General features: G+C 47.5%; 3 protein-coding genes and 2 long non-coding RNA genes across 8 annotated transcripts; 2 read left to right on the plus strand and 3 right to left on the minus strand.

Moving 5' to 3' along the window:
* Window positions 1-7905: 7905 nt before the first annotated feature.
* On the minus strand, window positions 7906-79928 carry TMC8 (transmembrane channel like 8). Its single transcript, XM_068264304.1, has 16 exons — window positions 79892-79928; window positions 76865-77002; window positions 73363-73505; window positions 61602-61748; window positions 47662-47735; window positions 47394-47533; window positions 45821-45968; window positions 43865-44035; window positions 32270-32421; window positions 21632-21752; window positions 17763-17860; window positions 16498-16681; window positions 16278-16408; window positions 13857-14015; window positions 13661-13739; window positions 7906-8338 (listed from the first exon to the last, which is right to left on the minus strand). The coding sequence occupies exons 2-16, from the start codon at window positions 76978-76980 to the stop codon at window positions 8249-8251; spliced, it is 1953 nt and encodes a 650-aa protein (XP_068120405.1). The 5' UTR covers window positions 76981-77002; window positions 79892-79928; the 3' UTR covers window positions 7906-8248.
* Window positions 23619-26147, minus strand: LOC137542412 (uncharacterized). Its single transcript, XM_068264305.1, has 3 exons — window positions 25625-26147; window positions 24691-24847; window positions 23619-24061 (listed from the first exon to the last, which is right to left on the minus strand). Exons 1-3 carry the CDS (start codon window positions 26045-26047, stop codon window positions 24018-24020), a joined length of 624 nt encoding a protein of 207 aa, XP_068120406.1. The 5' UTR covers window positions 26048-26147; the 3' UTR covers window positions 23619-24017.
* Window positions 27394-29559, plus strand: LOC137541282 (uncharacterized). Its single transcript, XR_011025120.1, has 3 exons — window positions 27394-27552; window positions 28331-28487; window positions 29117-29559. It is a non-coding gene; the product is annotated as an uncharacterized lncRNA (long non-coding RNA).
* A 120-nt stretch (window positions 79929-80048) lies between the features above and the next one.
* Window positions 80049-171423, plus strand: TMC6 (transmembrane channel like 6). Of its 4 annotated transcripts, none has more exons than XM_068264233.1 (21): window positions 80049-80173; window positions 103723-103839; window positions 114407-114507; window positions 120824-120901; window positions 123377-123523; window positions 126178-126283; window positions 129639-129723; window positions 131194-131448; window positions 134645-134838; window positions 135762-135906; window positions 138780-138932; window positions 140968-141140; window positions 142703-142784; window positions 147346-147443; window positions 149571-149666; window positions 152570-152645; window positions 157134-157267; window positions 163545-163721; window positions 166367-166445; window positions 169190-169285; window positions 170621-171423. In XM_068264233.1, the coding sequence occupies exons 2-21, from the start codon at window positions 103796-103798 to the stop codon at window positions 170639-170641; spliced, it is 2340 nt and encodes a 779-aa protein (XP_068120334.1). In that variant the 5' UTR covers window positions 80049-80173; window positions 103723-103795; the 3' UTR covers window positions 170642-171423. The 4 variants fall into 4 exon arrangements, with proteins under 4 accessions (XP_068120334.1, XP_068120337.1, XP_068120336.1 ...); XM_068264235.1 differs by lacking the exon at window positions 80049-80173 and adding an exon at window positions 84326-84342; XM_068264234.1 differs by lacking the exon at window positions 80049-80173 and adding an exon at window positions 103626-103644.
* On the minus strand, window positions 138512-151427 carry LOC137542375 (uncharacterized). Its single transcript, XR_011025416.1, has 3 exons — window positions 151238-151427; window positions 149463-149577; window positions 138512-138923 (listed from the first exon to the last, which is right to left on the minus strand). It is a non-coding gene; the product is annotated as an uncharacterized lncRNA (long non-coding RNA).
* Window positions 171424-288358: the final 116935 nt, after the last annotated feature.

A 288358-nucleotide genomic window follows, 5' to 3' on the forward strand; every position in this document is an offset into this window, starting at 1 on the left:
TCTGGTCGAGCCGTTGATTAAAGCTATCAAAGAGGCTCTGCAGTGGGCTGACCCAGAAGAGGCATCATCAGAAGTTGGAAAATATTACCCTCAATTGACTAAGATTGGCCCTTCGTTCCCTCTAATGAAGGAGATTAAAGGAATTATAGATGAGGAATGGTCTAAAGTTGAAGGGAAAACCTCCTTTACAAATAGATGGGCGAAATTATATCCCTTGAAAGGCTCCGACTCGCATTCCCTACACTCAGCACCCGGTGTGGATGCTTCCGTTGCAAACTTAGCCAAATACGTCACTTTACCATTAGAGGATTCAGTAGCCTTTAAAGATCCTTTAGACCGGAGGATGGAAAGCGATTTGAGGAAGACTTACTTGTCGGCGGGAGCGGCATGCAGAACATCGGTTGCATTAACCTCTCTTTCTAGAGCCATGAAGATATGGACTAACAACCTAGAGGAAGCTGTAAGATCAGGAGCTGATGTAGAACAAATTGTGTCAGCACTAGAAGATTTAAAAATTGCTTCCGACTTCGTAGGAGAAGAAGCTATAGACGGAGTCCGTGCATCGTCAAGAGCAATGCTTACTACAGTGACCGCAAGAAGATCACTCTGGTTGAGACCATGGAGTGCGGACGCAGGCTCCAAGCAAACTTGGGTAAAGATACCCTTTAATGGAAAGTTGCTGTTTGGAGAAAGACTGGATACAGCTATATTGAGAAAATCTGGAGGTAAATCGGGGGATATTCCTCAGGACAGGAAGTCAAGAAAGCAACGCTTTTCACAGAGACCTCAGACTCAAAAGTACTCAAACGTCAGATCCTACAGACCGGGGAAAGAATATCAGAGAAGATGGCAGGGAGGTCAGTCAAACCTGAACAAGCCAGTAAAGTCAACTACTTCTGTTCGTCAGACTCAGGGGAAGTCTTTTTGAGGCCTTGTCCGTTCACACTTTGCCAGTTGGAGCACGGCTCAGGGCCTTCGCTCCAGTGTGGACGGACAAGATTTCAAATCCCTGGGTTCTGTCGACCATAAAAGATGGCCACAGATGGGGCTTCATAAAACCTCCGAAAAACATCTTTCATCGAACCCATCTTCCAACTTCAAAAGTAAAAAGAATATGTTTGCTTCAGTACGTAAGACAGTTAATACAACAAAACGCAGTACAAGAAGTTCCAACCTCACAGAGAGGCAAAGGCGTCTACTCGCCTCTTTTCTTGGTGGCAAAGAAGACGGGCGATTGGAGACCAGTCATCGATCTGAAGAGGTTGAACAAGTATATCTACCTACCGAGATTCAAAATGGAATCCCTTCAGTCTATAATACTATCATTCCAACCAGACGACTTTATGGTCTCCATAGACTTAAAGGATGCCTACTTCCACATACCAATTCACGGCCAATTTCAACAATACCTCAGATTTGTAGTACAGAACCTTCACTTCCAGTTTGCAGTCCTTCCCTTTGGCCTGTCAACGTCACCGAGAACATTCTCCAAAATACTTCAGGAACCTATAGCTCTACTCAGACGAAGTGGTATCCGAATATTTCACTATCTAGACGATATCCTGATATTATCCCGGTCTGCGAAACAACTGGTGAAGGACACACAAACATCTCTGACACTACTTCAAGATCTGGGTTGGATAATAAATACGCAGAAGAGTCAACTTCATCCTACAAGGTCCATGACTTACCTGGGAGCGTCTTTCGATACGATCAAGAACACAGTCTCTCTACCATTGACAAAAGTTCCGACCATACTCCAATGGGTCATGAAAGCTCGTTCAGTTTCTTACCTGTCGGCAAGAGAATGTTTGCAAATACTGGGAACACTGTCCGCGACAATACCAATGATAAGGTGGGCACATTGGCACATGCGGGATTTTCAGCTACCCTTTCTCCTACAGTGGAACAGGAAAAATCTGGATCAGAAAATACAAATCTCCCCTGTGATGAAAGATTGCCTTCTGTGGTGGATGGAAGAGGAGCATCTCCTGAGGGGTTTTTCTCTCCTTCCACTACAATGGATATGTGTAACCACCGACGCAAGCATCTCAGGATGGGGGGCATGGTGTCAGAATCAGACAGTTCAAGCTCGCTGGCCATCTCGTCCTGCTGTAAGCAGCTCGAACTTGTTAGAATTAAGAGCGGCACGTCTAGCCCTCAAAGCCTTTCATCATCTTCTCCAAGGGAGACCAGTATGCATAAGGACAGACAATTCTACAACAGTCGCCTATGTACAGAATCAGGGGGGGACTCGCAGTCGAGTCCTGAATCAAGAAGCAGCTCTGCTCTTTGCTTGGGCAGAAGAAAATCTGCTTTATCTCAAAGCAGTCCATCTTCCAGGTCATCTCAACAAGAAGGCAGACTATTTATCAAGAAATGTTGTGGACAACAACGAATGGTCACTGAATCAGGAAACATTTCACCAACTCACTCAGGTGTTCGGAAGGCCAGAGATAGACCTTTTTGCTTCGGAATACAACCGAAAACTTCCTCAATTCTTCTCCCGGTTCCCTACTCCAGCAGCTCTGGCAGTGGATGCTCTAGTCCAGCAGTGGCCTCCGATCCTGTTATATGCCTTTCCACCAGTGCCTCTGATCTTCCGCTTTTTACGCAAAACCATGATGGAGAGAGCGTCTGTGCTGGCAATTCTACCATACTGGCCGAACAGAGTGTGGTTTCCACTCTTGCTACAGATGTCACAGACACAACCTCTACTTCTGAAAGTCTCACCAAAGTTGCTGACTCATTTGCTACTGCAAATGTCCTGCACCCAGCTCCGGACAAGCTTCATCTTTCAGCTTGGATGTTGAAGGGAAGAGGTTAACAAATCTAGGCTGTTCTCCAGCGGTAATCGATACATTACTAAAATCAAGAAAATCTTCCACAAACACTATTTACAGGAAGGTATGGAGTAAATTTGAAGAATACGCTTCCAGGGGTGATTTTCAACCTCCTTCTGCATCGGTTTCCAATATTTTGGGGTTTCTCCAAGCTGGACTTGAATTAGGGTTAAGTTAAAACTGCAAGTAACTGCCTTGTCTTCCCTATCAGGAGAAAAGTGGTCTACTAACCCACTAGTAAAGCAGTTCCTAAGAGCTACTCTAAAGCTGAGACCCCCTAGGAAAAATTATTTCCCGAAGTGGGATTTACCAACAGTCCTGGACTATCTATCTACATCTCAGTTTTTCCCAATAGAGAATTGTTCCTTCACTAATCTGACGTATAAGTTGACTTTTCTATTGGCAATTACCTCCGCAAGGAGGGTTTCAGAGCTGCATGCCTTGGGAGCCCAAGATCCTTATATTATATTCTATCACGATAGAGTGGTCCTGAGGCCCATACTTGAGTTTCTGCCGAAAGTAGTCACTCCTTTTCATTTAGACAATGAATGGACTCTGCCAGCATTCTTTAAAGAGAATGATCCATCTACACCACATCCGCTGGACGTCCTTACCTTGTTAAAGACAAACTTAAGTCTCTCACAGCCCTTTAGACAGTCTCAACGTCTCCTGCTCGTGCCAGTGGGGCACAGAAAAGGTAAAGGGGCAGCTACAAGGACAATTGCTTCCTGGATACAGAAAGTAATCTCCAATGCATATAAGTCCAAGGGACTTGCTCCTCCTATCCATTCTGCGGCTCATTCAACTAGAGGAATAGCTTCCTCATGGGCTTCCTTAGCTGGAGTGTCACTGACCTCCATTTGCAAAGCCGCAGGTTGGAAATCCAGCAATACTTTCCTAGACCACTATAAAGTTGATCCTTCTTTGCTTACTTCTGTAGATGTTGGACGTTCAATAATTGTCTCTGCTACAGCTGTTTAAATAAACGATATGTTTTTTCCCTCCCTCTGAAGTTTTTGTGGATAGTTAAATCCCATCGTATGCTGCCATGGAAGCACCAGGGAATTTAGAAAATTTAGATACTTACCTAAAGGAAATTTTCTTTTCCTGGTGCAATTCCATGGCAGCATGCGAACCCACCCAGGCGGGAGGACTATAGTTACAAGAATGGTGGTCTATGGGCTTGCAAAAAACTTATAGTTAAAGTGTCCAATGGGGGTTAATGGGCGGGACAATAACCCATCGTATGCTGCCATGGAATTGCACCAGGAAAAGAAAATTTCCTTTAGGTAAGTATCTAAATTTTCTAAAATATACAAGCAATATGATGTTTTTATGCCCATTATGATTATATGTTTTCCGGAACAACTGAAAATGTTATATATACAAGCAATAAAAACTATTAGTGTAATAGATTGAAGTTTAAGCGCTGTTCTCTTCCTTTCTTTTATATTTTATTCCTAACTGTTGTATTTCTACTGTCAATGCCCCCAGTAATGATTTCTGACCTGTGTTTCAGTTCAGGACTCATTAGCAGACGTTTCTGCACAGCCAGAGAATGTTTACTTAACCGTATCAAGTGAAGAATGTAAACACAAGATACGGTTATCACCAGTTGGGATGCAGCTGCCCCTGCAGGAGAAACAGGTCAGTCCTGGGATTTAACCCTTTGAATGCTGTTTTACTGGAAAAAAAATAGTGTTAGTATATTATATGCTGTAAATAACCTTTTAGAGCAACGAAATAATGCTGGGTTTCATTCCACTTTATTTCAATCGTTTTTATTGAATTTTATAAGATAGAACATGAACATAAGTCTGCACAGACTATATAGACATTGGCAAATGGTTGGGTTATAAGAAAGTATACAGTCAAGTACAGGACTTAACATCAATAACAAACATAACGGGGATAAAGGGAATGAACATCATCAAGTGTTAGAGTTATTATTGACTGGCACTTTTAAAGCAACCGGAGGGTTGCGGTGATTCGGGGCGTTGTCTTAGCTATATTGTGAAAAGATTAGTCAAAGTGGCTATATCTGCGACAAAATGTCTCTTGCCCATTCATTGAACCAATTGTTGGCTGGGCATGAGCCTATTTTGTTCGGGTAGTATAGTTAGCTTTTGCTACCCGTCTCCCAGTGGAGAAGTATTGCAATAATTCAGGTTGGAGTGAGCTCCGAGATGTCTCCCAGTGCATATTGTTTTCCATAGCATTTTAGTAAGAGGGCTTTTTGGTCCATTGTAGCCCCCTTACACACTCCTGGGAGTTGTGGTTCACCATGAGCTTGCTGGGTAATCTTTTTCCACTACGTGCCAGTCAGAGATACTGTATATTACTAACAAGTGGTTATACATTACATATATCAGTAATGCACTCATGGTAGCTTAACTCATATCTCAATTAGGTGTGTTTGCAGGATTCATATATTATTATTATTTATTGTATTTATAAAGCACCAACCTATTACGCAGCGCTGCACAATACATACATGTGGTTAAAGGGAACCAGAGAGGAAGAGCTTAACAGATTTATACATACCTGGGGCTTCCTCCAGCCCCATCAGCCTGGATCACTCCCACGCCGCCGTCCTCCGCTGCCTCTATCCGTTGGTACCGGGTCCTGTCATTTCGGCCAGTCGGCGCAAACGCAGTGCACTCCCTCCGTACTGCGCAGGCGCATGCGTAAAGAGCTGGAGGGTGCCCCTGCGCATGTTGAAAACTTGTCGCTTCCGGGGGAAGTGACGGGACCCGGTACCGGCGGACAGAGGCAGCAGAGGACGGCGGCGTGGGAGCGATCCATGTGGATGAAGTTGGAGGAAGCCCCAGGTATGTATAAAATCTTTTTTCCTTTTTTTTAGCTAATCTTTGTCTCTGGTTCCCTTTAACATACGAGGCGGGACATGCAAGGAGCTCACAACAAAACAAGATCATGCACATGTCTTTGATAACAGTAGTTCGGTGTATTTGGCAAAAATAGAGTCTGTTCTGGTCCGCTAGAGGGGTGGCAGACAGTGAGGGTGCAGAATCAAGCTGATAGTAGTAAAATGTTTCTGTACCGTGTTACCCAAACAATATATGTAGGTAGAAAAAACAAAGTCTTGTAAAAGTAATACCTTGCTTGCTTAAAGAGAACCTGTACTGAGTAAAAATATTTAAAATAAACACATGAGGTAACTTTAAATGAACATTGCATAGTTACCTTGCCATCAGTTCCTCTCAGAAGCTCACCATTTTCTTCTGACAATGATCCCTTCCAGTTCTGACAACATTTTGTCAGAATTGAAATATATCAGTTGCTGTCAGTTATATATCAGTTGCTGTCAGTTACAGCTGAGAGGAGAACTGATGTGTCCATGTTTCCCTATGGCTCATGTGGACGATGTTACAGTTTAACAGTGTGCTGACCAGGAAGCTGTTATGGGGTAATAGCCATTTTCAAAATGGCGGACGGAGAATTCCCTTGATCACAGTGGACAAACAGGACGCAGGAGAGGTAAAAGAGATTGAGGAGTAGAGTACATGGAAGGTAAGTATGACTTGTGTATGGTTATTTTGACTTTTAATTTTCAGTTCAGGTTTTCTTTAAAGAAAACCTGTACTGAAAATAAAAGTCAAAATAAGCATACACAAGTCATACTTACCTTCCATGTAGTCTACTCCTCAGTGTCTTTCTCCTCTCCCGCGTCCTATTTGTTCACTATGATCAAGGGAATTTTCCGTCCTCCATTTTGAAAATAGCCATTACCCCATAACAGCTTTCTGGTAAGCACACTGTTAAACTGTAACATCGCCCACTTGAGCCATAGGGAAACATGGACATTACCTGGTACATCCGTTTTCCTCTCAGCTATAACTGTCAGCAACTGATATTTTACTGAGAGCAACTGATATATTTCAGATCTGACAAAATATTGTCAGAACTGGATGGGATTATTGTCAGAAGAAAATTGTGAGCTTCTGAGAGGAACTGATGGCAAGGTAACTCTGTAATGTTCATTTAAAGAGACTCCGTAACAAAAATTGCATCCTGTTTTTTATCATCCTACAAGTTCCAAAAGCTATTCTAATGTGTTCTGGCTTACTGCAGCACGTTCTACTATCACCATCTCTGTAATAAATCAATGTATCTTTCCCTTGTCAGACTTGTCAGCCTGTGTCTGGAAGGCTGCCAAGTTCTTCTGTGTTGTGGTTCTGCTATGCACTCCCCCCTCAGGGGGGAAAGAAACACACAAATGATCTCTTGAGATTCAAAAGGAAGTCTGTATACAGCCTGCTTGTGTATGGATGTATTTTCTATGTGTGGACATACTGTACATCAACCTACGTCCTGTTTTTGTGGCCATTTTGTTTGTTTATAAACAAACTTTTTAAAACTGTTTTTAACCACTTTTAATGCGGCGGGGAGCGGCAAAATTGTGACAGAGGGTAATAGGAGATGTCCCCTAACGCACTGGTATGTTTACTTTTGTGCGATTTTAACAATACAGATTCTCTTTAAAGTTACCTCATGTGTTTATTTTAAATATTTTTACTCAGTACAGGTTCTCTTTAAGCTCACTGGCTCCAGCCTGCTGATCACCTGACATCTAACTGCTAAACAGTAACCAGCACAACTGCCATCTTCATGTTTGCTATTTCCCTGCATCAGTGTTTTACTTCAGCTTACATCTGGAAATATGGCTGAAGAAGGGGACTAGATCCCAGAAAGCTTGCATTATTTAACTTTATCAGTTAGCCATTAAAAGGTATTACTTTTACAAGACTTTGTTTTTTTCTACCTACAGAATCAAGCTGGAAACACTGGGGGGTAGGGCCCTGCCAGACGCACAATGTTATCATTGCATGTGTTAAACCTTATTCATGTGTGTATGCAGTGTTACCATATTGCATTACGCTCTACTTATCGTATGCAAGACCTTATGCATGTCTTTCACATTCCTGCGGTTTAGTGAATGTACATTGCCAGTAGTTTTTGATGAATAATTATAGCCCCCCAGTTTTGCATAAGATGGGGAGGGGACATGTGCTCTGGAATGTCTGTACTGCCACTTGGATCTCTTATTATCCGGTCCCTCTGCCACCCATGGGCATCGGTGTCACCAGGGCAGCAAGTGAAGCAAAAACACCACAACAGGGGCACAGACAGCAATATGAGCCTGACAGAGGGTGAAGCCCCTCCCCATGTAAAGGAACAAAAACACACAAAAAACAAAGTTTTACTAAGTAACTCACTAATAATCTTTAATGAATATCCCTATGTCTTCTGATGACAAACAAGCAATTCAGAAAACCAATCTCTATGTCCTGAAAAAAATCCTACAAAATGCTCTAAAAAATAAATAAGAATTAAGTAAAAATAATAATAAAATAAGTCTAATGATCTATTTCCGGGTCCCATTCCTAGAGATCCATCTCTTGTTCTGTTTCCTGGCCCTGGCGGTCCTGTTCCTCTCTCAGTCTGACAACAAGAAACTCTTTATCTTCTATTTGCTACAATTAAAAAACAAATACAAAAAAAAAAACCAAGCTTTAAGTTAACACATATAGTCATAAGAAGAAAATTCTCTTATAGTATAAAATGTCACTGACCATCTGCTAGCACATGAAAGCCAGGGTCGGACTGGGCCACAGTAGTACAGTATTTTCCCTCGATGGGCCCCCCTCCAGGTCTCTGGTGGGCCCCCCCTCCTTGTCTGACAGAGCTCCAATTGCTGCCTGCAGCACAAAAATTCTCTTCTCAGTGCTGTAATCACTCATGCTGAGAGCAGTGGTGTAGCTGAGGAGCTGTATGCCTCCATGCAAATTTTACAATGGGGCCCCCCAAGCACTCTATACATAACAATTGATACGACACACCAAAACCTGCCAATGACAACTACAGTGTCAGAGGAGCAAGAAGGGGATGGGAAATAGCTTGGTAATGATTACCACTGTTCATAGTATCTATAGAAGTGATTATTATGAGCACAGGACCATTCGAGAGGTATACTGTAGTTAAGGGAGGGCCCTTCGGGGCCCCTTTGGCCCAAGGGCCCCGATGCAGTTGCAACCTCTGCGGTCGCAACCTCTGCAAAGTAGGACATTACTTTATATTGAAGGAGGGGACTCTATGCAAAGTTTTGCTGGGCAGCAGTGTCTCTACACCATGACCATGCCCACCTTCCAGTGCATGGTCACGGCCTTTTTCACTGCAATCATGGGATGTGTGGGCCCCAGGTTGAAATTGGTTCTTTGGTGGGCCCCCAGTGTCCCAGTCCGACCCTGATGAAAGCCATCTGCTGCAGATCAATTTACTGGTAGCTAAATAATTACAGTAACAGAGATTTTCAAATTTTATTTTATACTGCAGCTTGCACATTGACACGAGCAAAAGTGAAAAACTGCAATCAAAATCAATTGCCCACCATTTGCTTCGACAAAATGCAGCAGAAATGATCACCGCACAGTGAGAGCATGCTACACAACCACTTTTAGGATACGCCCTCCACCCCCTAAAGGTGGCCATACACTGATCGAATCTGATCAGAGAGGGATCGTATGGCCACCTTTACTGCAAACAGATTGTAAATCGATTTCAGCCTGAAACCAATCACAATCTGCTGAGCTGCCGCTGCTGCCCCCCCTCCCCTGCATACATTACCTGCTCCGGCCGGCGCGAGTCCCCGCTGTCTTCTTCTCCGCTCCGGCTACTGAACTTCCTGTCCAGGGGAAGTTTAAACAGTAGAGGGCGCTCTACTGTTTAAACTTCCTGCCGGGACAGGAAGTTCTGTGTAGCTCTTGAGCCCGAAGCGGAGAAAAGACCAGGGGACTCGCGGTAATGTATTACCACTGTATTGCGTCGGTCGTCGGGAATTCGAACGCCGCTAACGACGCACTCCCGACCCGCCGGCGACCGAGAAAAATCTTCCGCACGGATGGGTCGACGGGAATCGACGGGAATGATCGATTTTGGACAGAAATCGATTGTTCTGTCAGCGGTGTGCGCTGCGATTTCACAGCCGTTTCGATCACTGTGATCGAAACGGCTGTATATCGGCGGGAAAATCGTTAGGTGTATGGGCCCCTTAACTCTGACTGCTGCACTGCACAGCATGAAAGGAAGTCTAAACTGGGGCATGATGTCACATGTAGGGCTGAGCAGGGACAGATGCAGGTCAGTGTAACCAATGGGTGAAGAATCACTGCCCTAATTGGACACAACAAGGCCCTGTACAAAGTCTATAGCTCACTAAAATGTGGGAATAACATAAGAGGGTGCAAATATATACAGTGAGACCAGTTTCAACATGTTTCACCCCAAAAGGCTTCATCAGGAAAACAATAGTGTACCGTGCAACAATATATAATAGAGACATAAGACCCCCCCCCACCAACAAAATTCCCAGCAGCAACAGCCCAAGTCAGAGCTGTAATTTGGGCTGTTACTGCTGGGAATTTTGTTGGTGCGGGGTCTAATGTCTCTATTGTATATTGTTGCACGGTACACTATTTTTTTTCCCTGACGAAGCCTTTCGAGTGAAACATGTTGAAACTGGTGTCACTGTATATATTTGCACCCTCTTATGTTATTCCTACATTTTAGTGAGCTATAGACTTTGTACAGGGCCTTGTTGTGTCCAATTAGGGCAGTGATTCTTCACCCATTGGTTACACTGACCTGCACCTGTCACTGCTCAGCCTTATATGTGTGTGAGATAGCCATACCCCTCCCTACGATTCACATATTAGGGAGGTGGGAAATCAGCGAGAACCCGAGCCCACCTGTGGGGCATGTGAGCCTCCCACACTGACCCACGTGGGGAGGTCTCTTCACCTGTCCAGACTCCAGTATATTAGATGTTGTGCACCTTAGAACTATTGACCTCTGGCAGGGGCGTAACTAGAAATTACCGGGCCCCCCTGCGAAACATTGGATGGGGCCGCCTCCTGTCAGGACAGAGCACTCGGGGAGGGGTAGAGAGGTTGGGGGATGGATGTTGTACACAAGAGCCTGCTGCACAATGAATAGGTTCTGTCTACAAATCCTTGTGTGCAAAACTTTGTATGATTCTTTATCAGTGGCTGAGCAGATGCAGTCATTAGAACAATTTTACAGAGAGCAGAACATTTTTTTCTCTCCTTGCCCTTAGTTGTCAGTCTCTCAGGACGGGGCCCTCTGTGGCTTCTGGGCCCCCCTGCGGCTGCATCCTTTGCAGGGTCTATTGTTATGCCCCTGACCTCTAGTACCTCATTGGGCTGTCCTATGGACTTAAATTAGTAATCCCGCTGGCATTGCACAGTTCCTGCAGTTAGGACAAAGCACCCAGACCAGGTAAAAATAAAAATAAAATGGGAGACATACCTATTTTAGAAAGAAAAGGGTTTACATATATTTTTGGGGCACTAACTATTTTGGGGCATTTTTTTATTATTCTATCTGGATGTTACAACTAGTAATGATTGTAACCTGCTAATTACAATTACGCAAAATGTTCGTAATAACGGCCATACGGAATTACGTTTTAGACATTCAACTGATTTTGTGTAACCCATTAGTCATTTTCATGTGATTTTGTGGTTAAAGGATACCTGAAGTGACATGTGACATGATGAGATAGACATGTGTATGTACAGTGCCTAGCACACAAATAACTAGGCTGTGTTCCTTATTTTCTTTCTCTGTCTGAAAGAGTTAAAGATCAGGCATGTAAGTGGCTGACTCAGTCCTGACTCAGACAGGAAGTGACTACAGTGTGACCCTCACTGATAAGAAATTCACCCTTTTTATCTCTTTCTTGCTCTCAGAAGCCATTTTCTGCTAGGAAAGTGTTTTATAGTTGGAATGTCTTATCAGTGAGGGTCACACTATAGTCACTTTCTGTCAGGACTGATGCTACATACACACATGCGACAACGATCGTTCGTTGTGAACGACGAACAAACTTTTAATTGATGAAAGAACGACCTAAGTAAAGTTAATTTTTAAATGTGTGTAACGATCTGATCGTTAGAACAAACGTTACATCATGTAAAGCAACTATTGCGCTTGCGCAGAAAAATGAGAAGTTTCATAGAGAAATAGCGAAATGCGCATGTCAAGCCTAGTACGAACGACCGTTTCCAACGATGTACTACTTTTGCAAACGATCGTCGTTGGAAAAAATCCGCCAAGCTAGATCGTTCGTTTTCAACGATCTAGCTCGTCCGTCGTTAGACTTAATGATCGTTGGTTGCTTTTTTTTAAACGATCGTCGTTTGAAACGATCGGGGAACGATCGTTTCAAACGACTATAGTCGCATGTGTGTACGCACCTTGAGTCAGCCACTGACATACCTGATATTTAACTCTTTCAGAGAGAGATACACATGTCTATCTCATCGTGTCACATGCTGCTTCGGGTATCCTTTAATGGCTAAGCCCCCATACCTGCTATTGGCACACAAATTGCTATGTATGTTAAGGAGAAGGGTAGGAACAAAAAAAAGGCTAAAAAATAATTTTTCAAAAAGACCTCGTAGTTTTTGAGAAAATCAATTTTAAAAATGCAAAGGAAAAATGTTTTTTTCTAAAAACTCAGAAAAATGACAGTTTAAAAACCATTTTTCCTTTCCAGTTTATTTATAAATTGATTTTCTCAAAAACTACCAGGTCTTTTTTGTAAAATTATTTTTTAGCTTTTTTCCCCCCACTACTCCCTTTACCCTACAAAGCAATTTTGGTGACGATAGCATGTGTGGCTGCTTTGCTATTAACCGCTAAAGTCGGCATTGGCGTAGCAATCTCCTGCGACCCCCACCATCGCAGGGGGTTCAGAGGCCTTTTAGGCTCCTCCTCCTTCCTCTCCCCAACCACAAGTGCAGCCAGTTAGCAAAGAAACCTCCGATTTTACTCACAAAAACGATGTGCAGGAGCATGTCATTTTCCTGCTTCTCAGCAAAACACCCTGTTGCCATTCACTGGCTCCCAATCCCGTGGGTTTCGGGGACCAATGGGGGGCCCCATTCTATCATTTTTGCAGGGGGCCCTGTTAAGTCTAGTTACGCCCCTGAAAATCGGCACAAAATTAAGCGAAAATTGTGCAAAATTACAGTTCCTGAATATATTTACAAACCAAATTAGGATTTTACAAGAAATGTATGATTTTGCATTGAAATTGCGAATTACAATACAAACTTACATTTATGCAAAATTTGTGCTAAACACTAGTTACAACCCCTTTAAAATTTCAGCTTTCACCTTAAAGAGAACCCAAGGCGAGTATTTGAAATCTTAAGAGACCACAGAGGCATGTCCTGTGCATAATGACATGCCTCTGGACATTTCTGTATTGCCGCCTCTAGTCCTCCCCAGGTCTCCTGTGCCCCCCTGTAAAACCGCCCGGCTAGTCTCCTTGTAGCTAGCCGTCTATTTACCTTCTGTATGTCATTCAGTGCGCGCTCCCCCGCCTCTGTCCCCGCCTCTGCCTGCCTCCTGTGAGCTTCCACCAATCGGAAGCTAAGCTGCGATCCAGGAAGTGCCTCCCAGGTCGCGGCTTAGCTTCTGATTGGCGGAAGCTTACAGGAGGCAGGCAGAGGCGGGGACAGAGGCGGGGGAGCGCAGATTGAATGACATATAGAAGGCTAGCGACAAGGAGACTGTCGCTAGCCGTGCGCTTTTTACAGGGGGGCACAGCAGACCCCGAGGTGGGGGGACTAGAGGCAGCAATAGCGAGACCCAGGGGCATGTCATTATGCACAGGACATGCCTCTGTGGTCTCTTAAGATTACAAATACCCGCCTCAGGTTCTCTTTAATAAAAAAAAAAATAACATTTGAAAAGAAAGTTATACTTACATTAGACAGCAGATCTTTCAGCCGCTCCACGTCTTGCTCGTTTTGTCGCACCTGGGACACCATGGAGGTGAGGACGAGACTGCGGGGCGGGAGAGGAGGAGGGGGTGAGTTGTGGGGGACACAAGCTGTATGTTGTAATATTCACAAGTCACATGCATAAAGTCATGACCGCAAAGAGCAGGCTGATCTGACTTACCACAGTATAAAGAGCAGACTGTAGGCACTGGTCTCTGCTGTGGCATAGCTGAGAACCACCAGGACAGCAGGGGGCAGCGCTGAGCGGGTGCTGTTCTGTACCGCCTCCCAAGGGGTGTTGTACTCCGCAAACAGGCCGCAGGAGTGAGACGGGCGAACGCTGTTTGGAAATACAGTGTGAGAGTTCTTACATCATATAAATCCAGCTGTATATATTTAAAATCCGCCATGTGATAATAAATTGTCACGCCTGTATGTTTTGCAATAAGTATACTGAATGCACCTGGCTGGTTGGCTCCTGTGGTTCCTTGCTGAGAGGAGGAGAAAGGATGCTGCTTCCTCAGCACAGAGCTGATCACCTGATCACGCCTATCTCCTCCTTCTGAGGTGATTAACTCTTTGTGGTCAGCGCTGCTGCTCAGCAGCCCCATCCTTCTGCCCATTTACTCCCTGTTCCACGTGTAATAAGGCAATTAACCCGTCCCACACCTTCCTCCGTGTACCTATCCGCACCCTGCCCTGCCTGCGGTAAAAATCCATAACTCACTGTTTCTTTGTCTAGCCCTTTTAGAAAGACACTGAAAATAAGACTCCATTGTGTTGTAGCTGCAGTGCTGGCCACAAAGAGTGATTTTCTCTGCTGCATAGAGATTGCTTGTTTTTCAACAACAACAACAATAATAAGGCATAGCAGCGTCTCCCTGCCTAGAGACTGATACCGACAATAGGTTCAGTAGAAATAATTTTGTATATATTCAATGATTGAATGCTTCCATCACCTAGTGGTGAAGGAAAGCAATGCATACATTTCTATTGAGGAGGGGCAATGACACAGTGGGAGGGGTAATATGCTCTGGAGATGATATTGTTTAACCTATTTTGGTTCCTGGACGTAGAAACTACGTCCAGGAACCATGCGCGCTACCACGGCCGATCGCGCACGTGCACGCGCACTCCCGGCCGCGGATTCGGTAGCCACGGAATCAATGCATCGGGCTATGATGCCCGATCACTGATTCCTCTCCCCCGCTGAAAAAGCGACAGCTTCTCTCGGAAGCTGTGCTTTTTCTGGCCGTTGCCTCCCCTCTGCGTCACTCTAAGCGTGTGTTACGCTTAGAGTGACGTCATGTAAACAAACTCATGGCCGCCATCTTGTGGCCAATAAGTAAAACTACAACTAAAAAGTAAAAAAAATTAAAAACAACACACAATTACATTATAAAACTATAGTTTACATCCCACCCTCCCAAAAATACCCAAATAAAATGTTTAATATAAAAAAAAAACATTACAATAAAAAAAAACAACAACATGTAAATATTTACCTAAGGGTCTAAACTTTTTAAATATCAATGTAAAGATGAAATATTTCTATATTTTTTTTTTATTTTAAACTTGTAAATAGTGATAGATGCAAAACGGAAAAAAATGCACCTTTATTTCCAAATAAAATATTGTCGCCATACATTGTGATAGGGACATAATTTTAACGGTGTAATAACCGGGACATATGGGCAAATACAGTTCGTGAGTTTAAATTATGGAGGCATGTATTATTTTAAAACTATAATGGCTGAAACCTGAGAAATAATGATTTTTTCCGTTTTTTTCTTATTCTTCCTGTTAAAATGCATTTACAGTAAAGTGGCTCTTAGCAAAATGTACCCCCCAAAGAAAGCCTAATTGGTTGCGGAAAAAACAAGATATAGATCAGTTCATTGTGATAAGTAGTGATAAAGTTATAGGCTAATGAATGGGAGGTAAACATTTCTCAAGTGAAAACGACGGAACGCGAATGGGTTAAAGATCTGCCATTTCCATGTACCTATATACATGCTCAATTCTCGGCCAAGAACTGTCGCCTTGACCGAGTTAAAGTGGATCCGAGATAAACTTTTACTCATTGCATAATTGTGTTCCTTTCATATAGTTTATAGGGCATTCCTCAAGCCAAATACTTTTTTTTTGTTTTGTTTTAATATTCTAATTCCCTATAAACTAAACAATCCTCACCCACAGCTTTTCACAGTGCCTTGGCAGTGTAGCATGGGCTTATGGGAGCTCAGTTTGGGCAGGAGAAGGAGGAGGTTACTAAGCATTGATTTCAGAGGAAGATGGGAGGAGGGAGGAGGAGGTAAGCTGATAGCATCTCCAGCCCTCAGCCTGTGACAATGTGACAAACAGAACATGGCTGCCCTCATTGTAGCACAGGAAGAAATAATCATAAACTGTTGAAGCTGTTTGCAGCTAGATTTGCTGTGTAAACTATCTAAACTTTACTTAAGATATATAGACAAGTTACTTGTTATAGTTCGTTTTTCATCTTGGATCTGCTTTAAGGCTGCTGTTTGTACGCACCTTAATATATGAGACCTGTTACTTCATAGGCACACAGTAATAGCAGTAACAGTAATAATGTCACCTTGTCACAAGAAATATCAGCGGCAAGAAGACAGTCATGAGGCCCAAAAGTAGGACAAAATGGAAAAGGATCCTCATTGTGGACTCCCGGAAAAGTTTCTGGGACACGTCACACAGCCGGTACAAGGAGAACTGTGGGGAACACACCAAAAAACGCTGTGAAATAAGGTCTTCTTCTGCCCCCTCCCTCCCCACCCCCGGTGTCTGCTTCTGCCTCTCACCCTTTTTATGTAGAAGGTGATGAAGATGAAGAGGAGGTTCAGCAGTGGAAGGAGTGGGGCGTAGAACATTCCACCCAAGACCAGGGTCTGGCCGTACACCGTGTCCAGAGCGTTTTGGGCCAGCCGGAATTTTTCCTTGCCCAGCCAACGCACCACCCGGCACTGCCAGCGGGAGACAATGAGCCTGGGGCATGACAAGGAGAGACGTGGGGTTATGCATGACAACAGACAAATGTAAAATACACCACAAGCTTTGGGGAAAAGATGATACAAACCGCTTGATGTGTACGGACCTCTTCACACTAAAAGCAATGCATACCCCTCTCAACCACTTCCTTCCCACCACTTATTCTCCACCACTTCCTCCTCATCACTCTACCACTTCCTGCCCATCACCCCACTAACTTCTTCCCCACCACCCCACCACTTCCTCCTGGCCACTTCCTGCTACCACTAACTTCTTCCCAACCACTTCCTACCCACCACCCCACAACTTCCTCCCCACCACTTCCTCCTTACTACCTCTTCCCCACCACTTCCTCCTAACCAGTTCCTCACCACAACTCCACTACTTCTTCCCCACCATCATTTCTTCCCAACCACTTCCTACCCACCACCCCACAACTTCCTCCCCACCACTTCCTCCTTACTACCTCTTCCCCACCACTTCCTCCTAACCACTTCCTCACCACAACTCCACTACTTCTTCCCCACCATCATTTCTTCCCAACCACTTCCTACCCACCACCCCACAACTTCCTCCCCACCACTTCCTCCTTACTACCTCTTCCCCACCACTTCCTCCTAACCACTTCCTCACCACAACTCCACTACTGCTTCCCCACCACCATTTCTTTCCAATCACTTCCTACCCACCACCCCACAACTTCCCCACCACTTCCTCACTACAACTCCACAACTTCTTCCCCACCACTTTCTCACCACAACTCCACGACTTCTTCCCCACCACTCCCTTCCCACCACTTCTTCCCAACCACTTCCCCCCACCACTCCCTGGGCCTCTCCTTTACTTTATACAATGCCGCTTACCCTCGCCACATCCTGCCCATGGAGGTGGCCCGCCCCATTTAGTTGTACTGAATAGGGTTTCACCACTCGGTGCTCCACTGCAGCCAGCCGGCCACACCATTCGGCACCCTGGGTAATGGAATGGGCCCTCAGTGAACACATCAGCTGTTATGCTTTATGAAGAAATGTAAAGGAGGGGTATAATTATTGATAATGTCCTCTCCCCCTCCCCCTACCTGCGGGGAATCTGAAGGAGGAAGAATTCCATCAGCTGCTGGAGGAAATGGAACACAGACAGCTTATACATCTCCTGCCCCACGACCGTCTCCCAGCACTGCACAGACAAAGAGAAAACACGGCACTGAAATAAGGAGACACGGCATGAAGGTAATGCAAACACATGCAGAAAATGCATACATAATGGGGTCTGTTCATAAAGAAGGGGTGAACTGCTATCACAGCGCCACCTCTAGGTGATAAATCAGATCAGTTCTTTCACATTGGTTTATTTATAAAGGAATTGGAAAGAAGGAACCAAAAGAAATAAAGTAACTAAAAATCCTTCACACACAAACTACTACAGTGCTGCCCATAATTATTCATACCCCTGGCAAATTTTGACTTAAAGTTACTTTGATTCCACCAGCAATTAATTTTTTGACAGGAAATGACATAGGTGTCTCCCAAAAGATAATAAGACGATGTACGAGAGGCATTATTGTGGGGAGCATTTCTCATTTTTTATGTACATTTGAGCAAAAAGGGTCCAGGCCAAAATTATTCATACTCTTCACAAATTGTCACAGGCTGTGGGAAAATCCAAAGTCCTATACCATTCCAAATAGACCAAGCTGTTCTAAAGCATCCTTATTACCCTGATTAATTGGGAACAGCTGTTTTAATCAACTGAACAGGTGAAAAACAGCAGCTCTCTGCAATGGGTTTGTGGACAGCAAACACGATGGAGGCTGGCACTTCCATAAATATAAAGCTCTTTATTGTGACATCAATAAAAATGGCTATGCCGCATAGCCATTTTTATTGATGTCACAATAAAGAGCTTTATATTTATGGAAGTGCCAGCCTCCATCGTGTTTGCTGCAACTGTGATCTGGAGGTGTGAGGATCTATTGAGGCTTGGGCACCCACTTCTCCTGTTTTGAAAGAGTGCCACTCTTTTTACCATTGGATCTATGGGTTTGTGGACAGTCATGTCTAAGACAATGGAACTCAGTGAGGACTTGCAGCTGTGCATTGTGGCTGCTCACAAGTCAGGAAAGGGCTACAAGCCAATTTCTAAATGTTTTCAAGTTCCAGTTGCTACAGTGCAAAGTATTCTTAAGAAAGTACAAGATGTTCTGCCCTGTGGAAAATCTTAGAGGACGTGGACAGAAGCCAAAAGTGACACCTGTGCTGACCAGTAGGATAGTGAGAGAGGTGAAAAAGAATCCAAGGATCACCACCAAGGCCATCCTGGTAAATCTGGGCTCTGCTGGTGGCAATGTCTCAAGGCAGACAATCCAATGGACACTGCACACTGCTGGCTTCCACGGATGCAGACCAAGGAGGATGCAACTTCTCCAGATAAGGCACACAAAAGCTTGCTTGGACTTTGCAAATGCTCATCTGGACAAAGACTTCTGGTCTTCTATGTTATGGTCAGATGAAACAAAAATTGAATTGTGTGGTCACAATGTTGTTTGCTTCATTTGGCTTAAAAAAGGAGAAGCCTTCAACCCAAAGAACACCATCCCCACTGTCAAACATGGTGGTGGGAACCTAATGCTTTGGGGTTGTTTTTTCAGCCAATGGACCAGGGAACCTAATCACTGTAAACGGCACCATGAAAAAAGAGTAATACATGCGGATTCTCAACGACAACATCAAGTAGTCTGCAGAGAAATTTGGCATTGGCCATTAATGGACATTTTAGCATGACTGTGACCCAGAACACACAGCAAAAAAGTGGTGATGAAATGGTTAGCAGACAGCTACATTAACATTTTGAAGTGGCCCAGCCAGAGTCCTGACTTGAATCCAATTGAGAATCTGTGGAGGCAGCTAAAAATGGGTGATGGCAAGAAGACCCGACAACCTGAAAGTTTTGGAGCTCATTGCTAAGGATGAATTAGCAAAAATACCTGAAGAGACATGCAAAAAGCAGGTCTGCAAGTATAGGAAGCATTAGATTGATGTAATAGCCAATAAAGGCTTTTCTATTGATTATTGAGAAGGGTATGAATAATTTTGTACTGGACACCTTTTGCTCAAATGTAAATAAAAGCCGAGAAATTTTTTTTTCACCATAATAATGCGTCTTGTACATCGTCTTATTATCTTTTGGGAGACACCATTGTCATTTCCCGTCAAAAATATTACTTGCTGGGTGAATAAGAGTAACTTTAATACAAAATTTGCCAGAGGTATGAATAATTATGGGCAGCACTGTATATAGGTAACCAATTTATTATTAAACAACGCGCTTCCTGGGTTTTCTTCCTGATTCCTGAGACAACGCGTTTCCTAGATTTTCTTCACGCTTCCTCAGGTCTTTCAAGCAACAAAAAAGGGCCCCAAAACAGCAGAAGCACTCTCATAAGCGTTTCTATCATTTCCTGTGTCCATTTTTATTTCTTAAAAGCCCTCAGAAAGTGGCGTGGGTGGACACGAAAAGGGGTTGTCAGAAGTGCAGTAATATACTGTACTGGTCAATCCTACTGGTGATACCCGCGGGGGTGAGGGTGGTTTTACCCGCCTGCTTACACAGAGGTTGTCTTGGTGACAATCAGGGTTTGTAAGTACCCCCACAACCATTTTTAAAGGACGTCCGAAGTGAAAATAAACTGATGAGAAAAACAATTGTACCTATCCTCCTTTTCCTAAAAATGACTTTTTTTTAGATATCCCACAGTTTTATTATATATCTAAATCTAGTTTTTTACGTTTTGACCGTTTCATAGTCGCTGCTCCTTCATTGAAGTTTGCCAGAGTTCAAATCTATGAATTATTGACCCTTTTTATCTCTTTCCTGCTCTCAGAAGCCATTTACTGACAGGAAAGTATTTTATGGCTGTAATGACTTATCAGTGAGGGTTATGCCATAGTCTGACCCAGTCCGACTCGGTCCCGACCTGGACAGGAACTGCCACTTACACACTTGGGGCTTGATTCACAAAGCGGTGCTAACCTACTTAGCACGTCTAAAGTCTTTAGACGCACTAACCAGGGTGCTAAGTAGGTTAGCACCGGATTTCTCAATCAGATCGCGCGCTAACCTTGCGCGCGCAAAGTTTTACGCGCGCAAAGTTTTTACGCGCGCTAAGTCCCATAGGCTTTAATGGGCACTTCACGCGGAGCGCCCTGCGCTCTGTGCAGTACGCGCGTAAAGTTTTACGCGCATAAAGTTTTGCGCGCGTAAAGTTTTATGCGCGAAAAGCTTGTTTAGACGTGCTAAGGGGGTTTCCACAGGCGTGCTAACAGTTAGCACCGCTTTGTGAATCAAGCCCTTGATGTTTAACTCTTTCTAGCAGAGAAAGAAAAAAAGGAACACAGCCTAGTTATTTGTGTGCTAGGCACTGTACAGACACATGTCTATGTCATTGTGTCACATGTCACCTCGGGTATCCTTTAAGTTATTAACTTTCGACAGGAAGAAGTAAATTATTGATTCTTGGTCTCTGTCTGAAAAGTTTTGCCTATTTATATCTCTCAGTGTGTTATTATTAAAGGGACAGGGTTGAAGTCTGAGGAAGGCTGCACAGCCGATAGCTTACTCTTATTCTTTTAAGTTAGCCAATAAATGGTATCATCTGGATTTAAAATGTCTTATTATTAAAGGGGTAATCTGATTTTTTTTTTAACAGTGTCAAACAATGGTCGCCTACCTGAACAGAGGATTTACCAGCAGAAATACAAACCGTGTTTTTAGCACTACTACAAATGTGCACGGGAGATATTCTGGAAGCCAGAGTGCCTCTTTAAGGGATGTGCCAAGTGGGCGGGGAAATTATAATACAGAACAAATATGGCAAATACATCATATAAATAATAAGCAATGTCTATAATAACTTTAAACAACCAAATTGATAAAAGACAGAGTTTTTACCTGGAAAAGAGTGTTGTATCCGCAGCCGCCACAAGGGGCCATATCACCCCCCAAGCACAGGATCTTCTGCCCCAGAGAAAAGAAAAACATTCCCAGAGTCCCCAGCCGGAGGAAGACACACCTACAGCGGGGCACAAAGCCAGGGACATACATGCTCAATCAGTGGGGTAACTGCATTATACAATTCACTCTTTATCACACCATTCATAACCATTAAAGATACCTTAGTCCTAAAAATATGGCAAAAATGACCCCTGTGTGTGTATGTACTGCAGAGGCCTCAGTTTCCCTGCAAAGCAGCCTGTTCAAAAGTCCTGCTCGGCACATGCACGGGAGTGCGCATGTACTCCAGCGGAGATACTGCACATGCGCAGAGTAGCACACGCGCCGGGTACGTCCTCCCGCAGGAGTACACATGTACTCCAGCAGACATACTGCGCATGCGCAGAGTAACACACGCGCTGGGTATGTCTTCCCACAGGAGTGCGCATGTACTCCAGCGGACATACTGCGCATGCGCAGAGTAGCACACGCGCTGGGTACGTCCTCCCGCAGGAGTGCACATGTACTCCAGCGGAGATACTGCACATGCGCAGAGTAGCACACGCGCCGGGTACGTCCTCCCGCAGGAGTACACATGTACTCCAGCAGACATACTGCGCATGCGCAGAGTAACACACACGCTGGGTATGTCTTCCTGCAGGAGTGCGCATGTACTCACGCGGACTTACTGCGCATGCTCCGACCCCGTCGACCAGGACTTCGAAACAGGCAAAATGGAGCCTCTCTACACTACTCGCCATACACACACAGGGCGTACTTTTTACCATATTTTTAAGCAACAATTAGAAAGTGTTTGATAAAGCTTAGTGAATTGAGGCTAATATCTCACTTGGTATTACTGAATGAGTCATGACAGCTCTTCAGCTGCCTCTTATGTATGGCTTAAAGACCAGCTTAAAACCTGCCTGAAGGAGGCCACTTATAACGCATAACCGAACTGTGCTTCAGACATCTAAAATTAACATTAATCCAGTTTAGTATTGTTTGTTTCTTGTGTTCACGGCATTAGCCGGAAAAGCACATGGAGTTTCCTAGCTGAAGCTATATAAGCCCCGCCCTCTATCCATAGCAGCTGGGAATAAGCAGAAAGAGAGGCTGTGAGCGTGAGGGTCTCCCTAAGCTCTCAGTACCAGCACACTATAGCAGCACAGCAGTGGGTGAGAGGGTGTATTGTGCAGGGGAAGCCAGCAACCAAAACGGGCACCTTCCAATCTACCAGAGACCCCTTTATCCTTGAACATGTTGGAGGTGGAGGGGCAGCACAGTTAGCTGCTGGATATACAGTATTGTATAGGTGCATGAATCATAAAAGCATCTAAACACAATGTAAACAAAATAAACCTTTTCAAGTAAAGCAAAATGGGTAATAAAAGTCACTGCGTCTTAGCGTCTTAAAGGATACCACAGCCCACAGGCTGTGGTAAAATAAATACAGCATGTGTAGGGGAAAAAAAGGACATATTAAATAAGAGGTTTGCACACCCTGAGCATAGTATGAAGCAGATCTGCTGGGTGCTTGGTACAGTAAGACAGACCCGTGGGGAGGTCCTAAATAACAATGTAACTAGAAAAATACCAGCACACCAATTTTGCTTAGTGAATATATATATTGACAAAGGCAAAAATACATACAGCATTAGCAGAAAAAGTTGAAGCACACAGCATAGCAGTTAAACTGGAATGACTGAAACCTTATGCAATCCAGTGAGAGCACAAAACAGACGCAGGAAACATATGTACAAAGTTTAGGTTGCTAGACAAGTAGCAGCAAGTGATGTGTATAATATAGTATTTGAACAAATGGCTAACAATCCAAAATGTACACACAGTTAACTGCACAGAAAATCACCCTGCATAGATTACAATGAGAAAAAAGCATCAGAGTTCAAAAAGAGCAAGTAGAGCTACAGGGATGCAGGGGATGCCAAAAAACAAAAAGTGCTCAGAGATCCATTTACCCTGACAGCGCTGTTTCGGAGTGAATACTCCTTCCTCAGAGGGTAGCCAGGTACTGCTGCAGTGAGTGCTGAGCTGTTGGGTGCTTGAACGCACCTTATATACTGCTTCCTATGCCTAATGTGAGCCACCTGGACACCGGGGCCGGCCCTCTGGCATCAATGATGATACGAGGCATGCGTCTCGGCATCACGATGTCACTTCCGGTTCCGGCTGGCATCACATAGTGAGGCAGGCCAACCAGGCAGCCAAAAGGCCACTCCCAAGATGGCCGCCGCACATGTGCAGTGATGCCTGCCGACCAGGAAACAGAAGCTAAGCTAGTGACACAAACAAAAGTACACAAAGTGGAGATTCTTGAGCAAATTCAGTGTCCAATAGCAGTGTCCAGGTGGTTGATAAGATGAAAGCCTAAAACAAAACAAAAATAAGGGAAATTAGTGTGCAGCAGAAATTCTTAAAGGGACATACCCTAATGTTAAAAAGTACTTAAAATTACGCTGGATGCAATACTACACCACAGGGAAAGACAACAGGACTGCGACAGCAAAGTATGCCAGATAATTAACGAAGAAATGGAGACAAATCCACATCCTCATTCATACCATGAGGTGCAATGGAATCTAATTTGTACATCCAGTACAGCTCCCTCTGTAGGAGCTTCTGTTCCAAGTCCCCGCCACGATGCGGGGGTGTAACCACCTCAATCACCCTAAAACGCAGCTGGGACACATTGTGCCCTGCTGTTATGAAGTGCCTAGCAACAGGAGACTCCATCTCACCCCCCCGTATATTGCTCCGGTGCTCACTAATTCTCGAGCGAATCTCACGGGTTGTTTGGCCTACGTACAGCAGGCCACAAGGGCAAATCAGGCAGTACACCACATTTTTTGTGGAACAACTAGCAAAGCATCTAAGCGGGAAACGTTTACCCGAGCGTGGGTGTGGGAGAGAGGCGCCTCTCTGGACGAATCCACACTGTGTACAATGCCCACAAGGAAACATACCCAAAGGGGGAGGCCGATTGGAAAGCCAATTACCTCTTTCTGCTGGTGGTATGGTACTCCTGGCATGTACGAGGGCGTCTCGTAGATTATTGGAACGTTTAAACGCGCAGACTGGTTGTTCCCGGAAAGCGGTGGGTAATGTGGGGTCACTGCCGAGGATGTGCCAGTGTTTCCTGACTATTTTCTGTGCCTGTAAAGAAAGGGGGGAATAGGTTAATACCATTGGAAGTCGAGATGTGTCCTGTCGGGGATTAAATTGCAGAAGAGATGACCTGTCCCTCTTTGCTGCTCTTTGCAAGGCTCTGTCCAGATGCACTGGATCATAACCACGCTCCAAGAAGTGCTCGTACATGGTGCCTGCCTCCTTATAAAAGGATGAGTCATCAGAAGATATCCTTCTGAGGCGCAAGAACTGCCCATAAGGAAGGCCTTTCTTGAGCCTCTGAGGATGATAGCTTCTGGCTGACAGGTAGGTATTCCTGTCGGTGGGTTTGCGATACGGCGAAGTCTGTAACACCCCATCTTGACTTTTGACGAGTACGTCCAAAAAGTGTACATCAGTCCGACTATGCTCGAGAGTAAACGAGATGGTCGGGAAAAACCCGTCCAGATCGTTTTTAAACTGGAGCAATGAATCCTCTGTGCCAGACCAGATGAAAAAGATGTCATCTATGTACCTAAGCCAGCAGAGTGCATGGCCAAGGTACATAGGATGAGGGTACATGAACGATTGTTCAAACCAGTCCATGAATAGATTTGCGTAGCTTGGCGCTACATTGCTACCCATGGCTGTCCCACGCTGCTGTTGGTAAAATACCTCCTCAAAGCAAAAGAAGTTCCTAGTCAGAACCATGCTGAGCAGTTCCAGGAGGAACTCGGAGAGGGGTGGACTCAAATCCATTTTAATAAACGTGTTGCGAATGACAGCAATGCCCTCTGCATGCGGAATAGAGGTGTAAAGGCTTACCACATCCATAGTGCATAGAAAGATGGGGGAATTGAAAGTTCCAAAACCGGAGATCTTGGAGAGGAAGTCAGTGGTGTCCAGTAGGAAGGAGCGCATACCTGATACCCTAGGGCGGAGAACCTGATCAAGAAAAACAGCCAATGATTGAAAGACAGACCCGGTGCCCGCCACTATAGGTCTCCCGGGGGGATTCACCAGGGATTTGTGAATTTTAGGAAGTACGTAAAAAAGAGGTGTAAGTGGAAAAGGAGTGATCAAAAAGTCATGAATGCGTTTAGAAATGATGCCAGCCTCGAGAGCGGAAGACAACAGTGTGTCCACGTCCCTTTTGATAGTCATTGTGGGGTTTCCTGTAAGTTTAATATAGACGTCAGTATCATTCAATTGTCTCAAAACCTCCCGTCTGTAGTCAAGTCGATTCATGATCACCGTGGCGCCCCCCTTGTCAGCAGGCTTCACAACCAACTCAGGATCATCACATAGGGATCTGAGTGCTGTATGTTCCTCGACTGTGAGATTAGGGTGTGATTGGCCGCGATTACTGCCGACAAGGCGGGCGTCACGCTTGACCATAGCTATAAATGTCTCCACCGCATGTGAGGTATTGGGTGGTAGCCACTTACTTTTGGCCCGGCACATGGTCAAGTTGACCTCGGGTGGGAAAAGGTTGGAGTCTGAGGAGGGTGTAGAGGTAGTCGATCGTCCAGAAAAGAAAGCCTTCAACCTAAGGGTCCTGAAAAAGTTAAAGAGATCACAGTCAAGGACTCATACCTTTCGAGTTACAAACAGGAGGTTTTGACAAAGAAGTTAGACAAGTTTCGTAGGGACACGCTCGATTATCAGGAGGATCGAGTATATTCTTGGCGACCAGAGCGACGTCCCAGGAGACGGCCTTATCAGACTCCCAGTAACCCCCAGTCAGAGAGTTCAGGTGAGGGCTCCTCAGGCTCCACTGATTTTTTAGGCCAACAACAATCCAAAAGAGGAAGAGGAAGAGGACGAGGAGGGGCAGGAAGCGTGAAAATCGACCCCAGGGCCACACGCAGCAAAACGCAAACGAGGACTTAGTAGTCAATTTATCATCCAGGACACTTACAGATACCGAATTACAGGTACTTAGACGAGGCTTGAGCTTCGTACCCACACATTCTGGTAGCTCCTTGGAACTTGACTGTGATCTCTTTAACTTTTTCAGGACCCTTAGGTTGAAGGCTTTCTTTTCTGGACGATCGACTACCTCTACACCCTCCTCAGACTCCAACCTTTTCCCACCCGAGGTCAACTTGACCATGTGCCGGGCCAAAAGTAAGTGGCTACCACCCAATACCTCACATGCGGTGGAGACATTTATAGCTATGGTCAAGCGTGACGTCCGCCTTGTCGGCAGTAATCGCGGCCAATCACACCCTAATCTCACAGTCGAGGAACATACAGCACTCAGATCCCTATGTGATGATCCTGAGTTGGTTGTGAAGCCTGCTGACAAGGGGGGCGCCACGGTGATCATGAATCGACTTGACTACAGACGGGAGGTTTTGAGACAATTGAATGATACTGACGTCTATATTAAACTTACAGGAAACCCCACAATGACTATCAAAAGGGACGTGGACACACTGTTGTCTTCCGCTCTCGAGGCTGGCATCATTTCTAAACGCATTCATGACTTTTTGATCACTCCTTTTCCACTTACACCTCTTTTTTACGTACTTCCTAAAATTCACAAATCCCTGGTGAATCCCCCTGGGAGACCTATAGTGGCGGGCACCGGGTCTGTCTTTCAATCATTGGCTGTTTTTCTTGATCAGGTTCTCCGCCCTAGGGTATCAGGTATGCGCTCCTTCCTACTGGACACCACTGACTTCCTCTCCAAGATCTCCGGTTTTGGAACTTTCAATTCCCCCATCTTTCTATGCACTATGGATGTGGTAAGCCTTTACACCTCTATTCCGCATGCAGAGGGCATTGCTGTCATTCGCAACACGTTTATTAAAATGGATTTGAGTCCACCCCTCTCCGAGTTCCTCCTGGAACTGCTCAGCATGGTTCTGACTAGGAACTTCTTTTGCTTTGAGGAGGTATTTTACCAACAGCAGCGTGGGACAGCCATGGGTTAGCAATGTAGCGCCAAGCTACGCAAATCTATTCATGGACTGGTTTGAACAATCGTTCGTGTACCCTCATCCTATGTACCTTGGCCATGCACTCTGCTGGCTTAGGTACATAGATGACATCTTTTTCATCTGGTCTGGCACAGAGGATTCATTGCTCCAGTTTAAAAACGATCTGGACGGGTTTTTCCCGACCATCTCGTTTACTCTCGAGCATAGTCGGACTGATGTACACTTTTTGGACGTACTCGTCAAAAGTCAAGATGGGGTGTTACAGACTTCGCCGTATCGCAAACCCACCGACAGGAATACCTACCTGTCAGCCAGAAGCTATCATCCTCAGAGGCTCAAGAAAGGCCTTCCTTATGGGCAGTTCTTGCGCCTCAGAAGGATATCTTCTGATGACTCATCCTTTTATAAGGAGGCAGGCACCATGTACGAGCACTTCTTGGAGCGTGGTTATGATCCAGTGCATCTGGACAGAGCCTTGCAAAGAGCAGCAAAGAGGGACAGGTCATCTCTTCTGCAATTTAATCCCCGACAGGACACATCTCGACTTCCAATGGTATTAACCTATTCCCCCCTTTCTTTACAGGCACAGAAAATAGTCAGGAAACACTGGCACATCCTCGGCAGTGACCCCACATTACCCACCGCTTTCCGGGAACAACCAGTCTGCGCGTTTAAACGTTCCAATAATCTACGAGACGCCCTCGTACATGCCAGGAGTACCATACCACCAGCAGAAAGAGGTAATTGGCTTTCCAATCGGCCTCCCCCTTTGGGTATGTTTCCTTGTGGGCATTGTACACAGTGTGGATTCGTCCAGAGAGGCGCCTCTCTCCCACACCCACGCTCGGGTAAACGTTTCCCGCTTAGATGCTTTGCTAGTTGTTCCACAAAAAATGTGGTGTACTGCCTGATTTGCCCTTGTGGCCTGCTGTACGTAGGCCAAACAACCCGTGAGATTCGCTCGAGAATTAGTGAGCACCGGAGCAATATACGGGGGGGTGAGATGGAGTCTCCTGTTGCTAGGCACTTCATAACAGCAGGGCACAATGTGTCCCAGCTGCGTTTTAGGGTGATTGAGGTGGTTACACCCCCGCATCGTGGCGGGGACTTGGAACAGAATCTCCTACAGACGGAGCTGTACTGGATGTACAAATTAGATTCCATTGCACCTCATGGTATGAATGAGGATGTGGATTTGTCTCCATTTCTTCGTTAATTATCTGGCATACTTTGCTGTCGCAGTCCTGTTGTCTTTCCCTGTGGTGTAGTATTGCATCCAGCGTAATTTTAAGTACTTTTTAACATTAGGGTATGTCCCTTTAAGAATTTCTGCTGCACACTAATTTCCCTTATTTTTGTTTTGTTTTAGGCTTTCATCTTATCAACCACCTGGACACTGCTATTGGACACTGAATTTGCTCAAGAATCTCCACTTTGTGTACTTTTGTTTGTGTCACTAGCTTAGCTTCTGTTTCCTGGTCGGCAGGCATCACTGCACATGTGCGGCGGCCATCTTGGGAGTGGCCTTTTGGCTGCCTGGTTGGCCTGCCTCACTATGTGATGCCAGCCGGAACCGGAAGTGACATCGTGATGCCGAGACGCATGCCTCGTATCATCATTGATGCCAGAGGGCCGGCCCCGGTGTCCAGGTGGCTCACATTAGGCATAGGAAGCAGTATATAAGGTGCGTTCAAGCACCCAACAGCTCAGCACTCACTGCAGCAGTACCTGGCTACCCTCTGAGGAAGGAGTATTCACTCCGAAACAGCGCTGTCAGGGTAAATGGATCTCTGAGCACTTTTTGTTTTTTGGCATCCCCTGCATCCCTGTAGCTCTACTTGCTCTTTTTGAACTCTGATGCTTTTTTCTCATTGTAATCTATGCAGGGTGATTTTCTGTGCAGTTAACTGTGTGTACATTTTGGATTGTTAGCCATTTGTTCAAATACTATATTATACACATCACTTGCTGCTACTTGTCTAGCAACCTAAACTTTGTACATATGTTTCCTGCGTCTGTTTTGTGCTCTCACTGGATTGCATAAGGTTTCAGTCATTCCAGTTTAACTGCTATGCTGTGTGCTTCAACTTTTTCTGCTAATGCTGTATGTATTTTTGCCTTTGTCAATATATATATTCACTAAGCAAAATTGGTGTGCTGGTATTTTTCTAGTTACATCGAAAAAAAGGACATACTCACCGCTCCCCTCGCTCCCAGCCGTCGGGTCCCGCTCGTCTGCTACAGCTCCCGGTACCGGCCGACTCATCTGACCCCTGGCCCGGACATACTGCTCTGCGCATGCGCAGTATGTCCAATCATCTTCCCTTCTGCCGTCGCATCATGACGGCAGAAGATCGGACACTCCCCCGCCTCCTCCCTGCCCAGCGTGTGCGCTCTACTAATAAAGCTAGCGTGACATGCTAGCTGGAGTCACGCTGGGAGCGGCGATTTGGAGAGAGAGTGGAGGGGGAGTGAGTTGGGATGGACGGGAAGCGGGCACTTTCATAATAAGATTAACCCACTGCAATGTCGGGGACTCCCTGTACTGTGACCATGCAGAGGAGGACACGGGGACACAAAGGGGCAAAGAGGACACAAGAAGGGACACATGGGGGGAAACAAGGGAGACAGAGGTGGACACGTGGAGACACAAGAGGTACAGTGGCTTGCAAAAGTATTCGGCCCCCTTGAAGTTTTCCACATTTTGTCACATTACTGCCACAAACATGCATCAATTTTATTGGAATTCCATGTGAAAGACCAATACAAAGTGGTGTACACGTGAGAAGTGGATCGAAAATCATACATGATTCCAAACATTTTTTACAAATCAATAACTGCAAAGTGGGGTGTGCGTAATTATTCGGTCCCCCTGAGTCAATACTTTGTAGAACCACCTTTTGCTGCAATTACAGCTGCCAGTCTTTTAGGGTATGTCTCTACCAGCTTTGCACATCTAGAGACTGAAATCCTTGCCCATTCTTCTTTGCAAAACAGCTCCAGCTCAGTCAGATTAGATGGACAGCGTTTGTGAACAGCAGTTTTCAGATCTTGCCACAGATTCTCGATTGAATTTAGATCTGGACTTTGACTGGGACATTCTAACACATAGATATGTTTTGTTTTAAACCATTCCATTGTTGCCCTGGCTTTATGTTTAGGGTCATTGTCCTGCTGAAAGGTGAACCTCCACCCCAGTCTCAAGCCTTTTGCAGACTCCAAGAGGTTTTCTTCCAAGTTTTCCCTGTATTTGGCTCCATCCATCTTCCCATTAACTCTGACCAGCTTCCCTGTCCCTGCTGAAGAGAATCACCCCCAGAGCATGATGCTGCCACCACCATATATGACAGTGGGGATGGCGTGTTCAGAGTGATGTGCAGTGTTAGTTTTCCGCCACACATAGTGTTTTGCATTTTGGCCAAAAAGTTCCATTTTGGTCTCATCTGACCAAAGCACCTTCTTCCACATGGTTGCTCTGTCCCCCACATAGCTTGTGGCAAACTGCAAACGGGACTTCTTATGCTTTCTGTTAACAATGCCTCCCTTCTTGCCACTCTTCCATAAAGGCCAACTTTGTACAGTGCATGACTAATAGTTGTCCTATTAGTCATCAGAGTCCCCCACCTGAGCTGTAGATCTCTGCAGCTCGTCCAGAGTCACCATGGGCCTCTTGACTGCATTTCGGATCAGCGCTCTCCTTGTTCGGCCTGTGAGTTTAGGCGGATGGCCTTGTCTTGGTAGGTTTACAGTTGTGCCATACTCCTTCCATTTCTGAATGATCACTTGAACAGTGCTCCATGGGATGTTCAAGGCTTTGGAAATCTTTTTGTAGCCTAAGCCTGCTTTAAATTTCTCAATAACTTGATCCCTGACCTGTCTTGTGTGTTCTTTGAACTTCACGGTATTGTTGCTCCCAATATTCTCTTAGACAACCTCTGAGGCCCTCACAGAGCAGCTGTATTTGTACTGACATTAGATTACTCACAGGTGCACTCTATTTAGTCATTAGCACTCATCAGGCAACGTCTATAGGCAACTGACTGCACTCAGATCAAAGGGGGCCAAATAATTATGCACACACCACTTTGCAGTTATTTATTTGTAAAAAAATGTTTGGAATGATGTATGATTTCCGTTCCACTTCTCATGTGTACACCACTTTGTATTGGTCTTTCATGTGGAATTCCAATAAAATTGATTCATGTTTGTGGCAGTAATATGACAAAATGTGGAAAACTTCAAGGGGGCCGAATACTTTTGCAACCCACTGTACAAGGGGACAAGAGGTACAAAGGGGGCATAATGCACAAGATGCCCCTTCACCATGAATGCACCAGGTTTAGTATATATATTTTTCCCCTGGTGTTTGTCCGCTAAACCTATGTGCGTCTTATGGTCAGGAGCGTCTTATAGTACGAAAAAAAACCGCTAACTATTTTCACTATGCGCTTAGCGGTACGGCTGGAGCTCTGCCATAAGAGGTGACATTATACTCTGCACTGCATGGATCATCATGACTGACCTGATGAGCGTGAGCGTGATCTCTGCACTCGGCGAATGACCCTCAAATTTCACCAGCAGTATAAAGAGACGAGGCAGGATGAGAAGGACCAGCGAGATGACGATGGGCACCAAATACTGGATCATCAGCTGCACTACCCCGTTACTGGGGGTCTGCGGAACACAGGAGGAGAGGGGGTCAGGCTGCAGCTATGAGGCAACCATTAAACGACGTTGCTTGCAAAGTTTTGACATTGTCGTTTTGGCATCAAAAATACTATTTTCCATTTTTAAAAAATATTTGCCAAAAATACCATTTCACAATATGGTCAAAGAAAGCAATTTTTTTTTATGATGTGAAAAAATAAAATCATTATTTCACTGCAAAAATTTTAAAAAAAAGCATTGAAATCTTTAATTTAGCATGAAAACTCGCAACAACTCACAAACTTGTTACAAAATGGTTTTTTATGTCATTTTTTGCTCAAAAGTTAAAGTTTACATTGTTTTCGCAAAAATGAAGGCAAAAAGAATATCATCATTTTGCTTATCACTGCGATCACCGTATATAAAGAGAACTAGCTGATGTAGGGGCCGTATTCAGTGTATGTAATAAATGATGAGGGCACATCTCTCTCTCCTATTGTATCTTAGGCCACATACACACATCAGACCGTAGTCTTTTGAAAATGAAAGATCACAGACCAATCTTACCACCCTTCATGTAGTATGAGAGCCATACTCTACACAGTCTATTCTATGGAGCTGAACTCCCCATCAGACAGAAATCTTTGCAAGATGCTGCACACACAGATGCTGTACAGACACAAAAGATCAGTATCTGCAAAAGATCTGTTCCTGCCAAAAATCCATTCCTGCAAATTGCATTCATAGTCTATGATATCTGCAGATCATCATACACACATGATTTAACTGACATTCATCTGCAGATCAGATCCACCAGGATGGATTTTTAGATCTGCAGATGATTGCTTGATCTGCAGATGAATGTCAGTTAAATCATGTGTGTATGATGATCTGCAGATCTCATTTGCAATTTGCAGGAATGGATCTTTGGCAGGAACAGATCTTTTGCAGATACTGATCTTTTGTGTCTGTACAGCATCTGTGTGCAGCATCTTGCAAAGATTTTTATCTCATGGGGAGTTCAGCTCCATAGAATAGACTGTGTAGAGTATGGCTCTCATACTACATGAAAGGGGGTAAAATTGGTCTGTGATCTTTCATTTTCCAAAGACTTTTATCTGACGTGTGTACCCACCTTTAGTCTTCTGGCAGGCAGTAGCCCTCCGGGATCCATGCCTCATTCATTTTGATAAAGGTGAGGTACTGAACACTTTTGTGACTTAGGCGACTTCTCTTCTCAGTGACAATGCCTCCAGTTGCGCTGAAGGTCCTTTCTGACAGGATGCTTGAGGCAGGGCAAGACAGAAGTTGGATGGCAAATTGGGACAGCTCTGGCCACAGGTCAAGTTTGCGCACCCAGTAGTCCAAGGGTTCATCACTGCTCAGAGTGTCTAGGCGAGGCGTTGGACCAGGGGCGTCGCTAGCCCTATTTTGGGGGGGGCACATGCCCCCAATCTGTCCTGGGGTGCCACGGATCTCCGCCCGACCACCCCCTCAAGCAGCGGCTTCCTCCAGCCGCCGCCGCGTCACTCAGACCTAAGGATCAGGCGGCGAGCCGGCGACCAATCGTGCGCAGGGCCGGATTTCTGGAAAGGCCACAAAGGCCACGGCCTAGGGCGATAAAATCAGATAAGATAAGAAGGGCGGCATGACTTGGAGAGAGAAGAGGTCATATGTCAAAATTAATCACCTCTTCTGGTCCCGCAGCGCAGCCATCCAGCGCCCTGCTCTGCACTAATAGCTGAATTCCAGAGTTCCCCAATTCCAGCAAGTCTCTCTCTCAATCAACATCTGCTGTCACCTCATCTGATGATCAATTCCTCTTATCATGATCATACAAGTTGATGTGAGAAATACCAGGGATTTACATTACAAAGCAGATAGAACTAAGTTCCGCTGAGTTTTAATGCAGGCATTCAAAGACATCAGTGAACCCTGCTAATTTCTTCACTTTCTCCTTTAGAGTTGTGACACTGACCCCAGCAGCTGTAAATTACACTTTCTTATCTCTAGTCTACTTAAATTTATGGCTTTAGGGTTTTTTTTTCTTCCTAGCCAGCAGTGGTCTCAGTTAACTCTTTCCTGACTCATTTTCTGTTCCTACCATCTATGAGAGGAATAAAAATGCTGTTTGCTTTACTTTCATTGTTAAACTGTCACTGTCACCTGATCTGTTACTACCTCTATGCTAGTCTGTATAGTTTGGCATCCTTCTCCTTTCCTGCAGCAGTAAAGCATTGTACCATTTTAGCCACAGCGAAAGCAGAGAGTTTTGAATGAGGATGATACCATTTATTGGCTTAAAAGAAAAAAAGTAATCTTTCTGTGAATAAGCCTTCTTAAGACTTTGTTCCTGTATACTGTCAATATGTTAGAGCAAACCACCATATGTACTTTCAACATTCAAAAGAGATACATAGATTTTTCAAATATAAATAAATATCATTCAGATGCTTTAAAGTGGAGCTGAACTCTTGCACAGGACAGAAGGAAAACATAGAAAAATCTACCTTGTATTTTTTTAGAGAGCCTGTGTAATTCCCCCTCATCTGTGTCTAATCTGACGTTGTAATTTGATCTCTTCTGTGTCCCCTGACTGCCACAACATGTAAGCTAATTTGAAAGCACAGGATGTTAACAGTATGTCTGCTTCCATGAAAGCAGGAAGTAGACACTGCCGATTTATTGCAGGATTTGTATCAGCTGTAACAAAGAAATGTTTTTTAAAGGTTATTATGTTATTGTGTATCTTTTGAAGCAGAGAGGAAGTTCTGAGTTCAGGTCCGCTCTAATTACAACCAAACATCCAAAGTGGGTATTGACAGGATGTTTGCTACTTACCTGTTCTCTGTTTCTCTCCATTGAGCTGTCCTGTCACCTGTTTGTGGCTATGACTGCAGCCAGTCGCACAGAGGACAAAGAAGCAGCGCATGCTCTGGCCACTCACGCTCCCTGTCACCTGTTTGTGGCGCTGACTGCAGCCAGTCGCAGAGGACAAAGAAGCAGTGCATGCTCTGGCCACTCACGCTCCCTGTCACCTGTTTGTGGCTCTGACTGCAGCCAGTCGCAGAGGACAAAGAAGCAGCGCATGCTCTGGCCACTCACGCTCCCTGTCACCTGTTTGTGGCGCTGACTGCAGCCAGTCGCAGAGGACAAAGAAGCAGTGCATGCTCTGGCCACTCACGCTCCCTGTCACCTGTTTGTGGCTCTGACTGCAGCCAGTCGCACAGAGGACAAAGAAGCAGCGCATGCTCTGGCCACTCACGCTCCCTGTCACCTGTTTGTGGCTATGACTGCAGCCAGTCGCACAGAGGACAAAGAAGCAGCGCATGCTCTGGCCACTCACGCTCCCTGTCACCTGTATGTGGCTATGAATGCAGCCAGTCACACAGAGGACAAAGAAGCAGCGCATGCTCTGGCCACTTGCGACTTGCGCAAGTTTTCTGCTCCTGCCCAGATGTGCACAGCAACCAACGCCAGTATAGTGTTATGCATTCTTGACAAGTACATATATCAGCGTCATTTCTCAAGTATGCATTCCCAGAACACTATTGGCTGCTGTGCACATTCGGGCAGGAGCACAAATTGCAGGAATTATTGAGCAGACAGAGCATCCTCTGATTCTTGGCTGAATGGGAGGCAGAGCAGCACAACTGAAATGAGCCCATTCAAACCAATGATCGATAGTCAGTGTTGGTCAGAATGTTTTTTGGTAGTGGTGGTGGTGGTGGGGCGGTAGATGACAGCAGGCCTAGGGCACTGGAAAGTACAAATCCGGCCCTGATCGTGCGGGCGCTAGGACCCAGCGCCCGCACTGATATGCGAAAGTGACATCACTTCCGCATATCGAGCGGGTGCGTCCAGCGCCCGCTCTTACTGGTCGGGTCGCCGCTGATCCTGAGGTCTGCTACGAGGTAAGGGGGGTGGGGGGAGTGGCGGCGGGGCCTCCCTGGCACTCACTTCCTAAAGGGGCTCCCTGGCACACACTCACTTCCTAAAGGGGCTCCCTGGCACTCACTCACTGCCTAAAGGGGCTCCCTGGCACTCACTCACTGCCTGAAGGGGCTCCCTGGCACTCACTCACTGCCTGAAGGGGCTCCCTGGCACTCACTCACTGCCTGAAGGGGCTCCCTGGCACTCACTCACTGCCTGAAGGGGCTCCCTGGCACTCACTCACTGCCTGAAGGGGCTCCCTGGCACTCACTCACTGCCTGAAGGGTCTCCCTGGCACTCACTGCCTGAAGGGGCTCCCTGGCACTCACTGCCTGAAGGGGCTCCCTGGCACTCACTGCCTGAAGGGGCTCCCTGGCACTCACTCACTGCCTGAAGGGGCTCCCTGGCACTCACTCACTGCCTGAAGGGGCTCCCTGGCACTCACTGCCTAAAGGGGCTCCCTGGCACTCACTTACTGCCTAAAGGGGCTCCCTGACACTCACTCACTGCCTGAAGGGGCTCCCTGGCACTCACTCACTGCCTGAAGGGGCTCCCTGGCACTCACTCACTGCCTGAAGGGGCTCCCTGGCACTCACTCACTGCCTGAAGGGGCTCCCTGGCACTCACTCACTGCCTGAAGGGGCTCCCTGGCACTCACTCACTGCCTGAAGGGGCTCCCTGGCACTCACTCACTGCCTAAAGGGGCTCCCTGGCACTCACTCACTCCCTAAAGGGGCTCCCTGGCACTCACTCACTTCCTAAAGGGGCTCCCTGGCACTCACTCACTGCCTAAAGGGGCTCCCTGGCACTCACTCACTGCCTGAAGGGGCTCCCTGGCACTCACTCACTGCCTGAAGGGGCTCCATGGCACTCACTCACTGCCTGAAGGGGCTCCCTGGCACTCACTCACTGCCTGAAGGGGCTCCCTGGCACTCACTCACTGCCTGAAGGGGCTCCCTGGCACTCACTCACTGCCTGAAGGGGCTCCCTGGCACTCACTGCCTGAAGGGGCTCCCTGGCACTCACTGCCTGAAGGGGCTCCCTGGCACTCACTCACTGCCTGAAGGGGCTCCCTGGCACTCACTGCCTGAAGGGGCTCCCTGGCACTCACTCACTGCCTGAAGGGGCTCCCTGGCACTCACTCACTGCCTGAAGGGGCTCCCTGGCACTCACTGCCTAAAGGGGCTCCCTGGCACTCACTTACTGCCTAAAGGGGCTCCCTGACACTCACTCACTGCCTGAAGGGGCTCCCTGGCACTCACTCACTGCCTGAAGGGGCTCCCTGGCACTCACTCACTGCCTGAAGGGGCTCCCTGGCACTCACTCACTGCCTGAAGGGGCTCCCTGGCACTCACTCACTGCCTGAAGGGGCTCCCTGGCACTCACTCACTGCCTGAAGGGGCTCCCTGGCACTCACTCACTGCCTAAAGGGGCTCCCTGGCACTCACTCACTGCCTAAAGGGGCTCCCTGGCACTCACTCACTGCCTGAAGGGGCTCCCTGGCACTCACTCACTGCCTGAAGGGGCTCCCTTCCCTTGCACTCACTCACTGCCTGAAGGGGCTCCCTGGCACTCACTCACTGCCTGAAGGGGCTCCCTGGCACTCACTCACTACCTAAAGGGGCTCCCTGGCACTCACTCACTACCTAAAGGGGCTCCCTGTCACTCACTATCGGGGTCCCTGTCTTTCACTACCTAACTGGAGGCGCCTGTCACTCACTAGCTAACCTGGGGGTCCCTGTCACTCACTACCTAACTTGGGGGGCTACCATATTAATTATTATTATATATTCTGCCTATTTATGTGAAATGCTGTCTATTTATGTGCCTCATGACTGCTGAATTTGTCTTGTTGGAGGCCTCATGATTGCTGAATTTGTCTTGTTGGGGGCCTCATGATTTGTTGGAGGCCTCATGATTGCTGAATTTGTCTTGTTGGGGGCCTCCTGATTTGTTGGGGGCCTCATGATTGCTGAATATGTCTTGTTGGGGGTCACATGATTGCTAACTGCGAGACTATGGGAAAAGCTGAATCCTTATCATATGAGACAATAGCATTAAACCTACTTTTTTAGCTTTTTAAAACAGAAAATAAAACTGGGAGGTTCTAAAAAAATGAATACATTTTTCAGGAGTAGGATGGATGAAATTGTTTTATCTTCACAGTTTATTTTCAACTTGGATTTTCCATAATGTTCATGTATGAGTTAAAACGTTTGTACAGTATTTAGTTTAAATTGCGGTTGCCACTTTGCGATAGATAAGTGACTTTTGGATTGCAGTTTGGGCACTCGGCCTCCAAAAGGTTCGCCACCACTGTCATAATCTAATGTCCCACCACTGCTAGGTTCATGTAAATTTGTCTCCACCCGGCCGTTACCACACCTATATTCTGGTCCATGGCCCACCCATTTTTCGGTGCGGCACGATAAGCACGCCGCACAACGTGATCCTCATATTTTTGGCACGCTAGCTGCAGTGTGCTGAATTCTGCTGCCTACAGTATGTACAGTATACACTGTTCTCTAGTGCCTGCACTGTGTGCTGATTTACCTACAGTGTGTACAGTGTAAGGTGTTACTCTGTGCCTTTACTGATTGTAAACCAGCTATATTGTATGCTGATCCCTGCTACTTTCAGTATGTACAGTATTAGCTGTAAAGCCTGGTACACACATACAATTTTGATTAGCCAATTTTAGCTCTGTTCATAAAATTCATTGTCTGTTGGCCCACTTACTGCACGGGGGTGGTAAAATTGGGGGTCAGCGATTGACCAATCAAAATTGTATGTGCGTATACATCTTTGATCTATGCCTATATTGATTGTAAATTATCCAAATAAAGGACAGGTGGCTCCATCCAATATTTCGATGGGCAGGCCCGTTATCTGTAGCTTACACCGCTGCTAAGTTCATGTACATTTGGCCCCACCCATGGCCACGCCCACTCACCGCATGGCCACGCCGCGCGCATATACCTCCCCGCCTGGTGCCCACAGGTGCCCCCGATCTCCAAGGACCCTAGAAACGCCCCTGCATTGGACTAAAGAATTTCCGCATGTCCGACATCACCATGAGATCCCTGGAGCGTCCTGTCCTTGCCTGCGTGGACATGGGTGAAGGATTACTGGCAGTGGTACCTTTATTGCGTTGTGCTGTGACATCACCCTCAAACAATTTGTAAAGCATAGTTGTCAGCTTGTTCTGAAAGTGCTGCATCCTTTCTGCCTTCTGGTGATTTGGAAACATCTCCGCCACTTTGTGCCTATACCGAGGGTCTAGTAGCGTGGCCACCCAGTACAGCTCATTCCCCTTGAGTTTTATTTATGCGGGGGTCCTTTAACAGGCTAAACAGCATGAAAGACGCCATCTGCACAAAGTTGGATGCAGATGTACTATCCATCTAATCTTGCTCTTCCTCAGTGATGTCAGCTAAGTTCTCCTCCTCCCCCCTGCCACAAACAATACCACAGGAAAGTTGAGCAGCACAAGCCCCCTGCAATACCTGCTGCGGTTGTTCTTCCACCTCATCCTCCTCCTCCAAAACATCACCTTCCTCATCATCTGACTCCTCTTCCCCACACGACTCTTCCTCTACCTCCTCCTCCCCCCTCTGTGTTGCCGCAGGTGTTGAGAAATCATCTGCTTCTGTTGAGAATTGATCTTACAACTCTTCCTCCTGTTCCTGTACACGCTCCTCCACAGCTTGATCCACCACTCTATGCACGGCATGCTCCAGGAAGAAGACATATGAAATCAAGTCGCTGATGGCGCCTTCACTGCGACTCATCAGGTTTGTCACCTCCTCAAACTGCCGCATGAGCCTGCAGGCATTTTGCATGAGTGTTCAGTACTTCGGCCAGAACATCCCCATCTCTCCAGACTGTGTCCTTTGACTGTAGTTGTAGAGATATTGATTGACGGCTTTCTCCTGTTCTAGCAGGCGGTCGAACATAAGGAGGGATGAATTCCAGCGAGTCGGGCTATCGCAAATCAAGCGTCTCACTGGCAAGTTGTTTCTCCGCTGAATATCGGCAAAGCATGCCATGGCCTTGTAAGACCGCTTGAAATGCCCACACACCTTCCTGGACTACTTGAGGACGTCCTGTAAGCCTGGGTACTTAGACACAAATCTCTGAATTACGAGATTGAGCACATGTGCTATGTAGGGTACATGTGTCAACTTTCCCAAATTCAAAGCCGAAATGAGATTGCTGCCATTGTCACACACCACTTTGCCGATCTCCAGTTGGTGCGGGGTCAGCCTCTGATCCTAATGTTTGTTCAGAACAGCCAGGAGAGCAAGACATGTCTAAGATGGCGTGACACCATCGTACCTGGCATGCAGCATAGGCCCTGGGGGGGAGCTGGGGCTGTGTAGCTGGAGAGGAGATCACAGCACCAGTAGAGTTGAACTGCCACTTAGCCAAGGAGGAGGAGGACGACAGCAAAGAGGATGTAGCAGGAGGAGAGGAGGTGGCAGGAGGCGTGCCTGCAAGCCGTGGAGGTGTCACTAGGTCCGCTGCACAGCCACATACTCCCTGCTTGCCAGCGGTCACCAGGTTGACCCAATGGGCTGTGTAAGTAATGTACCTGCCCTGACCGTGCTTGGCAGACCAGGCATCCGTGGTCAGATGGACCCTTGACCCAACGCTGTGTGCCAGAGATGACACCACTTGCCTCTCAACTTCATGGTAGTGTTTGGGCTTTGCCTTTTTGGGAGAAATATTTGGTATCTTCCACTGCGGTGTCCCAATGGCCACACATTTTTCGGAAGGCCTCAGAGTCCACCAGCTGGTATTGTAACAGCTGGCGGGATAACAGTTCTGCCAAGCCAGCTGTGAGACGCCGGGCAAGGGGGTGACTGGCAGACATTGGCTTCTTCCGCTCAAAGATTTTCCTCACGAACACCTGGTTACTGCTGTGGGCAGAGGAGCAGGAACCGCTCAAGGTGAGAGGCAGAGTGGAGGAGGGAGGCTGTGATTGTGAAGGTGCAAGGGAGAAAGCGCCTGAAGATGATGCACCTGAAGGAGGAGGAGAAGGAGGGTGGCTTTGCTTTTGTGTGCTGCTTTTCCTCTGGTGCTCTTCCCATTGCAGTTTGTGCCATTTCTGCATGTGCCTTTGTAAGGCAGTTGTCCCTACGTGGGTGTTGGCCTTTCCATGGCTCAATTTTTGGTGGCAGAGAGTGCAGATGGTATTGCTCTGATCTTTGGCATACACACTAAAAAATTTCCAAACCGCTGAGCCACCCTGGGGTGTGGGCACTATAGTGGCGTCAGCAGCTGACGTTGAAGGGCATGTTGGCTGGCTGTCCATAGGTGGCGATACATGGCGCCGGACACTGCCACCAGCTGTTTCTGAAGACGAGCTCCCCCTGCTTCTTTCAGCAACTCATCTCCTCCTACTCCTCTCTGACTCCCCCTCTGAACTGTCCCCTTGGTCATTGTGTCTCTTAGGATCCCACGTGATATCCATGGCAGTATCATCATCATAATCATCGTCCAAAGCTTTGCTTGTATCAGACACATCCAAAACTGCACCAAAAGCAGGTACTTCATCATCATCCTCACACCTTACGTCCATAGTGTCGCCTAACTCAGACATATGAGGTGGTGTCACTTGCTTAGCTCCTTCATCTTGTTGTAACAATAATGGTTGTGAATCAGTGATTTCCCCACCAAATAACTGATGCGAAGTGTCAAATGTAGCGGATGTGGTACTTGGAATAGTGCTGGTGGATGCGGAAGATGAGGTGTTCTGTGTTAAATAGTCAACCACGTTCTGACAATCTTGGGAGTTGTACATAGGTTCTTCTGAGCCCTGTTTTGGGGCAGGGCCACACGAAATCACGTCAGCATGACCTCGAACAGACCTGCTGGGTGACCTGCCTCTGAGTCTGCCTCTGCCTGTTGTTTTGTGCATATCGGGGGGGATGAAGTGAACGGTATGCACTGACTTGACTAATACAATGTGCAGTCACACAGGTACAGTGAAAGTTAGCAGTGACTGGTATTACAATACAATGTGCAGCTGTCACACAGGTGCAGTTAACAGGTATGCATGGACTGGTATACTAAATAGCATGCGGTCACACAGGTGCAGTGAAAGGTATGCAGTGACTTGTATTACAATATAATGTGCAGCTGTCACACAGGTGCAGTTAACAGGTATGCACGGACTGGTATACTAAACAGCGTGTGGTCCCACAGGTGCAGTGAAAGGTATGCAGTGACTGGTATTACAATACAATGTGCAGCTGTCACACAGGTGCAGTGAACAGGTATGCAGGGATTGGTATTACAAATGTGCAGCTGTCACACATAGGTACCGTGAACAGTTGCAATGACTGGTGGTATATTACACTGCTTGCACTCACGTAGGTAGGTAGGTGCACTGAACAGTGAACAGGTGCAGTGATTGGAATTACAAATGTGCACCTGTCACACAAAAGTACCATGACTGGTGGTATATTACACTGCTTGCGCTCACGTAGGTGCACTGAACGGGTTACAGGTATGCACTGCAGTGATTTGTATTACAAATGTGCACCTGTCACACACACACACAGGTACCGTGAACAGGTGCAATGACTGGTGGTATTAACAATGCGTGCACTCATGTAGGTGGGTGCACTGAACAGTGAACAGGTGCAGTGATTGAGATTACAAATGTGCAGCTGCCTGTCATACACACACACACACACGCACACGCACACACACGCACACACACACACACACACAGGTACTGTGAACAGGTGCAATGACTGGTGGTATTAACAATGCGTGCGCTCACGTAGGTAGGTAGGTAGGTAGGTAGGTAGGTGCACTGAACAGTGAACAGGTGCAGTGATTGGGATTACAAATGTGCAGCTGCCTGTCACACACAGAGGTAGTCACTGAATGTGCTGGGCCTGGCAGTGGCACAGTAGGAATTACCAAGGCTGTCTATGCAACACAAGTGTCAGTGGGACACACACACACAAAAAAAGAAAAAATAGATCACAAGAACAAGATTAGCTCTCAAAAGAGCTGCTGAGGGGTGCTTCTTCAGCAATAAGAATCAGCAAGGAGCAAGCTAACAAGCCTACAAGAGCCTAAATAAGCTTTCCCTATACCTCTCTCTGCAGCAGCAGCTCTCCCTTCTCTAATTACTGCAGCCACATTAGTGAGTAAAATGCCTGACGCTGTGTGCCTTTTATAACAAGGGTGGGGCTCCAGGAGGGAGTGTAGCCCGATTGCCTACAATGTGCCTGCTGACTGATGTAGAGGGTCAAAGTTGACACTAATGATGCACTATGGGGGCGAATCGAACTTCCAGAAAAGTTTGCGGTTCTCCGCGAACGCGAACCCCGGAAGTTAGCCGGTTCCCGTTCGCTGGCGAACCGTTCAGGCCATCTCTATTCGCTATACACTGTTTATTTGCACAGCGTTATTGATGTTTGCGTTCTATAGCTGAATAATAATAATGATTCCATAGGCGGTCTGTATATTTGTGTTCTTCGGCTGAAGAGTAGGATATATACGCGGCTCTGCTCACCTCCTGATAATCCTGGGAGATGTTTGTGGCAAGATATATGACATAGAAGCCCCCCGCCATCAGAGCCAGCACAAAGCAGTTCAGCAGAAGCCGTAGGATGAGAATGTGAGCTCTCCTGCCAAGGGAATAATGTGCTTTCTCCCAATACCAGCGCTCTTCCGCCAGGTGGGTCTGTAAGAAAAGAAAATAACAAAAACAAAGAATGGGTCATTGGGCTTACTCAGCGAACCCAGAGGACAAGGACAATGTGGCGGGGGCGGTAACCTGGAGAAATTAAAACAAAGTACAGTGTGAATTCTGATTGGATGATCCAGGCTAGCGTACTTTTGCACATGAACCAGCTTATGCTTCTTGGATCACATGACTGCAAGGCCTGGGGAAATGTAAATGTGTCCAACATCAACCAATCAGTTTCCGGCTATAGTTTTATTAGTACTCATTTCATACTAAAATGCACCAGCTGGCTGCTCTGTGGCATTCTTCATTCCTCTAGATCATACATGTCAAACTCTGGCCCGCGGGCCAAATCTGGCCCTCAGGGCCATCAAATTTGTCCCCCAAGTGGTTCCCAGCTGTGCATTATGTTTGGTCCACTCTAACCACCAGGGAGGCTATATTGGAGGTAAAGCCCTAGATCACCAGGGAAACCATATGGAGGAGGGAGGGTGAAAGCACTAGACACCAGGGAACTGTATAGGGGAGGGAGAGGGCCTCTAGACACCAGGGAACTGTATAGGGGAGGGAGAGGGCCTCTAGACACCAGGGAACTGTATAGGGGAGGGAGGAGGGCCGCTAGACACCGGTGAACTGTATAGGGGAGGGAGGAGGGCCGCTAGACACCGGGGAACTGTATAGGGGAGGGAGGGGGCCTCTAGACACCAGGGAACTGTATAGGGGAGGGTGGAGACCACTAGACACCAGGGAACTGTATCGGGGAGGGTGGAGACCACTAGACGGCAGGGAACTGTATAGGTGAGGGAGGAGGCCTCTAAACACCAGGGAACTGTATAGGGCAGAGGTGCCCACACTTTTTTGGCTTGTGAGCTACTTTAAAAAATTATCAAATCAAAATAATTTACCTATGTACAATTTTAGGAACACACTTGTACATACAGAATGGAAAATGTAGTGGGGCCGGGATCTACCATGAATTCCTTCGCGATCTACCGGTAGTTCGCGATCTACCTAATGGGCACCCATGGTATAGGGGAGGGAGGGGAACACTAGACACCAGGGAACTGTATAGGGGAGGGAGGAGGGCCATTAGACACCAGGGAACTTTATAAGGGATGGAGGTGGTCACTAGACAGTAAGGTTGGCCCGCGACTTGGTCTCAGGGGAAAGCATTAGACACTAAGGAGCTGTATAGGAGAGGGAGGGTGGTCACCAGACAGCCGGGAACTGTATAGGAGAAGGAAGAGGGCCACTAGACACCATGGAACTTTATAAGGTAGGGAGGGAGCACTAGACAGTGTTGTTGGCCCGCGACTTGGTCTCAGTGTACTGTTTCAGCCCACTTTGTATTTCAGTTTGACACCCCTGCTTTAGATTGTTAAAATGTGGTTTAGGCATGAAGGTTGATGAAAGGTAAAACCTAGAATAACAGAGAGGGTCTGTGTTGTCCACAACCAGGGGCATAACTAGGGGGGCCCAGAGGTGCGAGAGCCCCAACTACTAACCGTCTCTTTCTCCGATACTTCACATCAGGTGTTTTGTGGCCACACTTGTTATGAAGCTTGTGAGATGGCCCCCAGGCTGGGAAGGTCACCAGGGGTAGGTAAGAGAAGGGGTGTGACCATTCATCAAAGTTTCATGGGACCACACGGTTTGTTGTGGAGCCCCTGCCCACAACAACCAATCACATGCTGCCACTCCCTTTCTCGGGCTTGGAAGATGAACCTTGAAAGCTGATTGGTTATCTCTGGTCAGCACACCTTCCACCCTAGCACAGCTCACCTTGAACTCATAGCTGAGGCTCTGTTGCCGTAGCTGGGACGTCTCATCTTCCCGTATGCAGAAATCCCACCCGGCAAAAACGCGGCTGCTGATGGGGGTCCGGTAGTCCCGACTCCGCATGCGCCTCTCCGTTATTCCTTTCACAGTGCTGAGAGTGTAAATATAAAAGGAGCATGGGTAAGAGTCATTACAAAAGCAATATACATAGTATACATAGTTATTTGGGTTGAAAAAAGACATATGTCCATTGAGTTCAACCAGAGAACAAAGTACAACACCAGCCTGCTCCCTCACATATCCCTGTTGATCCAGAAGAAGGCAAAAAACCCTTACAAGGCATGCTCCAATTAGCCCCAAAAGGGAAAAAATTCCTTCCCGACTCCAGATGGCAATCAGATAAAATCCCTGGATCAACATCATTAAGCATTACCAAGTGATTATAGCCATGGATGTCTTTCAACGCAAGGAAAGCATCTAAGCTCCCTTTACATGCAGATATAGAGTTTGCCATAACGACTTCCTGTGGCAATGCATTCCAAATCTTAATCACTCTTACTGTAAAGAACCCTTTCCTAAATAAATGGCTAAAACATTTTTCCTCCATGCACAGATCATGTCCTCTAGTCCTTTTTAAAGGCCTGGGGGGGAAAAGCTCATCCGCCAAGCTATTATATTGTCCTTCTAATGTATTTACACATGTTAATTAGATCCCCTCTAAGGCGTCTTTTCTCTAGACTAAATAAACCCAGTTTATCTAACCTTTCTTGGTAAGTGAGACCTTCCATCCCATGTATCAATTTTTCATTTTCATTGGCGAAAACCCAGGCTACAGACGGACAGAGGTAAGTCATGCTCCTACCATTGGAGAAGGCCCAGGCTACAGATGGACAGAGGTAAGTCATGCTCCTACCATTGGAGAAGGCCCAGGCTACAGACGGACAGAGGTAAGACATGCTCCTACCATTGGAGAAGGCCCAGGCTACAGATGGACAGAGGTAAGTCACGTTCCTACCACTGGAGAAGGCCCAGGCTACAGATGAACAGAGGTAAGTCACGTTCCTACCATTGGAGAAGGCCCAGGCTACAGATGAACAGAGGTAAGTCACGTTCCTACCATTGGAGAAGGCTCAGGCTACAGATGAACAGAGGTAAGTCACGTTCCTACCATTGGAGAAGGCTCAGGCTACAGATGAACAGAGGTAAGTCACGTTCCTACCATTGGAGAAGGCCCAGGCTACAGATGAACAGAGGTAAGTCACGTTCCTACCATTGGAGAAGGCCCAGGCTACAGATGGACAGAGGTAAGTCATGCTCCTACCATTGGAGAAGACCCAGGCTACAGATGGACAGAGGTAACTCATGCTCCTACCATTGGAGAACGCCCAGGCTACAGACGGACAGAGGTAAGTCATGCTCCTACCATTGGGGAAAACCCAGGCTACAGACGGACAGAGGTAAGTCATGCTCCTACAATTGGAGAAAACCCAGGCTACAGACGGACAGAGGTAAGTCATGCTCCTACTATTGGAGAAGGTCTAGGCTACAGACGGACAGAGGTAAGTCATGCTCCTACCATTGGAGAAGGCCCAGGCTACAGATGGACAGGAAGATGACAGGTGTTAGCAGATAAGCCAGGCTGACATTGAATGAAGAGTCTTCAGTCACCTTCGTCCTATAATGTCCATAGAAGAGGAAGGTGTCCTCCATGAATCCCTGGAGTGGAAGTGAAAGATTATAGAGGGTGTTATTATGTGAGATAAAGACCTACTCTATGGTCTTTCCACAATTCTGAACCAGTAATGTTCCTATTATGATGGTTGTTTGTGTATTGTGTCACTCACCTCTCCGGTGAATACAGCCAGCATCGCATTATGGACGGATCTACGTGGAAAGGAGGAGGCGTTCCCACAAGGGCCTGCAGAGGGGAGATATAGAAGATACTGTCACAAATATAACATGATGAGAGGTATTATGGAGAGTAGTCTCTGAAAGGAGCCTGCAGGTGGACATACATCTGTAGACTTGGCGACCGATCGGCCATCAGATTCGATAATTATTATTGGTGAAAATCGGTGCCACCAAGAGCATGCCCAATCGAAAATTCAACCAATTTTGGGCTGAATTGGTCACATGTGTCGATCATCAGTCATGCTGGAAATTCTCGGGCTGACATGCTTGATCAGGTGCGCAGCGGTAATGGGGTGCAATAATCGTGAACATTTAAAAAAGCGAGGGAAACTCCCAGGTGTTCCCCCCCTAAATGTAGGTGGAACATTCCTCTTACCCCCCAGTACATTAATACCTGTCTGGCGCTGTCTCAGCACTCTTTTTCCTTATTTGCATCCCATGTGGTTGCCGCTGTATTGCACGTAAAGACGCGAATGAGGAAGACCCTCTTCACCTCCTCGTATTCACATTTACAGGATCTCCAACATGCCTCATCCCTGCTCTGGAATCTTCTTCCAAATCACATCCATCCCGCTCTCCAAATTTGCAGGGCACATAGAGGCGGAGAAGGGGAGAAGAAGGGGCGGGGAGAGGCAGGGCACACAGAGGCGAAGAAGGGGCAGGGAGAGGCAGTGCAGAGCACACAGAGGTGGAAAAGGGGAGGAGATGGGGCAGGGAGAGGCAGTGCAGAGCACACAGAGGCGGAAAAGGGGAGGAGAAAAGGCGGGGAGAGGCAGTGCAGGGTACACAGAGGCGGAGAAGAGGAGGAGAAGGGGCAGTGAAGGGCACAAAGAGGCATAGAAGAGCAGGAGAAGGGGTGGGGAGAGGCAGTGCAGGGCACACAGAGGCGAAGCAGGGGCGGGAAGAGGCAGTGCAGAGCACACAGAGGCGGAAAAGGGGAGGAGATGGGGCAGGGAGAGGAAGTGCAGAGCACACAGAGGCGGAAAAGGGGAGGAGAAAAGGTGGGGAGAGGCAGTGCAGGGCACACAGAGGCGGAGAAGAGGAGGAGAAGGGGCAGGGAGAAGCAGTGCAGGGCACACAGAGGCGGAAAAGGGGCGGGGAGAGGCATTGCAGGACACACAGAGGTGGAAAAGGGGAGGAGAAGGGGCGGGGGTAGGCAGTGCAGGGCACACAGAGGCAGAGAAGGGGAGGAGATGGGGCGGGGAGAGGCCGTGCAGGGCACACAGAGGCAGAGAAGGGGTGGGGAGAGGCAGTGCAGAGCACACAGAGGTGGAGAAGGGGCGGGTCGAGGCAGTATAGGGCACATAGAATGGGCGTTCTGAACACCTGAAAGGACACCCTTCCCTTCTCAAGCTGCCGACAAGTGCTTTGTTGGCAATTTCAAGAAGGGGATGCAGCGGCCAGGAGGGACCCAGAAAAGAGCAAGGTGGACATAGAGGCATGTGATGGATAGAGATGGCCCGAACCTCCGATTTTCGGTTCGCGAACCGCGAATGCGAACTTCCGCAAAAGTTTGGTTCACGCTGACTTTCGCGAACCGCAATATACTTCAATGGGGAGGCGAACTTTGAAAACTAGAAACACTTATGCTGGCCACAAAAATGATGGAAAAGATGTTTCAAGGGGTCTAACATCTGAGTTTTTGCATGGATGAGTGGGATAGACGCCAAAAGTCCCCGGGAAAAATCTGGATTTGACGCAAAGCAGCGTTTTAAGGGCAGAAATCACATTGAATGCTAAATGGCAGGCCTAAAGTGCTTTAAGACATCTTGCATGTGTATACATCAATCAGGGAGTGTAATGAGAATACTACTTCACACTGACACACCAAACTCACTGTGTAACGCACTGCAAACAGCTGTTTGTGTAGTGACGGCCGTGCTGGACTGGTGTGAACCATGGCGAGAGTGCAGGCCGTGGCAGTTTTCAAGCCGATATTGTCGCCGGGCCATAGTAGCCAGTGCTGGGCGTAATAGAAAAAACTACGCTTACGGATCATTACGCGTAATTTTACGCTATTACGCATTACGGAATTACGCTTATGGCGTAGACATTCATTTACGGTACATGTCTGTAATTACGCATAGCCCTTACGCTATTACGCGTAAGAATACCGTAATTCAGGTTGTTACGTTATTGGCTTATGCATAAATTCCTACTAGCAATTAATGCGTAAGGTCATGCTGCCAAGCGGAAAAGTTGACGCATGGATCAATGTTAGGTAGCCGCCGACTTTAAGGGTTAATAGCAAAGCCCCCTTAAGTGCTTAGAGCCTCAAATTTGGAGAATATATTAAGGAGTAGAGTTGGGCCGAACGGTTCGCCTGCGAACGGTTCCATGCGAACTTCAGTGGTTCGCGTTCGCGTCCCGCAGGCGAACTTTTGCGGAAGTTCGATTCGCCCCATAATGCACCATGAGGGTCAACTTTGACCCTCTACATCACAGTCAGCAGGCCCAGTGTAGCCAATTAGGCTACACTAGCCCCTGGAGCCACTCCCATTCCTTATAAAAGGCATGCAGCGGCGGCCATTACGCTCACTCGTGTGCCTGCGTTAGTAAGAGTAGGGCGAGCTGCTGCAGACTGTCTCTCATAGGGAAAGATTAGTTAGGCTTAGCTTGTTCCTGGCTGCATACCTGTTCTGTTAAGTGAACCTGCCACTGCATACCTGTTCTGTGAACCCACCACTGCATACCTGTTCTGTGAACCCACCACTGCATACCTGTTCTGTGAACCCACCACTGCATACCTGTTCTGTGAACCCACCACTGCATACCTGTTCTGTGAACCCACCACTGCATACCTGTACTGTGAACCCACCACTGCATACCTGTTCTGTGAACCCACCACTGCATACCTGTTCAGTGAACCTGCCACTGCATACCTGTTCTGAGAACCCACCACTGCATACCTGTACTGTGAACCCACCACTGCATACCTGTTCTGTGAACCCACCACTGCATACCTGTTCTGTGAACCCACATCTGCATACTTGTTCAGTGAACCTGCCACTGCATACCTGTTCTGTGAACCCACCACTGTATTCCTGTTCAGTGAACCTGCCACTGCCGTCACTACACAAACAGCTGTTTGCGGTGCGTTACACAGTGAGTTTGGTGTGTCAGTGTGAAGCAGTACCTTAATTACACTACCTAATTGATGTATACACATGCAAGATGTTTTAAAGCACTTTAGGCCTGTCATTTAGCATTCAATGTGATTTCTGCCCTTAAAACGCTGCTTTGCGTCAAATCCAGATTTTTCCCGGGGACTTTTGGCGTGTATCCCACTCCGCCATGCCCCCCTCCAGGTGTTAGACCCCTCGAAACATCTTTTCCATCACTTTTGTGGCCAGCATAATTTTTTTTTTTTTCAAAGTTCGCATCCCCATTGAAGTCTATTGCGGTTCGCGAACTTTAACGCGAACCGAACCTTCCGCGGAAGTTCGCGAACCCGGTTCGCGAACCTAAAATCGGAGGTTCGACCCAACTCTATTAAGGAGATCAGAAGGAATAAGAGGAAAAATTTTTTTTTCAAAAAGACCTTAAAGTTTTTGAGAAAATCGATGTTAAAGTTTCAAAGGAAAAATATATACATTTAAAAAACCGCCGACTTTAACGGTTAGTAGCAAAGCCTGCTTAAAATTTAGGAACACCAAATTCACAGGGTATATTAAGGGGATCAGTGGGAATAAGAGGAAAAACATTTTTTTCAAAAAGACCTTATAGTTTTTGAGAAAATCGATTTTTAAGTTTCAAGGGCAAAAATGTCTTTTAAATGCGGAAAATGTCAGTTTTTTTTTGCACAGGTAACAATAGTGTTTTATTTTCATAGATTCCCCCAAGTGGGAAGAGTTTTACTTACTTCGTTCTGAGTGTGGGAAATATAAAAAAAAACGACGTGGGGTCCCCCCTCCCAGACCTCTTTCGCCCCTTGTCCCCTATGCAGACTGGGATAGCCAGAATGCGGAGCACCGGCCGCGTGGGGCTCCGCACCCTGACTATACCAGCCCGCATGGTCCATGGATTGGGGGGTCTCGGAAGGGGAGGGGCAGCCAAGCTTTCCCCTCCCCCTCCGAGCCCTTGTCCAATCCGAGGACAAGGGGCTCTTCTCCACCTCCGATGGGAGGTGGAGGTGGAGGCCGCGATTTCCTGGGGGGGTTCATGGTGGCATCTGGGAGTCCCCTTTAAAAAGGGGTCCCCCAGATGCCCACCCCCCCTCCCAGGAGAAATGAGTATAGAGGTACTTGTACCCCTTACCCATTTCCTTTAAGAGTTAAAAGTAAATAAACACACAAACACATAGAAAAAGTATTTTAATTGAACAAAAAACATAACCACGAAAAAAGTCCTTTAATATTCTTAATTAACCATTAATACTTACCTGTCCCTTTAAAAGCCAGTTCCCACGCAATATCCTCGGAAATATACTAATCAGTTACAATGTAACAAAGTTGTTACAATGTAACAACTTTGTTACTTTGTAACTCCACTGCACCCGACGTCACTCGCCGCTCACCCGCCGGCCGCCGCATACACTAACGCTAAGTCCCCGCCGGCTCCCGCCGTCCACTCCGCCCCCACACCTGTCACCCATATACATGCTGGCACCCATGGGTGCCAGCATGTATATAGGTGACATGTGGGAGAGGCGGGGAGGGCAGCGAGAGCCGGCGGGACTTAGCGTCCTGCACCCGACAGAGCTCTGAGCTATATAGCTCAGAGCTCTCTAAAGCATCTTTGTATTTGGGCTCCAAGGAGCCCCATTGGTCCTTAGCAGACCAATGGGGTTCCTTCTGATTTGAAGGAACCCCATTGGTCTGCTAAGGACCAATGGGGCTCCTTGGAGCCCAAATACAAAGATGCTTTAGAGAGCTCTGAGCTATATAGCTCAGAGCTCTGTCGGGTGCAGGACGCTAAGTCCCGCCGGCTCTCGCTGCCCTCCCCGCCTCTCCCACATGTCACCTATATACATGCTGGCACCCATGGGTGCCAGCATGTATATAGGTGACAGGTGTGGGCGGAGTGGACGGTGGGAGCCGGCGGGGACTTAGCATGTATGCGGCGGCCGGCGGGTGAGCGGCGAGTGACGTCGGGTGCGGTGGAGTTACAATGTAACAAAGTTGTTACATTGTAACAACTTTGTTACATTGTAACTGATTAGTATATTTCCGAGGATATTGCGTGGGAATTGGCTTTTAAAGGGACAGGTAAGTATTAATGGTTAATTAAGAATATTAAAGGACTTTTTTCGTGGTTATGTTTTTTGTTCAATTAAAATACTTTTTCTATGTGTTTGTGTGTTTATTTACTTTTAACTCTTAAAGGAAATGGGTAAGGGGTACAAGTACCTCTATACTCATTTCTCCTGGGAGGGGGGGGTGGGCATCTGGGGGACCCCTTTTTAAAGGGGACTCCCAGATGCCACCATGAACCCCCCCCCCCCCCCAGGAAATCGCGGCCTCCACCTCCACCGCCCATCGGAGGTGGAGAAGAGCCCCTTGTCCTTGGATTGGACAAGGGCTCGGAGGGGGAGGGGAAAGCTTGGCTGCCCCTCCCCTTCTGAGACCCCCGAATCCATGGACCATGCGGGCTGGTATAGTCAGGGTGCGGAGCCCCACGCGGCCGGTGCTCCGCATTCTGGCTATCCCAGTCTGCATGGGGGACAAGGGGTTAAAGAGGTCTGGGAGGGGGGACCCCACGTCGTTTTTTTTTATATTTCCCACACTCAGAACGAAGTAAGTAAAACTCTTCCCACTTGGGGGAATCTATGAAAATAAAACACTATTGTTACCTGTGCAAAAAAAACTGACATTTTCCGCATTTAAAAGACATTTTTGCCCTTGAAACTTAAAAATCGATTTTCTCAAAAACTATAAGGTCTTTTTGAAAAAAAAAATTTTTCCTCTTATTCCCACTGATCCCCTTAATATACCCTGTGAATTTGGTGTTCCTAAATTTTAAGCAGGCTTTGCTATTAACCGTTAAAGTCGGTGGGTTTTTAAATGTATATATTTTTCCTTTGAAACTTTAACATCGATTTTCTCAAAAACTATAAGGTCTTTTTGAAAAAAAATGTTTTCCTCTTATTCCTTCTGATCTCCTTAATATATTCTCCAAATTTGAGGCTCTAAGCACTTAAGGGGGCTTTGCTATTAACCCTTAAAGTCGGCGGCTTTTTTATATTATACGGGAGCGTAATATTACGCGATAATGGCAGACTGTGTAATTTCAATGGATGTTTACTGTCTTACGCGTAATTTGTTACGCGTAATAACGTAACCTACGGTCTACGTGTAATTACGCGTAATACCGTAACCTTACACGTAACGCTTACGCTGCATTTGTAGTGAATTACGATGCGTAATTACGCTAATGCGTAATTTCGGCCCAGCACTGATAGTAGCTCAATGATAGAACAACAGTGACTGTCCAGCTGATCAAATTTGGTCTGTCCACAATGACAGCGGCCTTAAAAATTCAGGAATCCACCTGGAGTCCTGGACCCTGTTGGTGGTGGCGGAGAAGGCAGTCCAGCGGCCTGCGGGCAGAGGTGCTGTGTGTGGAGCGACTTAGTCTTGGGGCATGCAGTCACACGGCGTGCAGGCAGAGATGCTGTGTGTGGGGACTGACTTAGTCTTCGGGCGGGCAGAAGCCCTCCGGGATCCATGCCTCATTAATTTTGATAAAGATGAGGTACTGAACACTTTTGTGACTTAGGCGACTTCTCTTCTCAATGACAATGCCTCCAGTTGCGCTGAAGGTCTTTTCTGACAGGACCCTTCAGGGCTCGTTCCCACTGTTGCGACGCGATTTCGGCCGCATTCCGACGCTTGTAAAAACGCATGCGGATGCGTTTCCGCATGCGTTTTTACCCGCGATTTCGCATGCGATTTCGCATGGCAGGGTGCCATGCGAAATTAACCATGACACTGCCAGGGCTAAATAAAATTGAAAAAGGTGCGAAATCGCACGCGAAATCGCGGGTAAAAACGCATGTAACAAACGCATGCGTTTTTACTATTAAATACATTAGCGGCGATTCGCACGGATTCCCGACGCAGGCGAAATCGTTGGCTCTTTTGTGCGTTTTTTTACCGCTGAAAAAAACGCACCTCAACAACGCTACAGTGGAAACAGGCCCATCCACTTGCATTACATGTGCGGATCTGCATGCGTTGGACGCATGCAGATTCGCGATAGTGGGAACGAGCCCTGAGGCAGGGCAAGACAGAAGTTGGATGGCAAATTGGGACAGCTCTGGCCACAGGTCAAGCCTGTGCACCAAGTAGTCCAAGGGTTCATCGCTGCTCACAGTGTCTACATCCACACTTAAGGCCAGGTAGTCGGCTACCTGCCGGTCCAGGTGTTGGTGGAGCGTGGGCTAAGGCGAGGCGTTGGACTAAAGAATGTCCGCATGTCCGACATCACCATGAGATCCCTGGAGCGTCCTGTCCTTGCCTGCGTGGACATGGGAGAAGGATTACTGGCAGTGGTACCTTTATTGCGTTGTGCTGTGACATCACCCTTAAACGCATTGTAAAGCATAGTTGCCAGCTTGTTCTGCAAGTGCTGCATCCTTTCTGCCTTCTGGTGATTTGGAAACATCTCCGACACTTTTTACCTATACCGAGGGTCTAGTAGCGTGGCCACCCAGTAATTGTCATACCCCTTGAGTTTTTTTATACGGGGGTCCCTCAACAGGCTGGACAAGACAGCATGAAAGACGCCATCTGCACAAAGTTGGATGCAGACGTACTATTCATCTCCTCTTGCTCTTCCTCAGTGACATCAGGTATGTCCTCCTCCTCCCCCCAGCCACGAACAATACCACGGGAACGTTGAGCAGCACAAGCACCCTGCGACGCCTGCTGCGGTTGTTCTTCTACCGCCGCCTCCTCCTCCTCCTCCAAAGAAACACCTTCCTCATCATCCGAGTCTGACTCCTCTTCCCCACACGACTCTTCCTCCTCCTCCCCCCTCTGTGCTGCCGCAGGTGTTAAGGAAACATCTGGTTCTGATGAGAATCGACCCCACAACGCTTCCTCCTGTAACTGTTCCTGTTCACGCTCCTCCACAGCTTGATCCACCACTCTATGCACGCCACGCTACAGAAAGTAAGCGTACGGGATCAAATCGCTGATGGTGCCTTCACTGCGACTCACCAGGTTTGTCACCTCCTCAAACAGCTGCATGAGCCTGCATGCATTTCGCATGCGTGTCCAGTTGTTGGGCCAGAACATCCCCATCTCCCCAGAGTGTGTCCTTCTACTGTAGTTGTAGAGGTACTGGGTGACGGCTTTCTCCTGTTCTAGCAGGCGAGAGAACATAAGGAGGGTCGAATTCCAGCGAGTCAGGCTATCGCAAATCAGGTGTCTCACAGGCAACTTGTTTCTCCGCTGAATATCAGCAAAGCATGCCATGGCTGTGTAAGACCGCCTGAAATGCCCACACAACTTTCTGGTCTGGTTCAGGACGTCCTCAGCCTGGGCATTTTGACACAAATCTTTAAATGACTAGATTCAGCACGTGTGCCATGCAGGGTACATGTGTCAGCTCTCCCAAATTCAAAGCCGAAATGAGATTGCTGCCATTGTCACACACCACGTTGCCGATCTCCAGCTTGTGTGGGGTCAGCCAGTGATCCACCTGTTTGTTAAGAGCAGCCAAGAGAGCTGCTCCAGTGTGACTCTCCACTTTGAGGCAAGACATGTCTAAGATGGCGTGACACCGTCGTACCTGGCATGCAGCATAGGCCCTGGGGAGCTGAGGCTGTGTAGCTGGAGAGGAGATCGCAGCACCAGTAGAGTTGAACTGCCACTCAGCCAAAGAGGAGGAGGACAACGACAGCGAAGAGGATGTAGCAGGAGGAGAGGAGGTGGCAGGAGGCCTGCCTGCAAGCCGTGGAGGTGTCACAAGTTGGTCCGCTGCACAGCCACGTACTCCCTGCTTGTAAGCGGTCACCAGGTTGAGCCAATGGGCTGTGTAAGTAATGTACCTGCCCTGACTGTGCTTGGCAGACCAGGCATCCGTGGTCAGGTGGACCCTTTACCCAACGCTGTGAGCCAGAGATGACACCACTTGCCTCTCAACTTCATGGTACAGTTTGGGTATCGCCTTTTTAGAGAAATAATTGCGGCCTGGTATCTTCCACTGCGGTGTCCCAATGGCCACAAATTTACGGAAAGGCCACCAGCTAGTATGGTAACAGATGGCGAGCTAACAGTTCCGCCAAGCCAGCTGTCGGACTCTGGGCAAGGGGGTGACTGGCAGAAATTGGCTTCTTTCGCTCAAAGATTTCCTTCACAGACACCTGGCTGCTGTGGGCCAAGGTGCAGGAACCGCTCAAGGTGAGAGGCGGAGTAGAGGAGAGTGGCTGTGAAGGTGCAAGGGAGAAAGAGGCTGAAGATGCTGCACCTGAAGGAGGAAGAGCAGAAGGAGGTTGGCTTTTCTTTTGTGTGCTGCTTTTGCTCAGGTGCTCTTCCCATTTCAGTTTGTGCCTTTTCTGCATATGCCTTTGTAAGGCAGTTGTCCCTACGTGGGTGTTGGCCTTTCTACGGCTCAATTTTTGGAGGCAGAGAGAACAGATGGCATTATTCTGATCTGAGGCAGACACATTAAAAAATTTCCAAACTGCTGAGCCCCCCGGGGGTGATGGCACTATGGTGGCATCAGCAGCTGACATTGAAGGGCATGTTGGCTGGCTGTCCATAGGTGGCGATACATGCCACCGGACACTGCCATCGGCTTTTTCTGACGACGAGCTCCCCCTGCTTCTTTCAGCAACTCGCCTCCTCCTACTCCTTTCTGACTCCCCCTCTGAACTGTCCCCCTGTTCATCTTCTCTATTGGGAACCCATGTGGCATCCGTATCATCGTCATCATCATAATCATCCTGCCCAGCTTTGCTTGCCTCAGACACCTCCAAAACTGCACCAACAGCAGGTACTTTATCAGCCTCCTCCTCACACGTTATGTCCATAGTGTCGCCTAACTCAGACATATGAGGTGGTGTAACTTGCTTAGTGCCTTCATCTGGTTGTAACAATAATGGCTGTGCATCAGTGATTTCCCCACCAAATAACTCCTGCGAACTGTCAAATGCAGCTGATGTGGTGCTTGTAGTAGCGCTGGTGGCTGCGGAAGAGGAGGTGTTCTGTGTTAAATAGTCAACCACATCCTGACAATCTTTGGAGTTGATGGGACGTGCCTTCTTCTGAGCACTGTACTTTGGTCCAGGGCCACACAAATTTACATCAGCATGACCTCGCACAGACCTGCCGGGTGGCCTTCCTCTGGGTCTGCCTCTACCTCTGCCTCTACCTGTCTTGTCCGTTTTGTCCATATCGGGGGGAAGGATGAAGTGAAAGGTATGCACTGACTTGACTAATACAATGTGCAGTCACACAGGTGCAGTTAACAGGTATGCACGGAGTGGTATATCACACTGCGTGCACTCACGTAGGTAGGTGGGTGCACTGAACACAACAGTTAGGTATACTGTATGCAGTGATGGGTATTACAAATGTGCACCTGTCACACACACGTACCATGAACAGGTACAGTGACTGGTGGTATTAAATATTACACTGCGTGTGCTCACGTAGGTAGGTGGCTGCACTGAAGTGAACAACAGGTAAGTATATGCAGTGATGGGTATTACAATGTGCACCTGTCACACACAGACAGGTACCGGACAGGCACAGTGACACTGCGTACGCTCACGTAGGTAGGTGGGTGCACTGTAGTGAACAACAGGTAGTAGGTATATGCAGTGATGGGTATTACATGTGCACCTGTCACACACAGACAGGTACCGGGCAGACACAGTGACACAGCGTGCGCTCACGTGGGTAGGTGAGTGCACTGTGAACAACAGGTAGGTATATGCAGTGATGGGTATTATAATGTGCACCTGGCACAGTAGTAATTATACCACCAAGGGGCCAAAGGCTAGCTTGCGAGTGAATGACAGGGCTGTATATAATGCAAGTGGGCCACAAAAAAAAAAAAAAAAAAGATTACAAGAACAAGATTAGCTCTCAAAAGAGCTTTTGAGGGGTGCTTTTTAGCAATAAGAATCAGCAAGGAGCAAGCTAACAAGACTACAAGAGCCTAACTAATCTTTCCCTATAGCTCTCTCTGCAGCAGCTGTCCCTTCACTAATTACTGCAGGCACACAAGTGAGTCCAATGCCTGACGCTGCCTGCCTTTTATAAGGGGGGGGGGGGGGGGCGCCAGGAGGGAGTGTAGCCTGATTGGCTACAATGTGCCTGCTGACTGTGATGTAGAGGGTCAAAGTTGACCCTAATGATGCACTATGGGGGGAAATCGAACTTCTGGAAAAGTTTGCGGTTCTCCGCTAACGTGAACCACCGAAGTTCACCGGGAACCATTCGCCGGCGAACCGTTCGGGCCATCTCTAGTAATGGAATCACTAACGTGCCTCTGTGTCCCAATCATTAAACACATTCTGCTTCTGGTACACTTTAAAGAGGAGCTTCAGCCTAAACAAACATACTGTCTGTAACAATTGTGGAATTCTCTCTGTGATCAGCACACAGGACGTGCGCTGACACTGCGGAAATCCTCCACAAGCGTATAATTTGAGGGAACGCAGCAAAAGGTGCAACGCAGCTGTAGAGGGAAATTCCTGTCGGCAGGTGGAGCTGTGGAGTGCAGAGGAACAGATCCTCTGCCCTGCCACAGACGCCAGACAGGAATTGTACGAAGGGAAGAAACGCAGGGCAAGATAGCCCTGAAAGAAAGAGAGCAAAGCGACAGAGGGTATGCGTGTCCACCAATCTAGTCGCCACCCTGCGACGATGAACACACAACCATGAAGATCAGGTGAGAAGGCAATCGCAGGAGATGGCGATTGCTAACAGCGACACAAGACAGAATAAGCACAGAGGAGGAATGTATGTGTGTGCACCAATCTAGTCGCCAACCTGCGATGGTGGACACACAACAGAGTAAACCGAGTGAGAACGCAATCGCCTGAGAAGCGATTGCGAATGAGAATGAGCAAAGGGACAGATTGTATGTGTGTGCACCAATCTAGTCGCCAACCCGCGACGGTGCATACACAACAGCAGATATGAAGTAGGAACGCAATCGCGAGAGAGGCAATTGCCAGAGGTGACACAAGGCTACAGCAAGGCAGAGCAAGAGAATAGCAAAGGCACAGCAAATCATACAATGAGAAGATAAGGAAAATAATAAACGCTAACTAAACGCGAACACCGCACTCATTCGATACAGCGAACGCGTTTTCTGCACGGTCTCCGCGTGTTAAGCACAACAGAGACAAGCACGCCTAACTAACCACCGACAGACAAACATGAAACAGAGGACGCGAGCGCTTGCTTAACGGTTACCTCACCGAGCCTCCAGTAAGCGTTCGTAGCAGACAAGACAGGTACACAAAAACAGGGATAAGTGCGAGATATGATCCACTGCTCTTTCCGCCAGAGCGAGTGCGACCAAAGAAAGGCAACAAAGCTAGAAGGATCCACTGCTCTTACCGTCAGAGCAAGTGCGATCCAAGTATAGCAAGGGAGTTGCAGACCAGAAGGATCCACAGCCGCTACTGCTAGAGGCTAGTCTGATCCAAGCACGACAGACAGACAGAACAGGCAATACAAATAATACAATCCTGACTGCTCTAGCAAGGATGCCTAGTGCAGTCCCAGGAATTACTCTAGGCTAATCTTCAAACAATAAGCAAGGAGTGTTTCACAGGACAAACCCTTATGACCAGCGAAGTACTGTGGAATCACATAGTATATATAGAGCAAGCCTACAAAGGATGTGGCTAGGCAATCTGCATGACAAATGTAAGCAAATTCCTCAGCAGCAGCAAGCTGCAAAACTGACAAAAGGTCTCTCTTCCAGAGACCTGCAGAATGCAGACCTGAACAGTGATCAAAAAGCTGCCTGCCTGTGCAGGCAGCTGAGCGGATCATTACACTGTCATTAAGTTACATTAGTTATGTTAATTAAAATAGATAGGAAATATAATCTCTTACCCACAGGCAAATGTTTGATTTCATGGGGGCAGCCATCTTTTTGGTTGAAAGGAGGTGACAGGGAGCATGAGACACAGTTCCAACTGTCCTGTGTCCTGAGCACCTCTCCCAGTTGCTAGGCAACGTGAATAACAACATAGGAAATCCCATCATGCTCTGCACAGCATCAGGGGAAAAAAGCCCGGGCTTTTTTTCTTTGATGGGTGGAGCTGAGCTAAAAATGCAGCTAAAAATGATGCTTTGGTAAGAAAAACAAAGTTCTGATGCTGTGAAACTGTTAAAGAAGCACCAAGCCTTTTCTGTTCTGCTGAGTAGATTTTTAGTCCGGAGGTTCACTTTAAGTGCTCCCTCAAAACTCACTTCTGAGAAGCATGCGCTTTAAATTAGGCCTCCTCCCTTCATCCACTGCACAAAGTTGTGCTCCTTACTAGATAGCCTAAAAACACACAGCCTCTAGGTATACATATTATATATTACCCCACCTCTTGTACCCCCACCCCACCCCACCCACTTCTGTAGAGTGTAAGCACCCTTTTGTGGCTTAGAATTTGTTATACATTTTGACCGTCAAGCTACATTTGTCACTGTCATTACTATGTCTACCAATGTTGTATTATGTACCAGTGTCTGTATTCTGTGTACCCCATGTTTGTTTTGTACTCTGTACAGCTCCATGGAATATGTTGGCGCTTTATTCATCAATAATAATAATAAATATAAAAAAGGATTTTATGCCCAATCAGATGTTGCCTTGCTTGGCATTGCTGCAGTGCTGAAGATGAGAGGAAGAGGCTGATTGATTAGTGGTTGTACATATCCTCAGTTTACAGATGGCGTCTTCTTACCGAGGGAGGAGCTTCCAGGGCTGTCGTCTTGCAGGAAGATGGTGGGCAGGATGACTAGCGTGGTGGTGAGCAGAGAGGATATGACGTTCAGAAACATCAGGAAACGCAGGAAGGAGAAGTAGGAGCGGATACTGGAGCCAAACCTGCCTGAAGTATGAGGGGAAAACAAAAGATTACGGAGAGAATATGGTCACCTCACCATTCACCTTAACTGCGGCTGGAAGCCCATTGCTTTGTTTTTCATAGTGAACCTCGACCTTTGTGTTCAGTACAAGTCCAGGTGGAGGGATGTCAAAAAGTGACCTAAACTCAAAGGCGGGACCAGATTTCCCAACAGGCAGTGCCTATTGGCGGCTGATGTGGGAGGGGCAGCTCAATTGCTGGCCCCACCCCCATATAACAAGTGCTTCCTGCCTGACAACCCTAATTAATACATGCTGCCCTCTACTGAGTGATGATCAGCTTTTAACTAACTACAGTTAAAGGATACCCGAAGTGACATGTGACACGATGAGATAGACGTGTATGTACAGTGCCTAGCACACAAATAACTGTGCTGTGTTCCTTTTTTCTTTCTTTGCCTGAAAGAGTTAACTATATCAGGTATGTAATTGGCTGACTCAGTCTTGACTCAGACAGGAAGGGACTACAGTGTGACCCTCACTCATAAGAAATTCCCCTTTTTATCTCTTTCTTGCACTCAGAAGCCATTTTCTGCTAGGAAAGTGTTTTATAGTTGGAATTTCTTATCAGTGAGGGTCACATTGTAGTCACTTCCTGTCTGAGTCAGGAATGAGTCAGCTGCTTACGTACCTGATATTTAACTCTTTCAGGCAGAGAAAGAAAAAAGGAACACAGCCTAGTTATTTGTGTACATACAAAAAGGCAGACCGGGCATCAGTCCCTTTGAGTTACTTTATTACAGCATCTTGCCAAAAAGAGTGTTGCAGTAATACATTCGTATATGGTCACAAACGGATGGATCAAACCTGCATTGTTGAGGATGTTCGGGGAGTGCGGGGTGCGGGTGACCAGGGGTGAGTGGACTGCACTACAGCCGTTTCGCGCCCGACTGGCGCTTGTTCACGTGTTTGCGTCCTTGGAAATGGCGGTGCCGGGCGGCTTTCCGGAATATGTCTGTAAGCCACGCCCCCGGCGCACGCCATTGGTCCAATTGGAGTGTCAGGGGGGTGAGGGGTGAAGGGGCGGGGACTCGCCATGACGGCGAGAAGCTAGTAAGTGTCCGGATGAGCCAGCAAAGAAAACAGGCTGCTGGCATTGTCTTAAAGGGACTGTGCATAATAAAACTATTACGTGTGTATGTAAACATTGAAACTTCAAACTTGTGTACATAGAACCACCCTGGATTAAAACAAAAGGTAAACTAATTTGGACATGTGTGTCAAGATTCAGTGGCAAATCAGTTAAAGTGCATAAGACAGTGCATCCTTACATAAGGGCAAACCTATATTGGCATTGCTGCTGTGGAGTGCTTAATAAATCCTCCACATTACCTCAAACTGCGTTTAGCATTACAAACACATATGTTACATAGCTATCCCATTCTTTATTACCCCCCCAAAAAAACCCATAAAAAACCTTCCCTAAAAAAGAGGCCGGGGATGCGACTGTTTTTCCCAAGAGACGAATTAAAAAGGTATATTTACCTTATAATTGGATAAATAGCAACCATTACTTTATTTACACAAGGAGGAGGCCAGAGCAATATCTGTCGGCTCAACGTTGCCTGTGGATGGCTATATACTGTGGTCCACCTACGGACATTCTAACATCAATTAGAGGTGTACGGAAACCAAATAGATGAGGATAAAGATAAGGTGGGGGAGGGAAACGAGGTGGAGACAATACCCCAATAGAGAAAAGTCATAAAGTCCAAAGGTGAGGGCCCGTGGAAAGGGTTTCCCCACCCATCAAGGAAAAAGAGAAGAGGCACCACTACAGAGGATCCCAGAGGGGGAGAGGGGCTGGCGGGCGAACCTCAAGACACGGACCGCTTCCCATTTTGAGTGACAGTGACCATGTAGGGGACCCCCTTACAGGATGCATCCCAAATGGTCAAAAACAGGGGGGGGGAAAGAGGGGAGGTGAAAGAAAAGGGGTTAGGGTGCGGGATGTGCCCCCAGTTTGCACGGCTGGAGAGCTGCGTCCGGCTGCTACCCATTGCCTGTTGTGCCACCTGTCTAACTTCGTGGCACCCTGATGTGGGTATTCAGGGCTGTTTATTTCAAAATCCCTCTCCTCCCCCATTTGTCATCTCAGCAATGGTAGCCGGCTATTGTCAGACAAGAGGTGTGTATTACACTATTTTTCTCATAAGCAGTCCATTAGAGGGACGCCCATCAGTCCAATCTGTCCCTTAAAGTTGGAAAATGGCAAGAAAAGTTGATGCATACACCCGTGTGAATGGACCGTAAGTCCTCCAAAGAAATTGGAGAGGCAACTGACAACCTATTTCAGACCGCATTTGTGCTGGCCTTTTTTGGTGCTTTTAGAATCGGGGAATTAGTAAGTAGTAATAAATTGGGAGTGGGAGGCATTCTGGCGGAACATGTTAAGGTCCTCGCTGATACGGTGGTCATTTATTTACCACGTTCAAAAACCGACCAACGGGGCAGGGGCCGGACCATTACGCTGTTCCAGATTGGCGGTCCATTATGCCCTCTGTTAAACGTGCAGAGGTTTATGTCGGCACGCCCCTCACAGGCACCGGTATTTTTGGTCCACATGGACAGCACTTCTATGTCCCGTTTTCAGTTTACCGCGGTATTTCGAAAATGTTTGGGCCAGCTCGGCCTCCCTTTCCTGGAGTTTGCCTCCCACTCTTTCCGTATTGGGGCAGCTACTGAGGCGTCAAGGTAGGGATTGAGTGAAGGGGTCATCAAGCAGATCGGACGTTGGGAGTCAGCTCGGTATAGGTCTTATATTAGACCCCATCTAATCTAGGGGGTAGTGGTTTCGGGGAACGGGGCAATTGTTGTCAGTTTTTGTTTCTTTTGTTGCAGGTCCGCAGGTGGTGGTCTGGATCGTGGGGCACTCCTACGTCAGCAGAGGAGCGAGAAGGGCCGATGTCAGGCCTGAAGGCCGGCAGCTCGGCTTTCCCAGGGATCAGGTGCGTATCCGGTGGATAGGTTTCCCTGGGATGGTGTGGCCCAGCCTTTTGCCGGAGCTGCATAAGTTAGCGCGCATGGATAGGGCCCCTGATATCCTCATCTTGCATGTTGGGGGCAATGACCTGGCCGCTAGGTCCACCAGATTGGTCATTAGGGAGATGAAGTTCGATTTTTTGAGAGTCCGTTCCCTTTTTCCGGAAACCATCGTGGTGTGGTCAGACATAGTGGCCCGGGGTTACTGGAGGCTGGCAAAGTCGGTTCAGAAAATCAATAAGGCCAGAATTAAGCTAAATAAGGAGGTGGCTAGGTTCCTTATTAGGAATGGGGGGTTGGCCATACGACACTTTGAGTTAGAAGAAGAGATCGGACTGTTCTTGAGAAAAGACGGGGTTCATCTTAATGATATAGGGATGGACTTATGGGCTCTGGGGGTCGAAGATGGGATCCAGAGAGCTCTGAGGTTGGGGGCCTCAAGGGCATAAGGGGTCACGCCCTTGTCGTGGTGGAGGGGTAGAAAGGGGGGCTCCGGAGGTCAGTGCCTTGAGAAGGAGATCTGTCACGGGACAAATCCGGTGCGTTAAAGGGAATCAAGAGAGAGACGACTTTGGGGCATGCAGCTGTCCCCGAGCCGAGCTACGCGGCTGGGGGCCGGTTCAAGGCTGCATGCCACACGGGTACTTTGGATTTCGAGTTTCGGTGCCTCCGGACCCCTTTTACCCCAGCTCTTGGTGGATATCGTTTTTGGTTATGTTGTGGTTATCTATTTTGTTTTTGGAAAAATTGTTAATAGGCTAAATAAAGAAGGGGCTGCTATGGCCTTAAATTAATCCAATGCCTAGTAGTCCGTGTCTATTATTTATAAGGTTTAAGCTGAGTGGGGAATGCTGGGGCATTTGGGGGGTAAGGGGAGGTAGGCTCTACCATTATCAAGATAGGGCCTGTAGCCGGAGCCAGAGAAGTGCGGAGGGCCCGGGCATGATGGGGTAGCCGTCTCCCCGGTTAGTGCAGGGTTAATTGGGGGTGGGCGGATGGTTTGGTAGGTAGTAGTATAGGAAAGGGGGCGGGCAGCGTAGGAAGAGGGAGTCCCAAGTTTTCCCGGGCAGGCGGCGGATGTTAGGGGGCGGGCACTTCCGGTTAGAGCAGCGTAGGAGAAGCTCCCTCCCTCCCTCCCTTTATGTTGTTTGTGTTTGTGTGGTATGTCATTGTTTTGTCATTGCAGCCGGAGGGGTAGAAAGGGGGGCTCCGGAGGTCAGTGCCTTGGGAAGGAGATCTGTCACGGGACAAATCCGGTGCGTTAAAGGGAATCAAGAGAGAGACGACTTTGGGGCATGCAGCTGTCCCCGAGCCGAGCTACGCGGCTGGGGGCCGGTTCAAGGCTGCATGCCACACGGGTACTTTGGATTTCGAGTTTCGGTGCCTCCGGACCCCTTTTACCCCAGCTCTTGGTGGATATCGTTTTTGGTTATGTTGTGGTTATCTATTTTGTTTTTGGAAAAATTGTTAATAGGCTAAATAAAGAAGGGGCTGCTATGGCCTTAAATTAATCCAATGCCTAGTAGTCCGTGTCTATTATTTATAAGGTTTAAGCTGAGTGGGGAATGCTGGGGCATTTGGGGGGTAAGGGGAGGTAGGCTCTACCATTATCATGAGTGCCAAGTGTTTTCTATTCTACATTGTACCACTAGTTATTTGTGTGTTCGGCACTGTACATACCCATGTCTATCTCATCATGTCACGTGTCAGTTCGGGTATCCTTTAAGCAGACCTGAACTCAGAACTTCCTCTCTGCTCTAAAAGATAAGCAACAGCATAATAACAATGTATTTCTTTGTTACAGCTGATACATGCTGCAATAAATTTGCAGCGTGTCTACTTCCTGTTTTCATGGAAGCAGACATAGAGTTAACATCCTGTGTTTATCAATTAGCTGCTCTGCCTTGGCAGTCAGCTGACAGGAGAGAGATCAAATTACAGTTGTGATTAGTCACAGATGAGGGTGGGAATTAAACAGGCTAAATCCTCTAAATACATTCAGGATGCATTTCTCTATGTTGTCCTTATGTTCTGTGCAAGAGTTCAGGTCCAGTTTAACTGAGAAAACGTACAGTGATGTTTTATAAACCTTCTCCCCGACAAGAAGTTGCAGGAAAAGCTTTATAAAATGCTCTTAAAAAGTCAAACAATAACCCCGGGCTAAGGCTTATTTAAATTTCCCCCTAGCACACCACTTGCTTCATCATCCTGCCAAGTCTTGAAATATGGGCGGGGCCAGCAGGATGACGTCAGTCTCCAGGGCTCAGTGACAACAGACATTGTTGGCAATGGCTCTTCAATCAGTATCTTCAATCAAGTGGACAAGACACTTCAAGACATTTAATTGATTGTAAAGGGAACCTGAAGCGAGTAAAATTATTTAAAATAAACACATGATGTAGCTGCAAATGAATATTACATACTAACCTCACCATCAGTTCCTCTCAGAGGCTCACCATTTTCTTCTTAAGGTGCCCATACACTGGTCGATTTGCCATCAGATTCGACCAACAGATAGATCCCTCTCTGATCGAATCTGATCAGAGAGGGATCGTATGTCCACCTTTACTGCAAACAGATTGTGAATCGATTTCAGCCTGAAACCGATCACAATCTGTGGAGCTGCCGCTGCTTACGCCCCCCCTCATACATTACCTGCTCCGGCCAGCGCAAGTCCCCTGGTCTTCTTCTCCGCTCCGGCCCCGCCACGCTCCGGCTACTGAACTTCCTGTCCAGGGGAAGTTTAAACAGTAGAGGGCGCTCTACTGTTTAAACTTCGTGCCGGGACAGGAAGTTCTGTGTAGCTCTGGAGCCCGAAGCCCGAAGCGGAGAAGAAGACCAGGGAACTCGCGCCGGCTTGAGCAGGTAATGTATTACTGCTGTATTGCGTCGGTCGTCGGGCATTTGAACGCCGCTGACGACGCACTCCCGACCCGCCGGCGACTGAGAAAAATCTTCCGCACGGATGGGTCGATGGTGATCGTTCTGTCAGTGATGTGAGCGGCGATTTCACAGCCGTTTCGATCACTGTGATCGAAACGGCTGTATATCGGCGGGAAATTCGTTAGGTGTATGGGCCCCTTTACAGGGATCCCTTCCAGTTCTGACAATATTTTGTCAGAACTGAAATATACCAGTTGCTGTCAGTTATATATCAGCAGCTGTCAGTTACAACTGAATGTGCAAGGTAATGTCCATGTTTCCCTATGGCTCAAGTGGGTGATATTACAGTTTAACCACTTAAAAAAACACTATATACCTGAAAATAAAAGTATGAGAATATTTTCTTTGCTGCTAATCTTCTAGTAATTATTCATAGTACACAACCAATTCACTATATCATATTTTTTTTTTCGCTTCAGTGTCTCTTTAAGGACCAGGGGTGGTTTGCCTGATCTGTGCTGCGTGGGCTCTCCAGCCCGCAGCACAGATCAGGATAGAGCCAGGGCGATCAGACTTACCCCCTTTTTTCCCCACTAGGGGGATGTCCTGCTGGGGGGGTCTGATCGCTGCCGGCTTGCTGCGCTTTGCGGAGGGCTCTTCAAAGCCCCCCTCCGTAGCATTTTCGGTGCACCGTCCCTCTCCCTCCCTCTCCCTCCCCCTGTGAGCGGCGCAGGACGGATTTCCGTCCTGCGCATTGAAGGATAGGCTTCAGCCTATCATATGCCGGCGATCCCCGGCCAATCAGAGGCCGGGAATCGCCGATCTGCCTTACGGCGCTGCTGCGCAGCAACGCCGTATGATGTAAACAGCGGGGATTTCTTCCCCGCGTGTTTACATTTTGCCGGCGAGCCGCGATCGGCGGCTCTTCGGCTGTTCACGGAGACACCCTTCGTGAACTGATATGGAAAACGGCCGTTTCCATGGTAACCCACTTAAGACCTGCTGACGCCTATGGATGTTAGCTGGTCGTTAAGTGGTTAACAGTGTGCTGACCAGGAAGTTGTTATGGGGTAATGGCCATTTTTAAAATGGAGGACAGTGAATTCCATTGATCACAGTGGACAAATGGGACGCAGGAGAGGAGAAAGAGATTGATGAGTAGACTACATGGGAGGTAAGTATGAGCTTTGAATGGATATTTTTACTTTTTATTTTCAGTTCAGGTTCTCTTTAAGACAAAATCAGAAATCAATCAAAGGAGTCCTTCACGCTGGGAATCACAAACGGTAGCAAAATCAGTAGCGCTTTGCAAAGCAATTTTTCTAGTCATTTTTCACTGTACAGGAAAGCGATTTTGGAGCGATTGCGATTCTATAACATTACACATCATATTGTAGTAGCTTTTATCAAAATGCTAGCGATTGTCAGATTGTAAACGCTGCTAAAATCGCTGGTGAAGTGCTGCAGTGTGAATGGGGCCTACAAGGAATGAGTTTGGAATTGGATTCCCTGCAGCTTTGATCGCTGCGAATGGCATGAAGTCCAAGTCATCGAAACAAACAACACAAATACATCATAACAGAGGCCACAAACGGTCAGCCTGGAAAAACACATCTGTGACCACAAAGCATTTGGTGTGAAACAAAACAAGTTATCGTTTTTCTCTCGGCTGGTTCTGCTTTTGGCGTTCCTGTAACTATCCTCACAGCACTTCCCACCTCCGTCAGCTGCAGGAGATCGACTTGCGTAGCCTGACCTGCAGCACTTGCGTTCTGCTATGGCGCCATTGTAACCGAGACACATCTGACTGCACTAAAACCACAACCCCGGAAAATATCTTTATTCTGGTTTTGGGCCATGTGTGGAATGGTGCAAATGGATTTACTGCTATTTGTGTCCCCTATATGGAAGAATTTGCTCACTTATGTCTTGACAGGAAGCAGGTAAGAACTCTCCAACACGGCAAAGACGGCAACAAAAGCAGGGGAAGAGTTCATTATGTACACACCCGAAATCTTCAAAGTCTGAGAAAATAATTCATGATTGGCTTGGATGAAGATCTACATGTCTCTCATGATGTTGTAGGCCTCCGGTACAGGGTATCATATTACTATCGCATGATTGCTTCTGTCTAATGCTGGATACACACCATGAGTTTCCGGCGTCGCACGCGGCCGTCGATACGCGTCGATTCGATTATTTCCGAACATTTCCGAACGAATTTCGATGATTTTTAGGTCGAATGCCATGTAAAGTATGGCAAATCGACCTAACGATCCATCGAAGCTTGAATTGGACATGTCGGAAATAATCGAATCGACGTGACGCGTTGAAGATAGATCAGGTGGTATCAAGTGGGGAGGTAGTTTTAGCAACTCTCCATTTGAAGAAACCTGAACAAGTTTGAGTGATAGAAGGTGGTTTATTGATTGGAAATCCTTAGCTGATTGGGAGTAATTGATTTCGAGTGTAGCAGAAGATTTCATTGATTATTTAGTTCGGAAAATAATAATCAGGGCCGGATTTCTGGAAAGGCCACAAAGGCCACGGCCTAGGGCGATAAAATCAGATAAGATAAGAAGGGCGGCATGACTTGGAGAGAGAAGAGGTCATATGTCAAAATTAATCACCTCTTCTGGTCCCTCAGCGCAGCCAGCCAGCGCCCTGCTCTGCACTAATAGCTGAATTCCAGAGTTCCCCAATTCCAGCAAGTCTCTCTCTCAATCAACATCTGCTGTCACCTCATCTGATGATCAATTCCTCTTATCATGATCATACAAGTTGATGTGAGAAATACCAGGGATTTACATTACAAAGCAGATAGAACTAAGTTCCGCTGAGTTTTATTGCAGGCATTCAAAGACATCAGCAAACCCTGCTAATTTCTTCACTTTCTCCTTTACAGTTTTGACACTGACCCCAGCAGCTGTTAATTACACTTTCTTATCTCTAGTCTACTTAAATTTATGGCTTTAGGGTTTTTTTTTCTTCCTAGCCAGCAGTGGTCTCAGTTAACTCTTTCCTGACTCATTTTCTGTTCCTACCATCTATGAGAGGAATAAAAATGCTGTTTGCTTTACTTTCATTGCTAAACTGTCACTGTCACCTGAGCTGTTACTACCTCTATGCTAGTCTGTATAGTTTGGCATCCTTCTCCTTTCCTGTAGCAGTAAAGCATTGTACCATTTTAGCCACAGCGAAAGCAGAGAGTTTTGAATGAGGATGATACCATTTATTGGCTTAAAAGAAAAAAAGTAATCTTTCTGCTAATAAGCCTTCTTAAGACTTTGTTCCTGTATACTGTCAATATGTTAGAGCAAACCACCATATGAACTTTCAACATTCAAAAGAGATACATAGGTTTTTCACCAAATATAAATAAATATCATTCAGATGCTTTAAAGTAGAGCTGAACTCTTGCACAGGACAGAAGGAAAACCTAGAAAAATCTACCTTGTATGTTTTTAGAGAGCCTGTCTAATTCCCCCTCATCTGTGTCTAATCTGACGTTGTAATTAGATCTCTCCTGTGTCCCCTGACTGCCACAACATCTAAGCTAATTTGAAAGCACAGGATGTTAACAATATGTCTGCTTCCATGAAAGCAGGAAGTAGACACTGACGATTTATTGCAGGATTTGTATCAGCTGTAACAAAGAAATGTTTTTTTTAAAGGTTATTATGTTATTGTGTATCTTTTGAAGCAGAGAGGAAGTTCTGAGTTCAGGTCCGCTCTAATTACAACCAAACATCCAAAGTGGGTCCTGACAGGATGTTTGCTACTTACCTGTTCTCTGTTTCTCTCCATTGAGCTGTCCTGTCACCTGTTTGTGGCTATGACTGCAGCCAGTCTCACAGAGGACAAAGAAGCAGCGCATGCTCTGGCCACTCACGCTCCCTGTCACCTGTATGTGGCTCCGACTGCAGCCAGTCGCACAGAGGACAAAGAAGCAGTGCATGCTCTGGCCACTCGCACTGCCCTGCCACCTGTTTGTGGCTCTGACTGCAGCCAATCGCACAAAGAAGCAGCGCATGCTCTGGCCACTCGCGCTCCCTGCCACCTGTCTGTGGCTCTGACTGCAGCCAGTCGCACAGAGGACAAGGAAGCAGCGCATGCTCTGGCCACTCACGCTCCCTGTCACCTGTTTGTGGCTATGACTGCAGCCAGTCTCACAGAGGACAAAGAAGCAGCGCATGCTCTGGCCACTCACGCTCCCTGTCACCTGTTTGTGGCTCTGGCTGCAGCCAGTCTCACAGAGGACAAAGAAGCAGCGCATGCTCTGGCCACTCACGCTCCCTGTCACCTGTATGTGGCTATGACTGCAGCCAGTCGCACAGAGGACAAAGAAGCAGTGCATGCTCTGGCCACTCACGCTCCCTGTCACCTGTTTGTGGCTATGACTGCAGCCAGTCGCACAGAGGACAAAAAAGCAGCGCATGCTCTGGCCACTCACGCTCCCTGTCACCTGTTTGTGGCTCTGACTGCAGCCAGTCTCACAGAGGACAAAGAAGCAGCGCATGCTCTGGCCACTCACGCTCCCTGTCACCTGTTTGTGGCTCTGACTGCAGCCAGTCGCAGAGGACAAAGAAGCAGCGCATGCTCTGGCCACTCGCGCTCCCTGTCACCTGTTTGTGGCTCTGGCTGCAGCCAGTCTCACAGAGGACAAAGAAGCAGCGCATGCTCTGGCCACTCACACTCCCTGTCACCTGTTTGTGGCTATGACTGCAGCCAGTCTCACAGAGGACAAAGAAGCAGCGCATGCTCTGGCCACTCACGCTCCCTGTCACCTGTTTGTGGCTCTGACTGCAGCCAGTCTCACAGAGGACAAACAAGCAGCGCATGCTCTGGCCACTCATGCTCCTTGTTACCTGTTTGTGGCTATGACTGCAGCCAGTCGCACAGAGGACAAAGAAGCAGCGCATGCTCTGGCCACTCACGCTCCTTGTCACCTGTTTGTGGCTCTGACTGCAGCCAGTCTCAAAGAGGACAAAGAAGCAGCGCATGCTCTGGCCACTCACGCTCCCTGTCACCTGTATGTGGCTATGACTGCAGCCAGTCGCACAGAGGACAAAGAAGCAGCGCATGCTCTGGCCACTTGCGACTTGCGCAAGTTTTCTGCTCCTGCCCAGATGTGCACAGCAACCAACGCCAGTATAGTGTTATGCATTCTTGACAAGTACATATATCAGCGTCATTTCTCAAGTATGCATTCCCAGAACACTATTGGCTGCTGTGCACTTTCGGGCAGGAGCACAAATTGCAGGAATTATTGAGCAGACAGAGCATCCTCTGATTCTTGGCTGAATGGGAGGCAGAGCAGCACAACTGAAATGAGCCCATTCAAACCAATGATCGATAGTCAGTGTTGGTCAGAATGTTTTTTGGTAGTGGTGGTGGTGGCGAGGGGGGGGGGGGGGGGGGGGGGGGCGGTAGATGACAGCAGGCCTAGGGCACTGGAAAGTACAAATCCGGCCCTGATAATAATACTGTAATTAGAGGCTGTCGTGCATAGCAGAGCACATGGATAAGAACGTGGTTGGATTTGTAAGGCTCTGATTTGCTGAACTCACTTCCTGTTTTAGCCTACACAGGAAACAGAAGCATCACATGATTGTAACCAGCCAATCAGAGCCTCACACATCTGCCACCTGTGTCACTATGCGTTCCAACGCACAAAACTCTACTGATAATGATTACTGTGTTTGTTGTCCCACCTCTGATGTCCACCAGCGATTTCTCCCAGAGCTTCAGCCCTGCCAGGATCTGTTGGAGTTTCGCCCAGGCTGGAGGCAGACATGAGCAATGTCTCTGGGTCCATGGAATGTGGAACGTGGTGCTGTCTGACTGCCTCATCTCCCTGGGAAAATAACAATGGTGCAGATGGTTAATCGTTAGAACAAATAAGATTTGCTAGACGCTCAGTCAAACCCCAAGTCTCCACCCTCAGTGCTTAAAAACAAGACAAATTCTATAGAGATGTAAACAGTATATAAAGAAAAACAATAAGCAGATCCCCTGTTTTATAGAAGAAGTGTGCACCCCACAGCAGTACATCTTGCCTCCTCTCCTCTCTGGATGCAGCCAGTGGGCAGGTCTATCAGAAGTCACCATGTGACACTTAAAGGGAACCAGAGAGGATCAATAAAAGAGTTTATACATACCTGGGGCTTCCTCCAGCCCCATATGCTACGGATCGCTCCCACGCCGCCGTCCTCCGCTGCCTGGATCCGCCGATACCGGGTCCCGTCATTACCGCCAGTTGGCCAGGCGGCTGGCGGACGCGGCCAATTCTCCGCATCACAGAGGGCTCCCTCCATACAGTTACGCATGTGGCTGCCTACTGTGCAGCCACATGCGTACGTGTATGGAGGCAGCCCCTGTGATGCGGACAATTGTACGCGTCCGCCAGAAGTGACGGGCCCGGTACCGGCAGATCCAGGAAGCGGAGGATGGCGGCGTGGGAGCGATCCAGGCTTATGGGGCTGGAAGAAGCCCCAGGTATGTATAAAATCTTTTTCTATTTTAACAAAGCATTCCTCTCTGGTTCCCTTTAAAGAGTAACTGTCAGGCTGCAAAAGCTCATTTAAACCTCTATTCTCCTGTGTTAAACAGTTTAGAAGGAAGCCAAAAAGGCAATACTGAAGTTAAAAATCTCTCTTACTTTGATTTTTGCTGAACAGCAAGCCTCTTTATTCCCAAGCTCCTAAGGAGGCCGGCAGGTCACATAACAGATACTGCAGAGCATGCTGGGGCTGCTTCTTCTCCCCACTGCACTCCCTTGGTCCTCCCCTTCATTTCCCTATCCCGCCCTAAGGCTGCTTTCACAGTGAGAAGTTACAGGCTCATGTTACAGCAGCAGCCCAACTCACATCACTGAAAAATCAATGTGCTGTTCACAGGGCACATGTTCTGTTAGAGTATACTGCATGAGTCCGCTATTGTTCCTAGCCACATGGCTAATTAATATTCACTGCACAGTAGTGTTGTCCAGATCATGACCCATTAGGATCTTTGATCCTGATCTTTTTTGTGAGTCGAATCATCAGGAAGCAAGGTAAGGGAGGATATTACATCACAATTGGCTTCATAGGAGACAGACAAACATGGAACCTGCCATGAGCTGTCAGGAGCATCAATCTCTGCATATACTATATAAAAATTCTGTGAAATCCAAACGTGGACAGTGAAATGCATATGTAATGTAAGTACAGCCAATCTTTAGCTACTGATATATGTGTTTATTTTCTCTGAGACCTTATACCTAACAGCTCCTCTTTAAAGAGACTCTGAAGTGAGAATAAATCTCGCTTCAGAGCTCATATTTCGCAGGAGCATGTGTGCCCCTGCTAAACCGCCGCTAAACGGGGGTCCCTTCACCCCCAAACCCCCCACTGCAACACTTGGTCGCAGACTTGGCCGCTCCTGGAGGCAGGGCTAACCGCCGAAGCCCTGCCTCCAGTCGCGTCTATCAGCGGCGCATCGCCACCTCTCCCCCACCACTCTCAGTGAAGGAAGACTGAGAGGGGTGGGGGAGAGGCGGAGATACGCGTCTGACAGACGCGCGTGGGGCAGGGCTGCGGCGGTTAGCCCTGCCCCAACCAGGAAGCGCTTCCCTGCTGCACGGAGGGGATTTGGGGGATCAGGGACCCCCGTTAAGCCGCGGGATAGCGGCGGTTTAGCAGGGGCACACATGCCCCTGCTAACTATGAGCTCTGAAGCTAGATTTATTCTCGCTTCAGACTCTCTTTAAAACTGGAAGAATAACAGATGCCAGGCTACACATCACAGCATCACTGGAGGATGCACTGCAGTCGTTCACCTGAATTAGGCATTGAACATTTAATAGACCATAATCTGCTGACAAGAGAGGCTTCCCAGGTCTTACGTCTGTTTGAATAGAGAAGGTGGTCACTGTGGGGATATCATGGTCACCTGTATGACAAGGAGAGACCAGGAGCCAGATGGTGCAGTATTGGGAGGTATTAGATGTTAGATTGTAGTATAAGAGTATTTATACTCACAAAGGTGGGCTGCAGTCCCTGCAACCACCGTATATCGCCAACAGGGAAATGTCCGTCCCCGCTCGGTATTCCAGGTCCTACTGGAACTGGATGGTCGCACTCCTGGTTGGTCCTTCTTGGTTGTAGATAACACCCCACCCGGAAGGTGAACACCTCCAAAGGAGATGTTATGTATAGTACTGGGGGGGGGGGGGGGGGGGAAGGCGCCCAAAGATAGGTAATGTGATGAAACAAAAAATAATAATAAGGGGGAGGGAGGTGTCTTTACCACTGCAGATGGAAGAACCCAAACAATGAAATGATTTATTCAGCAGGATTAAGAGGACAACGCGTTTCACGGGTCTCAGCCCACTTCTTCAGGTCAATACAAGTGCCTTTAAAATATGGTAACAAGCATGGACACCAGAAATTCTGTTTGAATAGGTGCACAGCTGCTGAACTGATTTTTGATTTTGAAAAGTTCAGTTCCAAAGGTTATCTCTCCCCTCCCCCCTCCGCCCTGGGTCAACGTAAAGCTAAGGCTCAACACACACCATACAATCTTGATTGTTCAATCTTACCACTTTCATGTATAAGAGCTTATCCAATCAATCATTCAAGGTATTTTTTAATCTGTTGGCCCTTACACTATATAGATTTGGTAAATCTGTACAACCAAGATTGTATGGTGTGTGTTGAGCTTTACATATCACTGCATCTCTCTCACCTGGTCTCTCCTAAATAAGCAAAGACAGGACCTAGTATCAGGCAAGAATATGGTAATCCGCTTTCTCTGTTCTGCAGATGAGCACCACAGCCCTGCCCCCAGCCTACTGATTGGACAGTAAAGATGATCAGTTAGATAGGTGATAGATTTCCATGAGTTCTGCTACACACTGGCATCACCAATCATAAGGCAAGCTTATGAATCATCATTCTGCTCTCCTCTCCTGTAATCACAATATTAGCATAATAGCTCTGTGCAAGGCAGCATCTGACTGACCCATAGAATGCCCCGCCTCTTCTCCCAGTGGGCGTGTGCAGGCACAAGACACAAGCAGTTAGCTGAAGAGGCCTGATTGGAGGAAACAATTGTCTTTTTCTTTTTTTAAATACATAATTGAAATAATAATAATAATAATATTTGCCATCTGACTGGTGAGACTTATCAGCCATGCGTCAGAAATCCCGCTGTAATTGTTACTCTGTTACCCACCAGAGTCTGCGCTTCTCCCTCATGGGGGCGGAGCTGGCCCTGGGGTCATCGTATTTGACCTTTGACCTCCATGGCCTCCTGGCCGTGTTCCATTCCTCTGGGGGCTCCTCTGTCATTGTGCGAATCAATCTGTAAATCCTGCGAGCAAAATGACATTTATTGGTTAGTTACAACATCCCTGACCAGAAGAATATCTGCAGGCTGGGTGCACACACACTTAGCTGAAACGCTAGCGTTGCGAAAAACGATGAGATTTTGCTGCTAATGGAAGTCTATAGGCCGCAGGAAAAAAAACGCATATGTGTTTTCTATGCATGCATTTTCAAAAACGCTGGTTTTGTTGCATAATATGCAGAAACGCACATAATGAAAGTCATTGGGAATGTAATGGTATGTATTGTACATGCGTTTTCCATGCGTTTTTTCAAAAAAATTGTTTTGTGAAATATATAAAAACGCACGGAATACACATATGCGTTTTGTATATGCGAACCGCAAACGCATTAAATGACTCGCAAAATGCTTGAAAAACGCATCTGTGGAAAAAAAATGCAAACGCAAAAAATGCAGTAAAAACGCACACAACATAAAATAAAACATGACATAAATGCAGCCTTTTGTGTTATGTTATGTGTGCACCCGGCCTCAAAGAAGATCTGTCAGGATGCCAACGCCAAAAAAGTGCAAGGTTCAAGGCTGTCATGGTTACCTCACTACTTATTGAGTCACTGGAACTTGCTTGTAGGAGGATAGGGGCTTATCCTTACCATACCTCCCAACTTTTTGAGATCAGAGAGACACTTAAAGAACAACTGAAGAGAGAGGGATATGGAGGCTGCCATGTTTATTTCCTTTTAAGCAATACCAGTTGCCTGGCAGCCCTGCTGATCCTCTGCCTCTAATACTATTAGCCATAGCCCCTGAACAAGCATGCAGCAGATCAGGTGTTTCTGACTTTAAAGTCAGATCTGACAAGACTAGCTGCATGCTTGTTTCTGGTGTTATTCAGATACTACTGCAGAGAAATAGACCAGCAGGGCTGCCAGGCAACTGGTATTGATTAAAAGGAAATAAATATGGCAGCCTCCGTATACCTCATACTTCAGTTCCCCTTTAAGCCACACCCCTAATCACACTCCCAGCCCACCCCTAGTCACACATACTATATAGAGTGCAGAAGTGCGATCAGGGTGTGCACAGCTCATGGCCATGCTTGTGCAGTAGCGGGTGATTGGTGGCAGCTTTGTGGGGGTCGTTGCTGCTGGACGGAGGGACTCAGAAGGACGGCGTGGGCACAGGACAAGTCCAGGGGGCTGGGAAAAGCCCCAGCTAAGTTAAAATAATTCTTATTTTTCACTTTACCACTTCTGTACTAGCAGTCTCTGCCCCCTTAAAGAGAACCAGAGATGAAGCACCCTCATGTATTTTACCTTATAAATCAGTGGGAACATGACAGTAAACACCTAATCTGCTCTTTGTTTCATTGTTCTCTGTTTAATCTGACTGTTATCACCTCTGATAAGAATCCCCGACTGAGCACTCAGTCTAGCTTTGCTACGGAAAGATTATAGCTGAGTCTGTCTTCTCTGGTGTCTTTTCAAGCCCAAGCCTGCCCCCTTGTGGCTCTGCTATAATGACTCAGCTATAATTATTCCCTGCAAAGCCAGACTGAATGCTCAGTCCGGGATTCTTATCGCAGCTGATAACAGACTCTTTTAGCAGTGAGGATGAAACAGAGAGCATGGTAAATTTTTTCTCTAATGTTCTTACTGATATACATGGTAAAATACACAAGGGTGCTTCGTCTCTGGTTCACTTTAAGGACCAGAGACTGCTGATACCGTACAACGTTGCTTACCTGACGAATCGCTAGAATAATCCGTCGTTCTCGCCGGTCACACCATTTTGTCCCCGCCGCAGTCTCCTCTCTCTGCTGTCTCTATGACGGCAGAGCGCTATGCGCCAGTCAGGAGCCGCTTTAATTGGCTCCTGCCCCTGTCCATCAATGTAAGCCAATGGGATTGCCTAACAGTGATGACAGTGCCAGGAGCCAATGAAAGCGGCTCCTGACCGGCTCACAGAGCTCTGCCGTCTTATAGACGCACCTGACAATTTGCACCATACATTATGGCTGCGGGGAGCCCCCAAAAACACTCTCAGTATAGGTAGGTAGCCAGGTATAGGTGCCCCCAGTATAGGTTGGCCAGGTACTCTCTTCACTTCCTGTTTCTGCCTGGTGCAGCCCCCAGACTTCTGCCTCCTGAGGAAGTCGCCTGTAAGGGTTTTTTCGCCTCCTCTGGATCAACAGGGATATGTGAGGGAGCAGGCTGGTGTTGTACTTATACTGGTTGAACTCGATGGACGTATGTCTTTTTTCAACCAAAATAACTATGTAACTATGTAACTTGGCATCATGGGTGGACCGGGCCTGGGCTCACCCTGCTGTCAGTTTACCAGCGGTGCAATAATATAGACGGCCTGGCTGGACTGGAGAAATCTCACAGCTGGTGACACGCTTCTCTGTACCCCAAATTCAGGGCAGTGACTCAAATAGCAAAATGTGGATGACAAACATGATTAAAACACCTTACAGGGGCGTAGCAATAGGGGGTGCGGAGGTTGCGACCGCATCAGGGCCCTTGGGCCAGAGGAGCCCCGGGGGGCCTACATCTCAAACACAGTATTAGCTCTCTATTGGTCCTGTGCTCATAATAATCACTTTTATAGATACTTTGAATAGTGGTAATCATTAACAAACTGTTCCCATCCCCTTCTTGCTCCTCTGACACTGTAGTTGCCATTGGCAGGTTTTGGTGCGCCGTATCAATTGTTATGTATAGAGTGCTTGGGGGGCCCCATTGTAAAACTTGCATCGGGGCCCACAGCTCCTTAGCTACGCCACTGACACCTTATCAGGAATGGAAGTACCCATGTTCTCGTTATTACTGGGTCACTGGGAGCCCAAAGTCTGGAGACCCCCCTCCCCCTTCCCCCGCTCAGAAGAAGATTGCTAGCTTCAAAACCTACCTCAGTTTCTGGTCGCTATCGGCAGCCCGGCACTTGTAGAGTGTTGCGTTTCTGATAAACAGGAGAGGCAGGGCGGCTGTGTCACAGGAAGTTGTGATGCGCCATCATATAGCACAGAGGAAACCACAAGAAATGCGCTTTCTGCCTCCCCAGCCAGACATACCAGGAACTTCTGTGCAGGGTGACAGAGCTGAGCGATGGCAAACCTGATGAGTGAGATGTAGATCCGCCACACAGAAGGCCTACAATGTGAGGACACTGACCCCCAATACGAGCTGCAAGGTAAGCTGCACAGATCACTGGGGGACAGTGGGATTTAAAAGGAACTCGAGGTGAGAGGGATACACAGGCTGCCATATGTAATTCCCTTTAACCACTTGAGGACTGCAGTGTTAAACCCCCCTGAAGACCAGGCTAATTATTGCTAAATTGGCCACTGCAGCTTTAAGGCCAAGCTGCAGGGCCGCACAACACAGCACATGAGTAATCCCCCCCTCCTTTTCCCCCCATCAACAGAGCTCTCTGCTGGTGGGGTCTGATCGCTCCGCGGTTGTTTATTTAACTTTTTATAAATATTTATTTTATTTATTTTGTAATAAATTTTGCTTTTTTTAAATTTATTTTCCCCTGCTCCCTCCCTCCCTCCCCCCGCCAGCCAATCAGGGTGATCAGCTGTCATAGGCTTCAGCCGATCACTCCCCAGCCTCAGGAGGGGACAGCCGTGCCACACACCTGTCCCCAGTACATCGCTGCTGCCGATCGCAGCACTGTACAAGTAAATAGACGTCGATCACGCCGCGACTGCCGCTCAGAGACTGAAGGCGGGGCGGAGCTCTGCCCCTCGAGCAGGAGATGCACGCGCAGCCTGCACGCGATCTCCTGCAAAGTGCAGCCACAGGACTTGACGTCAATTGGTGTTAGGTGGTCCTGGGGCTGCCGCCGCGGTCACGCCCATTGGCATACCCATAAATGTACTGTAATATGTACGAACAGAGGCGCCAAGCAGAGTAAAACAATGTTCTAAAAATGATAAAAAGAGGGAAGTCAAGGTGGACTTACCTCCCTCTGGTAGTGGACATATACTCAAATGCAGAGTAAAAAATATACAATTTATTCACAGCTCCATAAAATCACAACGCGTTTCGCGGTCAACAGTCCCGCTTCATCAGGCAGTACATGAGCATATAAAACTGGTTCAGGTCCATAAAGCGTGTGTACGTTTCTCCCAGAATAAAATGCACTGTAAATGTCTTTTTTCCTATGCTGTTGTCACTAATAGTAAGCAGTGAAAATCTGACAGGTTTTGGACTAGTACCTCTCCTCATGGGGGATTCACAGTTATTTCTTTATTTACAAAAGCACGTATTCCTCAATCCAACTGTCAAAATGGCATGAAAATAAGTAGGAAAGCTAACTAACTGAACGATTGCGTACAAACTGCGACAAAACGGTTGAGAACAGTGGCCCCCAGTCACACAATAGAGAGCTCCTCGGACACAATTGTCATCTGTGTCCCTGGAAATCATCAGTGCGTGGTGACGAGGGTGACAGTCATTTCTCAAGAACTCTCTGGTGACTTTTGAGGGAAGTGACAGCAGAGGACATTGCGGAGGTGACTGGGGTTGGGGGTGATGCCTGTCCAGGATCTCAAGTGAGTAAACAGCCTGATACACACGTCCAGTTTTCATTGGCTGATTGTACCATTTTTGTGTAGTATGAGAACTTACCTGCGCAAATTCAATCTCTTAGTTAGTATTCAAAATCTATTGGCCCCCATACGACATGGAGGTGGTAACATTGGTCAGTGGTTGGCCAATAAAAGTGGATGTGTGTATGCACCCCTAGGGGCTCCTTATTGCATAATCTGCTTCCTGGTCTATATGCACTGTGACTGATGTGGGTTACAGGAGCCACACACCGCACGGCTGCACATTTTTTGTACTGCATCGCGCATTGCAAAGCTAATAGTGGCAGATCGTGATCAATATTAAGGTGGCCATTAATGATGCAATTCAGGGATGCTCATCCAGATTTCAGGTACCCGAATTATCCAGAAATCCAAACGTTTTTCTGGTATCCAAACTCTGATACGGATTCCAGATAGCTGGATAAATCCGGTATGCACTATCAAAGCGAATCCGGATACATATTAGGTATCCGTAAATCTGTCCAGATACCTAGTTCGAGTACCTGATCCAGATAGCGTAACCACGGAGATGTCGTCCATGACGTCATTGAGCCAATCAGAGGGCTCCCAGCCGAAGCTCTAGCAACCAATCACAGAGGGGAACCCTGGCCAGCCCCTCCAGTATATAAGGCGAGCGCCATGATGAGAATCTCGTCCTTGCTTGTGACTGCTCACTGAGAGACATCTCCAGTGCTGTTGGCTAAGCCAGTGCTGTATTACTGTGCTAAACCTTGCGTTTTTGCTCCTAAACACTTGTACTGCACCAGTATGTTATTGTTTTTTAGTTAGCTAGCTTGTATTTTGATTTTAGTCAGTGTGACAGTCAAGTCTCAGTGCTGCAGCTGCTAGGCTGGGTTAGGGCCTGCTGTGTGCACAGGCTAGTCCTGCTGCCAGCCTTAGCTACAGTACAGCTTGTAATAATAATAATAATAATAATCCGAACATTTGTAAAGCGCTTTTCTCCTGTCGGACTCAAAGCGCTCAAGAGCTGCAGCCACTGGGACGCGCTCAAGAGGCCACCCTGCAGTGTTAGGGAGTCTTGCCTTGAACTCCTTACTGAATAGGTACTTGACCTAGCCAGGATTCGAACCCTGGTCTCCCATGTCAAAGGCAGAGCCCTTAACCAGTACACTATCCAGCCACTGTTTGTAGGTTATTAGGGATTAGGTTGCTGTACTACTAACTTTTTTTTGTGTATTATACCTCCCCACATAAACAATTGCTGTTTTTCTTTAAAAAAAAACATGATGCTTCATGCATCATTTACTATAACAGACATTTTGGAAGCAATGTAAAGGCCAGTTCCGGATTTCAGTCCGGATTCCGGATTTCCCGGGTAATGGGTTCGGATATCTGTATAGACTCGGATTTCCGAACGGTTCGAATCCAGATATCTGGATTTATCCAGATTTTTTGCTATCCGGATCCGGAACAACCCGGGTATCAAAAAGAGGTATCCGAACACCACTAATGCAATTTACCAAATGATCGTTCATGAACGATTCTTCACAAGAACGATCAGAAATAATAGTTTGGGACCACTAATAGACAAAACTCTCCCAACCAATCTAATCAGATTGAGGGGCCTCGATCCGAAAATCGGATTGATTTTATTAATTTGATCGGATTGGTTAGGTTTTCTTCCATTATTGGTCACAAACGATCATTTCTAATCGTTCATACATAAACATTTGGCAAATTATTATTATTATTATTTTATTTATATAGTGCCAGCATCTTCCGTAGCGCTGTACATAATACAAACAAATAATGGGGAACAAATATACATAAGAAATACAAGACACTGTACAGTCATGACATTGAATAGTAGAAATACAAATACATACATAGTTGATGTGTAGTTGGTACATGTGCATTTGTTAAAATTACAGCAGTATGAGAAACACTAGGAGGAGGTCCCTGCCCTTGCAAACTGATAGTCTAGAGCAGGCATGGGCAAACTTGGCCCTCCAGCTGTTAAGGAACTACAAGTCCCACAATGCATTTGCCTTTATGAGTCATGACTGTGGCTGTCAGACTCCTGCAATGCATTGTGGGACTTGTAGTTCCTCGACAGCTGGAGGGCCAAGTTTGCTTATGCCTGGTCTAGAGGGTAGTGGGGAGGAAACAATAGGGAGGGAAGCACCAGGGGTTAGTAGGTAAGGCAGTGTGCCTTCTGTGCTGCCTATAGCAAATTATAGGCTTGTCTGAACAAGTGTGTTTTTAGAGTACGTTTTTAAAGTGGACCCAAACTAAAAATACAACATTTCAGAAATAAAATCTATTTTCTAAATTATAATAACAACTAGCAGCCTTTCTTCAGCTGCATGATGACAAATATATAATATTTTACACATATTGGAGACACCCCTCCCTTCCTTTCATATTGCCGGCAAATAATCCGGCAAACTGGTGGAGTAGGTGGTATTCGGCAATGGAGGAATTGCTAATGGCTGCCACCTGTATAACCCTAGTTATGCAAAGAGGAGGGTGAAAAGCATGCACTGAAATGCTCATAGGCTTGAAGGAGTGTTTATTTATCTTTGTATGTGTCAGAGTGGTGCAACTAAATATTTTGAATTAAAAAAATGTTTGGTTTGGGTCCACTTTAAGGTTTCCAGACTCGTGGCATGACGAACCGGCTGAGGGAGAGAGTTCCAAATGAAAGGGGCAGCCTGTGAGAAGTCCTGGATGTGAGAGCAAGAGCAGGCGACTAGGCTAGAAGACAAAAGGGTCTCCTGTGAGGAACGGAGGGTATACAGAGGTATCTGGAGATTAAAGTGGAAATGTATGGAGGTGATAGCTTGTGTAGAGCTTTGTATGCAAGTGTGAGAAGTTTAAACTGGAACCTTTGGGCAACTGGTAACCAATGGAGGGATTGGCAGAGAGGGGCTGCCTCAGAGGAATGTGAGGAGAGGTGGATGAGGTGGGCAGCAGAGGTCAGTAGGGATTGGCAGAGAGGGGCAGCACCAGAGGAGCGGGAGGAGAGGTGGATGAGATGAGCAGCAGAGGTCAGTAGGGATTGGCAGAGAGGGTGTGATAGCAAAGAAATGAACAGTGCTACTTAAAAACAGATGAGTGCTTACCTGCAAAAAAGTGCACACCCCACTCATGGGATTCAAATACACAATGAGCATACACATGACCTGTCTACCACTTGGAGGATGTTAGTTTCACTAACAATTTGCAATTTGTTAGGTACTTGTCCCTCCCACTGTCGAAGAAGTCTTTCCTCCATGGGAGGGGACCTAACACTAACTAAATTCTACCTATGCATATGCATAGCCTGGGCGCGCTACCAGTAAAATTGAGAATTGCGCAAAAAAAGTGGGATCAGCGCATCACCAGGCCGCCTCTGAATGGCCTCAGCTCAGAGATGTGCTGAGCCCCCCCAGAAACTGCAAACGCACCTTGAACCCAAACAGAGGCTCTGCATATACACCAAAGGAAAACTATTAAGTGGGAGCAGCTGACCAGAAATAAATCAATCAAACATAGCAAAGAAATGAACAGCGCTACTTAAAAACAGATGAGTGCTTACCTGCAAAAAAGTGCACACCCCACTCATGGGATTCAATGTTCATTTCTTTGCTATGTTTGATTGATTTATTTCTGGTCAGCTGCTCCCACTTAATAGTTTTCCTTTGGTGTATATGCAGAGCCTCTGTTTGGGTTCAAGGTGCGTTTGCAGTTTCTGGGGGGGCTCGGCGCATCTCTGAGCAGAGGCCATTCAGAGGCGGCCTGGTGATGCGCTGATCCCACTTTTTTTGCGCGATTCTCAATTTTACTGGTAGCGCGCCCAGGCTATGCATATGCATAGGTAGAATTTAGTTAGTGTTAGGTCCCCTCCCATGGAGGAAAGACTTCTTCGACAGTGGGAGGGACGAGTACCTAACAAATTGCAAATTGTTAGTGAAACTAACATCCTCCAAGTGGTAGACAGGTCATGTGTATGCTCATTGTGTATTTGAATCCCATGAGTGGGGTGTGCACTTTTTTGCAGGTAAGCACTCATCTGTTTTTAAGTAGCGCTGTTCATTTCTTTGCTATGTTTGATTGATTTATTTCTGGTCAGCTGCTCCCACTTAATAGTTTTCCTTTGGTGTATATGCAGAGCCTCTGTTTGTGTTCAAGGTGCGTTTGCAGTTTCTGGGGGGGCTCAGCGCATCTCTGAGCTGAGGCCATTCAGAGGCGGCCTGGTGATGCGCTGATCCCACTTTTTTTGCGAGAGAGGGTGTGATGATTTGCTCAGCTGCCTGTGCAGGGAGGCAGCTTTCTGACCATTGTGTAGGTTTGCATGCTGCAGGACTCTGGAAAGAAGAGCTTCTGTCAGTTTTGCAGCTTGTGCTTGCAGAGGAATTTGCATACGTTGTCATGCAAATTGCCTGGCCACATTCATTGGAGGCGTGTACTATAAGTACTATGTCTTTCCCACAATGCTTCGCTGGTCATAAGGAGTCTTCCTGTGAAACACTCTGGAGAGTGTCAGCCATGCTCTTGGTTTGAAGATCAGCTTAGAGTAATTCCTGGAAACTGTGCTAGGCAGATTCCCTAAGTGCAGTTAGGATTGTTTATCTGTTTGTTTGTTCTGTTGCTGTTGTCCTGTCCCAGCGGTGGTGGACAGGAAATGGTTCTGATCTCTGTTCTTGGAGTATAGCTGGTGCAGCGGTTGCTACCAGCTATCTCTTCTGTTCTGTCTCCTGGGATCGCGCTAGCCACTTTTCGCTAGCGCTGTGGATCGTTCTGTTCTGTCTCCTGGGATCGCGCTAGCCACTTTTCGCTAGCGCTGTGGATCCTTCTGTTCTGTCTCCTGGGATCGCGCTAGCCACTTTTCGCTAGCGCTGTGGATCCTTCTGTTCTGTCTCCTGGGATCGCGCTAGCCACTTTTCGCTAGCACTGTGGATCCTTCTGTTCTGTCTCCTGGGATCGCGCTAGCCACTTTTCGCTAGCGCTGTGGATCCTTCCGTTCTGCTACTCTGTACCTGGATCACACTCGCTTCTCGCTAGTGCTGTGGATTCTATCTCTCGCTTGTCCCTGTTTTCATGTGTCTGTCTTGTCTGCTACAGACGCTTGCAGGAGGCTCGGTGAGGTAACCGTTAAGCAAGCGTTCGCGTCCTCTGTTTCATGTTTGTCTGTCGATGGTTAGTTAGGCGTGCTTGTCTCTATTGTGCTTATCCTGTGGAGACCGCGCATAACCGCGTGCACTGTTGCGAATGAGTGCGGTGTTCGCGGTTAGCTAGCGTTTGTTATTTTCCGTATCTTCTCATTGTATGATTTGCTGTGCCTTTGCTATTCTCGTGCTCCGCCTTGCTGTAGCCTTGTGTCACGTCTGGCGATCGCACCTCTCGCGATCGCGTTCCTGCTTCGTATCTGCTATGGTGTGTGCACAGTCGCGGGTTGGCGACTAGTTTTATGCACACACACACAATCTGTCTCTGTGTTCACTCTCAATCGCTTCTCTTGCGATTACGGTTCTTCCCTTCGTACAATTCCTGTCTGGCGTGTGTGGTAGAGCAGAGGAGCTGTTCCTCTGCACTCCACAGCTCCACCTGCCGTCAGGAATTTCCCTCTGCAGGTGCATTGCACCTACTGCTGGGTTCCTGCAAATTTAAACGCTTGTGGAGGAAATCCGCCGTGTCAGCGCACGTCTGGTGCGCTGACGACGGAGACGATTCCACATTCGTTACAGAGGGGCTGCCTCAGAGGAGTGGGAGGAGAGGTGGATGAGATGGGCAGCAAAGGTCAGTAGGGATTGGCAGAGAGGGGCAGCACCAGAGGAGCGGGAGGAGAGGTGGATGAGATGAGCAGCAGAGGTCAGTAGGGATTGGCAGAGAGGGGCTGCCTCAGAGAAGCGGGAGGAGAGGTGGATGAGATGGGCAGCAGAGGTCAGTAGGGATTGGCAGAGAGGGGCAGCACCAGAGGAGCAGGAGGAGAGGTGGATGAGATAAGCAGCAGAGGTCAGTAGGGATTGGCAGAGAGGGGCAGCACCAGAGGAGCGGGAGGAGAGGTGGATGAGATGAGCAGCAGAGGTCAGTAGGGATTGGCAGAGAGGGGCAGCACCAGAGGAGCGGGAGGAGAGGTGGATGAGACAGGCAGCAGAGGTCAGTAGGGATTGGCAGAGAGGGGCAGCATCAGAGGAGCCGGAGGAGATGTGGATGAGGCGGGCAGAAGAGGTCAGTAGGGATTGGCAGAGAGGGGCTGCCTCAGAGGAGCGGGAGGAGAGGTGGATGAGATGGGCAGCAGAGGTCAGTAGGGAGTGACAGAGAGGCACAGCATCAGAGGAGCGGGAGGAGAGGTTGATGAGGCAGGCAGCAGAGGTCAATAGGGATTGGCAGAGAGGGGCAGCACCAGAGGAGCGGGAGGAGAGGTGGATGAGATGGGCAGCAGGGGTCAGTTGGGATTGGCAAAGATGGGCAGCACCAGATGAGTGGGAGGAGAGGTGAATGAGACTGGCAGCAGAGTTTAGTAGGGACTGGGGAGGTGCCAGGCTGTTTTTTGGTAGACCACAGAGTAGAGTGTTACAGTAGTCAAGACAGGAGATGATTGCATCATTAGTGGCCACCTTCAGATCAGATTGCAGAGAGGTACAATTCATATCAGCGAGGTTTGACTGATGTCCCTGATCTACTACAAATTGTACAGTGTGTGGCCCCTTCATAGTGTTCACATACGGAACAGGACGGAAATTATGCTATAAGGGACCCCTCCAGCCCCTATGGGTGCATACACACATCCACTTTTTATTGGCCAACCACTGACCATTGTTACCACCTACTTGTAGTATAAGGGCCAATAGATTTTGAATACTAATTACAGATGGAACAGTGTAAGTAAATTCTCGTACAATGTGAAAGGGGTAAAATTGGCCAATGAAAATTGGACATGTGTGCCAGACTGTTTGCTCAGTTGAGTTTGTGGATAGTCATAACCCCCCCCCCCCCATCACCTCCGCAATGTCCTCTGATGTGACTTCCCTGAAATGTACGGTTCTTGTGAAATGACTGTCACCATCGTCACCACTCGCTAGACGCGCTCTGATGATTTCCAGGGACACAGATGACCATTGTGGCCGAGGAGCTCACTGCTCTACACATAATACTCTATTGTGACTCTGAATCACTCTCTACGCGAGAGCGTCCCTCCGGGATATCTGCGTGAAGAAGCAGCAGCAGCAGCACCACGGGCCGGACGCAGGAAGCGGGCCGGACGCTAGTAGCCTGCTGCTCCTCTCCTGACGTTAGTACCGGTAACATGATCTGCGCACGGCACACTAAAACATACTGTAATGATCGCTGCTGCAGCAGGTGTTGCTGGAAGTAGTAGTGCTGCAGCTCAGGCAGTTCTGATGTCTTTCCATGCAAGCTGCATAGCTGTGTCTGTCTTTTCCTGCTGTCAGCTTGTGACTGATTATCATTCACCTGTGTGGGAATCTGCATGTCTGCTCCTATTGGATGACCTCAGTATAAAGATCTGCTTCCTGCAGGGTTTCCTTGGGTTTTCATAGCTTCAGCTTAAGCCTGTCTTGCTGTCGCTTCAGCCCTCGATCGTGTTTCTTGTTCTAAAGATACTTTGCTGGTCTTTGCATCAAATATTGGTTCATTGCCAATATATATGCATACCAGCACGTTTATTATTTTCCTTGTATTTGTGTTACGTTGATACATCAGTGTCGCTGATGTATACGTACACGAACTGTTTATATCCTGTGTGCAGTTAGTCAGCTTTCCAGCACGTTTTGGTAGGTTGCGCGTACCGTGACCACCCGTGCTGAGCTAGTATCCTGCTCCTGGTTCTGTTTGTGGATTGCGTTCATCTCTGCGAAGAGATAACGAATCCTTCTGAATCCTGTTCTGTTACCGTTTGTGGATTGCGTTCATCTCTGCGAGGAGATAACGAATCCTTCTGAATCCTGTCCTGTTACCGTTTGTGGATTGCGTTCATCTCTGCGAAGAGATAACGAATCCTTCTGAATCCTGTTCTGTTACTGTTTGTGGATTGCGTTCATCTCTGCGAAGAGATAACGAATCCTTCTGAATCCTGTTCTGTTACCGTTTGCGGATTGCGTTCATCTCTGCGAAATGATAGCAAATCCTTCTGAGTCCTGTTCCCTGTATTACTCCAGTCCTAGTCAGCGTTCCTGCTTATGTCATATATCGGTTCATTGCCGATATATACATATGTTAGTCAGACGTTACAAATAGTTTCATTAATAGCTGTAATTGTAATACGCTAGGAAAACTTACTTATTGTATATTTGTCTGTGTTACGTTCATCTATCTTGATCCTGCTATTTCCTGACTATCCTGTCCTGTCTTTGTGAGGCACGCCATCGCTGCAATCGCATTGGCTGCCTCATTCCAGTCTGTCTTGTTTTGGACGCTTGCTATCGCTAAGTAGCCGCTAGCTAGCAAGCGTTCATTCTGTCTACCTGTCCTGATCTCCTCAGTTCCGGTTTATGCGCTCAGCGCTACTTTGCGCTGAGACGTTATAACGAAAGCATTGTTTGTGGCTGTCAAATCTGCACCGGCTCTGTGCGCCACAATCTCCTATTGGAGTCAGTCCTCCCCTCCACTATACTAGGGATAGCCTGTTTCCTTGTGCTGGTGTGTGTACCTCCTCCACGCCAGCTCATGCGTTGCATGCTGACTGTGGAGAATACACCACCAAGCCTTACATTATGAAAACCCCATTACCAATCCCCATTGTGGGGGGGATTCCCAGAAAGTATGACACTGTTAATTATGGTTCCTGTTCCTTTAAGAAATTTGAAGAACTTAGCTCTGAAACAGAAAATGAGTTTTTCTCTGAATGTGCCAGGTTCCTGGCCAATCCTGATCTCCAAGTGACTCCTGTTTCAACCTGGGCACTCCAACTAAGTTATATTTTGTTTAAAGGGGAATTATTCCAGTGGGCATTTGATGTTCTCAATCATTCCGATTTGAAATAGAGACCGCTGGAATTTCTAGCGTTTGTGATCCATAACTGGTTGCGCATAGATCCATTGCCTTTTCCTCTTAATGAACTCCTGGCAGCAGGCCAATCAGCTTCTCCTTCAATTGCTTGCAAAAATGTTCAGCAAGCAGAAAGTATTACTGATAATTTTCCTGCAGCCTTGAATAAATCACCAAAAACAGCAGGGTCTAAGGCAAAACGCAGACGTTCTAAGAAACGTGTCCGATCTGCAGAGTCGTTATCCTTAGCGACTGAGACCTATAATGAGATTCTGCCATTAACAGATAATGAAATGCAATTGTCTTTCAGGGGAGTTAAATGGACTTATGAAACTACTAATGAACTTTCCTCCCTGGCTAGGGAAAATAAAGATTTTTGTTTAAAAGAATTATCTGAGTATGATTATGAGGAGATATTACAGAGTATTGAACAAATTAACTTATTTGTGAAGCAAGGAAAGTTTGCATACACTACAGTTCAGCACTTGCTACAGGTATTGGAGATTCTTAGGAATAAGGAATCTGCCAATCACCTGCTAATTAACCCAATATATGTCCCTGCTACAATCATATCTGCAAACCATGATCTGCCTGTTAAGTATGCTTGGAACCCTCCATTTGAGAAAGGAGAGATGGAAGCTCTGGTCAATGAATGGAAGAATGATTCAAGTTCATTTTGTCAATTTTACAGTGCAAAAAGTGAATTAGTATTGAATGCATGCATTAAGTCTGCCTATAACCTAATAAAAACTGGTGTGTGTGGGTATGACTTTGTGGCTCCATTGATTGATGTGTGGGAACTGATTTTGGATGATTTTTATGTGACTCCGAATTCGCAAATTTGGCGTTCTGACCCGCCTGCTTCAGCACCTTTGGCTGATTCAGCAGGTGATTCGGAGCTCTTTTTGTGTGAAATTGAAGTTCCTGCAATTCCACCCTGTACCATGGATAACTCAGTGTTACTTACCAGTAAAACAGAAGCCACTGATACATTCTTAACCTTGCCCTGCGCAAATTTCTCAGCAGAGAATCCAGAGGTCCTGCTGACTTCCGAGTCCAGCCTAGCCAGTACTCATGACTCTTTGTTCAGTGAAACAGACACCAGAAAAATCTTGCCTGCCTCTGCAAACACTTCTGCAGAAATTACCTGTGTTAATAAAGTTCAACTCCTGTCTGATCCAGCAGATGCCAATAGATGCACTACATCAGTTTTCGAGTCCCAGCAATCCTGTCTAGAAACCTCAGAACCCCAGCATCTGAATTTTCCAATTTTACAAATGAATGGTGATTCAGATGCGCAAACATTGTGTCTTGATCTTCCTGTTTCTACACCTCGCTCTAGTTTCGTGAATAGCTCAGAGCATCTGCTATGTGAACCTGAAATCGCAGAATTATTACCTTGTTCAGAAAATGTTCCAGTAAATTTGCCCTGTACCATGAATTGTGCAGTAGATCTCTCCAATGAAACTCAGGTCACAGAATCATTATACTGTCCAGCAGGTGCTTCCATGGTTTTGCCCTGCAATATGGACTGTTCAGTGATCCTGTCCAGTGAAGCTGTGGTCGCAGAGTCTTATGCTTCACCCAGTACTTTGGATACTTCAAACCCTCTAGCAGAGGAGTCTGAGGCACTGCTTACCTCCGTTGGTGTTGCAGTAATATTCACTTGTCTAGCAGCTGTTTTGGAATTACAGTCTGCCCTAATAAAACTTGATGAATTTCTGCCCAGCAAAGCAGAAGCCATTGAAATATTGTCCTCGTCAGCAAGTGTGTTAGATACCTTGCCCTGTACACAGTCTGATTTAACCAATGTTGTTGAGTCCCTCTCCAGTGTTGTAACAGCCGAGGAACTCCAGCCCTGTCCTCTGAATGTTTCAGAAGTCTTGCCCTGTAACATGGATAATTCTGATTCTCTGGTCAAAATAATAGAAATCTCAGAATTTCAGTCCAGTCTGATGAGTGTTCCTGAAACCCAGCCCTGTATCCTGAAAGATTCTGGTTCTCTGGCCGCTGTGGCAGAGGTTCCAGAGTCCCCTTCCTGTCCAGGGAATTCCTCAGTTTTGCCTAGTCCAGTGGGGGCTGCTGCAATACTGACTTGTTCTGCAGCGCCTCATGAGCTCCAATCCAGTGTATTAGATGAGTCTCTGTCCAGTCCAGAGGTAGTTGTGGAGTCCCTATCTGGTTCAGTGCATACATCAGAAGATTTGTCCTGTCTTGTTAGTGCCCCTGAATCTGATTTGTTACTGACTTTGCTGGAATCAGCGACATCTAAGTCTGATCCTGCATTCTCGTGTAAAAGTCCAGTAGTTGCGAAGTCTAGTCATGATGATTTTTTTTTGGCCAGTCCTGGTTTTGGTCCTGTCTTGGCTGACCCTGAGGTTCACAGTTCCTTGACATGCCCAGAGGTTTCTCTTGTGCCAGTGTGCCCAGATGTTCTTTGTGTGCCAGAATGCCCAAGTGTGTCTAAGGTGTTAGCGTGCTCTGATGCTTCCTTAGTGGGAACATGTTCTGATGTTGCCAGTCTGCCTGCATGCCCAGAGATGGTTCTGGTCCCTGAAAGCCCTAATCTTGATGTTTGTCCTTGTGGCCCTGACTCGGGAATTGCCCTAGGTTCCATAGGGGTTCTTGATAGTTCTCCATGTGAGCCTAAGGGGCGTTCTGACCTATGGGGATCTCTTTGGAGCTTCAAGGTGTTCTGGGAGGTCTCTGAGAAAACTTGTCCTGGTGCCTTGGACTGGTTCAACAGTGGGTTTTGTGTTGGTAAAGACAGTCCCGGTGGGCATTGCAAAGGCTTTGGCGTTTCTGAACAGTTCCTGGAAGGCGGTGGGTATCGCTCAGGGAGTTTCGGAGGGCTTTCTTCTGGAAATCATGGTTCTGATGGGTGTCACACTGGGGCTTGTAGTACTGATGGGCATGGTTCTGTAGGTTCTGGTTCTGATGGGTCCAGTCTTGTGGGGACTGATTCTGGAATTCGGTCTTGCCGGGCTGTCCCGGTCATCATGAATTATCAGTCAGACTGCTTTGTTGGGAATTTCAGTTTTGAAAAGCGTCTGGAATCCGCTTTTAAGGGCGGGGGTACTGTAATGATCGCTGCTGCAGCAGGTGTTGCTGGAAGTAGTAGTGCTGCAGCTCAGGCAGTTCTGATGTCTTTCCATGCAAGCTGCATAGCTTTGTCTGTCTTTCCCTGCTGTCAGCTTGTGACTGATTATCATTCACCTGTGTGGGAATCTGCATGTCTGCTCCTATTGGATGACCTCAGTATAAAGATCTGCTTCCTGCAGGGTTTCCTTGGGTTTTCATAGCTTCAGTTTAAGCCTGTCTTGCTGTCGCTTCAGCCCTCGATCGTGTTTCTTGTTCTAAAGATACTTTGCTGGTCTTTGCATCATATATTGGTTCATTGCCAATATATATGCATACCAGCACGTTTATTATTTTCCTTGTATTTGTGTTACGTTGATACATCAGTGTCGCTGATGTATACGTACACGAACTGTTTATATCCTGTGTGCAGTTAGTCAGCTTTCCAGCACGTTTTGGTAGGTTGCGTGTACCGTGACCACCCGTGCTGAGGTAGTTACCCTGCTCCTGGTTCTGTTTGTGGATTGCGTTCATCTCTGCGAAGAGATAACGAATCCTTCTGAATCCTGTTCTGTTACCGTTTGTGGATTGCGTTCATCTCTGCGAGGAGATAACGAATCCTTCTGAATCCTGTCCTGTTACCGTTTGTGGATTGCGTTCATCTCTGCGAAGAGATAACGAATCCTTCTGAATCCTGTTCTGTTACTGTTTGTGGATTGCGTTTATCTCTGCGAAGAGATAACGAATCCTTCTGAATCCTGTTCTGTTACCGTTTGTGGATTGCGTTCATCTCTGCGAAGAGATAGCGAATCCTTCTGAGTCCTGTTCCCTGTATTACTCCAGTCCTAGTCAGCGTTCCTGCTTATGTCATATATCGGTTCATTGCCGATATATACATATGTTAGTCAGACGTTAAAAATAGTTTCATTGATAGCTGTAATTGTAATACACTAGGAAAACTTACTTATTGTATATTTGTCTGTGTTACGTTCATCTATCTTGATCCTGCTATTTCCTGACTATCCTGTCCTGTCTTTGTGAGGCACGCCATCGCTGCAATCGCATTGGCTGCCTCATTCCAGTCTGTCTTGTTTTGGACGCTTGCTATCGCTAAGTAGCCGCTAGCTAGCAAGCGTTCATTCTGTCTACCTGTCCTGATCTCCTCAGTTCCGGTTTATGCGCTCAGCGCTACTTTGCGCTGAGACGTTATAACGAAAGCATTGTTTGTGGCTGTCAGATCTGCACCGGCTCTGTGCGCCACAATCTCCTATTGGAGTCAGTCTTCCCCTCCACTATACTAGGGATAGCCTGTTTCCTTGTGCTGGTGTGTGTACCTCCTCCACGTCAGCTCATGCGTTGCATGCTGACTGTGGAGAATACACCACCAAGCCTTACACATACTAGAATTGATTCCCCCCTCGAAAAATACAAAAACATATACTTATATATGCCGTGCTGATCCTCTGCCTCTAAGGGCCAGTTCACACTTGCTTAAAGGGAAGGTTCAGGGTGAGGGAAAAAAAATAAAAATAAAAATCCACTTACCTGGGGCTTCCTCCAGCCCGTGGCAGGCAGGATGTGCCCTTGGCGCCGCTCCGCAGGCTCCCGGTGGTCTCCAGTGGCCGACCCGACCTGGCCAGGCCACCGGAGTAGCAGAACTACTGAGCCTGCGCAGTACAGCCCGGAGGACGTCTGATGACGTCATCGCGCCCGCGTGAAACGCAGATTGGAGCGCAGAAGAAGCCCGACCTGGCCGCCGGCCTGGCCAGGTCGGGTCGGCCACCGGAGACCACCGGGAGCCTGCGGAGCGGCGCCGAGGGCACCTCCTGCCTGCCACGGGCTGGAGGAAGCCCCAGGTAAGTGGATTTTTATTTTTTTTTCCCTCACCCTGAACCTTCCCTTTAAAAAACGTACCAGTTCGGGACTTTTTTAAGCTGCACTGAAACTCAAGAAAGCAGATCCTATGTTAAAAAACACAGATCCATTCGCTAAACGGAACGCAGAAGCCCAACTTGGCACATTTTCCTGGACCGGATGGGAAAATGTGTCCAATGTTGGACCAATGAAAAATTCCCCCTGTTGCTGGGTAGAATTGTCTTACTGCAGTCTATGGAGAGCCGCAGCAACTAGCAGGACAAGTGAGCGGCGATGTTTACGGGCCAGGTGATCAACGCAGAAGCGGACGCAGAGCGGACGGGGTGCAGACGCGGACCAGACGGGTTAAATTGTTGCAAGTAGATACAAAATGGACAGAAGGCCTCCCCCTTGCGGATGCGCTTACCATTTCCGTTCTGCATCTGCCTAAGTGTGAACTGGCCCTAATACATTTAGCCGTAGCCCCTGAACAAGCATGCTGCAGATCAGATGCTCTGACAGAAATGTGACTGGATTAGCTGCATGCTCGTTTCAGGGTTGTGATTCAGACACAACTGCAGCCAAAAAGATCAGCAGGACAGCCAGGCAACTGGTATTGTTTAACAGGAAACAAATATGGCAGCCTCCATATACCTCTCACTGCAGGTGTCCTTTAACCATTTCAGCCCCCTGATATTTTTCACCTTCTGCATCAGAGCAATTTTCACCTCCCATTAATTCGCCAATAATTTTATAACTACTTATCACAATTAATTGATCTATATCTTGTTTTTTTTCCACCACCAATATAATTAGGTTTTCTTTGGGTGGTACATTTTGCTAAGAATTATTTTTTTCTAAATGCATTTTCACAGGAATATTACATTATTAGAAATAATACATGCTACCATAATTAAAACCTATGTATTTTATTTTATTTTATTTGCCCATTTGTCCCGGTTATTACACCGTTTACGATAAATTATGTCCCTTTCACAATGTATGGCACCAATATTTTATTTCGAAATAAAAAATATTCGTAATATACCCTCTTCACATGCATATTAAAAAAGTTCAGACCCTTAGGTAACTATTTATGATTTGTTTTTTATTGTAAATTTTTTTTTCATTAAAAATTTTATTTGGGTAATTTTTGGTGTGGGAGGTAAACAGTTTTCATTTTAAATATAATAATGTTTGTTTATTTCATTGAAAAATGTATGTAGATGTAGTTTTACTATTTGGTCACCAGATGGCCACAATCCAAAAACATTTTTTTAGTCCTGGAAGTGAACGCTCTCGCTTTCAGGAAGCATAAAGAGGATGGGTAACTTTTTTTTTTATCACAAAGATGGCGGTTTCTGATTAGAGATGGCCCGAACGGTTCGCCGGTGAACTTGTTTGAGCGAACCGAGGTGAACCGCTAATTTTTTCCCAAAAAGTTTGGGTTCGCATTTTTCCCATAGACTTTAATTGCCCGCCGACTTTAGCGGTTAATATCAAAGTTCCCTTACATAGTAGAAACACCAAATTTGTAGGGTATTTAGAGGGGGGCAGTGACTACAAAAGGAAAAAAAATCAAAAAGACCTTATAGTTTTTGAGAAAATCGATTTTAAAATTCTCCTTCTGACCGTGCGAAAATTAAAACGCCCTCTGACCCAAAATTGCTGGGAATGTTAAGAAGAACTGTGGGAACAAGAGGAATTTTTTTTCAAAAGGACCTTATACTTTTTGAGAAAAACGATTGTAAAGTTTCAAAGGAAAAGTTACAGAGCTGATTCATTTAATTCATTAAAAAGAGCCGATTCATTAAAAAGAACCGGATCATTCATGAACCGGTTAGTAAAGCTTAGAATGCGTCCTGTGCAGGATGTATAGCTTCCGGCTCCCGCTGTCTCTCCCCACCTGCCTTCACCTGTCACCCTCACCTAGGATGGCACCCGGCGCACCTATGGGTGCACCAGGTGCCAGGCTAGGTGAGGCTGAGAGGTGAGTAGGTGGGAAGGACAGCAGGAGCCGGCAGCTATGCGTCCCACAGGACGCATTCTCTGCTATGTGGGGGTCGGCCGAGATCTTCAATCAACTTAATTGAAGATCGCAACATTAGAGGATACTGTAGCCGTGGGACAGTTCCGAGGATATTGTCATGGGAACTTTTTTTTAAAAGGCACAGGTAAGTATTTCTGAAGATCTCAAGATAGAGGATACTGTCGTCGTGGGACATAACAGATTTTAGCGTGGGACTTTTTCCCGAGGATATTGGTGTGGGAACTTTTTCTTAAAGGTACATGTAAGTATTTCTGGTTAATTAAGAACATTAAAGGACTTTTTTCATTGTTGTGTTTTTATTTCATTTAAAGCGGATCCGAGATGAAAAACTAACTATTACAAGTAACTTGTCTATATATCTTATCTAAAGTTTAGATGGTTTACACAGCAAATCTGCTGCAAACAGTTTTAATAGAATATGATTATTTCTTCCTGTGATACAATGACAGCAGCCATGTTGTTTGTAAACATTACACAGAGGCAGGCTTATCTGTATCTTTAGCCATCAGTCTAATCCCCCCTCCTCCCTCCTCCCCTCTGCCTCTGAAATCTCTGGCTAGTAACACCTCCCCCCTCCTCCTCCTGCCCAGACTGAGCTCCCATGAGCCCTTGCTACTGCCAAGGCTCTCTGAAAACCTGTGGGCGTGGCTTTTTTAGTTTATAGGGAATTAGAGTATTAAAACAAAAACAAAAAAGTATTTGACTGGAGGAATGCCCTATAAACAATAGGAAAGGAACACAATTATGCAATGAGTAAAAGTTCACCTCGGATCCACTTTAACCCTTCGTGGAAATGGGTAAGGGGTACTTTGTACACCTATATTCGTTTCTCCTGGGAGGAGGGTGGGCATCTGGGGTCCCTTTCTTAAAGGGGACTCCCAGATAGGGTTGCCGCAATATACCGGTATGACGATATACCGCGGTATGATTGTGCATGGTAATCGTACCGTGCACAATCTCGTTTTACCAGTTTTCAGGGGGCGGGGCTGCCGGGGGGGGGCGGAGTGGAGTAGCTGCGGCGCACGAACAACGGTGGGGATAAATACTCACTTGCCGGCAGCCAGGTCCATCCTCCACACTGTACTGGGCCTCATTGTTCTTCCTGTTCTTGCATCACATTTCCCTGAAACAGCGCCCCCTGGGTGCTATTACAAGGAGATGATGCAAGCAAAAACAGGAAGTAGAATGAAGCCCAGTACACACGCAAGGACTTGGCTGCCAAGTGAGTATTTGTCCCCTCTCCCTCCCTCAAGCTCTCTGTGCTGCGGCCACCTAATTCTAGCTACACCTATACCTGGCTACCTATGCTGCGCCACCTACCACTGGTCAGTTGAATAAAAAGTTGGACGATCTGGACAGCACCATCCAGGGCAGGAACGCTCTGAACACACTCATGAGCTTGGTGAGTATGTTGTGGCGGCTGCGCTCCCGTCAGTGTACGATACAGCAATATACAGATATAGGAAGTGTTTCTGAGCAAAAAAGGTGCCTGGAAAAGAGGGCGAGGGATTGACGCTTGTAGTAAAATTACAGATATTCTATCACCTTAATTCCAATATTAAAATATAGGTAATCTTTACAGAAATTTTACTATGTCTTAACCTATCCCTACTCTCACACAGAACCATCCCTCTAATGATGCCCAACCCTAACCGTAACCACCCCCACCAGTACTGACACCTAACCCTAACCACTCCCACCAGTACTGATACCTAACCCAAACCACTCCCACCAGTATTGATACCTAACCCTAACCACTCCCACCAGTACTGATACCTAACCCTAACCACCTCACCAGTACTGATACCTAACCCTAACCACTCCCACCAGTACTGATACCTAACCCTAACCACCTCACCAGTACTGATACCTAACCCTAACCACTCTCACCAGTACTGATACCTAACCACTCCCACCAGTACTGATACCTAATCCTAACCACTCCCACCAGTACTGATACCTAACCCTAACCACTCCCACCAGTACTGATACCTAACCCTAACCACCTCACCAGTACTGATACCTAATCCTAACCACTCCCACCAGTACTGATACCTAACCCTAACCACTCCCACCAGTACTGATACCTAACCCTAACCACCTCACCAGTACTGATACCTAACCCTAACCACTCCCACCAGTACTGATACCTAACCCTAACCACCTCACCAGTACTGATACCTAACCCTAACCACTCCCACCAGTACTGATACCTAACCCTAACCACCTCACCAGTACTGATACCTAACCCTAACCACTCCCACCAGTACTGATACCTAACCCTAACCACCTCACCAGACACCAGTACTGATACCTAACCACTCCCACCCCCACCAGTACTGATACCTAATCCTAGCCACCCCCACCAGTACTGATACCTAACCCTAACCACTCCCACCAGTACTGATACCTAACCCTAACCACTCCCACCAGTACTGATACCTAACCACTCCCACCAGTACTGATACCTAATCCTAACCACTCCCACCAGTACTGATACCTACCCCTAACCACCCCCACCAGTACTGATACCTAATCCTAGCCACCCCCACCAGTACTGATACCTAACCCTAACCACTCCCACCAGTACTGATACCTAACCCTAACCACCCCCACCAGTACTGATAACATAACAACCCAACAACCCCCTCCCGTGGCGAAAAGGTTAAATCTTGATGCTCGGTGTCATGCCTCGGTGCCCCCGATTTTATCAAGTGTCTCAGTGCGTCCAAATTTCCCTGCTTTGCCACAAATCGCAGCTTTTATAATGCGCCCTTTTTTCCCACAAGATCTCCTGCACCGTTTTCCTGTATCAGATGCAGAAACCAGGAAAATGATTGTAAAGCAGATGTCTTGCATAATTCACTGCATTGTTATCATTATCATACTTCCCAATTTTTTGATATGAGAAAGAGGGACACTTAAACCACGCCCCTTCCGAATCCCTGATCACGCCCCTAGTCACGCATACCATAAAGATTTCATAAGAAAAAATGTGTTTTATAATTCACACCACACTGGTCCTTTCTATCCTGGTGCACTTTCCTTCATATTAACATTTTAAAATTAGTAATATATCAATTTAAAGGATGGGAATAAAGTTTAGAGCTAATTAAACACATTTTTAGTAGAGAAGTACATATATTAACATAGAAAGAGGGACAAATGAGGGGGGGAAAGAGATCGTTGGGAGCTATGTCATTATTGATTTATAAAGTGCTGGCATATTCTGTGGCGTGGCGCTGTACAAAGTAAGAAACAATATGGGGTACATAATAATACAGTGCATTGTGCTGCATGTCACCATGGGGGACAGCCTGCTTCCTGTGCATTGTCTGCTTCCTCTGGCTCCAGCAGTGACACAACAATCGCTACATATTTGCTCTCTAGATTTGCACAACAAAAGTTAAACAAAAGTCAGTGGAACTTTTTGGCTGGACCTTATCCAAAGTATGACATCAGCAGCAGTCAGCTAATCTCCCCTCCCCCGACCACGTGACGCAGGCCCCCCCCCTCCCTGCAGCAGCTGCTACAATGTATCCATGTGCTGCCCAGATATAGCCCTGCATGGCACAGATACAGCAGCTGTACACAAGGCAGATCTATAGCAGGCATGGGACACACAGCTGTGTGAGTTAGTCCTCTGTATACTACAGGCAGCCCTGCATAGAGCATGGGTCAGTCCTGTGTATAGGCAGCCCTGTATAGAGCATGGATCAGTCCTCTGTACACTATAGGCAGCCCTGTATAGAACATGGATCAGTCCTGTGTATACTACAGGCAGCCCTGTATAGAGCATGGGTCAGTCCTGTGTATAGGCAGCCCTGTATAGAGCATGGGTCAGTCCTGTGTACACTACAGGCAGCCCTGTATAGAGCATGGATCAGTCCTCTGTACACCATAGGCAGCCCTGTATAGAGCATTAGTCAGTCCTGTATAGAGCATGGATCAGTCCTGTGTATAGGCAGCCCTGTATAGAGCATGGGTCACTCCTGTGTATAGGCAGCCCTGTATAGAGCATGGATCAGTCCTGTGTATAGGCAGCCCTGTATAGAGCATGGGTCAGTCCTGTATAGAGCATGGGTCACTCCTGTGTATAGGCAGCCCTGTATAGAGCATGGGTCAGTCCTGTGTATAGGGAGCCCTGTATAGAGCATGGGTCAGTCCTGTATATAGGCAGCCCTGTATAGAGCAAGAGTCAGTCCTGTGTATAGGCAGCCCTATATAGAGCATGGGTCAGTCCTGTGTACAGGGAGCCCTGTATAGAGCATGGGTCAGTCCTGTGTATAGGCAGCCCTGTATAGAGCATGGGTCAGTCCTGTGTGTAGGGAGCCCTGTATAGAGCATGGGCCAGTCCTGTGTATAGGCAGCCCTGTATAGAGCATGGGTCAGTCCTGTGTACAGGGAGCCCTGTATAGAGCATGGGTCAGTCCTGTGTGTAGGGAGCCCTGTATAGAGCATGAGTCAGTCCTGTGTATAGGGAGCCCTGTATAGAGCATGGGTCAGTCCTGTGTATAGGTAGCCCTGTATAGAGCATGGGTCAGTCCTGTGTATAGGTAGCCCTGTATAGAGCATGGGCCAGTCCTGTGTATAGGCAGCCCTGTATAGAGCATGGGTCAGTCCTGTGTGTAGGGAGCCCTGTATAGAGCATGAGTCAGTCCTGTGTATAGGGAGCCCTGTATAGAGCATGGGTCAGTCCTGTGTATAGGTAGCCCTGTATAGAGCATGGGTCAGTCCTGTGTATAGGTAGCCCTGTATAGAGCATGGGCCAGTCCTGTGTATAGGCAGCCCTGTATAGAGCATGGGTCAGTCCTGTGTGTAGGGAGCCCTGTATAGAGCATGGGTCAGTCCTGTGTATAGGTAGCCCTGTATAGAGCATGGGTCAGTCCTGTATATAGGCAGCCCTGTATAGAGCATGGGTCAGTCCTGTATATAGGCAGCCCTGTATAGAGCATGGGTCAGTCCTGTGTGTAGGGAGCCCTGTATAGAGCATGGGTCAGTCCTGTGTATAGGTAGCCCTATATAGAGCATGGGTCAGTCCTGTGTACAGGGAGCCCTGTATAGAGCATGGGTCAGTCCTGTGTATAGGGAGCCCTGTATAGAGCATGGGTCAGTCCTGTGTATAGGCAGCCCTGTATAGAGCATGGGTCAGTCCTGTGTGTAGGGAGCCCTGTATAGAGCATGGGTCAGTCCTGTGTATAGGCAGCCCTGTATAGAGCATGGGTCAGTCCTGTGTGTAGGGAGCCCTGTATAGAGCATGGGTCAGTCCTGTGTATAGGTAGCCCTGTATAGAGCATGGGTCAGTCCTGTGTGTAGGGAGCCCTGTATAGAGCATGGGTCAGTCCTGTGTATAGGCAGCCCTGTATAGAGCATGGGTCAGTCCTGTGTGTAGGGAGCCCTGTATAGAGCATGGGTCAGTCCTGTGTATAGGTAGCCCTATATAGAGCATGGGTCAGTCCTGTGTACAGGGAGCCCTGTATAGAGCATGGGTCAGTCCTGTGTGTAGGGAGCCCTGTATAGAGCATGGGTCAGTCCTGTGTATAGGCAGCCCTGTATAGAGCATGGGTCAGTCCTGTGTGTAGGGAGCCCTGTATAGAGCATGGGTCCTGTGTACACTACAGGCATCCCTGTGTAGAGCATGGATCAGTCCTGTGTACACTACAGGCAGCCCTGTATAGAGCATGGATCAGTCCTCTGTACACTATAGGCAGCCCTGTATAGAGCATGGGTCAGTCCTGTGTATAGGCAGCCCTGTATAGAGCAAGAGTCAGTCCTGTGTATAGGCAGCCCTGTATAGAGCATGGATCAGTCCTGTGTATAGGCAGCCCTGTATAGAGCATGGATCAGTCCTGTGTATAGGCAGCCCTGTATAGAGCATGGATCAATCCTGTGTACACTATAGGAAGCCCTGCCTGTGAGTCAGTGTTGTGTCAGTCAGTATTTGCTCCACCTGCTCACACCCAATTCATGACTTTGCCCGGGCAGGTTAGGAGGGGAGGGGAGTCCTCAGGGCGCTCCTCCCCTCTCGCAGCGGAATGGTAGAGCAGGTTTTCAGTGCCTGGAGGGGGTGGATGAGACCAAGCGTCGCGCAGAGGGGCGGGGGGCTGCAGGCAGGGGGATGCGGATCAGGATGTGAGTATAGCGCTGCTCTGGGGTTATATGGATGTCTGGCTGCTCTCTGCTGACTCTCTGTAACTTCTCACCCATCAGCTGACTGCAATGCCTGGCTGTGCCCCCTACAGGAGCCTGAGGACCCCAGCTAGGCACATCTGATCCTGGCACCATGTCTGTCACTTTCCTGGTGGACATCCCGGAGGAGGAGTACAGGTGAGCCAAGAGTGCTTCATACCTGCCCGGGTCATACATGGACAATCCGGGGGAACAGAGATCTGTCCCTGGCACTGTCCCTGTATGTGACTGTCAGCACTGTCCCTGTATGTGACTGTCAGCATTGTCCCTGGCACTGTCCCTCTATGTAACTGGCAGCATTGTCCCTGGCACTGTCCCTCTATGTGACTGGCAGCTCTGTCCCTGTATGTGACTGGCAGCATTGTCCATGGCACTGTCCCTCTATGTGACTGGCAGCACTGTCCCTCTATGTGACTGGCAGCATTGTCCCTGGCACTGTCCCTCTATGTGACTGGCAGCATTGTCCCTCTATGTGACTGGCAGCACTGTCCCTGTATGTGACTGGCAGCATTGTCCCTAGCACTGTCCCTCTATGTGACTGGCAGCATTGTCCCTGGCACTGTCCCTCTATGTGACTGGCAGCACTGTCCCTGTATGTGACTGGCAGCACTGTCCCTGTATGTGACTGGCAGCACTGTCCCTGTATGTGACTGGCAGCATTGTCCCTGGCACTGTCCCTATATGTGACTGGCAGCATTGTCCCTCTATGTGACTGGCAGCATTGTCCCTCTATGTGACTGGCAGCATTGTCCCTCTATGTGACTGGCAGCACTGTCCCTGTATGTGACTGGCAGCACTGTCCCTGTATGTGACTGGCAGCATTGTCCCTCTATGTGACTGGCAGCACTGTCCCTGTATGTAACTGGCAGCACTGTCCCTGGCACTGTCCCTGTATGTGACTGGCAGCATTGTCCCTGTATGTGACTGGCAGCATTGTCCCTGTATGTGACTGGCAGCATTGTCCCTGTATGTGACTGGCAGCACTGTCCCTGTATGTGACTGGCAGCACTGTCCGTGTATGTGACTGGCAGCACTGTCCGTGTATGTGACTGGCAGCACTGTCCCTGTATGTGACTGGCAGCACTGTCCCTGGCACTGTCCCTGTATGTGACTGGCAGCACTGTCCCTGTATGTACTGGCAGCATTGACCCTGTATGTGACTGGCAGCATTGTCCCTAGCACTGTCCCTGTATGTGACTGGCAGCACTGTCCCTGTATGTGACCGGCAGCATTGTCCCTGGCACTGTCCCTGTATGTGACTGGCAGCTCTGTCCCTGTATGTGACTGGCAGCACTGTCCCTGGCACTGTCCCTGTATGTGACTGGCAGCATTGTCCCTGGCACTGTCCCTCTATGTGACTGGCAGCATTGTCCCTGGCACTGTCTCTGTATGTAACTGGCAGCATTGTCCCTGGCACTGTCCCTGTATGTGACTGGCAGCACTGTCCCTGGCACTGTCCCTCTATGTGACTGGCAGCATTGTCCCTGGCACTGTCCCTCTATGTGACTGGCAGCACTGTCCCTGGCACTGTCCCTGTATGTGACTGGCAGCATTGTCCCTGGCACTGTCTCTGTATGTGACTGGCAGCATTGTCCCTGGCACTGTCTCTGTATGTGACTGGCAGCATTGTCCCTGGCACTGTCCCTGTATGTGACTGGCAGCACTGTCCCTGTATGTGACTGGCAGCACTGCCCCTGGCACTGTCCCTGTATGTGACTGGCAGCATTGTCCCTGGCACTGTCTCTGTATGTGACTGGCAGCATTGTCCCTGGCACTGTCCCTGTATGTGACTGGCAGCATTGTCCTTGGCACTGTCCCTCTATGTGACTGGCAGCATTGTCCCTGGCACTGTCCCTCTATGTGACTGGCAGCATTGTCCCTGGCACTGTCCCTCTATGTGACTGGCAGCATTGCCCCTGGCACTTTCCCTGTATGTGACTGGCAGCATTGTCCCTGGCACTGTCCCTGTATGTGACTGGCAGCATTGTCCCTGTATGTGACTGGCAGCATTGTCCCTGTATGTGACTGGCAGCTCTGTCCCTGTATGTGACTGGCAGCTCTGTCCCTGTATGTGACTGGCAGCTCTGTCCCTGTATGTGACTGGCAGCACTGTCCCTGGCATTGTCCCTGTATGTGACTGGCAGCATTGTCCCTGTATGTGACTGGCAGCACTGTCCCTGGCACTGTCCCTGTATGTGACTGGCAGCTCTGTCCCTGTATGTGACTGGCAGCACTGTCCCTGGCACTGTCCCTCTATGTGACTGGCAGCTCTGTCCCTGTATGTGACTGGCAGCATTGCCCCTGGCACTGTCCCTGTATGTGACTGGCAGCACTGTCCCTGTATGTGACTGGCAGCACTGTCTCTGTATGTGACTGGCAGCACTGTCCCTGTATGTGACTGGCAGCATTGTCCCTGTATGTGACTGGCAGCATTGGCCCTGGCACTGTCCCTGTATCTGACTGGCAGCTCTGTCCCTGTATGTGACTGGCAGCACTGTCCCTGGCACTGTCCCTGTATGTGACTGGCAGCTCTGTCCCTGTATGTGACTGGCAGCACTGTCCCTGTATGTGACTGGCAGCTCTGTCCCTGTATGTGACTGGCAGCACTGTCCCTGGCACTGTCCCTGTATGTGACTGGCAGCTCTGTCCCTGTATGTGACTGGCAGCACTGTCCCTGGCACTGCCCCTGTATGTGACTGGCAGCACTGCCCCTGTATGTGACTGGCAGCACTGCCCCTGGCACTGTCCCTGTATGTGACTGGCAGCACTGTCCCTGGCACTGTCCCTGTATGTGACTGGCAGCTCTGTCCCTGTATGTGACTGGCAGCACTGTCCCTGGCACTGTCCCTGTATGTGACTGGCAGCACTGTCCCTGGCACTGTCCCTGTATGTGACTGGCAGCTCTGTCCCTGTATGTGACTGGCAGCACTGTCCCTGTATGTGACTGGCAGCATTGCCCCTGGCACTGTCCCTGTATGTGACTGGCAGCATTGTCCCTGTATGTGACTGGCAGCACTGTCCTTGGCACTGTCCCTGTATGTGACTGGCAGCACTGTCCCTGTATGTGACTGGCAGCACTGTCCCTGGCACTGTCCCTGTATGTGACTGGCAGCACTGTCCCTGTATGTGACTGGCAGCACTGTCCCTGTATGTGACTGGCAGCACTGTCCCTGTATGTGACTGGCAGCACTGTCCCTGTATGTGACTGGCAGCACTGTCCCTGTATGTGACTGGCAGCACTGTCCCTGTATGTGACTGGCAGCACTGTCCCTGTATGTGACTGGCAGCACTGTCCCTGTATGTGACTGGCAGCACTGTCCCTGTATGTGACCGGCAGCATTGTCCCTGGCACTGTCCCTGTAGGTGACTGGCAGCAGAGCTCTTATGGGAAGTGATTGGAGTGAGATCACTTTGCAATATTTTCTAGGTGTTTGTGGGGCTTATTCACTAAGACTCTCGGCATGCATTTTCCCCCATAGTTTTCCTATAAATAAATAGTCGCATTTGTCGCCAGGAAATGGATCCCCGGTGTTTAAGACGCACACAGGGCCGGTGCGGTCAGGTGTCGGTAGCACGGTGCGTTCCGCATTAAGCTTTTCATCAGCGTGGCAAAAAATGTGACCGTTAGCCTTCGAACAACGGCAAATGCTTTCTAGGCGCCCATAGCGGCGTTCATTTGTTGCGCGTTTGTTAAGACCACGTTCACAGTGACACGCTGCGTAGCCGGTGAAAGCAGAATCGCAACGGACGAGAAAAGTTGCATTGGGCGTTATGCCTGCGGTGTAATGCTTTCTATACATTCAGAGCACTCTTCATTACAACTGTTAGCGTGCTCTTTATGCAGTACCGCCATGCATGCCTCACAGTATGCTGACGGGTTGCACCACCGCAGTTCTGCCGTGATCATGGGAACATTTGCATCACGTGAACACAGCCCACAGGTGGCCATACATTTGTAGATTTTGCGACTGATTGGGGATCTGATTTCATTGTTATTATTATTATTATTATTATTATTATTATTATTGAATCACAGATTAAAATCGGTGCTACCAAAAGCATGCCCGGTCGACGATGCAACCAGCTTCCAACCAAAATTGGTCGCATGTATCGATTGGACATGCTGGAATATTTCGGCCCGACGGACTCATCTTCTGGATGCGCACCCCACGTGGTCGCCGACGCATTGCAGGGCGTGTGTGTGATGTCACATGCAGTACGCTGGCAACCACACGGACGCGAATGCGGAAAAGGAGTGCGCGGGGCGTTACATGTATATTGGGGGGAGGGGGGGTTCAGGATTCGGCCAATTGCTGAAATATTTCATGCGGAAATGAATCGGGAATCGGCCTGCGATTTAGGGTGGCCGACAGATCTCTCTCCAGTCAGAGCTTGATCTGTCTGTTGGTCGATCGGCTGCCAGAATCGCTTGATGTAGGGCTACCTGCGGAGTTTTGCACACTGTAACCTGGTGCGATTCAAAGCTTATGAACATTTCTCACCTCATCAGTGGGTGTGGTCAATTGTTGATGCTGGATTATTCAAATTCTATATGCAAATTTTTGCAGCTTGAGAACGGAGCAGTCCAATCACACAGAGGTGGAATTCGATGGGTCTGTTTTCAAGAGGCATACATTTACATAACTAGCATCCACTCTGACTTATCAGCATCTCATTAACCCTCCCCACTCAGCAGTCGCAGTAGAATGCGGAACCTGCAGCACATTTGCTAGGGTCGCACACGTTGCTGCGCACAATACCAGTCAGTCAAGCTGCACGTTGGTCAGTTGCCTCTTTGTGTGCGTAACGTCGCATGCCAACGCATTGGTTGCGTTATGTGTACATTAGGCAACGTTAATAGTGGGGCATTGCATTGTATATCCTGCAAAAACAGGAACACAAGAGAGGGGAAATGTCCCAAACAGGGAAGCATGCAGTAGTATATACAAAGTATGCTTCAATGCAACTGTAAGGCTTGCTTCACACATAAAAAGGTGTCCTGTCCTGTCAGTCTTTAGGTGGCCATACACTGGTCGATTTGCCATCAGATCGACCAACAGACAGATCCCTCTCTGATTAAATCTGATCAGAGAGGGATCGTACGGCTGCCTTTACTGCAAACAGATTGTGAATCGATTTCACTATGAAACCAATCACAATCTGTGCAGCCACTCACCCCCCTCCTCGCATACATTACGTGTCCCCGCTGTCACCAATGTCTTCTTCTCCGCTGGGCTACAGCTTCACTGTACTTCCTGTCCGGGGGAAGTTTAAACAGTAGAGTGCGCTCTACTGTTTAAACTTCCTGTCGGGACAGGAAGAAGTGAAGCTGGAGCCCAGCGGAGAAGGAACAGCGATGACAGCGGGGACACGTGCCGGCAGAGCAGTTAGTGTATTGCCGCTAGCGTTGGTCTTTGGACATTCGAACGCCGCTATCGCCGCACTCCCGACCTGCCGGCGAGCGAGCGAAAGGAACGATAGATTTTGGGTGGAAATCGATCGTTCAGTCAGCGTTTGCGCAGCGATTTCACAGCAGATTTGATCATCGTGATCGAATATGCTGTATACCGGCGGGATAATCCCTTAGGGCCCTTTTCCACTTGCAGTCGCTAGCGTTCACGCTGAACGCTAGCGATTGCTGAATCGCAATTACCGGCGATTCCCCGACGTTCACGGCCGCGATTTTGCTATGCTATGCACTGCATAGCAAAATCGCGGCAAATATCGCTCCGCCGCGCGTTCCCGTAAAAAGCGAATCGCGGTAGTGGAAATGACCTACCGCGATTCCTATGTTAAAAAGCAAACCGTAGCGATTGTAAAATCGCTAGCGGTTTGTGTTTTTGCGATTCAGCCAGCGCTGGTGGAAAAGGGCCCTAAGTGTATAGGCCCCTTTTGACAGTTGGCATCAGTTTTGTATCCGTTTCTATAGGTGTGTTCACACATAAAAGGAGTACAATTCCAGTCCAATCAGGTAAAACTGACAGGACTGGACCGGAAATGTTCAGAATTATGTGGGATACAGGCTTTAACCTTTTGGCTTCCACGGGCTTCCCCCCCCCACCCCTCACCCCCATAATGACTAGAGATGTCGCGAACCTCCGATTTTTGGTTCGCGAATTTCCGCGGAAGGTTCGGTTCGCGGAAAAGTTTGCGAACCGCAATAGACTTCAATGGGGAGGCGAACTTAAAGGGGAACTGAAGTAAGAGGTATACGGAGGCTGCCATATTTATTTCCTTTTAATCAATACCAGTTGCCTGGCAGCCCTGCTGGTCTATTTCTCTGCAGTAGTATCTGAATAACACCAGAAACAAGCATGCAGCTAGTCTTGTCAGATCTGACTTTAAAGTCTGAAACACCTGATCTGCTGCATGCTTGTTCAGGGGCTACGACTAATAGTATTAGAGGAAAAGGATCAGCAGGGCTGCCAGGTAACTGGTATTGCTTAAAAGGAAATAAACATGGCAGCCTCCATATACCTCTCTCTTCAGCTCCCCTTTAAAATGTTAGAAAAATTTCTACCTGCTGGAAAAATGATAGAAAACATGTTTCAAGGGATCGAATACCTGGAGGAACACATGATTGAGTGAAATACACATCAAAAGTCCCAGGCAAAAATCTAGATTTCACATAAACCCCTATTTTAAGGTCACAAATCTCATTCAATGTTCAATTACAGGCCTACACTGCTTTACAACATCAGGCAGTGTATCCCTCTCTCCCTCACCCCGGAGGGTCTCATCTTTCAGGGAATTGTAGAATTTCAAAAGCCAGCTTATACACCTTGGCCGGAAATTGAACCCAGGTCTGAGTGCTTGGTAGATAGCTCTCTTAACCGCTATACCACCACCAACACTACATGCTGAAGGCAGCCTAGCATGTACCATTATGATATATCCAAGAGAAAAATGAGCTTGCTTAAAGATTTTGTAGGTTTTCAAAAGCCAGCTTACACATACCTTGGCCGGGAATTGAACCCAGGTCTGAGTGCATGGTAGATGGCTCTCTTAACCGCTATTCCACCACCAACACTACATGCTGAAGGCAGCCTTGCATGTACCATTATGATATATCCACATTGCCTACTGCCTGCTCCTCCCCTTCACGTCACCCCAATAGGTGTCCCCCAGGTAGCAACCAGGAAGGGAGTCAGCGGGTACAGCAGCGGGTCCTCCGTCCCCGCTCCCCCTCCAGTTATGTGCGTCAAAAGTAAAGAGCGAACTTTCTTCCTCTGCTCACCGTATGACTTCCACTAGAGCAGGGGTCTCAAACTCAATGTACCTGGGGGCCGCAGGAGGCAAAGTCAGGATGAGGCTGGGCCGCATAAGGAATTTCACAATTACGGCGCATCGCCGCCTCTGCCCGCCCCTCTCACTCTTCCTTCACAGGGAGGGGCGGGGAGAGGCGGCGATCCGTGTGCGATTTACGTCAGGAGGGGCAGAGCTGAAGCTGAAAGCTCTGCCCCTTCCAGGAAATGTCGGCGGATTGCCCCCTGGGCGATTTGGGGGCTCTGCAGCCCTCGTTTAGCGTCGGGGATGCGGCGGATCACTTGGGAGCACTGAAGCGAACTATAAGGAAGCTTTTGCTGGCGAGGGCCACAAAATATTGTATCGAGGGCCGCAAATGGCCCGCGGGCTGCGGGTTTGAGACCCCTGCACTAGAGGGAGACATTGCAGGAAGTCACGGTGAGCAGAGGATGTAAGGTGCTTCCCCACTTGCTATACTTTTGCCGCAGATCGCTGGAGGAGGGGGGGCGAGACCCCCCCTTTTCCACTAGCAGTCGCTACCGTTCGTGCTAAATGCTAGCGATTGTGTTTCAGAAAAGTGAACAAATGTTCCCGTCGTTAGCGAAGCATAGCAAAATCGTGGCAAAAATCGCTCCGCGTCGCGATTGCGTTCGAGTAAAAAACGAATCGCGGTAGTGGAAATTACCTACCGCGATTCCAATAGTTAAAAAGCAAACCGTAGCAATTTAAAAATCACTAGCGATTTGCGATTCAGCATCGCAATCGCCGCTAGTGGAAAAGGGTCCTAACAGTATTAGAGGCAGAGGATCAGCAGGACATCCAGGCAATGCGCATTGTTTGAAAGGAAATAAATATGGCGGCCTCCATATATCTTTCTCTTCAGTTGTCCTTTAGAGCTCGCTCACACTAGAGGCGTTTTTGGCCAAATTTAAGCGCAGACGTTTTTTCTAAAACGCCCAGAAAGCGGCTACACCATGCTTCTCTATGGTGTAGTTTAGATTGGAGCTTTTTGTCTGCGTTCCGCTCAGCAAAGCGCTGCCTGTACCGATTTTGAGGCGATTTTGCCTCAATGGAAGGTATAGGAAAAATGCAAACCGCTCACAAAATCACTTTGTGCAGCAATTGCGTTCGCATTTTTAAGAATAAATGCATTGTATTTATTCTTTTCCTGGATCAAAGAGTTAAATCGCTCGGCAAAACCGCTTAGAAAAGCGTTTTCCCCCACTAAACAGCGTACAGGAAATTGCCGGAAAACGCTTTACAAAAACACGTCAAAAAACGACAAATGCGGACGGAACGCAATGTGAACAAGGCCTCAGTGTATCCTAGGCAAATTAAAATGAATGAAAACAAAACAACTAAGATACTTGCCTTAGAAGAGGGAAACTTCTGGATCTTGCAGAGACTTGCCACGTCTTCCTGGACCCCCTGAGAGAAGTCCTGCAAGAGCTTGTCGGATTTCTGTTTGCCCCTCTTTCTGCACGAGCGTGGCCATACTGCGCAGGCAGCAGGAGCGGCGGTACCCAAGCTTGTGTATGATGAGGAGCGCAGCTGTGATCTTCAGGAGGGTCCCGGGTAGCAGTACTGGGGGCAAGGAGGACACGGAAGACCCTGCAGGATCCTCTTCTTAGGAAAGTATCTGGTTTTTTTGCCTGAGGGTCCCCTGGGATTTACCTTAATGCAGTGTAATGCCCCATGGCCAAAATGAAATGTATATTGCAAATGCCGTATATCTGAGAAAGAAGCACACAGTGCCTCCCTCTGACCTGACCATTCAAAAAGGAGCAAAGACTGAAATGGTGTTAAAGAGACTCCGTAACAAAAATTGCATCCTGTTTTTTATCATCCTACAAGTTCAAAAAGCTATTCTAATGTGTTCTGGCTTACTGCAGCACTTTATACTATCACTGTCTCTGTAATAAATCAATGTATCTTTCCCCTGCCAGACTTGTCGGCCTGTGTCTGGAAGGCTGCCAAGTTCTTCAGTGTTGTGGTTCTGCTATGAACTCCCCCTTCCAGGCCCCTCTATGCACACTGCCTGTGTATTATTTAGATTAGGGCAGCTTCTCTCTTCTCTCTTCTCTTTTACAAGCTGGATAACTCGTCCTCTGAGCTGGCTAGACTTTCACATAGTGAAGAATTACAGACAAGGGCAAAGCTGTTTTCAGGAAGAAACAAGCAGCCTGAAACTTCATCGCATGAGAGATGCAGGGGGAAAGAAACACACTAATGATCTCTTGAGATTAAAAAGGAAGGGTGTATACAGCCTGCTTGTGTATGGATGTATTTTCTATGTGTGGACATACTGTACATCAACCTACTTCCTGTTTTGGTGGCCATTTTGTTTGTTTATAAACAAACTTTTTAAAACTGTTTTTAACCACTTTTAATGCGGCGAGGAGCGGCGAAATTGTGACAGAGGGGAATAGGAGATGTCCCCTAACGCACTGGTATGTTTACTTTTGTGCGATTTTAACAATACAGATTCTCTGGTGGCCATACATCAGGCTGATCGACCATCCAATTTGATTATTATAATCGAATCGGATGAGAATCGGTGCCGCCAATGCATGCCCACCGACAGTGCAACCAATTTCAGGTCGAAATTGGTCGCATAAGTCGATCGCGCATGCTGCAAGATGTTGGGCTGACTTGCTCAATCAGGCGGCACTAACGGCGTGCAATTTCGGGACTGTCCCCACTAATGTTAAAGAGAACCTGAGGTGGCTCTTCGGGGGGCAGATGGGATGCAGAGACATGTTCTCTGCCTCATGACATGGCTCTGTGCCCCCCCCCCCCTCCGCCGCGCTGTAGCCCCCCTGAGTTTAGCGAGAAGATTTATTGCCATCTCGGAGTTAAACACAGGGAGAAGGATTCCCTGTTTAAAACGCCCGCCAGGGTTTCCAGATCTGCCATTGGGCAGCTCTCCCTGGCCACGCCCCCTGCCGCTCCCCGGCCTCCCTGCACACTATGAGAGATGCACAGTGTCCCCCCGGTGCCCAGTGCAAGTTATACATTACCTTTATACAGCATTGTCCCTCCGCTGGTTCCAGGCTTCCTCTGCTGCTTAGTAAGGGCGTGTGTGTGACATCAGACGTCACACACATGGCCACGTAACTAGGCAACCACGTGGTGCGCGTGTATGAAGAGTGGAGGAATGCCGGAGCAAGCAGAGGCCGCGTACAGGTAATGCATAGCTTGCACTGGGCATCAGGGGGGCAACATTTCGACATTAGGGGGACAGTGTCTGGGTGGCGAGGCGGACGTATGCGGCGTCACAAGGCCGATTCTTGACCATCTCTCTAGAAAGAGAGTTGTCTCTTGGTAGAATCTGCCCTTCATCTCCTGATGTATGGCCACCTAGAGAGTGTGCTTTCGTAGTTCTGTGGCTGTAGAGTCAGTTGTTGCCATGGTGATTGTGGCTGCAGCCAGTGTAACATTGCCTGTTGTGTTTCCTCAGCCCCTGTGATGAGCGCGATGTGCACAACTCCTTCTGCAGCGTCATCCAGGATGCAGAAGAGGGCGCTCTACTGGAGCTGCAGGAGCGGAACCAATATGCAGGCACGTATACCTAAAGCATTAACCACTTCAACACTAAGGGGTTTTTCCCCTTAAAGTGAATGGGAACCCGTTTAAAAAAAAAGTCACTCACCTAAGGAGAGGGAGGCTCTGGGTCCCATAGAGCATTCCCTCTCCTCTCCCGGTCCCTGCTGTTGCGCTGGCTCCCCTGTAGCGGTATTCGTCCGTTTCGGTCAAACACTGCTGTCTCCTGGCCAAAGGGAGGCTTCGGAAATGCTTTGGGAGCCCGAGTGCTCCCGAAGACGGGTCGCTCTACACTGAGCACGCACCCTCTATGACGCACTCGCGTGTGCGCCGCCTGTCTTCGGGAGGGCTCGGCTCCCGAAGAGTTCCGAAGTCCCTTCGGCGGGGGATGTGTACGAAAGAGCCATCGTAGCACCGGAGCCACCGGGAGAGGAGAGGGATGGCTCAATAGGACCGAGCCTTCCTTCTCCTTAGGTGAGTATCTGACTTTTTTTTTTTTTTTTTTAGTTAAATCCTGGTTCCCATTAGCTTTAAAGAGACTCTGAAGGGAGTCTAAATCTGCGTCGGCATCTATTTATGTTAAGCACTATAGCTAGTGCTAAAACGCTGCATCCCCGCGGCAAAACGTGGGGTTTATACCCCCCAAATCCCCTTGTCTAAGTCCGGCGAGCGCTTCCTGCTTGAGGCAAAGCTTAGGGCTGTAGCTCTGCCTCTTCGCGCGTCAATCCCCGCTGATCACCGCCTCTCCCCGCCCCTCTCAATCTTCCTTCACTGAGAGGGGCGGGGAGAGGCAGAGATCCGGGCGGTGGTTGACGTGCGAAGAGGCAGAGCTACAGCTCAAAGCTCTGCCTCCATGAGCAGCAGAATCCACGACCAAGAAAGTTGTAGATTGTGCCCTGTGATTTAGGGTGTATAAACCCCTCGTTTTGCTGTGGGGATGCGGCATTTTCATAAATAGAAGTTAAAAACGTGAATTTAGACTCGCTTCAGAGTCTCTTTAAGGACCAGAGCAATTTTCACCTGCCAGCGCACCTCCCATTCATTCGCCAATAACTTTATCGCTACTTATCACAACAAAATGATCTTTCTTTGGGTGGAACATATTGCTAAGAATTATTTTATTCTAAATCATTTTAATTCGAATAATAAGAAAAAACTGGAGGAAAAATTCATTATTTCTCAGTTTTCGGGCCATTATAGTGTTAATATAATACATGCTGCTGTGGATAAAACCCACACATTTTATGTGCCCATTTTTCCCAGTTATTAACAACGTTTAAATGATGTCTCTAATACAGTGTTTGGCAACAATATTTGGAAATACAGGTGTATTTTTTCATGTTTGTGTTACAAGCCCTTATTTGCATAAATAACAGTGATATACCCTCATGGCATACTGTACATATTTAAAAAAAAAAAAAAAAAAAACTTGACTCCCTAAGGTAACTGTTTTGTTTTTATTTTTTAATTAATTTACAAATGTTAGTACAAGTTTTAGTAGCTATGGGAGAGTGAGAGAGGTAAGGGGTTAATTTTAATGGGGAATGTATTTATATTTATTTAATGTAATGTATGTCAGCGTAATTTTACTCTTTTGGCCACTAGATGCCCCCTAACTTTCCACAGTACACAGGAAGTAAGGCGTGTGGTTACTTTCGCTTTATCAATTACCACGTTAGCTCACTGATCACAGCAGGCACTTTGATTGGTGAATGGGAACTGTTATGGGAGTGCGTACAGGCAATCGCGGTGAGGTACGTATATCTTACCCCCCCCCCCCCCCCAGGGACTTTAGATGAAGTATTGGGGGGGCGCGTAGATATACTGCCCCCAGGATGATGACTAGTTAAAGTGAAATGATTCCCATAATTACATTATTGCTTTTAAACCTGAAGTGCACTACAAAAAAACTAATATAAAACACTATGGGGTTGATTCACTATAACAAGTAGCATACCTTATTAGAGTTAACACGCCTTATGAGAGTAGCATAGCGAGCGCTACAAATTTATGCCTGCTTATTGGCCATGGCGAGAGTTCGACTCGTCCTGCTCTGAGCCCCTGCGGGTCCAATCACTTTAAAGGACATTATCCCCGCACTGTGATTGGCCCAATAGGCTGCCTGTCAAGTTTCCTCTCAAGTGACAGGCAGCCTATTGGGCCAATCAAAGTGCAGGGATAATGTCCTTTTAAAGTGATTGGACCCACAGGGGCTCAGGGCAGGACGAGTGGAGCTCTCGCCATTGCCATAAGTTTGTAGCGCTCACTATGCTACTCTGATAAGACGTGTTAACTCTTATAAGGCGTGTCAACTCTGATAAGGCATGCTATTTGTTATAGAGAATCAACCGCCTATGAGCTAGAGCAGAAAGAACAAGCCGCCCACGGCGTTCTCCAAACAATACTTCTTTATTCAGGCCATGCAGCACAGGTACAACAAATGCCCCCTAAAACACCGAGGGCTGATTCACACTGGGAGCGTAATAATCAAATTGCAATTGCGATTTTGCAGTATGAAATTTAGCGATTTCGACAATTTGGGATTCCAGTTCAAGAGAACGAGAATCGCATCCTGATCGTCCCCAAAATGCTGCATGCAGCGCGAGTTTGATTTATGTAAATCACAATCACTGCGGTGAGAATGATCCCATCGGGGTACACTTGTCACTGCGCTTTGATGATCGAAAAGCTGCACAGAAGCGACACAAAAGCTTCGCACACACGCTTGACTGTAGTCGGCTGAGGCGGCGAAATAACGACCACCTAAGCTGATAATCAGGCGTGTGTACAGAGGCACTCAACACGCGATGCGCAAGCAATCCACCCCGTGGATCAACTCGCCCCCAGCAACGGGCGAGTCCTTTGTGCGCGCCGCTCCCCTGCATGACTGCATGTACTGCGCGGCCTTCCCTTCGCATAGCTCCAACAGTACGCGGTGTGTGTGTGTGTGTAGCCTGGCCCAGCGATGTCACCCAAGGAGATCCGATCCCGATGGGCGACTTCCATCAATGGTGTGTAGGCACCTTGACACTGGTCTGATGTCATTTAAATGCATCTCTGCTAAATGATATCATTGGCTGCAAGACAAATTACCAGTTAGGCTTGTAATTAAGTAATTGACAAGCAAACAATGAAGAGAAAGTTATCTGTTTTCTCCTCCCTCCCCCCTTCACCCCCCGAGAGCAAAGAGAAAGTTCTGAGTTCAGGTCCGTTTTAAAGGTTATCCGAGGTGACATGTGACATGAGATAGATATGGGTATGTACAGTGACCCTCACTGATAAGAAATTCCCCTTTTTTACCTTTTTCTTGCTCTCAGAAGCCATTTTCTGCTAGGAAAGTGTTTTATAGTTGTCATTTTTTTATCAGTGAGGGTCACACTATAGTCACTTCCTGTCTGAGTCAGGACTGAGTCAGTCACTTACATACCTGAGAAAGAAAAAAAGAAACACAGCACAGTTATTTGTGTGCTAGGAACTGTACATACCCATGTCTATCTCATCATCTCACATGTCACTTTGGGTATCCTTTACCCTAAACCGCTTTAAGCCATGTACCATGCAGATCAGACATCTATGACAAATCTGAAAGAATTAGCTGCATGCTTGATTCAGGTGTGTGATTCAGACCCTACTGACCAGAAAGATCAGCAGGACTGCCAGGCAACTGGTATTGTTTAAAAGGAAATAAATATGGCAGCTTCCATAGGTCTCACACCTCTGGTTCCTTTTAAGTGTAGCGATAGGGACAGTGAGGGGTTAAGTGTAGCAATATGAGGAGGTGCGTAGTCCAGAGGAGTCCCAAGACTTCCTACAGATACAGGAAAAACACACAGAGAGACCAGGAGCCCCTTATGGTGCAGTATATTAATGTCAAGTTCTGGAAATACAAAGTGATGAGGTGCTCACAAAGGTGTGTTGCAAGACCAGCATCCACAGTATAAAAGTGAGGAAATCCCGTCCCCACTCGGGCTCTTTGTCTTCAGAATGTGTGGGTCGCACTCCAGAAAAAAACGATTGTTTGGGTACACAAAACAAACAACTGATAGCAACCTCTAAAAGCTAGCGGGCTGTAAACAATATCACCGGGAGGGAGAAGGCGCCCCAAAAAATAACCATGGATGTAATAAGTATAAAATGGCTTACCTCTAAGAAGGGGCAACCCCAATATAGGAAAGAAATTTTAATAATCAGACACACAAATGATAACGCGTTTCGCAGAGCACAGTCCGCTTCCTCCCTAAAGCAGTGTCTGGGTAGCCAAGGTGCAAAGCTTAAACAGTTGCCTGGCAGCCCTGCTGATCTATTTGGCTGCAGTAGCGTCTGAATCACACACCAGAAACAAGCATTCAGCTAATCTTGTCAGTTCTGACATTAATGTCAGAAACACCTGATCTGCTGCATGCTTGGCTATGGCTGAACTTATTAGAGGCAGAGGACCAGCAGAGCTGCCAGGCAACTGGTATTGTTTAAAAGTAAATAAATATGGCAGCCTCCAAATCTCTCTCACACCAGTTGTCCTTTAGTGTAGAGATTGCTTGGATGGGGTGTGGACTGTATGGGGTAAACGGCCAGCTATCTTCACTGCGCAGCGTGGAATTTCTCGTGTCCACTCCCGTCTCTGTAGTAAGCTGGAAAAGTGCCGACCGGCTCCTACGTGTCCAGTCTTATGCAGGGCGGAGCACCGTCCGTTTACACGGCGATGAGATCTGCAAGAGCTGCATCCAGCTAAGTGATATCAATCAGTATAAATCTATGAAATATTCATCTGGAGGTTTCAGCATTTGAAGAGAAGCCTTTTCTGTACTAGATGGCAGTGTAATAGACGCGTGTACAGAGTAAGTGCCCAGCCGGGTCATGTGACCGGTTTTCTGGGAATTGTAGAATATACAACGAGGTCTTGTGGTTGCCGAGATGAGTAGGTTGCGTCACAACACGGACCAGAAGCGAGGAAAATGCGCGGCGGTCAGACATCAGGCCATTTTCACACGTATTTTCACTTTATTACATAGCAGCAATAATCCATACGGACTGTTTGGGATTGGTTGATCCTCATCAGTGCATGGCATGCATTTATGTGGCTCTATGGGGTAGGACTTGAAACGCCCAGAGTTAGAGTACCCAGCAAGCTCATGGTGAACCACAACTCAAAGGAGTGTGTAAGGGGCTAAAAGAGACCAAAAAGCCCTCTTACTAAAATGCTATATATGCTTCTGAGGTTTCCCACAATGCATCACTGCTGAATATGCAAATCATCCTTTGTAGCCCCTTACACATTTCTAAAGCTACGTACACACATACGACAACGATCGTTCGTTGTGAACGACATACAAACTTTTAATTGACGAAAGAACGACCTAAGTAAAGTTAGTTTTTAAAGGTGTGTAACGATCTGATCGTTAGAACGAACGTTACATCACATAAAGCAACTATTGCGCTTGCGCATAAAAATGAAAAGTTCCACGGAGCATGTCAACTCTAGTACGAACCACCGTTTTCCAACGATGTACTACTTTTGCAAACGATCGTCGTTTAAAATGATCGTGGAACGATTGTTTCAAACGACTATAGTCGCATGTGTGTACGCACCTTTAGAGTTCTGGTTCTCCATGTGCTTGCTGGGTAGTCTGTAACTATAAACATGCCATAAATGAAGATTTCTGCCAGGCATGTCTGGCCATCTTTATGCAGGCAGTAGGGAGAGAGGGAGGAGCCACGCAGTATTGTCAGCCTAAGAGAGCTCAGGATCCGTGGGTGTAGAAACAGCTGATGTGTTTCTGAGCTGTGACCGCTTGATCGAGAATCTGTGGCAAGAGCTGAAAACTGCTGTTCACAAACTCTGTCCATCTAATCTGACTGACCTGGAACTGTTTTGCAAAGAAGAATGGGCAAGGATTTCAGTCTCTAGATGTGCTAAGCTGGTAGAGACATAGCCTAAAAGACTGGCAGCTGTAATTGCAGCAAAAGGTGGTTCTACAAAGTATTGACTCAGGGGGGCTGAATAATTACGCACACCCCACTTTGCAGTTATTGATTTGTAAAAAATGTTTGGAATGATGTATGATTGTTGTTTCACTTCTCACGTGTACACCACTTTGTGTTGGTCTTTCACGTGGCATTCCAATAAAATTGATTCATGTTTGTGGCAGTAATGTGACAAAATGTGGAAAACTTCAAGGGGGCCAAATACTTTTGCAAGCCACTGTATTTTGAATGATTATTTTGCTTGGAAAGTGCTGAAGAGTTATTCAGGTTAGAATCGGGTAATGACGAGATGTGATTTGTTGAGGTATGTCTTCTGGAATGACCTCATCGTGTGCTATCATTCTGTCTGCAGGTCGCAGATCGCAGCAGCATGGCGATTACTGCCCGGCCACCCTGAGGATCCTCGCAGACATGCCGAGCCGCACTATCGGTAAGTACGTCATTCCTCCTATCCTGCGTCCGCCATCGCCGCAGATCTATGCCTGAGCTTTTCACGCAGGTGCCTGCTGAACATCTGGAGAACAAGTCCTGCCTATTAATCTGTACCGTGCACTGAAGGCCACGCGGCGGTGGATTTGTACCGAGTTGTCACCATCCATGGCACAGACGTCTTGTTTAAAATGAACAATGAGTTGGCAGAGAATCGTTTTTTTTTTTTTAATTTCCCAGTGATGGTAAAAGGCAGTGACTATGGCTTATGTAGACAGATCGGTTTGGACGATAATTAGTGTTAGCTGTTTGTATCTGATGAGCACAAAACAATTGCTTCATTCAATCTACTCACTACTGCTAACGATGCTCCGACATCACTTGTAGATCACTATCTGTCAGAGATCACCTGTTTTTTCCATGTTAGTGATTGCACGTGTGTAGGGAGCTTACAGCTGGTACACACATCCAATTTTAACACCACCATGTAGTGTGAGCCTCATTACACACACCCGATATGAGTAAATACACAAGAGATAACCTAAGTTTGGAGGAGCCTGAAGGTCTAAAACTTAACGTTTAATAACTATGTTAAAACCATAGGTTGTTACATAACATTGATTGTGATAATGACACAGCAGTGGATTGAGGTAATAGTAGCAATAGACCCCCCCCTGTTAACATCACAGGGGTATACTCACTTCACACTGCAAGACAGAGAAGGTTACACCACCCAACAGAAAAACTCTACATGTTTCGCCGCCCCTAAAATTGGTGGCTTTGTCAGGGGTACATTAAATGCTGGTGCTGAAGTGCAAAATTCTATCTATTAATGCAACCTCGCATATCGCTCAACAAAATGACAGCCTTTCAGCTCTTAAAAGTTACGTTTTAGACCTTCAGTCTCCTCCAACCTTAGGTTATCTCTTGTGTATTTAGTGTGAGGGTAAAAAGATTGTGACTACTATGACAGATTGTGTAGGAAATCTCTCATACTAGATGTGAGTGGCCAAACAAAATTGGATGTGTGTTCCAGACTCAGGGCCGGTTTAAGCAACAATGTGGCCCCAAGGCAAAATAAAACTGGGGGGCTCCCCAACAGATACCCCGGAACAAAAATCAGCATTAAGGGACCTTTTTTGCAGCTGGTATAGTCAGGGTTTGAAGCCCCAATCGGTCGGAGCTCCACATTCTGGCTATCCCAGCCTGCATGGGTGACAAGGGGTTAAAACGTTACAGGAGGGGGGACCCCACATAATTTAAAAAAATAAATAAATTCCCACACTCTAAACATAAAAAAAAAAATGGGAAAATAGGAAAAAATACCAGGGATCTTCATACAGCCATATTGCGGCTGTATAGCGATCCCTGGCCAAAGCGCTGCGGCTGCGTATGGACCCCCTGGAAACCCCGCCAGGAAATTTTATTGCTCTTTCTTTTGATACATGTAAAGTTACATTACCGTTAGGTTTGCTACTAAAAGTGACATTAACCGCATTTAAAAGTATACTTTTTTCCTTCAAAACTTTAAAATCGATTTTCTCAAAAACTATAAGGTCTTTTTGAAAAATAGTTTTTTCCCTTTTATTCCCAATGATCTCCTTAACATATCCTGCAAATTTAAAGTTTCTAGCATTTAAGGTGGATTTGCTATTAACCATTAATGTCGGCGGGTTTTTAAATGTGTATTTTTTTCCTTTGAAACTTTAAAATCGATTTTCTCAAACGATAAGGTCGTTTTGAAATTTTTTTTCTTCTTGTAGCCACTGAGGGCCCCTACAAGCTCTGGGGCCCTGGGGCAATTGCCCCCTTTGCCTCTATGGTAGCGCCGGCCCTGTCCAGACTTAAAGGGAACCCGAGGTGAGAGAGATATGGTGGCTGCCATATTTAATACTGTACCTTGTAATCAGTGCCAGTTGCCTGGCAGTCCTGTTGATCTTTTGGAATACGTAGTGTCTGAGTCAAAACTCTGGAACAAGCATAAACCTGAGTCAGAGTACCTGATCTGCATATGCTTGTTCAGGGTCTATGGCTACAAGTATTGGAGGCACAGTATCAGGACTACCGGGCAACTGGTATTGTTTAAAAGGAATACATTTGGCAACCACCATACACCTCTCACCTCTAGTTCCCTTGAAGTAATGCATTATGGGTATTCCTCCTTGTAAATGTGGAAGCAATGCTTGAACATTCTATAATAATAGTAGTCGGATTCTATTGGCCACGCCTTATTTTTCAGCCAGTTTATGCTCCCGTGGCTGCCAGTAATCCATAGCAAATATTCATCCAATCGTTGCTGCTGATTGTTCGGCACACAGAGCACAAACCGGCGAGCCAACACCGATTGGCTGCAACAACTGAATGGACCCTGTTCTGGTGAAATCGTTCTTCCTGATAGGAGTTTGTTTAGTTTTATATGGAAGATGTATCCTAACCAGCCTCTGATCCCCTCTCTGTTCCCTCCATTGCTCTGCAGGACGCTGTATGGGGGGCATGCTCTGCGAGTACTACAACCGCACAGTGCGGAAACGTCAGTCCAAGAAGCGTCCGTCTCTGTACACCATGGACCGCAGCGCCAGGCCCAGCGTGCGGCAGATCGAGGAGGAGCCAAGCGCGGAAGAGGGTAAGGATTCGACTGAAGAAGGGGAGTGATGGTGGGTTCTATGCCAGCAAATACGGTGGTCTGAGCCAGGGTTATGGTTACTTGACATTCACATGGTAGCTTCTTATAGTCTTTGCTGTAACATCCTCTTCTGTGACTGAGCAACACACAGGCCTGCAACTCTCCAACCCTCACTGAATCCCTCCCTCTCCTCAGATGCTGCTCCTCTCTGCAGGTTCCTCCACTGGCCATCAATTACCCAATCGATGCAGCTCACTTACAAAGCACACCGTAACCACTCCATGCACTTCCTCAGTCATTTCCTGATACTTGCCCCAACCGCTGAGGGACACAAAAAGGGGGCCAGACATCTGGGCGCCGCCATACGATGTAATGTGAATTACGGCTATAACAGTGCTCAAAGGGTAATTTGGGCGTTGGCAAAAGGCAGAGCCCAGATTTCGAGAAAAACGGTGCAGTTCAGCCGCCAGCAATAGGTGGCAGCCAAATGGCTCCTTTCCCCCTGAGTCCATGGCGGCCTGTAGGAGGACTAGTAACTAGGACTTTTGCGGGGTGAGTTCCGCCCAAATTTCCCGGCAACGTTTTTCTATGTATGCCCAACTTCAATCTCTTCTCAATCTTACAAGTCTCGCCCCTTCTGTAGACGTCTTATTACCATTGCACCCATCACACCCAGAGCTGCAGAAGACCTTATAAACTGTCTAAAGCAGAGGTCTCCAAACTTTTTTGGTCAAGGGCCGAGTCAATGTACTTTAGACTGCTGGGGGGCTGGAACATACATAACATTTTTTTGAAAAAATTACATTGAATCTAGGTATTGATTCCCCCAAATCATGCCTGGAGGGGAATTCCCAGCAGCAGCTATTCAGTCATGTGGCGCTGAAAAGCGTCTTTGTGCCCCAGACAGTGAAGCATACCCAGGTGATAACCTGCTGTCCATTCGGACAGCAGTGTCACCTGATGCAGAATTGGATCGGAAGCCAGTGAATGACTGCTCACTGGCTTCTACAGTATGTGGATGGGTGGTGCCAGCAAGGCAGCAATGCTATTCTACATGCAGGCAGACTATATTTAAAAGGTACAGTGGGCCGCATCTATAAGATATAGATTTTTTTTTTTTTTTTAGGTTTGGGGGGCCTGTGAAAAAGCCTCAGCGGGCCACATTTGGCCTGCGGGCCTTGGTTTGAGGACCACTGGTCTAAAGGTTGTGGCACTCCCCTCTTCAGACAGACATATAATCTATCTGGCCCAGTTACTGTACAGGGTTTTTTTGGGCTACTTCTGAGGCCTGCCAGACCCAAGAAATTTCAGGCAGATAAGAAAGGACGGATGTAGCAGAGAGCAAACAAAAGCTTTCATCAGTGGGTGGGTGGGGGGATAGATGGGACGCTGTGCTTCAAAATGTGTTTTCTTACTTTTTATCACCATACAGTTATCATATTTGCTTTTTGTGCGCAAGTATTATTATTCATTTAAAAATTACAAGTTCCCAAAGTACAGTTTGTTTGCTCTGAAAGCTGCCATTGCATTTTATTCATAGCTGGTGTATGTATATTGTAATGTACCCAGTAATGATTTCTGAGCTGCTGTCTGTGTTCTGGACACATTAGGAGCAGTTTAAGCACTTCCAGGGAATGTTTATATTCTTCTATTGCTAAGTAAAAACAAGATAATGTTATCACAAGTTTGGATGCAGCTCTCACTGCAGGGAGCTTTCTATTGAAAAAGTAAGTCCTGTTTTTAACTGTTTGAATGCTGTTCTGGTAAAAAAAATTATGGGAGTATATTATATGCTGTAAATAATTTTTTAGAGCAAAGAAGAAATGCTGGGTTTCATTCCACTTTATTAACTTCTATGGCACCGTATAAGGTAGCATACATTGTAGAACATGAAAGAGTTAAGAAAAGTGTGCAAAAAAGTTCATGTTTGGGCAGAAAAAAAAACTTGTTGGGCGATACTCACCTTCCTCGAAGGGCTCCCTCTGGCCCTCCCCTTCTGCCAGGTCCATTGTCACCAGTGCAGGAGATGGTCAGTGGGGATTGTGTCTATCCACAATACCTGTCTGTCCTGAAATATTCCTGGTTTGTTGTCCCCAGTCCCAGCAGTGAAGTCTGTCCTGAGTGTCCCTATCCATGGATGTCTGCCTGACCCTGCTACTTCTGGACCCCATGCTCCTGTCAGACAATGCTCTGTGGTGCCAGAACTGGCAGGACTGATGGCCACCTGGTGGTCCGAGCGCCAGAGACTTCACCGCTGGTACAGCAGCACCAAGGAGAACAATGGACCTGGATGCAGCAGAGGACTGGAGGGGATCCTTCCTGGGAGGAGGGGATCATTTTTTTTTAATCTGCACACAGCTCCACTTTAAGAAACTTAGAGAGCTGGCAGGTACCAGGTCTGAATGGAAACATATTTTTGAGGCCAAGTTCCATGTAGGGTTGTAGTGCTGAAAGACGAAAAGGTGAGGAAAAATAGACATAACACAAAAAAAACCAAAAAAAAAAAAAAAAACACACATTCAAAATTGCCTTGAGATTTCCCCACAATGGCTGTATAGCACACAAATCCTCACAGCAGTACAGGAAAGCTCTGGATAGGCTGCTTCATGTGCTTTTCCTCTCACTTTGTGTCTATATGGTCTATTCCTCTGCAGAGCAACAACGGCTGCTGGTGTCCGAGCTGCAGAAGACATCAGGAACCCAGAGAACCCGTCTTCTGAAGAGCTTCCCTCTGAGTCTTCAAGTGAAAAGGGAGTTAAGGTGTGTCTCCACTACCTGAAGCATGGGCAGTACTCCAGGTGGCTTGGGCCCATGCTACATGGGTGTCTCCACTACCTGAAGCATGGACAGTACTCCAGGTGGCTTGGGCACATACTACATGGATGTATCCACTACCTGAAGCATGGGCAGTACTCCAGGTGGCTTGGGCCCATGCTACATGGATGTCTCCACTACCTGAAGCATGGACAGTACTCCAGGATGGCTTGGGCCCATGCTACATGGATGTCTCCACTACCTGAAGCATGGACAGTACTTCAGGATGGCTTGGGCCCATGCTACATGGATGTCTCCACTACCTGAAGCATGGACAGTACTCCAGGATGGCTTGGGCCCATGCTACATGGATGTCTCCACTACCTGAAGCATGGACAGTACTCCAGGATGGCTTGGGCCCATGCTACATGGGTGTCTCCACTACCAGAAGCATGGACAGTACTCCAGGTGGCTTGGGCCCATGCTACATGGATGTCTCTGCTACCTGAAGCACGAACAGTACTCCAGGTGGCTTGGGCACATACTACATGGATGTCTCCACTACCTGAAGCATGGGCAGTAGTCCAGGTGGCTCGGGCCCATGCTACATCGGTGTGTCTGCTACCTGAAGCATGGGCAGTACTCCAGATGGCTTGGGCCCATGCTACATGGATGTCTCCACTACTTGAAGCATGGGCAGTACTCCAGGTGGCTTGGGCCCATGCTACATCGGTGTCTCTGCTACCTGAAGCATGGGCAGTACTCCAGTGATAAGTGAATATGACCATTTTTCTTCAGTATACAGGGGTCTCAAACTCAATTTACCTGGGGGCCGCAGGAGGCAAAGTCAGGATGAGGCTGGGCCGCTTAAGGGATTTCACAAAAAAAGTGAACTATTTTGCCTATTGTACCTTATAGTTCGCTTCAGTGCTCCCATCACAAGTAATCCGCCGTGTCCCCACCGCAAAACGAGGGCTGCAGAGCCCCCAAATCGCCCGGGGGCAATCCGTTGGTATTTCCTGGAAGAGGCAGAGCTTTCAGCTTCAGCTCTGCCCCTCCTGACGTCAATCACGGCGGATCGCCGCCTCTGCCTGCCCCTCTCACTCATCCTTCACAGAGGGGCGGGGAGAGGCGGCGATCCATGCGGCGATTGACGTCAGGAGGGGCAGAGCTACAGCTGGAAGCTCTGCCCCTCAGCGCAGTCGTGGATGTTTGCCCGGGGGATTTGGGGGCTCTGCAGCCCTCGTTTAGTGGCGGGGATGCGGCAGATTACTTGGGAGCACTGAAGCGAACTATAAGGTAAAATAGTTCGCTTCCGTGTAGCTTTTGCCGCCGCGGGCCACAAAATATTGTACCGAGGGCCGCAAATGGCCCGCGGGGCGCGAGTTTGAGACCCCTGTATGTGAAAAACTATTTGCACCCTTCCTGATTTCTTATTCTTTTGCATGTTTGTCACACTTAAATGTTTCTGCTCATCAAAAAACGTTAACTATTAGTCAAAGATAACATAATTGAACACAAAATGCAGTTTTAAATGATGGTTTTTACTATTTAGTGAGAAAAAAAACTTAAAACCTACATGGCCCTGTGTGAAAAATAAATTGCCCCCTGTACCTAATAACTGGTTGGGCCACCCTTAGCAGCAATAACTGCAATCCAGCGTTTGCGATAACTTTTCTTTTACAGCGCTCTGGAGGAATTTTGTCCCACTCATCTTTGCAGAATTGTTGTAATTCAGCTTTATTTGAGGGTTTTCTAGCATGAACCGCATTTTTAAGGTTATGCCACAACATCTCAATAGGATTCAGGTCAGGACTTTGACTAGGCCACTCCAAAGTCTTCTTTTTGTTTTTCTTCAGCCATTCAGAGGTGGATTTGCTGGTGTGTTTTGGGTCATTGTCCTGCTGCAGCACCCAAGATTGCTCCAGCTTGAGTTGACGAACAGATGGCCAGACATTCTCCTTCAGGATTTTTTGGTAGACAGTAGAATTCATGGTTCCATCTATCACCGCAAGCCTTCCAGGTCCTGAAGCAGCAAAACAACCCCAGACCATCACACTACCACCACCATATTTTACTGTTGGTATGATGTTCTTTTGCTGAAATGCTGTGTTACTTCTACGCCAGATGTAACGGGACACGCACCTTCCAAAAAGTTCAACTTTTATCTCGTCGGTCCACAAGGTATTTTCCCAAAAGTCTTGGCAATCATTGAGATGTTTTTTAGCAAAATTGAGACGAGCCTTAATGTACTTTTTGCTTAAAAGTGGTTTGCGCATTGGATATCTGCCATGCAGGCCGTTTTTGCCCAGTCTCTTTCTTATGGTGGAGTCGTGAACACTGACCTTAATTGAGGCAAGTGAGGCCTGCAGTTCTTTAGATGTTGTCCTGGGGTCTTTTGTGGCCTCTCGGATGAGTTTTCTCTGCGCTCTTGGGGTAATTTTGGTCGGCCGGCCACTCCTGGGAAGGTTCATCACTGTTCCATGTTTTTGCAATTTGTGGATAATGGCTCTCACTGTGGTTCGCTGGAGTCCCAAAGCTTTAGAAATGGCTTTATAACTTTTACCAGATTGATAGATCTCAATTACTTTTGTTCTCATTTGTTCCTGAATTTCTTTGGATCTTGGCATGATGTCTAGCTTTTGAGGTGCTTTTGGTCTACTTTTCTGTGTCAGATAGCTCCTATTTAAGTGATTTCTTGATTGAAACAGGTGTGGCAGTAATCAGGCCTGGGGGTGACTACAGAAATTGAACTCAGGTGTGATAAACCACAGTTATTTTTTAACAAGGGGGGCAATCACTTTTTCACACAGGGCCATGTAGATTTGGAGTTTTTTTTCTCACTAAATAATAAAAACAATCATTTAAAACTGCATTTTGTGTTCATTTTATGTTATCTTTGACTAATAGTGAACGGTTTTTGATGAGCAGAAACATTTAAGTGTGACAAACATGCAAAAGAATAAGAAATCAGGAAGGGGGCAAATAGTTTTTCACATCACTGTATACACAGCTGAAATATAGAACAGATTATTTTCTGATGGATTTACTGTTGGATCAATTATTTCCAACACGTTTGATCTGATTCTTGATCGATTTTTCACTCACTTATATGAAAAATCTTTTTAAAGAAATGATGGGAAATCAGATTGGACATGTTGGAAATAATCGATCTGACAGTAAATCCATCAGAAAATTGCATTGTGTGTACCCAGCATTACACTTCACACCTTTGTACCCTTTCTTAACCTCGTCTACCTCCTTACATTACAGTGCCCAAAACTGAACCCCTCTTCATGATCTAGGCTTATGCATGAAAAAAATCACTGCGCTTCCATTTTTATTTTTAACCTTGTTTCAGGTACTTGACGCTGGAGAGCAGTTCCTCTTGGAAGAGAAGGAGCGGAGACACCTGCTGCAGAAACGTCTCAGATACCATTAGCATGGTGAGACTCCATGGCAAAATGGTCTATTTAAGGCAAATTTCAAATGATATTGTTATTTTTCTCCATTGGGTAAAAGAATTGTGTATTTAGTCCTGTATTGCACTTTTTACACGGCAGCTGTAGCATTGCTTACTAATAATAGTTCAAAACATCGGTTGACATCTGAGTCTTCATAATCCTGCTGCTGCCCTGTCTATAAATGAGATCTGAGTCTCCACCCTCCTGTTGCTGTCCTGTGTATGAATGAGATCTGAGTCTCCATACTCCTGCTGTTGCCCTGTGTATGAATGACCTCTTAGTCTCCACCCTCCTGCTGTTGCCCTGTGTATGAATGACCTCTTAGTCTCCACCCTCCTGCTGCTGTCCTGTGTATGAATGAGATCTGATTCTCCATACTCCTGCTGCTGCCTTGTGTATGAGTGAGATCTGATTCTCCATACTCCTGCTGTTGCCCTGTGTATGAATGACCTCTTAGTCTCCACCCTCCTGCTGTTGCCCTGTGTATGAATGACCTCTTAGTCTCCACCCTCCTGCTGCTGTCCTGTGTATGAATGAGATCTGATTCTCCATACTCCTGCTGCCGCCCTGTCTATGTATGAGATCTGAGTCTCCATACTCCTGCTGCTGCCCTGTGTATGAATGAGATCTGAGTCTCCATACTCCTGCTGCTGCCTTGTGTATGAGTGAGATCTGATTCTCCATACTCCTGCTGCTGCCCTGTGTATGAATGAACTCATAGTCTCCACCCTCCTGCTGCTGCCCTGTGCATGAATGAGATCTGATTCTCCATACTCCTGCTGCTGCTTTGTGTATGAATAATGTACTAAGGAAGTAGATGCCCACCTGTTCAATTGAAATGATAAAAAATTCCATCAAGTTTGGTTTGTTCTACGTTAATACCCATTAATGCTGCAAAAATTATATTTTTTTACCCAGCCCCGCCCTACACACTTACATGATGGAAATAAAACCGATCTGGTTGGGTAGTGCCGCATTTGTGCTTATAACAATCCTTGGTGTATCTTTTATAGATTTTGAGATATATTACAGTTTTTGTAAAGGTAAAAATTTCACCCAGTCTGTGCGCTATTGTAGGGGGGACTGATTGAGTGAACTGTGGACTATAAAAGCTGGAACAATGATTTTTGCAACACGAATGGCACAAACGCAGCACTGCCCAACTATACCGGTTTCATTTCTGTGCGCCATTGTAGGGGGGATGGGTGACTTCATTGCCTGGGAAAAAATAAGTGTTATTATCTTCAAAGCGCAAGTGGCATAAATCTTTATTTTTGTGGCAGGAATGGGCACAAACCTAGCACCAACCAAACATGACGGGATTTTTATTTGCTCTAATCACAGGGGGTTTCATGGAGCAAATTCACTTTTGTTCTCCACTAGAGGAACCATTGTAGGTGGAACCCATTGTGTTTTGATTTCCCTTATTTAGACGTCTTTCCCTTCCTTCAGGCTACACACAAGTGCTGGCTGTCTTTTCTGTCCATGGTCTGCGCCCTGCGGCCCTGGCATGCGGCTCTCAAGCAGATTGGAGGTCGGTTCGGGTCCAGCGTTCTTTCCTACTTCCTGTTCCTGAAGACACTTCTGGGGTTTAATATCTTCATGAGTCTCCTGTGCCTGCTCTTCATGGTCACTCCTCAGGCAGTCCATCCCCATGTTGGTCCCAACCCTCGCACTTTCACCAGCCTGGAGCTTCTCACAGGGGCGGTAAGTCTGCAGGGCGCAAAGAAAGAAACAATAAGCACCAACAGGTATCGCTAGGCATCCGCAGCTGGGAGAGAACAAGGGGGTTGATCCACAAAGGCTACTTATTTTTCACCTTAACTGTAAGGAGTGCTAATGCATGAGATAAACAAATAAGGAGAGATAATTAATGAGATAAATAGATAAGGAGAGCTAAATCATGTTTTATGTCTTACGGTGGCCATACACTGGTCGATTTGCCATCAGATTCGACCAAAAGATAGATCCCTCTCTGATCGAATCTGATCAGAGAGGGATCTTATGGCTGCCTTTACTGCAAACAGATTGTGAAGCCTGAAACCGATCACAATCTGTGGAGCTGCCGCTGCTGCCGCCCCCCGCATACATTACCTGCTCCGCCGGCGTGAATCCCCCGGTCTCCGCTGTCTTCTCCGCCTGGTCCCGGCATCTTCTCCGCATCAGCTTCCGCATCCCGGCATCCGGCATAACTTTCTGTCACTCCAGTGACAGCGGAAGTTAAAATAGAGCGTCCTCTATTTATACTTCCGCTGTCACTGCAGGGACACAGGAAGTTATGCCGGATGCCGGGATGCGGAAGCTGATGCGGAGAAGATGCCGGGACCAGGCGGAGAAGACAGCGGAGACCGGGGGGACTCGCGCCGGCGGAGCAGGTAATGTATACCCGCTGTATTGCGTCGGTCGTCGGGCATTCGAACGCCACTATCGACGCACTCCTGACCCGCCGGCGACCGAGAAAAATCTTCCGCACGGATGGATCGACGGGAGTCGACGAGAACAATGGATTTCGGATGGATCACTGTGATCGAAACGGCCGTATTTCGGCGGGAAAATCGTTAGGTGTATGGGCCCCTTAATAAGGAGAGCTAAACCATGAGTTATGTCAAATAAGGAAAGCTAAACTATGAGTTATGTCAAATAAGGAGAGCTAAACCATGAGTTATGTCAGATAAGGAGAGCTAACCATGAGTTATGCCAAATAAGGAGAGCTAAACCATGAGTTATGTCAGATAAGGAGAGCTAACCATGAGTTATGCCAAATAAGGAGAGCTAAACCATGAGTTATGTCACATAAGGAGAGCTAAACCATGAGTTATGTCAAATAAAGAAAGCTAAACCATGAGTTATGTCAAATAAGGAGAGCTAAACTATGAGTTATGTCAAATAAGGAGAGCTAAACCATGAGTTATGTCACATAAGGAGAGCTAAACCATGAGCTATGTCAAATAAAGAAAGCTAAACCATGAGTTATGTCAAATAAGGAGAGCTAAACTATGAGTTATGTCAAATAAGGAGAGCAAAACCACGAGTTTAGTCATTTAAGAGAGAGATAAATTGTGAGTTAATAAATAAGGTTACATAATTGAACAGAAAAGCTTTGTGAATCAAGCCCAATGTCCAACGTTCCAAACATTGCATATAAATATATCCGTACAGGTCAGTTCAGATAACAATCATCCACCATGCTTGGTTCTCTGGACCTCCACAGTAAAAAGAGCCCAACATCACCAGTGGAAGGAATGAGGCTTACCAGCCGCATATACAACCCACATTATACGGCTATATGTAGAGCTCTGTTGCCCAGGATTTTCAATTGGATCCTCCGAGCACAAGGCTGTAGTACTGTTCAGCCAACATGGGCGGCACTTTTTATCCCCTTAAAGCAAACCCAGGTTCAAAATCTGACACTTACAATTTAGAGAGAGAAGCTTCGGGATCCTAATGAGGATTCTCTCAGTTGTCGCAAGCCCCCACGTTGCTGTGTGTGGCCCCCGTTTACATTGGTTTCTCTTCTTGGGTCAAGTGCACGCAAAGGCCGCATGAGTCCGCTCGCGCATGCGCCATAACACCGAGCACACGGCTACGGCTTAGTGTGCATGCGTGAACGGGCTCAGTCGGCTATTGCACGCACTTGATCCAGGAAACGGAGCTGCGTGGCCCCAATGTGATTAGCGTCAATGCTTGTCGCTAATCTTCCGGGGGGCCGTGCTTAGTGTCGGGGGACAGCAGAGTACCGAGGGAAGCCTCAATGGGATCCTGAGGCTGCCCTCTATTAAGGTAAGTATCTGATTTTGTACCCGAACTTCAGCTCAGGTACACTTTAAATCTATCGCTGGTCATCACACCAGCGCAACTTTATATCGGGGTATCATGTGTTGGGCCCCGTATGTAAGTCCTCCTTCATTGATTTTATAGTCGTTTGATATAGTTTTAAAAATAAATCAGTCTACACTTAGAACTGCCATTTATTGTTTTATCATCATTCCCTAAACACCGTATTGATATAGATTGGAGGACAGGACTACAGCCTTGAGCTCGGAGGATCCAATCGAAAAGCATGAGCGTCAGAGCTTTCCATATAACCAGGGGTGTATCTGGGTAATATAGCACATATATATGGCAAACATTGAAACTGCGCCCCCCCCCTTCCCCCTCCTGGTCAGAGCCCACTTCCCTTCTAGAAACAGCATATTTTCTTGTGTATATGTGTTATGGTTGCCTATGTTTTTTGGGTCTGGATACTGCTGAAGAAACTTTTTGGGAAATATCTCTTCTTATTTCCTCTCTGTCCTCTTTTCTAAACACTAAGCCAAGTGCGCCCTACATACATAAATTAAGTAACCATGTTCCACAGATAACAGAATGAATCTGAACTGAGTGACGGAGAGGCATGGGGGCAGGCATAGTGGCTCAGCACAGGGGTAGGCATGGTGGTGCAGTACAGGGATAGGCATGGGACTCAGCACAGGGCAGGCATGGCACAAGGGCAGGCATGGGTTGCAGAATGGGCAGGCAAGTAGCCCATAGTGCTGTGGCGCCCATGGCACAAGCCATACCTGCACCCCTCTAGATACGCCTCTGCATACAACCGTATAACGTGGGTTGTATGCGGATGGTGAGCCTCACTCCTTTGACTGGGGATGGTGGGCTCTTTTTTTACTGTGGAGGTCCAGAGAACCAAGCATGGTGGATGATTATTATCTGAATGGACCTGCCGAATGTCACCCTTGCCCACAGCCTGACCCTAACATTACACCCCAACCAGCAATACATGAAGTCACAGCATCAGTGAAGTCTTCATACAGCTTGTGGGGGGGGGGGGCTGTTACTTAGCACATTCTGGATGTCTCCTTTACACTTATAGAAGAATAGTGTATATTGTGTTTCTCTGTATTACCAGGGCTATTTCTCCAATACTGTGATGTATTATGGATATTACTGGAACATTACCCTGAATGAAGGCTGTTCACCTGGGTACAATGCCTCTGTGTGCCCCAATGCCAAGGGTGCCTGGCTGCCGTACCACATGCCCCTGGCATACCTGTTTACTATAGGCTTCGTCTTCCTCAGCACCTGCATCATCCTGGTGTATAGGTAGGTAATGGCTGCATTATTTCTACCCTCCTTGTAATTGTATCTGTTCTTCAGAGTACAATGCTCCTGTCACACTGGAGGTGGTACCTACCGTCCCGCCACACTGCAGGCAGTACCAACCATCCCTTCACTGGAGGCGGCACCAACCGTCCCACCACACTGGAGGCGGCACCAACCGTCCCACCACACTGGAGGCGGCACCAACCGTCCCACCACACTGGAGGCGGCACCAACCGTCCCACCACACTGCAGGCAGTTCCAACCATCCTCTCACACTGGAGGCGGTACCAACCATCCTCTCACACTGGAGGCGGTACCAACCGTCCTCTCACACTGGAGGTGGTACCAACCGTCCTCTCACACTGGAGGCGCCACCAACCGTCCTCTCACACTGGAGGCGCTACCAACCGTCCTCTCACACTGGAGGCGCTACCAACCGTCCTCTCACACTGGAGGCGGTACCAACCATCCTCTCACACTGGAGGCGGTACCAACCATCCCATCACACTGGAGGCGGTACCAACCGTCCCGTCACACTAGAGGCGCTACCAACCGTCCCGTCACACTGGAGGTGATACCAACTGTCCCTTCACACTGGAGACAGTACCAACTGTCCCGTCACACTGGAGGCGGTACCAACTGTCCCGTCACACTGGAGGCGATAGCAACCGTCCCGTCACACTGGAGGCGGTACCAACTGTCCCATCAACCTGGAGGCGGTACCAATACTACCATCGCATTGGAGGTGATACCAATCCTTCCCATCACACTAGAGGTGGTGCCAATCCTCCCATCACACTGGAGGCAGTACTAGTCTCCCCTCCTGTGACACACAGCTTGAGGCAAGCAGGGCTCAGGTTACTATCTGCACAAGTCCTGAGCAAGCCTTACATTCATCCCTTGTGTTTCCTGTCACCCTGCAGGATGTCCTGCTCCTTCGGCGAGAGCTTCAGAGTGGGCTTCTTTTCTGGGGCCCTGGCTCTTAAAGTTTTCAGTTCCTGGGACTTCAAGGTGAACCGGATCCGCTCCGTGCAGAGGCAGAAGGAGAACATCCACATGCAGCTAAAGGTGAGGCCACGCCCCTGATTATTAAAGCATGAGGCCACGCCCCTGATTATTAAAGTGGATCCGAGATGAAAAACTATAACAAGTAACTTGTCTATATGTCTTATCTAAAGTTTAGATGGTTTACACAGCAAATCTAGCTGCAAACAGCTTCAACAGTATATGAGTATTTCTTCCTGTGATACAATGAGAGCAGCCATCAATGAGAGCTTGTCATCATTACACACAGGCAAGCTGATCTGTATCTCCACCTCTGTCTGTGAAAACTCCACTCCCCTCTCCTCCTCTCTCCTTCCCTCAGCCTGTCAAAACTGCACTCCCCTCTCCTCCTCTCTCCGTCCCCTTGCCTCTGAAATCTCTGGCTGGTAATGCCACCTCCTCCTTCAGGAAAAGCCGCCTCCTCCCCAGACTGAGCTCCCATGAGCACTTGCTACCTGGGACTCAGAATGCCTAGGCGCTGGAGGAGCTGTGGTTGCGGCTTGTTTAATTTATAGGGAATTAGAGCATTAAAACAAAAAAAAAGTATTTGGTTTGAGGAATGCCCTATAAACTATATGTCAGGAACACAATTATGCAATAAGTAAAAATGTATCTCGGATCCACTTTAAAGCATGAGGCCACGCCTCTAATTATTAAATTGTGCGGCCGGGTTCACACTGTCCAGATGCACAACAAAGCGGTGGGCGTGGACATGTGGTTCACATACCCTCCATTGTGCGTCATCGTGCATCTGCATCCAATCCCTCCCCACCCTGCCTCTGTCCATTCAAGCCCTGCGGGGCTGCTGGCACCCCCGGCCGTGTCCTTTGCAAGTAAGAAGCGCCATTACACACATCATAGCATCGGCTGGAGCGCCTGGCTCCCACTAGACTGCTAAAGACCAATGCTCGGTAGCACCAGGAAGGCCTTTTATTGGCCTATGAGAATCCTTCCTGGGATGAGAGGCTTCCCATTGGTCTTTAGCAAACCAGTTGTAGCCCGTTGCTGCTGCTCGGGGATCTGATCTGTACACCGGTGCTTCTGCTACGGTGGGGGTGTGTTCTGGCAGCAGCACCGGACCACTTGAATGAACAGCTGCAGGTCTGTAATTTTCAAAGTGTGCACGGCGACTATCCTGGTGAGAACAAACTGTCTTTTCTCATAAGCCTCTACTGATTCCTTCGTCAGCCACATTATCCAGCCGATCCGCAAAGGTCACGCACTGCCCATACCTGCGTTCTGCTTATCAGGATGCACCAATCGGATTCGTTCTGCACAGACTGATGTGATCGGTTCCTATTGCTTTGCGTAGGATCTGTTCCCATCCCAGCCCATCGTTACTTTAGTTCTGCTTCACAGAACTTTTTTATTTGTAGAGTGTGAACCTGGCTTAACACTTCTGTATATAATGTAATGAATAAAACTGCTTATTTATTCGAAATTTATTTTTAATTAATTAGTCAATGTTTATTCATTGTAAGAAATTACCTCACACTGATTTACATTCTTAAAGTGAACCTTACCCGAGTTAAAAAAAAAAAAAGTTTCACTTGCCTGGGGCTTCCACCAGTCCCTGCAGACGTCTTGTGCCCACGCCGGGACAAACCGATCCTCCGGTCCCCCCGCAGCAAGCCATTTTCATTTTCAATGATTGGCTAGTCGCCGGGCCACTGCACCTGCGCGTCCCTCGATGGTGCTCCTGCCGCCGTGCCTGTCCTGCACATGACACTGGCTGGCTGCGGGGGATCGGAGGATCACTTTGTCCCGGAGCGGGCACAGGATGTCTGCAGGGGCTGGTGGAAGCCCCAACTGAGTGAATTTTTTTTTTTAATTCGGTTAAGGTTTACTTTAAAGGACGCCTACAGTGAGAGGAATGTGGCGGCAGCCATATTTGTTTCCTCTTAAACAAACACAAACAAATACAGAACATTTATATCGCGCTTTTCTCCTGTCGGACTCAAAGCACCAGAGCTGCAGCCACTAGGACGCGCGCTATAGGCAGTAGCAGTGTTAGGAAGACTTGCCCAAGATCTCCTACAATGCAGATTGCCTGGCTGTCCTGCTGATCCTCTATACACGAGTCACACCTACACGTCTTAGGCCTCAATTCACTAAGCTGTATCAAACACTTTATCAAACGTTTGATAATTTACCTCATGGGTAAAATCTAATTTTGAATTCACTGAGGTGTTATAGATTTATCGAATGTTTTATCGATACAACGTTCAATAAATCTATAACACCTCAGTGAATTCAAAATTAGATTTTACCCATGAGGTAAATTATCAAACGTTTGATAAAGTGTTTGATACAGCTTAGTGAATTGAAGCCTGAGTCATAAACTAGGGACTGGGGGCCGAGTGAGTCGCATTGGCCAGCATGCTTTATAGCTCCCTCTTCCACTGTCTTGTGTTGCTTGGAAAAGCACTACTTTCTTGATTAAAGGACATGCCAAGAACACAAAAGTGTGAAAGGTGTTAATGGCTGCAATACTGTATGCAGTACACTTATTAACCCCTTCAGCCCCCAAGTGCACCCATTGACTTTGCTGGATAGACTTATACTTGAGTCAATAAAAAATACAGCTTTAATATTCGACTTATACACAAAATCAATTTGTATTCAAGGATATACGGTAATTACACTATTCAGGAAAATAAGAAAGTTAACAGTGTAATAAAAACACATTTCCCTAATTTCACAATGTTAATTAAAAAATAGTTAATGAGCAAATGTTATGTTCATTTTCTGCGGAGTGGACTTTGGGTATCTCTTGACGATGGTGCTGGCTGTATCTTGGAGAAGTCACATTGTACAATGAATATTGGATGTGTGTGTAGTCAGCACACTATAACCGAGTGTAATGGTCGTGTTCCAATGCTTGTCATCCCTTACAGGAGCTGCTGAGCGAGCTGCAGATGGAGCGGCGTCCTGATCTGCGGAAGAAGCTGCAGACCGTGTCCATCCATGTCTTCTCCTGGTTCCTGTGTGTGGCCAGCTGGCTGGGCTCGGCGGTGGGCGTGTACATCCTGTCCGAGCACCTGCACAAGGTCAGCGTTTTATGGTCACTTCCTGTCCATTATTCAGTGAAAAAAATCTGGATCTTCCAAAGCTTACCTACTAACCTCTCAGGGTTATTAGGATCCCCCCATTCACTGACCCCTCCTTGCAGACAATAGTCAGAACTTACATCAAATACTGGTCTTAAAATAATTATCTAGTTCTTGGTTAACAGGGGCTAGGAGGCGCCCAAGGTATAATTATTCAAATAGACTAATAAGTTGGTAAGTAGGTCTTACCTTAGTGTTGCTAAATTCAAGAATGCAAGGTCTTCATTAAAAATATACTTGTTATAGAGCACATCAGACAACGCTTTTCGCAGCTACAACCGCTTCATCAGGTCAAGTTCAAGTGCCTTTCAGTTAAGTAGTAGTCAGCCCTGAACGCCTGACATAGTTTTGGGTTCCCCTGAATTAAATGGTAGTCATGAAGGGATGATTGCTAATATATGACAGATAGATAAGACCCTTTGTTAACTCGACCACAAATAGGTTAAAGATCATAAGTTCCAAGTTCTAAAGTTAACATAATGGATGCAATATCTGCTTAGGCTGAAAATAGAAGGGGAATTTACAGACTATCCACATCCTACCAGCATAAAACGTTGCTATCCTTGTTCAAAACTCTACAGTACTTACCTGAGGCCTCCTCCAGCCCCTGGCAGCCTATCGGTCCCTCGCCGCAGCTCCAGGGTCCCCCGTGTTACAGATGCCGACCTCACCAAGTTGGCTCCAGGTCACATGAGCGCAATTGCTGAGCGGCCACGTGCTTGTGCAGGTGCAGAGGATGCCAACCTGGCAAGATCGGCATCTGTAACATAGGGAACTCCAGGACAACGGAGCTGTGGCGAGGGACAGGTCGGCTGCCAGGGGCTGGAGGAAGCCCCGGGTAAGTAGATCTTTTTTTTTTTCTCAGATGTGTCCTTTAAAGTGTACCTGAGATAATAGCCATCTCTGGTTCTATGCTTGCCTCAAGCTTCCTTAACCTGCTGAGCGGTCTGGACGAGCTCAGCTCGTCCAACACCGCCAGAGGCTGCCGCTCAGGCCCTGCTGGGCCGATTTCCACCAAATAAAAAGCAGCATACGCAGCCGGCACTTTGCCAGCCGCGTGTGCTGCCTGATCGCCGCTGCAGCGCGGCGATCCGCCGCGTGCAGCGGCGAAAGAGGGTCCCCCCAGCCGCCCGAGCCCAGCGTAGCCGGAACAAACAGTTCCGGCCAGCGCTAAGGGCTGGATCGGAGGCGGCTGACGTCAGGACGTCGGCTGACGTCCATGACGTCACTCCGCTCGTCGCCATGGCGACGAGGGAAGCGAAACACGGAGGGCCACTCATTGCGGCCTTCCGTGTTATTTCTTGCCGCCGGAGGCGATCGGAAGATCGCCTCCGGAGCGCCCTCTAGTGGGCTTTCATGCAGCCAACTTTCAGTTGGCTGCATGAAATAGTTTTTTTTTTATTTAAAAAAAACCCTCCCGCAGCCACCCTGGCGATTTAATCAGAACGCCAGGGTGGTTAAGCACCCCTCGGCAGACCTTCGTTGAATTCAGCCATGCTCCATCGTTCGTTTGTCGCCACCGCAATCAGGGATTGCTCGTTTTTTCATGATGGTGGTTGAGCATTGGTGTACAGAGTGTTACACTGAAGTGGTCATGAATGGGTTATGGAAGGAGTCAGATATGGGATGTGATGGTGACTAGTGGGCGGGGTTATTGATTCCTCCTCTGTGTTCTGTGCAGGACCACCGGCCTGGCTGAGGAGGGGAGCTGGAGGCGGGGCCATGCTGCCATTGGCTGTGTCTCTGTGTAATAAGTTATGGGAGGAGTCAGGTATGGGACCATAGTGGGTGGGGTTACTGATTCCTCCTGTGTTCTGTGCAGGACCACCAGGCCCGGCTGAGGAGTGGAGGGGAGCTGGAGGCGGGGCCATGCTGCCGTTGCCATTGGCTGTGTCTCTGTGTAATAAATTATGGGAGGAGTCAGATATGGGACCATAGTAGGCGGGGTTACTGATTCCTCTTGTGTTCTGTGCAGGACCACCGAGCCCGGCTGAGGAGTGGAGGGGAGCCGGAGGTGGAAGCCATGCTGCTGCCGCTGCCATTGGCCGTGTCTCTGTGTAACCTGCTGCTGCCCTACATGTACCATGCTCTGGGGCTGTGGGAGCGTCTGGACTCACCGGGGCTGGAGGTCTACGTCGCCATCTGCAGGTGAGAGCATTCATTAAGCAGTGTGTAGAGTCTGTCCCCCCTGGATCAACACTTCCGATTTAGATGGATGTTTACAGTTTGAATTACCATATTTTTCGGCATATAAGACGCTCTGGACTATAAGGTTTAGAGAGCAAAAACCAGGGAAAAAATATATCCTAAACCTGGTGCATCCATGGTCCAGGAGCATCTGGTAGATGTTCTCCTCCAATCATTGTCATCCTGTGTCCTGTGTTCCCTTCTGTCCCCCTGAGTCCTCCTTTGCTCCCCCTGTGTGTCCCTTTCTGTCCCCCTGTGTGTCCCCTTCTGTTCACCTTGTGTCCCCCCTTCTGTCCCCCTGTGTCCCCCCTTCTGTCCCCCTTATGTTCACCTTGTGTCCCCCCTTCTGTTCCCTGTGTCCCCCCTTCTGTTCCCTGTGTCCTCCTTTCACCTCCTATGTCTTCCTTTGCTCTCACTGTGTGTCCCCTTCTGTCCCCCTGTGTCTTCATTTTGCTCCCCCTTTGTATCTTTGCTTCTCCTATGTATCCCAGTGTGTCATCCATACGTCTCTCTTTGTGCTCCTCCTGGACACAAGGGTGGCTTCTGCTGATCGAGTCATCAGCAGAAGCTGTCACTAGAGGGAGCCATGCAGCAGAGAAGAGGTCTGCGCTTGCCGCAGGAGCCGCTGGATGAGGTGAGCCGCACTGCCGCCAATTGTTTTTACAAGCGGGGAGCGGAGGAGGGGGGGGGGGCGGCGGGAGGACACAGGGGGACGATACAGGGAGTATTCGCCATATAAGACTCTTTTTGGGGGGATAAGAAGTGCTTCTTATATGCAGAAAAATACGGCTGACTTCTTATATCGCTGTATGTCTGTTATGAATGACAACTCTGTATCTTGCATGCTTCTCTGTCTCTTTTATCATTGTATTGGGGTGCGGGGAGGGGCTAGACTACACCAGGGTGACCCAGTGTGGGGGGACCACTATAGGAAAGGCAGAAGGTTTTTAGGAGGTTGGGAGGGGCAGTGGTGTGGAAGGTGTGGCCTCTTCAATGTGACGGGCAAGCAGCTGGATTATTGGGGCAGTAGGGTGAGTGGAGCAGTAGGGTAGAGCAGGGTAGTAGGGGTGAGCGGAGCAGTAGAGGGTGATGGTGGGGCAGTAGAAGTGAGCTGTGGCAGTGGGGATGAGCAGGGCAGTCGGGGTGACAGTAGGGGTGGGATAGGCAATAAGGGTGGGTAAGGGTGAGCAGGGCAGTCGGGGTGGCAGTAGGGTTGAGCAGGGCAGTAGGGGTGAGCAGGGCAGTCGGGGTGGCAGTAGGTGTGGGCAGGGCAGTAAGGGTGGGTAGGGGTGATCTGAGCAGTTGGAGTGACAGTAGGGGTGGGCGGGGACATCGGGGTGGCAGTATGTGTGGGCGGGGCAGTAGGGGTGGGCAGGGCAGTCGGAGTGACAGTAGGGGTGGCAGTAGGTGTGGGCGAGGCAGTAGGGGTGGGCGGGGCGCAGGGGCAGAGAATATATAGTTGGAGGGGGGACTGGAGTGATCTGAGCAGAAGCCTAATCCGTTTTCTATCTTCTTTCTCCCAGAAACCTGATGCTGAAGATCGTCATCCTCGGGGTCCTGTGTTATCACTGGCTGATAAGGAAAGCCAAATACTTGGAGTACAAGGTAGGTCCTCGGTTCATTCTGCACATGCCGCCATGGCGATCCACTGACGTGACATCGTCATGGTGATGAACGGCGAATGACGCAGTGATGCTGCAGCTGCATTTCCTTGGCCTGAGATTTTTAAATATTGTCTGCAGTCAGGTGGTAAATGTTTATCGTGTGGGTCACGACAGAACGTAGTGGGGGTTGCTCAAAGGATAGAATTTATGGGCAACGTCCACAGTGGGAGACGGATCAGTGAATAATGGCGCACAGTGCCTATGCATACAAATGGTGCCGCATTAAAAAGATACGCTTATCGCTATTTATCGTTAGTACTGCATAATAATGGCGCACAGGGAAAAAAGAGGAAAAACGGCACACACTAACGTTATTTATCAATAGTGCCGTTCATAAGCCAAACTGCAGACGTTATTTAACTGCAAAACGGTGAATGGATTTAATATAATACTGTCAAGGTTAAGGTTAGGCACCACCAGGGGGTGGTTAGGGTTAGGCACCACCAGGGGGTGGTTAGGGTTAGGCACCACCAGGGGGTGGTTAGGGTTAGGCACCACCAGGGGGTGGTTAGGGTTAGGCACCACCAGGGGGGTGGTTAGGGTTAGGCACCACCAGGGGGGTCTTAGGGTTAGGCACCACCAGGGGGGTGGTTAGGGTTAGGCACCACCAGGGGGGTGGTTAGGGTTAGGCACCACCAGGAGGGTCTTAGGGTTAGGCACCACCTGGGGGGTCTTAGGGTTAGGCACCACCTGGGGGGTCTTAGGGTTAGGGACCACCAGGGGGGTCTTAGGGTTAGGCACCACCAGGGGGGTGGTTAGGGTTAGGCACCACCAGGGGTTAGGGATAGGTACAGAGAGGGTTCTGTGTGTTAACGCTAAATAACAATAAGGTTTTAACGCTAAATAACAATAAGGCTTTAATGTTAAATAACAATAAGGCTTTAACGTTAAATAACAATAAGGCTTTAACGTTAAATAGCGATAAGCGGCAAACGGATTAGCGGCAACACCGTGCGCCATTATTGGCAGGCGCCATTTTCAGATGGATCCGTGGGAGATTATAAATCGTTAAAGTAATGGATGATGCTCTGTACAGCTTTATCGTGTTATAATTGGCAGGCAGGCTGCCCGCTTGTATCAGCGATATCGCAGGCGACTTTTCTTTTTTTTACGATCGCATTTTAGTTTATTTTGTTGTTTTTACTAGAATTGCAAATGCTCAGAATATGGGGGAAAAAGCAGGCGATTATCCCATTTTTTTTACTCCAGTAAAATAAACAAAGACCCATCACAGAATAACGCTAGCAAACGGATTCCGAAGCGACCAATTGACTTGTGTTCCAAGTGCGACAGTGAGCAGTTTCCTGTACGCAGCAAAACGCTTGCCAGTCTGACAAGTGTGCTAAATATAGCACACCTGAAGTGAGAGGTATATGGAGGCTGCCATATTGATTTCCTGTTAAACAATACCAGTTACCTGGCAGCCCTGCTGATCTCTTTGGCTGCAGTAGTGTCTGAATCACACACCTGAAGTAAGCATGCAGCTAATCCAGTCACACTTCAGTCAGAGGACCTGATCTGCTGCATGCTTGTTCAGGGGCTATGCCTGTGTTAGAGTAAGTACTGTATTAGAGGCAGAGGATCAGCAGGACAGCCAGGCAATCGGCATTGTTTATAGGAAAAGCATATGGCAGCCTCCACATCCCTCTATTACATGCATTTTATAGAACATTAATTATACATTAATAAAAATGCCCATTACACCAAATCAAAGTTCCATTATCCTCTCCTCAGCAGTCTCTAGCTGCCTGTCACACCCCCTCACCTTGACAGTCTGTCTGACGCCCACTTTTCTCTCCTGAAACCTGACCACACTCAGCCGTGACAGGGCGTTAGTCGGCAGGAAGGCGGGGCCTTAGCTGGCAGTGGGATCATCGCCTCTGAAGAGGGCGTGGTTCAGACTGACAGAATGTCAGCAGACTGCTGGAGATCGCTGAAGGGAATCTGAAGATTAAAGGATACCTGAAGTGACATGTGACATGATGAGATAGACATGGGTATGTACAGTGCCTAGTACACAAATATTTAGGCTGTGTTCCTTTTCTTTCTTTCTCTGCCTGAAAGCGTTAAACATCAGGTATGTAAGTGGCAGTTCCTGTCTGAGTCAGGACTGGGACAGACTAAAGCTGTGTAAGAAATTACAACTATAAAACACTTGGCTTCTGAGAGCAGGAAAGAGATTAAAAAAAGGGTCAAAAGTTCATAGATTTTTGCTCTGGCATACTTCAATGAATGTCAGTAAAAACTTAAAAAGTAGATTAAAATATAAAACAAAACTGTGAAATATCTTAAAAAGTCATTGTTAGAAGAAGGAGAAAATGACAATTGTATACTTCATTAGTTTATTTTCACCTCGGGTGTCCTTTAAGCTCTTAAAGGGAACCTGAAATTAGTAAAATTAAAATAAACCCACGATGTCCCTGCAAATGAATATTACAAGCTTACCTTGCCGTCAGTACCTCTTGGAAGCTTATCATTTTCCTCTAACAACCAACCCTTTCCATTTCTGACTAGATCTTGTCAGAACTAAAAAGTCTTAGGGTCCTTTTACACTATATCAGCTGCTGTCACTTATAACTGAAAGGACAACTGATGTGTGCAAGGTAATGTCCATGTAAACGGAGTGCTGACCCGGAAGCTGTTACAGGGTCATCACCATTTTTAAAATGGAGGACAGAGAATTGTGTTGATCACAGTGGACAAACAGGACACAGGAGAGAGTAAGAGAGTAGACTACACGGGAGGTGAGTATGGCGTGTGTGTTTATTTTGACTTTTAATTTTCAGTTCTGGTTTGCTTTAATTTAACAACAAACTACAATTTAACCACTTGCCGACCGCACGCTTATACCGTGCATCGGCAAAGTGGCAGCTGCAGGACCAGCGACGCAGTACTGCGTCGCCAGCTGCAGGCTGATTAATCAGGAAGCAGCCGCTCGCGCCTGCTTCCTGTCAAATCACGGCGGGGGGCTCCGTGAATAGCCTGCGGGCCGCCGATGGCGGCTCGCAGGCTAAATGTAAACACAAGCGGAAATAATCCGCTTTGTTTACATTGTACGGCGCTGCTGCGCAGCAGCGCCGTAAGGCAGATCGGCGATCGCCGGCCAATCAGCGGCCGGGGATCGCCGCCATGTGACAGGGGACGTCCTGTCACTGGCTGCACAGGACGGATAGCGTCCTGTGCAGCCCCGATCTCCGGGGGGGAGCAGGTAGGAGAGGGAGGGGGGAATTTCGCCGCGGAGGGGGGCTTTGAGGTGCCCCCCCCCCCCCGCCAGCCACACGCAGGCAGAAGAGATCGGACCCCCCCAGCACATCATCCCCCTAGTGGGGAAAAAAGGGGGGCAATCTGATCTCTCTGCCTGTTACCTGATCTGTGCTGGGGGCTGCAGAGCCCACCCAGCACAGATCACTAAACACAGCGCTGGTCCTTAAGGGGGGGGGGGGGTAAAGGGTGGGTCATCAAGTGGTTAAAAAATATATTTTTTAAAAAATAATTTTTAATTTTAAATAATGTTCTGTTAACCACTTCAGCCTTCAGTTGTTTTTCACCTCATGCATCCAAGCAATTTTCACCTCCCATTCATTTCCCAATAACCTTATCACTAATTATCACAATGAATTAATCTATATCTTGTTTTTTTCTGCCACTAATTAGGCTTTCTTTGGGTGGTATATTTTGATAAGAATTATTTTTTCTAAATGCAATGTAACAGGAATATTAAGAAAAAAAATTGAAAAAAATGCATTATTTCTCAGTTTTCATCCATTATAGCTTTAAAATAATACATGCTACCATAATTAAAACCCACACATTTTGTTCGCCTATTTGTCCCAGTTATTTCACCATTTAAATTATGTCCCTATCACAATGTATGGTGCCAATCTTTTATTTGGAAATAAAGGTGCATTTTTTCAGTTTTGCATCCATTACTATTTACAAGCTTATAATTTAAAAAATATTAGTAATATACCCTCTTGACATGCGTATTTAAAAAGTTCAGACCCTTAGGTAACTATTTTTTTTTTGTTTTTTTTATATTGTATTTTTTTATTTAGTTAAATATTTTATTTTGGTATTTTTTGGGTGTGGGAGGTAAACGGTTAATTTTTAAATGTACTTTATTGTGTTCTGTGTGAAAAAAATATATGTACATGTAGTTTTACTATTTGGCCACAAGATGGCCACAGTCTTTTTTTTTTTTTTTTTTTTTTTTTTTTTTTAAATTCCCATCCTGTAAGCAACCACTCTCGCTTACAGGAAGTATAAGGAGGCCTTAATTTTTTTTTTTAATTTTTTTTTTTGCTCAGAAAGACAACAGTTTCTGATAAGAAGCTGTTGGTCTTTCTACCCGGACACTTAGATCAATGAATGGGAACTATGTTCCACAGGAGCGCACAGCAGCAGCCTTTTGGACGTGACAGATTGCCTGGCTGTCCTGCTGATCCTCTGCCTGTTATACTGATGACAGAATTGCCTTATCACTCTGTGTCTTGTGGTTTCAGTGCTGGGAGACTCTGGTAGGACAGGAGTTGTATCGATTCGTCATCATGGATCTGATCTTCAATCTGCTGGACACGCTGTTCGGAGAGCAGCTACTGAGGTAAGACCATCGCTCTGCAGGGACTGCTGATCCCGACACACTGCATCATGAACCCTCCCCTTCCTGTGCCGTACACACGCCCACTCACTTTCGCCCAACGTAGATCCCATCCATGGCGACCATGTAGGACTGAGGCTGTGCCGACGCATTGCTCGCTTGTGGGAGGCGTGTTCTGTTCTATGCGGTGGGCGGAGTGACCCGGCATGTTCCAGGGTAAGAGGGAGAGAACAATGTTCTCTCCCATCACTCAGCCAGTACTGATCTCTGGTTAGGGGGAATCTGGGTCTGCTGCACACATGCTAGATTCATCCAGTGTGTGTACAGGCATTATGGTTATGAGGCCATTGACCATGTGTGGGAGCAGGGAGTATGAATAGCATATACTGTGTCTCGGCAGAGGCGAGAGAGGCTCCAGCCTCAGGGCGCAGTGTAGGAGGGGGCGGGCCGAGGCAGAGGTGAGAGAGGCTCCAGTCTTAGGACGCAGTGTAGGAGGGGGCGCACAACTCATTCAGCTATCATTCCCATCACCCTCCTCCTCCCCAATAACATCACACACCATAATACTGTACAGGGCCAGGCAGAGAGGCTGCAGACTCAGGGCGCAGTGTAGGAAGGGGTCGCACAACTCACTTAGCTATCCTTCCCATCACCCTCCTCCCTCCCAATAACATCACACACCATAATACTGTACAGGACCAGGCAGAGAGGCTGCAGCCTCAGGGCGCAGTGTAGGAGGGGTCGAGGCAGAGGCGAGAGGGGCTCCAGCCTCAGGGCGCAGTGTAGGAGGAGGCGCACAACTCACTCATCTATCATTCCCCTGTTGTGATTGAAGCAGAGAGAAATAAGAAAAGGAGATACATGGCAGTGACTGCAAGTCAGATAACTAGCGATTAAAGGGGAACTTCAGCCTAAACAAACACTGTAGTTATGTTAATTAAAATAGATAGGTAATACCCACCCGGTTTTAAAAGAACAGGCAAATGTTTGTGATTTCACGGGGCATCCATCTTTTTCATGCGGGTAGCCATTTTTTTGGGTTGAAAGGAGGTGACAGGGAGCATGAGACACAGATCCAACTATCCTGTGTCCTGATCACTCCTCCAAGCTGCGTGCCCTAGGCTTCAAATCTCAAATAAATAAATAAATAAAAATTGCGCCAAAACAGCAGAAGGAGAACATCAGAAATCCCATCATGCTTTGCACAGCATCTGGGGAAAAATTCCCGGGCAGTTTTCTTCTGTGCAGCTACAAATGATGCTTGGGTAAGAAAAACAAGGTTCTGATGCATTGAAATGGTTAAAGAAACACCAAGCCTTTTCAGTGCTGCTGAGTAGATTTTTAGTCTGGAGGTTCACTTTAAGGCGTTGGGGGTCTCTGGGGCGCCTCTTAGTCTAATAGCAGTCAGTGTGTGACGGCTGGGGTGGGAGGGATGGAGGGGTGCACTTTGGTGTCTCAGCCTTAGGTGCTGGAGGACCTTTTCCTGCCTCTGGAATACACTCTGGCATTGTGTTGTGGTTACAGTTTAGTACTAATGTTGGAGGGAGCTATCCTCTGCTTCTGCTGGGGTAGACACAGGCATGTCTAGTCCCCCCAGATTTGTTTTGTTAGACCCTTTTAAGGGCATAAAGTTTGATTACATTTTTTGCATAGTTTTTACATTTGTTAATTTTTATAATTTATTCATGTTTTGCATTATATTTGCATAATTTTGCATTTATGTCACGTGATTTCCTGTGGGTGGGAATTAAAGGTTTTGCAATAGAGAGACAAAGCAGGTGTGTGCTCAGACCAGGTAGCACCTACCTATAAAGGCTGCAGAAATGTCTCTGGAGTCTAGACTAATTCAAATGCAAAACACATGCAAATGGCATTTGCTTGCCACTAAACTAACGAACCTGCTGGAGTTGGCCCACACAAAATACTGTGCATCTCAACAGGGGCACCTTGTGTAGGCCTCCTCGTTTCACTGTCTGAGGGGTGGGTACACTTGAGGAAGGGCCTTACACGAAACTTATTCACCTGTTTGCTCCAATACAAGGAGTTGTTGTAGCCGGTTGTGTGCCGTGTCTTCTTTCTTTTGGACCCCTGAGCCATCTCCCCGCTCACCCCATGTGGTCCTTGTTACAGGGTGTTCCTGCAGAAGAGGTACAACGAGAAGTGTCGCACGGAGTTTGACATCGCTCGCAATGTGTTGGAGCTCATCTATGGACAGACGCTAGCATGGTGAGAATGTCTTGGTGTCTGTGTGTCATATCTTTCCATATTCATGTTACAGCCGCACTCTCTCAGCTTGTGTCCGATCTGGACCATCGCTATTGGAAGGACTCCGGTGCAAAGGCCACCAATATCCTACATATGTCTCTCTCCAGGATGTATCTTTACCTAGTTCCCTCTGCTGTCTCCCAGAACCCCCTAGTTCCTTCTGCTGTCTCCCAGAACCCCCTTGTTCCCACTGCTTTTTCCCAGAGCCCCCTAGTTCCCTCTGCTGTCTCCCAGAACCCCCTAGTTCCCTCTGCTTTCTCCCAGAACCCCCTAGTTCCCTCTGCTGTCTCCCAGAACCCCCTAGTTCCCTCTGCTGAAGCCCCTAGTTCCCTCTGCTGTCTCCCGGTACCTCCTAGTTATTTCCCTGGACCTCCTAGGCCCTTGCCTGACTGCTGGGACATTCTAGTCATCTGATTAGTCATCCTAGTTCTTCATCGTCTCTGCTGTCTCCCAGAAGCCCACTGTCCTCTTGTTGCCCCTAAGTCATCCTATTGTCTTTTAGAAGCTAGTCTTTGCATCTCCATGAATCTCTCAGCCCCCTTGTCTCACAGTATCTCTTAACCACTTCCGTACCAGCCATCTTGGGCCCCTTAAAGGACCTCTTTTGTGAATGAGGAAAAAATAAAAAGTGGTTTATGTATAAACTATTAAAGGACTTCCGAGGCTAAATAAACAAAACCTTTTTTTTTTTACCTGTATCATTTTTAAATCCAAGGCGGAGACCCTCCGTGCCCTCCGCTCCATTCCGCCTCCAATGTATCTATTTCAATGCCCCCATGTCGGGTGCCGACCCCACCGCACAGGTCTTGCGCTATTCCACCTCTAAGATTGCCGCCGACAGGAGCCGCGGTTGCGCAGTACGCATGGATGCTAGTGCGGCTGCGCAGTCTTTAGCCCTCCTTCAGCTGCGTACCGGGTCCCGGCATCCTCCTGAGCGTACGTCGGGCGCAGTGATGTAACTAGGGGCTTCTGGGAGACAGCAGAGGGAACTAGGGGGTTGTGGGAGACAGCAGAGGGAACTAGGTGGTGCCGCGTACTGGGTCCCGGCATCCTCCTGAGCGTACGTCGGGCGCGCTCACATCACTGCGCCCGACGTACGCTCAGGAGGATGCCGGGACCAAGTACGCGGCTGGAGGAGGGCTAAAGGCTGCGCAGCCGCACTAGCGTCCATACGTACTGCGCAGCCGCGGCTCCTCTCGGTGGCCATCTTAGAGGTGGAGTAGCGCAAGACCCATGCGGTGGGGTCGGCACCTGACCTGGGGGCATAGATACATTGGCGGCGGAGCGGAGGGCACGGAGGGTCTCCGCCTTGGATTTAAAAATGATACAGGTAAAAAAATGTTTTTTTCTATTTGGCCTCAGAAGTCCTTTAAACATCCTTCTAAAATAGTGTAAAAAGATTTTTTTTAAAATGAATGGTTTCATCAATACAGCATGTAATGTAAACGGATTACAGACTGTGAGGCTGAGCCATTTGTTAGGGGTGTTTTTGTTTTTTTTACTTTCATTTCACAAGTATAACTGCTGCCTACCTAGTTTTCATTGGTGTAATCCATTGCTGGCAGGAATCGCTGTTACAGCTGTTATAATAATGGCTCCATATGTGTTTACATTGTTGCCTGGAAACCAGACTCCAGGTCTGTACAGAGAGTCTGTGCAGAGAGTCATCTGTTATCAGCTGCTGGGAGGATCAGCCAGAATCAGCCCCATCTACACCATAGGATTCTTTGTCCGATTTGATTTGATTCATTGATTCGATTTGATTCAATCTGACATGTCCGATTCATGACTTGATTCAATTTGAATCGAATTGAATCGAATCAATGAATCGAATCAGACAAAGAATCGTGTGGTGTAGATGGGGCTGATTCTGGCTGATTCTCCCAGCAGCTGATAACAGATGGCTCTCTGCACAGACCGACTCTCTGCACAGACCAGGAGTCTGGTTGCCAGGCAACAATGCAAACACATACAGAGCCATTAATATAACAGCTCTAAGGCCTCTTGCACACTGCAAGTGATTCCGATTCAGATTCCGCTTTTTAATCAGTTTTTACATCCGATTCAGATTCCGACTTGCAGTTTGCTCCCTGCACACTGCAAATCGGAATCTGAATCGGATGTAAAAACTGATTAAAAAGCGGAATCTAAATCGGAATCGTGTGCAGTGTGCAAGAGGCCTTACAATGATTCCTGCCAGCAATGGATTACACCAATGGAAACTAGGTAGGCAGCACTTATGTTTGTGAAATGAAGGTAAAAAAAAACCACCCCTAACAAATGGATCAGCCTCACAGTCCGTCATCCGTCAGTGTTTACATTACATGTTGTATTGATGAAACCATTCATTTAAAAAAAAAAAAACCTTTTAACACTGTTTTAGAAGGATGTTAAATAGTTTTTATTTTTTTTCCTCATTCGCGAAAGAGGTCCTTTAAGGACCAAAGACCACTGGTACAAAAAAAAACGACGCCGCGCAACATGGACCTACCGCTCTTGCCAATTGCGCCACTTTCCCATTCAGGTCTGCTTTAACCTCCCTGGCGTTCAATTTCCCCAGGATTTCTGTGCAAAAAGTGATCCAATTAATTTGTCATAACCATTTTTTTTTCCTGTAACTTGCCAAAATGTGTCAAGCGAGGGTCTAGTATTCAGTGCAGGAGAGTATGAAAGAATATACACGTCAATACTGTTCACAGCATGTTTTGTATGGACGTGTATAACCGTCAATACCGCTAGGGAGCAGGGAGGTTAATGACCTCAATTATTGGAGAGTAAACCTGTGGATAGCTGTATGGGTGTATTTATCGGGTAAGACCCGCTATTCTTGTGTTTAATTTTCCCGGTTGCCTTTGTGCTTGCAGGATTGGGGTGCTGTTCTGTCCTCTTCTTCCCGTCATCCAGACCTTGAAGTTACTGCTGCTGTTCTATGTGAAGAAGGTAAGCGAGCGAGTGCTACAAACTAACCGCCGATCAGTGTGTCGCCTGCAGAGACCGTCACATCGATCTCAATACAGTATAATCCCATTATAATAAACTGCGGTATAGTAAACTACTTCTCCAGGTCCCGGCCAATCTCCATTATAAGTCTATGGGAGAAACGCCTGTATAGTAAACTCAGATATAATAAAACTTCTTTTATAGCAAACATGTTTTTTTGGCCCCTATGCAGCATCATATGTCAGTGGGCGGTGCATGCGTGATAGGTCAGTGGGAGGTGCATGCGTGCGTCATATGTCAGAGGGCGGTGCTTGCGTCATGTCAGTGGGCAGTGCTTGCGTCGTGTCATTGAGCGGTGCATGCGTCATATGTTAGTGGGCGGTGCATGTATAACCCGATTTATTGGTTAGCACTCGGCCCCAGCTGAGAGGAATCCACCAGACAGAGGATTTATTTATGACCTAACAGTGGTCACTGGTAACTTCTCTCAACCAGTAACACTTCAACAACAAAATACACTTCCCTTGCACATCATAGTTCAAAATACAAAATCTTCTCCTCTTCACAGCCGGTGCACCGGTAAAAGCTGCTGAATAAAAAGGTTAAGTTACACAGAAACTTTTATATGAAAGTTGAGCTACAAAAGGTCTTCTTGTACAACCATCAACCACTTTACAATACAACACTTTTAAATCACAGTACCATTACTTAGGTATAGGGGGCTTGGGCAGGGACAGGTCTACTGAGCAATTCAGTTCCTATACAGTCTCAGTCCCTTGTAGCCAAGTCCAAGCTATATTGCTCAGCAAAACCTTAGGGAACTCGTGACTCTCTTCAATATGGCACTGAACAGTTTCCACAGTTTGTTTGGTTGGCAATATGGCATCCAAAAGAATGTCCACTTTACTCAGAAGATATCTCTTACTCTTTACAATGTATCTCTTCACTCACTTTACTCTTGAGCACCACTTGTTTAGATAGGGCCTCCCAAAACAACAAACAAAATAAAGAAAGAATCAAATAATCAAAAAGGGGTTAGAGAAATAAAAATAAATAAAATAAAAGTGCAAAATTGACCAATGCACCCAGCTATACCATCAATATCACCCTCCTTCAATATAACTCTTTTCTTATGCTATTTGAACTTTATGCTGAATAAGCTCTAATTTTGTTACGCTGCAAAACTTGTAAATCCAACTTTGTTGACTCTTTACCTCTGTCAGATGTCACTTCGCTTTTCCCTATAGTTCACTTTATTAGCACAAGATGCAGTGAAACTCCTCCTTTTGTATGCTGACAGGTTAACAGACTGTTATCTCTCACTGACAGGTTCTCTTTATCTCCACGGCTTTTATTATCTTTCTCTCTCTCTCAGGCCGTGCACTTAGGTAACACATAAATCACACTTTGGTTCACTTCTCACATCAGGCTTTCAGTAAGCACTGCAGAACACATCAACTATGACAGTGGGTGGTGTATGCATCATATGACAGTGGGCAATGCATGCATCATGTTTCAGTGGGCGGTGCTTGCATCATATGTCAGTGGGCGGTTCATGCGTCATGTCAGTGGGCGGTGCGTGAGTTATGTCAGTGGGCGGTGCATGCATCATGTCAGTGGGTGGTACATTCGTCATATGTCAGTAGGCGGTGCATGCGTCATAGGTCCCGGGGGTGTACAGAGTGACAACAGCGTGTAATAGAGCGGTTTTACTTCGGGCAGGAGAGCAGGAGGACAATGGCAAGTGTCGGCCATTAGTAAAGATCTAGCATGACAAATCTTTAATGATTGTTGTGCGGTGACTGTACACATCTGCTGATCCATCGTATATTGCTTGTTACTGGCGATTTCGTCGTTCCATGGATACCCTGTCATAGATTGCAGGTGAGACTAATGCTTGGTTCACATGAAGCAATTTTCTGACAGATATACTGTCAGATCGATTATTTCCAACATGTCCGATCTGATTTCCGATCGGTCAGAAAATTGATCGGAAATCAGATTGGACATGTTTCAAATAATCGATCTGACATCTTGCATCGTATGTGTCTAGCATTGTGAAGAGGCGATAGAGACGCTATAGAGAGAAGCTTGCATCATGTGTGCCTAGCATTGTGGAGAGGAGAGAGCAGTAGGTTCGAGGGAGGGGAAATAGAGAGAAGCTTGCATTGTGTGTGCCTAGCATTGTGGAGATGAGAGCGCAGTAGGTTCGGGGGAGGGGCTATAGAGAGAAGCTTGCATTGTGTGTGCCTAGCATTGTGGAGATGAGAGCGCAGTAGGTTCGAGGGAGGGGCTATAGAGAGAAGCTTGCATCATGTGTGCCTAGCATTGTGGAGATGAGAGCGCAGTAGGTTCGGGGGAGGGGAAATAGAGAGAAGCTTGCATCATGTGTGCCTAGCATTGTGGAGAGGAGAGCGCAGTAGGTTCGAGGGAGGGGGAATAGAGAGAAGCTTGCATCATATGTGCCTAGCATTGTGGAGAGGAGAGAGCAGTAGGTTCGGGGAGGGGCTATAGAGAGAAGCTTGCATTGTGTGTGCCTAGCATTGTGGAGAGGAGAGAGCAGTAGGTTCGGGGGAGGGGAAATAGAGAGAAGCTTGCATCATGTGTGCCTAGCATTGTGGAGAGGAGAGCGCAGTAGGTTCGGGGGAGGGGAAATAGAGAGAAGCTTGCATCATGTGTGCCTAGCATTGTGGAGAGGAGAGAGCAGTAGGTTCGGGGAGGGGCTATAGCGAGAAGCTTGCATTGTGTGGGCCTAGCATTGTGGAGAGGAGAGCGCAGTAGGTTCGGGGGAGGGGCTATAGAGAGAAGCATGCATCGTGTGGGCCTAGCATTGTGGAGAGGAGAGCGCAGTAGGTTCGGGGGAGGGGCTATAGAAAAAAGCATGCATCGTGTGGGCCTAGCATTGTGGAGATGAGAGCGCAGTAGGTCCGGGGGAGGGGCTATAGAGAGAAGCTTGCATCGTGTGTGCCTAGCATTGTGGAGAGGAGAGCGCAGTAAGTTCGGGGGAGGGGCTATAGAGAGAAGCTTGCATCATGTGTGCCTAGCATTGTGGAGAGGAGAGCGCAGTAAGTTCGGGGGAGGGGCTATAGAGAGAAGCTTGCATCATGTGTGCCTAGCATTGTGGAGAGGAGAGTGCAGTAAGTTCGGGGGAGGGGAAATAGAGAGAAGCTTGCATCATGTGTGCCTAGCATTGTGGAGAGGAGAGAGCAGTAGGTCCGGGGGAGGGGCTATAGAGAGAAGCTTGCATCGTGTGGGCCTAGTATTGTGGAGAGGAGAGAGCAGTAGGTTTAGGGGAGGGGCTATAGAGAGAAGCTTGCATTGTGGAGAGGAGAGCGCAGTAGGTTCGGGGGAGGGGCTATAGAAAAAAGCATGCATCGTGTGGGCCTAGCATTGTGGAGATGAGAGCGCAGTAGGTTCGAGGGAGGGGCTATAGAGAGAAGCTTGCATCGTGTGTGCCTAGCATTGTGGAGATGAGAGCGCAGTAGGTTCGAGGGAGGGGCTATAGAGAGAAGCATGCATCGTGTGGGCCTAGCATTGTGGAGATGAGAGCGCAGTAGGTCCGGGGGAGGGGCTATAGAGAGAAGCTTGCATCGTGTGTGCCTAGCATTGTGGAGATGAGAGAGCAGTAGGTCCGGGGGAAGGGCTATAGAGAGAAGCTTGCATCGTGTGTGCCTAGCATTGTGGAGAGGAGGGAGCAGTAGGTTCGGGGGAGGGGCTATAGAGAGAAGCTTGCATCGTGTGGGCCTAGCATTGTGGAGATGAGCGCAGTAGGTCCGGGGGAGGGGCTATAGAGAGAAGCTTGCATCGTGTGTGCCTAGCATTGTGGAGAGGAGAGCGCAGTAGGTTCGGGGGAGGGGCTATAGAGAGAAGCATGCATCGTGTGGGCCTAGCATTGTGGAGATGAGAGCGCAGTAGGTCCGGGGAAGGGGCTATAGAGAGAAGCTTGCATCGTGTGGGCCTAGCATTGTGGAGAGGAGAGAGCAGTAGGTTCGGGGAGGAGCTATAGAGAAGCTTGCATCATGTGTGCCTAGCATTGTGGAGATGAGAGCGCAGTAGGTCCGGGGGAGGGGCTATAGAGAGAAGCTTGCATCGTGTGTGCCTAGCATTGTGGAGAGGAGAGAGCAGTAGGTTCGGGGGAGGGGCTATGAAGAGAAGCTTGCATCGTGTGTGCCTAGCATTGTGGAGAGGAGAGAGCAGTAGGTTCGGGGGAGGGGCTATAGAGAGAAGCTTGCATCGTGTGTGCCTAGCATTGTGGAGAGGAGAGAGCAGTAGGTTCGGAGGAGGGGCTATAGAGAGAAGCTTGCATGTTGTGTGCCTAGCATTGTGGAGAGGAGCGTGCACTAGGTTTGGGGGCGGGGCTATAGAGAGAAGCTTGCATCGTGTGTGCCTAGCATTGTGGAGAGGAGAGAGCAGTAGGTTCGGGGGAGGGGCTATAGAGAGAAGCTTGCATGGTGAGTTGATGATCATGTAGTATTTGTACTCTTGTAGGCCAGTCTAATGAGGAACTGCCGATCGCCCAGCAAGCCGTGGAGAGCGTCGCATATGAGCACCGTGTTCCTGACACTCCTCTGTTTCCCATCATTCCTGGGGGCTTCCGTCTTCCTCTCCTACACCGTGTGGTCGTAAGTTTAAGAATGAAACACCTGCATGCGTTTATTTGTTTTAATGCCATTATTTGATGTGCAGAAGCCAGTAAGGTACACTTTTAAAGTTTTTAATATTAGACAGTGTTAGAATTTAAGTATTATATGCTTGAATTTGTAGGCCTTAGTTACTTTAACTGAGTTTAGTTAAAAGACTTGATTTGCGGAGTATACCTTAAAGGAGCATTTTCTAGAAGCCCTGAAGAATAGTGTGATTCGGACTGTATAAGGCTACGATGTACAGAGAGGCAGTCTTTTTCTGTAAACATAGTGTTTTGATATTTCCTAAAGGTCAACAAAAGCTACGTACATTAAACAATGTTTTTCTGAGATTAAGAGTCAGGTCCCTGGAACATGGAATTTTCCAGGGCATGCGCAGTAAAGACTGTGCTTGTCATAATACCACGGGTTCTTATCAGCCAATAGCAGGCGATGAATTTTTGATCTGTCCCTGCTCAGATGGTCACATTCAACTATTTAGAGTTTAGTATAAGAAGAGCTAACGAGCTCCTGGGGGGCTACTTCTGACATCTGGCTGATGACTTCCACTTTGTACTCTTTTTGTAATGTCATCTTATCTAACTGTATGCTGTATATAGGCCTAAGTGCAATGTAGTATAGATGTAACATAAGAGAAAGCCTAGTTGGCATTCAAATGGAATGGACTAAGAGCTTGTAACGCAAAGAGGACTTGCTACAGACCAATTGCTTCGCTGAGGTGTACCGGACATGTAGAGATAAGCATCTGTATATCTGTTTACTGAATAAACTCCTGAAACTTTGGCGGTGTCTAAGAAGTTCTATCTCCTATGCTGTTGCTGTGATGAGAGTAGAGTTATCACACTTCCTGTGATATGGTGCCGAACAAAGGTGTAGTGTTGTTGCCAATAGCAACCAACAAAGGTTTATTACAGACCGGTCCGGATTTACCATAAGGCACTGTAGACACGAGCCTACCAGCACATAATGATGGAGAGTTTGCTCACTCACCTCCCCGAGCTCCTCCCTCCTTCCTTCAATATGCAGAGTCCTGATGAGAGCGTAAATAAGAGGTAACTCACTCTGCTCTGGGCTTTTTACTGATGAGATCTCCCTTCAGTCAGGGGCACCAGCTACTTAACCTCCTTGCCTGTTATCAGTTCGGGGTAACCTGCGCAGGAGGATTTCTCAGGCCTCACTGGGCCGATTTGCATAATTGTTTTTTTCCTACACGCAGCTAGCACTTTGCTAGCTGCGTGTAGTACGCGATTGCCGCCGCTCGCGAGCGATTCGCCGCTACCCACCGAGCCGCCCCCCCCTGCGCAGCCTGGCCAATCAGTGCCAGGCAGCGCTAAGGGGCGGATCGGGATTCCCTCTGACGTCCATGACAGGGAAGCCCTGCAGGAAATCCCGTTCTGAACGGGATTTCCTGCTTACTCTGATCGCCAAAGGCGATCGGAGTGGGAGGGGGGATGCCGCCACTCAGCGGCTATCATGTAGTGAGCCCTGGGCTCGCTACATGATTTAAAAAAAAATAAAAATAAATAAAAGTGCTGCCGATGCCTCCTTGCCGGATTAATTAGACCGGCAAGGAGGTTAAAGGATACCCGGGACAAAAATAAACTAATGAAATAAACGATTGTATCTATCTTCCTTCTCCTAGAAGTGACTTTTTAAGATATTCCACAGTTTTATTTTATATTTAAATCTACTTTTTAAGTTTTAACTGTTTTATTGTTTTTGCTCAATGACACATTTATTGAAGTATGCCAGAGCTAAAATCTATGAACTATTGACCCTTTTTTTATCTCTTTCCTGCTCTCAGAAGTCATTTGCTGCTAGGAAAGTGTTTTATAGTTGGATTTTCTTATCAGTGAGGGTCACACTGTCGTCACTTCCTGTCTGAGTCAGGACTGATTCAGCCACTTACATACCTGATATTTAACCCTTTCAGGCAGAGAAAGACAAAAAAGGAACACAGCATAGTTATTCGTTTGCTAGACACTGTACATACACATGTCTATCTCATCATGTCACATGTCACTTCGGTTATCCTTTAATATTGAGGGTACCTCTGGCTACCTAATACTAAGGGACACCTGTAGCTACCTATGACAGGAAAGGGAAGTAAGGGACAAGTGACAGCTGGGACAGCCAGCACACTTGCAGTGCGGTTAGGTGGGGGTTTGTAGGTTAATGGAGGGGGAAGTCTAGGATGCCAGGATATCTGTGCTGTAATTCCAGGCCTGATATTAGAAATATATTTTATTTTTTTTAAAATCATAAATATATGAAATATTACAAAGCAATGAACCAATGACGGATGGTTTTGTATTTTTATTTATTGATTTCTACAAAAAAAAAAAAAAAAAAAAAAGGGAAAACGAAAGGGCTTAAAACACACCTGTAGTGAGAGGGTTATGGAGACTGCCATATTTATTTCCTTTTAACTACTTCGGCCTCCTGGACGTACTATCTACGCCCAGGAGGCCATGTGCGCATCCGCATGCTCCCGTGGCCGCGTGCACGCGTGCTCCCGGCCTGCGGTTCGTTAGCCAGGCAATCAGTGAATCGGGCTATGGTGCCCGATCACTGATTCCCCTCCCCTGCAGAAAAAGCGACAGCTTCTCTCAGAAGCTGCGCTTTTTCTGGCTGTTGCCTCCCCCATGCGTCTCTCTAAGCGTATGTTACGCTTAGAGTGACGTCATGTAAATAAACTCATGGCCGCCATCTTGTGGCCAAAAAGTAAAACTACAACTAAAAGTATAAGAAATAAAACGCAACACACATTTACATTATAAAACTACTGTTTACATCCCACCCTCCCAAAAATACCCAAATAAAATGTTTAATATAAAAAAAAAATGTAAATATTTACCTAAGGGTCTAAACTTTTTAAATATCAATGTAAAGATGAAATATTTCTATTTTTTTTATTTTAAACTTGTAAATAGTGATAGATGCAAAACGGAAAAAATGCACCTTTATTTCCAAATAAAATATTGTCGCCATACATTGTGATAGGGACATAATTTAAATGGTGAAATAACTGGGACAAATGGGAAAATACAATACGTGAGTTTTAATTATGGAGGCATGTATTATTTTAAAACTATAATGGCTGAAAAACTGGAAAATGATTTTTTTCCGTTTTTTTTCTTATTCTTCCTATTAAAATGCATTTAAGCTGGTCATACACTAGGCCGATTCCCCGCCGATCGACAGCAGATTCGATCACCGGGTTAACGTTAATGCTAAATTTCGATCTATTTCGCCCCGAAATAGATAGATCCCGTCAATCGCTCCGTGTGGGAAATTGCCATCGATCGCCCGCAGGTAGGGAGCGCGTCGCTAGCGGCGTTCGAGTGCCCGACGACCGACGCAATACAGCTGCAATACATTACCTGGTCCGGCCGGCGCGTATCCCTCCGGTCACCGCTGCTCCGTCTCCACGTTGGGCTCCGGATCCAGCAGGCTTCACTTCTTCCTGTCCCGGCAGGAAGTTTAAACAGTAGAGTTTAAACTTCCCCCAGACATGAAGAAGTGGAGCCTGCCGGACCCGGAGACCAGACCAGAGCGTAGAAGAAGACAGCGGAGACCTGGGCAGTCGTGCTGGCGGAGCAGGTAATGTATGCTTAGGGGGTGGCAAAATCACCACCACCACAGATTGTGAATCGATTTCAGCCTGAAACCGATCACAATCAGCTTGCAGTAAAGGCAGCCATATGATCCCTCTCTGATCAGATTCGATCAGAGAGGGATCTATCTGTTGGTCGAATCTGATGGTAAATCGACCAGTGTATGGCTACCTTTACAGTTAAGTGGCTCTTAGCAAAATGTACCCCCCAAAGAAAGCCTAATTGGTGGCGGAAAAAACAAGATATAGATCAGTTCATTGTGATAAGTAGTGATAAAGTTATAGGCTAATGAATGGGAGGTGAACATTGCTCGGATGCATAAAGTGAAAACGACTGAAAGCTGAAGTGGTTAAACAATGCACATTGCCTGGCTGTCCTGCTGATCATCTGCCTCTAATACTTTTAGCCACAGCCCTGGAACAAGCATGCAGATCAGGTGCTCTGACTGAAGTGTGACTGAATTAGCAACATTCTTGTTTCAGGTGTGTGATTCGGCCACTACTGCAGCCAAAGAAATAAGGCAAGACAGCCAGGCAACTGGCATTGTTTACCAGGAAATAAAAAACGCAGCCTCCATATCTCTTTCCTGAGGTTTACTTTAAACCTCAAATCAGAGCAAGGAGAATTTTTGCAGCAATAATGTAGATTAGTACTAGTATTTCCTCTGGTGAAATATTGTACCATGTTATTACATCTTGGTGACAATTTATTGACCAAGTCAGAACCTTAAAAGAGCAAACATTTGATATAAAAATATTCTGTCCTGTTCAGACTCACATCCTGTGTACTAGACAGTGGTAAAAGCTCTTCTATGTATCTGGACATCGCAATGAGGGTCAGTGGATATTTGTTTGTTACTACCTCTGATACTAAACTTAAAGGTTCACCTTTCCATTGTATGACTGTGCTTGCCTGCATTTGTGTGCGTAGATTATGTATGACAGCTAGTGGCTTAATGTTTTCCAGTGGCGTCATTAGCCCAAAAGATCAGTGGCACGTGCCCTGGATCTATTCTAGGGTGCCCCGGATGTCCCCAAGGCAGAGTCAACTGTGGTGCCTCAATGGCGGGCATGCTGGGTGCTGTGGTGTATCAATTGGGATTATGCTGGGTGCTGTGGTGCCTCTATGTGGGCATACCTGGGAGCTGTGGTGCCTCAATGGCGGTATGCTAGGTGCTGAGGTGCCTCTATATGGGCATACTGGGTGCTGTGGTGCCATGCTGGGCGCTGTGATGCCTTTATGAGGCATGCAGGGAGCTGAGGTTCTTCTATGGGGGCATGCTGGCAGTTGTGGTGCATGAATGGGAGGCCCATGAGAGGAGGTCCACTAGAAGGTCAGGGAAACACTATGGGGGGACCGGCAGATAATCGGCAGCAGGCCGGCCCTCCCAGCAGCAAGCCAGACCAGCCAGCACAGAAACCAGGTAACAATGCCTAGTTATGTATAAGTGACACTGGCCTCAATTCACTAAGCTTTATCAAACACATTATCAAACGTTTGATAATTTACCTCATGGGTTAAATCTAATTTTAAATTCACTAAGATGTTATATATTTATCGAATGTTTTATCGCTAAAATGTTCAATAAATCTAAACACCTTAGTGAATTTAAAATTAGATTTTACCCATGAAGTAAATTATCAAACGCTTAATAAAGTGTTTGATAAAGCTTAGTGAATTGAGGCCACTGCCTATTTATATGATATGCTGCATTTTTTTTTATTTTTTTTTTACTAATAGAGAGCGGGCAACAGCCAACATTTTTCAGGGCATGCCTACTTAGACCGCTGTTAAGTTCATGTAAATTTGGCTCCACCCATGACCACATCCTCTTTATGGTAGGTGGTCACACCCATTTTCCGTCTAGAGTGCCCAAAAGTGGTAGTGTCCTGTGAGCGAGTGGTTTGCTCATCACCCACTTCCTGTGAGGCACAAGTCTGTGTGTAAAGGACGTTTTCTACTGTAATGCAGGGATGCTGAGAAACATAATCCATCGTCTGTGGTGCTTCCTACTTAAAGGGAAGGTTCAAGCAAAATAAAAAAATTAGTTTCACTTACCTGGGGCTTCTACCAGCCCCATGCAGCCATCCTGTGCCCTCGTAGTCACTCACTGCTGCTCCAGTCCCCCGCTGGCAGCTTGCCGACCTCGAAAGTCGTCAGGACGCATTGCGTACATTTTTACACATTCCCGCTAGTCGAGGAACATTAACACATAAATTTTTTACGCATTACTGGTTCAATGCATAAAAATTTACACATTGAACCAGTAATGCGTAAAAATGTATGTGTTAATGTTCCTGCACTAGCGGGAATGCGTAAAAATGTACGCAATGTAGCCCGCTGACCTCCGAGGTCGGCAAGCTGCCAGCGGGGGACTGGAGCAGCAATGAGTGACTACGAGGACACAGGATGGCTGCATGGGGCTGGTAGAAGCCCCAGGTAAGTGAAACTCATTTTTTTATTTTGCTTGGACAATCCCTTTAATGTGTCACATGGTTTCATCTGACCCGCCCACCTGCTGCATCCAGGTGGGAGAGGATGTGAGCTGCATTGGAGTTTCCCAAGCTCTGCATTTACCTTGGTTTGGCATCTGTTATGTGACATGTACATTGCTTATTTTTCTGCCTCTGTCTCTGCAGGGTGAAGCCGTCAGACTCATGTGGCCCGTTCCGTTCTTTAAACACAATGTACGAAGCCGGCAAGTTTTATATCAAACAGCTGGAGGTGGTGAACCCGCGGCTGAGCTGGGTTAGCTGGATCCACCATTACCTGTGGGAAAACACGCTGTTTATATATGTGGCATCTTCAGTACTCTTGTGAGTCCATAGAGGGCGCTGGGGAATACTTTTTGAAATTATAAAGGAAATCTGAGGTGAAAATAAACTGACGAGAAAAACAATTGTATCTATCCTCCTTCTCCTAAAAATGATTTTTTTTAAGATATCCCACAGTTTTTTGTATTTAAATCTAGTTTGTAAGTTTTTACTGTTTCATTGTCTCTGCTTAATGACACCTTCATTGAAGTATGTCAGAGCTCAAATCTATGACTTATGGACCCTTTTTATCTTTTTCCTGCTCTCAAAAGCCATTTTACTGACAGGAAAGTGTTTTATGGCTGTAATTACTTATCAGTGAGGGTTATGCTATAGTCTGACCCAGACAGAAACTGTCACTTGTACACCTAATGTTTAACTCTTTCAGGCAGAGAAAGAAAAAAAGGAGCACAGTCTAGTTATATGTATGCTAGGCACTGTGTACATACCCATGTCTATCTCATCATGTCACGTCACCTCAGTTGTCCTTTAACTATAGAGATGTCAATAAGCGATGGTCAGACAGAAGCAAGTAATTAAAGTGTGGGGTTCAGCTTATCCATGAGTGATACACAACTGGTCCTCTTTATGCAGAGCACGAGCCTGGCGCTCTCACTGCAGTCACATGACAGCAGTGGGTTATCTCGGTAATATAGCGCCAGACACTGAAATTGTGCCCCCCCATCCCAGGTCAGCGCACCCCTCTCCTGTAAAAACAGCTTCCTTTCTTGGGTACATTTGTTTTCGTTGTGTGTTTTTTGGCGCAGGATATTACCAAAGTGATTTTTCTGGAAATGGCTCTTCTTATTCCCCTCTCTGTACTATATTCCCTAGGTTCTCAACATGTGGTACGCGTACCCCAGGGGGTACCTCTGATGGTTCCAGGGGGTACTCTGGCTTGATATACTTAACCAAGAATAACAAATTTAGAGTTTTAGAAAATGTTAAAGCTTATTTGAACAAAACTTAATTAGTATTTTAGCTAATTAAAAGCAATAGTAAATGTTTGGAAATTGTTTAGAACCAATTATCATGTACTACGATTAGATAAATATTTGCCAAGGGGTACTTGTGATGTTTACTATGCTAGGGGATACTTGGTGAGTACAGGGTTTTAAAAGGGGTACATGCCAATAAAATGATGAGAAACACTGGTATATTCTAACAGCAACCGTCTCCCCTTTTAACACCACCACCACTACCACCACCACCACTACTGACTCCAACTTTTTTCCCCTCTCCTAACTAACTTTTTGCCCCTCTCCACTCCTATCTCTAACGCCCCTTCACTCCTAACTCTGACTTGACACGCCCCCTCTCCACTCCTAACTAACTTTTCCCCGCACCATTAGAGCTAAATAGTTTCAGCACCATACAGGGCCCTTACCGCCTAGTGGCGGTTGCTAGCCGGGGGCTGCTGTACACAGGATTATTGGCTAAGGCGGTCATTATCTGCCTATGTTAATCTAGTTTGCTTACCGCCATTAAAGCCTAATAAGTAAACATTGCAGAACTACATTACTAGTCTGCTTTTAAAGGACACATCCAAGCAGGATAAAAAATAAACAAAAATCTACTCACCCGGGGCTTCCTCCAGCCCCTTGCAGCCGTCCTGTGCCCTCGCCGCAGCTTCGCTCCCCACCGGTGGCCCGTTGTCCCCTCCAGTGCGAGTTGCCTACTGCTCCCGCGTGAGCGGTTCTCTGAGTCGTGCCAACGTCATCCAGACTGTACTGCTCAGTAGTAGCAGTAGTTCAGCGCCTGCGCAGTACAGTCCGGATGACTTCAGTACAACTCCGAGAGTCGCTCACTGAGGCGCAGTAGATGCCGACCTGGGAAGGTCGGCATCTGCACCGGAGGGGATTGGAAGCCACCAGATTTGCGGCGAGGGCACAGAACGGCTGCCAGGGGCTGGAGGAAGCCCCAGGTGAGTAGATTTTTGTTTTTTCTCCTTGGGCCTTCCCTTTAAAGGGACACTTAAGTAAAAAAAACAAGAGTTTTACTCACCTGGGGCTTCCAATAGCCCCCTGCAGCTGTCCGGTGCCCTCGCTGTCTCCCTCCGATCCTCCTGGCCCCACCGGCAGCCACTTCCTGTTTCGGTGACAGGAGCTGACAGGCTGGGGACGCGAGTGATTCTTCGCATTCCTGGCCACAATAGCACCATCTATGCTGCTATAGCCTATATCATATACCATATAGCAGCATAGAGGGTGCTAATGTGTCTGGGAACGCGAAGAATCACTCGCGTCCCCAGCCTGTCAGCTCCTGTCACCGAAACAGGAAGTGGCTGCCGGCGGGGCCAGGAGGATCGGAGGGAGACGGCGAGGGCACCGGACAGCTGCAGGGGGCTATTGGAAGCCCTAGGTGAGTAAAACTCATTTTTTTTGTTTGACTTACGTGTCCCTTTAAGGTGAGTCTATGGATGCTCAGTTCCCCTGTATAATTCTATCGGTGTGGCCTTCACAGGGAGCGACCCTCTTATTTTCTACTCTAATTTTATAGGTTTTTTTTTCTTAAAGTACATTTAGGATTTTATTTTGCTGTTCTTACACAATTGAGCATAATACCAGCAGGATGCCTGAAATATCGCTACATTGGTCCTGACTCCTGTAGGAATGGTGGAACTCAGTTGTCCTCTTGTTTCTTCCCAGGGTTGTCATCTACTTCCACATCCAGATTGTCAACGGGCAGAGAAAAGTCATAAAGTTACTGAAGGAGCAGATTGCCAACGTAAGTGTGCACACTGCACCTCATCTGTTCTGTGCATCTAAAAGACAACTTCCTAAAGGGCACAAAATACACATACCTGGGGCTCCCTCCCAGCCCCCCGCATTCTGATCGCTCCCTCGCTGTCCTCCTCATTCCTCCAACTGGCCACTGGAAAGCCCTCCGGTTCGGGGCCAACTGTGCCTGCGCTGACTGGTCCCAACTGGGGGATTTTCCGGGGCCAATTGATGAACAGAGAGTCAGAGGAGGATGGAGTGGAAACTATCATGCTGGAGGGGCTGGAGGAAGCCCCAGGTATGTATAATCTTTTTAAGAGGAAGTAGAAGGTTTGTACCAGGCTTAAGGATCTGAGTGACAAGTGTCAGATTGTGTTGGTCAGGTGTTTGGTTCAGGTCACCTCCATAATGGAAAGTCTTGCGGGCAGTTCCTGCTAAGTCACAGTTAGTAACTGGCAGTAACAGTATTTTAAGGTGTGTCAGCCGTCGAGCTAGTGATGGAGTCATAAGTGTCCAAAGCTCATTGATGCAAATGAGGAGGGACAGCTATCCCGTCTAGTCTGATCCCACAGAGGGTCTAACTGTCCTAGAAAATGGCTGAGAATGTAATGCTGGACTGACTGCGTGTCTGGGTCAGTGGTTGCCAGGCAGTTCAGGTCAGTGGTAGCCACGTAGTTCAGGTCAGTGGTTGCCAGGCAGTTTGGGTCAGTAGTAGCTAGGCAGTTTGGGTCAGTGGTAGCCAGGCAGTTTGGGTCAGTGGTAGCCAGGCAGTTTGGGTCAGTGGTAGCCGGGCAGTTTGGGTCAGTGGTAGCTGGGCAGTTTGGGTCAGTGGTAGCCGGGCAGTTTGGGTCAGTGGTAGTCGGGCAGTTTGGGTCAGTGGTAGTCGGGCAGTTTGGGTCAGTGGTAGTCGGGCAGTTTGGGTCAGTGGTAGTCGGGCAGTTTGGGTCAGTGGTAGTCGGGCAGTTTGGGTCAGTGGTAGTCGGGCAGTTTGGGTCAGTGGTAGTCGGGCAGTTTGGGTCAGTGGTAGTCGGGCAGTTTGGGTCAGTGGTAGTCGGGCAGTTTGGGTCAGTGGTAGTCGGGCAGTTTGGGTCAGTGGTAGTCGGGCAGTTTGGGTCAGTGGTAGTCGGGCAGTTTGGGTCAGTGGTAGTCGGGCAGTTTGGGTCAGTGGTAGTCGGGCAGTTTGTGTCAGTGGTAGTCGGGCAGTTTGTGTCAGTGGTAGCCGGGCAGTCTGGGTCAGTGGTAGTCGGGCAGTTTGGGTCAGTGGTAGCCAGGCAGTTTGGGTCAGTTTCCGGATGACTCAGAATGCGCACAGCAGTGGGACGGATAGCATGTAATGCTGGACTGACTGTTTGGGTCAGTAGTAGCTAGGCTGTTTGGGTCAGTGGTTGCCAGGCAGTTTGGGTAAGTGGTAGCTTGGCACTTGGCAGTTTGGGTCAGTGGTAGGCATGCAGTTTGGGTCAGTGGTAGGCATGCAGTTTGGGTCAGTGGTAGGCATGCAGTTTGGGTCAGTGGTAGCCATGCAGTTTGGGTCAGTGGTAGCCATGCAGTTTGGGTCAGTGGTAGCCACGCAGTTTGGGTCAGTGGTAGCCACGCTGTTTGGGTCAGTGGTTGCCAGGCAGTTTGGGTCAGTTTCCGGATGACTCAGAATGCGCACAGCAGTGGAACGGATAGCATGTAATGCTGGACTGACTGTTTGGGTCAGTAGTAGCCATGCAGTTTGGGTCAGTGGTTGCCAGGCAGTTTGGGTCAGTGGTAGCCATGCAGTTTGGGTCAGTGGTTGCCAGGCAGTTTGGGTCAGTAGCAGCTAGGCAGTTTGGGTCAGTGGTTGCCAGGCAGTTTGGGTCAGTTTCCGGACGACTCAGAATGCGCACAGCAGTGGAACGGATAGCATGTAATGCTGGACTGACTGTTTGGGTCAGTAGTAGCTAGGCAGTTTGGGTCAGTGGTTGCCAGGCAGTTTGGGTCAGTGGTAGCCATGCAGTTTGGGTCAGTGGTTGCCAGGCAGTTTGGGTCAGTGGTAGCCACGCAGTTTGGGTCAGTGGTAGCCACGCAGTTTGGGTCAGTGGTAGCCACGCAGTTTGGGTCAGTGGTAGCCAGGCAGTTTGGGTCAGTGGTAGCCATGCAGTTTGGGTCAGTGGTAGCCACGCCGTTTGGGTCAGTGGTAGCCACGCCGTTTGGGTCAGTGGTAGCCACGCCGTTTGGGTCAGTGGTAGCCACGCCGTTTGGGTCAGTGGTAGCCACGCCGTTTGGGTCAGTGGTAGCCACGCCGTTTGGGTCAGTGGTAGCCACGCCGTTTGGGTCAGTGGTAGCCACGCCGTTTGGGTCAGTGGTAGCCACGCCGTTTGGGTCAGTGGTAGCCACGCCGTTTGGGTCAGTGGTAGCCACGCAGTTTAGGTCAGTGGTTGCCAGGCAGTTTGGGTCAGTTTCTGGGTGACTCAGAATGAGCACAGCAGTGAGACGGGCAGCACGTAATGCTGAACTGACAGTGTGTCTGGGTCAGTGGTTGCCAGGCAATTTGGGTCAGTGGTTGCCAGGCAGTTTGTGTCCGAGGTAGCCTCGCAGTTTGGGTCAGTGGTTGCCAGGCAGTTTGGGTCAGTTTCTGGGTGACTCAGAATGAGCACAGCAGTGAGACGGGCAGCACGTAATGCTGAACTGACGGTGTGTCTGGGTCAGTGGTTGCCAGGCAGTTTGTTTCCAGAAGTACGCCAGTTGGTTTCCATGTAACTGTTGCTTCTCTATTTGTTCCACCAGGAAGGGGGGGATAAACATTTCCTGATACAGAGGCTGCATTCCGTGTATGAGAAGAGGAGCAGAATTAGCAGGAACCAGAGGTCGCTGCAGCCAAAGGTGGGTCATCCTAAGCAGCCAACATGACTAATGTCCCTTAATAGGGAACACTTGATTCATGTGATCCTTGCAGAGTGAGCTGTGGATAAAACAAGCTGACTGCTGTGGCTGTGAGGAGGGTCACGTGACCAGCTGACTGCTGTGAGGAGAGTCACGTGACCAGCTAACTGCTGTGGCTGTGAGGAAAGTCACATGACCAGCTGACTGCTGTGGCTGTGAGGAGGGTCACACATGACCAGCTGACTGCTGTGAGGATGGTCACGTGACCAGCTGACTGCTGAGGCTGTGAGGAGAGTCACGTGACCAGCTGACTGCTGTGGCTGTGAAAAGTCACATGACCAGCTGACTGCTGTGGCTGTGAGGAGAGTCATGTGACCAGCTGACTGCTGTGGCTGTGAGGAGAGTCATGTGACCAGCTGATTGCTGTGGCTGTGAGGAGAGTCATGTGACCAGCTGATTGCTGTGGCTGTGAGGAGAGTCATGTGACCAGCTGACTGCTGTGGCTGTGAGGAGGGTCACGTGACTACCTGACGGCTGTGGCTGTGAGGAGAGTCACGTGACCAGCTGACTGCTGTGGTTGTGAGGAGGGTCACATGACCAGCTGACTGTTGTGGCTGTGAGGAGGGTCACATGACCAGCTGACTGCTGTGGCTGTGAGGAGAGTCACGTGACCAGCTGACTGCTGTGGCTGTGAAAAGTCACATGACCAGCTGACTGCTGTGGCTGTGAGGAGAGTCATGTGACCAGCTGACTGCTGTGGCTGTGAGGAGAGTCATGTGACCAGCTGATTGCTGTGGCTGTGAGGAGAGTCATGTGACCAGCTGACTGCTGTGGCTGTGAGGAGAGTCATGTGACCAGCTGACTTCTGTGGCTGTGAGGAGGGTCACGTGACCAGCTGACTGCTGTGGTTGTGAGGAGGGTCACGTGACCAGCTGACTGCTGTGGCTGTGAGGAGGGTCACGTGACCAGCTGACTGCTGTGGTTGTGAGGAGGGTCACGTGACCAGCTGACTGTTGTGGCTGTGAGGAGGGTCACGTGACCAGCTGACTGCTGTGGCTGTGAGGAGGGTCACGTGACCAGCTGACTGTTGTGGCTGTGAGGAGAGTCACATGACCAGCTGACTGCTGTGATGAGTCACATGACCAGCTGATGGCTGTGAGGAGAGTCACGTGACCATACAGATGAACAAAGTTTAAAAACCTTCTACCTTGTCAATTTAGCGAACAGATCGAATTGGCAAAACTGATGAGACCTGATAATCTCACCTGTATTGCTGATGTGAGGCTTGATATTATCCTTCTGTTTACTGACATTGTATAATCCTTCCGTCCACAGACGACCATGGGAAAAAAGTAATCTAGAACCCGGTGCTCTGGAAGCCGATGCCAGTCTGTGCCCACAGCTTCCTCATCTCATAGGAGGGTACTCAGAACATTCAGCCAATGCCAGTCTGTGCCCACAGCTTCCTCATCTCATAGGAGGGTACTCGGAATGTTCAGCTGGTGCCAGTCTGTGCCCACAGCTTCCTCATCTCATGGGATTGTACTCAAACATTCAGCCGATGCCAGTCTGTGCCCACAGCTTCCTCATCTCATAGGAAGGTACTCAGAACATTCAGCCGATGCCAGTCTGTGCCCACAGCTTCCTCATCTCATGGGATGGTACTCAGAACATTTAGCCGATGCCAGTCTGTGCCCACAGCTTCCTCATCTCATAGGAGGGTACTCGGAACGTTCAGCTGGTGCCAGTCTGTGCCCACAGCTTCCTCATCTCATAGGAGGGTACTCGGAACGTTCAGCTGGTGCCAGTCTGTGCCCACAGCTTCCTCATCTCATAGGATAGCACTCTGAACATTTAGCCGATGCCAGTCTGTGCCCACAGCTTTTTCATCTCATAGGAGGATACTCTGAACGTTCAGCTGGAACTCCAATGCCAGTCTGTGCCTACAGCTTCCTCATCTCATAGGATGGTGCTCGGGTGTTGCTGCCAAACGCCAAATCATTTCAGTTTTCTAACTTTTGTATTCCTGTATTTATAACAAAATGTTGTGTACTATTTTCTGCTCTTACATTTAGGGAATGTACAGTATTTTGTAGGTTTTATTTCTGTTCAATACTAAAGAATAAATGTTTTCTAAAAAAAAAAAAAGTTTTCATATATTTAATTGGGTAGAAATAAATGTTACTGGTATGTATGTGCCACTTACAAGCAGTGCAAACAAGAACCTCGTTATGGGACACCCATGCTATAGCTGTTTTCTGAAGTCTATTTAGACAAATAAAAACTCTGATAAGAGGGACCTTCCTCTCCTCCTGCAAATGGAATCTTCCTCCTCTCCTCCTGCATCCTATTGTACGTGTAGTATAGATGCAGGTCCCACATATTTATTGTCGGCAGGGTGATGTTCCGTTTTGTTGAGGCCTATTCAAAGAACTCCTGACAATCATCTGTTTTAGATTGTGTGGTTGCCGATATGACAAGAGTGGAGGTTTAGGGAATATCGTTCAAAGTCTGTGATCCTTGTGTAAAATGGGATGAAGTTCCTTAGCAATCCTCCTTAAGATTTCCAGGTGTGGGTTGTAGGTGACAACCAAAGGGACACGTTCCTCTTTCTGGTTTTTGGTCAATCCTAATCCCAGGTCTGTGAGCATGGAGTAAACAAGGATCCTTATCTCAGCTAACAACCTCTAACCCCATTTAGATGTTCTGTTTGAATTAAGGCATCTTAATGACATGTATTTATGCTTGAAAAAAAAATATCTGTTTTCCCTTTTGACGTTGCATGTATATAGCTGTCTGTACCACCGGCCTGCAAACGAACAGGATATAAGCCCGACGAAGGCTACAAGGCCGAAAGCTTGCTTATTTTTATTCATTTTTAGTTAGCCAATAAATGGTATCCTCCTGATTTAAAACTTCTTGATACTAAGCAAGATGGGGGCGTGGCCTGCAATGAGCGCGTGAGGACGTCTTCTTCCTCAGCTCCCAGCACCCGCACAAAACATCCTAGATAAAACGGGCAAAAAACGCCACCGCCGGTCTCGCCGAGTAGCCAAGCGGAGAGGGGAGAAGTCAAGGGTCGCAGCCATGACAAAATACGGGCCGTCCGCCCCCACAGCAGCAGTGGAGAAGCTGGCGAAGTTCGCCTGGGAGGCCCCACAAGATGGCGCCGGCAACGAGGAGGTGAGCGTGCGGCCTTCCCCTTCACCAGAACCCGCACAAACGGAGGTCAGCCAGGCACCCAGATCCCCCAGCCCCATGCAGGCACCACAGGTATGCCAGCCACAGATATCCAGACCCCAAAGGGACGGGGGGGGGGGGGGGGCGCTGGGGGAGATGGAAGGGGGGGGGGGGGAGATTGGACCCCAAAATGGAGTCACAGCAGAAAGCGGAGAGGAGGTGGAACCCACAAGAGCTGAGCTGATGGCAGCCATACAGGCCCTCCAGCTCACACTGACATCTAGGCTGGACACTATCCACACAGAACTGTCATTTTTGAAAGGGGACCTAGGGAAGGTTAAGGACAGAACGGCTGCAACAGAAAGAAGGGTGGGAGAGCTGGAGGACACAGTATACCCCCTGCAGCGTGCTCACAATAATACTATTAAGACCACAGAGACACAAGCAGCTAAACTTGATGATCTGGAGAATCGCTCCAGAAGATCAAACCTCAGATTCGTAGGCTTTCCAGAAAAATCGGAAGGCAATCAGCCTGAACTATTCCTGGAAGATTGGCTAAAAGATAACCTACCTGAAATGTCCCCCTCACGAGCATTTGCAGTGGAAAGGGCCCATCATATACCGGGGGGCCCCCCCAAACCGGGTACACCTCCCAGACCTCTAATAGCAAAGTTACTGAACTATAGTGACAAAATGGAAATACTTCGTGCTGCGCGCAAAACACCTGATATACAGTTTAATGGCTCCAGGATCTCTATATATCAGGACTTCTCCACTGAAATTCAGAAACAGAGAGCCACCTTCTACAATGTTAAAAAATGCTTGCGAGAGCAGCAAATACCCTACAGCATGCTATTCCCAGCAAAACTTCGAATACAACATGAAACTAAAACTCACTTCTTTACTACCCCAGAAGAAGCTATATCATGGATGGAACAAAAGGGTTTGAGTGTAACCACAGCGCGGCAGGCTGCATCAAGAAAGTAATATTATTAAGGAGATACATGACTTGTACCGTATATCACAAACTACTTATTTTTCAAAGCCCACCTGGTTCTTCACTCACTAATTTTTTCTGGCCTAGGGGATAGTTCACCTTTAGGTGCGGAACTACTTTTGAACAGTTAAATTTATGAACACTCAGGAAAAAATGTGCCTTATCGGTCTGGAGTGTCATATAAAAAAATGCCCAGAAGGTGGCAGCAGACACTAAGGAAAGACAAGAACTCAGGAAAACAATTACAATGCTCTAACCAAATGTTAAAATTGCACTGTTTTTCATTCCTTCTATTACAGGACGGCAAAACTGATTAATAGGATAAAACTGTCAAGGATAAGTAAGAAAGATACACTGTAAATCTAGCAATGCAATAATCCTTTTCATTCCTTACATGCAGGTTTGAATAATAGGACAGAAATGTCCAGGTTAAATTGAACATTACTAAGTGCACTATGATATTTAATACTAGAACGTTGCAGTTTTGTGGTAGAATTGGTGCTATACACTGTGGTGGAAAGCCAGATGGCCCCAAGGATGCGCCAGTACCAACAATAGTGTGAGAATACAACAAATTGTGATAGAACTGAACCTTTGCTATCTCCTACTCATTTTTCCACTCCCGAATCCCACAAGCCCTTTCCTCCCCCCCCCCCCCCCGCCTCTCCTCCTCCTCCTCCTTCCTCTCCTCCCCAATATTACTGACCCACACCCCCTCCTAGGACACTATAAGATCTATTAGACCTACGGCTGGCGACTAACAGAATATGGCGGGTGCAAGGTAGCAGGTAATCCACAACCAGCTCCCTTAGTAGTTAGATCAAGGGTAAGTTAGGGTACAAGGCTTCCAAGAAAAAGTTCCTCTGGGAAGCAGGGCGGGAAAGGCGTTAGGGTTAATGTTTTCAATGTGTTTGTTTTCCTCCAGAAGCTGTTACTTGACATGTAGAATGTATATGCAAGGATATGACAATGTTAGAGACAGGTGTTCTCAGAGATATCTCTGGATGTATATCTTCTTTAAAGTAATATGGTACAATTGAAAATATTATCATGGAATGTCAGGGGTATGAATAATAATATAAAAAGAAAGCTGGTATTTGATCATATACGCAAGCAGGCACCACATATAGTCTGCTTGCAAGAGACCCATCTGATGGGAGCAAAGGCACTCACACTAAAAAAACCATGGGTCTCCAGTTATTATCTGGCACACTTCTCCACATTCTCCAGGGGCACAGCGATCCTTATCTCTAAATCATTTACCGGCAAGGTACTAAACGCATATACGGACACACAGGGCAATTATGTCATCATTAAGTATAGTCTGGAAGGAAAAATCTTTACGTTGGTATCCATATACATTCCACCACCTTTTAGAATACAAATTCTACAAAGTATGTCTGCTAGACTACATACATTCCTGGAAGGCCCATTACTACTGATCGGAGACTTTAACGCAATAATTAACCCAGATCTTGATAAGCTTAGTAAGAGCAACAGATCATGTCCACCTCTGTTGGACTGGATGAATACATACAACTTAACAGATATTTGGAGGTGGAAGCATCCTACACTTAGAGAATTTTCCTGCTTTTCAGACAGCTATAAAACAATGTCACGTATTGATTTAGCACTAGCATCCACGGATCTTCTGCCGTATGTGACAGAAATTACGCAATTGTCACACGGAATATCTGATCATACACCACTATTATGTGTCCTTAGCACCCCTGGATCCAATAGCCCAGGCCTCTGGAGAATGGGGCAGGTGTGGTTGGAGGATGAGACAATACTAACTGAATGTAAAAGAGGGATGCATTACTACTGGGCGGAAAATGAAGGATCAGCGGATACAGATATATGCTGGGATGCTAGTAAAGCAGTCCTCAGAGACAAATTTAGAGCAGCAATGTCTGTACTGAGGAATAATGACAAGGCGTATCAAGAATTTAAAAAAAGGGAGTCTGAGGATTGCAGGGCACGTCTACTACTTAACCCATCCCCCGAAACATACACTGCTTGGGAAATAGGCCGGAAAAAATTAGAACTAGCCTTATTAACAAATATAAAAAGGAAGGATATAATTCAATCACAGCAGCAGTTTGAACACGGTAATAAGTGCGGGAAACTACTGGCCTACTTTCTTAAAAATCATGCAGAAATGACGGCTATCCCCAGAATTGACTTACCAAACGGCCAATCAGCCACGTTATCAGCAGATATTGCTAGTGCCTTTAGAGAATTTTATGAAAAAGTATATTCCTCCCGAGTTAATCCACACACAGACACTACCTCAAAATTTCTAAACAATCTAAACCTACCAACTCTAGAAACAAGCTATATTGAACAAATGGACGCACCCATCAGCGCAGATGAGATTGGCTTAGCCATCTCATCAATAAACATAGGCAAAGCACCAGGCCCAGACGGAATACCAGTAGAATGGTACATCAAAAATAAGGATAACCTGGTTCCTAGGCTAACAGCGCTGTTTGCAAATATACATAATAAAGGTATACTGACAGACTCAATGCGAGAAGCCCTCATCACCATAATATTAAAACCCGGAAAAAAAACCCTCGAATGTGATTCCTATCGACCTATCTCGCTGATAAACATTGATACAAAAATTTTGGCCAAAGTCCTAGCTATTAGAATCGAGAAAGTCATGCAAAAATTAATACATCCAGATCAGTGTGGCTTCATCACAGGAAGATCAACTAGGCTTAATATAAGAAGATTATTCTCTAATATACAATACCCACATACATGCACAGGTACCAGAGTCATCCTCTCACTAGATGCTAATAAAGCATTTGACTCTGTTGAATGGTCATATCTGTTACAGGTCCTAGAGAAATTTGGATTTGGCCCTGGATTTCGTAAATGGATCACAATCCTCTATAATAAACCAAAGGCAAAAGTTAGGGTACACCAGACAATATCTCAATCACTAAATATAACGAGAGGGACTAGACAAGGATGCCCCTTATCTCCACTATTATTTGCACTGGCAATAGAACCTCTGGCCCAGGCAGTTCGTCAATCTGAACGAATACACGGCCTCTCTATTAACCATATAGAAGAGAAAATATACTTATACGCAGATGATATGCTAATTTATCTTGCAGACCCTGGCTCTTCCTTGGCAGAGGTTCTAAAGCTATATGAGCAATTTGGCCAAATATCTGGACTCACAATTAATTGGAATAAATCGGTGCTGTTCCCGTTAGATAATATAGATCATTCCACTATATGCCCTGATTCCAAATTGCAGGTTGTAGATAAATTCAAATATCTGGGGATCTGGATACATAAAAATATAAATAGTTATGTAGATAATAACTTGACTCCCCTTATACAGAACACTGAATTAAAACTCAAAAACTGGATGGCACTCCCCCTGAACCTAATAGGTAGAGTCTCCTCAATTAAAATATTAGCTCCAAAAATACTATATGTACTCCAAATGGCACCATGCTGGGTACCACAGAAACATTTTAGGAAACTGGACTCTATGGTCTCCTCTTATCTCTGGAATGGTGGCTCCCCTAGGCTGGCGCTTGCAGTCCTCGGACTCCCTACCTTACAGGGAGGTCTCGCACTGCCTGACTTCTATGCATATTATTTGGCATCTCAGTTGGTCCCAATTGCTAATTGGTTAAGCCCATGTAGGACAGATTCAGCCATGAACACTGAAGCAGACATTGCATCATCGTATGAAGCACTATGTAATGCAATATATAGAGGATCAGTACCAACGGGGGATAGGGGTACGTCTCTTATCAAAAATACGGTAAAAATATACCAAAAACCGCAAAAATTATGTGACCCATTGCAAATGGCTATGTCGCCCAGCTTCCCACTTTGGTTCAATAATAATCTCCCAGAACTACTCACAATACCTGATGTGTCATTCTGGTGCAGGCATAATATTAAGTATGTTAACCAGCTGTACTCTGATGGCCTTTTCAAGGATTTTACAACACTTCGTAAAGAATATAACCTACCTCGACATTCATTATTTAGATATTTTCAATTGAGGCACGCCATCAAGGCACAGTTGGGCCTACAACAAATCCCCCTTATACCGTCTCTCCTGGAAACACTATTGCTAGAAAAAGATTTAACAAAGCAAATTTCAAAGTACTATAACTTTATTATGACATATAAATACACAACTAAACGGGGTACATATCGGGATAAATGGCAACTCGCAGATCCTGAAATCACAGAGTTAAATTGGGAAGAACTTCAAGTCACATACCGTATTTCGCGCCGTATAAGATGCTCCGGAATATAAGACGCACCCAGGTTTAGAGGGCAAAAATCAGGGAAAAAGAAAATACTAAACCTGGTGCGTCCATATTCCAGGAGCGTCTTGTACATGTCCTTCTGTGTGTCCTCATGTGCCCCATGTGTCCTCCTGTGCCCCCCATGTGTCCTTCTGTGCCCCCCATGTGTCCTCCTGTGCCCCCCATGTGTCCTTCTGTGCCCCCCATGTGTCCTCCTGTGCCCCCCATGTGTCCTCCTGTGTCCTCATTTGCCCCCCATGTGTCCTCCTGTGCCCCCCATGTGTCCTCCTGTGTCCTCATGTGCCCTTCTGTGCCCCCATGGGTTCTCCTGTGTGTCCTCATGTGCCCCCATGTGTCCTTCTGTGCCCCCCATGTGTCCTCATGTGCCCTTCTGTGCCCCCCACGGGTTCTCCTGTGTGTCCTCATGTGCCCCCATGTGTCCTTCTGTGCCCCCCATGTGTCCTCATGTGCCCTTCTGTGCCCCCCACGGGTTCTCCTGTGTGTCCTCATGTGCCCCCATGTGTCCTTCTGTGCCCCCCATGTGTCCTCCTGTGTCCCCCATGTGTCCTCATGTGCCCCCCATGTGTCCTCATGTGCCCCCCATGTGTGCTCCTGTGCCCCCCCCCCATGTGTCCTGATGTGCCCCCATGTGTGCTCCTGTGCCCCTCATGTGTTTTTCTGTGCCCCCATGTGCCCTCATTTGCCCCCCTGCCTTCCTCCCTCCCACCTGCCCGAGTCTCCTGCCCTCCGGATTGGAGTGTTAATAGCAGCAGCAACTTACCTTTGGCAGGCTCCTGCGCTGATCCTAGATCATTGCGCTGCCCCCCGCTAGCCTCCTCTGCCTCCCCCCTGTGTATTTGGCCCCCCGGGTGAAGGAATAAAGTATCGGCAGCTTACCTCCGCAGTGCGCCCGCGATGACTGCAGACGTCCGTCTTCCAGGCACTTCTCGCTCTAGTGGCCGGCTTGAACTGATGACGCGCAGTTCAAGCCGGCCACTAGAGCAAGAAGTGCCTGGAAGACGGACGTCTGCAGTCATCGTGGGCGCACTGCGGAGGTAAGCTGCCGATACTTTATTCCTTCACCCGGGGGGCCAAATACACAGGGGGGAGGCAGAGGAGGCTAGCGGGGGGCAGCGCAATGATCTAGGATCAGCGCAGGAGCCTGCCAAAGGTAAGTTGCCGCCGCTATTAACACTGCATCCGGGGGGCCAGGAGACGCAGGCGGGCACAGAAAGGCAGGAACAGAAAGGCAGGGAATCCCCAACATGGCGGCGGGTCGCGGTCCGTATCGGCGGGCGTTATTAAGTTGGGGATTCCCTGCCTTTGCCGTATAAGACGCAGGGACTTTTTCTCCCCATTTTTGGGGGAGAAAAAGTGCGTCTTATACGGCGACAAATACGGTACTTTAGTACAGCTATAGCAGCCAAGGACAAAATTATACAAGTAAAATGGCTGCATCAAGCATATCTGTCCCCTAACCGCTTAGCAAAAATGTACCCAGCTCAGAGTGACACATGCTTTAAATGTAAAGCCCCCAACGCAGACTTTATACACTCAGTGTGGACTTGTCCACAAGTGCAGAAATACTGGAAATCTGTGACCCATTTTCTATCTGTCAAAATGGGACTACCGGTCGTTCTATCATTCCAAATTTGTATGCTGGGTATACTGGGCGACATGGCCTGCGGAAAACATACAAAGACACTGATCAGAATGTTATTATTCTATGCGAGAAAAGCTATAACATCACGGTGGAAACAGAATAGTCCACCATCACTTAAAGAATGGATAAATCTAGTTAATGATGTGATACCACTGTATAAACTTACGTATCAGGCCAGAGCCCAATTTAATAAATTCAATAAGGTATGGAGTATATGGGTGGACTCCTTTGAGACTATTACCCCTATTCCCAACTTAGATATTACAGCAACATTACAAGATATCCATTTATAATGTATACAAACCTGCATTGTACTTAAATGACAAAAAACTGTACCCCCTTGGAATGTACATATGATTGAGTGATCTGAAATTTTAATGTCTCTTGAAAAGTAATCATATTTAAATATGTGTACTGTTATTGCTAATGGAGGAAATATGTTAATGTCTTGTTGTTTGTTTGTTTGTTTGAAATCAATAAAAATACTCTTAAAAAAAAAAAAAGATATTAAGCAAGATGATCGCTTCTAGTACTAACTGCTGTTACCAATGGGGCAGGTTTTTTTTTTTCTTTTTGAAAAGATCACATTACTTTGGGTCAAAAGCAGGTTGGATGACTTTATCCTAGTGGCTAAATGTTTTCATATTCTCAAATCTAGTATGCCCTGTGCTGCTGAAAATATCCAACAGCTAACATATGAAACATTATTACAGGACCCCTGCCTGGAACCACTTAGACCCAAGAGCTAACTACTTGAATGTGGCAGATGCTTTGAAATGTCCTATTTAGGTCTCCAATGAAGCTGCTTATATACTTTATTGGCTATAGGCGTCAGCAGGTCTTAAGTCGGTTACCATGGAAACGGCCGCTCGATCGAGCGGCCTTTCCATGTCAGTTCACGGAGGGTGTCTTCGTGAACAGCCGGAGAGCCGCCGATCCGATCGCGGCTCGCCGGCAAAATGTAAACACGCGGGGAAGAAATCCCCGCTGTTTACATCATACGGCGCTGCTGCGCAGCAGCGCCGTGACGTAGATCGGCGTTCCCCGGCCTCTGATTGGCCGGGGATCACCGGCATATGATAGGCTGAAGCTTATCCTTCAATGCGCAGGACGGATATCCGTCCTGCGCAGCCCATGGAGGGAGAGGGAGGGACGGGAAGGCAGGGATCGCCGAAAACGCGGAGGGGGGCTTTGAAGAGCTCCCCCTGCAGATCACAAACAGCCGGCGGCGATCAGACCCCCCTAGCAGGACATCCCCCTAGTGGGGAAAAAAGGGGGGGGGGGAAGTCTGATCGCCAAGGCTTAATCCTGATCGGTGCTGTGGGCTGGAGAGCCCACGCAGCACCGATCACTGCAGAAAGCCCTGGTCCTTAAGTGGTTAAAATGTGAGTTGTGTAGGGATTTGTAATGACAGATTGCAGTGTTGTATTTTTCATAGCCTGGAGAGAACAAGGAGGGTGATAAGGAGCAGCTTTCTGTAGAGAGCATCTGTCAGAAGAAGACCCACTTGGAGCATATCATTGCTCTGTCCATACATCTACATTGGCTCTGTGGAGCCTGTCACTCAGGTAAGCTTCATTAAAGAGGAGCTGTCAGCCATAATATCTCAGAAAAAAACACATATATAAGTAGATAAATACTTGCTCTACTTACATAACATATGTATTAGACTTTTATACAACCAGGGCGCCCCTTTATCCCCTATATATGTATTACACTGTCCACGTTTTGATTTTAGTGATTTCTCTACAGTCAAAAAAAGAGAAAATCCTTCTTAGCATTTCCCATATTAACTGTGGCTATTTTGAAGCTAATCCTGATGTCATTTCCTCCCTTACTCTCCTCTTCCTGATGGTGTATGCATTGCCCGCCCTCCACAAAAGAAAGTGCATTGTCTCAGCATGGGAAATACTGGCCAATCAGAGAGGAACAGAGGCGTGGGAGGGGAAAACAGGAGGGAATGAGGCTTCAGCCAATCAGGCTGCATTAGTTAAGTCTGAGGGGAAAGTAAAGGAGCAAAAAAGGACAACCCCGCATGCCCTGCAACTTCCTTTTTGCATACCAAACTTTGTGTGTACAAATAAGTGTCAGGTAAACTGGGGAATGATCATTTATCAACAAGAAAAGTAATAGTGATTTTGGATTACCTGGTTAGCATCCTTATTACTTGTTTACCAAATAAAAATAAAGAATTGATTTTATGCCGGACAGTTACACTTTAATTCCTTTCTCCAAATATTCCGATGACCAATTTACTTACTGCTTACATGTTTTCTAAAACTCCATAGCCTCAGTAGGTTATTAAACTTTATACTACAACTGATTCAGCTTTTTTGTTCGCCCTCTTGCTGCAAATGTGGGTGTGTGATGTGGGAGAGGGACTGAGTTTGGGAGAAGTGACATTTGTCCCTGGCATATATAAAATCTTTGATGCAATCTTAGGTGAGTTTATAAGATGTCATGCATGGTTACTTATTAGAGTGCATGAGACTGGTGAAATTTTATCTATTTCCTGTATTTATAAAGTGCCAACATATTACGCAGCAGCGCACTGTACATTAAAGATAAACCGTAACCAAGAATTGAACTTCATCCCAATCAGTAGCTGATACCCCCTTTCCCATGAGAAATCTGTTACTTTTCACAAAAGGATGATCAGGGGGTTCTGTATGGCTGATATTGTGGTGAAACCCCTGCCACAGTGTGATGCAAAGCCGGGCCGAGGCAGTCTCCAGCCTCAGGGCGCAGTGTAGGAGGGGGTGGGCCGAGGTGGAGGCAAGAGAGGCTCCAGCCTCAGGGCACAGTGTAGGAGGGGGAGCACAACTCACTCAGCTATCATTCCCCTGTTATTATGTTTGAAGCAGAGATAAATAAGAAAAGGAGATACATGGCAGTGACTGCAAGCCAGATAACTAGAGATTAAGGTGTTGGGGGCCTTGGGGCACCTCTCAGTCTAATAGCAATCAGTGTGTGACGGCTGGGGTGGGAGGGATGGGGGAGGGGTGCACTTTGGTGTCTCAGCCTTGGGTGCTGGAGGACCCTGTCCCGGCTCTGGTGTGATGCTGACATCGCACTGTGGGAGCCTTGTTGCATTGTGGGAAATAACAGCTGTTTCCAACTGCCAAAAAAGCCAGCAGCATCTCCTTCCAGTGACATCACCTGCCAGCAGTAAAGATGTCAGCATGTGATAAATGTCAGAATGTAAATGAGGGAGAGGAAAGATTTTACAACGAGCAAACACAGACTAAATCATTTATACATAACTAGCTGATTGCCCGGAGTTGCCCGGGTATGAATTTGGCTGGTGTTGGCGCCGCGTACTTTTTCTAACCCTAACACACAATTACTCAATGACCAAGTTTGTGAGCTTTGCGGTCTTTGGCCTCAATAATTTGCATTGAAATGAAAAAAATCTGATTGGCTGTTTGTGGCTCCACCCCCTTTTCTGAATTTTAAACCCCAGTCACCCAATGACCAACTGTACCAGGTTTGAGGCCTGTGCTATTAACAGTGCAAGAATGGTAGTAATTAAATATTCCCCTTGAAAAGCAATAGGTGAAGATTGATTCACTTTTGTAGGCTTCACCCACTTTTCTGAATATTAATCTCAGTCACCCAGTGACCAACTGTGCAAAGTTTAAAAACCCTGCCATTAACAGTGTAAGAATGGCTGCAGTTTACATTTTCCCAGTGAAATTTGTTTTTGTCTCCAGCCACTGATGACCCAGTTTTGCCTGTGTAGGTATTTGACTGGTGTTGGCTTTGCCCACTTTTTCTAACCCTAACACACAAACACTCAATGACCAAGTTTGTGAGCTTTGGGGTCTTTAGCATCAATAATTTGTATATTCCCATAGAAATTAAACAAATCAGATTGGCTGTTTGTGGCTCCACCCCTCTCCAGCATTTGAACCCCAGTCACCCAATGACCAACTGTAGCAGGTTTGAGGCATCTGCTATTAACAGTGTAATAGGGATGCTCGCTGGATTCCGCAGAATTCTAAATTCCGTGATTCCGGACGGAATTGGGTCAATTCCGATTCCGGACATCGGAACGGAATTCCTATAGCGCTAAAACGGAATTCCGCAGGAAAATGCAGAATTCCGCCGGAATGCAAATTTTAAGTTAGCCAATCACAAGGAAGAAGCTTCTAAGTGTATTTCTGCCTGCAAAATGGAATTTCTGCACCAATAAGAGTCTTAATGAGAACCAACCAATCCTACCTTAGCAACCAGCTCCCTAGCTACCTATCAGCAGCTATCCCACCCATTTTGTATATAATAGAGAGGCGTGCAGCCAGGAAGCTTGTGGGTTTGTCTAGTGTGGAGAGAGGAGAGACAGACGCAGACCCATAGTTGTTTTACATAAAACAAAAGTCTTTTTCAAGACTGTGTATAAATCAAAAGTCTTTTTAAAGACTCTGTGACTGTGAGAGAGAGAGTTAGAGTGTCCGCTAGCTATATTAGTAGAGAGATTGTAGTGTAGTGTGTTAGTAGTTGCTTGCTGCAGAGCCAGCCAGGCCGCAGGCTAAAAGGTAGCCATACACTGGTCGATTTGCCATCAGATTCGACCAACAGACAGATCCCTATCTGATCGAATCTGATCAGAGAGGGATCGTATGGCTACCTTTACTGCAAACAGATTGTGAACCGATTTCAGCCTGAAACCGATCACAATCTGTTGTGGTGGTGCTGCCGCCGCTTCTCCCCATCCCACATACATTACCTGCTCCGCCGGCACGACTCCCGGGTCTCCGCTCTTCTTCTCCACTCTGGTCTGCTCTGGTCTCCGGCATGCTTCCCTTCTTCCTGTCTGTGGGAAGTTTAAACAGTAGAGCGCCCTCTACTGTTTAAACTTCCTGCCGGGACAGGAAGAAGGGAAGCATGCCGGAGACCAGACCAGAGCGGAGTCGGAGAAGAAGAGCGGAGACCCGGGAGTCGTGCCGGCGGAGCAGGTAATGTATGCGGCTCTATTGCGTCGGTCGTCGGGCACTCGAATGCCGCTAGCGATGCACTCTTTACCCGCGGGCGATTGACGGTTATTTTCCGCACGGCGCGATCGGACGGAATGGATCGAAATTCAGCGTGTAGCGTGAACGATTGGTAGCAGATTCGATCCCAGTGATCAAATCTGCTGTCGAAACGGCGGCAAATCGGGCCAGTGTATGGCCAGCTTTAGTGTTTGACAGAGTGAAAGTGAGTTAGCTGTGTGATTAGTGATTTGTTTGATTAGTGATTGATTAGTTGAGTGAGTGTAGTGAATTTTTTTTGTTTTTATTAATTTTTTTTTTTTTGTTTTCTTTATTTTGTTTTGGATTTATTTTCTTTATTTCACCCCCTTATTTGGTGATCTGTTCTGCTCATACTTACGTACTACGTACCCCTTCCCCAATAAAGTTTGTGGCCCCCAAAAAATGGAGCGAAGCCGAAGGCAGCAGAAAATTCCGGCCACTCATGCAGGGACATGGAGTCATGGACGTGGGATATCTTCACGTCAAGTATGTGATCAGGGTGAGGGTGGCAGCAGCAGCAGGAAGCGTTCCCCCTGGTCAGAAATGTCTTCCCTGTGTTTGCAGCCGGCTCAGCAGCATGCAGGAAAATTCTGTCAGAGCAGGAGGCAAAGACAGTTGTGGATTATTTACATCAGGATTCACAACCCTCTACCCAGGAGGAACTTGAAGCTAGTTGCAGCAGCGCCAGCAGTGGCCGCCAGGTTCCTCATGACCAAAAACCGAGCGCAGCTGCTTCTTCTGTTGATGACGAGCTTGTTTCCTCCCAGTACTCCGCTGAGTCCGCTCCAGAAGTTCAGCACACCATCGCTGAGACAGAGAGATGTGCAGAATGTTTGGGATGAGGCATTGGAGGAGAACATGGGACCAAGCTCCCAAGAAGTGGGTGGGTTCTGTGTGGACAGAAATGGCCACTGTGTTTTCTTCATCCAGTGGCACCAGTCAACATCACCAACAAAACCAGTCAACTACAGAGGTGTTTGGTGGCTAGGTGGAGGGTCCAGAAGACTCACTTATTGCGCTGGATGATATTTTTGATGATGATGATGATGATGATGATGAGGTGGGTGATAAAACGTATTTGCCCCCTGTTGGTTTAGGCAGTGGCAGGCGTGAGCAGCCTGTACAAATAGAGCAGACGGTTGGCCAGCAGACTGCTTCCCCGTCTGTCAGTACCCGCCACCAGTCCAATGCCGAGCATCAAGGTGCTAGAACAGGTCGCACCACTGCTGGACGTCAACACACGTCCCCTGCATGGAAGTATTTTATTGATGCCGAAGAGAATGAATCCAGGGCAGTCTGTTGTGTGTGTCGTAAATCAGTGAGCAGAGGCAAATCGGGCACCGGGTACGGCACTTCAGGGCGCTAAGCCATCTGCGCAACAACCACAAACGGGAGTTTGAAGTTGTAAAAAAATACAATAAGATGGGTGGAGTAAAAGCAGCAGCAACAGGCCACTCCTCTTGTTTTCCTAGTCGTCCGAGTCCTGTCCCTATCCAACCTGCGCCTCAATCCCATTCGACTTCAAAGTCCTCTGCATGCCAGGCTGGTAGAGGAGTGCCGACCTCGCCGGCAAGCACTTCCTCATCATCATCCTTGTTGGTTGAATCACCAATGTTCCAGCGTCAGGCCTCTGTGCCAGAAATGTTGCAGAGGAAGCGGATGCTCCCTGCAAGGCTGTTGGGCCAACAGCTGCTGCCCTACCAGTTTGTGGCGTGTGCCCCCTTCCGCAGACTGATGAAAAGTGTTGCTCCACAATGGCGGATACCCAGCCGCCATTATTTTGCCAGGAATGCTATCCCTGCCCTGCACCAGCACATTGTGGAGTGTGTCGGCCGGTCAATGGATCACGCTGTCGGTGGCAAGGTGCACTTCACCATGGAGGGCTGGAGAAGCAGGCATGGGCAGGGAAAGTATCTGACTTTTACCGCCCATTGGGTCACCCGCCATGGTGCAGCTGAGGAGGGTGCAAGCTCTGGAGCATCTCAGCTGGTGGTGCCGCCACGTGGGTTGAAGGGGAGGCCTGTTCTACTTCCCTCTGCTACCTGTTCTGTCCAAGGCCAGTCCGCCGTTGCTGAGCCTCCCAGCAAGTGGTCCCGCTCCTACACTGGTCTGCAGCACCATTGATGCCAAGCAGTGCTGAAACTTTAATCCATGGACGAGAACAGGAAAACCGGATCTGTAATTCTTTCAGCCTTACAGGATCAGATTCAGCAGTGGCTGAACCACGAAGACTTGATACAGGTGTAGTGGTGTCTGATAACGGTGCCAACATGCTGTCCGCCATTTTGCTAGGTGGCTATACCCACTTACCTTGCTTGGCCCACGTCTTCAACCTTGTAGTACAGAAATTTCTACTAACTTTCCAAGGGTTGAAGGACGCTGTGACCTTAGCGTGCAAAGTGTCAGCCCACATCCATCGCTCCGCAACTGCCACCGCGGCCTTGAAACTGCTGCAGCGCCGCCATAGCCTGCCGCAGCACAGGCTTATTTCAGATTGTCCGACGCGGTGGAACTCCACACTCCACATGCTGGAGAGATTGTGGGAGCAGCGCACGGCGGTCAGGCTATACCTGTTTGAGGCATCTTCCACCAGAACAGGGCCACTGGATTACATTACTGGGGACCAGTGGCAGCTGATAGGACAGGTGTACAAAGTGTTGGAGCCATTTGAGCAGGCAACAAAAGTGGTCAGTGAGGAGCACTGCAGTATATATGAGGTGCTTCCTCTTGTCTTCACCATGGAAAAAACTCTTGAAAAAGTGCTCGAACGGAGGGAGGAAGCCCTACTGAACAGTGGCCAGTCAGGTGAAGGAGTGAGTGGGCATGCTCCAGTCCTGTATGAGGAGGCAGAGCTGGTGGAAGCGGAAGAGCCCATTGTCCGGGGGTGGGAAGAAGATTTTGATGTGGAGCTGGATCATGATGTCGACGACAGTTCTGACAGCAAAGAAGAGGTGATTCATGGCAGACATCTCTTCCCCATGGCTGCACATATGATCCAGTGCCTAAAGAAAGACCCCTTGATTAAAAGTTTAAAAGCAAGGCTCGACATGTGGGTGGCCACCATCTTTGATCCCCGGTGCAAGGGGAAAATGCGTTCATAACCACCTCCCAAGCAGACGCCATGATTAGAGTTGAGCCGGAATTTTCGTAATTTCGCATTACTATAATTACGCATGCGAAATTTGCGATTACGATGTGAAATTACGGTAGCGTAATTGCCATTAAAATCGTAATTGAAAATACCGTAAGCGTAATTTTCAACGCGAAATTTCGCGTTTCGTTCATGCAGTAATTTCGCATTAAACCATACCGTAATTTCGCGTTAAACCGTAACGCTCCGTATAGTATAAAAAAGCCGCCGACTTTAAGGGTTAATAGCAAAGCCCCCTTAAATGCTAAGAGCCTCAAATTTGGAGAATATATTAAGGAGATCAGAAGGAATAAGAGGAAATTTTTTTTTTTCAAAAAGACCTTATAGTTTTTGAGAAAATCGATGTTAAAGTTTCAAAGGAAAAATATATACATTTAAAAACCCGCTGACTTTAACGGTTAATAGCAAAGCCTGCTTAAAGTGTAGGAACACCAAATTCCCAGGGTATATTAAGGGGATCAGTGGGAATAAGAGGAAATTTTTTTTTTCAAAAAGACCTTATAGTTTTTGAGAAAATCGATTTTTAAGTTTCAAGGGCAAAAATGTCTTTTAACCCTCCTGGCGGTAAGCCCGAGCTGAGCTTGGGGTAAGCCGCCGGGAGGCACCGCTCAGGCCCCGCTGGGCCGATTTGCATAATTTTTTTTTTCCTGCACGCAGCTAGCACTTTGCTAGCTGCGTGCAGTGTCCGATCGCCGCCGCTACCCGCCGATCCGCCGCTACCCGTCGCGCCGCAGCCGCCCCCCCCCCAGACCCCGTGCGCTGCCTGGCCAATCAGTGCCAGGCAGCGCCGTGGGGTGGATCGGAGTCCCCTTTGACGTCACGACGTCGATGACGTCGGTGACGTCATCCCGCCCGTCGCCATGGCGACGGGGGAAGCCCTCCAAGAGATCCCGTTCTTTGAACGGGATCTCTTGATCTCCGATCGCCGGCGGCGATCGGAGGGGCTGGGGGGATGCCGCTGAGCAGCGGCTATCATGTAGCGAGACCTCGTCTCGCTACATGAAAAAAAAAAAAAAATTTTTTAAAAAAACGTATTTGCTGCCCTCTGGCGGATTTTGTCAAACCGCCAGGAGGGTTAAATGCAGAAAATGTCAGTTTTTTTTGCACAGGTAAAAATAGTGTATTATTTTCATAGATTCCCCCAAGTGGGAAGAGTTTTACTTACTTCGTTCTGAGTGAGTGTCTGACTATACCAGCCCGCATGGTCCATGGATTGGGGGTCTCGGAAGGGGAGGGGCAGCCAAGCTTTCCCCTCCCCCTCCGAGCCCTTGTCCAATCCAAGGACAAGGGGCTCTTCTCCACCTCCGATGGGCGGTGGAGGTGGAGGCCGCGATTTCCTGGGGGGGGGGGGGGGGGTTCATGGTGGAATCTGGGAGTCCCCTTTAAAAAGGGGTCCCCCAGATGCCCACCCCCCCTCCCAGGAGAAATGAGTATAGAGGTACTTGTACCCCTTACCCATTTCCTTTAAGAGTTAAAAGTAAATAAACACACAAACACTTAGAAAAAGTATTTTAATTGAACAAAAAACATAACCACGAAAAAAGTCCTTTAATATTCTTAATTAACCATTAATACTTACCTGTCCCTTTAAATAAATGATCCCTCGCAATATCCTCGGAAATGTTCTATCAGTTACAATGTAACAAAGTTATTACAATGTAACAACTTTGTTACATTGTAACTACGCCGCACCCGACGTCACTCGCCGCTCAGCCGCCGCATACGCGTCCGTGCTGCACGGACCCGACAGAGCTCTGAGCTATATAGCTCAGAGCTCTCTAAGCATCTTTGTATTTGGGCTCCAAGGAGCCCCATTGGTCCTTAGCAGACCAATGGGGTTCCTTTAAATCAGAAGGAACCCCATTGGTCTGCTAAGGACCAATGGGGCTCCTTGGAGCCCAAATACAAAGATGCTTAGAGAGCTCTGAGCTATATAGCTCAGAGCTCTGTCGGGTCCGTGCAGGACGCTAAGTCCCCGCCGGCTCCGCTGCCCTCCCCGCCTCTCCCACATGTCACCCACATGTCACCCACATGTCACCCACATGTGGGTGACAGATGTGGGCGGGGTGGACAGCAGGAGCCGGCGGGGACTTAGCGTCCTGCACAGCGTATGCGGCGGCTGAGCAGCGAGTGACGTCGGGTGCGGCGTAGTTACAATGTAACAAAGTTGTTACATTGTAATAACTTTGTTACATTGTAACTGATAGAACATTTCTGAGGATATTGCGAGGGATCATTTATTTAAAGGGACAGGTAAGTATTAATGGTTAATTAAGAATATTAAAGGACTTTTTTCGTGGTTATGTTTTTTGTTCAATTAAAATACTTTTTCTAAGTGTTTGTGTGTTTATTTACTTTAACTCTTAAAGGAAATGGGTAAGGGGTACAAGTACCTCTATACTCATTTCTCCTGGGAGGGGGGGTGGGCATCTGGGGGACCCCTTTTTAAAGGGGACTCCCAGATTCCACCATGAACCCCCCCCCCCCAGGAAATCGCGGCCTCCACCTCCACCGCCCATCGGAGGTGGAGAAGAGCCCCTTGTCCTTGGATTGGACAAGGGCTCGGAGGGGGAGGGGAAAGCTTGGCTGCCCCTCCCCTTCCGAGACCCCCCAATCCATGGACCATGCGGGCTGGTATAGTCAGGGTGCAGAGCCCCACATGCCTGGTGCTCCGCATTCTGGCTATCCCAGCCTGCATGGGGGACAAGGGGTTAAAGAGGACTGGGAGGGGGGACCCTACGTCTTTTTTTTTTTTTTTTTTTTATATTTCCCACACTCAGAACGAAGTAAGTAAAACTCTTCCCACTTGGGGGAATCTATGAAAATAATACACTATTGTTACCTGTGCAAAAAAAACTGACATTTTCTGCATTTAAAAGATATTTTTGCCCTTGAAACTTAAAAATCGATTTTCTCAAAAACTATAAGGTCTTTTTGAAAAAAATGTTTTCCTCTTATTCCCACTGATCCCCTTAATATACCCTGGGAATTTGGTGTTCCTACACTTTAAGCAGGCTTTGCTATTAACCGTTAAAGTCGGTGGGTTTTTAAATGTATATATTTTTCCTTTGAAACTTTAACATCGATTTTCTCAAAAACTATAAGGTCTTTTTGAAAAAAAAAATGTTCCTCTTATTCCTTCTGATCTCCTTAATATATTTTCCAAATTTGAGGCTCTTAGCATTTAAGGGGGCTTTGCTATTAACCCTTAAAGTCGGCGGCTACCTAACATTGATACATGCGTCAACTTTTCCGCTTGGGAGCATGGCCATACGCATTAATTTCGTAATACCAACTGTAATGCGAAAATTACGCTTACAAGAAATTTCGCGGAATCCTTCTTCATTACGATTATGTACTTACGGCCATAATCATAATTACGCGAAATTTCGCGAAATCGTAATTACGTCATTACGCTCATCTCTAGCCATGTTGACCCAGATCCGGGATGCCCTTCATCATTGGGTAGAAGATGCGTTTCCTACACCTGTACCCCGGCCCCAAGCTACCAAGCCTAGTAGTAGTCATCACACTCAGCAAAGGTCTGGTGGTCCCCCTCCCAGCAGCACCAGTAGCCAATCTGAGAACCTGTTGAGTATGCTGAAGGCATTTTACCAGCCAGTGCCAGTTGCCAGATACTCCTTCTAGCAGCAGCACCACCAGCAGAGAAAGTGGTCACCACCACCAGCGGCGGGCCCGTATGGTGGACGATTACTTTGGGTCAGCCAGTGCTCCAGACAATATGGAGACTAATGATGACCCAATGCAATATTGGACCAAACAATTGGATACCTGGCCTGAACTCGCTCAATATGCACTGGAGGTTCTTGCACGCTCCGCCGCCAGTGTTCTTTCTGAGCGAATATTTAGCGCTGCAGGTGGAGTGGTCACCGACCAACGGACCCGTCTGTCCAAAGACAATGTGGACATGCTTACATTCATTAAAATGAACGGGTCATGGATCAGTGACAACTACAAGGCCCCTCTCACTGAATCCACAGAATGAGTCCAATACTGTAATTGATGAAAATTTTTTTAGGACTGCCTTGGAACCACCTCTAGGTCCCACGGCCTACGACAAGTCCTGCTGCTCCACATAATGTTTAGGACTGCCATGGAACCACCTCTAGGTCCCATGGCCTACAACAAGTCCTGCTGCTCCAACAGTGGACTAGCCACTAGGTCCCATGGGCTACCATTTAGCACAAAAGAGGTTTCAATTGCGACTACTTTAATTTTTCCGACGCAATGGAATTTTGCAGAGTTCTGCGAAAATGCAATGGCGACGGAATTTACCGCTGGCGGAATCCGCCAATTCCGGCGGAACGGAATTCGGACCTTCCGATCATCCCCATTGCACACATGCGAGAGATTGTGCTTGCTCATATGTAGTTTGGAGCGGCCCGTCTTCTGGAGCCCGAGTGCTCCTAAACACTTCCGAAGCCCACCCGCAGCAGAAGAAAGCAGTCTCCCATGGTCATGGGTTGGAGACTGCTAACGGGGCAGCCTGCGGAGCAACGATGGGAGGAGGAGAGGAATGGGAAGGCTCTATAAGACCCTCTCCTTAGGGAAGGATCTGTTTTTGTTGTTTTCCTTGTTATGCTATAGACTCCCGTTAAAGGGAACCTAAAGGGAGTCTTCCACCATTTATTTCCTTTTAAGCAATACCAGTTGCCTGGCTGTCCTGCTGATCTCTATGGCTGCAGTGGTATCTGAATCACACACCTGACTCAAGGAGCTTATCCAGTCAGACTTCAGTCAGAGCACCTGATCTGCATGCAGGAGACACAGGATCCAGGGAACAGCCAGGCAACTTTCTCTGTAACAACCAAGGTACATCTTCTTGCACGGCCATCCGTTACAATAAACAATTACCGACTCATTATAGCAGACAGCAGAGATGGCAAATATGTTGGCAAAACAAATCTGGCTTGTATGCAAACATTTTATGCAGCTTGAATTAAACCAAATGCACCTCCTGCTGAACTTGATTGGCCCAGTTCCAAGCTGCCTAATCAGGGGCGGTCCTTCCATAAAGCAACATGAAATGCAGGCTTCAGGGCGGCAACAATTAGAGGGCAGCCCCTCACCAAATTTCCCCCTCCTCACACTGCCTGCCTCCACCTCCCTAGGTGTGCAGCGCTGCTTCACTCACCTGCTCTCAGCGTTCCAGCGATGGGATCTCCATCCACCCATCCAGCGTCCTGTATCCATGGCTACAGGTGGAGTCACATGAGGCGCTGCTGTAGTCAGAGAGGAAGCAGCACTTCACGTGTGGCTGGTGAACCCATCGCTAATCTGCTGGGGGTGGGTGGATGAGGTGACGTGCAGTACATACCTGGCATCCTGGGAATCAATGCTGCAGGCCAACAGGGAGGAGAAGGTGTCTTGGAAGAAGCAGAGGAAGGTAAGCGAGTGCCAGTGCCTGCAATGTGCAGCCTGATGTGTCTCTCCTAGGGGAGAGGGGGGATTAGCAGCTAGGCAAATCTCTGGCAAAGCATAGAAAACCCAAGTTCCAGCCTTCTTGGCTTTTACTGAGTTAGGACTTCCTTCTACCAGTGAAATATGATGGACTCCAAGTATACTGCTGAAAGACCTGAGTTGTAACTCCTCTGAGTGGAGGCCTTGCGGCCATGGACAAGCCACCTGCATCACAGAATAGGATGGAACTGGCCATTGCTTGGTGGTTTGTACATCTGACAATGTTTTTTTTGCACTTGAACCTGCTCTTGGTTTGGGTTAGTGTGGTGCTATATGGGTACTCAGGCTGTAGCTTTGGAGACCTGGGTTTGAATCATAGTGGTAGCAGTGTTTTACTCCTTAGGTATGTATATATTTGATGATCCATGAGAAATGTATCTCCTGGCCTTTAGCCAGTGATTCAATCAAGTGATTATCAGCTAATACGCGCATTTGGAAGGTGTTGAAAGCTCATTAATTTTTTTGTACTAGTATAGTATGATGGACGAGCACCTGTGGATAGCTCTCTGCTAGTGTTGGGCGAACAGTGTTCGCCACTGTTCGGGTTCTGCAGAACATCACCCTGTTCGGGTGATGTTCGAGTTCGGCCGAACACCTGACGGTGCTCGGCCAAACCGTTCGGCCATATGGCCGAACTAAGAGCGCATGGCCGAACGTTCCCCGAACGTTCGGCTAGCGCTGTGATTGGCCGAACGGGTCACGTGGTTCGGACCCGAACGCGCTCTGATTGGCCGAACTGTCACGTGGTTCGGGTAAATAAATACCCGAACCACGTCATATCTCCGCCATTTGTCTGTGGGTTTAGCTTTGGGTAGGCAGGCAGGGTAGTTCGCGCTCCAGCCACGCTAGCCAGGGTCCCCCCTGTCATTGTGTCACTGCTGGGAACAGTAGTACACCGCTTGCTCAGCCACACTATATAGCATTCTGTTTACTGCCACTCTGTGTACCTCGCTCAGCCACACTATATAGCATTCTGTTTACTGCCACTCTGTGTCTGCTGGGAATAGTAGTACACCGCTTGCTCAGCCACACTATATAGCATTCTGTTTACTGCCACTCTGTGTACCTCGCTCAGCCACACTATATAGCATTCTGTTTACTGCCACTCTGTGTCTGCTGGGAATAGTGGTACACCGCTCGCTCAGCCACACTATATAGCATTCTGTTCACTGTTCTGTGTCTGCTTGGAATAGTGGTACACCGCTCGCTCAGCCACACTATATAGCATTCTGTTTACTGTTCTGTGTCTGCTGGGAATAGTGGTACACCGCTCGCTCAGCCACACTATATAGCATTCTGTTTACTGTTCTGTGTCTGCTGGGAATAGTGGTACACCGCTCGCTCAGCCACACTATATAGCATTCTGTTCACTGTTCTGTGTCTGCTGGGAATAGTGGTACACCGCTCGCTCAGCCACACTATATAGCATTCTGTTCACTGTTCTGTGTCTGCTGGGAATAGTGGTACACCGCTCGCTCAGCCACACTATATAGCATTCTGTTTACTGTTCTGTGTCTGCTGGGAATAGTGGTACACCGCTCGCTCAGCCACACTATATAGCATTCTGTTTACTGTTCTGTGTCTGCTGGGAACAGTAGTACACCGCTCGCTCAGCCAGAGTATATAGCATTGTGTTTACTGCCACTCTGTGTACACCGCTCAGCCAGACTATATACCATTGTTTACTGACACTCTGTGTACACCGCTCAGCCAGACTATATACCATTGTTTACTGCCACTCTGATTCTGCTGGGAACAGTAGTACACCGCTCGCTCAGCCAGACTATATAGCATTGTGTTTACTGCCACTCTGTGTACACCGCTCAGCCACACTATATAGCATTGCGTACTCTGCCAGTCAGTGTGTATATTGCTGGGATCAGTAATACTCCACTCACCGTCAACCACTATATGAGCTCAACATGAGTTCCCCAGAGACCTCCGCTGTGAGCAGCACTCCCAACAACAGCAACAGCCAACGCCCCACGCAAGCTATAACATCCACCCCAGCAGCCAGTGGTCAGCAGCAGCCCTCCCCGGAGGAGAACGTTGTGTCCATCAGTCCGTCGCCAGAGCGATTAATGAGGGCTGCCATTGAGGAGATGATGGGGCCTGATGTGGAGGAGGAGGTCTGGCTCAGGCCAGCATCCCAAGTTAATGTTGAGGACGATGAGGGGTCTGTGTCTGGGGATGTTGGGGTGGCAGAGGTGGTGGGTGGGTCAGACTCAGGAGAAGAGTTGTATGATGAGGATGATGATCGGGACCATCTGTATGTGCCTCAGAGTCCGACCCCGGAAAACATGTTGTATCGTGTGTTTAGGTACTAAAATCTGCGTTCCCTCCCAGTAGTGTTGGGCGAACAGTGTTTGCCACTGTTCGGGTTCTGCAGAACATCACCCTGTTCGGGGTGACTATATAGCAGACTATATAGCATTGTGTTTAATGCCACTCTGTGTACACGGCTCAGCCACACTATATAGCATTGTGTTTACTTCCACTCTGTGTCTGCTGGGAACAGTAGTACACCGCTCACCCGCCACTGTATAGCATTGTGCTCTGTGTCACTGCTGACAATAGTGGTACACCGCTCACCCACCACTGTATAGCATTTCTGTACTGCCACTGTACTGCTGCCAGTCAGCGTGTACTTTAAGGATAAGTGAAATGAGGAAGAAATCCGGTGAAAGAGGGAGGGGCAAGGGAAGAGGTGTTTCCCCTGACGGTTCACGTACAGGCCACAGGGGAGCACCCAAGAAAACCCACTCAATACTGCCCATGTTGTCCAGGACAACAACCCTCACAGATCCAAAAGAACAGGACCAGATAATTACTTGGATGACCTCTCAAGCGTCCAGCAGTGGGTTAAGCAGCACCAGCACATCACGCACGAGGTCCGAGTCCTCAGCCAGTTAAAGTCTGGGCTTTCTTTGAAGACTGCACTGAGGATGTTACCATGGCGATTTGCAAGGTGTGCAAGACCCGCCTGAGCAGGGGGAAAAGTATTAACAACCTCTCCACCACCAGCATGAGCCGCCACATTCTATCCAAACATCCCACTCTGTGGGCAAACGCGGCAGGACAGGGTACCACCAGCAACACTGCCTCCCTTGGGTTCACCAGACTCACCACCAGACCCGCCTCAGCAGCAGCAGTAGCCCAGCCATTGCGTGGTTCACAACATTCACAAACATCAGACGATGCTGACACTGTCACTTTCCGGACTAGTGCTCTTGAGGTCTCCCAGTGTTCATCAAACACAACAACCAACAGCCCTTCGGTGTGCAGCGCTACGGTTGAGTTGTCTGTCTCTGAGATGTTTGAGCACAAGAGGAAATTGCCAGCAAATGACCCCCGGGCCGTGGCAGTAACAGCCAGCCAGCATAGCCAAGCTTCTGGCCTGCGAAATGCTGCCATATCGAGTGGTGGAGACAAACAGCTTCAAGGGCATGATGTCAGTGGCCATCCCACGTTACGTGGTTCCCAGCCGCTACCACTTTGCGCGCTCTGCAGTGCCTGAGTTGCATGAGCACGTGGTCAGCTAAATAACCTGAAGCTTGAAGAATGCCGTTGCCTGCAAGGTTCACCTCACCACTGACACCTGGACGAGTGCGTTCGGCCAGGGTCGATACATCTCCCTTACCGCGCACTGGGTGAACCTTGTGGAGCCTGGCAGCGATTCCTCACCTGCTACGGCGCGGGTGTTGCCCACGCCGCAAACAGCTGGATAACAACAGCAGCACCTACCTCTCTGACTCCTTCTCCTCCAACGCATCTCAAAGCTGTACCTCATCCGGAAATGCTAACCCAGCACCAGCAGCAGTAGGATCGTGGAAGCAGTGCAGCACAGCTGTTGGCATGCGTCAGCAAGCGTTGCTGAAGCTGATCTGCCTTGGGGATAAGCAGCACACAGGGGAGGAAATTTGGAGGGGAATAAAGGAACAGACGGATTTGTGGCTGGCACCGCTGGACCTGAAACCGGGCATGAAGCTAGACACCTGGCACGAACTGGCAATGTACACAATAGAGGTGCTGGCTTGCCCGGCAGCCAGCGTTATGTCGGAACGCTGTTTCAGTGCTGCCGGAGGCATCATCACAGATCGGCGTATCCGCCTCTCCACAGAAAATGCAGACCGTCTGACTCAAATTAAAATGAATCAATCCTGGATTGGAAACGACTACGCAACACTCCTGGACCCCAACCAAGTAACATGACCGATGAACATCTGGGATGGTTTAGCGTTTCCGGTCCCTGTTTATTGAACCTCTCATCTGTATTACATTTATGACTGCATGGCGGCAAAAAGCATTGCTGCTATATCCGCACGCTTTTTGTCCTCATGCAAGGCCTGGGTTGTTGTGTCTCACAAAGCGTGGCCTTCTCCTCCTGCGCCTCCTCCTGTTCCATCACGTGTGCTGCTGCTGCTGCTGCTGCTGCTGGGTTACCGTTGCCGGTCCCTGTTTATGGAACCTCTTATCTTTATTACATTTATGACTACATGGCGGTACAAAGCATGCTATCCGCACGCTTTTTGTCCTCATGCAAGGCCTGGGTTGTTGTGTCTCACAAAGCGTGGCCTTCTCCTCCTGCGCCTCCTCCTGTTCCATCACGTGTGCTGCTGCTGGGTTAGCGTTGCCGCGTGGTCCCTGTTTATTGAACCACTTATCTTTATTACATTTATGACTGCATGGTGGTACAAAGCATGCTATCCGCACGCTTCTTGTCCTCATGCAAGGCCTGGGTTGTTGTGTCTCAAAGCGTGGCCTTCTCCTCCTGCGCCACCCTCCTCCTGTTCCATCACGTGTGCTGCTGCTGGGTTAGCATTACCGGTCCCTTTTCCTGGAACCTCTTATATGTATTACATTTATGACTGCATGCCGACAAAAAGCATGTTACCTGTGCAAAGAAAACAGACATTTCCCGCATTTAAAAGACAGTTTTCCCTTTGAAACTTTAAAATCGATTTTCTCAAAAACTATAAGCTCTTTTTGCTAAATTTTTTTTCCTCTTGTACCCACTCCCAAGGTGCACATACCCTGTAAATTTGGGGTATGTAGCATGTAAGGAGGCTTTACAAACCACAAAAGTTCGGGTCCCCATTGACTTCCATTATGTTCGGAGTTCGGGTCGAACACCCGAACATCGCGGCCATGTTCGGCCTGTTCGGCCCGAACCCGAACATCTAGATGTTCGCCCAACACTAGTCTCTGCCAGCAGAGCTAAAAAGCCAGAGTTCAATCCTGGTGGAGATTCCTGCTCTAATCTTATCTCTTTCTCAAGCTGTTCTACTTGTGAAATATGGATGGAGGAGCACATATGGCTAAGGCCCGGTTCACATTAGCGGTGGCCGTCCGGAATCGCCGTGCCGGAGCCGGACCGCTTTCAGAACGGACGGAACGGACGCACGGCATGGCAATGAAAGCCTATGCGTCCGTTCACATGCGTCCGTTCTGCCGGACCGGAGCCGGACCGGAGCCGGACCGGATCCGGACTCCGGCGTCCGTTCCAACATGCGCTATTTTTTGGTCCGGCTCCTCCGGCAGCCGTATCCGGAGCGGAGCCGGACTGCACCATCCGGCCAATACAAAGCAATGAGAGCCGGAGAGCGCACAACACACTGGCTACAAAAACCGGACGTTCTACCCCACTTCCTATGCATTTTGGATGGGGACCACATGGGCCCAGCGTTAGTGGGGCAGCAGCGATTTCATGCTGGAGCTCTTTTTGGCAGCAACATGTCTGATATGTCAGGAGGCGAACAACAGGAAGGAGAGAATTCCCAGGTTTACGAGTAAAAAATGCCTGGATCCATGGTCCCAACTGCAGTCTCTGTATCCACGGATGGTCTCCACACGTCCACCTGTCTCCAACAATGACCCCAGACCCTTCTGCTGACCTCCCAGACCCCAGGTATTTACAGGATGTGTATCTCCTTAAGAAACCGGATCCGGACCGCAACCGTGTTCACACCGCACGGAAACCGGATGCAAACGGACCGGATCCGGACCGGATCCGGATAGGAACCGTACGGATCAGGTCCGGTCCGGATGCGGTGCGGTCCGGACATCCGGTGCGGTTTTTACAAAACCGCAAGTGTGAACGGGGCCTTAGAGAAGGAGATAGCTCAGTGGTGTGGGTCTCTGACAGCAGTGCTGAGAAACCTGAGTACAATCCTGGTGGAGATTTGTGCTCTAATCTTATCTAAACCTCTTGACGACCAGCTAACGCCGATTGGCGTAAACTGGTCGTCTGCGGGTTACCATGGAAACGGCCGCTCGATCGAGCGGCCTTTCCATGTCAGTTCACGGAGGGTGTCTCCGTGAACAGCCGGAGAGCTGCCGATCGCGGCTCTCCGGCAAAATGTAAACAGGCGGGGAAGAAATCCCCGCTGTTTACATGATACGGCGCTGCTGCGCAGCAGCGCCGTAAGTCAGATCGGCGATCCCCGGCCTCTGATTGGCCGGGAATCACCGGCATATGATAGGCTGAAGCCTATTCTTCAATGCGCAGGACGGAACTCCGTCCTGCGCATTACGGAGAGAGGGAGGGAGGGAGGTAAGGAGGCAGAGGGCGGAAATGACTGCGGAGGGGGGCTTTGAGAAGCCCCCCCCGCAAAACGCAGATGGCCGGCGGCGATCAGACCCCCCCAGCAGGACATCCCCCTAGTGGGGAAAAAAGGGGGGTAGTCTGATTGCCCTGCTGCACTCCTGATCGGTGCTGCGGGCTGTAGAGCCCCCGCAGCACCGATCAGTGAAAAATCCCCTGGTCGGCAAGTGGTGTCAAGCTATTCTACGTGTGAAATACGATAGACGAGCACATTTGGTCAGGAGAAGAAGATAGCTCAGAGGTAAGGGTCTCTGACAGCAGTGCTGAGAAACCTGAGTTCAATCCTGGACTCTGACAGCTCTGTTGAGATGCCTGAGATCAACCCCTCTGAGTGAAGACCTTGTGGCCCATGGACAAGCCAGCACAGCTCCTGAGTCCCAGGTACGAGAGGGGTGCCTGTAACATAAGTCAACGACACCAGATAGCTTGGGGCCTCTTCCCCTTACCCCATGTCTATGTGGTCTATCCATCTGACAATATTTGGAGTGGGCTGTCTTGCTCAGGACAGCCCACTTTCATACTTTTTTTTCCCCCCTCTCCACCACCCCTATGTTTAACTCACCTAGTAAGGGGATTGAACTCAGGTCTCCAGCATAGCAGGTCAGATCTCCAACTACCTGAGCCACCAGTTCTGGTCATACACAAATTTCTTTGTCCATCATACTTCAAATCCAACAGGATATCCAGAAACTCCAAGAAGCAAATATCCAAGAAATAAAGCTATTTTCATCTAGAAGGACTTGAATTCATGTTTCACTGCACCAGTCATGGGCTGAATAAATCAGAGATACTGTATTCTCTTAGACAACCTCTGAGGCCATCACAGAGCAGCTGTATTTGTACTGACATTAGATTACACACAGGTGCACTCTATTTAGTCATTAGCACTCATCAGGTAATGTCTATGGGCAACTAACTGCACTCAGAGCAATGGGGGCTGAATAATTACGCACACCCCACTTTGCAGTTATTTATTTGTAAAAAATGTTTGGAACCATGTATGATTTTCATTCCACTTCTCACGTGTACACCACTTTATATTGGTCTTTCATGATTGATTAATGTTTGTGGCAGTAATGTGACAAAATGTGTAAAACTTCAAGGGGGCTGAATACTTTTGCAAGCCACTGTGTGTGTGTGTGTGTATATATATATATATATATATATATATATATATATATATATATATAGCTTGGCATACTGGGAGCTCTAGTCCCCCCATAGACACACACACACACACAAGGCTGGGGAGGCATGCTGGGAGTTGTAGTCCCCTCACCTTCACCCTCTTGCTCTGGATCTCCAGGATCTTCATAGTGACTATAAAAAACAAACTGCACTTACCTGGGGCTTCTTCCAGCTCCTGGCAGTCGATCGGTGCCCTCGCCGCAGCTCCTCTCCCTCCCGGCATCCAGCGATGAAGAAGCCGACCTCACCAGGTTGGCTTCCGGGTCGGCTTCATGTGCGCTCCACAGCGCGGGTCACGTGGTGTAAGTGACGTTATCAGGTCTCTAATACGCAGGCGCAGTAGTTCTGTGCTTGCGCAGTAGAGACCAGATGACGTCACTTACACCACGTGACCCGCCCTGTGGAGCGCACATGAAGACGACCCGGGACCGACCTGACGAGGTCAGCTTCTTCATCGCTGGATGCCGGGAGGGAGAGGAGCTGCGGCGAGGGCACCGATCGACTACCAGGAGCTGGAAGAAGCCCCAGGTAAGTGCAGTTTGTTTTTTATAGTCTGTGCGGATCTTTCCTTTAACCCTGGAGGGGATAAGGCCCCTTGCTTGCTAAACCTCTCTCTTTAGATGGGGAAAGGCTATCTTATCATCCCGCAGGAGTCTACATATCATGTCTTAAAACAGAACTAAAAGTAAAATATATCACTAAAGTTGACACATAGCTTGCTATACTAGCAGCCAGGCTTGAACAGAATGTACAGTGCAGGGAAAGTCCTGTCCTGCTAGTCAATTCACCCCCAGTCTGCTTCCCTAGTGAAATGATTCAAAGATTCAGCTCTTTTCAATGATCCGATTCGAATGATCCGAATCCTTGAAAAGATCCGGACTTCCCATCTCTAATAACCATCCTGTTACCACATCCTCACAGGGCCAAATTGGAGGAAAAAATAAACAGGAGAGATCATTGGCCAAGGAGAGGGACAAAGGCTGAGGCTGGGCTGCAGTAACTGGCTGGCTAAACTGAGGGGCGGGACTGTCTTGTACAGCAGGGAACTCCTATTGCAACATGTTGTGGGTGGGGCTTGGCACTAGCATCAGCCTACAGCTATCACTATGGGCTGAGGCTGAGCCTGTCACAATAAATTCCACTGCCCCTTGGCCAATCACTGGCAGAGGGCGTGGAGGGAGATTGGAAAAAGCTTGAATAGCTCTGCCTCTTGGACTTGACTTGCTTGAAATGGATTCCTTTGGCGTGGAATCCCACAGCGTGCTGCCTGTCTCTCCTGTACCTGCCATATTATGCCTGCTCTAGCAGGGCCAGCAGCAGAAGCTAGCCTCATGCCTCAGCATCCTCACAAATAACTAGCTGAGCTCACATACCCCCAGCCAGAAGCAGCAGCACACGGCCAGCAGCAGCAGCCCCCAGCACACGGCCAGCAGCAGCAGCCCCCAGCACACGGCCAGCAGCAGCAGCACCCATCACACAGCCAACAGCAGCAGCTCCCATCACACAGCCAGCAGCAGCAGCCACATCACACAGCCAGCAGCAGCAGCCACATCACACAGCCAGCAGCAGCAGCCATCACACAGCCAGCAGCAGCAGCAACAGCCCCCAGCACACGGCCAGCAGCAGCAACAGCCCCCATCACACAGCCAACAGCAGCAGCACCCATCACACAGCCAGCAGCAGCAGCACCCATCACACAGCCAGCAGCAGCAGCCCCCATCACACAGCCAGCAGCAGCCCCCATCACACAGCCAACAGCTGCAGCACCCATCACACAGCCCCCATCACACAGCCAGCAGCAGCAGCCCCCATCACACAGCCAGCAGCAGCCCCCATCACACAGCCAGCAGCAGCCCCCATCACACAGCCAGCAGCAGCCCCCATCACACAGCCAGCAGCAGCCCCCATCACACAGCCAGCAACAGCCCCCCGCACACAGCCAGCAGCAGCCCCCCGCACACAGCCAGCAGCAGCCCCCTGCACACAGCCAGCAGCTGCAGGAGCAGCCCCCCACACACAGCCAGCAGCAGCCCCCCGCACACAGTCAGCAGCTGCAGGAGCAGCCCCCCACACACAGCCAGCAGCAGCCCCCCGCACACAGTCAGCAGCGGCCCCCAGCACACAGCCAGCAGCAGCAGCACACAGCCAGCAGCAGCTCCCCAGTCACAAAGCACCTGAATCGTCCTCCCCCCTCCCACAGCAGCTTCCCCCAGTCACACAGCAGCCAGCAGCTGCCTCCCCTGATCACACAGCAGCCACAGCTTCCCTCCTGTCACGCCGCAGACACAGCTGCCCCCTCACACAGCAGCAGCCCCCCATCACACAGGGAGATGTGGGGAGAGGCAGTGTGTAGCAGGGAGAGAAGAGCTGAGTTCAAAAGTGTAGGTAAGTGGCCAACTGCATTAGGACTGCGCTTGTGTCAGCTAGCTTAACACAGCAAGAGCTGCCACCAGCATAGCATAAAGGGATACCTGAGGTGAGAGGTATATGGAGGCTGACATATTTATTTCCTTTTAAGCAATACCAGTTTCCTGGCTATCCTGACAATCCCCTGCCTGTAATATTTTTAGCTATAGACCCTGAACAAGCATGCAGCATATCAGGTGGTTCTGAGTATTCTAACAAGATTAGCTGCATGCTTGTTTCTGGTGTGATTCATGCATTACTGCAACCAAATACACCAGCAGGACTGCCAGGCAACTGGCATTTTTTTTTAAAAAGGAAATGCATATGGCAGCCTCCATATCTCTTATTACAGTTGTCCTTAAAATGATATATGGGAGGCAAATTAAGCTTCCATAGGTCTCACACCTTGGGTTCCTTTTACATCAGGGATTTCTCTACATCCCAGTAAGTAGCTGATGCCCCCTTTCCCACCAGCAAGATTTACCTTTTCTCAGATAGATCAGGAGGGTCTGTATGGTGGATATTGTGGTGAAGCCCCTCCCACAGTGTGATGTCCTGACAGTTTGCTGTCTTTGACCCTCATTGCATTGTGGGAAATTGTGGCTTTTTCCAACCAACAAGCAAGCAATATCTTCCTCTGTGCATAGAAGTCAGTAATGAACATTCCGTGCAGATCACCTGGCAGAACTAAAGATGTCACTCACCACCAGGGATATATTTCAGAATGTAAATCAGGGAGAGGAAAGATTCCTCCTCAGTTCCTCCTTTAAATCAGTTTAGCTTTACTTACCTGGAGCCTCCTCCAGCACTAGAAGTCTTGTGTAGTCCTCGCTGCAGTTCTGCTGCCACCCATTCTTCCTTTGTCCCCCTCAGCAGTGGCTTCTGTGCAAGCACGGGTGTGTGCGTGCAATGCTGAGTTCTCATGCCTGGGAGCATTCTGCACAAGTGTAGTACTACTGCGCAGAACACTCCCAGCCACAGGCGCATGAGCGGTGCATGCACCCATGCATGTGCAGAAGCCAGTGACCACTATGGAGTGGGTGACAGCAGAACTGCGGCGAGGGACACAAACTTCTAGGAGCTGCAGGAATCCCAAGGTAAGTAAAGCTACATTGATTTCATTTGCCTCATGTTTCCTTTAAGTGCACCTGTAGAATTTTTGTACCAAATGGAACCTCTCTGTAAGGGAGATTTGGAACTTGGTATGGGGGTTAGGAAGCACCATTTCTTACCTGGGGGCTGCTCGTATAGCCCCTTGTCCCTGTGATGATTGCCAGCTGCAGCTTGCCGCACCTAAAAGAATCCCATTGTAGAGTGTGCTCCTGACCGCACTGCATACTACAGCTCCCAGCATACATTGCGGCATGCATCTGCTGGCATGCATTGTGGCGGGGAGTGTACTCTGCTGCAGGATTCTTTGACCTAGCCCCCAGTAGGTAAGTCATGGTGCAGCCCTTAACCCCCCCCCCCACCCCCACTGTGTACAGTGTGTGTGTGTGTGTACAGTGTGTGTGTGTGTGTACAGTGTGTGTGTGTCTCTCAGAGGTTTTCCAGACTGTGCCACCTGTCATCCCTTTAGATGTGCTGGAGCCACCAGGGGGAGCTCTTCTATGTGCTAAAATCCAAATATGCACATCTAAAGGGATGCTGGCAGAGTTGTAGCTTGTCTCTGCATTGCTACACTGAAAGTCCCATCTGCATACCTATTGCATCCAATTAGCATGAGAAGCAGGCTGTGTGTCTCTCCCTATTGGCTGCCAGGTTCTCCCCAAAGGCTGTCTGTTAAGTTACTGCACAGAGACAGCATGAGGAGAACAGGTTGTCAGCTGCTGTGGGCTGGAGAAAATTACCAAACGCTTTTGCCCGGTAAATGAAGTGTGCAAATCATTGTGAATTGACATTTTTTGCTATTTCCCGGTGTAATTACGGCATAAGTCAGTGATTTACCTCACTAGTCGGGAACTGTTTTATGTATTTTTTTTTTTCTGTGTGGTAACAAGTTTAGTGAATTGTAATTTGGTAAGTTGATCAGAAAAATCAGCTGTTTTGAGCATTAATGAATGCGGTAGTGCTTTCTGAATAGAGCCCATTGTACTTTAATGTAGGGATGATCCATGAAAGTAAGTTCATGCGGACTTGTCTAAATGTTTATGCAAATATATACAGCCTGAAAATGGACCAATCATTTGAACCTGTGTGGGACTTGCCTGGTCACATTTCAAGCTGAATATATTTGCATACAAATTTACATACATCCTGATCTGTGGAGCCAAAGTCAGCTGAAGCAATTTTGGTACCTGGAATATTTGGTGTCACTAAACTGAGGAGTCCGAGTTGGATGATTTTTGTAGCTACTACACAGCTCTGCATGAACTCCAATAATTGCATCTCATTGGTCATCCCTACTTTATAGTGTACAAGCATTTATACTTGGCACTTTCTACAGCCCCCTGTAGGCTGTGGGCTCCCTCGCCATCCTCCAGGGCTGCTCCGTTCCTCCGCTGGCTGGCCTGGTTGAAGGGAACCTTAACTGAGAGGGATATGGATGTTTCATTTTAAACAATACCAGTTGCTTGGCAGTCCTGCTGATCTCTTTTGCTGCAGTAGTGGCTGAATCACACACCTGAAACAAGCATGCCGCTAATCCAGTCTGACTTCAGTCAGAGCACCTGCTCTGCATGTCTGTTCAGGGGCTGTGGCTAAAAGTATTAGAGACACAGGATCAGCAGGGGAGTCGGGCAACTGGTATTATTTTTAAAAGAAAAACCCATATCCTTCTCAGTTTAGGTTCCTTTTAAAGCTGTGACTGGGCTCAGTCATGTTCCCCTGTGTATACCTGACTGTGTGCAGCCCCAATGGTGCTTCTGTGGCTGGTTGTCTCTGCAGAATACTCCTAGCCACAGGAGTGCAGCCACGGATGCTCACAGTCATGCATTTGCAGAACTTCCAGACTACCGAGCTGGACAGCGGATAAATGGGTGGGACTGGGAGGATGGTGAGGAAGCCCATGGCCTACAGGGGGCTGGAGAAAGCACCCAGGTAACTATAAATGCTTGCAGTCTGGAAGGCTTGGGTTTCCTTTAGGACAGACAGGAGGTTGAGCTGTGTGCTTGTTGGGCAATTCAGTGTCCCGTCTGCTGCCTGCCAGTTGGTACGGGTCAGCCATCCTGCAGCACAGTAGGTCACACAGCATAGCATCGGCAGATCAGGTGGTCACTCAGCCAGCTGACACAACACAGTCCGCATCACCAGCTCATTAAGCCAGGCAGCACAGTTCCACAAGCTTGTTAAAGGGACACTTAAGTCAAACAAAAAAAATGAGTTTTACTCACCTAGGGCTTCCAATAGCCCCCTGCAGCTGTCCGGTACCCTCGCCGTCTCTCTCCGATCCTCCAGGCCCCGACGGCAGCCACTTCCTGTTTCGGTGACAGGAGCTGACAGGCTGGGGACGCGAGTGATTCTTCGCGTTCCCAGACACATTATCACCCTCTTTGCTGCTATATAATATATGATGTATGCTATAGCAGCATAGATGGCGCTATTGTGGCCAGGAACGCGAAGAATCACTCGCGTCCCCAGCCTGTCAGCTCCTGTCACCAAAACAGGAAGTGGCTGCCGGCAGGGCCAGGAGGATCGGAGGGAGACGGCGAGGGCACCGGACAGCTGCAGGGGGCTATTGGAAGCCCCAGGTGAGTAAAACTCATTTTTTTTTGTTTGACTTAAGTGTCCCTTTAAGCCAGCACAGTTCCCATCACTGCCAGTCCAGCCAGCACAACATCACCAGCAGGCCAGCCGAGCACAACACCCAGGCCAACACAGAAGCTCTGCCATTATTGTAAAATGCTGCCTGTTTATGGTATTTCTATGTGGGAACACGTGTCACAGCTTGACTCTGGCCTGGTGCCCCAGATCTCCCAGGGCCCTAGCAATGCCCCTGGTCAATGAAATGGTTATTTTGTGTTGATGCCAATTTTATATTGATTGGAGGCAATTTTTTGCTGCTTAGAATTTGACCTTTAAAATATAACCAGTATTTGTTATAGTTCCTGACTAGGGATCGGCAATGAAATGCAAATGATAGCAAGCTGCTGCAGTATTATGCAAAATTTACATGCAAATGTATGCATCTTGAAAATGGACAATCACCATGGCAGGATTTATCTGGCCAATTTCCAAGCTGTATATATTTGCATATAAAATTGCATGATCCTGCATCAACTTGTTAGCATTTGAATTTAATTGACCCTCCCTACTACTGCATTGGGCTCTATTCATAAAACATTTGCAGAAAAAAAATCTTGGAGGGAAAACACAGCATCGGTATTTTAGGCTTTTGTGTTCTGATTCATAAAAATGTTTACACTTGCGATAATAGGTCGGGGAATTCCCGTACTAAACTGGCGGTGCTGGCTGCGGTGATACATTTTCTCTGTGCAGAGAGAGTAAATATAAAGGAGGCAGCCCCAGCATCCCTTTACATGTGATTTTTTTTTTTTTTTTTTTTTTTAAAAGGCCTCTCCTTGCCCTGAATATTCTCTGACTGTTTTAAGGTGCATACACACATCAGACTATAGTCTTTGGAAAATGAAAGATCACAGACCAATCTTACCACCCTTCATGTAGTATGAGAGCCATACTCTACACAGTCTTTTCTATGGAGCTGAACTCCACATCAGAAAAAAATCTTTGCAAGATGCTGCACACACAGATGCTGTACAGACACAAAAGATCAGTATCTGCAAAAGATCTGTTCCTGCCAAAAATCCATTCCTGCAAATTGCAATGATAGTCTGAGATCTGCAGATCATCATACACACATGATTTAACACATGATTCATCTGCAGATCAGATCCACCAGGATGGATTTTCAGATCTGTGGATGATTGCTTGATCTGCAGATGAATGTCAGTTGAATCATGTGTGTATGATGATCTGCAGATCTCATAGACTATCATTGCAATTTGCAGGAATGGATTTTTGGCAGGAACAGATCTTTTGCAGATACTGATCTTTTGTGTCTGTACAGCATCTGTGTGTGCAGCATCTTGCAAAGATTTTTTTTCTAATGTGGAGTTCAGCTCCATAGAAAAGACTGTGTAGAGTATGGCTCTCATACTACATGAAGGGTGGTAAGATTGGTCTGTGATCTTTCATTTTCCAAAGACTAAAGTCTGATGTGTGTATGAGCCTTTAGTCTTTCTAAACAATCTATTTAATTGCCACAACTTAGAAGAACTTCAAGAAATGTTACACATGCAGGCTTTCTGATGTGAAATTTATCTGAAAACAGGTACCCAAGGGGTTAAACACAGCCTTAGTATTCCGGGATGCATTTTTTGTTCTGTTCTCACTGCAGCTGCCTGGGAGGTCTGTCTCTCCATTAGCTTGCCTGTTATTGCTGGCTTATCGCGTTATCTAAACAGTCGGTGTTCTCCGTTCATATACCGCCTGCTCTAGCCTTTATGAAGTGACGTGTTGTGATAATCTCCGCACAAGGTGGTAATTTCCTGCACTGCTCAGGAATGTCAGCTTTTCATGCGGAAACAGCTTTTTTGAATGGACACTTTGCTGAATGGTGGGGAAAGTCAGCTGTTTTGAGCATTACTGCATGTGGGAATGCTTTATGAATAGAGGCCATTGTGGGAGTTCCCACCTCCTGCACACAGGTGGTCTAAGCTCCAACTATAAGCTAATTTCTGACCACCAGGGGAATTGGTCTGGTGTGAAGTGCTTTCCTGAAGTTTTTTTTTTTTTTTTGGGGGGGGGGGGGGGGGGGGGATGTGTTATTTTGGAAGGCGGGTGGGTTATACAGCAGTATTCATGGAAAGATATGCTGCTGTGGTGGATAATAGGTCTGTATTATATATGATGGTCAATTGGATATCAATTATATGGGACCTGAATCAATGTAATACTTTCTATTGGTTTTAGATGTTGCAGACATGCATGTAGGGATGAATGGGCAACATTCTATAACTTGATTTTGTAGCAAGTTTAACTTCGTGTTTTGTGTGTGTTTGAGTTTTTTTTGTTTTTTTTTTCTTTCTTTAAAGGACTTACGAGGCCAAAATGTCTAAAAAAGCAAAGTACCTGTAAGCTGTTTAAATGCACGGAGGACGCCGTCCGCGCCCTCCGTGCAGTTCCGCCGGGTCCCCTTCCTGAGATCGCCCCCCGCGCCGACCCCGACCCCACAGGCCGGGTCGGGCTCTCGTGCCGCTCTCAATATGGCCGCTTCCATTGGCCGTGGCTGCGCAGTCCGCCTGGCCGCGAGTGCGGCTGCGCAGCTCTACGGCCAACCCCTCCGATCCACGCTACAGTGCGTGGTTCGGGGGGTTGGCCGTAGAGCTGCGCAGCCGCACTCGCGGCCAGGCGGACTGCGCAGCCGCGGCCAATGGAAGCGGCCATATTGAGAGCGGCACGAGAGCCCGACCCGGCCTGGGGGGTCGGGGTCGGCGCGGGGGGCGATCTCAGGAAGGGGACCCGGCGGAACTGCACGGAGGGCGCGGACGGCGTCCTCCGTGCATTTAAACAGCTTACAGGTACTTTGCTTTTTTTAGACATTTTGGCCTCGTAAGTCCTTTAATGCATTTAACCACTTCACAACTGAGGGGTTTTACCCCTTGAGCACCAGAGCAATTTTCACCTTTTAGCGCTCCTTCCATTCATTTGTCTATAACTTTATAATTATCACAATGAAATTAAATATATCTTGTTCTTTTCACCACCAAATAGGCTTTCTTTAGGTAGGACATTATGCCAAGAATTATTTTATTCTAAATGTGTTTTAATGGGAAAATAGGAATAAATGTAGGAAAATTATAATTTTTTAGTTTTCGGTCTTTATAGTTTTTAAATAATGCATGCTACTGTAATTAAAACCCATGAAATGTATTTGCCCTTTTGTCCCAGTTATAAAACCGTTTAAATTTTGTCCCTATCACAATGTTTGGCGCCAATATTTTATTTGGAAATAAAGGTGCATGTTTTTCAGTTTTGCATCCATCCCGAATTACAAGCCCATAGTTTTATAAAGTAACAGTGTCATGCCCTCTTGACATAAAAAAATACATAAATAGTTACCTTAGGGACTGAACTTTTTAAATATTTAATTGTAGTTTTTTTTTTTTAAATGCAAAAAAAAAAAAAAAAAATTGGGGAGTGTAGGAGGTAATGAGTTAATTTTTAGTGTAAAAGTAATGTATTTGTAAATGAAAAATACTTTAGGGTATAGTTTTACTATTTGGCCACAGTAACTTGTTTGTTTATGTGACCTGCAAGCGTACAGGAAGGGTTAGGAGGCTGAAGAAACTTTTTTTTTAACTTTTTTATTTTTTTCTCTCTCACAATGATCAGCTGCTTCTCGTAGAAGCAGCTGATCATTGCGGGGGGCAGAGATCAACAAATGGGAAAAGTTTTTCCCGTTCATTGATCTCTGAGCGGGCGGCGGCGTGCACGAGCGTGCGCGGACGAGGGAGCGTGGAGAGTGGCGGGAGCGGTGTCAGGTGCGGATTTTTCCTTCCCTTGGTGTTAACAAGGTGGAAAAAGGGACAGAGAAATCCGCACCGCTGGGGGGTAAAGTGGTTAAAACCCAGTGCAATGTAAGGGCCTGAGCACGTTTATGGCCACTGTTAAGCGGATGGAAGTGTACTAGTGTATTCAGACCCTGAGGCCAGAAACCCATTAGGAGCGACTTCTAATTGCTAGTGATTAGAAAAGGCTCTTGCTAATGCAATGCTACGGGGGATTTTTTTTTTTTTATAAAATCACATCGTTTAAGTGGGATCACACCCATAGCATTACATTAGCAAGTCTTCAAATCTCAAATCGCTCAGAAAATTGCTCCTAGTGGGGTTCACACTTTATGCAAATTCCACCTTTTTTTTTTTCTCTATTTGCTGCTGTGTGCTCCCATGCCCCTCCCCCCGGTTAGTCCGCAGATCAATGAATGGCAAGATAGTTCCCATTCATTGATCTAAGTCCCAGGTAGAAAGACACACCTTATCAAAAGCCGCTGTCTTTCTGAACAAAAAAATCACATCCTCCTTATACTTCCTGTAAGCTAGAGAGCGTGTTTGTTTTTTTTATAAAAACGCTTTACATTGCTTCACCATTGACTTTGATTATGTGAGTTTTCTGCAACGCTGGTGTTTCTACTGTGTGTTCCCAGCCTCAGGCAGGAAACCCACTAGGAGCGATTTTCTAATCGCTAGCAATATGAAAAAGCTCTTGCTAATGCAATGCTATGGGGGATTTTTTATAAAATCAAATCGCTCAAGTGGGATCACACCCATAGCATTACATTAGCAAGAGTTTTCAAATCGCTCAGAAAATCGCTCCTAGTGGGTTTCTGGCCTCAAGCTGCATTTACATTTAAAATTTGCATAATGCTACATCAACTTGACATTATTTGCATCCCATTGACCATCCCTACTGCTAATCATTCTGGCATCAGCAGTGTCTGTTTATAAAGAAAAATTCTTTTTTTTTTTTTCGCTTTAGTTTTAACCATTTTTTTCCTTTCCCCTGTAATATCTATATGTTATACCTTTGACTTCCACCTGTAGCGATCAGTTGTTGCTAGGGGATAGTTTGGGGCCCCAGTGCTCTACAGATGCATTGCTCTGCCATTGCCTAGCACTGCATACATACAGCACTGAGGTACTTGACCTGTCTCCCAAACAGCAATCGCATCCGATCAGTGGTGGCTCCAGCTTCAGATTTTGGGGGGGACTCAAAGGGGGCACGAGGGCTGGCAGGCCGGGCTTGGGGGGGGGGGGGGGTGGAAATTGCGGCGAAGAATTGGACGTGGTCATGATGTCATGTGGGTGGGGCTAACTGTAATGTAGTTGTGCCAGCTAATGTAGTTACATGAAAAAAAATGAAGTAAACACACATAATGACAGCCTTTCACCAGTAAATGCACATAAGAATCAGCTTTTCACCAGTTAATGCACATAATGACAGACAGCGTTTCCGCAGTAAATGCACATAAGAGTCAACTTTTCACCAGTAAATGCACATAATGACAGACAGCCAGTGTCTCCAGCATAGGTAGCCAGGTGTATAGCTCTCCCCAGTATATGTAGTCAGGCTGCTGGTGGTGGGATGGGGGCCCCAGGGCACCTAAAGCCTGACTGGTGCTGGGCTGGAGGCCTCATGCCTGCGTGGCTGGTGGGCTGGGGGCCCCAGGGCAGCTCTGGCCTGGCTGGTGGTGGTGGGCTGGGGGCCCCAGGGCAGCTCAGGCCTGCCCGGTGGTGGGGAGGGCTCAGGGCTGGTGGTTGGTGGGAAGGCTGCACCCCCCCCCCTCTCACAGTCAGGCCTAGTTGGTAGTGGTGCTGTGCTGACCTGGTGCATGGCTCAGCTGCAAAAAAAAAATTGGGCTGGCTGAAGCGGACAGGAGGATGGACAGGTGGATCAGGACACCCACGATCACCCACCTTGAGCTGCCGTGTGGTCGGAGTTCCGAGTCCGGCTGTTGTGCGCTGCTGAGCTCTGGGGGCTGGCTGGCTGACTCGGCTCCAGCCTTCAGTCCTGTGTGCGCTGTCCGGGTCACTCCTGGCGGTGGCAACTAGCTGCTGGGCGGGCGAGGAGACGAGACGCCAGACGTTGTCAAGTGTTGACACTTACAAGCGTCGCGCCCACCAGCACACAACGTAGTACCCTGGTGGGTGGTGACTGTCCAGTCAGCGCCAGCCCAAGCCCTCCTCTCACCCAGGCTCAGCTCCTTTTTGTGTAGGTCGGGTCAGAAGTTCTCTCGGCCGCGGCGGGGGGGGGCTTTAAGGGGGGGGGGGGGCTAATGAGTCGCCAGCTGGGGCTGAAGCCTGGGTAAGCCCCAGCATGGCGCCACCACTGCATTCGATCATTACTGACATGCAGGCTGGGGATAATGGTCTGCTGCATGGCCAGCTAGTAGTGAAATACGGGATCCTTTGAATTGGGAGGGGCCAAACTGTGGGACTTGCCATGCAAAAACTGAGAAAATGTTTTTCTGCATTTTTCCTACTAAAAAATCCATTAAAATAATTATTGGCGAAAGGGTAACCTGTGAAAAGCCTAGTAGCTTGTCTATTATATTTTGAATGTATGGGCCCATATGCAAGTCCCTTTTTGGCCTGGAACACACCAGAGGAGTTTTTCTGAGCGTTTTGAGTTTTTAAATCCGCTGCTAATGTTATCCTATGTGTCTGTGCACACTGGAGCAATGAGGTTTTGTAAAAACCCCCATAGCATTGCATTGGGAAGAGCTTTTAGAGGTTTCAAAACCTCTTCCCAATGTAATGCTATGGGTTTTTTTTACAAAACCTCATTGCTCCAGTGTGCACAGACACATAGGATAACATTAGCAGCAGATTTAAAAACTCAAAACGCTCAGAAAAACTCCTCTGGTGTGCACCAGGTCTTTCACCTGAGTTACCTCCTAGAAGATAACATTTTTTTACATTTTTTTTTCCAAATAACGTTTTAGCATTTTACAATTGAAAAAGCACTATCCAAAATCATTTTGAGTATTTTCTTGCTTGCTGGGGGTTTAAAATGCATTTTCTAGCAAGGTGTGAAATCTCACCTAGGAGAAAGTGAATTGCATATGGGCCATGGAGTAACAGCTCAGGAATGGGAAGTGGTGAAAATCTCATTTCCTTTGGTGTCTGATGGATTATTGCAGTGCATGGAAAATGGATGCCAGATGTGATACAGATGCCATTCATTATTATACTGACCAGTGAAGCCTGGTAAACACTTACAATTATGTTTGGCCAATCGCTGACCAATTTCTCCACCTCCATGTAGCAGAAGGACCCTTTCACTCTGGGGCGGTGCATCAAGGGAATGCACTGCTACCGCAGTCCGGTACAAACCTATGGGGTAAATCACATTACCAGCATGGCGGTCCCTCGGAAGTCCTCGCTCTGATGCTGGTCCAGACCTACGTTACAGCGCAGTGACCTGAGTCAGCCCGTTAGTTGTTAGTCTATGGCAGTGATGGCTAATTTTGGCACTCCAGCTGTGGTAGAACTACAAGTCCCATGAGGCATTGCAATACTCTGACAGCTCTAAGCATAAGTCGGGGAGGCAGAGGCCTGATGGGGATTTGTAGTTTTGTCACAGCTGGAGCGCCAAGGTTAGCCATCACTGGTCTATGGCGACGTGAGTATTTTTAAAAACTTTCCAACGCGATGTAGTAGCGCAGATGTGTGTTTTTATAATACGCTTCCGTGCACTTCCTGCTTGGCCAGATGAGGAATACTGCGTAGTAACGCGGTATTCTCCTGAAGCCCTGATTTTGGTGGCGGGGGCACCCTGCCTTTTTGCAGTGTGAAATCAGTCTAAGGGTCGACAGCTATGGAAAACGCATATACGATTCTGCCTAGTGTGTTCCTACCTCCATACTACATGGAGGTGGTAAAAATGGCCAGTGAGTAGCCAATTATAATTTAAGTGTGTGTGTTTGTGTGTGGTTTTTTTTTTGTGTGTGGTTTTTTTTTTGTGTGGTTTTTTTTTTTGTGTGTGTGTTTTTGTGTGTTTTTGTGTGTTTGTTTTGTGTGTGTGTGTTTGTTTTGTGTGTGTGTGTTTGTTTTGTGTGTGTGTGTTTGTTTTGTGTGTGTGTGTTTGTTTTGTGTGTGTGTGTTTGTTTTGTGTGTGTGTGTTTGTTTTGTGTGTCTGTGTTTGTTTTGTGTGTCTGTGTTTGTTTTGTGTGTCTGTGTGTTTGGTTTAGGGGTGTGCACTGGGTGGATCCAAGAAGTTTAATTACTACACAAAAAGTGATATCTACTAGGTAAGGCCACTAATAATAATTTTTTTTTTTTTTTTTTTTTTTTTACAAATGATTCCTCATATGAATGATTGGAAATGATTGTTTGACACTACTAATGGACAAAAATCTCATAACCAATGTGATCATCAGATTAATGACATATATTTTTTTTTTTTACTTTAAGGATTCTGTCAATCTGATAGAACTGGTTAGGAGATTTTGTCTATTAGTGGTCCCAAGGTAGCATTTCCAAATGTTCATGTGAAGATTGTTTGTGAACAATAGTTTGGCAAATTGTACCATTAGTGGCCACCTTTTTAAAGACTTCCTCATCTTCACTTAAAGGAATCGTCAGGCAAAAAAAAAAATAAAAAAATTCAGCGTTACTCACCTGGGGCTTTCTCCAGCCCCTTGTAGCTGACTGTCCCACACCGACCGCTCCGCTCTCTGCCGCTGTCCCTGGCTCTCCGCACGGTGCAAAACTGTGCCTGCCCAGTGCACCGCGGACAACGTGGCCATGATTGACAGCGGCGCTTAACCCAGGTGCAGTAGGGATGACGTAGAGGTCATCCTCTGCACTGTGCGGGGAGTCCGGGATGGCAGCAGAGAGAGCGGATCAGTCGGCGTGGGACAGTCGGCTGCAAGGGTCTAGAGAAAGACCCAGATGAGTAAGGTGTGTTTTTTTTTTTTTTTTTTTTTTTTTTTTCTTTGTTGTTTGATTTTTCTCTGATTTAAGTCAGATGGGGTCAAAAATATTTTTAATCCTTTGGGCAGTGGCGTTCCTACCGTCAAGCGGCAGGGGCGGCCCGCACCGGGTGTCTTGATGCTTAGGGGGTGACACCGGGAGTCCTGTGTTGCCGCCCCTGCCGCTGCAGTCAGTGCACATGTTGTGCAAATTTGGGATTTTACACCCCCCGTGGCCGTCCCCGCTGACAACCTATGTGTGCCCCCCCCCCCCCCTGGGGCCTTCCCCGGTGACAGGCAGGACTCAGGAGCAGCCCAGCTTCAGACCTCCGACCAGCCGGCGACCAGTATGCGGGCGCTAGGACCCAGCGGACACCGCACTGATATGCGTAAGTGACATCACTTCCGCATATACGGCGTGGTGTTCACTGAGTTCGGTGCGCCCGCATACTGGTCGCCGGCTGATACTGAGGTCTGAAGCTGGGCTGCTCCTGCCTGTCACCGGGGAAGGCCTGTGAGGTGAGGTGAGGGGGGGGGGGGTAGGTTGTCAGCGGGGACGGCCACGGGGGGTGTAAAATCCCAAATTTGCACAACGAGTGAAGGGCACCTGTCACTATCTAACCTGGGGGGGATCCCTATTACTATCTAACCTAGGGGGTCCCTGTCACTAACTGGGGGTCGCTGTCACTATCTTACCTGGGGCAGTGGGGGGTCCCTGTCACTATCTAACCTGGGGTGTCCCTGTCACTATCTAACCTGGGGTGTCCCTGTCACTATCTAACCTGGGGTGTCCCTGTCACTATCTAACCTGGGGGGTCCCTGTCACTATCTAACCTGGGGGGTCCCTGTCACTATCTAACCTGGGGGGTCCCTGTCACTATCTAACCGGGGGGTCCCTGTCACTAACCTGGGGGTCCCTGTCACTAACCTGGGGGTCCCTGTCACTATCTAACCTGGGGGTCCCTGTCACTATCTAACCTGGGGGTCCCTGTCACTATCTAACCTGGGGGTCGCTGTCACTATCTAACCTGGGGGTCGCTGTCACTATCTAACCTGGGGGGGTCCCTGTCACTATCTAACCGGGGGTCGCAGTCACTAACTAACCTGGGGGTCGCTGTCACTATCTAACCTGGGGGGTCCCTGTCACTATCTAACCTGGGGGGTCGCTGTCACTATCTAACCTGGGGGGTCGCTGTCACTATCTAACCTGGGGGGTCGCTGTCACTATCTAACCTGGGGGGTCGCTGTCACTATCTAACCTGGGGGGTCGCTGTCACTATCTAACCTGGGGGGTCCCTGTCACTAACCTGGGGGGTCGCTGTCTCTAACCTGGGGGGTCCCTGTCACTAACCTGGGGGGTCCCTGTCACTAACCTGGGGGGTCCCTGTCACTGCCTAACCTGGGGGGTCCCTGTCACTGCCTAACCTGGGGGGTCCCTGTCACTGCCTAACCGGGGGTTGCTGTCACTAACCTGGGGGTCGCTGTCACTATCTAACCTGGGGGGTCCCTGTCACTATCTAACCTGGGGGGTCCCTGTCACTATCTAACCTGGGGGTCCCTGTCACTATCTAACCTGGGGGGTCCCTGTCACTATCTAACCTGGGGGGTCCCTGTCACTATCTAACCTGGGGGGTCCCTGTCACTATCTAACCTGGGGGGTCCCTGTCACTATCTAACCTGGGGGGTCCCTGTCACTATCTAACCTGGGGGGTCCCTGTCACTATCTAACCTGGGGGGTCCCTGTCACTATCTAACCTGGGGGTCCCTGTCACTATCTAACCTGGGGGGTCGCTGTCACTATCTAACCTGGGGGGGTCCCTGTCACTATCTAACCTGGGGGGGTCCCTGTCACTATCTAACCTGGGGGGGTCCCTGTCACTATCTAACCTGGGGGGGTCCCTGTCACTATCTAACCTGGGGGGGTCGCTGTCACTATCTAACCTGGGGGGGTCGCTGTCACTATCTAACCTGGGGGGGTCGCTGTCACTATCTAACCTGGGGGGGTCGCTGTCACTATCTAACCTGGGGGGGTCGCTGTCACTATCTAACCTGGGGGGGTCGCTGTCACTATCTAACCTGGGGGGGTCGCTGTCACTATCTAACCTGGGGGGGTCGCTGTCACTATCTAACCTGGGGGGGTCGCTGTCACTATCTAACCTGGGGGGGTCGCTGTCACTATCTAACCTGGGGGGGTCGCTGTCACTATCTAACCTGGGGGTCGCTGTCACTATCTAACCTGGGGGTCGCTGTCACTATCTAACCTGGGGGTCGCTGTCACTATCTAACCTGGGGGTCGCTGTCACTATCTAACCTGGGGGTCGCTGTCACTATCTAACCTGGGGGTCGCTGTCACTATCTAACCTGGGGGTCGCTGTCACTATCTAACCTGGGGGTCGCTGTCACTATGTAACCTGGGGGGGTCCCTGTCACTATCTAACCTGGGGGGGTCGCTGTCGCTGTCTAACCTGGGGGGGTCGCTGTCTAACCTGGGGGGGTCGCTGTCTAAACTGGGGGTCCCTGTCGCTATCTAAACTGGGGGTCCCTGTCACTATCTAGAATTCAAATATACCAGCACTCCAGCTTTCTCAAAGAATCACGCTCTTTTATTGATATTGGTAACCACACACGCCTTGAGAAAGGGGGACCCTGCGAGGCCCCGAAACAATTGTCGGTCATTTCTGTGGATATGTTAGCTCAATAAAAGAGCGTGATTCTTTGAGAAAGCTGGAGTGCTGGTATATTTGAATTCTGGACTTATACTTTGGTGGTTTGCCTATACCACAATACCAAGCACCCTACCAAAGATGGTGTGCCCAGTCACAACTTTTCCTGTTCCTGTCACTATCTAAACTGGGGGTTCATGTCACTACACAAACTGGGGGGCACCAGTCACTAGCTGAACTGGGGGGCACCAGTCACTAGCTGAACTGGGGGGCACCTGTCACTACCTAAACTGGGGGGCACCTGTCACTACCTAAACTGGGGGGCACCTGTCACTACCTAAACTGGGGGGTACCTGTCACTAACTGAACTGGGGGGTACCTGTCACTAACTGAACTGGGGGGCTCCAGTCACTAATTGAGCTGGGGGGCTCCTGTAACTACTTAAACTGGGGGGCTCCTGGCACTACCTAAACTGTGGGGCACCTCTCACTACCTAAACTATCTAGGCCAGCCAGCCCAACATAACCACCAGCCAACCAGCCCAGAATCACTGGCAAAAAGGCCACAGCATCACCACCAGTCAGGCCAGCATTTACTTCAACCAGCCAGTCCAGCCACAGCATCACCGCCAGCCAGCCCAGCCACAGCATCACCGCCAGTCAGGCCACAGCATCACTGCCAGGCCTTTCAGCTCACACATCATCGCCAATCCAGACAAAAATAGTATTGCCAGCCAGGCACAGCAGCCAGTAGAGGAGAATTCAGAAGCCAGGTGAGAGGTGTCTACCATATTAATGGGGCATTTTGCCTATTTATTTGAAATGCTGTCTATTTATGTGCCTCATGACTGCTGAATTTGTCTTGTTGGTGGCCTCATGGTTACTGGATTTGTCTTTTTGGGGGCCTCATGATTTGTTGTGGGCCTCAAGATTGCTGAATTTGTCTTGCTGGGGGCCTCATGATTGCTGAATTTGTCTTGTTGGGGGACTCATAATTTATTGGGGGCCTCATGATTGCTGAATTTGACTTGTTGGGGGCCTCAAGATTGCTGAATTTGTCTTGTTGGGGGCCTCATGATTTGTTGGGGGCCTCAAGATTGCTGAATTTGTCTTGTTGGGGGCCTCATGATTGCTAACTGCGAGACTATGGGAAAAGCGGAATCAACCTCATATGAGACAATAGCATTGAGGCCTGGAACCCACTGAAAACCGCAAACGCAAAACGCAACCGCTAGCGTTTTGTCTGAGCGGTTTGCAAGCGGATTCATGCGCGTTTTTGGTCGTGTTTTGCAACATTGTATTTTTTTCCCCAGCGGGTGCCTAGCGTTTTGCGTTTTGCGTTTTTATCCTGATTGGTCCTGTGAATTATTTTTCATTTTGTTAGTGTGCTGAACCGCAAAACGCTAGCAAAACCGCTCAGTTTAGGTTTTGCTGAGCGTTTCCGCTAGCGGTTCAATACTTTACATTGAAGCGCTAACGCTCCCAAAATGCTGCATGTCCTGCGTTTGCGTTTCTGAGAAACGCAAACGCTCCTGTGGAAGTTGCCCCATCCATTAACATTAGCCCAGCGTTTTGGCAAACTGCTAGCGTATCGCAGTGCTGCCAAAACGCTGCCAAAAGCGCTCCTGTGGGTTCCAGCCCTAAAGGAGTTATCCGGGCAGTTTTCATAAAATTAACCGGGGGCTTCCTCCAGCCCCAAGCTCCCAGGACCTCCCTCGCCGCATCTCTGCTCTCAGCCATTCGCCGGAGCTCCGACCCGGTCCCCGGCGATGATGTCAGAGCGACCTGGAGGTTGCTCTGTACTGCGCCTGCGCGATCGGCGCTGTCAATCACCGCCACGTGGGCCGGAGCGGACTGCGCAGGTGGTAGTAGTTCTTAGCCTCCGGCGAACGGCTGAGAGCAGAGATGCGGCGAGGGAGGTCCTGGGAGCTTGGGGCGTTCATTTTATTAAAACTGCCCGGATAACTCCTTTAACCACTTAAGGACTGCAGTCATAAAACCCCTTAAGGACCAGAGCCTTTTTTTCCATTCGGACCACTGCAGCTTTCACGGTTTATTGCTCAGTCATACAACCTACCACCTAAATGAATTCTACCTCCTTTTCTTGTCACTAATACAGCTTTCTTTCGGTGCTTTTTGATTGCTGCTGCGAGTTTTAGTTTTTATTATATTCATCAAAAAAGACATGAATTTTGTCAAAAAAATGACTTTTTTAACTTTCTGTGCTGACAGTTTTCAAATAAAGTAAAATTTCCTATACATTTGAGCGCGAAAGTTATTCTGCTACATGTCTTTGATAAAAAAAACCCATTCAGTGTATATTTATTGGATTGGGTAAAAGTTATAGCGTTTACAAACTATGGTGCAAAAAGTGAATTTTCCCATTTTCAAGCATCTCTGACTTTTCTGCGCACCTGTCAGGTTTCATGAGGGGCTAAAATTCCAGGATAGTACAAATACCCCCCAAATGACCCCATTTTGGAAAGAAGACATCCCAAAGTATTCAGTGAGAGGCATGGTGAGTTCATAGAAGATTTTATTTTTTGTCACAAGTTAGCGGAAAATGACACTTTGTAACAAAAAAAAAAAAAAAAAGTTTCCATTTCTTCTAACTTGCGACAAAAAAAAAAATGAAATCTGCCACGGACTCACTATGCTCCTCTCTGAATACCTTGAAGTGTCTACTTTCCAAAATGGGGTCATTTGTGGGGTGTGTTCACTGTCCTGGCATTTTGGGGGGTGCCTAATTGTAAGCACCCCTGTAAAGCCTAAAGATGCTCATTGGACTTTGGGCCCCTTAGCGCAGTTAGGCTGCAAAAAAGTGCCACACATGTGGTATTGCCGTACTCAGGAGAAGTAGTATAATGTGTTTTGGGGTGTATTTTTACACATACCCATGCTGGGTGGGAGAAATATCTCCATAAATGACAATTGTTTTCTTTTTTTAACACACAATTGTCAATTTATAGAGATATTTCTCCCACTCAGCATGGGTATGTGGAAAAATACACCCCAAAACACATTATACTACTTCTCCTGAGTACGGCGATACCACATGTGTGGCACTTTTTTGCACCCTAACTGCGCTAAGGGGCCTAAAGTCCAATGAGTACCTTTAGGATTTCACAGGTCATTTTGAGAAATTTCGTTTCAAGACTGCTCCTCACGGTTTAGGGCCCCTAAAATGCCAGGACAGTATAGGAATCCCACAAATTACCCCATTTTAGAAGGAAGACACCCCAAGGTATTCCATTAGGAGTATGGTGAGTTCATAGAAGATTTTATTTTTGTCACAAGTTAGCAGAAAATGACACTTTGTGAAAAAAAACAATTAAAATCAATTTCCGCTAACTTGTGACAAAAAAAAAAAAAAAATCTTCTATGAACTCACCATCCTCCTAATGGAAGATTTTTTTTTTTTTTTTGTCACAAGTTAGCGGAAATTGATTTTAATTGTTTTTTTTCACAAAGTGTCATTTTCTGCTAACTTGTGACAAAAATAAAATCTTCTATGAACTCACCATACTCCTAACGGAATACCTTGGGGTGTCTTCTTTCTAAAATGGGGTCATTTGTGGGGTTCCTATACTGCCCTGGCATTTTAGGGGCCCTAAACCGTGAGGAGTAGTCTTGAAACCAAATGTCGCAAAATGACCTGTGAAATCCTAAAGGTACTCATTGGACTTTGGGCCCCTTAGCGCACTTAGGGTGCAAGAAAGTGCCACACATGTGGTACCGCCGTACTCAGGAGAAGTAGTATAATGTGTTTTGGGGTGTATTTTTACACATACAGATGCTAGGTGGGAGAAATATCTCTGTAAATGACAATTATTTGATTTTTTTTACACACAATTGTCCATTTACAGAGAGATTTCTCCCACCCAGCATGGGTATGTGTAAAAATACACCACAAAACACATTATACTACTTCTCCTGAGTATGGCGATACTACATGTGTGACACTTTTTTGCAGCCTAAGTGCGCTAAGGGGCCCAACATCCTATTCACAGGTCATTTTGAGGCATTTGTTTTCTAGACTACTCCCCACGGTTTAGGGCCCCTAAAATGCCAGGGCAGTATAGGAACCCCACAAGTGACCCCATTTTAGAAAGACGACACCCCAAGGTATTCCGTTAGGGGTATGGTGAGTTCATAGAAGATTTTATTTTTTGTCACAAGTTAGTGAAAAATGACACTTTGTGAAAAAAAACAATAAAAATCCAATTTCCGCTAACTTGTGACAAAAAATAAAATCTTCTATGAACTCATCATACACCTAACAGAATACCTTGGGGTGTCTTCTTTCTAAAATGGGGTCACTTGTGGGGTTCCTATACTGCCCTGGCATTTTACGGGCCCAAAACTGTGAGTAGTCTGGAAACCAAATTTCTCAAAATGACTGTTCAGGGGTATAAGCATCTGCAAATTTTGATGACAGGTGGTCTATGAGAGGGCAAATTTTGTGGAAACGGTCATAAGCAGGGTGGCCTCTTAGATGACAGGATGTATTGGGCCTGATCTGATGGATAGGAGTGCTAGGGGGGTGACAGGAGGTGATTGATGGGTGTCTCAGGGGGCGGTTAGAGGGGAAAATAGATGCAATCAATGCACTGGGGAGGTGATCGGAAGGGGGTCTGAGGGGGATCTGAGGGTTTGGCCGAGTGATCAGGAGCCCACACGGGGCAAATTAGGGCCTGATCTGATGGGTAGGTGTGCTAGGGGGTGACAGGAGGTGATTTATGGGTGTCTCAAGGTGTGATTAGAGGGGGGAAATAGATGCAAGCAATGCACTAGCGAGGTGATCAGGGCTGGGGTCTGAGGGCGTTCTGAGGTGTGGGCGGGTGATTGGGTGCCCGCAAGGGGCAGATTAGGGTCTAATCTGATGGGTAACAGTGACAGGTGGTGATAGGGGGTGATTGATGGGTAATTAGTGGGTGTTTAGAGGAGAGAAGAGATGTAAACACTGCACTTGGGAGGTGATCTGATGTCGGATCTGCGGGCGATCTATTGGTGTGGGTGGGTGATCAGATTGCCCGCAAGGGGCAGGTTAGGGGCTGATTGATGGGTGGCAGTGACAGGGGGTGATTGATGGGTGGCAGTGACAGGGGGTGATTGATGGGTGATTGACAGGTGATCAGTGGGTTATTACAGGGAATAACAGATGTAAATATTGCACTGGCGAATTGATAAGGGGGGGTCTGAGGGCAATCTGAGCGTGTGGGCGGGTGATTGGGTGCCCGCAAGGGGCAGATTAGGGTCTAATCTGATGGGTAACAGTGACAGGTGGTGATAGGGGGTGATTGATGGGTAATTAGTGGGTGTTTAGAGGAGAGAATAGATGTAAACGATGGATTTGGGAGGTGATCTGATGTCGGATCTGCGGGCGATCTATTGGTGTGGGTGGGTGATCAGATTGCCCGCAAGGGGCAGGTTAGGGGCTGATTGATGGGTGGCAGTGACAGGGGGTGATTGACGGGTGATTGACAGGTGATTGACAGGTGATTGACAGTTGATCAGGGGGGATAGATGCATACAGTACGCAGGGGGGGGGAGGGTCTGGGGGGGGTCTGGGGAGAATCTGAGGGGTGGGGGGGGGGTGATCAGGAGGGAGCAGGGGGCAGTTTAGGGACTAAAAAAAAAAATAGCGTTGACAGATAGTGACAGGGAGTGATTGATGGGTGATTAGGGGGGTGATTGTGTGCAAATGGTGGTCTGGGGGGTGGGCAGGGGGGGGTCTGAGGGGTACTGTGGGCGATCAGGGGGCAGGGGGGGGCAGATCAGTGTGTTTGGGTGCAGACTAGGGTGGCTGCAGCCTGCCCTGGTGGTCCCTCGGACACTGGGACCACCAGGGCAGGAGGCAGCCTGTATAATACACTTTGTATACATTACAAAGTGTATTATACACTTTGTAGCGGCGATCGCGGGGTTAACAACCCGCCGGCGCTTCCGATTGGCCGGCGGGTTGACGTCGCGGGTGGGCGGAGCCTATTGCCGGTGGATGCGCGCGCATCCCAGCGCGCGATCCCCGGCCAGAGAGTGCCCCAGGACCTGACGCCAATCTGCGTTACGTGGTCCTGGGGCTGCCACTTTGCCGCCGCCAATATGAAGTAGGCGGTCGGCAAGTGGTTAAACCTACTTTTTTTTTTTTTTTTTTTTTTTTTTTTTAGCTTTTTAAAACAGAAAATAAAACTGGGGGGGTTTTAAAAAAAAAAAAATACATTTTTCAGGAGTAGGATGGATGAAATTGTTTATCTTCACAGTTTATTTTCAACTTGGATTTTCCATAATGTTCATGTATGAGTTAAAATGTTTGTATTTAGTTTAAATTGCTGTTGGCACTTTGCGATAGATAAGTGACTTTTCGCCACCACTGTCCTAATCTAATGTCCCACCATTGCTAAGTTCATGTAAACTAGTCTCCACCCGTGACCACACCCACATTTTGGTATATGACCACACACATTTTTTGCGCAACGTAGCCCCAATTACGGGGGGGGGGGGGGGGCAGGGCTGTGGAGTCTGAGTCGAAGAGTCGGAGTCTGGGCAATTTTGGGCACCTGGAGTTGGAGTCGGAGTCGTTGATTTCATAAACTGAGGAGTCGGGTGATTTTGGTACAAAATCCACAGCCCTGTTAAGTATTAAGACTAAGGAGTCGGAGTTGAAGCTATTTTGGGTACCCGGAGTCGGAGTTGGAGTCGTGGTTTCATAAACTGAGGAGTCGGAAGATTTTTGTACCGACTCCACAGCCCGGGGGGGGGGGGGGTGACTGTGGATAACCAGCACCGGGTGCCAAATACCCTAGGTATGCCACTGCCTTTGGGTGCCAATGTTCCTATTTCGAGTTATTTATCTTTTGTCTCAGTGTTGCACCTCTTCCAATGGGGTTGTCATTTTTCCAGTGCACAATTTGACGTGCATTGTGGTTTGCATGTGCTTGCATGCAAGACTTTCTGCATAATTTTGTTCTCCTTATCCATCAGAAAGGCGTATGATTGGCCTGAAATGTAATCTACAGCAGGAATATAACCCTAAATACACAGCCAAATTGAGTAAGAAGTATATTCAGCGTAATGAAGTCCTGGAAGTGATGGTATGGCCCCTACAGAGTCCTGATCTCCACATGGAGTGTGTCTGGGATTGCATGAGGAGACAGAAGGCTGTGAGGAAGCCTACAGCCACACACACCAACTTTTGATACAGAGTTTTCATCTGTTCATTCAATGCATTTTATTTTAATTTTTTTGATGAAAATAAATACTTGCATTTTTGACAGCATTTTTTGTATGTATTTATGTAAATGTCTAAAATATAGAATGATTACAAATGCCAACATAATATTTGTGTGTGCATATATTATGCATGAGTACACAATGTGTGTATAGTATGTATACACAATACATGTTAAATGTATGAATATAGATATATTATGTATACACAATACGTTTGTATAGTGTGTGTATACTATGTGTACACAATACGTTTGTAAATTCTGTGTGTATACACAATGCATGTTTGTATATATTGTGTGTATGTATACTCGATACATGTTGTTGTATCTTATGTGTTTATATACTATGTATACACACAAATGTTTGTACATATATGTGTATATATTACGAATACACAATGTTTGTATATAGTGTGTCTATGCATACACAATACATATTTGTATATACTATGTAGTATGTATACATAATACATGTTTATATAATTATTTGTGAGTATAGATACAAAATATTGCATGTAGTATGTATACTCAATACATGTTAGTGTATATTATGTGTGTATATTCTATGTACACACAATACGTGTTTGTGTATATACTATGTATACACAATACATGTTGGTATGTATACACAATACATGTTGGTGTATATACTATGTATACACACAATACATGTTTATACATATATGAGTGTATTTACTATGTATACACACAATACATGTTTATACGTATATTATGTATACACACAATACATGTTTATACGTATATGTGTGTATATTATGCATACACACAATACATGTTTATACGTATATGTGTGTATATTATGCATACACACAATACATGTTTATACGTATATGTGTGTATATTATGCATACACACAATACATGTTTAAACGTATATGTGTGTATATTCTATGCATACACACAATACATGTTTATACGTATATGTGTGTATATTCTATGCATACACACAATACATGTTTATACGTATATGTGTGTATATTCTATGCATACACACAATACATGTTTATACGTATATGTGTGTATATTCTATGCATACACACAATACATGTTTATACGTATATGTGTGTATATTCTATGCATACACACAATACATGTTTATACGTATATGTGTGTATATTCTATGCATACACACAATACATGTTTATACATATATGTGTGTATATTCTATGCATACACACAATACATGTTTATACATATATGTGTGTATATTCTATGCATACACACAATACATGTTTATACAAATATGTGTGTATATTCTATGCATACACACAATACATGTTTATACAAATATGTGTGTATATTCTATGCATACACACAATACATGTTTATACATATATGTGTGTATATTCTATGCATACACACAATACATGTTTATACATATATGTGTGTATATTCTATGCATACACACAATACATGTTTATACATATATGTGTGTATATTCTATGCATACACACAATACATGTTTATACGTATATGTGTGTATATTCTATGCATACACACAATACATGTTTATACGTATATGTGTGTATATTCTATGCATACACACAATACATGTTTATACGTATATGTGTGTATATTCTATGCATACACACAATACATGTTTATACGTATATGTGTGTATTTTCTATGCATACACACAATACATGTTAATACGTATATGTGTGTATATTATGCATACACACAATACATGTTTATACGTATATGTGTGTATATTCTATGCATACACGCAATACATGTTTATACGTATATGTGTGTATATTCTATGCATACACACAATACATGTTTATACGTATATGTGTGTATATTCTATGCATACACACAATACATGTTTATACGTATATGTGTGTATAGTCTATGCATACACACAATGCTTGTTTATACAGATGTGTGTGTGTGTATAGTCTATGCATACACACAATGCTTGTTTATACAGATGTGTGTGTATAGTCTATGCATACACACAATGCTTGTTTATACAGGTGTGTGTGTGTGTATAGTCTATGCATACACACAATGCTTGTTTATACAGGTGTGTGTGTGTGTGTGTGTGTGTGTGTGTGTGTATATAGTCTATGCATACACACAATGCTTGTTTATACAGGTGTGTGTGTGTGTGTAGTCTATGCATACACACAATGCTTGTTTATACAGATGTGTGTATGTGTGTGTGTGTGTGTGTGTGTGTGTAGTCTATGCATACACTCAATGCTTGTTTATACAGGTGTGTGTGTGTGTGTGTGTGTGTGTGTGTGTGTGTAGTCTATGCATACACACAATGCATGTTTATACATGTGTGTGTGTGTATAGTCTATGCATACACACAATACTTGTTTATACGTGTGTGTGTGTGTATAGTCTATGCATACACACAATACTTGTTTATACATATGTGTGTGTGTATAGTCTATGCATACACACAATACTTGTTTATACATATGTGTGTGTGTATAGTCTATGCATTCACACAATGCTTGTTTATACAGATCTGTGTGTGCAGTCTATGCATACACACAATGCTTGTTTATACAGGTGTGTGTGTGTGTGTGTGTGTGTTCGTTCTATGCATACACACAATGCTTGTTTATACAGGTGTGTGTGTGTGTGTGTGTGTATAGTCTATGCATACACACAGTGCTTGTTTATACAGGTGTGTGTGTGTGTGTGTATAGTCTATGCATACACACAATGCTTGTTTATACAGGTGTGTGTGTGTGTGTGTGTGTGTGTGTGTGTGTGTGTGTGTGTGTGTGTGTGTGTAGTCTATGCATACACACAATGCTTGTTTATACAGGTGTGTGTGTGGTCTATGCATACACACAATGCTTGTTTATACAGGTGTGTGTGTGTGTGTGGTCTATGCATACACACAATGCTTGTTTATACAGGTGTGTGTGTGTGTGTGTGTGTGTATAGTCTATGCATACACACAATGCTTGTTTATACAGGTGTGTGTGTGTGTGTATATAGTCTATGCATACACACAATGCTTGTTTATACAGGTGTGTGTGTGTGTGTGTGTATAGTCTATGCATACACACAATGCATGTTTGTGTAATTATATAATGTATGAATATAGTGTATATACTATGTATACAGTCCTGGCCTAAAGTTTTTTGAGACTGTCAAAAATATGAGTTTTCACAAAGTTTGCTGCTAAACTGCTTTTAGCTCTTTGTTTCAGTTGTTTGTGATGTACTGAAATATAATTATAAGCACTTCATACGTTTCAAAGGCTTTTGACAATTACATGAGCTTTATGCAGAGAGTTAGTATTTGCAGTGTTGGCCCTTCTGTTTCAGGACCTCTGCAATTCGACTAGGCATGCTCTCGATCAACTTCTGGGTCAAATCTTGACTGATAGCAACCCATTCTTTCATAATCACTTCTTTGAGTTTCTTGGAATTAGTTGTTTTTTGTTTGTCCACCCGCCTCTTGAGGAATGACCACGTTCTCAATGGGATTAAGATCTGGGGAGTTTCCAGGCCATGGACTCAAAATGTCAATGTTTTGGTCTCCGAGTCACTTAGTTATCACTTGCCTTATGACACGGTGCTCCATCGTGCTGGAAAATGCATTGTTCATTACCAAACTGTTGTTGGACTGTTGGAAGAAGTTGCTGTTGGAGGGTGTTTTGGTACCATTCTTTATTCGTGGCTGTGTTTTTTGGCAAAATTGTGAGTGAGCCCACTCCCTTGGATGAGAAGCAACCCCACACATGAATGGTGTCAGGATGTTTTACTGTTGACATGACACAGGACTGATGGTAGTGCGAGTACATTTGAAATTGGCACTGGTAGACTTGGGCGCAGGATACAGCGGTATATGACTGATCCTGCTTCTTGCACAAGGCCGGGCTGTTTTAATTACTATTCCCCCTCCAGGCCACCATGGATAGTGGGGTAACAAAATAATTCGGCTTCCAGCGATCACTGGAGGGCGAATTGTGTTTTTTTTTTTTTTTTTTTTTTTTTTTTTTTTTTTTTAAGCAACTTCGGCACCGTCTTCTGACGGAGCTGACGTTACTCACTGAGCACCGCTATAGACTGATTGCCATTATAGTCTATGGCGGCGCTGGCTGCACCCAAATCTAGCAGCGCTGAAAAGCACTGCTCCGTGGTAGCGCTCACCTTTTTCTTCTCCTGACAAGCCTTTTTCCAGGTGCCCCAAACAATTGGAAAGGGGCTTCATTAGAGAATATGACTTTCCACCAGTCCCCAGCAGTCCAGTCACCATTCTTTCTGTAGAAGATCAACCTGTCCCTGATTTTGTTTTTTTTGCGGGGGGAGAGAAGTGGCTTCTTTGCTGCCCTTCTTAACACCAGGCCATCTTCTAAAGTCTTCGCCTCACTGTGCATGCAGATGCGCTCACACCTGCCCGCTGCCATTCCTGAGCAACCTCTGCACTGGTTGCACTCCGATCCTGCCGCTGAATCCTCTTTTGGAGACGATCCTGGTGCTTGCTGGACTTTTTTGGATGCCCTGAAGCCTTCTTAAAGAGACTCCGTAACAAAAATTGCATCCTGTTTTTTTATCATCCTACAAGTTCCAAAAGCTATTCTAATGTGTTCTGGCTTACTGCAGCACTTTGTACTATCACAGTCTCTGTAATAAATCAACTTATCTCTCTCTTGTCAGACTTGTCAGCCTGTGTCTGGAAGGCTGCCAAGTTCTTCAGTGTTGTGGTTCTGCTATGAACCCACCCTTCCAGGCCCCTCTATGCACACTGCCTGTGTGTTATTTCGATTAGAGCAGCTTCTCTCTTCTCTCTTCTCTCTTATCTTTTACAAGCTGGATAAATCATCCTCTGAGCTGGCTGTGCTTTCACATAGTGAGGAATTACAGACAAGGGCAAAGCTGTTTGCAGGAAGAAAAGAGCAGCCTGAAACTTCAGTGCATGAGAGATGCAGGGGAAAGAAACACACAAATGATCTCTTGAGATTCAAAAGGAAGGCTGTATATAGCCTGCTTGTGTATGGATGTATTTTCTATGTGTGGACATACTGTACATCAACCTACTTCCTGTTTTGGTGGCCATTTTGTTTGTTTATAAACAAACTTTTTAAAACAGTTTTTAACCACTTTTAATGGGGCGGGGAGCAGCAAAATTGTGACAGAGGGGAATAGGAGATGTCCCCTAACACACTGGTATGTTTACTTTTGTGTGATTTTAACAATACAGATTCTCTTTAAGAATTGAACCTCTTTCCTTGAAGTTCTTGATGATCCTATAAATTACTGATTTAGGTGCAACCCAAGTAGCCACAATATCCTTGCCTGTGTAGCCATTTTTATGCAACACAATGATGGCTGCATGCATTTCTTTGGTGGTCACTATGGTTAACAATGAAAGATCAATGATTTCAAGCATCACTCTCCTTTTTACATGTCAAGTCTGCTATTCTAACCCTATCAGCCTGACTTATTGATCTCCAGTCTTGTGCTCGTCAACATTCTCACCTGAGTTAACAGACGATTACTGAGATGATCTCAGTCAGCAGGTCTTTTAATGACCGCAATGAAATGCAGTGGAAAGGTTCTTTGGGATTCAGTTAAATTTTCATGGCAAAGGACTATGCAATTCATCTGAACAATCTTCATAACATTCTGGAGTATATGCAAATTGCTATTATAAAAACGAAAGCACCAACTTTTCTAATTTGCAATATTTTTGACAGTCTCAATTTTGGCCAGGACTGTACACAATGTTTGTATATATTGTGTGTATGGATACACAATACATGTTTGTATATATTGTGCGTATGTATACGTAATACATAGTGTGATATTAGAGTATGGCGCTCTACACCTGTCAGTACACGACAACCTACATACAAATATAGTCCCACTCTGCACAAAAGTCCATGCACCACTGTCCTAGGCAGTGATTGAACTTGAAGTTGCCGCAATCCTCTACTCCGTTTCAATATTGGCATACAGTTGCAATTTTAGTAGGTATCACTCTCACCAGATAGGTAGGCTGATTATTTAAAGTCAGCATCAATCGCGTTTATACCATAATATGGCCCCTCCCGATCAGCCTCTTCCTCCTAATAATAGCTCAAAGACAAGGAACAGCAGGTAGCGTAATACTGTATGGAGACCAGGTATCAATCAGCCCTCCACCACCAGTGATAGCACCAATCCGTGCCAGGAAACAAGATGGCACCACCACTCTGTATATCCAAGTGTAGTAAAATTCAAGGCTCACCAAATGCCATGGCTGACCATGACAGTTCAGCAATCACGTTTTCCATCAGACTTCCTATGCATGATCAGCAACCTTCTCCCTTTATAAACTTTGAGATGCAAGTTCAGATATGATAAAAGTTCAAGAAGTGTATGCAGAACATTATCATAATATATGATACCTACTAACATTGCAACTGTATGCAAATATTGAAACAGAGTAGAGGATTGCGGCAACTTCAAGTTCAATCACTGCCTAGGACAGTGGTGCATGGACTTTTGTGCAGAGTGGGACTATAATTGTATGTAGGTTGTCGTGTACTGACAGGTGTAGAGCGCCATACTCTAATATCATTCTCTGTCTGTTTAGGGTGAATTTACCCACCCATTTGTGTGGCGATCCACTTGCCAGTTCTGTACTGCTTGAGTTATTCTGGGATATAGGTGCTAAGAGGAGCGCATCTGCCACATTGGTTATTTATTTGTAATACATAGTGTGCATGTACTATGCATACACAATATATTTGTATAGTGTGTGTGTATACTCATTACATATTTTTATATATTTTGTATTTATATTCAATACATGTTGGTGTATTGTGTGTGTGTGTGTATATACTATGTATATGTATACACAATGTTTATATATTTTGTTTGTGTATATACAATAAATGTTTGTATATATTTGTGTGTATGTATATACGATAAATGTTTGTATGCTTGTTTATATTGTGTGTGTGTGTATATATACTCTGTGTATACACAATACACCTTTGTATGACTATAATGTGTGAATATAGAGTATATACTATGTATACACAATACATGTTTGTATATAGTGTGTGTGTGTATATATACTATGTATACACAATTTTTTTCTATATTGTGTGTGCGTGTGCATATACTATGTATTAACAATGTTGTTTCTAGATTCCGTGTGTATATACTATGTATAGACAATGTTGTTTCTCCATTCTGTGTGTATACAGTATGTACACACTTTTTTTCTATATTATTTCTATATTCCGTGTGTGTATATACTATGTATACACAATTTTTGTTTCTATATTCCGTGTGTGTGTGTCTATATATACTATTGTATACACTTCTTATTTCTATATTCTGTGTGTTTGTGTGTGTGTATACACTATGTATACACGATTTTTGTTTCTATAGTGTGTGTGTGTACACACAGTCCTGGGCAAAAGTTTTGAGACTGTGAAATATATGGGGTTTCACAGTGTTTGCTGCTAAACTGCTTTTAGATCTTTGTTTCGGTTGTTTATGTGATGTACTGAAATATAATTATAAGCACTTCATATGTTTTTAAAGGATTGTATTGACCATTATATGAGATTTATGCAGAGAGTTAGTATTTGCAGTGGTGGCCCTTCTGTTTCATGACCTCTGCAATTCGACTAGGCATGCTCTCTATCAACTTCTGGGCCAAATCCTGACTGATAGCAACCCATTCTTTCATAATCACTTCTTTGAGTTTCTCAGAAGTAGTTGGTTTTTGTTTGTCCACCCGCCTCTTGAAGAATGACTACAAGTTCTCAATGGGGTTAAGATCTGGGGAGTTTCCAGGCCATGGACCCAAAATTTCAACGTTTTGGTCTCTGAGCCACTTAGTTATCACTTGCCTTATGACACGGTGCTCCATCGTGTTGGACAATGCATTGTTCATCACCAAACTGTTGGTGGATTGTTGGAAGAAGTTGCTGTTGGAGGCTGTTTTGGTACCATTCTTTATTTGTGGCTGTGTTTTTTTTTTTTTTTTTTGTCATTTTTTTTTTTTTGGGGCAAAATTGTGAGTGAGCCCACTCTGTTGGATGGGAAGCAACCCCACACATGAATGGTGTCAGGATGCTTTACTGTTGGCATGACACAGGACTGGTGGTAGTGCTCACCTTTCTTCTCCTGACAAACCTTTTTCCAGATGCCCCAAACAATTGGAAAGGGGCTTCATTAGAGAATATGACTTTGCCCCAGTCCTCAGCAGTCCAGTCACCATACTTTCTGCAGAAGATCAATCTGTCCCTGATGGGTTTTTTGGGGGAGAGAAGTTCTTTGCTGCCCTTCTTGACAGCAGGCCATTTTCTAAAGTCTTCGCCTCACTGTGTGTGCTGATGTGCTCACACCTGCCTGCTGCCATTCCTGAGCAACCTCTGCACTAGTTGCACTCCGATCCCGCAGCTGAAACCTTGTTAGGAGATTATCCTGGCGCTTGCTGGACTTTCTTGGATGCCTGAAGCCTTCTTAACAAGAACTGAACCTCCTTTTCTTGACATTCTTGATGATCGTATAAATTGTTGATTTAGGTGCAATCTTAGTAGCCACAATATCCTTGCCTGTGAAGCCTTTTTTTTTTGCTATGCAATGATGGTTGCATGCATTTCTTTGTTAGTCACCATGCTTAACAATGGAAGGTCAATGATCTCCAGCCCTGTGCTCAACATTCTCACCTGAGAGAACAACAGAACAGAACAGAACAGAACAGAACAGAACAGAACAGAACAGAACAGAACAGAACAGAACAGAACAGAACAGAACAGAACAGAACAGAACAGAACAGAACAGAACAGAACAGAACAGAACAGAACAGAACAGAACAGAACAGAACAGAACAGAACAGAACAGAACAGAACAGAACAGAACAGAACAGAACAGAACAGAACAGAACAGAACAGAACAGAACAGAACAGAACAGAACAGAACAGAACAGAACAGAACAGAACAGAACAGAACAGAACAGAACAGAACAGAACAGAACAGAACAGAACAGAACAGAACAGAACAGAACAGAACAGAACAGAACAGAACAGAACAGAACAGAACAGAACAGAACAGAACAGAACAGAACAGAACAGAACAGAACAGAACAGAACAGAACAGAACAGAACAGAACAGAACAGAACAGAACAGAACAGAACAGAACAGAACAGAACAGAACAGAACAGAACAGAACAGAACAGAACAGAACAGAACAGAACAGAACAGAACAGAACAGAACAGAACAGAACAGAACAGAACAGAACAGAACAGAACAGAACCTTTCTGGGTGTAGAATCAAGACAGGAAGCAGTAAAGGCCTGGAGGTGCCTCGCTGGCCCCGACCCGCGGTCCGCAGCGTCGGCACCCCAGGCCTGCGGCCTGGAGGTGCCTCGCTGGCCCCGACCCGCGGTCCGCAGCGTCGGCACCCCAGGCCTGCGGCCTGGAGGTGCCTCGCTGGCCCCGACCCGCGGTCCGCAGCGTCGGCACCCCAGGCCTGCGGCCTGGAGGTGCCTCGCTGGCCCCGACCCGCGGTCCGCAGCGTCGGCACCCCAGGCCTGCGGCCTGGAGGTGCCTCGCTGGCCCCGACCCGCGGTCCGCAGCGTCGGCACCCCAGGCCTGCGGCCTGGAGGTGCCTCGCTGGCCCCGACCCGCGGTCCGCAGCGTCGGCACCCCAGGCCTGCGGCCTGGAGGTGCCTCGCTGGCCCCGACCCGCGGTCCGCAGCGTCGGCACCCCAGGCCTGCGGCCTGGAGGTGCCTCGCTGGCCCCGACCCGCGGTCCGCAGCGTCGGCACCCCAGGCCTGCGGCCTGGAGGTGCCTCGCTGGCCCCGACCCGCGGTCCGCAGCGTCGGCACCCCAGGCCTGCGGCCTGGAGGTGCCTCGCTGGCCCCGACCCGCGGTCCGCAGCGTCGGCACCCCAGGCCTGCGGCCTGGAGGTGCCTCGCTGGCCCCGACCCGCGGTCCGCAGCGTCGGCACCCCAGGCCTGCGGCCTGGAGGTGCCTCGCTGGCCCCGACCCGCGGTCCGCAGCGTCGGCACCCCAGGCCTGCGGCCTGGAGGTGCCTCGCTGGCCCCGACCCGCGGTCCGCAGCGTCGGCACCCCAGGCCTGCGGCCTGGAGGTGCCTCGCTGGCCCCGACCCGCGGTCCGCAGCGTCGGCACCCCAGGCCTGCGGCCTGGAGGTGCCTCGCTGGCCCCGACCCGCGGTCCGCAGCGTCGGCACCCCAGGCCTGCGGCCTGGAGGTGCCTCGCTGGCCCCGACCCGCGGTCCGCAGCGTCGGCACCCCAGGCCTGCGGCCTGGAGGTGCCTCGCTGGCCCCGACCCGCGGTCCGCAGCGTCGGCACCCCAGGCCTGCGGCCTGGAGGTGCCTCGCTGGCCCCGACCCGCGGTCCGCAGCGTCGGCACCCCAGGCCTGCGGCCTGGAGGTGCCTCGCTGGCCCCGACCCGCGGTCCGCAGCGTCGGCACCCCAGGCCTGCGGCCTGGAGGTGCCTCGCTGGCCCCGACCCGCGGTCCGCAGCGTCGGCACCCCAGGCCTGCGGCCTGGAGGTGCCTCGCTGGCCCCGACCCGCGGTCCGCAGCGTCGGCACCCCAGGCCTGCGGCCTGGAGGTGCCTCGCTGGCCCCGACCCGCGGTCCGCAGCGTCGGCACCCCAGGCCTAGAATTCTAAAATGTGGAGAACTGCAGTGCGTCTTTTGAACTCTTGGAGTGCTGTTGAGTAGATAGGTAGTGCATAAAAAGGCTATTTTAAGCCCTTGTTCTGTGTTTTTAGATGGGAGCCGTGAGCGTCTCTAGTTCAGAATCATCACGATGGCGGCAGATCGTGCTGAGCGAGAGGAAGATGGCAGCCCGGAGATTGTATTGAGCGGTAACATCTTGGGATCTTTTACAGAGAGCAAACACACGAGACCTGATTGTCAACCTGCAGATGTCCTGTATGGAGCCGGTGAGCAGAGAGCTGTGCGCACAGAGGGTTAAAGGTGAGCGAACCAGACTGCGAATCACTAGATCCATGTGTGTGACTGCGGGACATAGTGAGTCCTGCTGATCCAGAATCTGTTTGGGGGTAGAGGTAGAGGTGGAGGTGGGATTGCCGGGGTAATAGATTGAACTCTGCGCGTGGGGATTAGGCAGGGGTAGGAGACGAGAAGCCTGTATGTTCCTTGTCTGAGTCTCACCATCCTCTCTTCTTTCATTGTAGTTATTATGGACAATTATCAGGAGCAGCCTCACCTTCTGGAACCACATCTAGGTAAGTTATTTTCATAACCATAGACAACAGAGTCGGGACCAGCAAGGCACCTCCAGGCCGCAGAGAAATGTTGCTAATGTTAAGAAGTGTGGAGCCAGTTGACACTTCACTTTGTAAACAGATCACTTTGTGAACCTGTCAGGGCCGCTATATCAGGGTCATGGCTACAGAGTCATTGCTTCTGATCAGGTTCATGGTGTCAGATCAGGGTCAGGACTCCAGTCAGTGGCTCAGATAAGTCATGCCATAGAGTCGTGGGTTCAGAACAGGGTCATGGCTCCAGAGTCATGGGTTCAGATCAGGGGTGTGGCTCCAGAGTCATGGGTTCAGATCAGGGGTGTGGCTCCAGAGTCATGGGTTCAGATCAGGGGTGTGGCTCCAGAGTCATGGGTTCAGATCAGGGGTGTGGCTCCAGAGTCATGGGTTCAGATCAGGGGTGTGGCTCCAGAGTCATGGGTTCAGATCAGGATAATGTTGTTTACATTTCGAACCAATTTCTGACTCTGATGCCTATTATAATTTGTATGTAATCACAAGTGAACCCATTCAGTTATAAAGTTTTTTATTATTACTATTTAGTATTTATATAGCTCTGACACCTTACACAGACCTGTACTCAGTATATTGTCTTGTCACTTAAAGAGGAATGTTAACCAAGGAATAAACTCCATTCCAGTCAGTAGCGGATAACTCCTTTCCCCTGAGAAATCTTTCCCTTTTCTCTAATAGATTATCAGGGGAGTCTGTATGGCTGATATTGTGGTGAAACCCCTCCCACAGTGTGATGTCATGACCATGGTCCTGACCGTTTGCTCTCTGAGAACCTCGTTGCATTGTGGGAAAGAATGGCTTTTTCCAACTGTCAAGCAAGCAGTATTTCACTCTGTGCATAGAACTCTCAGTAATGAACATTCCGCACAGATCACCTGGCAGAACTAAAGACGCAACAACCAGTGATACATTTCAGAATGTTAATCAGGGAGAGGAAAGATTTTTACAATGGGCAAACGCTGACTAATTAATCTGTAAATACTATTGTAAACCAATGTTTCTCAAACCTGTCCTCGTGACTCCCCAGTGGTGCACGGTTTGCAGGCAACCTCACTTATGCACAGGTGGGGTAGTTAGTGTCTCAGCTTGGTGGATTGCATGTAGCTGAGACACTAATTACCCCACCTGTGCATAAGTGAGGTTGCCTGCAAACAATGCACCGCTGGGGAGTCATAAGGACAGGTTTGAGAAACTCACAATAAGCAATTTTATTGTTTTCACTACAATTCCTATTTTACTGTCCCTCAGAGGGGTTCCCAATTGAATGCCTACCATAGCCCCATGTCTATATTGTGTAGTGTATGTATCATAGTCTGTATGTTTTTGGGATGTGGGAGGAAACTGGAGGGCCCGGAGGAAACACATATAGACACGGGGAGAACATACAAACTCTGTCCTTTGTTATAAGGTTACTGAATAGCCAATAAGATGCAAACAATTCATAGATGTAGAATTATGCAACCTTCTGGGTTGGTTCATTTAAATTGCATATATTTGCATATATTTGCATAATTCTGCATAATCTCAGTGTTATTTGCATCTCATTAACCACTGACACATCTATAGCCTTTCATTTGTGAGGGTTGTATATTATCTGGAGTATTCACACTGGCAGGGATGACACGCCTTGCATGGTAGGAAATGTATATTTACCATTTATTTCCTGTATGTGTGTGTAATTGGAGGAGGTTGGACATGCTGTGGATAAAGAAATCTGAGTTGGGAGTTTTGCTTGTCCGAAGCCCTGCATAGCAGTGTGAGTTATGGGCCCAGCACACTTCCGTTGCACTGTGAGCTTGCTTTTGACATACTAAAGATTGATCGATTATTTAGTATGTCAAAAGCAAGCTCACAGTGCAGCGGAAGTGTGCTGGGCCCGTAACCCAGAGGTTGATGGATCAAAACCATCCTCTGCTAGGCATGATTTCATTTTTGCACCTCGCTTTATCGCATGGGTAAACCGGTTTCCATAGCCCTGTAAGAGAAAGTGTAATAAGGGCCCTGCCGTAACATAGATATTACGGTAGCTAAGACTACTCCTGGGCCTTTCTTGTGGTTGAAGAGGTGAGTGAACTGTGACACCACACTTAAAACAAAAAACAAAACAAAAACAAAAAACACAGCAAACAGAGAGGCTTCCCCATATTGGAGCATTGGATTTGGTAAAGTCTTAAGCCAATGTGTTGACTCACCACACAGCCCTGCACCCGGCATGTGTCTCATATTACTGTCTATAGGATCACTCACCACACAGCCCTGCACCCGGCATGTGTCTCGTATGACTGTCTATAGGATCACTCACCACACAGCCCTGCACCCGGCATGTGTCTCGTATGACTGTCTATAGGATCACTCACCACACAGCCCTGCACCCGGCATGTGTCTCGTATGACTGTCTATAGGATCACTCACCACACAGCCCTGCACCCGGCATGTGTCTCATATGACTGTCTATAGGATCACTCACCACACAGCCCTGCACCCGGCATGTGTCTCGTATGACTGTCTATAGGATCACTCACCACACAGCCCTGCACCCGGCATGTGTCTCATATGACTGTCTATAAGTAAGCTTTAGGTTAGCAGGAATGGTTGCATGGCCACCTAGCTTTTCATCCTTCCCACCCTTGCCCTGGAATCTTCCAGACTTCATAGTGCTGTCCTTTGCTGTGTGTGTGGTTGTTGGTATAGTGGTGAGCATAGCTGCCCTCCATCCAAGCAGTGGACCTGGGTTCCATTCCCAGCCAAGGTATGTGAGCTTGCTTTTGACATACTAAAAATCCCAGAGAGAGAGAGAGAGAGTGAGAGATGGTGGTCTTTTTTACTATTGAATTGTAATCCGGGTTCGGATATCTGGGAGATATCCGCGGATATCCGGGTCGGTGGTGAAACTATATGCAGATAGCTATCCGGATACCCCTAACCCCTAGACCCCCCCTGTTGGTGCCTAAACCTAAGACCCCCCCCTGTTGGTGCCTAAACCTAAGACCCCCCTGTTGGTGCCTAAACCTAAGACCCCCCCTTTATTATGTGGATAATAATGTTTTACTAATTGTGGATGCAAAAAATATTTTGCAATTTACGTTACGTACTGATCGCTTTATTTTGTGAATAATAATGTTTTACAAACAGTAAGGGATAAAACTTTAAATAATGTTTTAATTGGTTAAATAAGATAAATATGTTTAGTATTTTTATAAACGTTATTTGGCACGGGTGCATCTTATAAACGTAAATCACCACAAGCACACTTATAAATCATTAAAAATCTCCTGGCGCCGTTTGTAAACGTTATTTATGTCCTGCGCCCTTTTTCCTGCTCGGCGCCCATTAAACGTTATTTATTATGAGAGTGAAAGGCGGCGCCCTTTTTGTCCACTAGCGGCCTGCACCCTTTTTTCCCCGCTTCCAGACTTTAGAGTATCGTACCATGTCAGCCATTAGTAAAAGCAAGATTTGAATCAGCATGATGCTATTTACACTGCTGCCCATAATTAGTCATATCCCTGACAAATTTTGACTTAAAGTTACTGTAATACAATAGCAAGTTATTTTTTTGATGGGAAATATGTGTCTCCCAAAGGATAAGACAATGTACAAGAGGTGTGTGTGGTAGAATCTCAGCTTTTATTTACATTTGAGCAAAAAGTGTCCAGTCCAAAATTATTCATACCCTTCTCAATAATCAATAGAAAAACCTCCATTGGCTATTATAGCGATCAAACGCTTCCTATAATTGCAGACCAGCTTTTTGCATGTCTCCACAGGTATTTTTGCCCATTCATCTTTAGCAATAAGCTCCAAATCATTCAAGTTGAAGGGTCCTCTTGCCATCACCCTGATCTTTAGCTCCCTTCACAGATTCTCAATTAGTTTCAAGCAGGGATGCTCGTAGTCAGCCAACTTCGCTACGCTGGAACTACACGTAGTTTTACGCAATTACGCTTTGCCAAACTACGGCTTCGAAATCACATTTTTGGAGGCAGAAAGGGCACAAACTGCAATGGGAACGGGTGCAGCATCTTCAGATGCTTTCTCCCTTGCACCTTCACAGCCACCCTTCTCCACTCTACCTCTGACCTTGAGTGGTTCCTGCTCATCTTCCCTCAACAGTCAGGTGTTTGTGAAGGAAATCCTTGAGTGGAAGAAGCCAATTTCTGCCAGTCACCCTCTTGCCCGACGTCTGACAGCTGGCTTGGCGGAACTGTTAGCTCGTCAGCTGTTACCATACCAGCTGGTGGACTCTGAGGCCTTCCTTAAATTTGTGGCCATTGGGACTCCACAGTGGAAGATACCAGGCCGCAATTATTTCATTAAAAAGGCGATACCCAAACTGTGCCGTGAAGTTGAGAGGCAAGCGGTGTCATCTTTGGCACACAGCATTGGGTCAAGGGTCCACCTGACCATGGATGCCTGGTCTGCCAAGCACGGTGAGGGCAGGTACTTTACTTACACAGCCCATTGGGTCAACCTGGTGACTGCTGGCAAGCAGGGAGTACGTGGCTGTGCAGCCAACCAACTTGTGACACCTCCACGGCTTGCAGGCAGGCCTCCTGCCACCTCCTCTGCTCCTGCTACATCCTCTTCACTGTCGTCATCCTCCTCCTACTTGGTGGAGTGGCAGTTCAACTCTGGTGGTGCTGTGATCTCCTCTCCAGCTACACAGCCCCAGTTCCCCAGGGCCTATGCTGTATGCGATGTACGACGGTGTCATGCCATCTTAGACATGTCTTGCCTCAAAGTGGATGAGTCACCCTGGAGCAGCTCTCCTGGCTGCTCTTAACAAACAGGTGGATCAGTGGCTGACCCCGCACCAGCTGGAGATCAGCAACGTGGTGTGTGATAACGGCAGCAATCTCATTTCCGCTTTGAATTTGGAAAAAAATGACACGCACCCTGCATGGCACGTGCTGAATCGAGTCATTTAAAGATTTGTGTCAAAGTACCCAGGCTTAGAGGACATCCTGAAGCAGGCCAGGAAGTTGAGTGGGCATTTCAGGCGGTCTTACATGGCCATGGCACACTTTGCAAATATTCAGCGGAGAAACTAGTTTGCTGGAATTCGACCCTCCTTATGTTCTCTCGTCTGCTAGAACAGGAAAAAGCTGTCACTCGGTACCTCTACAACTACAGTAGAAGGACACACTTGAGGGAAATGGGGATATTCTGGTCCAACAACTGGACACTCATGTGAAATGCATGCAGGCTCATGCAGCCGTTTGATGAGGTGACCAACCTGGTGAGTCACAGTGAAGGCACCATAAGCGACTTGATCCCGTACACTTACTTCCTGGAGCGTTCCGTGCGTAGAGTGGTGGATCAAGCTGTGGAGGAGCGTAAACAGGAAAAATTACAGGAGGAAGCATTGTGGGATCAATTCTCATCAGAACCAGATGTTTCCTCAACACCTGCAGCAGCACAGAGGGAGGAGGAGTCAGACTCAGATGATGAGGAAAGTGTTTCTTTGGAGGAGGCGGCAGAAGAACAACCGCAGCAGGCGTCATAGGGGGCTTGTGCTGCCCAACGTTCCCATGGTATTGTTGGTTGCTGGGGGGAGGAGGACGACTTGCCTTACGTCACTGAAGAAGAGCAAGAGGAGATGGATAGTACGTCTTGATCCAACTTTGTGCAGATGGCATCTTTCATGCTGTCCAGCCTGTTGAGGGACCCCCGTATCAAAAAACTCAAGGGGAATGAGCTGTACTGGGTGGCCACGCTACTAGACCCTTGGTATAGGCACAAAGTGGTGGAGATGTTTCCAAATCACCAGAAGGCAGAAAGGATGCAGCACTTGCAGAACAAGCTGTCAGCTATGCTTTACAATGCTTTTAAGGGTGATGTCACAGCACAACGCAATAAAGGTACCACTGCCAACAATCCTTCTCCCATGTCCACGCAGGCAAGGATAGGACGCTACAGAGATCTCACGGTGATTCCTGCTTTTTTGAGTCAAATCCAGATTTTTTCCCCGGTACTTTTGGCATCCACTCTTTCCCACTCATCCATGTAAAAACTCAGATGTTAGACCCCTTGAAACACCTTTTCCATCACTTTTGTAGCCAGCATAAGTGTTTCTAGTTTTCAAAGTTCACCTCCCCATTGAATTGCCCCACTGCAGTCCATCATAAATGCAACAGCCAGAATTATCCACTTCTCCCATCCATTCCACCACGGTGGCTTCCCTCTGTGAATCCCTCCACTGGCTTCCTATCCTATTGACCAACAAATCTGTCCACAAAACCTGTCCAAGCTACATTTTTGAGCTTACTCAGAGGTACACACCTAACTGCTCGCTCCGCTTCTTTAATGAACTTTTCCTGGCTGCCCCCTGCATCACCCAGTCCAATGCAGGCCTCCAGGACTTCTCAAGAGCTGCTCCAACACTATGGAACTTCCTACCTCCACCCATTCAGGCTCTTCAATAAGGCTCTCAAAACTCACCTTTTCACTCTGGCCTACCAACCCGTCACTAGTGCTCTAAACCCGCAGCTGAACTCTGGTCCCCTACCTTTTGTGTCCCTAGCTCCGGAGCCGGATTGAGGCCAAATGGGACCCTAAGCAAAATGGCAGATCTGGGCCCTCCTTCAAGCCACCTCATGTTCCCCCTCTGTTCCCCATGCCATCTCTTGTCCCCATGTCCCCTCTGTGCATCCCCTTGTGCCCCTCTGTTCTCTCTGTGCCACCTCTTGTGTCCCTCTGTTCCACTTGTGCCACTCTGTTCCCCTCATGTCCCCTCTGTACCACCTTGTAGCCCCTCTGTCACACTGCCACAACGCACAGACACTTCCTGTCCCACCACAACACATAGACACTGCCTTTTCCACCATACCACACAGACACTACCTGTCACCACAACACACACAGACACGGTTTGTCCCACCACAACACACACAAACACATATAGACTGCAAGTTAGGTCAAAAGAAAAGCTTTGTGAAATAATCCAATTATTTTCAGTGCTCTGAAACTGAAAGTCACAACTTTCTCTACCCCTGCCTGCTGTCCTTCTTCTCACCATCTTTGCCTTGCAGATGTCTGATGACTGGGAGTAGGGATGCTCATTCGGATTCTGTGGAAATGCAATTTCTGAAATTCCGATCAGAAATTGCATTTCCACATCGGAATGCGGAAATCGGTAATGCAAGTGCAGTAGGCGGATTTCCACCGGAAATCGCGGAAATCCCACCTGACTTTAACATCGATTTTCTCTAAAACTATAAGGTTTTTTAAAAAACTTTTTTGCATCTTATTCAGAACATTCTGTTTAATAAACCCTGAAAATTTGGTGTTTCTAGGACTTAAGGGGGCTTTGCTATTAACCGCTAAAGTCAGCAGATTTTTACTGTAATGTAAAATGCAGAAAATAGGCAGATGCAGATTTTCTGCATTTTACATTACAGTAAAAATCTGCTGAATTTAGCGGGTAATAGCAAAGCCCCCTTAAGTCCTGGAAACACCAAATTTTCAGGGTTTATTAAACAGAATCTTCTGAACAAGTTGCAAAAAAAGTTTTTCAAAAAGACCTTATAGTTTTTTAGAAAATTGATGTTAAAGTTGGGCAGAATTTCGACGATTTCCAGCGGAAATTCCGCATTGGAATGCGGAAATTGGTAGCAGAATAGGTAATTGACAATGGTGGAATGCGGATTTACCGCAGAATCGTAAATTGGCATTCTGACCATCCCTAACTGGTAGCAGTGGGAGATCTCTGCCAGCTAGCTGCCTGGGACTGGTGATACAGAGAGGAGGCAGCTCATGCAGGGAGGGGTAACAGGAGGGTGTCAGATGGCCCTTTGAAATGACACTGGAAATGCCTGCTCTGGAAATGCCTGCTCTGGGAATGCCTGCTCTCCTCTCCTGATTCTTCATGCTGAAGCCTGTATTCCTGCTGGAATGGGAGGAGAGGGCATAAAGTGCAGGGAAACAGCTAGAGCAGACACAGACAATTCAATGCTGCAGGAAGCATGGGCTGCTTCCGTTAGAGCAGAATCCGGCTTCCTGCTGTTGCCTGGCAACACACAGCCACAGCTCAGCAGCGTCTGAGGGCTAAACTATTAACTGAAGGGAGGGGGAGAAGAACTTTAGCAGTTAAAAAAGTAAGCAGCTCTGTTCTCCAGCGTCCTCCCTCCCCTCTGCAGCAGGACCACACGAGCCTTGCTGTTTTTACGAGCCAGCAGCTCGGATACCAGGGCCAGATTACATGCTGATGGGGCCCCTTAGACTCTGCTGGGGCCCCAATCAGGTGATTGGAATGATTAGTGGGATAATCTGGCCCTGCCTACCTCTCCCTCCTAGATTGTAAGCCTTTCAGGCAGAGTCCTCCTCCTTTTGTGTCCTACCCGATCATGCTCCTCCAATACTGTGCATCCATGATATGCATATGAGTGAACTCAGCTTGCCTATAGAGATGTCGCGAATGGTTCCAGGCGAACTTTGGGGGTTCACGTTCGCCTGCAATAGGCGAACTTTTGCAGAAGTTCGATTCGCCCCATAAAGTTCTATTGAGCAAAACTTTGACCCTCTACATCAGTCAGCAGGCACATTATTGCCAAACACACTGCTCTCACTGCTGGAGGCCCGCCCCCCCTCCCTCCTCCAAGCAAGGTCCTTATACCATTTGACTCGTCTGCCTACACTAATTAGTTAAGGGACAGCTGCTACCCACCTCCCTCCTCCCTATATATGCTACTGCCTATAGAGCGTGCCCTAGTGGCTGCAGCTCTGACGCTTTGAGTCCGCCAGGAGAAAAGCATGATATAAATGTTATTTTCCTTTTGGACTGAGCATAAATTGTACATGCTAGGCTAGCTTCAGCTAGTTTCAGCTAGTTTCAGCTAGAAGTGTTGGTGGTATAATGGATATGTTAGTTACCTACCATACACTGATACCTGGGTTCAATCCCTAGCCACGGTATATAAGCTGGCTTTTGAAATACTGGAATTCCCTGGCAGATGAGACCCTCCTCCCTCCGGTATTAGAACCCTTGAAACATGTATTCTAACATTATTCCAGCCAGTAGAAATTTTTGAAGTTCGCATCCCCATTGAAGTGTATTGCAGTTCGCAAACTTTTTCGCGAACCGAACTTTTCACGGAGGTTCGCGAACAGGGTTCAAGAACCGAAAATCGGAGGTTTGCGACATCTCTACTTGCCTAATCCCCATGCTCCCATCCAGTGACTGACTAAGCATTACCTTGTACTCACATGGCTTGATTTACTAAACCATGATAAGTCATATCACGGCAGTTTTCGTACGCATTTTTGTGTTTACGTGTGATCAGGGGGTGAATGGAGTATCTTCCGAATTTGAGCATATCGGAGGATACAAAGTCCTTCATAGCCAGAGGTAGTGTTGGGCGAACACCTAGATGTTCGGGTTTGCGAACGTTCGCCGAACATCGCCGCGATGTTTGGGTGTTCGCGCCAAACTCCGAACATAATGGAAGTCAATGGGGACCCGAACTTTCGTGCTTTGTAAAGCTTCCTTACATGCTACATACCCCAAATTTGCAGGGTATGTGCACCTTGGGAGTGGGTACAAGAGGAAAAAAAAATATTTGAAAAAGAGCTTATAGTTTTTGAGAAAATTGATTGTAAAGTTTCAAAGGAAAAACTGTCTTTTAAATGTGGAAAATGTCATGTTTCTTTGCACAGGTAACATGCTTTTTTTCGCCATGCAGTCATAAATGTAATACAGAGAAGAGGTTCCAGGAAAAGGGACCGGTAACACTAACCCAGCACCAGCAGCAGCACACGTGATGGAACAGGAGGAGGCGCAGGAGGAGAAGGCCACGCTTTGTGAGACACAACAACCCAGGCCTTGCATGAGGACAAAAAGCGTGCGGATAGCATGCTTTGTACCGCCATGCAGTCATAAATGTAATAAAGATAAGAGGTTCAATAAACAGGGACCACGCGGCAACACTAACCCAGCAGCAGCAGACGTGATGGAACAGGAGGAGGCGCAGGAGGAGAAGGCCATGCTTTTTGAGACACAACAACCCAGGCCTTGCATGAGGACAAAAAGCGTGCGGATAGCATGCTTTGTACCGCCATGCAGTCATAAATGTAATAAAGATAAGTGGTTCAATAAACAGGGACCACGCGGCAACGCTAACCCAGCAGCAGCAGACGTGATGGAACAGGAGGAGGCGCAGGAGGAGAAGGCCACGCTTTGTGAGACACAACAACCCAGGCCTTGCATGAGGACAAGAAGCGTGCGGATAGCATGCTTTGTACCGCCATGCAGTCATAAATGTAATAAAGATAAGTGGTTCAATAAACAGGGACCACGCGGCAACGCTAACCCAGCAGCAGCAGATGTGATGGAACAGGAGCAGGCGCAGGAGGAGAAGGCCATGCTTTTTGAGACACAACAACCCAGGCCTTGCATGAGGACAAAAAGCGTGCGGATAGCATGCTTTGTACCGCCATGCAGTCATAAATGTAATAAAGATAAGAGGTTCAATAAACAGGGACCGGCAACGCTAACCCAGCAGCAGCAGCACATGTGATGGAACAGGAGCAGGCACAGGAGGAGAAGGCCATGCTTTTTGAGACACAACAACCCAGGCCTTGCATGAGGACAAAAAGCGTGCGGATATAGCAGCAATGCTTTTTGCCGCCATGCAGTCATAAATGTAATACAGATGAGAGGTTCAATAAACAGGGACCGGAAACGCTAAACCATCCCAGATGTTCATTGGTCATGTTACTTGGTTGGGGTCCTGGAATGTTGCGTAGTCGTTTCCAATCCAGGATTGATTCATTTTAATTTGAGTCAGACGGTCTGCATTTTCTGTGGAGAGGCGAATACGCCGATCTGTGACGATGCCTCCGGCAGCACTGAAACAGCGTTCCGACATAACGCTGGCTGCCGGGAAAGCCAGCACCTCTATTGCGTACATTGCCAGTTCGTGCCAGGTGTCTAGCTTCATGCCCGGTTTCAGGTCCAGCGGTGCCAGCCACAAATCTGTCTGTTCCTTTATTCCCCTCCAAATTTCCTCCCCTGTATGCTGCTTATCCCCAAGGCAGATCAGCTTCAGCAACGCTTGCTGACGCATGCCAACAGCTGTGCTGCACTGCTTCCACGATCCTACTGCTGCTGGTGCTGGGTTAGCGTTTCCGGATGAGGTACAGCTTTGAGATGCGTTGAAGGAGAAGGAGTCAGAGAGGTAGGTGCTGCTGTTGTTATCCAGTGGGAGGGACGGCGGTGCAGCTGTTTGCGGCGTGGGCAACACCCGCGCCGTAGCAGGTGAGGAATCGCTGCCAGGCTCCACAAGGTTCACCCAGTGCGCGGTAAGGGAGATGTATCGATCCTGGCCGAACGCACTCGTCCAGGTGTCAGTGGTGAGGTGAACCTTGCAGGCAACGGCATTCTTCAAGCTCCGGGTTATTTTGCTGACCACGTGCTCATGCAACTCAGGCACTGCAGAGCGCGCAAAGGGGTAGCGGCTGGGAACCACGTAACGTGGGAATGCCACTGACATCATGCCCTTGAAGCTGTTTGTCTCCACCACTCAATATGGCAGCATTTCGCAGGCCAGACGCTTGGCTATGCTGGCTGTTACTGCCACGGCCCGGGGGTCATTTGCTGGCAATTTCCTCTTGCGCTCAAACATCTCCGAGACAGACAACTGAACCGTAGGGCTGCACACCGAAGGGCTGTTGATTGTTGTGTTTGATGAACACTGGGAGACCTCAAGAGCACTACTCCGGAAAGTGACAGTGTCAGCGTCGTCTGATGTTTGTGAATGTTGTGAACCACGCAATGGCTGGGCTACTGCTGCTGCTGAGGCGGGTCTGGTGGTGAGTCTGGTGAACTGAAGGGAGGCAGTGTTGCTGGTGGTACCCTGTCCTGCCGCGTTTGCCCACAGAGTGGGATGTTTGGATAGCATGTGGCGGCTCATGCTGGTGGTGGAGAGGTTGTTAATACTTTTCCCCCTGCTCAGGCGGGTCTTGCACACCCTAGGAGCGTCACCTCTTTGGAGCACCTGCCTTGCTGGCGATTTCTGTTTGCGCCTCTTTTGTCTCTCACTTGAACTTCCACGCTTGTGGTGCCTGAAATTGCGCGCCGCCTACCTTGTGGCACAAGACGAACTCGTGCAGCAGTGGGTTCTTCAACAGACTCATCTGTGCTGCTGCTACGACGGCGATGTTCTCGTTCACAAACAAAATCTGGGTCTATGTCCACATTGTCCATACCCTCCTCTTCCATCTCCTCAAACTCGTCATATGTCATTGTGGGGGGCCGCCACCGTGGAGTAGAGCTCCCCAGAACAACCTCTGCGCAGCTCACTCCAACGTCGTCTGGTTATCTGGCAGTTGTGTGCGTGGTGTCGCTGCCGGTTGTGTCAGCTTTGTGCCCACTGGCTCCTTGTAACTGGCTGAGGACTCGGACCTCGTGCGTGATGTGCTGGTGCTGCTTAACCCACTGCTGGACGCTTGAGAGGTCATCCAAGTAATTATCTGGTCCTGTTCTTTTGGATCTGTGAGGGTTGTTGTCCTGGACAACATGGGCGGTATTGAGTGGGTTTTCTTGGGTGCTCCCCTGTGGCCTGTACGTGAACCGTCAGGGGAAACACCTCTTCCCTTGCCCCTCCCTCTTTCACCGGATTTCTTCCTCATTTCACTTATCCTTAAAGTACACGCTGACTGGCAGTAGTACAGTGGCAGTACAGAAATGCTATACAGTGGTGGGTGAGCGGTGTACTACTATTCCCAGCAGCGACACAGAGCACAATGCTATACAGTGGCGGTTGAGCGGTGTACTACTGTTCCCAGCAGACAGAGTGGCAGTAAACACAATGTTATATAGTGTGGCTGAGCCGTGTACACAGAGTGGCAGTAAACACAATGCTATATAGTCTGCTATATAGTCACCCCGAACGGGGTGATGTTCTGCAGAACCCGAACAGTGGCGAACACTGTTCGCCCAACACTACTGGGAACGCAGATTTTAGTACCTAAACACACGATACAACATGTTTTCCGGGGTCGGACTCTGAGGCACATACAGATGGTCCCGATCATCATCCTCATCATACAACTCTTCTCCTGAGTCTGACCCACCCACCACCTCTGCCACCCCAACATCCCCAGACACAGACCCCTCATCGTCCTCAACATTAACTTGGGATGCTGGCCTGAGCCAGACCTCCTCCTCCACATCATGCCCCATCATCTCCTCAATGGCAGCCCTCATTAATCGCTCTGGCGACGGACCGATGGACACAACGTTCTCCTCCGGGGAGGGCTGCTGCTGACCACTGGCTGCTGGGGTGGATGTTATAGCTTGCGTGGGGCGTTGGCTGTTGCTGTTGTTGGGAGTGCTGCTCACAGCGGAGGTCTCTGAGGAACTCCTGGTGAGCTCATATAGTGGTTGGCGGTGAGTGGAGTATTACTGATCCCAGCAATATACACACTGACTGGCAGAGTACGCAATGCTATATAGTGTGGCTGAGCGGTGTACACAGAGTGGCAGTACACACAATGCTATATAGTCTGGCTGAGCGGTGTACACAGAGTGGCAGTACACACAATGCTATATAGTCTGGCTGAGCGGTGTACACAGAGTGGCAGTACACACAATGCTATATAGTCTGGCTGAGCGGTGTACACAGAGTGGCAGTAAACAATGCTATATAGTGTGGCTGAGCCGTATACACAGAGTGGCAGTAAACAATGCTATATAGTCTGGCTGAGCCGTGTACACAGAGTGGCAGTAAACAATGCTATATAGTCTGGCTGAGCGGTGTACACAGAGTGGCAGTACACACAATGCTATATAGTCTGGCTGAGCGGTGTACACAGTGGCAGTAAACAATGCTATATAGTCTGGCTGAGCAGTGTACACAGAGTGGCAGTACACACAATGCTATATAGTCTGGCTGAGCCGTGTACAGAGTGGCAGTACACACAATGCTATATAGTGTGGCTGAGCGAGGTACACAGTGGCAGTACACACAATGCTATATAGTCTGGCTGAGCAGTGTACACAGAGTGGCAGTACACACAATGCTATATAGTCTGGCTGAGCAGTGTACACAGAGTGGCAGTACACACAATGCTATATAGTCTGGCTGAGCGGTGTACACAGAGTGGCAGTACACACAATGCTATATAGTGTGGCTGAGCGAGGTACACAGTGGCAGTACACACAATGCTATATAGTCTGGCTGAGCGGTGTACACAGAGTGGCAGTAAACAATGCTATATATAGTGTGGCTGAGCGAGAGGTGTACTACTGTTCCCAGCAGCGACACACAATGACTGGGGGGGACCCTGGCTAGCGTGGCTGGAGAGCGAACTACCCTGCCTGCCTACCCAAAGCTAAACCCACAGAGAAATGGCGGAGATATGACGTGGTTCGGGTATTTATTTACCCGAACCACGTGACCGTTCGGCCAATCAGAGCGCGTTCGGGTCCGAACCACGTGACCCGTTCGGCCAATCACAGCGCTAGCCGAACGTTCGGGGAACGTTCGGCCATGCGCTCTTAGTTCGGCCATGCGGCCGAACGGTTTGGCCGAGCACCATCAGGTGTACGGCCGAACTCGAACATCACCCGAACAGGGTGATGTTCTGCAGAACCCGAACAGTGGCGAACACTGTTCGCCCAACACTAGCCAGAGGTGGCACTGTGGAGCAAGTTTCCTGGTCCAGGTTTCTCCATTTGGGAGGCCGTATCTCTGGAGCCCTTAGCCCCAGAGACCCTAAATTTCAGGTGTGTGAAGCAGCGGATAATGGCTACATAGTGGGCATAATCGGGGTCAAGCTAGCCCTCCAAGAACCAGAGATACTGCACCCCAAAAAAGGAATTTGATATGTATGTAGAAGGCATATTGACTTTTGCACTCCAAATTTGGGGTCACTGGCACCCCCAAAGCCAGAGATATACCCCACATTTTATTGCATTTTGCGCCTGCATGTCTCCTCTTTGGGAGGCCATATCTCAGAGGTCCTTTCCTGGAGTGACCCCAAATTTCAGCTGTGGTTATTAAAGTTTAGGGGCTACACATGGGTACAGGTGTGTTCACGCTAGCCCCCCCCCCCCCCCCCCCCGAGAATTATAGTTACCAGACCCCAAAAATTGAAATAACATTGTTCAAGTTTGAAAATGTCTAAGTTTTGACATTCACTGTTTTTGAACCCCAGGACTCAGAGCTTAGCTTTTAATGTCAGTGCCTAGCTCAAATTATGTTCTACATGCACTACAAATTTGGGGTATCTGACTTGGCCAGAGCCGGAGATATTGGGTTTCAAACAAGGTCAGAAACCATATACTTTGGTTTTTGGGCTCTAGCTCAGGTATACTTGGGGCCAGGGGCCCCAAACATGTCATGTGTCTTCACCAGGTAGAGCAACACCTGCATGTCAAGCTTGGGGCCCCTGGCCCCCATAGTTCGGCATTGGGCATCAATGTCCATTTTTGGGTGGCCAGGGCACGTTCAGCAACTTCCGTTCTGTTGGTGCCAGTGGGCCCAAAGTTGCTGTGTAGGGCCTTCGGGGAACCCAGAGAGTGCACAGCAAATTTGGTGTTTCTGCCACTTCAGTTCATCAGATATGGCCTTTTCCCCCAGTTACTCGGACACACTCCTGCTCCCCAACTTGTGGGAACAGTTTAGGGAGGGCCTCTTCCTATCCCGATGAGACTATACACTAGTGCCTATAGCAGTGGTGGCAAACCTATGGCACACATGCCCGAGGCGGCATGCAGAGCCATCTTTGAGGGCACACGTGCTGTACCTGCCACCACCACTGATCGCTGTGCTTCCGGTGCTGTCCCCACCACCGCTGCCTGTGCCCCACTCTTTCACTTATAGTAATAGACCTCAGAATTCTGGGCACCAGCCAAGCCAGAGAGGTACGTGCTACCTGCATCTAGTATACTGCAAATGCGGAAGGGACGTCAGTTCCTGCATTCTGAGTACGCTGGGCACGGGCAGCTTTTGTGCTTTCTTTGGCCAAGACCATACAGCAGCTTAAGAAGAAAGGTTCCACTTATAACAGGCCCCGCCATGGTCGACGCAAGTAGTTGAGTACATGTCCTCAATGTCAAATCCACAGGTTTTCTTTTGCAAGTAAACATATGAGTGCTGGCAGCATTGCTGCAGAGGTTGTAGGGTTGGATGGTCAGCTTGTCAATGCTCAGACCATATGCTGCTCACGCTATTAAACTGGTCTGAAATGTTGTGTGGTACTACTGGTTGCTGAGCCCTGTCCATGTCTTGGTTAGTATGCTGCATGGTGCTACTGGTTGCTGAGCCCTGTCCATGTCTTGGTTAGTATGTTGTGTGGTACTATTGGTTGCTGAGCCCTGTCCATGTCTTGGTTAGTATGTTATGTGGTACTATTGGTTGCTAAGCCCTGTCCATGTCTTGGTTAGTGTTGGGCGAACACCTGGATGTTCGGGTTCGGGCCGAACAGGCCGAACATGGGCCAGATGTTCGGCATGTTCGGCCCGAACGCCGAACTCAATGGGAGTCAATGGGACCCCCGAACATGCCCATTTTGGGGGCCCTATGGGGTCGCAGGCATAAGGGGGGAGCATGCCCCGGTCGCGGGGGGGGGTCGGAAATTCCCCCCACCCCCTCCGCTAGCGCTCCCCCCTCTGCCCGCTTCTCCATACAAAAAGTTTGAAACAAGTTCAATAGTACCTGGCTGGTGGCACTGGCTGGCAGTGGAGTGAGGAGGAGGAGGAGTCCGAGTAGCAGAGTGACGTTGAGGCCGGGCAGCGGGCGGTTCAGCGCTAGTACCCTTGTGGTACTTCCGCCCTTTCTCTGACCTCACGTCCTCTGCGTGATGACGCATACGAGGGTACGCGTGACGCGTACCCTCGTATGCAGAGGACGTGAGGTCAGAGAAAGGGCGGAAGTACCACAAGGGTACTAGCGCTGAACCGCCCGCTGCCCGGCCTCAACGTCACTCTGCTACTCGGACTCCTCCTCACTCCACTGCCAGCCAGTGCCACCAGCCAGGTACTATTGAACTTGTTTCAAACTTTTTGTATGGGGAAGCGGGCAGAGGGGGGAGCGCTAGCGGAGGGGGTGGGGGGAATTTCCGACCCCCCCCGCGATCGGGGCATGCTCCCCCCTTATGCCTGCGACCCCATAGGGGGCATAGGGGGGCAGTATTCGGCCGAACAGGGCCCTGTTCGGCCGAACAGGGGCCCTGTTCGGCCATGTTCGGCCATGCATTCTGCAGTTCGGGCGAACCCCGAACAGTTTGGCCGAACACCACCAGGTGTTCGGCCGAACTCGAACATCACCCGAACAGGGTGATGTTCTGCAGAACCCGAACAGTGGCGAACACTGTTCGCCCAACACTAGTCTTGGTTAGTATGCCGCATGGTACTACTGGTTGCTGAGCCCTGTCCATGTCTTGGTTAGTATGTTGTGTGGTACTACTGATTGCTGAGCCCTGTCCATGTCTTGGTTAGTACATGTTGTGGTACTATTGGTTGCTGAGCCCTGTCCATGTCTTGGTTAGTACATGTTGTGGTACTATTGGTTGCTGAGCCCTGTCCATGTCTTGGTTAGTACATTTCATGGTACTATTGGTTGCTGAGCCCTGTCCATGTCTTGGTTAGTATGCTGCATGGTACTACTGGTTGCTGAGCCCTGTCCATGTCTTGGTTAGTACATTTCATGGTACTATTGGTTGCTGAGCCCTGTCCATGTCTTGGTTAGTATGTTATGTGGTACTATTGGTTGCTGAGCCCTGTCCATGTCTTGGTTAGTACATTTTGTGGTACTACTGGTTGCTGAGCCCTGTCCATGTCTTGGTTAGTACATTGCGTAGTACTATTGGTTGCTGAGCCCTGTCCATGTCTTGGTTAGTACATTGCGTGGTACTATTGGTTGCTGAGCCCTGTCCATGTCTTGGTTAGTACATTTCGTGGTACTATTGGTTGCTGAGCCCTGTCCATGTCTTGGTTAGTACATGTTGTGGTACTATTGGTTGCTGAGCCCTGTCCATGTCTTGGTTAGTATGTTGCGTGGTACTACTGGTTGCTGAGCCCTGTCCATGTCTTGGTTAGTACATTTCGTGGTACTATTGGTTGCTGAGCCCTGTCCATGTCTTGGTTAGTATGTTGCGTGGTACTATTGGTTGCTGAGCCCTGTCCATGTTTTGGTTAGTACATTTCGTGGTACTACTGGTTGCTGAGCCCTGTCCATGTCTTGGTTAGTACATGTTGTGGTACTATTGGTTGCTGAGCCCTGTCCATGTCTTGGTTAGTACATTTCGTGGTACTACTGGTTGCTGAGCCCTGTCCATGTCTTGGTTAGTACATTTCGTGGTACTACTGGTTGCTGAGCCCTGTCCATGTCTTGGTTAGTACATGTTGTAGTACTATTGGTTGCTGAGCCCTGTCCATGTCTTGGTTAGTACATTTCGTGGTACTATTGGTTGGAAAGAAAATTGAATACTTACCTTGGTGAGCTGGAAGCCTCTGGATTCTTATGATGCTTACCCCTCAGTCCTTTTCTGCCTCCTGGATCCAGCACAGAATGCCCCTGAACTCCATGCGCAGCAATATTTACCTATTGGCTTCCAGTGCAGGGGCAGTAGAAGCTTTATGATCGGGCTCCAGCAGAAATGGCCAAGCCCCATCAGGTCTGCTCTACTGCACAGGTGTGATGTAACATTTTGTGAAGCAATACAGACGTCTGATTATGTGGTGATCTGCAGAATCACCAATAATGCAGACGCTATACCTGATTATGTGGTGATCTGCAGAATCACCAATAATGCAGACGCTATACCTGATTATGTGGTGATCTGCAGAATCACCAATAATGCAGACGCTATACCTGATTATGTGGTGATCTGCAGAATCACCAATAATGCAGAAGCTATACCTGATTATGTGGTGATCTGCAGAATCACCAATAATGCAGACGCTATACCTGATTATGTGGTGGTCTGCAGAATCACCAATAATACAAGTATAGCTAACAGGGAACAGTGTGAGATGTGCTTGGTGCAACAGTAACTGAATAGTTAAATGAGACATCACCAGAGGAGCTGGTGGGTACTATCAGAAGAGAACCTCACCAGTGGCAAGGGCCCACTGGTGAGTAGAGAGGTCAGACAGATTAGGTTCGGCAACTGAGAGGCAGGTACAGTACAAAATCAGAAGACGAGAGAGTAGTGAGGATTCAGGTAGAGGTTCAGCAACTAGATCAGATGGGCAGAAGTACAGAAACGTAACGCAAAAGCAAGGTCAGAGATAAGCCAGTCATACACAGAATATCAATAATACAATAAAGCATTAATCCTAGTCTTGTGTGAAATCCCTGGTTTCCTCCCAGATCAAAGCACACCGGATACTAGTCTAAGGTCTGAGCGCTAACACTGATGTATTTGCAACAGCAGACCGGTTGCGAATGAACAGCGAAAGCTTAAGAAGCAGAGAAGATCTCACAGCCGCGCCCACAACAATCAGCCAATCCTGAGCGGCGTGAGTCCCCTCTGACGTCAGCCGACCAGCGGGTCAGCTGACGCTCCTCCTCCCAGCATAAAGGTCCTGTCTACGCGTGCGGCCGCGCGATACAGCAACCCTATGTGCAATTGACAATTCCGTCCTCGGCGTGCCACACGCCAGAGGAACAGCTGAACCCCCCGAGCAGGAGAGTGAAGCGGCTGTGGAGTCACCAGGCGTATCCGCAGCCGCTGCTTCAACACTCATTACATGTGAGTTGCCTTTGCCTGCACAGGAGAGCAGACCCGATCAGGTTTGGCTTTTTCTGCCAGAGCCAAAACAGAGAGCCTCTACTGCGCCTGCGCTGGGGCCCTGATGGTAAATATTGCCGTGTGCTGCTGTGCCTGTGTAGTGCTGCTTGTTGGGCTAATTTTTAGAGGAGCCAGCGCTGGATCCCCAAGGCTACAAAAGATGGGGAAAGTCTCATTAGGATCCCGAGGTTTCCCCTTCTCAAGGTAAGTACTACATATGGGCTGTATACCTGTTCACTGCACCTGTGTAAGTGTACATTGTATTAGTCAAGTCAGTACATACCTTTCACTTCATCTCCCCCCCCCCCCCCCTATAGACAAAACAAAAGGCAGAGCCAGAGGCAGGCTTCCTGGAAGGTCTGTTCGAGGTTGCGCTGTCATGATTTTGTGCGGTCCTCAACCAAGTACAGTGTTCAGAAGAAGGCACGTGCCATCCAACCCCCAAGATTGTCAGGACGTAGTTGACTATTTAACACAGAACACCTCATCTTTCTCAGCTTCCACACGGAAGCATGACATCTTCCTCCTCCTGCTCTGATTTTGGCACCGCACTTAACACTCAGTCGGCCGCCACCACCAAAGTGCCATCACCCCATGGCTCAGCGGTGTGGAAATTTTTTTTGATGTGTGTCTGCCTCAGATAAGAGCAATGCCATCTGTACTCTCTGCCACTGAAAATTGAGCCATGGAAAGACCAAGACCCGCGTAGGGACAACCACTACCTTACAAAGGTACATGATTACAAAGCACAAACTGCAATGGGATGACCATCTGAGGAAAAGCAGCACACAAAAGCAAAGCCACACACCGCAGTGGAAGATACCAGGCTGCAATTTTTTCTTAAAAAAGGAGATGCCTAAACTGTACCTTGATGTTGAAAGGCAAGCGGCGACATCTCTGGCACACAGCGTTGGGTTAAGGGACCATCTGACCACGGATGCCTGGTCTGCAAAGCACGCTCAGGCCTGCCCGAACGAAGTCAGTTCCCTTCCCACACACAGCATCTCTGCCTGCACGCCGTGTGACTGCCTGCCCCAAGACTAAGCCGGTCCCCACACAGCATTTCTGCCTGCAGCCCGCTTGACTGCCTTCTCCGCCACCACCAACAGGGCCCAGGACTCCTGGCGGATTTTTTTTCTTTTTTTCCTCTTTTTTTTTTTTTCCTCTTAGGCCAAGCGGTTGCTATAGTAACTTTTCTGGTGTGTGTACATGCCTGCCTAATTTTTCTGGCTGCAGCTGCAACAACAAACTAAAAGGCATGTACATGTTTTCATTCCCCTTTGTGATCGTTACCTTGCTGCGGTGAAGGGGATTGCGTATCCCAATGAAGCAATGACCGCCGGCTATATGAGTGTCACGAGGGGTGGCGCACCAAAGATAATAAGGTTGTTGCTTCATTGTGGACAGACCAAATTCGATCAGCTGGACAATCACTGTTGTTCTGTCATTGAGAGCTACCTCAGCCTGGTGACCATATGGGCTTGAAAACTGCTATCGCCTGCACTCTCGCCATGGTGCACTCCAGTCCAGCACGGCCATCACAACACAAACCGCTGTTTACGGTGTGTTACACAGTGAGTTTGGTGTGTCAGTGTGAAGCAGTGCTCTAATTACACTCCCTGACTGATGTATGCACATACAAGATGTTTTAAAGCACTTTAGGCCTCCAATTTAGCATGCAATGTGATTTCTGCCCTTAAAACGCTGCTTTGCGTCAAATCCAGATTCTTTCCCCGGGACTTTTGGCATCTATCTTACTCATCCATGCAAAAACTCAGATGTTAGACCCCTTGAAACATCTTTTACATCACTTTTGTGGCCAGCGTAAGTGTTTCTAGTTTTCAAAGTTCGCCTCCCCATTGAAGTCTATTGCAGATCGCGAAAGTTTGCGGAGGTTCGCAAACCTAAAATCGGAGGTTTGGTCCATCTCTACTCTCCTTACCTTTGTATCCTATGTCATCACACCTCCTCCCTTCTCCATATTATCTGGTCTGATTTCCTACAGTCATGGAAAGGTTAGGTCATCAGGTGGTCATGTTGATGATGAAGTTAAAGAGAACCTGAGGCCAAAATGTATTATAAAACCATACTTGCCTGAGAAGTGGGAAGCCTAATCATAATGAAGCTTTCCTCGCTGTCCTCTGGTCCCCTGTTCCCGTACGCGGACTCTTCAGCTGATCAGGGCCGCACTCCTCTTCTTGCATGTGGCCTGTCCTGTGCCGTAGAAAGAGTGGCTTATGGCACAAGTGCGGGCGATCTCGTGCAGGCGCAGTATGGCTACACTCATGTGTGAAGAGGGGCGTGGTCCCGATCCAATTACCGACAAGCTTTGGAGGGTCTGCCCTCGGCGATGGAGGACCAGAGGACAGCGAGGGAAGCCTCAATAGGATCTATAAGCTTTTCTCTTCTCATGTAAGTATGTGATTTTGTTCCTGAGCTTCGGCTGGAGTACACTTTAAGACGCTGACAAGACTGGCCATGTGCTTGCACTCCGGGGGTCTGGAAACTTAAGGCCCATACCCTCTACACAATTTCTACTATGATTTTTTTCCAGCGACCAGAGATTTTTTTATTTGAGCAACAAATTATTATTTATGTGATCTTGCAACATGGGCACAGGCGTGCGATTATGCGAATGTTTTGCGACGCGTGGCTAGAACTACGGTCATGGGGATCGGATCTTTAAAGTCCCCGACAACTCCTGTGCAAACTACCGCAATCATCTCTTATTTGCCCCCAACGTTTGCCGTCTCGTGTACCCGCTGGCAGGGTGATGGATCGGGGGGCGTGGCTAGGATCCATCCTCCTGCGTCATCAGGTGAGTATTCAGCTTTACAATAGAGAGAAACAAGTGGAGGGGGATTCCAACAGGGAATTACCTTTTATTCTTTATTTGTGAAATATATATTTAAATATATTTTTAAAGTACTTAGAAAATGTCCAAAGACAATTTGCCTATCAATGCGCCGTAATGGTAAAAGATGTTCTGTGTCCATCCGGGAAGTGACAAAGGACCTGACAAAGACGTAAGGACCCTGAAATGTGTTGTCAGTCCTCTGGCACGCCGACAGTGTGAGGCATCTTTGATCCAGCATATGGACCATCGGAAGCTGGTAACGGCAGGCCACGGCACCGGACAGACATGGCCACGGCACCGGGCAGACAAACTGTGCAGGACATCTTCACCATTCCGGTGCATTGATAAGCGAGCTGTCTTCAGGCATCTAGTAAGTGCTTTTCATCTTTTTTATGAATTGTGAAAATAAAAGGTAATACCCTATTGGAGTGTTCCTTCTTTGCTGCAGTGTGTGATCAGAGGTCAGCGCAGGTTTAGAAAGTCATTGTATGTAGGGAACGGTAAATTCTTCACCACAATATATCAAATGCTCAGAGGTAGATATCTGCCAAACATCAAAACTAGAAAAGGCTTACCCGCTCCCAACAACCCACATTATAAGGTTTTGAAATGGCTCAGGTCACAGATAACGTCCAGGGAACATCAGACGTCATGAAGATCCAGTGGACATCTGTATGGAGGTAAAGTTTCAGTAATTTATATAGGAAAACAAAAACGGCAATATCTAAGCGTAACCCGTTTATTTAGATAAAATTTCTTTAAAAGGCAATAGACATAAAAACGATAACTCACATACGGGGCTTATAAACAGGGAACCCCAGAAGATTAGCGCGCATGTAATGGTCAATCGTAGATCAATAGACAATGGTGCCGCCTGTTACCTTCCCGACCGGTTTCGCAGTCTTGCGTCATCAGGGGAGAAAAATTCCTGAAACTTTACCTCCATACGGATGTCCACTGGATCTTCATGATGCCTGATGTTCCCTGGACGCTATCTGTGACCTGAGCCATTTCACAACCTTATAATGTGGGTTGTTGGGAGCTGGTAAGCCTTTTCTAGTTTTGATGTTTGGCGGATACCTACCTCTGAGCATTTGATATATTGTGGTGAAGAATTTACCATTCCCTACATACAATGACTTTCTAAACCTGCGCTGACCTTTGATGTATGCCTGACTTCTGAACTTTGGACATTGTTCTTCTCAGCGGCGGTTCCATTGTCTCTTGGCGCCGATATATTTGCTACTATATAGTGTGTGATCAGAGCTGGACTTTGAGGAGCAGGACAGAGCAGGTGTTACTATATATATATATATATATATCTCTATATCTCTATCTATATATATATATATATATATATATCTCTATATCTCTATCTATATATATATATATATATCTCATTGTTTGCTCATTTGAAAACTTACAATGGAACTGAGATATTTTTGGGGCAAATCTTATGTCTCTGACAATAAGCTGACATCCCAGGGTGTTCTGGCAGTAAACTGAGATCCCGGGGTCTGACATATCGGAGTGCTCTGGCAGTAAACTGACATCCCAGGTTTCTCTGGCAGTAAACTGACATCTCGGGATGTTCTGGCAGTAAACTTACATCTTAGGATGCTTTGGCAGTAGTCTGATATACCAGGGTGCTTTAGAAGACCAAAGTTGTAACTTGCTCCCTACAAAATAAAGTGCAACGTGCTCTGGTCATGGAACTTCCACCAAGAAGTCCAAACGTAGCAAAGAAGGAGTCTTGACCTGGCATTGTCTTGCAGTAAATATCAGCTCTTCTATTGAGGCATCTTGCAGGATACAGCAAAGGTCAGCAACAATGTGACATTTCAAGAAACATCAGAGCAGCAAATCAGCCTTCAATGAACAGGGACCAATCAGAGTGCCTGGACACCTGAAGGCCAACCAACCAAATTACGGTGAGCAGTCATATCACAAGATCCCTAATAAACAACTGATGGATAACAAACAATGCAGGTTTTATGTGCATGTGCCCACGCATGTGTATAGTGCTTATTTGTTTTCAGGCACAGTCGTGAGTTGTTTTTTTTTTTTTTTTTTCTTTTACGCTTTTCATGCAATTTTTTTTTTTTATTAACTTCCCATATGCCACACCCTTCCCTTTGTTGTTTGGTGCTTTTTGTTTGTCTGCAGTTCCCCATCAGGTCTGTTTTGGGATGATAGTTGGGGAGCTGTGAAAGTTTGACATCCAGGCACTTGGATTGGTCCCTGTTCTGTGAAGGGAACTATATAAGGCGGATTTGCTGTTCTGATGTTTAGTGGATTAGCAATCTGTGATGTTTAGAGAGGAGCTTCCTCTCTTTCTCAGTTGTTGCTGTCTTTTGCTGTGTCCTGCAAGATCCCTTAATAAAGGAGCTGATCTATACTGCAAGACGGTGCCAAGTGAAGACTCCTCCTTTGCATCCCAGGGAGCTCTGGCAGTAAACTGACATCTCCAGGTGCTCTGGCAGTAAACTGACCTGTGCCATAAGCCACTCTTGCTATGGCACAGGACAGGCCACATGCAAGAAGAGGAGTGCAGACCTGATCAGCTGAAGAATCCGTGTATGGCAACAGGGGACCATAGGACAGTGAGGAACGCTTCATCAGGATCCAGAGGCTTCCCACTTCTTAGGCAAGTATGCTTTTATAATACATTTTGCCAGAGCACCCTGGAATGTCTATTGTCAGAGCACCCTGGGATGCCCGTTTATTGCTAGTACAGGAATATAAAACAGAAAACCGAGAGCCCAATATAGTGTAGTATGTATTGGAAAATAGGAGAGTATATGAACCGTAAGTTATACTTACAAACCAGGGTTACCACAAAGGCAACCACTGTAGAGGCAGGTGAGGAGTTTAAGCCTCTCCCCACTCGCTCTCTGTGGATAGGAGAAAAAGAGGGTGTAACACCCCTCCACCAGGGTTGGATAACTTAATTTGTAGAGCTGTACAAAGGTGCCAAAAAGGATAAAATTTGATAAAATAGTTTAAAATGTTCGGGAGGCAGTTGTGGGCCAACCAACCCAAAATAGATACGATACTGTAAGTCGAAGTAATAACAATTTATTCACATACTCCTAGAAACAATTGGCAACACGTTTCGCAGGCATAACCCCGCTTCTTCAGGCAATAAACAGGAGTATCACACAGCCAGGGGTCCAGTATTAGCTTGGCAGTATTAGCTTGGCACCTCTAGCTGCTTGAAGAGGGTTGTGGTCCTGATCAGATTACAGACAAGCTCTTATTAGTAATCTTTGGAGGGTCTGCCCTCGTCGATGGGGGACCAGAGGACAGTGAGGGAATTGTGCATCCCAGGGTGCTCTGACAAACCAGTGTCGGATATTTCATGTCTGATCAGCTGTTTTTTGCAGGTCAAAAAATTTCCCACACTCAGCATATCAATGTCTTTTTACCAGTGTCAGAGATTTCATGTCTGATTAGCTTATCATCGCAGGTCAAAAAAATTCCCATACTCCTCTAACAATGGCGAGAGGACATATTGATATGCTATTTCATGTCTGATCAGCTCAATGTTGCTAGTCAAAACATTAGCCACACTCAGCATATCAATGTATTGTCACCAGTGTCAGATATTTCATGTCTGACAGGCTGTTTGCTGGTAAAACATTTCTCACACTCAGCATATCAATATGTTCTCTCAGCAGTGTCAGATATTTCAGCTCCGACAAGCTAATTTTCTGGTAATACATTTCCCACACTCAGCATGTCAATATGTCCTCTAACAAGCGTCAGATATATCATGTCTGATCAGCTCATTATTGCTGTTTAAAACAGTTCCCACTCTCAGCATTTCAATATGTCCTCTCACCAGTGTCAGATATTTCATGTCTGATCAGCTAATTATTGCAGGTCAAAACCTTTCCCACTGCCAGCACATCAATGTCTTCTCACCAGTGTCAAATATTTCAGCACTGACAAGCTGATATTTGCAGGTCAAAACATTTCCCACACTCAGCATTTCAATACATCCTCTCATGAGTGTCAGAGTGTGGGAAATGTTTTGACCTGCAAATATCAGCTTGTCAGTGCTGAAATATTTGACACTGGTGAGAAGACATTGATATGCTGAGAGTGGGAAAGGTTTTGACCTGCAATAAGCTGATCAGACGTGAAATATCTGACACTGGTGAGAGGACATATTGATATGCTGAGTGTGGGAAATGTTTTGGCCTGCAATAATCAGCTGAACAGACATGAAATATCTGACGCTTGTTAGAGGACATATTGAAATGCAGAGTGTGGGAAATGTTTGGACCTGCAAATAGCTTGTAAGAGCAGAAATGGCTGACACTGGTGAGAAGATGACCTGCAATAATCAGCTGATCAGACATGAAATATCTGACACTGGTAAGAAGCATATTGATATGCTGAGTGTGGGAAATGTTTTGACCAGGAACTTAGCTTGTAAGAGCTGAAATATCTGACACTCATAAGAGGATGTATTGATATGCTAAGTTCCTGGTCAAAACATTTCCCAATCAGCATATCAATATGCATCTTACCAGTGTCAGATATTCATGTCTGATCAGCTGATTATTTCAATATGTCCTCTAACAAGCGTCAGATATTTCATGTCTGTTCAGCTTATTATTGTAGGTCAAAACATTTCCCACACTCGGCATATCAATGTATTTTCAAAAGTGTCAGTTCATGTCTGTTTAGCTGATTATTGCTGTTCAAAACATTTCCCACACTCAGCATATCAATATGTCCTCTCACTAGTATCCGATATTTCACGTCTGATCAGCTTATTATTGCAAGTCCAAAACAATTCCCACACTCAGCATATCAATATGTCCTCTAACAAACGTCAGATATATCATGTCTGTTCAGCTTATTATTGCTGGTCAAAACATTTCAAACACTCAGCATATCAATATGCTTCTTACCAGTGTCAGATATTTCATGTCTGATCAGCTGATTATTGCAGGTCATCTTCTTACCAGTGTCAGCTATTTCAGCTCTTACAAGCTGTTTGCAGGACAAAACATTTCCCACACTCAGCATTTCAATATGTCCTCTAACAAGCGTCCGATATTTCATGTCTGATCAGCTGATTATTGCAGGTCAAAACATTTCCCACACTCAGCATATCAATACATCCTCTGATGAGTGTCAGAGATTTCAGCTCTTACAAGCTAAGTTTCTGGTCAAAACATTTCCCAATCAGCATATCAATATGCTTCTTACCAGTGTCAGATATTTCATGACTGATCAGCTTATTGTTGCTGGTCATCTTCTCACCAGTGTCAGCTATTTCAGCTCTTACTAGCTGATTATTGGAGGTCAAAACATTCCCCACACTTGGCGTATCAATGGGCTCTATTTACAAAGGGCAGTTCGGTAAAATAATTTTAGTATTTTAAACAGTTTTTTCCAAATTCACTAAAGATTTTCCGCATGAGGCAGACGTTTGGTAATTTACTGAACAAACATGCTTCAATTCTCTAAGCCCTACTCTGTAAGTGTCACTTACCAGCCGTGGGGCAGGGAGTTGCGTGTATGTGTCGGAGGTTTTCTCTGCAGGTTTTCTCTCCCCATCATCCCTTTAGATGTGCTACAGCCACCAGGGGGAGCTCTTCTGTATGGCAGAATACAGATTTTCACATCTAAAGGGATGCAGAAAAGCCCCCCAAAATGTCATCTTCCTCTGCTACAGTGAAAGACTCACCCGATACCCAATCACATATAATCAAATTGAGAAGCAGGGCCGTGTGGCTCTCCCTATTGGCTGCCTGGTTCCCCCTAAAGGCTGTCTGTCAAATCTACCGCACAGAGAGATCATGAAGGAAGCGAGGTTATCGGTTGCTATGAGCTGGAGAAAAATACCAAACACTTTTGCCCGGTATTCCGAATGCGGAAATCTTTGTGTATTGCAATTTCTTGACATCTCCTGAGGCATTTATCACACAAGTCGGTAATTTACCTCACTAGTTGGTAATATTAATTTTCAGTCAGTAATTCAGTCATAATTAGGGAAAGTGATCTGTAAAATCAGCTGTTTTCAGCATTACCAAATGCAGTAATGCTTTGTGAATAGAGCCCAATTTGTCCTTTCATGAGTGTCAGATATTTCAGCTCTTACAAGCTGATTATTGCAGGTCAAACCATTTCCCATACTCATCTAACAATGGCAAGAAGACCTATTGATCTGCTATTTTATGTCTGATCAGCTTACTATTGCAGGTTAAAACATTTCCCACACTCAGCATATCAATAAGTCCTCTCATCAGAGTCAGTTATTTCAGCTCTGACAAGCTATTTGCTGGTCTAATCATTTCCCACACTCAGCATTTAAATGTCTTCTCAACAGTGTCAGATATTTCAGCGTTGATCAGCTGATATTTGCTGGTTAAAACAATTCCCACACTTAACAACATATCAATATTTCCTCTCACCAGTGTCCTATAATTCATGGCTGATCAGCTTATTATTGCAGCTCAAAATATTTCCCACACTCAGCATATCAACATGTTTTCTCACCAGTGTCAGATATTTCACATTTGCTGGTTGAAATATATCCCACCCTCATCTGACACTGATGGGGGGATATATTGATATGCTATGTCTTGTCTGATCAGCTTATTATTGCAGGTCAAAAACATTTCCTACATTCAGCATATGATGTCATCAGTTTATTTTCCCCTCTGGTTTCCTTTAAGTAATACAGACCTATATATAAGACCCGAAACAGACAACTGAGGAGAATAGAAGGACGAGAGACAACTGGGTCATATGCAGACCAACAGCTCAGTGCCCCAAATAATGTCTGACCGGTTTTCATTCCTGTTTGGCTTTCCGTTTCTTACAGGCAGCATGTTGGAGCTCTCAGGCTACTTCTTGCCATCTCACTATCAATGTTCCCCTATGTAACATGGCTGTACATCTACGTCAACAAGGAGATGACATCATGGCCAATCAGTACTATAGAGAGAGGAGGATTGCTGCAGGAATGCCACATTACTGCAACTTGGAACTTTAGCCCAATCACAGAACTCAGAAGCATTGGACCAATCAAAGCATAGAGAATTCGTTCAGCGGAAATCATATTACAACTGTTATTTTACATGTGACACAAGACTGATATTACCCAATATTTCATGAGTCATTTGGCCTAAAATTTCCATGGTATTCCGATTACTGCAGTAAATTTCCTCTTCCTCTGATTGGTCCAATACTCAAAAGTATTATAATTAACCAACTTTATTAACAAAATGACAAAAAAACCTTTCCTCTGAAATGGGTAATTTGCATTTTCAGTAATCCGATTTTTTTCTAGAATCGGAGATCGCCATTTCCGACCATCTCTAAGAAACTGGCAATCAGGTACTTTCAACCACAAAGCAGCCTTATTAAGCACTGGAATACACCCATCACAAACATGTCAGTGTTTCTTCTTCTGAAACTATTGGCAGACTTGACTGGAGAATAGCAACAAGGGAAAACACGGGAGGGGGGGGGGGGGGGTCATATCTACACAATGGATTGTTTTAATACATTAAAAAAGAGTGCTGTGGTAATTTGAAGGCCAGAGACAGCTGCTAGTGAAATATTGGAAAAAAATTACCAATAATCCACTACTTAATTTTGGATATTAAAGATCAGTTATTTTCACCTAACCTTGTTCTCAAGCAAGCTGTCCCTCTACCGATCCCTAACCGGTCCCCCACCACAAAATGCCTAATCAACCACCCAAGCGATGCCTAGCCCTAACTGCCCGCCCCACCAACTGCAATTCCCGCCCATCCATAATATAAGATGTTGTGACAACCCGAATCCCTCTTTAAAGTTCTATGATTTTAGATGTGGGGGATTCATTATTTTCTTTCTAGACCCTTATCTTAGCTACAGCACCTGCTTGTAGGGACCTTACATGTATATTTGCAACCATATATGGAATAGTTCTTTATAAAAGGCTTGGTTGTCTGTTACAACACCATTTACTTCTGTCACTTATTTATTTTGTTAGGAACAAAGATGCCTGCAGAATTAGTGGAGATTTTGAAATCTAAATCCTTCCATTCCCACTCTGAGGGACTTCAGTCTGAAGAGAATGGCTGGTTTACATGAAGATGACCTATATGGATCCTTAGAGATGCAGATCACACCTCATTTCTGATAATATAATACATGATACACTAAACATTCCTGTTGTGTGGACAAGTCCAGGGTAATTGGTATCATCCCGATTCAATACTTCTGAATTAACAGATAAAGGGAAGACCATAAGACCAAAGTGAGTAAAGTATGTAGGGTGTCAAGGCCTCATAAATTACTTTATGCAGGTGTGAAGGGTCTCATTTAATCACAAGCTCCCCCCTTTGATACCTGACTCACTGGATCTGGCAGCCAGATGGAGCCGGATGCACATCAGGGGTATAGGACACCCCTGTGCCTCTCTGGCACTTTGTAATCCCGATCACCTCGTCATCAGTGAAGCCAATAGCCAGCTGTTACTGCTGCTCCAGCTGGGGCCCCACTGAATCCTAGCTCCACCCATAATGGACCAAAGTGCTGTTGAAAATTAGTTAATATTTGTTTAGCATTTTCACATTAAAGGCCGGTTCACACGGGCGCTAAAAGGGGCTTGGTGCTTCTCGCTTAGAGAACCTGCGATGAGAAGTGTCTCATGTTCCATACTTACCTGGGGCTTCCTTAAGCCCCCTTGAGGCCACTCATCCCTCACAATCTCCCCTGGTGGCTCTGGACCCTGGCAATTCAGCCCTTCATTGGGCATGCACGCCCCGGCATGCTCCTTCGTCATGCTCCTGTCCCTCAGCCATGGGAGCGCAATGTTCTCCTTTTCCCTCTCCCTGTACATAGTACAAGTTCAGTGAGCACCGTTTTATTTACCAAGCCCACGCTGCATCTGGTCTGCTCTTCCTCCTGGCATCTGCATGCTTTATTCTGAGATCCTTCAACTTCTGATGCATGTCATGTCATCATGAGCCTCCTGGGGGCAGCATATAGCACAGAGGAAGAGTAGACCAGATTCAGAGTGGACTAGGTAAATATAACTGCACTTTACAAGGAAGGGGAATCTGGCTATGGTGCGGGGTGGGGGTTCTACCATGATGCTTCTGCTTGTGGCCCGGGCCACTGAAGTTCTGCCCATGTGACTTTACAACCAATTAAAGTGAAGCTTCCTCTTGTACCTTAGAACAGTGTTCCCCAACCCTGTCCTGAAGTATAGTGTTGGGCGAACAGTGTTCGCCACTGTTCGGGTTCTGCAGAACATCACCCTGTTCGGGTGATGTTCGAGTTCGGCCGAACACCTGATGGTGTTCGGCCACCCGGCCGAACTAAGAGCGCATGGCCGAACGTTCCCCGAACGTTCGGCTAGCGCTGTGATTGGCCGAACGGGTCACGTGGTTCGGACCCGAACGCGCTCTGATTGGCCGAACTGTCACGTGGTTCGGGTAAATAAATACCCGAACCACGTCATATCTCCGCCATTTGTCTGTGGGTTTAGCTTTGGGTAGGCAGGCAGGGTAGTTCGCGCTTCAGTTACGCTAGCCAGGGTCCCCCCAGTCATTGTGTGTCGCTGCTGGGAACAGTAGTACACCGCTCGCTCAGCCACACTATATAGTATTGTGTTTACTGCCACTCTGTGTACCTCGCTCAGCCACACTATATAGCATTGTGTTTACTGCCACTCTGTGTCTGCTGGGAACAGTAGTACACCGCTCACCCGCCACTGTATAGCATTGTGCTCTGTGTCACTGCTGGGAATAGTGGTACACCACTCACCCACCACTGTATAGCATTGTGCTCTGTGTCGCTGCTGGGAATAGTGGTACACCGCTCACCCACCACTGTATAGCATTTCTGTACTGCCACTGTACTGCTGCTAGTCAGCGTGTACTTTAAGGATAAGTGAAAGAGGGAGGGGCAAGGGAAGAGGTGTTTCCCCTGACGGTTCACGTACAGGCCACAGGGGAGCACCCATGAAAACCCACTCAATACCGCACATTTATGACTGCATGGCGGCAAAATGCATGCTATCCGCACGCTTCTTGTCCTCATGCAAGGCCTGGATTGTTGTGTCTGAAAGCGTGGCCTTCTCCTCCTGCGCCTCCTCCTGTTCCATCACGTGTGCTGCTGCTGGGTTAGCGTTGCTGGTCCCTGTTTATGGAACCTCTTATCTTTATTACATTTATGACTGCATGGCGGTAAAAAGCATGCTATCCGCATGCTTCTTGTCCTCATGCAAGGCCTGGATTGTTGTGTCTGAAAGCGTGGCCTTCTCCTCCTGTGCCTCCTCCTGTTCCATCACGTGTGCTGCTGCTGCTGCTGGCCTGGGTTAGCGTTTCCGGTCCCTGTTTATTGAACCTCTCATCTGTATTACATTTATGACTGCATGGCGGCAAAAAGCATTCTATATCTGCACGCTATTTGTCCTCATGCAAGGCCTGGGATGTTGTGTCTCAAAAAGCGTGGCCTTCTCCTCCTGCGCCTCCTCCTGTTCCATCACGTGTGCTGCTGCTGCTGCTGCTGGGTTAGCGTTTCCGGTCCCTTTTTATTGAACCTCTCATCTGTATTACATTTATGACTGCATGGCGGCAAAAAGCATTGCTATATCCGCACGCTATTTGTCCTCATGCAAGGCCTGGGATGTTGTGTCTCACAAAGCGTGGCCTTCTCCTCCTGCGCCTCCTCCTGTTCCATCACGTGTTCTGCTGCTTGTGCTGGGTTAGCGTTACCGGTCCCTTTCCCTGGAACCTCTTCTCTGTGTTACATTTATGACTGCATGGCGACAAAAAGCATGTTACCTGTGCAAAGAAACATGACATTTTCCACATTTAAAAGACAGTTCTTCCTTTGAAACTTTACAATCAATTTTCTCAAAAACTATAAGCTCTTTTTCAAATATTTTTTTCCCTCTTGTACCCACTCCCAAGGTGCACATACCCTGCAAATTTGGGGTATGTAGCATGTAAGGAAGCTTTACAAAGCACAAAAGTTCGGGTCCCCATTGACTTCCATTATGTTCGGAGTTCGGCGCGAACACCCGAACATCGCGGCGATGTTCGGCGAACGTTCGCAAACCCGAACATCTAGGTGTTCGCCCAACACTACTCAAGTACCACCAGCAGTGCATGTTTTGTGGAAATATACACAGAAGTATTTAATCAGCTCTGCTGAGACCCTAATTACCTCACTTGTGAATATGTGCTATTTCCTGCCAAACATGGACTGTGGGTGGGGCTTGAGGATAGGGTTGGGAAGTCCGGCCCTATAATATTTATCTCTAAGGCAGGGAACACACTAGATGTGATTGTGCATGTGTCCGGATGGCAAAACGCACACAATTCCACAGGATATTGAAGTCACTAGTCTTGCTCTGGAAAACGCTTATCGTGTTTTGTGTTTGCAATTTTCCATGCATTTTTAAATCGCACATCTTTCTGCTTTTCCCTGCATGATGTGCACATTTGCATACAGTATATTCTGCCAGAAACGCAGAATAAAAGGGACCAATAGCGGCAAAACTTTAGCAGAAAACACAAATGTAAAAGCCAATGGAGACCTGGAAATCGATGGGGAAAATGGCCCTGCAAGTGTGTTCCCCGCCTAAGCAGTGGAGATGACTATTGTAGTCAATGTTATGAGTACTCACAATGCACAGAAACCTACAGACTGTGACAGGGAGGGGAGCCAAAATCAGAATGGGAACTCTGGCCATACACCCGTACTATCCAACTGTACCACAAAATTACTGAATAAATAGTACTATCAAATCAGTCAGTTCATTGATTTAAACTTTTCTCTTCATCAAACAATGTTGTAATCAATCTTTTCTATGAGAAAATTGCCGCCATGTCAGTGGGTGCTCTACCTCTGTGTCTTATTTGGTATTACAATTTGAAGGATTTTTTTATGCTTAAACATGCGATGTACCACCTCTGTTCACATTGCTAGTAAAAATAAACAAAATGTCTAGTTTCTTTGTAATAAAAGAAAATAAATGTAATAAAAAGATGTAAAAAAAAACACATTTTAAAAACAAATAAAAACCATGAATAAAATGTTTTAAAGATGATGAACGTTGTTGGTGGCATTCAATAATGAAACTAATAAAATCACCCTTGGGCCCTGCTTTACATTGTCCAGGGCAGATGATAGAGATGAGTTTAACCACTTGAGGACTGCAGTGGTAAACCCCCCTAAAGACCAGGGCAATTTTAACTAAATGGGCCACTGCAGCTTTAAGGCATAGCTGCAGGCCTGTACAACACAGCACACAAGTGATTTCCCCCCCCCCTCCCCCTTTTCTCCCCACCAAAAGACCTCTCTGTTGGTGGGGTCTGATCACCCCCCAGTGTTTGTTTGTTTTTTTATATAAATATTTGTGTTTTTTTTTTTTTTTTATAAAACATGCTATTTTTGTGTGTGCTGTCCCCCGATAACTCCCTCCCTCCCCCCCGCCAGCTACCCAATCAGCGTGATCAGCTGTCATAGGCTTCAGCCTATGACAGCCGATCACTGTGAAGCCTCAGGAGGGGACAGCCGTGTCACACGGCTGTCCCCAGTACAGCGCTGCTGCCGATCGCAGAGCTGTACAAGTAAATAGATGGCGATCACGCTGTCTAACAGTCTCCCGAGCGGCGATTGCCGCTCGGAGACTGAAGAGGGGGCGGAGCTCCACCCTCCGAGCATGAGATGCATGCGCGATCTCATGTAAATTAGAGCCCCAGGACTTGACGCCAATTGGCGTTAGGCGGTTGTTAAGTAATTAAACATTATGGGGTTATATTTCTTTATTCCCAATTTTAGTTTTTGCCTTGAGCCATATTAGGTTGCCTGGGTGTGAGTTCCTGTGAGTTTCCTGTCTAAAATGCCAGGGCAGTATAGGAACCCTACAAGTGACCCCATTTTAGAAAGAAGACACGCCAAGGTATTCCGTTAGTAGTATGGTGAGTTCATAGAAGATTTTATTTTCTGTCACAAGTTAGTGGAAGATGACAATTAATAAAAATAAATTTCCACCAAGTGTCATTTTCCATTGTTTTTTTTTTCACAAACTTGTGACATAAAATCTTTTATGAACTCATCATACACCTAATGGAATACCTTGGGGTGTCTTCTTTCTAAAATAGGGTCACTTGTGGGGTTCCTATAATGCCCTGGCATTTTAGGGGCCCAAAACCATGAGGAGTAGTCTGGAAACCAAATGCCTCAAAATGACTGCTCAGGGGTATAAGCATCTGCAAATTTTTATGACCGGTGGTCTATGAGGGGCTGAATTTTGTGGAACCGGTCATAAGCAGGGTGGCCTCTTAGATGACAGGTTGTATTGGCACTGAAGTGCAGGAAGCGCAGGATGTTCTCAAATCGTGACCTGGACATGGCAGCAGAGAACATGGGCATGTGATATATTGGGTGCGTAGACCAATAAGACCGCAATACATTCTTTTTGACTCTTCCCATATTAAGGAGAAGGCCCCAAAACATGTTACGTTCAGAAACTTGGAGTGGTTTCCACCGAAAAAGCTGGGCATGGTAGCTTCTTGGATTGGTGGTTGCGTATTGTGTGGCATAACGGTTGGTCTCAGCCACAATTAAGTCGTAGAGACCAGCAGTGATCAGAAAAAAAAAATTCTGTCACTGCGGTGGGGTGGGTGAGGGTTTGGCTGGGTGATCAGAAGCCAACAGGGGGCAGATTAGGGCCAGATCTGATGGATAGGAGTGCTAGGGGGTGACAGGAGGTGATTGATAGGTGTCTCAGGGGGTGATTAGAGGGGAGAATAGATGCAATCAATGCACTGGGGAGGTGATTGGAAGGGGGTTTGAGGGGGATCTGAGGGTTTGGTCGAGTGATCAGGAGCCCACACGGGACAAATTAGGGACTGATCTGATGGGTAGGTGTGCTAGGGGTGACGAGGTGATTAATGGGTGTCTCAGGGTGTGATTAGAGGGGGGAATAGATGCAAGCAATGCACTGGAGAGGTGATCAGAGGGTGGGGGTCTGAGGGTGTGGGTGGGTAATTGTGTACCTGCAAGGGGCAGGATTAGGGTCTGATCTGATGGGTAGCAGTGACAGGTGGTGACGGGGTGATTGATATGTGATCAGGGTGTGATTAGAGGGGAGAATAGATGCAAGCAATGCACTGGCAAGGTGATTAGTGGGGGTCTGAGGGCGATCTGAGGGTGTGGGTGGGTAATTGGGTGCCCGCAAGGGGCAGATGAGGGTCTGATTTGATGGGTAGCAGTGACAGGGGGTGATTGATGGGTGATAAGTGGGTGAATAGAGGGGAAAACTGGTGTAAACAATGCACTTGGGTGGTGATCTGCGGGTGGGTGATCAGGTGCCTGCAAGGGGCAGGTTAGGGTCTAAACTGATGGGTGACAGGGGGTGATTGATGGGTGATTGACAGGTGATCAGTGGGTGATTACAGGGGAGAATAGATGTATACAGTTAACGGGGGGGGGGGGGGGCTGGGGAGGATCTGAGGGTGTGGGGGGCGGTGATCAGGACCCCCAGGGGGCAGTTTAGGACCTAATCTAAAACATAGCATTTACAGATAGTGACGGGGTGATTGGGTGCAAACAGTGGTCTGAGGGGGTGATCAGGGGGGGTCTGAAGGGTGCTGTGGGCGATCAGGGGGGGCAGGAGTAGTGTGCTTACCTTCATGGCTGCAGCCTGCCCTGGTGGTCCCTCGATCACTGGGATCACCAGGGCAGGAGGCAGCCTGTATAATACACTTTGTATACATTACAGATCGGGGGTTAACAACCCGCCGGCGCTTCTAAACAGCCAACGGGTTGACGTTGCGGGTGGGCGGAGCCTAATGCTGGCATATGCGTGCGCATCCCTGCGCGCGATTCCCGGCTAAGTAGTCCCCCAGGTGCCGTCTCCGATTGGCGTTACGTGGTCCTGGGGGTGCCACTTTGCCAACGCCCATAGGTAGTGGGCGGTCGGCAAGTGGTTAAAAGTCACATACCATATCTGAAGTGGGTGTTGGGGACAAATTGCCGGACGGCCGTTTCATGCTAACAATGCCTTCTACGGTTTAGCCTCCATAGAAGCACATTGTAAGCGTGAAACGGCCGTCAGGCAATTTGTCCCCAACACCCACCGCATCACCCACTTCAGATATGCTATGTGACTTATAAAGAAACGCTGTTACATGTCCTGCATTTTGTGCCTCGCGTGTTGGACTAAAGCAGCCGCAGTGCAGATTATCCTTTTCATCTTCTTCATTTATATCCCTTTAAAGGGAACCTAAAGCGAGTCTTCCATATTTATTCCATTTTTAAGCAATACCAGTTTCCTGGCTGTCCTGCTGATCTCTATGGCTGCAGTGGTATCTGAATCACACACCTGACTCAAGTAGCTTATCCAGTCAGACTTCAGTCGGAGCACCTGATCTGCATGCTTGTTCCAGGTCTATGGCTCAGGCCACATGTACAGTGGTGTGTTGTGGTGTAGCAGCTGCTTTGTAATGGGGCTTACTGTAGTGTTGGGCGAACATCTAGATGTTCGGGTTCGGGCCGAACAGGCCGAACATGGCCGCGATGTTCGGGTGTTCGACCCGAACTCCGAACATAATGGAAGTCAATGGGGACCCGAACTTTTGTGGTTTGTAAAGCCTCCTTACATGCTACATACCCCAAATTTGCAGGGTATGTGCACCTTGGGAGTGGGTACAAGAGGAAAAAAAAATTAGCAAAAAGAGCTTATAGTTTTTGAGAAAATCGATTTTAAAGTTTCAAAGGGAAAACTGTCTTTTAAATGCGGGAAATGTCTGTTTTCTTTGCACAGGTAACATGTTTTTTGTCGGCATGCAGTCATAAATGTAATACATATAAGAGGTTCCAGGAAAAGGGACCGGTAACGCTAACCCAGCAGCAGCACACGTGATGGAACAGGAGGAGGGTGGCGCAGGAGGAGAAGAAGGCCACGCTTTGTGAGACACAACAACCCCGGCCTTGCATGAGGGCAAGAAGCGTGCGGATAGCAGGCTTTGTACCGCCATGCAGTCATAAATGTAATAAAGATAAGTGGTTCAATAAACAGGGACCACGCGGCAACGCTAACCCAGCAGCAGCAGACGTGATGGAACAGGAGCAGGCGCAGGAGGAGAAGGCCACGCTTTGTGAGACACAACAACCCAGGCCTTGCATGAGGGCAAGAAGCGTGCGGATAGCAGGCTTTGTACCGCCATGCAGTCATAAATGTAATAAAGATAAGTGGTTCAATAAACAGGGACCACGCGGCAACGCTAACCCAGCAGCAGCAGACGTGATGGAACAGGAGCAGGCGCAGGAGGAGAAGGCCACGCTTTGTGAGACACAACAACCCAGGCCTTGCATGAGGGCAAGAAGCGTGCGGATAGCAGGCTTTGTACGGCCATGCAGTCATAAATGTAATAAAGATAAGTGGTTCAATAAACAGGGACCACGCGGCAACGCTAACCCAGCAGCAGCAGACGTGATGGAACAGGAGGAGGCGCAGGAGGAGAAGGCCACGCTTTGTGAGACACAACAACCCAGGCCTTGCATGAGGGCAAGAAGCGTGCGGATAGCATGCTTTGTACCGCCATGCAGTCATAAATGTAATAAAGATAAGTGGTTCAATAAACAGGGACCACGCGGCAACGCTAACCCAGCAGCAGCAGACGTGATGGAACAGGAGCAGGCGCAGGAGGAGAAGGCCACGCTTTGTGAGACACAACAACCCAGGCCTTGCATGTGGACAAAAAGCGTGCGGATATAGCAGCAATGCTTTTTGCCGCCATGCAGTCATAAATGTAATACAGATGAGAGGTTCAATAAACAGGGCCCGGAAACGCAACACCATCCCAGATGTTCATTGGTCATGTTACTTGGTTGGGGTCCTGGAGTGTTGCGTAGTCATTTCCAATCCAGGATTGATTCATTTTAATTTGAGTCAGACGGTCTGCATTGTCTGTAGAGAGGCGGATACGCCGATCTGTGACGATGCCTCCGGCAGCACTGAAACAGCGTTCCGACATAACGCTGGCTGCCGGGCAAGCCAGCACCTCTATTGCGTACATTGCCAGTTCGTGCCAGGTGTCTAGCTTCGATACCCAATAGTTGAAGGGTGCAGATGGATGGTTCGACACAGCTACGCCATCTGACATGTAGTCCTTGACCATCTTCTCCAGGCGATCGGTGTTGGAGGTGGATCTGCACGCTTGCTGTTCAGTGGGCTGCGGCTGCATGGGTGTCAGAAAATTTTCCCACTCCAAGGACACTGCCGATACCATTCCCTTTTGGGTACTAGCTGCGGCTTGCGTTGTTTGCTGCCCTCCTGGTCGTCCTGGGTTTGCGGAAGTCAGTCTGTCTGCGTACAACTGGCTAGAGGAGGGGGAGGATGTCAATCTCCTCTCTAAAGTCTCCACAAGGGCCTGCTGGTATTCTTCCATTTTGACCTGTCTGACTCTTTCTTCAAGCAGTTTTGGAACATTGTGTTTGTACCGTGGATCCAGAAGGGTATAAACCCAGTAATTGGTGTTGTCCAGAATGCGCACAATGCGTGGGTCACGTTCAATGCAGTCTAGCATGAATTGAGCCATGTGTGCCAGAGTCCTACCAGAATCCTCATCATCCTCTTGTGAGCGTTGTGATAGTTGTTGTGATGCATCATAGTCGTCACCTTCCTCCTGGTCTGCTTCTGCTGACCATTCGCGTTGAATTGTGGAAGTCCAACGTGCACCGCTCTGGCCCTCGTCAGTGGTGGCATGAAATTCCTGCTCCAACTCCAGCTGTTCCTCCTCCTCTTCTTCGTCATAGCTGCTGGGGCCAGCGTTCCCTGAGGCGGATGGCCTGATGTTGGTACCATCACGCTGATCGTTTTCTCCTTCAGATTCCCCCAGTTGCATCATGACAGCTGTTTCCTTGATTTTTAACATCGACCTCTTCAGTAAACACAGCAGTGGTATGGTAATGCTGACTGAAGAGTTGTCACTGCTCACAAGCAACGTGGATTGCTCAAAATTTTGGAGGACTTGGCAGAGGTCCAACATGTTGGCCCAATCGGATCCACAGAAGCTTGGCAGCTGGCCGGATGCGCCTCGGTACTGCGCCGTCATGTACTGGACCACTGCACTCTTCTGCTCGCAAAAGCGGGCTAGCATGTGCAGCGTAGAATTCCAGCGCGTAGGGACATCACACAGCAAGCGATGGTGGGGGAGATTGAAGCGCTCCTGCATCTTGGCGAGTGCCCCCGAAGCAGTACTGGAATTTCTACAATGTTTGGACACTCGACGCACCTTCAACAGCAGATCGGGCACGCCTGGGTATGTCCTCAGGAACCGCTGAACTACTAGGTTCATCACGTGCGCCAGGCAAGGGATGTGTGTCAGCTTAGCCAACCTTAAAGCGCGAATGAGATTACTCCCATTATCACACACAACCATGCCCGGTTTCAGGTCCAGCGGTGCCAGCCACAAATCCGTCTGTTCCTTTATTCCCCTCCAAATTTCCTCCCCTGTGTGCTGCTTATCCCCAAGGCAGATTAGCTTCAGCAACGCTTGCTGACGCATGCCAACAGCTGTGCTGCACTGCTTCCACGATCCTACTGCTGCTGGGTTAGCGTTTCCGGATGAGGTACAGCTTTGAGATGCGTTGGAGGAGAAGGAGTCAGAGAGGTAGGTGCTGCTGTTATCCAGTGGGAGGGACGGCGGTGCAGCTGTTTGTGGCGTGGGCAACACCCGTGCCGTAGCAGGTGAGGAATCGCTGCCAGGCTCCACAAGGTTCACCCAGTGCGCGGTAAGGGAGATGTATCGACCCTGGCCGAACGCACTCGTCCAGGTGTCAGTGGTGAGGTGAACCTTGCAGGCAACGGCATTCTTCAAGCTTCGGGTTATTTTGCTGACCACGTGCTCATGCAACTCAGGCACTGCAGAGCGTGCAAAGTGGTAGCGGCTGGGAACCACGTAACGTGGGATGGCCACTGACATCATGCCCTTGAAGCTGTTTGTCTCCACCAATCGATATGGCAGCATTTCGCAGGCCAGAAGCTTGGCTATGCTGGCTGTTACTGCCACGGCCCGGGGGTCATTTGCTGGCAATTTCCTCTTGCGCTCAAACATCTCCGACACAGACAACTGAACCGTAGCGCTGCACACGGAAGGGCTGTTGGTTGTTGTGTTTGATGAACACTGGGAGACCTCAAGAGCACTACTCCGGAAAGTGACAGTGTCAGCGTCGTCTGATGTTTGTGAATGTTGTGAACCACGCAATGGCTGGGCTACTGCTGCTGCTGAGGCGGGTCTGGTGAACCCAAGGGAGGCAGTGTTGTTTCTGGTACCCTGTCCTGACGCGTTTGCCCAAAGAGTGGGATGTTTGGATAGCATGTGACGGCTCATGCTGGTGGTGGAGAGGTTGTTAATATTTTTCCCCCTGCTCAGGCGGGTCTTGCACACCTTGCAAATCGCCATGGTAACATCCTCAGTGCAGTCTTCAAAGAAAGCCCAGACTTTGGAGCACCTGCCTCCTTGCTGGCGATTTCTGTTTGCTCCTCTTTTGCCTCTCACTTGAACTTCCACGCTTGTGGTGCCTGAAATTGCGCGCCGCCTACCTTGTGGCACAAGGCGAACTCGTGCAGCAGTGTGTTCTTCAACAGACTCATCTGTGCTGCTGCTACGACGGCGATGTTCTCGTTCACAAACAAAATCTGGGTCTCTGTCCACATTGTCCATACCCTCCTCTTCCATCTCCTCAAACTCGTCATATGTCATTGTGGGCCACCGCCGTGGAGTAGAGCTCCCCACAACAACCTCTGCGCAGCACACTCCAACGTCGTCTTCCAGATCTTGTCGGCCGACCTCCTGCAATTGCAACCCCTCCTGCCCAAATTGCTCTGGGATTTGGGTTTCCGAGTCCTCTTCGGACTCGCCTCGTATTTCAGTGCGCGGTACATTTCCCACAGTTAACGGTTGTGAATCCAGGCACAACATTTCTGGCTGTTCCTCCATTGACCTTTGAAAGGTGGAAGTTTGTTGGGCTGGGAATAGCTCCTGCGAATACCCCATTGTGTCCTGAGGTAATTCATCGGACTGGTTATCTGGCAGTTGTGTGCGTGGTGTCGCTGCCGGTTGTGTCAGCTTTGTGCCCACTGGCTCCTTGTAACTGGCTGAGGACTCGGACCTCGTGCGTGATGTGCTGGTGCTGCTTAACCCACTGCTGGACGCTTGAGAGGTCATCCAAGTAATTATCTGGTCCTGTTCTTTTGGATTTGTGAGGGTTGTTGTCCTGGACAACATGGGTGGTATTGAGTGGGTTTTCTTGGGTGCTCCCCTGTGGCCTGTACGTGAACCGTCAGGGGAAACACCTCTTCCCTTGCCCCTCCCTCTTTCACCGGATTTCTTCCTCATTTCACTTATCCTTACAGTACACGCTGACTGGCAGCAGTACAGTGGCAGTACAGAAATGCTATACAGTACCACTATTCCCAGCAGCGACACAGAGCACAATGCTATACAGTGACGGGTGAGCGGTGTACCACTATTCCCAGCAGACACAGAACAGTGAACAGAATGCTATATAGTGTGGCTGAGCGAGCGGTGTACCACTATTCCCAGCAGACACAGAACAGTGAACAGAATGCTATATAGTGTGGCTGAACGAGCGGTGTACTACTGTTCCCAGCAGACACAGAACAGTACACAGAATGCTATATAGTGTGGCTGAACGAGCGGTGTACTACTGTTCCCAGCAGACACAGAACAGTACACAGAATGCTATATAGTGTGGCTGAACGAGCGGTGTACTACTGTTCCCAGCAGACACAGAACAGTGAACAGAATGCTATATAGTGTGGCTGAGCGAGCGGTGTACCACTATTCCCAGCAGACACAGAACAGTGAACAGAATGCTATATAGTGTGGCTGAGCGAGCGGTGTACCACTATTCCCAGCAGACACAGAACAGTAAACAGAATGCTATATAGTGTGGCTGAGCGAGCGGTGTACCACTATTCCCAGCAGACACAGAACAGTGAACAGAATGCTATATAGTGTGGCTGAGCGAGCGGTGTACCACTATTCCCAGCAGACACAGAACAGTGAACAGAATGCTATATAGTGTGGCTGAGCGAGCGGTGTACCACTATTCCCAGCAGACACAGAACAGTGAACAGAATGCTATATAGTGTGGCTGAGCGAGCGGTGTACCACTATTCCCAGCAGACACAGAACAGTGAACAGAATGCTATATAGTGTGGCTGAGCGAGCGGTGTACTACTGTTCCCAGCAGACACAGAACAGTACACAGAATGCTATATAGTGTGGCTGAACGAGCGGTGTACTACTGTTCCCAGCAGACACAGAACAGTACACAGAATGCTATATAGTGTGGCTGAACGAGCGGTGTACCACTATTCCAAGCAGACACAGAACAGTGAACAGAATGCTATATAGTGTGGCTGAGCGAGCGGTGTACCACTATTCCCAGCAGACACAGAGTGGCAGTAAACAGAATGCTATATAGTGTGGCTGAGCGAGGTACACAGAGTGGCAGTAAACAGAATGCTATATAGTGTGGCTGTGCAAGCGGTGTACTACTATTCCCAGCAGACACAGAGTGGCAGTAAACAGAATGCTATATAGTGTGGCTGAGCGAGGTACACAGAGTGGCAGTAAACAGAATGCTGAGCGAGCGGTGTACTACTATTCCCAGCAGCGACACACAATGACTGGGGGGGACCCTGGCTAGCGTGGCTGGAGCGCGAACTACCCTGCCTGCCTACCCAAAGCTAAACCCACAGACAAATGGCGGAGATATGACGTGGTTCGGGTATTTATTTACCCGAACCACGTGACAGTTCGGCCAATCAGAGCGCGTTCGGGTCCGAACCACGTGACCCGTTCGGCCAATCACAGCGCTAGCCGAACGTTCGGGGAACGTTCGGCCATGCGCTCTTAGTTCGGCCATATGGCCGAACGGTTTGGCCGAGCACCGTCAGGTGTTCGGCCGAACTCGAACATCACCCGAACAGGGTGATGTTCTGCAGAACCCGAACAGTGGCGAACACTGTTCGCCCAACACTAGCTTACTGCGCTGCAATGCACCACCTATGCGCAGTTAGCAGTGCGGTAGTAGGGTTGCGGTGTGGTAACGCACTGCATGCAGGTAACAGGTACCGTGTAGCACTCTTCTCATTGACTGCATGCAACGCTTTGTGGCCATAACGTGCAGTACTACCATTCCATTCTGAACTGGCAAGACACAAGCAGACAAACATCCGGCCACCGGGAGCCCAATCTGGTGTAGTAACTTCTTGGTTAGGACAGAGTAAAAAATACTAGTGTGATTATACTCACAAAGGTGGGTTGCTTTAAAAGAGGCAACCACTCGTATGCGCATGTGGAGAAGTACCGTCTCCACTCGGCCTTTTCTTGTAGATCTTTAGTCGCAACTCCAAAATGTAAAAAAAATATTTTTTCGACTCTCCTGAGAAGAGAGAGCGAAAAAAAATCCTACTAAGTAGGATATAGTAAGTAAATTTGGATGGTTGGAGGCGCCCAATTGAAAGAGTGAATAAATCGTCAGATTTGAAGATGATAAAAAATATAAATAATAATAAAAGTAAATTTTTCTTAGTGAAATAAAATTTGCTGGAATGAATAGAGTAAAAAATAATTTCATTTATTGGTTGCGAACAGCACTGGACAACGCGTTTCTCGGCGTAAGCTGCTTCCTCGGGTCAAATAAGTGCCTTGACATAAAATAAAACATGAAAGAAAGGCGCTCAGAACATATCCAACTATATATCATAGATACACGCATATGAAGAAAAATTGACATAAAAAGCAGAATAAATACATATAGCTCAATAATAAGTATTAAAAAGTCCATCAAATGCATATAAAAAAATATAAAATCATAATGACCATATAAGCTATTAGCTAATGATCAAATTTAGTATATATAAAAGAACATCAAAATACGTATAGGTAATACTGTGGTACAAACAATGGCATATAATACCAGACTTCCAGGTGTGGGTGATGCACCGCCTAAGAATATATATATATATATATATATACACATATGCATACATATACTCCTATATATATACACATGTATTAGACACATTTGGGACCTTGGGTCCCGTAATGTTTGGGGGACAGGGCTAGGGAGAACCCTCAGGTAGGGAGGGAGGAAAAAAGGGGGGTATGTGGTGATACTTATTGCCGCAATTAAACCTATGATTCCCAGGGGATAGAAGTAGGAGAGGGAAGGGAGGCACGAAGGAGGCGAAACCAACATAGTTACATGACGTGAGCCACCCCCCAGATGCAATAAGCTGATGAATAAGGCACTTACCAATTATATAGCTTTCAAAAGTCCGGAGGCGCCTGTATACCGCTGTGCGCGCCGAGGATCTGATATTTAAATAAGAGGCAGAGGATGTGGACGCGTATTGCGTCATAGTAGTGGGCGGCAATCGCCGGGAGAATGTGAAGCAGCCAATAGAGAGCAAGCAGCGCGAGACGGGAAGTACTGGTGGAAGTACCGCTGCGGCCATATTGTATGTGGGCAAGGGGGTGGACGGAGGTTTGAGGAAGCCATAGGGACCTGATCACGTAAGGCAGAAATACCGCCGCAGCCATATTACATATGGGCAGATGGATGAGCTAGCGCTGGGGATAAGCTAAAAGACGGCGGCCACCTATTTAGTACCTGGTGGCGGCCATCTTTTTGGAGGCCGTCAGTAGACCTAAAGGATGGTCAAAATTGGGGAAGAAAAAAATAAAAAAATATAGGGGAAGAAAAAAATAAATCTAATAAAAAGAATAAAATATATCCCCGCCATCTTGCGGGGAGCACAGATTATCGATTTGATAACCATATTAATGGGCACAGACTAGGGAGGGAAAGGGAAATAAGGCAAAGGGAGAACCCAAAGGGGGACTATAGACAATTATCGATTATTCAAGGTGGTCTAGGGTAGTGATGTGTATTAAACTAAGGTAAAGGGGAGGGGGGGAGAGAGGGAGTGGAGGGAACTAGGGGCGGCAGCCAACTTGGGGTGGATGTCGAGGTCTAACGGTGGCCATGTTTTTTTGGGAGGGCCCTTATGCGGGCTAGTTTCCTAGTCCTGAAATAACTCAGGTGGCCATGTTGGAGCCATATCCTATAAGGGGCAACCTGAAAAAAGGGGGCAGGAGTAACCCTATCGGGAAAAGGGCTGCATATTATAGACATAGTGAAAAAGGCAATGTGACTGGACTAGAGGTGTAGTAAATTCACATCCTCTATGAGCTGGAACCATTTGAGGAAATACTAGAACTATGAAACAATTATATGTAGTCAGACATAGTTGTAGTCCATAATTGTTAGAAATGAATATAGATTATGTTTATAAGTTGTGTTCCAGGCAGATGTTCAGGCCCTCTGGTTGTAGGGTCCTCATTTTGAAGACCCAATACATCTCCCTGGCTCTAAGTAGGCCAAACGGGTCTAGTGCTTCCTCTGAGATTTGTTCAATGGGGCACAAATGGGCTGCAGTCGGATCCTGGTTGTGGAACTCCTTGAAATGTCGGGATAGACCGTGTTTGTTGTACCCCTTCATAATGTTGCGTCGGTGTTGACCCCATCTGCTACTCAGGGTCTGTGTAGTTCTCCCTATATACTGTAATTTACACGGGCACATAATCATATAAATTATATTTCTAGAGGTACAGTTCATGACGTTGTTAATCGGGAAGGTCTCTCCTGTATTTGTAGATATAAATCGGCTCTGTCCATTCTGTATCTTCTCACAGTAGAGGCACTTCTTCCGTTTACATCTATAAACTCCATGTTGTTTCAGATCCCAAGCACCAGCCCCTATGCTGGTTTTACGCTTCCTGATTCTGCTTGGTGCCACTTGGCTCTTCAGGGTTCTGGCTCTTCTATAAATACACTTGGGTTTCATCTTCAAGTGTTCCTTCAGATATGGATCTTTCAATAATAAGGGCCAATATTTCTCGAGTGATTTCCGAATGGTGGTATGGTCATTAGAGAACCTAGTAATAAAGGCCGTTTCGTACTCTAATAGGTTTAATTGCGGCAATAAGTATCACCACATACCCCCCTTTTTTCCTCCCCCCCTACCTGAGGGTTCTCCCTAGCCCTGTCCCCCAAACATTACAGGACCCAAGGTCCCAAATGTGTCTAATACATGTGTATATATATATATATATATATATATATATATATATATATATATATAGGAGTATATGTATGCATATGTGTATATATATATTCTTAGGCGGTGCATCACCCACACCTGGAAGTCTGGTATTATATGCCATTGTTTGTACCACAGTATTACCTATACGTATTTTAATGTTCTTTTATATATACTAAATTTGATCATTAGCTTATATGGTCATTATGATTTTATATTTTTTTATATGCATTTGATGGACTTTTTAATACTTATTATTGAGCTATATGTATTTATTCTGCTTTTTATGTCAATTTTTCTTCATATGCGTGTTTACCTATGATATATAGTTGGATATGTTCTGAGCGCCTTTCTTTCATGTTTTATTTTATGTCAAGGCACTTATTTGACCTGAGGAAGCGGCTTACGCCGAGAAACGCGTTGTCCAGTGCTGTTCGCAACCAATAAATGAAATTATTTTTTACTCTATTCATTCCAGCAAATTTTATTTCACTAAGAAAAATTTACTTTTGTTATTATTTATATGTTTTATCATCTTCAAATCTGACGATTTATTCACTCTTTCAATTGGGCGCCTCCAACCATCCAAATTTACTTACCATTCCATTCTGTTGCTTTCCTCTTATACAAGGAATACAGCAGAATGTCCCAGTGTGAACACGGCCTCAGGCTAGGATCACGGTGGGCAGAATCACTAGTGTTGTGGAAAACCCATGCTTTTTTTTGCCCACAATGAAAGTCTATGGGCTGCATTGCAAAACGCATATATCTTCATTTTACAAATGCATGGAAAAAGCACATAAGGTATTTCAGTGGAGATGCAGAGGACTGTGTTTTACATGCATTATTTATGTGTTTCTGATTAAATATGATGCTGTATTTTACTCCACTGAAATAGGGAAATGCACTAAAAACACATGAAAAATGCAGTTGCATACATAAACACACACAAAACTGTAGAAACACAAAATATAAACAACACCTGGTTTTCTGCACTGCCTGGCGCGCTCCTAGCCTCACAGTATTAGAGACACAGGATCAAGGGAACAGCCAGGCAACTCTCTCTGTAACAACCAAGGTACATCTTCTTGCACGGCCATCAGTTACAATAAACAATTACCGACTCATTATAGCAGACAGCTGAGATGGCAAATATGTTGGCAAAAAAAAATCTGGCTTGCATGCAAAAAATGTTATGCAGCTTGAATTCAACTAAATGCACCTCCTGCTGAACTTGATTGGCCCAATACCAAGCTGCCTAATCAGGGGCGGTCCTTCCATAAAGCAACATGAAACTTAGGCTTCAGGGTGGCAACAATTAGAGGGCAGCCCCTCACAAATGTCCCCCCTCCTCACACTGTCCTTCTCCCCTCCCTAGGTGCGCAGCACCACTTCACTCACCTGCTCCCAGCATTCCAGCGATGGGATCTCCATCCACCCATCCAGCGTCCTGTATCCATGGCTAACAGGTCGGGTCACATGAGGCACTGCTGTAGTTAGAGAGGAAGCAGCACTTCACGTGTGGCTGGTGAACCCATTTCCATACCTCCCACAAGCACCGAAAATGGGACACTTAGGCCACACCCCTAACCACACCCCCAATCCCCCCTAAACACGCCCACCAGTTTTTTTTAATTATTTTTTTATTTTTTTTAGAAATATTTTTATTTTAATTAATATTATTATGACTCCTGAAAGGGGTGGAGGGGAGCGTGAGGGTGCCTGTGGATGGGGGGGGAGCGTGTGGGTGTGGAGGAGCGTGAGGGTGCCCGTGGGTGTGGGGGAGGTGAGAAAAAAACTGATTGAGGCACCAGCCCCGGGGATCTGTATGCGGGATGGATTGCTGTCGCCATTTCTCCCTCCCTCCCTCCTAATGTGCCCCCCAGTGTCGCCCCCACCTGCCTGCAGAGAGTTCAATGCGGAGCGGGCTGTCATTTAATGATCTTAGAATTGCCTCTCCGTGCGTTTCATCTGCTCTTCTCGGCTTCCTGCTTCCTGTGACGTCACAGGAAGCTCCGCATTGAACTCTCTGCAGGCAGGTGGGGGCGACACTGGGGGACACATTAGGAGGGAGGGAGGGAGAAATAAATAGCGGCGGCAATCCATCCCGCATACAGATCCCCGGGGCTGGTGCCTCGATCAGTTTTTCTTCTCTCTGCCCAGCGGCCGGGACATATGGGGGGGCAGTGCGGGATGGCGGGAGGGCCCCCCCATATTGGTACAGCCCCGATCAAATCAGGACTGTTGGGGACTCTGCATTGCTAATCTGCTGGGGGTGGGTGGATGAGGTGACGTGCAGCACATACCTGGCATCCTGGGAATCAATGCTGCAGGCCAACAGGGAGGAGATGCTGTCTTGGAAGGAGCAGAGGAAGGTAAGCGAGTGCCAGTGCCTGCAATGTGCAGCCTGATGTGTCTCTCCTGGGGGGGGGGGGGGGGGGGGGGATTAGCAGCTAGGCAAATCTCTGGCAAAGCATAGAAAACCCAAGTTCCAGCCTTCTTGGCTTTTACTGAGTTAGGACTTCCTTCTACCAGTGAAATATGATGGACTCCAAGTATACTGCTGAAAGACCTGAGTTGTAACTCCTCTGAGTGGAGGCCTTGTGGCCATGGACAAGCCACCTGCGTCACAGAATAGGATGGAACTGGCCATTGCTTGGCGGTTTGTACATCTGACAATGTTTTTATTCGGCTGCTTTGCTCAGAGCAGCCCACTACAAAAGTTATACATGAAGAAAAAAATGTAGCTGACTAATCTTTATAACAAATAAATTTGACCCAGTTGATCAATAGGAAATTTGGAACCACAGGGCTGTATGATTTTTATTCCACATCTCACGTGTACACCACTTTGTATTGGTCTTTCATGTGAAATTCATGAGGCCTACTGGGAGCTGTAGTCCCTCCCCCCATAGACACACACACAAGGCTGGGGAGGCATGCTGGGAGTTGTAGTCCCCTCACCTTCACCCTCTTGCCCTGGATCTCCAGGCTCTTCATAGTGACTATAAAAAACAAACTGCACTTACCTGGGGCTTCTTCCAGCTCCTGGCAGTCGATCGGTGCCCTCGCCGCAGCTCCTCTCCTGGCATCCAGCGGTGAAGAAGCCAGGTCGGCTTACGGGTCGGCGTCATGTGTGCTCCATGGCGAGGGTCACGTGATGCAAGTGACATTGTCGGGTCTCTAATACGCAGGCGCAGTAGTTCTGCACTCGCGCAGTAGAGACCAGATGACATCACTTACACCACGTGACCCGCCCTGTGGAGCGCACATGAAGCCGACCCGGAAACTGACCTGGGGAGGTCGGCTTCTTCACCGCTGGATGCCGGGAGGGAGAGGAGCTGCGGCGAGGGCACCGATCGACTGCCAGGAGCTGGAAGAAGCCCCAGGTAACTGCAGTTTGTTTTTTATAGTCTGCGCGGATCTTCCCTTTAACCCTGGAGGGGATAAGGCCCCTTGCTTGCTAAACCTCTCTCTTTAGATGGGGAAAGGCTATCTTATCATCCCGCAGGAGTCTACATATCATGTCTTGAAACAGAACTAAAAGTAAAATATATCACTAAAGTTGACACATAGCTTGCTATACTAGCAGCCAGGCTTGAACAGAATGTACAGTGCAGGGAAAGTCCTGTCCTGCTAGTCAATTCACCCCCAGTCTGCTTCCCTAGTGAAATGATTCAAAGATTCGGAACAAAGATCCGGATCTTTTCAATGA

This window comes from Hyperolius riggenbachi, chromosome 12 (genome assembly GCF_040937935.1).
Source record: "Hyperolius riggenbachi isolate aHypRig1 chromosome 12, aHypRig1.pri, whole genome shotgun sequence".
In the NCBI taxonomy this organism is placed as follows: Eukaryota; Metazoa; Chordata; class Amphibia; order Anura; family Hyperoliidae; genus Hyperolius; species Hyperolius riggenbachi.

Excerpts from the sequence above, each read along its gene's own strand:
- TMC6 (XM_068264233.1), top strand. The coding sequence starts at position 103,796 with ATGTCTGTCACTTTCCTGGTGGACATCCCGGAGGAGGAGTACAG. Across the intron at positions 131,449-134,644 it reads TGGAGCTTCTCACAGGGGCG|GGCTATTTCTCCAATACTGT; the intron begins GTAAGTCTGCAG and ends CTGTATTACCAG. Across the intron at positions 135,907-138,779 it reads ACATCCACATGCAGCTAAAG|GAGCTGCTGAGCGAGCTGCA; the intron begins GTGAGGCCACGC and ends CATCCCTTACAG.
- LOC137542412 (XM_068264305.1), bottom strand. The coding sequence starts at position 26,047 with ATGAATCGACTTGACTACAGACGGGAGGTTTTGAGACAATTGAATGAT. Across the intron at positions 24,848-25,624 it reads TTCTATGCACTATGGATGTG|GCACAGAAAATAGTCAGGAA; the intron begins GTAAGCCTTTAC and ends CTTTCTTTACAG. Across the intron at positions 24,062-24,690 it reads CATACCACCAGCAGAAAGAG|GCTTTCATCTTATCAACCAC; the intron begins GTAATTGGCTTT and ends GTTTTGTTTTAG.
- TMC8 (XM_068264304.1), bottom strand. The coding sequence starts at position 76,980 with ATGACAGAGGAGCCCCCAGAGGAATGGAACACGGCCAGGAGGCCATGG. Across the intron at positions 32,422-43,864 it reads TCTCCCAGGATTATCAGGAG|ACCCCCAGTAACGGGGTAGT; the intron begins GTGAGCAGAGCC and ends TGTGTTCCGCAG. Across the intron at positions 14,016-16,277 it reads CTGATATTTCTTGTGACAAG|CGTTCGCCCGTCTCACTCCT; the intron begins GTGACATTATTA and ends ATTTCCAAACAG.